The sequence below is a fragment of the Hippopotamus amphibius genome, chromosome 2 (genome assembly GCF_030028045.1).
Source record: "Hippopotamus amphibius kiboko isolate mHipAmp2 chromosome 2, mHipAmp2.hap2, whole genome shotgun sequence".
In the NCBI taxonomy this organism is placed as follows: Eukaryota; Metazoa; Chordata; class Mammalia; order Artiodactyla; family Hippopotamidae; genus Hippopotamus; species Hippopotamus amphibius.
Window position 1 is genome coordinate 43,166,690 of NC_080187.1, and position 259,069 is coordinate 43,425,758.

General features: G+C 40.1%; 2 protein-coding genes and 1 long non-coding RNA gene across 11 annotated transcripts; 1 reads left to right on the forward strand and 2 right to left on the reverse strand.

The window, feature by feature from the left end:
• Window positions 1–1,286: 1,286 nt before the first annotated feature.
• Window positions 1,287–29,054, reverse strand: LOC130845021 (phosphoserine aminotransferase). 4 transcript variants are annotated; one of them, XM_057721528.1, is made up of 10 exons: window positions 28,917–29,035; window positions 26,191–26,391; window positions 25,550–25,610; window positions 24,531–24,600; window positions 21,963–22,168; window positions 20,949–21,121; window positions 19,231–19,400; window positions 12,400–12,528; window positions 3,086–3,223; window positions 1,287–2,444 (listed from the first exon to the last, which is right to left on the reverse strand). In XM_057721528.1, the coding sequence occupies exons 2-10, from the start codon at window positions 26,227–26,229 to the stop codon at window positions 2,339–2,341; spliced, it is 1,092 nt and encodes a 363-aa protein (XP_057577511.1). In that variant the 5' UTR covers window positions 26,230–26,391; window positions 28,917–29,035; the 3' UTR covers window positions 1,287–2,338. The 4 variants fall into 4 exon arrangements, with proteins under 4 accessions (XP_057577511.1, XP_057577512.1, XP_057577513.1 ...); XM_057721529.1 differs by having other exon boundaries at window positions 26,191–26,359; window positions 28,917–29,034; XM_057721530.1 differs by having other exon boundaries at window positions 26,191–26,321; window positions 28,917–29,028.
• Window positions 29,055–53,827: 24,773 nt separating this feature from the next.
• On the reverse strand, window positions 53,828–91,733 carry CEP78 (centrosomal protein 78). 3 transcript variants are annotated; one of them, XM_057724738.1, is made up of 17 exons: window positions 91,208–91,733; window positions 87,969–88,141; window positions 87,805–87,877; window positions 86,666–86,769; window positions 84,721–84,895; window positions 82,825–82,938; window positions 80,991–81,055; window positions 80,351–80,462; window positions 76,727–76,862; window positions 75,517–75,562; window positions 74,058–74,186; window positions 63,216–63,293; window positions 61,830–61,996; window positions 60,811–60,982; window positions 60,439–60,486; window positions 59,625–59,886; window positions 53,828–54,833 (listed from the first exon to the last, which is right to left on the reverse strand). In XM_057724738.1, exons 1-17 carry the CDS (start codon window positions 91,458–91,460, stop codon window positions 54,808–54,810), a joined length of 2,133 nt encoding a protein of 710 aa, XP_057580721.1. In that variant the 5' UTR covers window positions 91,461–91,733; the 3' UTR covers window positions 53,828–54,807. The 3 variants fall into 3 exon arrangements, with proteins under 3 accessions (XP_057580721.1, XP_057580719.1, XP_057580720.1); XM_057724736.1 differs by lacking the exon at window positions 53,828–54,833 and having other exon boundaries at window positions 58,734–59,886; XM_057724737.1 differs by lacking the exons at window positions 53,828–54,833; window positions 60,439–60,486 and having other exon boundaries at window positions 58,734–59,886.
• Window positions 91,734–91,854: 121 nt separating this feature from the next.
• On the forward strand, window positions 91,855–179,877 carry LOC130843914 (uncharacterized). 4 transcript variants are annotated; one of them, XR_009051099.1, is made up of 5 exons: window positions 91,855–91,990; window positions 92,997–93,138; window positions 94,191–94,308; window positions 110,042–110,149; window positions 179,535–179,877. It is a non-coding gene; the product is annotated as an uncharacterized LOC130843914 (long non-coding RNA). The 4 variants fall into 4 exon arrangements; XR_009051100.1 differs by lacking the exon at window positions 179,535–179,877 and adding an exon at window positions 176,270–176,714 and having other exon boundaries at window positions 94,191–94,363; XR_009051098.1 differs by lacking the exon at window positions 179,535–179,877 and adding an exon at window positions 176,270–176,714.
• Window positions 179,878–259,069: the final 79,192 nt, after the last annotated feature.

Below are 259,069 nucleotides of genomic sequence, written 5' to 3' on the forward strand. Positions count from 1 at the left end.
GTACCTCTGCCTTTATTGCAGACTGTTTGCAAAATTCAAGAAGTCCTGCCTTTCCTTTCATTAAACAGACAATCGTTGAGCATCTCCTAAGGGCAAGGCAGGATGCCAGGTGGTGGAGGTGGAGAAACAGGGCTTGTTCCTTGCTCTAGTGGGAAAGGCACATAAGCAGACACCCTCGGCACAGTAAAGAACAGAATGGAGGCTCTGTGATGGGATAAAAGGGTCACCCTTGTAGGAACAAAGGAAAAGAGCATCGTTCCAATAGAGGAGACACAAACAAGGTCAAGAGGTTGGCAGGTGTCTTGAAGGAACGTCAGTCTTGCTGAGTGGGGGCAGGAACTCCAGGCTTACCTGTCGTAGCATGGGTATATGCATGCCACATCCCAAGAACCAGAAACACAAGAAAGAAGAGGCCAGACCAGATGCTACAAAGCTGCGACTATTCGGCTAAGAAGCCTGGGCTTTTTTATGAACCAAGGAGGAGCATGAGAGGAAGTGATCGTCCACCTGGCTGTGCTGGTAGGGATGGGTGGGGGCAGATGAGGCTGCTGAAATGATCTGCTGAGGGCTGACAGAGCTGGCTGTGGCACGGGAGTGGAAATAAGTGGAGATTCAAGAGATGTGGGGCTGATACAAACCACAGGGACTTACAACCATCATATGAATGGATGAGGAAGGAGGCAAAATAGACTCTGAGTGCTATTATGTGTGAACACTTGGATGGAGTCCATGGACTGGCTGGCTTTTGCTATTTAAACATTTACTGTGGTTATTAGTCACATCCTGCATTGAGCCCTTGTTCTGAGCTCTTTAAATATCCTTGAGATAAGTGTGGGAGTTATTTCAATCCTTTTTTCCAGATGAGAGAACCAAGACTGGCGAGGCTTAGCCCTAAGCAGGGAAACCCAACTAACTCAACTAATGGGTGCAGAGCTGGGATGAAAGATCAGTACGGTCCTCATTACACAATCCAACGAAAAACAAAAACAGCTCAAAACTGTCCTACTGGCATGTTTCCAGCCTCAGTGTGACAAAGTTCATAGAACTTTACACTGTGAGCTGTGTTGTAAGGTGGTTTGTAGATCACGTCCATTCCAAAAGCCAGTGGAAAGCTACCAATACGCTGAATCATTAAAAACATGGTTGCACAGGACTCAAGTCTTACACCCTTGGTTTGGACAAAAGACCCTTCACAGATGCTATTTTTAGACTCAAGTTTTTCCAACATAAAGTTTTTAAAAGAACAACCTGACTAAAAAGCATATAAAGAAATTCACTGGCAAAGGTTTAGATGTTTTAGGACTTTAATGTCCTTCACATGTTCAACATAAAACACTGACAATGGATGAGCAATAGGGGGAAAGACTCTTCAGCAAAGATCTTCCTGAACTCACAGCATCATTGGTCAAACACCATAAAGAGAACAGTCATGTGAACAAACAATAGGGAGTTTAACAGAAATTTTTAGTTGAACAGCAAAACTGAAAAACAAAGAAACAACCAACCAGCCAACCAATCAACCTTTCTTCCACCCACTGAAAGGAAAGCAAAAGCGAACTGGCAGTTTCCAAATCTTGTGAAGCAGCTTGAAGAGGGAGGGGAGAGGGGAGGGACACAACTGTTGAGAATGCAACATCTGATGCACAAGGTCAAGGATCCTCACAAATTCCTAAAGTCTCGACATATATCAACAAGAACCGTATTATTAGAAATATAAATGCATAGAGATATAAACTACTTGGTATTCAAAACAGACCTTGCTACATAAACATATAGTATGTCACTTTTATCTCTTTATGAGAATAACAGTATAAAGAAAGATCTCCAGTTTGCCTGTTAGTCCAGAACTCCTAAACACTCACCACATGGTCGGTGGTGACCTGAATTAATAGCTGCAGAATCCAGAAGACCCCACTGCTGTCATCTTGCGAAGGACCAAAATTCAGCACCTAGAGGGCCCCACCCACCCTCCATGCTATGCATTTGTGTGTCTCTAAAAAATAGCCTGCAATTTGCATAATTAAACCCATAGCCAGCTTTGAATATGAGATCTAGGCAGAAAAAAATAGCAGCAAAGACAACATTAGTTAGAATTTGTTAGGAAAGCAAGAAGAAGGTTTTTTAAAAGCTTCCAGTTCAAGTCAGAATTAAGGTTAAGTCCCAATAGCTTGGCAGAGCTGTGGATGTGTTGCTGCCATTCTCTGAAAAAAGAAGAATCTATCATAAGCACGTTCATTCAAGAAAAATACCACGTTTGTTAAGTTTTTGTAGCCATTCCCACGTGACTTTCAATTTTGTACATTGTTCAACGGCAGAGTATATATTGGTTAGGATGTGCTCATAGCTGGTGCATCTCCAAAAAATTCTTCATGAAGGCTGCCAGCTTCTGGACGTCTTCGATGGTGACAGCATTATACAGAGAGGCCCGGATACCTCCCACAGATCTACAAGAACCACAGATGCAGCCATTAAGAATAGGAGCATCTGGTTTAGCATCAAGACGACCCTCCTTCCAGTCACCAGCTCCTGAGAGAGTCGTGGCACCTGAGACCATCGTGTCCAACCTCCCACCCGCGAGCCCCCACAGGTGGCCAGGAGCTTCAGACATCTCAGTTATTAGAAAATTCTTTCTAACACAGCAAAGGACTGCCATGCTCGCGTGTAACCTAGATTAATGCAATTCTTTGATGAGCCTGCCCTACAGAGGACATATATTTTTCATGGAGCTTGCAGGATTAACCACTCTCTCTGATGTTCAGGGGAGCAACAGTGATCTGTTCTTACACTGAACGGGGGTGTGCAGCTGCACCAGAGATGGGAGGGCACCCTCTGTGCTGTCAGAGCAGATTTTCGAAGGTCATTTTGACCAAAGCTCCTGGAAGATGTGGCCCCATCAAGCTCTCTGCCAAGGAATCATGCTAAGGGTTCCATGAGCAACAAAAGGATTACCCTGTAACAAACAATCTTTCCCAACTAGTTATAATAACTGCTACTCCAAGCTGGGCAGGCTCTTAGATGTGCTTTATTTCGCATCTGAAAACCAAACCAGTTCTCTGACAAGCTTCTGGATGGGACATGTACTCACCTATGCCCTTTCAGGGAGATCATTTTGAGCTCAAGAGCTTTGTCGAGAAATCTTTTTTCTAAAGCATCATCTCCTTTGGTACTGCCAATGCGGAATGGAATGTTCATCCTGCTTCTGTTCTGGGGCTCCACTGGACATCTGAAAGACATGTGCAACTGCCATGAACAAACCAACAGAAAATCTTTAAAAACATTTTCCAGATGCAAACAAGAGAGTATAAAAATCATGTGCCCCAGGACATTTATAATTTACTTAAGGAAACCACTCTTGCATACAGAACAGTGAGTTAACCTTCTCTTATACACCTTGTACTTCATTTCCAAAAGGCTCAGTTTCTTCATCTAAATATTGGGCATAATAATAATATCTCCATTTCGGACTAGTTATGACAGCTCAGTAGTACAATGCATACGAAGCTTCCAACACATGGCAGCCACACAGCAATGTGAATGACCCTTTCTCCGCAAGGCTGCAGAGAAAAAAAATAAGTTGGTCTGAATAGCAGCTGTAAGATTTGAAAATAAGGAGCAGCAGCTTTCAAAGCACTTATAACACCGTATTGTCCCCAGCTGTATGATCTTGAACAAGTTACTAAATCTCTCTGTTGTACCTCTATGATGTGAGGACTAAATGAGCCAGTATTTATAGAGAATTTCTGTGGTACATTTGAAAATGGCCACAAATTCTCTGCAGTCCTCCCAGCAAGAGGTGGGGCCTAGTGCCGCACACCTTTTGAATCTGGGCTGGCCTTGTGGACTTGCTTTGACCAAGAGACTGCAACAGAAGTGATGCTGTGCGACTTCCAAGCCGAGGCCTCAAGGGGCATGCAGTTTCTACACCCTCCCTCTTAGAACATCACGGCCATGTAAGCAAGCCCGAGCTAGCCTGCTGGAAACAATCCCAGGCAACAGCCAGCACCAGCTGCCAGACAGGTGAGGGTGGCCACCTTAGACTCTAGGTGAACGACCAGATGACTTGGGTTGAATAAGTGATCTCAGATGAGACCAGAGCAGAAGAAACCACCCAGCTGTGCCCAGCCCCACTTGCTGACCGAAAAGAATCCTGAGCAAAGAAATGGCTGTGGTTCTAAGTCACTGTCTTGAAGTGTTTTGTGATGCAAAAGTAGACAACTGACAGAACTGAGAACAATGTCTGGAACACATTCAATGCTATATACGTATCTGCTGAAGCCAATAAATTTGTCTTTTTATTCCTTGCACAGGGCTCATACAGACTCTCGAAAATGAGTGAGTCGAGTTTCATCTAGGAGAGGTTAGTACTTGACTTCAGTTTCTGATTTGGAAAGTAAGCAAGCCAACATTATTTTCCATTGACAACCAAAGGAGACAAACAGAAGGAGAGCTGAAATTCTACTCTGGAATAGGAGGGAAATATGCAATAACTCTCTTTCTCCGTTTTCTCAAGCACATCCTGGTTTATTCTTCCCCTTCTACAGCGTGGGATTCATTAAAATTAAACAGCAAATGAAAGCAGCGTGAGGAAGCCCCCATTCAAAGTTACGCCTGCTCCTGAGGGCACACACATAATTCCTGTTAATGTTAACAGGGGTCAAGTGCACACTGACGGGCAGAAGAGACGCAAGAAGGGAAACCAAGTATCCGGTAGCAGACTTCGAGCCTGAATCCTGGGCCCCCACTTTTCACAGGTAGTCGGTATCCTGGTTGACATTTAAATTAAAAATTTAGTGTCTACCCTCTTCGATATTCTGCTGCTTCAGGTTCCCCAGGTGAGAGTCCAATTATAGAGCCAGAGCAGCAAAAAGGACATGTGATTTACGGGGAAAAAAATATTAAAAGGGGGAGGAATTAAGAACCTGGATTTACAAAGAATCTGTACGTACAGTCCTGCCCCACACATCTACCCATCCTATTGTGAAAGTAGATGGTATCACGACCGCAACGATGTCATAAAAACTAGAAATTGGAGATTAAATCGGCATGCAACAGGTATCTGCACAGAGCCTGAGAGTGTCTCTGGTGTGAGGCTGAGGGAAGGAAAAAAAAGATTAAGTGGAATTAGCTGCTCCCAACCTAGCAAGACGGCTGTGTAGGGAATTAAAATTCCACAGGACAAATGCTGTGGAAGCACAGAGCTGAGCAAGTAATTCTGCGGAGAGAAGGCTGAAAGGTTTGGGAGGAAGGGAGGTGGGAGGGGCCGGTACAGGGGAGAGGGAGGAAGGGCATTTGGCAGAGAGCTGCGCCTGCCAAGGCCTGGGGGCCCCGGGCAAGTTCTCTGCAGCAACTGGGATGTTGGGTGCCTGGCTGGGGGCAGGACGGCGGGCCGTGCAGGGCCCTGCAGACACGCTCTCCTGGGAACTGGATCTGATCCCAGGGCAACAAGGAGCCATCAGGTTTGCACAACGATCTGCATTTTAGAAAAACAGCTATGACACACAAAGAGGCTGGAGGGTGGGGACACGGGGGAGAGACCTGCTAGGAAGCTCTTACAAAGAACTTTCTAGGTCAGGAGAAGGAGGGCCCGTGACCAAGACCGGGGCCCTGGGGAACCTTGAGCGTGGGCAGCAAATTCAAATGCCCATAGGGACCCAGCTGGCATATAAATGAGTATAGTGGGTCCAACATGACAGACCCAGCATAAACATTAAACGCGAGGGCCCACTCTCTACTTCCACAGAGGAATACAGTCTCTCTTTTTTCTTGAAACACATGGGCCTCCCAGCCTGTTTCTCCCACTTCCAGAGAGACACATGGATTATGGAATAAGAAATCTGGATCTTAAATCGTCTCCCTGTGTTCCAATACTGGTTCACCCTGTGTGTTTTAAACCGTGTGAGCCACACCAAGCTCCGCTGCGGGCTGCCCACTGCTCCCAGACGTTGTCACTACCTCTCACAGGGAGGTAAGCTCTGCTGCCTGAATGAGTCGGGGCGGGGGGGGTGAGGGCAGGTAGAAGGTGCCACGGCTGACAGGGGGCTAGCGTGGGGCCGGTGGGCATGGCAACAGCTGGGTCATCCGAGAACTACAAGCATTTCAGGACAAGGTCTGAGCAGTGCCTCCCGGGGAGTCTGTGACAGAAGCTGCTGTGGATGGTAGTTGCTGGAAAAGCGGTTTCACAGTCACTGAAATTTAGGAAATCCTGCACTATCAGGGCCACATAGGTTACTTGACTCAACTTCCTAGAGCATCTTAAGAGCGCCTGTAAATTCTGAACTCCCAGGAGGATACTTCATACAGGCACACAGTTCTCCCCAAATGCATGTGACTGAAAAACCCTGTGCATCTCTGGGATGAGTGTTCTAGAATGCCCACTGAGAAACACCAGGACTTCCCGAGGTACCAGAGGGGTATGTGTGAGGGGAAAGGTACCGCTTCAGCAGGAGACAGCATCTCACAAGGGCGGTGAGGGTTAGGAGAGTGCAAGAAAACTGCAGGCATTCGGCAAGCGATCATGAGATGCTCATTTCAGTGGCGTCCGCTCCGAAGGACAAACCAGAAACAAAAAGGGCACGAGCGTGCATCCTGAGGGCAGAAAAGCCCACAAAATTAGGCCTCTCCCGACTGCAAGACTTTTAAATAAAAAACTCATTTTAAATTTGCACATGATTAGGAAAACTAGAGTAAAAATATGAAGATCTAACCCCTTCCACAGAGGTGGTTACCATAAACAATCTCTTGTGCATTCTGCAGGATCAGATACACAAATGCGTATACGTGTATATATGTATGTGTGTTTCCGTATGTACATATACACATATATAGTGTTTACAAATACAAACGTTGTGGGTTTTAAAGTGGAATAATAGACATGTCCTTTTTCACACCCGCTCTTTTTCCCTTTGACCTGATGATGTATCGGGTCATCTTCCCAAGTTTGCTCACAGACCTTCACTGGTCTCCATGCACACGTTATCCATACAATGGACGGATCCTAATTTCCTTCATCAGACCCTTCCTGAAGGACACCTGGGTTGCCTCCAGATTTTCCCCGTTACGCAAGTATCTCATTGGACTTGCATGTGCGGGTGCCTGGTTTTGTGCACACTTCTGTGCCACGTAGAGTACTGGCAGAGGGCCAGTGCCTAGGAGTAACAGTCTTTGGTCAAACAGCAAGAGAGTTTTGACCGTTGATGGGTGCTGCAAACCTTGCTCCAAAACTGAACACGTTTACGCTCAACGTACCAAAAGTGTGGTCCCTTGCCAACACCAGATGTTATCAATCTTTCGAATTTCTGCTGATGAGAAGGAAAAAAAAAAACCTCATGGCTTTAATCTGCATTTCCTAAAGAAGTTGGCCCCTTTTCATTTGTCTATTAGCCAGCTGTTTCTTCTGATTTGTTTGCAGTTAGAAACCACATCCTTTTTTTTTTTTTTTTTGGTTATCCTTTCTCATTTGTGGGTTCTTCCCTATGTCGACAGTAACCTTTATGTTATATGCTACCAAATTTTTCTCATATCTGTCATTTTGCTTAAATTGTTTATGATGTTTTGCACTGTAGAAAAGTTTTAAATTTTTCATGTAATTAAATGTCTTACTTTATGGCTTCTGTGTTTTATAGCTTATTTAGGAAGACCTCTGTACTCCCTATGCTCAAACAGAAATTCTCTCATATATTTTATGTTTCTTGCATTTAGATGCATTTGCATCTTTTCGACTGATGAGAATTTTTGTGCAGTGTGACGCAAATATCTAACTCTAATTTTTGTTTAAATGAATTATCAATGCTTCAATCAACTGCAAACATGATTTTCTGTCTAATTTAAAATGCAATTCTCAAGTAAAGAGACCAATTTCTGGACTTTTCCATTCATCTGTCTTTCCCTCTGCCAGTGGCTTTGTATTGTAATAGGTCATACATTAACATTACAATTTATTAATGTTAACATGTTTAAAATTTTTTAGCTATCCTTTTGCACTAACTTTCCCAGCTGAAGACTGAACGGACTTATATTTACTAATTTTTGTGCTTATTGTGAATGGGATCTTTCCTCGTTTTTTATTATTTCTGGAGTATGGGAAAGTGATTGACTTACATATTTAGATGTAACTGATCACAATTCAGAACTTGACCATCTAAGTTTTTCCATTGATTCCCGCCTTCTGAATAGAAAGTTGTATCATCTGTGATTTCTGTTGTCTCCTTAGTAAAGGCTCTGGAACCAGCCCCCCATGACCCTCCCCACATTCCTATCCTACCTGATCCCACCTCCCCGCTGCACCTGACCCTAACCTGTCTGTGATGCTGTAAAACACTATCTGCTCACAGGGTCATGATGACAATAAAATGTATTAATGTCTGTAAAGCGCCAAGGGCTCTGCCTGCCTCATCTTGGGGTTGTCACTAGACCCATCACGTGCCTCCCTCTCTTTCCTAAGGCCTGGTCCCCACATGAGAGTCAGAAAAGGTGACCTCAGACCTGGATATGGATTCTATCACTCGGACATCTTTATCACATTAAAATTAATGTCTGATACATATTAAACACAACGTGTCAGGAACATCCCAGGCGCTTTCCACAATAACCACACGTCATATTAAGAGCTAACTCTCAAGGAGCACTCCCTATGTGCCAAGTACGCTTTCTGGTGCTTTACGCAAGAACCCCTACGTTATATTCTGTTTATTCACGTGCATTTTCATTTAATCCTCGTGACAGTCATACGACGTTATGGTCTTACTACATCCACTGTGCAGATGAAGAAACTGAGTCTAGAGCAGTTAGGACATCTGCCCAAGGCCACGTGCTCGTAAGTGGCAGAACGGGGCTGCCAAGGCGCTATACCGCCCACGTGGGCTCGACTCACAGCCAGCGAGCACGGGTGGGTGGTCAAGCTACGGAACGGGCGCAGGAACTTCAACAGCGGCCTTCTCAAGTCTCTGAGTCCCATGCTGGGAACACTGACGGAGCTGGTACCACCCCCAGCAAACTGCTCAGAACTGCGTTCAGTACAGGGGCTGCCTTACGAGTCAGGGGGCACCAAAGTGGGGACCAAAATGAGGAGCAAACCTGACGGTAAATGGCAAATTCCAACTCTAAGTTCCCCAGTATTCCTCTTAGAAACTGCTCACCTCCCCTTTGGGCATATGTTTCCATAGCGAAGGATTTCCTGAAAACCCAAGTGCACACAGGGACAGCTAGTGAGTGTCCAACTGCGAACACAGAGCAAAGCCTGCTCCTGACCCTGGTAGCAGGTCCCACAGTAACGCCATGAGCCGGGATGACTTTCCTGGGCAGGCGGCCCAGGGGGTGAATGGAAGTTCCCAGAAAGAAGATGCAAGTTCAGGCTCAAGGCTGTTCGTCAGTGCACGAGGAGTTTTGCGCGGACGGGTGATGAGACTCCCAGGAGATGTCCTGCCTGCCATGCCAGCTTCGGCAGGCTGCCTTCTGGAAAATGCCAGGTTGGGTGCTTGCAGTTACAGGACTTCAAGTAGGGGGAAGGAATTCAGGGGCTTCTTGGTGTTCCTTCTATACTCTATTTTGTTTCTAACTTCCTGGATTTCTTCCAGAGGCATCACCATTCTTTCTGTCCTCCCATTTTGTTCCTTTACGTCTCCTGAGAAATATATGGAGCCAAAAGCTCATAGAAAAGTGGTCTCCCCTCCACAACAGCTGCCATGTGCTCTCACTCACATTCAGGTTCTGAGCGCTGTTAGGGAGCCAGGAACGCTGACATTCTTCTGGGTATCCCTAGAGCCTAGCACAAAGCTAGCCCAGAGATGTGTTCAGGCACCATTTGCTGGATGGGTGGGTGGATGGGTGGGTGGGTGGATGGGTGGATGGATGGATGGATGGGTGGATGGATGGATGGATGGGTGGATGGGTGAGTGGATGGGTGGGTGGATGGATGGGTGAATGGATGGGTGGGTGGATGGATGGGTGAGTGGATGGGCAGAGAGACAAACGGATAAATGAACTAGTGAATTAAACATGTCTTCAGACCTTTCCACAGACTTTCTTTCCAATCCCAGCACAAGCCATGCCCTTCAGGTAGCCCACTCTCTGCTCTCCAAACACACTCGTTTCTTCCCTCAGTGCTGTGCAGGGACCATTCCCTGCCTTCCTAAAAATGCCTAAAAGTACTTCTGCCTTCTCTGCCTAATTCTACTCTTGACCAAGGTTCAAGCTCATCTAAAAGCCCTCCCTTTGCCTCCAGCCAAAGAAGTGTCTTCCTGCCTCCAGCTCACAGCTCATTATTTAGCCCTTGGCCATGAACTCCTTGGACCATCTACTGCCCATCATGCATGTTAAAATGGCTCCAGTAAGTACTAGCAGAGTACCCTGGGCTCCCCTCTTACACATCAGGATCGAAAGTGGACGATTCCCAAGGGCCAAGCCACAGAGCCACAGAGCAGGCAGAAACGCGTAGTATGTACCTCTTCCCCTAGATGGCACGTGGAACAGGACCCCAAAGGTCAAGTCACTCAGCCAAGCCAGAGGCCCTGAGGGCTTGTGGCTGCAGGGTCACTGCATGCCAAGAATTCATAGTAGCAGGCAAGCATTTAAGGGCAGAGGTGACAGCAGCAGTTAGGGCTGCCCCCAAAAGTACACCCCCAGCCCCCACCCATGGATGGTTCTGGAAGTGTGTCAGCAAGTCTTGGGTAAACATACAGCTCTAAGTCAGGATTAGGCATCTTTTGTCCTGTGTGGCCCACTAAATTCTCAAAAGAGTGAAAATTCCCTTGTTATTGTCTGCCAGATATTTTTGTTACAACAGACTCAACTTCAAAGAGTAAAGACCACTAAGAAGGGGTCCTGGCTCAGTAAATGAGTGTATGTATGCATGTGTGTAAGTATGTATGCATGTGTGTGTATAAAGGCGTGTGCATACACAGCATAAAGTCTGGCCCTCCCACAGCTGTCCCCACCTTGAAGGAGGGGAAGAGCAAATGAAAACGTCAAAACAGTACCGATAAACCTAGTGACGGGCAAGAATAAAGATGCAGACGTGCAGAATGGACTTGGAAGACACGGGCGGAGGGGGGAGGGAAGCTGGGGTGACGCGAGAGAGGAGCACGGACATACACACACTACCAAATGTAAAACAGAGAGCTAGTGGGAAGCTGCTGCACAGTACAGGGAGATCAACTCGATGACGGGTGATGATTTAGAGGGCTGGGATAGGGAGGGTGGGAAGGAGTCACAGGAGGGAGGGGATATAAGGATATGTGTATAAATACAGCTGATTCACTTTGTTGTACAGCAGAAACTGGCACAACATTATAAAGCAATTGCGATCCAATAAAGATCTGAAGAAGAAAAAAAAAAGAATACATCATCTGTCAAGCTTCTTGTGTGCCAGGCACAGTACTAGGTGCTTTATATCTGGCATTTTGGTGAGAGGCTGTTGTAGGGGGTTGAATGGTGGCCTCTGCAAAGGTTTATCCATGTGCTCACCTCCAGAACCTGTGAATGTGACCTATTAGAAAAAGGGTCTTTGCTGATGCAATTAAGTTAAAGATCTCTAGATGAGATAAATCATCCTGGATTATCTGGTGGACTCTAAATCCAATGACCTTGTAAGAGACAGAAGACAAGACACACGAGGAAGGAGGAGGCCGTGTGAAGGCAGAGACTAGGTGAGGCAGCCACAAGCCAAGGAATGCCTGGAGCCCCTGGAAGCCGGGAGAGGCAAGGAATGGATTCTTCCCTGGAGTCTCTGGAGGAAGCAAAGCCTTGCTGACAGCTTGACGTTGAACTTCTGGACTCCAGAACACTGAAAATAAATTTCTCTTGTTTTAAGCCACCAAGGTAGTGGTACTTTGCCCTGGCTGCCCTAGGAGACCAGTACAAGACCCAGTTGTACGGCGTTGGTCCAGTGGTCAACACATGTTCATGAATCAATTAGTCAAAATAATGTTTAACTAGGAGTTAAATCACACCAGAGCCAATTCCACTCACCGACTGCAGGCCTGGGATGGGCGCGTTTGTCCTGTAATAAGGAAAGAGTAAACCTTCCTAAAAGGGTAAATCACCCAGAGGAGGGGTCAGGAGTGGGTGCTCATACCAAGCGTCTCCAGCGGAGCTGAGGTAAAGCCGAGAGCTTCCAGCGAGGACATGCTTTGTCCCCAGGGACACACAGAGGAGGCAGGCAGAGAGAGGGGTCTGCCCCGGGCTCTGTGGTGTGAGAAACGTCACAACCCAATGGGAGACAGGTCCCAACGCCCGGGATTCCTGGGGTGGGGATGCAGAAGGGATGACTTACCTGCCTCCTGCTCCTGAGGACGTCATTGTCTCAGAGAAAGGTGGCTGCAAACATGTTCCGGAAGGACACGGCATATACACACTTTTAACTTCACAAGAGGCAAAACGTGAGATAAAAACCCATCCACTTACACATAGAATCCTTGAGAATTATCAATAATGTCATAAATCATTTGCGATTTGACGGAGCTAAGCTTCTCCATGGCTGCTACCCCGCCGTTGTTTTTAATCCACTCCAGGACCAAGCCCATCACATAGATGCTAAAATAAAGAGTAAAAAACACATACATATCCATTGAGTTCAGCTTTGCACAAGTGGAAAAACATCCAAGCAAACTGAAGTTGTACTGAAATAGACTTAAAGACACCATTAGACAGACAAGATGAAAGCGGGCTGTGTGCACACCCAGGACAAGAGCATGTCATGAAGCAAAAACAAAGATCAACCCAACTCGAGGCCGCTGAGGAGCATTCAGAAAAGAGGGTTAATTAGGCCTCTTCACTAGAGGTCACGTCAGTGCCCATCTGTCCAGCGCAAGCCCAAGTGCAAACTCTTCATGACACCTGGAATACATCTCCCTGTCTCCACACCTGCTGACATTTTATTCCTGCCACAAGCATCCTCAGACCCCTAGCTCCTCACCCCCAGACAGTTAACTCTTCACTTTCTGAACACTCAGAGCCCTCTGCCCATCCTTCCCATAGTTTCTACCATTGGCTCTTTATTTTATATTTATTTATATGTGTCCGTGTGTCTTGGACCCTGTAGTCTTGGAAGGCTGGAAGCACGGTGTTCACCTTTTCTCCCCGAAAGCCCCGACGCAGGGCCCTCCACCTGGTGAAGGCAGGGAAGCATAGTGATCAAGAGCCTTAAGTCACAGTCCTGACTCTCGTCCCACTGCTGCCACTAGCAGCTTACCCAGGATTAGTCACCCCAGAAATCCAGACCTTGGCTTTCACATCTGGAAACAGGGAGGCCTACCAATCTATGGTGGACACCCAGCATTTTAGCTGCCCTGCTCTTCCTAACTCCACTCTCCCACCCAACAGGACCCAGTGGGGTCCCTTGCTCCCCTGGTCTCAGAGTTGAGCAGGGGACTTAACTGGACCAGTCAGAGCCCTCCATGGGCTTTTCTGAATTGGGAGTGAAAAGAGGCAGAATTGTTTGTCGGTGAAACAGTGAGTTATGAGGTAAGAGCCACAAGGAACATTTGAAGGAGGCTCATCTGAGAAACAGGAGTGCAGATGAGGTGGGATTCAGGTCCCTGGTTCCAGGAGGACCTGCTACACCTTGGCCCTTCATAGAGCTTGGGAGCATCCCTTTCTGAGCCAAAATGTCAACGCTGCACTAAGAGACCTCAGTGCTCTCGTGGGGGCTGCGGGAAATGGGTTGGGTGAAGTGCTCAGTGCAGCACCTCAAACACGGCAGGTGTCGTTAGCAGTATCTTTATTAAAGTGCTCAAAACTGGACCCAAAACACAAGATGTTGAAGAGTAGTGGATGCTTTTCCCAGTGATTGTCTGAAAGCCCCTCTGTTTAAAAAGGTGCCGCAGGGACTTCCCTGGCAGTCCACTGGTTAAGACTGCACTTCCACTGCAGGGATGTGGGTTTGATCCCTGTTAGGGGAATGAAGATCCCATATGTCACACGGCACAGCCAAAAATTTTTTTTAATTTAAAAATTACAAAATAAAAAGGTGCTGAGGGCTCTGTGTACACCTCACTGAAAGCCCGCGGGGCAGGAGCAGAGGTCTCTCAGGGAAAAGACACCATCCTCCTGGAGCTGGGAATGTGGAGAAGGTCAGTGCTCAGCCCTGCCCTCTCTGTGACTGGAAGAAAGGCCCCCCACGGGAATCTGTGTAAACTTAGTTGCTGAGCATCTACGTCCAGCAAAGATCTGGGGTGGTGACCCCCGGACACAGCTGCCTCCTCGTTTAGTAACACCATGGCAGGACAGGGAGGAGAAAAACGCTCTAACACCAGAAGTTTGTCTCAGGGAAGCCCAAGGTACTGACTGGCTCGTTCACTGCCTCCAGGTGGGCAGCGAATCCCGGTGTTTCTACCCCAGAAGGTAGCAGAGCTGACACTGGGCTGTCCAGCAGGCACTGGGCAGAGAGCAGCCAGTGCCCAGAACCATGCGATAGCCCCTCTGGAAGCTTCCCCAGCCTGACTCCCCAGACATCCCTGGGAGGAATGAGAAGTGGCAGCTAAGGGCAGAGGGGAGGAAGTGGGAAGCAGAAAACAGCCTCTGAGTAATTTACAGCCTCAGCTGGAGGCTCTAGATTTACAGCTCTAGATAAAGACTGAGAAATCACAGGGGCAATGGAGAAAGAAGTAAGTAAGAGAAGGGAAGGAATATTCAGTGGTCCAGGCACCATGCTAGCCACTCTCTCTTTTCTTGATCAAGAAATCCGAGGCCAGAGCCGCCATTATCCCATTTTACAGATTAGGAAACGGGCTCAGAGAGCATAACTTGGCTAAAGTCAACCAGCAAGTGGCTGATAAAGCCTGGATTCCAACCCTAGTTGGTCTGACTCCAAAGCCCAATCTCTTTTCAGAGAAACAAAGGCCTCTGGTTTACTAGGGGCTCCAGGACCCTCAATCACTCTCTCACCTGCCAGCTGGGCAGCCAGGCTGGCACCAAGCCTCACAGCACCGCTGCCTAGAACAGCTGCTACAGGGGCATCACAGAACACATGAGCGTGTGTGGACATGCATGTGTGTGTTCTAGATACGGTGCTGCCCTCCCACTTCTCTGTTCCGTAAGATGCTCTAGAATTTCCATCTAACCTGCTCACTCCCCCGTGAACCGTGGAAACACACCCTGCCACATGATCCAAGCAGAGCCACTTTTCGGAGGCCAAGTTTCACTTCTACTTGCAGCTCTGTTATCGCAGGGTAACCCAAGCTGCTATTTCACTCATCAAATCAAGGCAAAGGCTCAGGCCAGGTCCACAGGCCCAGCCAGACCTCGGCACCGACACAATTCCCTCTTGGTGTGTGACTCACCCCCATGCTCAGACTCACTGCCCATGCTCTCTGGCTAATCTTAATGAGATCCGAGCAGGCAAAGTCAGCAAAAAGCCCACCCATTTTACAGACTGCCCAGACCAGCACCCTTAGCCTTGGTCTACAAAGCCTCAGCAGGAGGCAGATGGCTCGGAAGGAAGCAGGAGGCAGATGGCTCGGAAGGAAGCAGGCTCTTCTGCAGACCAGATACCTCTGGAGCAGAAGGATGTCCAGCCCTGTGACTCAAATGGAGCTTCCAATGTGTTACTAACTCATGCTTCTACCTCCATACAATCCAAAATCTTCAAAACACAGGGGCCCTAAGATGCTTATGCATCTTTGCAACTTGGTCTCCGTTCTCCCCACTTTTAACTGGGTAACACTTTTAAATGATGTAGGCCTTCACTTCTAAGAGGCCACCTGCTCCACACAGTACAGGGATCCTGCCTAAGCCTGTGCATTATTAAATGACTCCATAAATCACAGCAGATCCTTTCTCTGGAATATCACTCAGCCATTCAAAGGTGAAAAAAGGCAAGCATCTGAGCTGACCTGGCCATGTTCACAATACATTGCTGGGTGAAAAACAGAATTCACAGAATAGCCTGTATGGTAAAGTTTCATTTGCATAATTAAATATATGACTCTGTATATTTGCATATGCCCTACACAGCAAGCAGTTAACAGCGGTTACCCTGCAGGCTCTGCTGGCCTCAGAAATCTTTGCCAAGATTATGTGTTAATGTTTTAAAGCAATACAAAATACTCTCCGGGCTCTAGGGATTAGAAAAGCACACCAGAAAGTCCCCCAGTCTCCCTGGCTGTTCTGAAGAGCTAGGCCCCTTGGGCAGGCCCACACTCCTGTTCTGAGAAGTAAGGTGGCCTGTGATAGCGGGGTTATTTTGTTTCCTATTAGTTACTTTACCTCACACTACAGCTAAAATGAATTAATACTTACGGGTTCAGTTAGTCATGGTAGCTAAAGATGTCTTGTGGGATTAGAAGAGAAGTTTAGGCATCTGTTTGCTTGTCCACGAACTGAGCTTAGTGCCTTCCACTAAAGGGTTAAACAGAATGCCCACGCGGTCCTTTTATTCCACCCCAATTCACCGCTCAGAGCTACAGGCAACTATGTGATGGCCAGTTGTCCAGCTCAGTTCAAACAAACTGCCCAGGGCCTCTGGTCACTTGGTTCTGACTTTAAAAGGAGAAAAGAGCTTCTTTTCAAACTTGGGACATGTTCAAGGACTTCCATGTGATACAAAGTTCTGAAGTGTTCTGGGTGCCTTATCACCTCACATCGAGGGTCTGAGGAGGGTGTTCTGTACAAATCTCCCTCTCCCCATCGCTTGTTCTCACTGGGTGAGCTACAATTTTCTAATCTTGAAAGCTTAAGTACCCCAAATGAAATCAAAGTTTTCCAAGTCATAGATTTAGGGTAACTGCTCAATTATACAGTCTTTTCCTTTTTTCCTTTTCTCTTCTTTCGGGGTAAAAGAAAGCAAGACACCAAGGGGTGTCTTGGGTCAGAATACATTTAACCCAATCTCTTTCGTCCTCCACATTTATACGATTCTGATCAAATATTACTAGCAATCCTGCCCCAAGATGGTCTCAGTTTTCACTATTCTGATCTGTCTGGACAAGAAACCTCACCCATTTCCTACCCTTGTTTCTGTGTGTCTGGCTGAGCCCACTCCTCAGGCAGAGGGCTCTAGGCAGGAAGTGTCCGCCCTCCCCCACCCTGGGTCCCCACCCCCAGGCAACCAGGTTGACCAGCTGATCAGACTGGTCAAGGCCTGGGGCCAAGGCCTGCACAGGGGCATGTAGCGGGGTGACCCTTTATGAGTCACCGAAAGGAAGACTCTCTCTCAGTGCCTCCACCAGGTCTGACTCCAGACATTTTTATCCCCCGTTAGACAGACTGACCTGCTTTCTCACCATTTCTGCTGATTTTTTTACTCTAATATTAACAGACTGCATTTTAACATATTCATTACATTTTAAAAAAATTCACTTCAAGGTCACTCATGGAGAAGGTGCCAGAGGGTATGACAGCTCCCCCTGCTCCTCCAGCCTCTGCTCTGATCAGAATTGCCGGCCTCAGGCCACATTTCAGGGCCACTGCTCTCCCTGCCTCCTCCCAGCTTCTCACTCCCAGAGCCACGGTGGCCTTTGCCTCCCCTTGAAAGACTCACCTGCCTGCAAGCCAGGCCCCGGCCGCACATTTTAACAGGTAAAGACGGATGCCTCCCACCACCTCCTGCCACTTCACAGCCTGGTCCCAAAGCCCCTTCTCCAGGGGCCCTGTACTGAGGGTCCCACACTGTCCTGCACCACTTAGCACAGCAGTGCTCCTTTCCCAGTTGACTGGTGATCACAGGTTTTTCCACTGCCAGAAACCGCAGAGATAAGACAGCTGGGTGAGATAGGTTCAGCCCTGCTCCTTAATCCCTACCAGGCACTTGAGAAGCACTTTCAATCAGGGTGAAACAGAGTGGCACTGACAGGTGACCAGGAGAGTGAGCACTGGAACCTCTGTTCCCTGGGGAAATCAGGGGACAAAAAGCGAGGAGCTGCTCCAGCCCATGTGAGCTGTGCAGAAAACCAGCAAAAATTTCCATCAGAATTCTCACTGTGGCAAAAGCTCCTTTCATTGCTATGGTAAATTATGTGGAAGAAATTTCCTACAGGTAGCACCTCATAGGGAGATCTCTAACAAGGCCTCCAACCCCATGGAGCTGCAGCCCGCACCAGCCCAAGCCCCTCTTCATACACTCTTTTAAGAGAATTTCTATCATCACGGGAAAAACTGGGAGACTCAAAGAGCTGGACTCCAAAAGCCATCTGTTCTCCAGAAACAGGATCCTTCCAACACAAGCCACACTGATAATTTTGCTTGTGAAGAGCACAAAGGTATAGGGTGTACATACCCAGCCTCTCAGGCCAGATTGCCTGGGTTCAAACCCTGGCTACGCCACTTCCTAGAAGTACAGCTTTGGCTTGTTCACTTGCAAAATGGGAATAATAATGAGCACCTTCCTCCTAGGGTGCTTGAAAGATTAAGAGGGTCATACACATCACTATTTTACATAATAGCTGCTCTGGAAAGATAAGATAATCTATAAATCTGGCTCTTATCCCTGCTGCTAAGGCTCTAGGAACTAACAACAGAAACCACAATAATAATATAGCAGCTAACATTTACAAGTCACTGAAAGCCAGGCACTCACTAAGCACATTTTATACATGTATACTAATCATTCAATCTTCACAGCAACCAATTACTCCTGGAGAAATCTGCTGCACATAGAGGTTAAGCAACTTGTCCAAGGTCACACAGCTTGCTAGCAGTAAAATCTCTCAGGCAATTTTTAAATCCTAGGTGTCACAAAGATTTTCACAAACTACTTGAGTCTGGGAGTTAAAAGACTGTAGGGTGGGGTAGCCTTACTCTCCAAAAGTGCTGTAATTCAGCCTCTCGCTCGGATAAGGGGAAGCCAGGCTAACAGGACCCCTGCAGACTGGGTGAAAAAACAGAGAGGTGTTTGTTCAAGCCAGTGTGTTCGATGCCAGGCAGCCAGCTTCAAGCAGGCCCAGTAAGGAAAGAAAATTGCCGATAGCCCGGCCTCTGAAAGTCCTTCTCCAAAACCACACTGGTTGTTTGAGATGCAGGCATGATACTGCATGTGCAGAAAGCTTTTGGGTTAATGATGAACCACCAAGACTACCAAGATCAAACAAAAACACCCCAAAAAAGAAAGGCAAGGAAAGCTGATCAAACAGCACACTGAGGAGAGCGAGGGAGAGGTGAGGTGGGCAGAGAATCCTGACAGGATACCTGGGCTATTAGGTCACCATGCATTGAATCATGCCCTACTTTAAAAAGTCACCTAGTATTGATGGGAAATATTGAGACCGCCTTACTGGTCCCCAAGCTACACCCCAGAGTTACCTGAAGCAGGGAGGTGTGTTGTACAGAGAGTTATTTCCAGCCTGTACTTTGTAATCCAGGACCGAGGGGCACTCTTTGAGGGCGAACCCCAGCAGGTCATCTCGGACGATCACCACTGTGACCCCTGCAGAGCCAACATTCTTCTGGGCACCAGCAAAAATCACACCAAACTGCAAAAGAGAAAAGCTGCTGTTTCAGATGCACTGGGTCATTTTTCACAAATGTTGTCAAACGTGCCAATCTCTTTCCAAAGCACAATTTTTATGAGGAAGTGACTCTATTTTAAACCTGTTCAGAGTACATTCCCTTCTCTAAAGGAATCTCTATGTGCAACAGCAAACCAATACTCACAAATTTAGAGCCTGCAGATTACGAATCTGTCTGATCCTTCTCCCCAGGGAGGGGCCAGCTCAAGCCCATCACTGTGAAGACCTTGTACCTATTCCTACTCACTCCATTATACCTCTTTTATACATCCAAGCCCATCTTTAAAATAAGGCTGCTGTCCTTAGTAAACCATTTTTTCTTATCCATTTATATTTGTAGAAAGGGACAATCAGAAGATACTGACAAATAATGAGACAAGCTGCCTGAGAGAGAAGAAATTTTAGAAAAAAAAAGATGTTTAAAGGTCCTCTGGGAAATTTTTTCATATAAGATATAGAACCCTCTTCCATGTCTCCCCATGAAACCTTTTGGAAAGTTCAGTAGCATCCCAAATGGGAGGAAGGGGGACAGCCTGGCTTGGCAGGGAGAGGTATTTTACAGTTGACATTGATTAGAAGTGCCAATGCATGGTGACTGAAAATAAACAGCAGGCTATAAACAAAATGTGTACGTCCATACAACAGAATATTACCCAGCCTTAAAAAGAAATGAAGCTCTGACGTGCTACCACACGGGCAGACCCGGAGGACGCTATGCTCAGGGAAATAAGCTAGACACGAAAGAACAAATACTGCATGATGCCACGTGCGTGAGGTGGTGCAGAACAGTCAAATTCATAGAGACTAAAAAAAAAAAGTAGAATGGTGGTTGCCAAGGGCTGCGGGGAGGGAAGACCAGGGTTACTGTTTAATGGGGACAGAGTTGCAGTTTCGGCAGAAAAAGATCTGGAGATGGGTGGTGGTGATAGTTGCACAACAGTGTGTATGTACTTAATGCCACGGAACTGTACACTTAAAAATAGTTAAAATGGTAACTTTTATGGTAAGTATATTTTACCACAATTGTTTTAAAAGGCAGACTACCACCTTGTTTTAAATTCCTCACAGATACCACCGCCCCCCCAGCCCCCCGCCACCCCGCCATGGCGTGCACCAAGGGCACTGCTCCCACTGCCCACCCTGGAGAGTTGTTTGGGAATCTACATGTCCTGTCGATGCTCTTGGAGCTGAGCTGGGTACAAGGCAAGGTGGGGCTCCTTCATACCCCCCAAGCTTGGATAACGCGCAAGCCTTATCCTTGATGACAGCAAGCCACTCCCAAGGTGTCGGAGAAAAAGTTTTCTAAGAGACACTCTCAGAACTAGGTGAATGCCCCCAGGACTTGAGCGTGACCCTGTGGGGCAATCGTTAACACGGGGCTGGGAGTGTCAGGATGTAAACATTCTAACAACCAACACTATCAGCCTTTCCCTGCTCTAGTATATAGTAAAACATCCTTAAAGAAACTGAGATGCTGGGTGCCCCCCGACCCAGGCCTCTTTTACGCTCTACCTTGGAAACATCCACTGGCTTGGACAGGAAGTTTGAGGACATGTCGCAGACCAGCACAGCTCCCTTGACATCAGGAATAAAGTCAAACTCCACTCCGTGCACGGTCTCGTTGGCACAGTAATACACATAGGAAGCGTCCAGGCTGAGGTTCCAGGTACTCGGATCTGGAATTTCTATCACAGGAGACAAGTTGGGGACTCCACACGTTTCCTCCCTTCTTTTCTTAGGGCGATGGGAGTCCACCAGGAATGACGCCCCTCCCCTAGCAGCGGAAGATGGATCCCGGAGCATTCACAAGTGAGAGCACCCTCCCCATCTTACATCACAGTCACCACCAACATCCTAAAGGGATGATCCATCCCACCCTTTTGACTGTTACTGGGGGCAAATAATCTTCAAGAATGGCATGGTGGGTATTTGGGTTCTTCCCCTGTCACCCAGTATCTATCCTATGTCCTATCCTATGTCCACTGAGTTTCCTTCAAGCACCAGCCACCTCCACTCTCAGCCCATGAAGTTCCAGTGCAGCCAATTCCACCCACAGTCCCGAAGGTAGAATGCAACTCAGGCAAGGCCACTTGACTGGTTTGGAATGGGACACAGCAGACGAGACGGTTATTGGGAACGCTTGAGCAAAGGCATTAAAACGTGGGAGAATATAAGGTCAGGAGCAGCTGCAGCCATCTTCTTAAAAGGAGGGGGCAGCTTTCCTGACTGTAGAGGAGACAGGGAGAGACACCAGGACCAGGAAACACTGTAGGGGGCCCTTGATCAAGCCATACCTACAGCCAAACTAGCCCCTGGGCTTTGCAGCTAAGTCAGCAGCCTAGGAATACTCTTTTTGCAGCAGCCAGTTAGTAATCTTAACAGGAACAGGCAGCCAACCTAAATGGTATCAAACTAACTACTGACAAGGGGAAGAAAAAATTGCCCAGGGCAGGGGTAACCTGCTAGCTGAGGAGGGACCACCCACCAGCCTGCATTTCACGGTCCAGCTCAGCTCCCAGCACTTACTTGTGTAACCCCCAAGTTTGGGGTTGACGATATTCACAGTACCAAACTTCTTGGCTTCTTCTGCAGCCTTAGCTGACCAGGATCCCGTCACCACATAGTCGGCACACCTTCCTGCTTTCAGGTCAATCAGGTTCAAGGGGACAGAACTGAACTGGCCACACCCACCTCCTTGTACAAAAATCACCTTGTAGTTGTCTGGAATGGCTCTGTGCAGAGGCAGAGGTGACAGTAAACAGGGTCAAAAATTGAGAATGAGTGATGCTCTTCCAGCACTTTACGCTGGTGTGGATACATTACAAGAACGATGGTAAAGCCCCATCTCTGCCTTCCCCAACCCAGTCATTTATCAACTCAATTCCCTGCACAGGTATTTACTGGGCCCTGTGGTGGAAGCCTATGGTTACTGTTTGGACAGAAGCTAGTAACACCCTGCTGTTCCTTTAGGGAAGCACTGGCTGCCACTCTCAGTCCACCTGGTTCAAGGGTGGCCCATCCCAATGCCAGGGGATGAGCACATGACCCAAGCTGGCCAGTGGGATTTGGCTCTGAGACCTGGATCCCAACTTCTGGAAAAGAGGAGCCGTTTCTATTGAGGGAAGGAAAGAACTTGCAGGAGCTAAACCTCCAGCCACTGATGGCCATCTGATAAAGCTAACACATAAAAAGGCAGAGCCAGGTGATGGAAAAAAAGACCTTCCTGGTATCACGTGAGCTTCTAAATCACTCCTGCACTTTTAAGTTAAATGAGGTAATACATTCCCCTCCCCCCCATTTTTTTTTTGTGTAAGCTGAGAGTTGGGTTTCTGTCATTTGCAACCTAAAGTCCTAAAAGTATATATGTGCTGGTCCATGCTCTGAACCAGGTGGACACTGGAGAAGGATCTTTGATAATCCTTTAGACCTAAGCAGGTATGACCTACCCAATATATATCGAGATTAACAGTGAAAATATTTGATTCCAACATGGAAAATTAAGATGATGACTGGGATAGCTACAGGCAACAGGGTAAGGCCAGCTCAGGCCATGGAAACTGGACCCAAGCCTTTGAGCAATGTCAGAGCTTAGGAACAGGTTATACAGAAGGCAGATGGCCAGGGGATGGAGCTCCAGCACAGAGGCTTAAGGAAAGCACCAAAGGGCAGGGCAGTGTGAGAGGGTCTTGGTATCGCCACCATGAGGGGTGGTGTGCATGGATCTGGTTCTGAACCATGCCTGCCTATATCCAGGGCTCAGGAGGATAGCAAAGCACGCAGACAGGTCTTTGGAGGCTCTAACCATGAGGTTCTCAGCAGCTGGGAGGATGGCAGCCCAAGGCAGGGTTCCTGGTTTATGTTATTCAGATGCAGGGCAGTTAACAAGGTCAAGAACTGGTTGGAAGGACGCCAGACAGAAGTCTAGGTACAGGAGTACAAAGGGATCAGCCCATAAATGGAGCCGGGAGTTCAGGCTGAAGAGGCTTACAGGCATGTGGGTCAAATGACACATCTCTTGGGCCAACATTCCAAGTAGCCACCCTTGAAGGATGGGACTGTTCTGTGAACATGACAGGGACCCAGCAGGCAGCCCTGGCATGCTAAGCCAAGCAGATGATGACCGGCTCTGCACACAGACAGGAGCACGGGCTTCGAGTGCGCCTCACAAAATGTCACCAAGCCCGCCCCATCGGAAGCATTTTATCAAGGCAATTTAAAGGGAAAGTTATTAAATAATTAGTATAATTCCAATTTTGTTAATGAAATAATGCAAGGATGGACCCTAAAACATTAACAATGGTTACCCCAACTGGTGGGGTTGTGGTTAATTCCAGTTGAATTTATGAATTTGTTTTTTCCCTAAAGTTTCTACCATGAACATGCACTAGTTTGTGAGCAGGAAAAAAAAAAAAAGCGTTTTGTTTTCAAGTTGACCATATTAATATGTCTATGTGAATATATTTATATAATATATAAAACTTCTCCTTTAAGCAGCAATCTATTTAAGAACACACTTTCCTCTGGGTAAGAAAAGCAGTGCAGATAACTAGGGGAGTTCATTTGACAATCAATTCCCAGAGTTCAGAACCCTTAAAACTACCCAAAGAGCCTGTTAAAAATGAAGCTTCTACAGAGGCTTCAATTCAACAGGTCTGGATGGGGCCCAGCACCTGAACTTTTTAATACTTCCTCCAAGAGGTGATTCTGACATGTGGTATGAGGCCCATGCTTTAAGAGCCAGTGAACTAAATTATCATTAATTATGCTGACAAAGATGACCACTTCTTTGTCATTTAAATCCATTTTAAGCCAGTCTAACCTCCACAGGGCTGAAAAATCTTTCCCAGATATAGTGATTTCAAATCTTTGGAAAAACCACATAAAATAAAAATAAACACACAAACACAGGATGAGGAACAAATAAAAAGCATTATGTACTGATCTAGTGAATTGGGGAGAATCTTAAAAAGATTATTTTTAAGAATGGAATATTCTGAACACACAGCAGAGTCTAGGAAATCATGCAAAGACACCCACATATGTCGGTCACCACACAAGAGTAACACAATTTTGTCTTTAAAATTTTAAACTTACAATAATTCCCTCACAAGGTTCTCTGTGTTGTTAATAATCTTGGAGAAATCCGATGACCTGTGGCTCATTTCTGTGGAAGGAAAGATAAACAACAAGAAACAAAATTCCAGTTCACAACCAAAGGAACAAAAGTAACTGCAGCTGTAACTACAAAATTTTCAAATAAAATCATAAAAGGAAATGACAGTTACTTTGCATTCAAATTGTAGGCCACAAGTACTTTAAGGGAAGATCCAATTTGATTTCCCAACTGCAAACATCCTAACCCTATTGTCACAGCAGAATGATTTTCCTGGTGGCAATATTCACTGAATGAGCCATTTACCAACTTATCCTTCGGCGTCTGATTTCTCACATCTTTCTCACAAACAGGAATCATGTGCAAAGGCTGCCCTATAGGACAACAGCACAAAATTCCACACGATGCTCCCACTTCACAGAAATCTAAGTACATGTGCCAAATCCACAGGAACAACATTTAATAACAAGGCGCACACAGTTAATAGTCTGCAGCCTTTGGAACTATCAAAAAAGAAAAAGAAAATTAAATTTAAAAAAAAAAGTAAATTTTAGAACTCAAAGGTCATCTTTCCCAATAATATAGGGAAGAGGAATGTGATGAAATTATTAACATACGAGATCTTCAAAAAAGCCTTGTGTACTTTTAAACATTTAACAAGTTCATGTTTAAGAATAGCAAAAACTGTAAAATGAACATGAAGCAATATTACAAATGTTTGGGCACTGTTATGCAAATGTACAGGATCTTTTGATCTCAGAACCTATGAATAGCAAAAACCAATTATGGAATAGTAAATAGAGATGTATAACCCCCTCACCAGCATTTATGTTGGTTTCAAAATTGCTTCGATCAAACATGCTATGGTAGTTATTGAAATTTAAAAATATATCTACAAAGGCCTACAGGAAGACCTACTAGAAATTCTAGGCTTAATGATGCATTTTAATTAGTTCCCTTCGAATCCTGGACATTCACAGAACCCAAAAGTAAATCTTACCAAGAACACTAATCCCAACTCCTTTGTAGTCTAATAATTCTTTTTGTATCTCTAACAATACCTAGAAAAAAAGAAAAGAAAATGATTTCAATATGCTGTGCACAGCTCTCTCTGGACATACAAACTGTGGAGGGGGAGGGGCAGGGGAGAGGATCCACCCACGCCGCCTATGAGGAAGCTTCAATCCCTGCCCACAGCCAATCCCTTTCCTCCTCCTGTTCCCACGGAGCCCCGATGATGCAACTTACACTCAAGTTGAGTATGAAGTTATGCAACTGTGACTGATGCCAAGAAACAGTTTTTCCAAAGGCATGAATTTACGTAAAGATAAAAATTCACTTGGACTTAAAAAAAAAAAAAAATGACGTATAGAAGTTTTCTGATAACAATTCTTTAACTGTCAACATCAGACCTTTGGAAAAATCTAATTCCCTAGAAAATGTCCCTTCCACTCTCTGACAGCAAAAGCACTAAAAGCATAAAGTTCTGGGTTCAGAGGACAACAAAAAAATCAATTAGGCCCCAGTTAAACTGATAACTCAATTTTCCATCTTTCTGGTCTACTGGGATGGGTGGGGTGGGCAGGAATTAGGAAGCACCTGTGGTGAATTAAGATTCTGCAGGGGCACTGATGTACTGACCTCTTCCCTCAACAACAGGCACGAAGGTGACAGTCTCATCCCCAACTTGCAGATGAGGAATCTCAGGGGAGGCTCCAATGGTACTTAGCTGTATGCTCCTGTCCAGCTCCTTAACCCATCATGGAAGATCCCTGCAATCTCATAACCACGTTCTGCCTTGCAAGGACAACTGGACAGGCGAGACCCATCTTATGGCCAATCCTCCAGGAAAGGGGGAGAAGGGTGCAAGGCTCATCACCCCCCCCCCACCTCCAACACACAGTTCGCTAGGGAGGCACCTCATTGTTTTTCTCCCAAAGTAAAATGCAAATTACACACTGAAAAGAAAAACACCCATTGTGTGTGTGTGTGTGTGTGTGTGTGTGTATTTCAGTAAGAAGAATAGAAAGCCCTTATCAGAGATGCATGCTGCAGTGCTCAGGAGTGAAATGACAGGATACCTGAGATTGATTTTAAAATTATCCAGGGGCAGAAGAGGAGAAAGAGGGTATGGGGGAGGAATTGCTGAAACAAGACTGCCAAATGTCCTTAGTTGTTAAATCTTGGATGGGTCTGTGAATTTCATTATATCATTCCCTCTCTACCTTTGTGTATGAGCGAACTGCCATTAAGTAAATAGAGAGAAAGAAAAGCTCTAAAAAGTACACAAAATAGGTGAGATAAACCCTCTGTAGGAGCATCCTGCCATCAAAAGGTGTTCCCTTAAAAGATATAGGCTAAAGACCTCATAAAACATAATCTAAACTGGATTGCCAACTTGTTTGAGAAAACAACATTTTACAATAATGAGACAAAAAAAAGGAAGTTCATGAATTTGTTATCGTTTTTGTTGGACACTTATTAGCACTGGCTGATCAAACTTTTGGCAAATCCTTTCCTTTAGTAAACAGAAACATCTATCAGCAATAGAATCATCCTTGAACTTCTGTTCTGACTGCATTTCTCTTATAGATAGTATTCCTTGAAAAGACATCTATAAAAGTTTATAACCAAAATCATTATAAAAAGTTTTAAAGAATTCTACCCAAAAAGCATAGCCCTTTAATCCAATGGAGTTTATTTTTTTTTCAAACGGCAGAATGCTATCACTTTTGTGGATCACAACTAATTTTTTTAATGAACTAGAACAGACCAGCGCAGAACAGAACACAAAATTGTGTATGTTGTAGTCATTAGGCTAAATATTTCGTAAGCCTTTTGTTTTAATTCTGTGCAGGTACTTGCTCGTTTGGTGAAATATATTTTTCATTGTGGTCACAGTCAAAAAAGTTTGCAGAACTTCTCTAATTCCTATAATTTAACTAATCAAAAAGACACATAAACTAGCAACATTGGAGAGCACATATGAGGGCATAAATCCTTCCAGGAAAATAAATAATTGTATTCCTGATAACAACTGCCTTTAAAATAAATGCAGAACAAATTACACAGAAAACAAATACGCAGAAGACTCCAAAACATGGAGAGGGTAGAGGAAACGTTTGCAAAGCTCTGGCAGGGAATCTCACCTAGGACAGCAATAACTAAGAAAAAAACTAAGCCCTGTACTCTCAGCTCCTATGAGCACTGCCCCCGAAAAGCAAAATGTCCTTTCCCTTCTAAAATTATAAGATTCCCTGTTCTTACCACGACACAGAGAAGGCTCTGTCCCAGGGAGATTTCTACTCTGTTCAACAATAGATAATTGTAAAGCACTTGGCTATGCCCCATGTTGCTACAACATATTATGAGTTACCCTGGTTAGAAAAATAAAAATATAACACCAGCGGTAGCTGGTAAATGCGTCCAAGGCACATTAGAGACTTGGCCTCCTCCACAGCTTGGGAGGATGGATGTGGGGGGCGTGGGTGCTGGAGGTTAGGGAAGCGGCTGGAACCCGGCTGGGGGCTGGGAAGGCAGGGAGTGAGTTCCACTTGCACTTGAAAGATCTGGTAATGGCCCAGGGGAGAATTCAGTCATTCATTTGCTCCGGAACAAAGTGAAGCGAACTGGGCTAGCGGCTCAACGCCTACGAGAGTTTGAACATCAGAATGCCTTTTGGGGACACGCCAGTTCAAAAAAAAAAAAAAATCTACGCGTGAAACAGAAGAAAAAGGGCTTTAGGGACGAGTGGGGTCTCTGAGAGACTAGAAGGGAGAGGCTGGGCTGGACGGACGGCTTTTAAATGTATATTTCTGAAAAGCAATGTTTGCAAGTGTTGGTTAAAGCCAACACTGCTTCCGAGGGGTCGTGCGCAGTCCACCAGTTTGCAATTCCCTCCAGTTAACTAGATCCCCGTTCACCACTCATCCACAATGTCCATTTACGCATCCACTCAACACTGCCTGGCTCGCAAAACTGCCGGGCCAGGGGAACACAGAGTTAAGTGGTTTTTCTCTTCCGCCGCGCCCCCGGCCTGGACGGGTTGAAGGCACAGCGCCGGAGTGTGCAGGTGCGCTGCGCAGCGAGCCAGCACGCCCCGGCGGGACGAGTTCTGCTCGCGGCGCACGGGTAGCCGGCGCCAGGGGCAGCTGCACAAGCAAGCCGCGCCGAGCTTCCTTCCCCAGTGTATTCTTCCAGAGATCCACCCGCGAGAGATCCTGAACTGGGCGTGCACTCTAGTGCAGAGCTTTCGGAGGACTCGGGCAAGGAGTGGGGATGCAGACGCCCCGCTCAGGGATGCAGAGCCACCCGCGCGTCTGCTCCCGCCCGGACCGCACTCCCGGCGCGCGCTCGCGGGAACTTACCGAGCGCGGCAGCTTGGCGGGCCCGGGCCCGAAGTTGACCACTTGCATCAGGGAGTCCATGGTGCAGCAGCCGGGACTGCGAGCCTGCTGGAGCGCACCGATCGCGTGGGCTGCGCGAGTCTGCGGCAGGCGCAGACTCTCTGCTTCTCCCAGAGCCGACCTGGCGCCCCCATTGGCCCTCGCTGTCGTTGACCCTGCGCTGATTGGTTCGCGCCACAGGGCTCTCATCCCCATTGGTCGTGCTTCCCAGTCGAGGCTTCGGAGCAGTTGCTCCTCCTCGCGTTTACTGTTTCAACCCCCTTTTTGATCAATGCAAGGCGCGCAGGAGATTGCACCAGCCAGGCGGCTGGGCTGCGCGCCCGCCTGAGAACCTTGGGCGGCCAGAGAAGGCTACCCCTGCCACTTTGAGCTGGTGCTTCTGCACCCTTGATGAGGCCCGTTCCCTTCCTCCAACGCGGACCCCAGCCCCTCTGTCTAGGCTGCACAGGGACATGCGGAGTCAACCACTCCTAACCGGCATCCAGCCACGTCTTCACCAGACACTGGACTGGACTCTGATGTATTTGTTTGAACCAGTGGTTATTAATTCACCAAACTTTTCTAAGCACCCCCATGGGCGCCAGATACTCCAGGGGAGAGGCAGCGCCCCCAAGACTGGAATTGCAGGGTGAACTTTGGGCTGGGAGTGGGTGGCTGGGGGTTGAGGTTCTCTGCAAAACACCAAGGGGCCAAGGGTTAAAGCAGGATTAAGGGATGGAGACGGCCAAGGACGCTGAGAGGAGCCTTGGCCTGGGAAGCCTGAATGCTTTTCACGCAAGTCCTTTTAAGTTGCTCGTTCTTTTCCCCCTTGTGAAAAAAATGAACTGGAACCCGGCAATACCTCTCAGGTTGCATAGGCGCTGACAAGCTGTGAGTTTAGAAACGTGAGGAGATATTAACAAGAGCTCTATACCCCTGGAGAGCCTTAGCCCAAGCCAGGGAAGAGGCCCAGAGCCAAGACGGGCGCAGGGCCAGCGCGGCTCAAACTTTTCCACAGAATGTTCTTCTCTGAAGAACTCCAGTGGAGACCCATATGGGGTTCTGAAACAGAGAGGCCCCCTTCCTGCAAGGAAAAAGTTCCTTTGAAGTCTGGAATTTCACCATTTTTTTTTAATGTGAATTTTGCTTTCTACTCCTTAATTTAACTCCTTATAAAAATATTTTCCCAAATCTTTGAGCAAAAGTGATCCACCAGGAATACACACAATGCCTGTCCTGGGGCTTTCCATCACACCAGCCAGTGTCAACTACCCAGGTTGAAAAGCCTTGTAAACAGACTGGGTTAAGACTTTTGTTTGCTTTTTTGTGGTCGGAATGGGGCTGGGATAGGAGGTACTGTTCTGGGTTTACAAGGTGGAGGGCAAAGTTTCTAGAAAGGCTGAAATGAACAAGGTCACCGCCTTCCTCAGCACCTTCATTTAGAAAATTGCAAAATTGAGTAGAGGGTGTGAATGTCAATCCATAAACTCAGGTGTGCAAGAATTGTCCCGTATCCATTATTGTATATAATGACTTAGTTGTAGACCCCTAGCACCTAATCTACTGGGGAAGTGGGGGAGTTAGTCTTCCTCATTCCTGGAGTTCTTAATCCCAGGGATTTACACAGTCCCGTGGTATGGAATACAGAAGGGATCACTCATCCATTTGGTCCTCCTTCCCCAGAAAATTTGGCTGAGTTGTCTTCACTATTGAGGTTTATAAGCTGCTTCAATAGGTTAGCTCTCTACCGCTTTTATGACCCATTGAGGAACACAGGAAACTTGGGTGGGGTGAGAATGGCTATCATCCCATTTGCCAAGACATGCCTTGCAGTCAGTCATTCCTCTGAGGGCCTTGCAGTTCCCTAGATGATATTACAGGGAAGTAAGGCACACAGACCCTCTGCCCAGGGACCCACTGACCTCTGTCTCTCTCTCTCCCAACCCAAGGAAATCTCTTTATCATTCTAGAAAGAATCCATCTCTTTCTATGCTTCTTCCTTACATTCTGTCCACAAACACCTTAAGCCAGGGCCACGTAGGGATAGGAAGACAGTGGTGAGACTGTGGTGAATCGAAAGGCACATGCCCATTTGCGGCAGAGCTGCACCAGCCCACCACACATTTATGCTTCTTCTTCCATGGAATAGAGTCTTTGTCAGGCTCCACATTCCCCAGCTCCTCTTGCGTAAAAGCAGGTCATGTGATGGATGGAACAGAGGAATGGAACAGAGGATATCACTTTCAGACCAAGGTGGTTAAGAGTAGTGTGCTTCCTCACTTCCTTTTTCCCATTCCACAGGCTGAAATCAAAGACTCCAAGGCCCTTGGAGGCACAGAAAGGAAGGAGCCCCATCTCCGAATTACCGGCTCTTGGCTTGTTATATATGAGTGAGAAATCAGCTTCTTTATGCCACAGAAATCCAAAGGGCTATGTTATCCTAACTAATACACCATTCTAAATGCAACAGCTGCAGCTCAGATCCAGCTGATTGTTGCCAGGTGAGCAACCAAGATTGCTTCAGCTATCTTCCCATATTAAAGAGAAACCAGAAACCCAGATTTTTATGTGAAGTTTCCCAACTTTCAACGTCTACAATTTTAGACAACACGGTACAGATCAATACTGTGAGGGGTCAGACCTAGCTTCTCTGCAGGCCTGATTCAGCCCGCTGACCACCAGCTCTCCTTCTAAGAGCTGCTTTATAGTATTCTGCCACGTCGTTCCCCTTATTCAATAAGGAACGCCCTCCGCTCCCTGCTTAAATAAGGGGACAGGAAAAGGGAAGACACTGGAGAGAACATAAAGTATTATTGTCACCCTTGCCTATTTTGCAGTGCAGATGCATGAAGATAGCTCAGGGAACCCCTGCGTTTCATGAGGGCCCCTCCCCTCTTAGTAGATTCTCATGAAATGCATACTTTATAAATATCAGTTTTCACAGGTGTTATTTATTGCGCCCTTACTACGTATGAAAGGTGAGCTTTGCTGCCATTTCCAGTCAGATCATTGTCCTGTTTAGAGGAAGGGAAGAGGAGACAGCTCTGAGGAAGGAAGAAACCTGTTTGACATGAGGTGAGGTTATTTCTGCTGCCCTTTCTGTAGTTGGACTTGAAGATCCTTTCTCCTTATCGTTCATTATTTCCAGAGAAAATGGGGAATGGGGCGAGGGGGTCATCACAGTCTATACAGCAAAAAGAAATTAAAAGTCACAACCCTATTACACTCTTCATTCTGACCCCAATTGATAGGAAAATATATCTATCCCATGCAGTTTATTACCTCAGTTTATTTCCTTACCCTACTTTGCTTCATTTTTTATTGTGATAAAATACACATAACATGAAATATACCATTTTAGCCATTTATAAATGTACAGTTCAGTGGCATTAGCACATCCACATGGTTATGCAACCATCACCACCATCCATCCCCAGAACTTTTTCACCTTCCCAAACTGAAACTCTGTATGTACCCATTAAACAGTGTCCCCATTCCCCCTCGTCCAGCCCCTCTAAACCACCATTCAACTTTCTGTCTCTGAATTTGACTTCTCTAAGTGAAATGGAACAGGACCCTGCAGGGCCTTCCTGGGGACACACCCCTGTGTCCCCTGCCTCTTGTTTGTAGAAAAGCTTTAGCCTCCCACACCTTCCCTGAGTTCCAAAGAACAATTTTAATCAGAGAAGTGAGAAAACGTAGAAACAAAAGAAAGCAGACATGCAAGACAAAATCATAACAGTTTATCCATAAAACAAAGTCAAGAACCTTTAGTTCCTCCTCAAGGGCTATAGATAATCTCCTGAGTCTTATCCTTGAGTTATTTTGCAGCTACCAAAACCCCCATGAAGTGGAAGAAGTTAACTGAGCGCTGACCATCAGCACATAGAGCCCAGACTGGTTGGAACCAGAAGGTTGATGATTGAGATTCCCAAAACATCACCTTGTTACCTCTCCACCAGTCAATCAAGCTGATTGCCTATAACCCTCACCCCTAACATTGCCTTTAAAAACCCCTCCCTGAAAGCCACCTGGGAGTTCAGGTCTTTTGAGCATTAGCTGCCCATTCTCCTTGCTTGACACTTTGCAATTAATGATATACTTTCTTTCACCACAGATTGGTGTCAGTAAATTGGCTTTGCTGCTTGTTGCGTGATTGAACCCAAATTTGGTTTGAAAACAAAAGTATCTCCTATAAGTGGAACATGAAGAATTTGTCTTTTGTGACCAGCTTATATCACTTAGCACAATGTCTTCAAGGCTTACCCATTTTGCTTTAAAAAAAATTAATAGACTTTGTTTTTTAGAGCAGTTTTTGGTTTGCAGAAAAATTGAGAGGAACTTACAGAGATTTCCCATCTACCTCCCACCCCTACACACACATAGCCTCCCACATTATGAATACTCCCCACTAGAGTGGTACCTTTGTTACAACAGCCTGCATTGACACATCATTATCACCCAAAGTCCAGCACTTGCATTAGGGCTCACTCTTGTTGTTGCACATTCTGTAGGTTTGGACAAGTGTATGATGACATGTATCCATCATTACAGTATCATACAGAGTAGTTTCACTGCCTAAAAATCCTCTACATTCTGCCTATTCATCTCTCAATTCCCCCTTTTTGCTTCATTTCTAAATAATCGATATAGAGAGCATTCCACCACAAGATTCACAAAGATAAAATCTCTAAGGGGGTCATTTTAAGAGGGGTGCTCTCTATGGACCAGTGGGCAGCATTACACAGGGACCTGAATATTACGTATATCTCCTGACATCCTACAAACATTCTGATAGAGAAAAAGCATCAAGATTTTTTTTAACCTGGAAGTGTATTTATTTCACTACTTTTTTTTTTAAAGGAAAGGAACAAAACTCCTGGCACCATCTCTCTAGCTTGTAGACACACCCAGCATGCTGGCCCTGGTCGTATACAGATGTACTTTTTTGGATCAGTACTATTCACCTGGGCTATCTCATTCATTCCAGGGTCCCACACAGACACATGAAAATAGACCACAGAACACTTGGTTAATCACCTGCCCAAAGTCTATGTGTGCCTATTATAGAAACCATCATCTCAGTTTTAGAATGACTTCCGTAGTGTTAATAATCTGGTGGTACTATTTTAGACTTCTGACCTCCAGAACCTAAGAAAATAAATGTATGTTGTTTTAAATTAAAAAAAAAAGTAATAATAACCTGGTGGTAGTTTTGTTCTTTCCTTTTCTTTCTGGGGGCAGAGCAAATACTGAGACAAAGGAAGGAGACAGAACAAAGCTAGGGATGTTGGGGGGGCGGGGTGGGCAGGGGTTCAGAGCCAGTGCAGGACTTGGATCTTCCTGCTTCTCCCCTTTTTCTCATACTCCAAACTAAGTCCCAGCTCCAAAGGACCACACACACTGCCTCAGAAATAAACAGTGATTGTGATTTACTTTATTTTTTGGCTTATGTTTGGTACAGGAAGGCAGCAAAGATTAATACAAAAATAATAAGAATTCAAATTCAAAACTGCCACGGGTGACAGCCATTTCTGTAATCATGGAAATGACATGGAAGAAGAGCAAGGCAGGCACTGTGGCTGGAGGGGAGTGACTGGGAACATGCGCAAGACTGGTTCAACGTGTCTTGGTTTATGCATATGGCAAATAGCTATACCACCAATAAAAGTGATGCATACCAACAAAGACTTTTTAATGATGTAAAAATAGTCCAGGATGAAAAATTAAATAAACACAAAGCTGCTCCATTCACACATAGCCAGACATAACAATCACACACACACACACGCACATACACAAAACCTCACCTCTTTGGAGTCATAATTAATACTCAAATATAGACAAATTTATAGCCCCTAACCAGAACATTAACAGATGCATTCAGACTCATTCATTCATTCAACAAATACTGCATTCTTACCACGTATTACATACAGTGTAGGCACAGTCTCTGCCCACCTGGACCTTCTGGTGTTTGGTATGTTTACATAGAATCCTTCTATGTTTTATAAGTGCCATCTGGTCAAAGAGGCCTGCGCCGGACACCCTAATATCAAAGTCTCCTCCTGTATGCCTGGTACTCCTGATTCCTCTTACCCTGCTAACATCTCTCTTCTTTCCATAGCACAAATCACCTCTATCATGCTATATAATTAGTTCATTTATTATGAGTATTGTCTGTGTGGCAGAACGTAATAAGCTCTGTGAGGGCAGGGGTTTTTTTCTGGTTGGTTTGTCAATATATCTAGAACAGTGTCTAGGCCAAGCAAGCTCACAATAAAGATTTGTTGAGCAAAAGACTGAATTTATAAATACTGGATCTACTGTGATAAATTACCTAAAGCAAAGAAAGGTCTGCGCCAAAGTTGAAGTCTTCACCTCTAGAGACAGAAAACAACTTGCCATGATTAATAAAGTACCCCCACCCCATTCTGCAAGGTTTCAAGTGAGGTTTTACGAGGGTGAGTCAAAAATTACCCGCACTCTGGATGTAGAATGTATTATAATATTAATATAACTGGAGTGCGGATAATTTTTGACTCACACTCATATCTTCCCTCATTGTCTTATTCAGTCTCTTAGCAAGTCTGTCCTACCTCCAAACTTTTCCCCAGTCCATCTACTTCTCTCCATCACCTGCCTAGTCCAAGCTCCCAGGGGCTTGTCTAGATTCCTGGACCTGCTTTCCTTGCACTCATTTTGCCTCCTTAGAACCCATTCTCCAAACACCAGCAACAGCCATCTTTTAAAAGCATACATGGAGTAGATCATGTAACTGCCCTGCTAAAGTCCTCTAACAGCTTCCCGTTACATTTAGAACTGAACTCCTAATGGCCCACAGGACCCTACCTGACCTGGTCCTTGGTCACCTCTTGGCTCAGCCCTTGACTTGCTCCGTCTCCAAACTGCTTCTTCAGTCCCAGGACCCTCTCAAGCTCCTTCCCTCCCCAGCATTCTCTCCCTCCATCCTCCCCAAGGCTGGCTCTGCTCTTCTTGAAGTCCATCTTAGGCACTATCTTCTCACATCTTGCCTGACCACCTTATCAAAAGTACCCCCGGCCCACCCTCCAGGTCCTCATCAGCTTATTTCTTGGGCCATTTCTCTCACAATATGTCAGTCTCTGAAATATTCATATGCTTATACATTGTCCACCCTAGAATGTACGTTCTTTGAGAGCTGAGACTGTGCCTGCCTTGTTTACGGCTACACCTCAGCATCAGGTATGGTACATGCTTGATAGATACTTCTAGAGTGAATATAAAGGGCAGGAAGAAAGAAAGAAAGGACATTGCTGACAGTCTTTGTTGCTGGCAGAAAGAGACTATATTTATTATTTTTCTAGAATTTTCTGTAGTAAATAATCAAAACTTCATCAACTTTTAGAAAGTTGATTATTTTTAAGCGGTGGGGTGGGGATAGGCATCAGACCACCGAGAAGCCCTGGCGATCCTCAGACAGCACGCTGCAACTTCTGAGAGCCTGTGACTGCCGAAGCCCATCCTCCCACCAGGTGCTTCTGCTGAGGCTGAAAGGCTGGTCCCTGCATCGGGTGCCAACACGTCGTCCTGCAGTTAGAATTCTAGGTCGGTGTTTTCACTGATGATGGAATCATTTCTATCCAACTGGCACTGGATCCAATCCCCCTTCTCTGACTTTGCACAAACACGACAGGTCTTGGCGAGTTGCTAGTTGTTGAAGGGACGTGTTTTATGGGGGAAGAAGAGGTAGTTAGAGGAGCAGGTCCGGGGTAGGGGGGTGGGTGGTATACAATTGTTTCTCAAACGCACAGAGCTGGAAGGAATCTTAGAATGTCATCGAGAATCACCTATCCACAGATTCGGAGAACCAGTCTCTCCCAGCGGTGTCTGGGAGTCGCGGGCAGGAAAATCACATTCCCCTGTAAGGCAGCACAGGCCATTCCCAGATGACTGCCCAGAGATTGGGGTGGCAGCTTTCAGAACGGGGGAATGGGATGATATTATCATCATCTTCATACTGATTGTACCTATCTCAAAATATGAAGTATTTTCAGTGTGTCTTACACGCAGTTTTGGGTATTTGTTATCGAATTCAAATTGTAGATCTCAGGAATTTAGTGCAACTCCTTCGCTTTCTGATGAAGAAAGTGGCCCAAGGGGTAAAGTGATACTGCCTGGCTGGGCCAGTCCTGCCATCTGTGGCTCCAAGGATGTCATCCCCCTGTGCCCTGCTGATAACCTCTTCTCCCATTTCACGGAAGGAAAAGCTGAAACCCTGCACACAGATCTCTCTAGAGTCACCCAGAATCTGGTAAATCAGACCAAGGAGAGGACTCCAAACCATCACCTTTCTATTCCAGAGAACATGACCCTTCATCTTCTACACACTTCCCTGCTTATTAAAGTGATTTAAAGCCATCAGTAAAGTCATTTAAATTCTCCCAGGAGAGAGCAAACTCAGAGAAATATAAGCTGAACCTGAGCAACAGACAAGATCTAAAAAGTGGAGAGTGTGAGCAGAGGCGGCAGCCCCACAAGTGCAGGCATGCACTGCCTTGCCGGCTGCCTCGGGAGGCTGCCACACCCTCAGTGAAAGGCTGCATCCTCTCCCAACAGCAGGCGAGGCTTCGGGCAGCGTTCCTGTGACTTTTCACTGCTGCTGCTTCCTAGTCTGCCAGCCCCAGAGTTGATCCATGGTATCTCAAGCAGCCTTGGTTAAGCTTTTCTATTTTTCTCTGTAGATCTATGGTCCCTTTTCACCCTAAGCTACTTCTCACCTCTTTTCATTCATTTATCTCCAAGTTAGCTGTTGCCATTTGGCTGGTCTTCAGTCTTTCTGCAACTGCTCAGTGCCACAGGAACGTTTAAACCATCCTTAGGGAGATAGCTCAGAGGACACTCTTTCTGACTGGTTTGCAATATAATTTTTTTTTTTTTTTGCAATATAAATTTTGAGATGTGTTTATATGAAGGCCCAGCATTTGGGAGATTCTCTCTCCTTCCCTATTATTTGAACTTGGCTTGTTTACACACTTACACACTGTTTTGGGGCCTGGAGACACCTATGGGACTTTGCCTTTGTTTTCCTAGATCTCCTTACATGTGAAAAATGTGGATAGCAATTGTTGTTCAAAAATGGTTTTCTCCTTTTTTTAGTTTTCCTGAGGCTTTAAAATATTCAAACATTCTAGAAATTCAGAGTATAGACAGAGAATATCCAACCTTTAAGACAATTTTAATTTAGGTATATTTTTTGAATTGATAATATATTCATATGATTCAAAAGTCAAACATATAAAAGGTGTACAGTGAAAGTGTCCTAGTCTTCCACCCACCTAGGTCCCACCCTGTCTCCACTCGTAGCCATTTTTATCTGTTGTTTTTGTATCTTTCCAGAATTTCTTTAGCAAATATACGCAAATGCAAATATATACTTGTTCCCTCCCTCCCTTTTGCACAAAAGGTAGCAGACTACATGCACTGCTTTGCATCTTGCTTTTTTAAATTTTACAACAGAGCAAAATTTGGCTTAGAATGTAAAGAATCCAGAAATAAAAGAATCCAGAAATATCTCTATTTGTGCATATACAAACATGGACACACACACCTCTTTTTTTTGGTATAACTAAGCAGGATAAATTGAGTCAATAATTGTTCACCCTGCTCCTCCTTATTGGCCTTAGGAAAAAATAAACCAGTGAGAAGGTCTGATGTTCCATTTCTGATGTAACAGTTTTGGATGAGAAGATCCTGTTCGATGACAGCAGAAAGTGGGGGCAGGTGAACCCATCTAAGGGCCAGAACTACTCAGGTTCATGTTTTGCTTATTTAAAGACACTGAGACCCAGCTCCTTTAGGGTCAACCAAAATCAGGATGCCTCTCTGAGCAATTCTACCCTTTGATTCTTTTTATCACCAGGAAACAGAAATCACAACATATGGAGAGAGAGAAATTGGGAAATGGGCTGCTTCTTTATTCTCTGTTAAATACAATGTCAGTACAATTACAGAATTCACCATCTGTCTGAGAGTGAGACTTTTCAACAGTCCAAACTTTCCCAGGGTCCAGAGCTAGTAAAGTTCATTCTTTAGCAGGTGGCCAACTAGGGGTTTTGCTAAGAAGTGCAGCCAAGCCTCTGAAAACATAATTGTTCCAAGAAATCCTCCCACTTCGTTATTTCTCCCAACACAAAAACTAAAAGATCATGGTGTCAACCAATCACAGTTTTTCTTAACTTCTTTTGGATACACACACACCCACCCCCCCCCCCACACACACATACCCACCCCCCCACACACACACATACACACCCACCCATATACACACCCCACACACACACACACCACACACACACCAACCCACATACACACACAAACTTCAAGTGAACTAGCAAGCATATTTTTCCAGAGGGACTTAGCCCTTTCAAGAGACACCACGTTTTTCTCCTTCCTCACAAAATAGACAAGATATTTCCTAAAAGGAACACAGAAACTCTAGTGTATTTTGCTCAAGAACAATAGTCCCAGTTTTGTTCAAAATTCCCAGTTTGTTAAAAGCATTTTACTTGGTTATGTTGGGGGAGCTCAGACCTACAGAGGAAATTTTTCCAAGAGTCTTCCATAATAGCAACTCAAACCACTCTTCAAACAGCAGAACTCAACTGCTGGCTACATATCTTTTCCATCTTTGGCCATTTTCATCCTGTGGCAAAATATTGGCCAGTAACAGCCTCCAACCTTGGGATCAGAATATGCAGAGGACTGTTTTTCTTCTTTCTTCTCTATGCCCTATACAGCCAATAAATATCTGGCTTTTCTTTATTAAGTCTGAGTGCTCAATTTAACTGGGGACACATAGGGTATACTATTTTTCTCTGTTTTACTTTCTCTAGGCAACTCAGGAAGAACAAAAGTTAAACCCTGTTGAAGAAGTGAACAAAATTTGAGCAAAGAACTGAAGGCAGAGGTGGGATCAAAATCAAAAGAAGACTCAGTAGTGATTCCAGTGGTGAAAAGCTGGAAGAAGGAACTCAGTTCTGGGCTTCCTAGGTGGCGCAGTGGTTAAGAATCTGCCTGCCAACGCAGGGGTCACGGGTTTGATCCCTGCTCCAGGAAGATCCCGCATGCCACAGAGCAGCTAAGCCCGTGCGCCACAACTATTAAGCCTGCACTTTAGAGCCCGTGAGCCACAACTGTTGAGCCCATGTGCTGCATCTACTGAAGCCCATGCGCCTAGAGCCCGTGCACCACAACAAAAGAAGCCAAGGCAACGAGAAGCTCGCACACCACAAGGAAGGGTAGCCCCCACTCACCGGAACTAAAGAAAGATTGCGCACAGCAAAAAAAAAAAAAAAAAAAAAGACCCAACATAGCCAATAAAATAAATAAATTAAAAAAAAAAAAGGACCTCAGTTCTTCTTTGAAGAAAGAATTCAGCAAAGAGACCAAGATTGTAAAAAAGATAAAAGTGTTTATTAGCAAAATATGTGTGAAAGAACACACGGGTGGACTTGGAGTTAGTTATGCACCATAGAGGCAGCTTAGGTTGCATATATAGGGGCAGTTTTGCGGGCTGTCTCTGGCCAGTCATCTCCATATTTAGTCCTGGCGTGCACGCACCTCTCTCAGCCAAGATGGATTGCAGCAGGCGTCTTCTCCCTCCTTTTGTCCTTCTTCTAGACTGAGGGCCTTCTCTGTGCATATGTCAGGCTTGAAAATCCACAAGAATGCACCAAATCAGGGCCCAATGCTCCCGCTGGTATCCCATCTCAAAACGTCAGCAAGAGACCAGCTGCAGCTGCTCAACCTGGGCCTGTCTATCTCCTACCTCTATAGCATGAATCAAATTGAGATTTAGGTATTTGAAAGAATCTAAGGGCCGAAAGTGCCCTTTGGATGGTGGTTTCTAGCCCCTCATCTTACAGAGGACTAGAAAGTAACTCATCCCAGATCACACAGCACATTAACAGCAGAAGCAGAAACCAAATTGCTCTCCTTTGTTCTTAGACCAGTATTCAAGGGACCATTCCGGCTACTCTTCATTTCCTTATGGAGGAAGGCAGTAGCCTAATCCTGTCTCTAGTCCGTCTTCAGAGGAACGCTGGGTGGCCTGCACTCAGTGCACTTAGCTATGTCCCTGGACTCTTCTAATTGCAACGGACAGAAATCCCACTCCAACCATCAGAGGGGAAATGGATCCATTTGTTGAACCTGGAACCAAACCTCAGGGCAAGTGGGCAAAGGTGAGGCTTTGCTTCAAGGGCAACCTGGACAGGAAACCCACGTGGGACTCTCTTTCCTTGTCTGTGCTTTGAAAATCATCTTGGTAGGACTCCAGGGCCCTTGGGTCACACTCAGGAGTGCAGAGCAATAGGATTGGCAGCACCTACTGAATCACAATACTGAGGGGGGACTAGTTCAACCCCAAAGGGGGTGCTCTTGACAGAAGAAAGGCTGAGGGCTGAAAAGGCAAACACGACATTTCCCCTCACCTGCCCCCCTCCTTCGTACAGCCGGGCCTGGTGACCTCACCTCAACTTGTGTCAGTGAGCAGAATCCTGAGATGTTCTGCTGTTGTGCCCAGTCCTCCAGACATTCCAGTTCATCACTATGCAGGCAGACGCCTTAGCGTGAAACACTAGCCCAGCAGAAATCCAAGTTTCGACAGAAAATCAATAAATAACATTATATTCTGAACCAAAGTTTTAAGTGGTATTAAAGAGAAAGACGTTTTTATTTTTAAATCACTAAGTCCTCATTGCTGCAAATTGCACACAAACTTAAATGGCTGAACTCAGAAGACCGTTCATCACTGGGAAATATTTATCATAGGTGAGAACACTTTATCTATCCCAGAGCTTCGGCAAAAAATCTCTTTCCTGCACTCCCTGTCCTGTCATTTCAAATTGAACTTCTGAGATTTATCAGTTTTCTTCCTCTTCATTCTTCTCAAAAAGAAGAGATATTTCACCCTTTCCTTTTGACCGGTTTTAAAAACTACAGAATTGTTTGTTCTGCAAAACCCTCAGACTATTCAGTTTCATGTATGAATTTCTGTGCCACAGATATTTTTCAGCCATAGGATTCTAGAGCTTTCCAATGTCTCACTAGTTTCAAACGATAAGGCCAAGAGTAGCAGACTCCTCCCTCCATATGAGTGGAGGCTCACATGTTCTGAGCTGACTCTGCCATTGGCTATGATTGATTGCTTAAAGAGTTATCCCCTGATCCAAGGGGCATTCATCAAAAATCTTTTCCAGGATTTTAAGGTGAAATACATATAACAAAAAATTTACCATCTTAGGGATATGAGAATATATGTATAAATATAGCTGATTCACTTTGGTGTACAGCAAAAACTGGCACAACAGTGTAAAGCAATTTTATTCCAATAAAGAGCTTAAAAAATTACCATCTTAACCATTTTTAATGTATAGATCAATAGTAAGTACATGCACATCGTTGTGCAACCAATCTCCAGAACTCTCTTCATCCTGTGGAACTGAAATTCCACACCATTAAATAACTCGCCAGCCCTCCCTCCCCCCAGCCCCTGGCAGCCACCTTTCTACTTTCTGTCTCTAGGACTATGACTACTCCAGGTGCTTCATATAAGCGCAATAATACAGTATTTTTCATTTTGTGGCTGGCTATTTCACTTAGCATAGTGTTCTCAAGGTTCCTTCTCAGACTCCCTTCTTTAGCATCTGTTGTAGCGTATGTCAGAACTGCCTTCCTCTTGAAGGCTGAAGAATATTCCATTGTATGTACACACCACATTTTGTTTACCCATTCCACAGTCAGTAGACACGCCAGCTGCTTCCACCTTTTGGCTATCGTGCATAAGGCTGCTGTGAACACGGGTGTGCAGGTACCTCCTTGAGACTCTGCTCTCAATCCTTTCAGGTACACACCCAGAAGCGGAATTGCTGGATCATATGGTAATTCTATTTTTAATTGTCTTGAGGAACCGTCATACTATTTTCCGTAGCGCCTAACCCATGTTACATTCCCACCAACAGTGCACAAGGGTTCAAATTTCTCCACACTCTGGCCAATGACTGTTACTTTCGGTTTCTTTTATTGTTGTTGTTGTTTTACAAGAGTCATCCTAGCGGGTGTGATTTGGTTTCCCCAGGATTTTTAACTGGAACTAAGGAAGGAAGTTAGTCTCTCCTATGACAGAAACGACGGAGATGGGACTCTAGAGTTAACTGTCATGTTTCTTGACGTGTGAAGGAAGCCCTGTGTTGAGTTTTTAGGGCACTAATTAATCCTACCCCTTTCCCCTCCAAAGTTTGGAACCCAACTGAAATCTATTCACAGAAGCCAAATAGACTCCAATAAGGATCAATATAGCAGTGCCAGTGCTTTTCAAGGAAGACTGGAGCCTAGGACAGGAAGCCAAGTCCAGGCCAGTCTTCCCATTCCTCTTCCCCCACCTAATGGAATTTACTTACCAGGCAATGGCAGCCCTGCTCTGACCCACCTTGCAACAGAGGCAGAGAAAGCCCTGGTGCATTTACTATACAAAAAGACTGCATGCTGTCTGGGGACAGGCAGGGTCCACAAGAGAACCAGAGGGAGGAGGCCATGCTTGTATAACAACCCCTTTGCCAATCTCACCAGCCAGAATTAGCCAATCCTTCATCCTGGAAGAAAGAAGGAAGTCTGAAAAGAAGAATGGAAGCTCAGTCCCCAAAAGCTCTGAGAAAGTATATGCTCATCTTTGTGGACTTAGGCAGACACATGGAGGGAGGAGGAAATGTCCCTCCCCCTGCCTTCCCAATAGTTCTTACATTTGGATTTCTTAACACGTAGGACTCAGCACTGCACAAATGCAGCTGTTCTTCCTGCGAAAGGATGCTGAGTGCATGTGACCAGGGCTGCTCACCCCTTGAGAGGCTGCTCCCTGACGTCATCATGATTCCGTTGGGAATCCTCCTGAGGTCAGCTATGGGACCTGAAGGCTCTGAAATGGGTCTGCACAGAACACAGATTAAATTTACTCGAGTCTATTCCGGTGCCCTATCCTGAAAATTCACTCCCCAACCTGTCTTCCCTTTCACGTTCTCGCAGGTAGGACATTCAATAGAGCTCAGTGGAGATATGCAAGGAACTCAAATGAAGGCATGAAACGACTCCAAACAATAAATGCCAGCAATATTAAAATGCCCTGATTTGAACTATATGAAATGCCTCACATTATTAAATTCTCAGGGAGGAATTAAAGTCCAAAAATATAAATATCCTTTCTCTTAAAGGTTGAGCTTGAAAGAAATCAAATGTCCACAATTATTTCCTGCTCAATTTCTTTTTGGTTCAGCGTCCGTCAGAGGGTCTCATTCAGCGATGGTGGTAGAGTCTGGATCTTTTCACAGCTGCCTCCACTGCAGAACAATTTTGGCTTTGGGCTCTAGAGTCCGTGACTTGTGAACTTAAACTCAACTGGGAGAAACCCACTCTCAAGGGCTCAGTCCTGCTGCCATGGTGCTCTCTCCTCGTCTGGCAGAAGTTCAAGGCTGGTTGAGGCCTGTGTGCCACGGTGGTAGCTCTCCTCAGAAGCGGCTTCTCCTCAAAACCATCATGAGGAGACCCACTGCAAACAGGCATCTCTGCCTGCTTGGAGGTAAGACTTTCCCAGCTCTGGCAAGCACCTTGCCTCTTCCACATGGGACTCTGCAGTCCCTGAAGAAATGAAACTGTTTCTAATTTCTCCAAGAGTCTCTCCTGAAGGGAGGCCTGTGGTGCTAACATCACTGGCAAGGCCTGTGATGTGAAGAGCGGCCCTCAGGACTGGAGCAGCAATGTAAGCTACCACAGACTTAGAAGGCCAGTGACCTGCAAGACCAAGGCTGTGAGACCCAAGGCCAGAGGCATTCGACTCTTTGAAAGGAGAATGGAAGAGATGGAGAAGTAGTTAGGTAAGAGGCATCTTTTCATTGTAGAGAAGAATTATGGCTTTCAAGTAGATCAGAAATGGAGAAACCCTCAAATGATTACAATGTCTCTGTAAGAGGAGATTTACCTCAGGTTAGTGGAAAGTTCAATCCTTGTCCTCTTTGAGAGAGGAAATACTCAAAAGGCATGGACAACTGAGTCTTAGGCCTGATGCTTTGTTTTAACCTAAAGTTGAAGGTTAACCTCCAGAGGATAAACAACAAGGTCCTATTGTATAGTACAGGGAACTATATTCAATACCCTGTGAAAAACCGTAATGGAAAAGAATACGAAAATGAATATATATGTATAACTGAATCACTTTGCTGTACAGCAGAAATTAATGCAACATTGTAAATCAACTATACGTCAATAAAATTTTTTAAAAAGATTTTGTGGAGTTCTGTTTTCTGTTTTCCATATTTTTTAAGAGAGAAAAACTTCCTCTACATTTCAAGGACTTTGAGGACTTTCTAAGACATTAAACAACCCAACTAATCCTCATTGATCTCTCAGGAACAAAGTTAATGATTATTTGGTCTACAGGTATCTTTACCTACTTCTAAACTGCCTGGCTGTTTGTTGTCGTTTTTTGAATTCACGCTGCTTTAAAATTTACAAACTGTATGAAGAGAGCACAGGCATTAGGTCGAGCCCTTTCAACCCTGTAGTACATGATGTGCCTGCGAGCAGTCAGCCACCCACACCAAGTGGTTGCCTGAAGTCACAGGGCACTTGTCCACTTGTTTTTTAAAACTCTTTGACCAAATTATATTTTAGACTTCTCCTGTAGATGTGTCAATGTGAAAACTCAAGCTTTCGGTGTAACAAAAGGGTTTTTAAAAGGGGAATCTAATGTAAGTTATCTGAAGACTATTAGGAGTTAAAGAGCTCAAGAAAGCTGGGCTTTGGAAGTAACAATGCGCAAATGGAGAAGCACTTTCAGCCATGAAATAACAAGGCAAATGGGGGAAAGACTTGGATTCTCCATGAAGCACCTTTGCCAGAGATAGACACAGCAAATGTCTGAAGCATTCTAGCCAGTGTTTTCAAACTGTAAGACATGACCCATTAGTGGATTGTGAAATCCACTTAGCGGGTTGCAAACACAACTCTCTTTAAAGGAATGCAATAGAACAGAACACACAAGAGTGAGTCATTAGAACTATAGTAAGAACTGTCTGTTGAAATTTTCCATTCATTATGTGTGCTCACAGGTAGGTGTGGGCCAGGACAATTACCCTTCACTTTGCATAAAATAAAATTTTTACTGTGGGTTGTGGCTTTAAAAAAAAATGTTCGAAACCACTATTATGTAGGAACACCTCACAGGTCCAAAGTTCTGAGAGGAGGTTACACGGTAAAGCTCATTTTCCACAGAGATATTACGATACACACATTTTGAAAAATAAATGAACACAGGACATATGGTAACAGAGATTATATATTTGCATTTTCCAAGTTTTCTATGATAAAGAAAATTACTCGTCATCCATAAAAACATGCTTATTAAAAAAAATCAAATAACCTAGAAGTAAATGGAGTAAATTACGTAAAGCCCCCTTTCTTTCCTCCTCTCCCAATCCTGGCGCCGTGGGCAGAGGAAGCCGTCAACAACTATCACAGACATTTTTCTAGGCACGCACAGATGCACATATGCCATATATACACAGACAGGTTCGTAACCATATAATCGTAAACAGGAGTGTGCAATTAATATTGTTGTGCAACTTGTTTTTCATATCACTATGTCTTAGAAATATTTTCATGCCCACACTATAGAGCTATTTTTATCTGCCGCAGATTATTGCATGGTAGGAATTGGTATGTATTAATTCAACAATTTTTTCATTTATGTACAATCATGTTGTTTCTGATATTTTATTTCAAAAAATGCTTCGATACACATGCTTATACCTGACTCACAGGACACTTGTGTGAAGATTTCTTCAGGTTGGATGCCTGCAGTCAGAGTTGTTAAATGATAAGCCTGACACATTTTAAATGTTGATATATACTGCCAAAATGTCCACCTGAAAAGCTATATGGACTTATACCTTCCCCAATAATGACCAGAGTGCTCATTTACTTACATTATCTCCAGCACTGGCTATTACCCAATCCTTTCATAACTTCCTTTCCAAGGGATGGGAAAATTATATTCATCTTAATTTTCGACTGCTTGTGAAGTTGAAAGTTTACATGTTTGTTTATATTTCTTCTTTATAGAAATATTTTTATATCCTTTGTCCATCTTTTGTTTGGTTTCTAGATACTTTAATTTTTTAATACATTTATTATTTATTTATTTATTTTTACTTATTGACTGCATTGGGTCTTCGTTGATGCTCTTGGGCTTTCTGTAGTTGCGGAGAGTGGGGGCTACTCTTCATTGCAGTGGAGCACGGGTTCTAGGCACGCAGCCTTCAGTAGTTGCAACACATGGGCTCAGTAGTTGTGGCACAGGGCTTAGTTGCTCTGTTGCATGTGGGATCTTTCTGGACCAGGGCTCAAACCCGTGTACCCTGCATTGGCAGGCAGACTCCCAACCACTGCGCCACCAGGGAAGCCCTGGAAGCTTTGATATTAAGGATCTTTAACTTTGTTATTTTTTACAGAATCCCTCAGTTTTTTGTCTCCTACTTATATTTGTGTACAGTGTTTTTTCAATGTAGTAAAATCTATCGGTTTTTTTTTTTCTTTCATGGATATTGGGCTTCATGCTTTGCTTAGAAAGGCCTTCACACATTTATTAGAGATTTTTTCCAGTATTGCCTTTTTTTTATATTTCCATGTTTAATTCACCTGGATTTTATTTCTGGTCCATGCTATGAAACAAAAAAATGTTTTCCAATTAGTCCATAATCTCAACATCATTTATTGAATAGTTCAACTCTTTCCTACTTACTTCTAATGCCACTTTTCAAATATTAAATCCCCATATGTATATGCACCGCTCTGTTCCTGGATTCTCTGTTCTGTGCCTTTAGCCTATTTGATTATTCCTGTGCTTATAGTGCACTATTTCATTTACCCTGTCTCCATGGGTTGCTTTGATAGCAAAATTGTTTTGTGCCTTGTCTTCTAGATGAACTTTATATTGTTATAGTCATTTTAAAAATCTTGCTATGATTATATGAAATTGCTTTGAATTTATGTTAATTTGATAGAACTGACATTATGTTGCATATCCTCATACAGAAATGTGACATGCCTCTCCATTTGGGGGGGTTCCTTTTATACCCTTCAATATAGATTTTTAAAATTCACATCAGTCTTAGATTTCTACTAAACTTATTTCCAGAGAATGCATTCTCTTCCACCATACATTTCCTCATTGGTTATATATACAAAAGCTTTTGATATTGGTGTGTTGCTTTTGTGCCCTGCCTCCTTAATAAGATTTATTGGTTTTAACAGTATGCCAGTAGTAATTACAAGATTTTTTTTTGTCCAAAAAAACATACTTACAATGATAATTGTCTCACTTTCCATCATGTTTACTTTTTAGTATTATTTTTGTCTTTCTGAGTTAGCAAGATGGGAAGCTAAGAAAGTTTCCTTCTACTTCTAGATTGCTGAGTACCAGAGGATGTTGAATTTATCAAATGCTTTTTTTAGCATTGAAGATGATATGGTATCTTTGTTAATTTAGTGAGCCACAGTGATTCTGCACTTATGTTGAGATTGGCCTATACCTTTCCTTGTTTTATTTGTGCAGTTTTGGTATCAGGATTATGCTAACCACATGGAACGAATTAGGAAGGTTTACGTCTTTTTTTCTATCCTCTGGAATGGTTTACAAATAAATGTGTTTCTTGAAGATTTGCCTAATAGTACTTGTCTTTTAAAAAGAAGTTTTACTAAAAATAGAACTACCATATGATCCAGTAATCCCACTACGGGGCATATACCCAGAGAAAACCATAATCCAAAAAGAAACATGTACCGTAATGTTCATTGCAGCACTATTTACAATAGCCGGGACATGGAAGCAACCTAAATGCCCATCAACAGATGAATGGATAAAGAAGATGTGGCATGTATATACAATGGAATAGTACTAAGCTATAAAAAGGAATGAAATGGAGCTATACTGAGGTGGATAGACCTAGAGTCTGTCATACAGAGTGAAGTAAGCCAGAAAGAGAAAAACAAATACTGTATGCTAACTCATATATACGGAATCTAATAAAAAAAAAAATGGTACTGATTAACCCAGTGACAGGACAAGATTAAGGATGCAGATGCAGAGAATGGACTGGAGGACATGGGGTTGGGGGGGCGGGAGGTGAAGGGGAAGCTGGGATGAAGTGAGAGAGTAGCACAGACATATATATACTACCAACTGTAAAATAGATAGCTAGTGGGAAATTGCTGTATAACAAAGGGAGATCAACTCGACGATGGGTGATGCCTTAGAGGGCCGGGACAGGGAGGGTTGGGGGGAGTCGCGGGAGGGAGGGGATATGGGAATATGTGTATAAATACAGCTGATTCACTTTGGTGTACCTCATAAGCTGGTACAAGAGTGTAAAGCAATTATATGCCAATAAAGAGCTTAAAAAAATAAAAATAAAAAATACATAAAAAAATAAATAAAAAGAAATTTTATACTACTTCTTCAATTTCTCTTAAGATGTTTGGTCTATTTACATTTTCTATCTTTTACCAATTTTTAGAAGCTTTTTTTTAAAATTATCATATTTCATCTAGTCTTTCAAAATTATTGGAATGAAGTTATACAACCATATCAGGAGTAAATTATAAATAGTACTCCCTTGTAATTAAAAAGTCTATTTGTAGGTATCTTTCTAAAAATTATTCCTAATGCTAGCTATTTATGTTAATTACTTCTTGCTATTTTTCTCTGTCATATTTTCCAAAGGTTTGCCTTTTATTGGTTTTTGTTTTAAAAACTTTCCAGTTTTATTGATCAGAATTTTTTGCTATTTTATTACTTTGTTTTAACATTTAAAATTCTTCATGTTTTTCTTCTACTGTATCTTTTTTTCTAGCTTCTAAAGTTAAATTTTTATTACACCTATTTTCAGTTTTCTTACTCCCTGAAAAATACACCTAAATCAAAATCTACAAACTTCCTCTAACACCTGATTTGGCAGAATCACATAGGTTTTGAGAAGCAGTTTTTTTATTAATTCTAATTTGTACTTTGTTTTGAATTCCCCTATAAATGAGTTGTTTAAAAGGTAATTTTAAAGTTTCCAAGTGGACAGAACTTTTGTTATTAGTTTCATTATATTATGCAAAGCAAACAGGTTTGCATTCTGTACATTTTTTACCCTTGTATGAATCACTTTTATAAACAGTTCATAAGTTTTCCAAGAGAATGCTTTGTATTCTTGATGGATAGAAAATATAAAGAATATTTTGAATTCATGATGGATACAAAATATTTATGTGCTATCTTCCCCCTCCTAACCTATTGATGGGAAGGGGATGGGCATGAAACTTTTGTTTTCAATTATACAGTAAAAATGCATTTTGCGGGGGGGGGGGGGGGGGTTACAGTTCCATTACATTAACTTATGTAAGGATTCATGTTACCATCAACATAACCAGAATACAGAACAGTTTACTTTTCAGTTTACAGAAAAAAACTCCCTTGCACAGCCTCTTTGTAATCAAATCTTCCCACCCCAACACCTGACAGCTGCTGATCTATTCTCTTATCACCATTGTTTTGCCTTTTCAAGAATATTATATAAATGGAATCATAAAGTATGTATCTTTTGAGATTACTTAAAGATGTAACCTTTTGGCTTCTTTCACTTAGCATATGACTTTGAGATTCATCCAAGTTGATATACGTATTATTCTTTTTTATTTCAGAGTAGTACTCCATTGTGTGGGTGTACCATCATTTGTTTATCTATCCACCTGTTGGAAGACATACTGATGACTGTGAATAGAGCTGCCATAAACACCATGCACATGTTTTTATATGAACACAAGTTTTCATGTAACTTGTGAAACTGCTGGTATATTTATGTTGAAAGACACTGCCAATCTGTTTTGAGAGACTTCATCATTTTGCATTTTCACCAGAATTTCAGTTACTTTGCATCTTCACCAGCCGTTGGTTCTGTCAGTATTTTCTTATTTAGTGTGTAGCAGTAGATCTACTGATTTGGAAGAAAGATGTGTTAAAGTCTCTCTTGTTATAATTGGTTTGTCCATTTTCCCTTGGATTTCTGTTTTTGCTCCATGAGTTTTGAAACTAAGTTTTTAGATTGCAGATAGGATTTTACATAATCTTTCTGCAAAACTATACTTTTTCATCTTCAAAACCACTTGTTCTATTTAGTTTATTTGCTCTATTTAGCCTGAGGTTAACACAGCCACATACACTTTTGTTAGCATCTGCCTTGTATGCTCTTATTTACCTCTTTATAATCCTTGAAGGTTTTTTAGATTTGTTTTTTGCAAATAGCACATAGCTGGATTGTTTTTTTACTCAACCTTAAGGAATTCCAGAATTTAACTACATTTATTGTGAGAAAAGCATTTGGTCTTGCTACTGTGTGTGTGTGTGTGTGTGTGTGTGTGTGTGTGTTCCTATTTAGCTTGTTTCTTCTTTCCTGCCTTTTCTTGGATTTTTAAATTACATCCCCCCTTTCCTGGTGGTTTGGTGGCCATTAAAGCTGTTGACATATATTTGCTTTTCTCTCTCCTTGTCTTTGCACACAGTAAGTCTGCACTTCCCTGCTCAGCTGAACTCAGCCATGGCCATATGATTTTCTTTGGCCAATGAAGTGTGAGAAGTGACACGCGTTTTAACATCTAGGCAGAAGCTTTAAGTCAGTGTTGCAACACACTCTATTTTTGCTTGGGTATTGTAACCAGCAATGTTCCAAATAGTGATGCTCTGTCAGCTGGTTCCTAGGTTGAGCGGGATATGGAGTAGGGCCTCTAGCCCATCTGCCAAATGCATACAAAATGAGCACAAATAAACTGATGCTGCTTTAAGTCACTTGTTGCTGAAGTAACATCACCTAACCCATCCTTACTGACATACCTTTAACTTTAAATATAAATACATTTTTCTATCAACATCTAAACACTATATTCTTGCCTTGAATAAGACAAGATCCCGAACATTGCTCCACTTTCTATATCCTGTTCTGCCTCCCTTCATGTTAAAGCTTAGAATTTTAGCTCACTTTATTTTTACATATGCATCATATTTACTTATTTTTTTTCTAGTTATATGCATCCATGGTGATTATAAACGGGAATGACAGATCATATGGCATCATCAGTTTCTTTGATTTAAAAGCTTTCATGGATTCATTGTTCAATTTGCTTAGTAATTCTCAGAGCAAGATTTCTTCTAGTCTCATACTGATATCCGCATTGTCTTATTCAACAAATATTTGTGCACTTACTATGTGTCAGTTACTGTGTTCTTCTAGGAGTCTCACTTCTCTTTCATGACTTTTCTCTCTCATCCTTTTGCAGTGCATATTAAGGGGATCTCTCAATCAAATCTTCCATTTCATGAATTCAAGCTTCAGCTGAATCTATCCTGCTATCTAGTCCATCTTCTGAGTGTTTTATTTTCACAATCATATTTTTAATTTCCAGAAACTAAACATTTCTTTTCCCTAGCATCCTGTTCTGTGTGGATGCAATATCCTCATGACTCTTTGAAGATCTTAATTGTATTACTTTTTAAACTTCTCTTGTTTCTTCTAGTAACTACTTTCTTAAACAGGTTAATTTGTTTTAATTTGGTGTCTCCTTTTATGTTAATGGTTTTCTTCAAATCTGAGAATTCTTGGCATATTTATAGATGTGGGCCTAAGACTAAGGTCTGAAGTGTTTTCCTCAGCCAAATGAGAATTCTGGTTCACTTTCTTTTTTCTTTTTAAAAATATTTATTTATTTGGCTAGGTTGGGCCTTAGTTGCGGCACGTGGGATCTTCATTGCAGCATGCAAACTTCTAGTTGCGGCATGTGGGATCTAGTTTCCCAATCAGGGATCAAACCCAGGCCCTCTGCACTGGGAGCACAGAGTCTTAAGCCACCAGACCACCAGAGAAGTCCCTCTGGTTCACTTTCAGTGAACACAAATTCTGATTACAGGCACTCTGCGATTATAAGGGAGTGGCAGGTCACCATAACCAGGAGGGTGGCAGCTTATCTTCAGTTCCTCCTTGCAGTCCATCAATCCCAGTGTTCCTTGTGTCAGAACCCCCACTTCAAAGAGCTGCTTTCTTAGCCTCAGCTTGGTGGCAAACTCCATAAGTAGGTACTTCGTAAAGAGATAAGTGGAACAGCTTAGCTGTTCCATTCTTCAATTAACTGATCTTTCAATAATCTGCTTTTTATCTTCTAGAAATTCCACACTGTTCATTTTCTGACTTTCCAACTCTGCTATTAATTTATTTTTGTTTTAATATTTCTCCAGTCATTTCACTGGGATTCTGGAAGAGTAAAAGAATGTGTTCACCCATGTTAAGCCGTAAGTTCTAGCATGTAGTTTATAATCAGGATCTTCTAAAAAATTAACCATCATCTCCTATCTTGCTGATCTTCTAAAAATCAAGTGTTACTATTTTGAGATTAGGGATTATTCTGTAAATATCCACTTGAAATTAGACTGATTCCTGGACATAGTACTGGTTAGGCACACAATAGTAATTTTTCACCAAAGTAATTGTGGTAGATTTAGGGCAAGATGACAAGCTCTTTGTTACTATATCACATTTGGCACTTAAAAACAAAACCAAAAAAAAAAAAAAAAAAAAACAGAATTCCTGTTTGCATAGATTGCATATGCTCTGATAAACACTCAGCAAAGGTACACAGTAATTTCTCAGTAAAGTACCTGCTCATAAACTCTAACCCAAATGAAAATATTTAATTTCAATTAAGTGACATTGCTTTAGGTTTAGTATTGGAAGTTTAACAAAGTACTAAAATGGCACATATTAACCAGCAAAGTACCCATTTTTATAATTTTAATGAAATTATTTCAAATGATCGATAAAACGTAAAATATGAAAGAATTTTAAAACTATAATGATGTATATGCACATATGTGTCTTTGAAAAATCTGTGTCAAAGCAAACTGAAGCTGTCAGTATAAACTCATTTAACTTCTACCTCTTCTTACCTTTATTTCCCTCCAAACTTACCAGTATCCATCCAACTCTAGGGATACAAGTGACTTTTACATACTGTGCAAGGTTTTTTCTTACCCACATTTCCATGCTTCCCCAATTCTCTAAATTACTTATCTACACCTTCAGGAGCTCCTTTATTGGTTCCTTCATTTCAACCTATAAAATATATGTCCTTCTCATTCTAAAAAATTCTTTTTTTGCGAATTATTTTCTCTTTTCATCCAAACTCCTTCAGAGTAGCCGATTCCACTGTCTTCACTATTCCTCTGCCCCACCCCCACAGGCAGCCCTATCCCCTCCTCACTTTACTGAAGTCTGGCTTTCTTGTCCAACACTTCACTGAACCGCTCTAAGGTCACCAGGGACCTAACGGGCCAAATCCAGTGGACACTTACATTCTCTGAAGTATGACACCATCATTGATTTCCTCCTTCTTGAAACTCTGTCACTTCTCTCCTTCCCAGAATCCTTTCTCTGCTTATTACTTAAACTTTGACAGTCCCCACAGTTCTCTGAAATCTCACCCATTTCCATGATTTTAACTACTGCTTATATGTGTTGATGACATTCAAATTTTTATCTTTCCATGTCTTCACATTCATGTCCAGTTATCTACCAGTTATCTCCTGAATTCTACAGGTGCTTTAAAATTCAACATGTCCAGGCTGGGCTGGGGGTGGGTGGTGCGGACCGCAGCCTCTTCCCGGTTCTGCCCGCCTCCTCGGGCTTTTAAAGACCTGAAGTGGGTTCTGACCTCTGAGGCCGGGATTTTCCTGCCCCGGGGGCTCTTCTCGCAGAACTCACCCACACAAGCTCTCTGCAGCCGCTGAAAAGGAGACAGAGGTGCAGTAAAAGAAACTGATTTTCCAAGGATTCACTGGTTATGAGAGGTCATGTTATCATTCCAGAAATTCCCTTTTGCATAAGCTGCTGAGAAGTGGTGTTGGTCATATGCAAACAAAGAAATCAGATGCCCAGCAAATAAAACAAAACAAACAAAAAAACCATGTTGAGGCAGCAGGCAAGATGGCGGAGTAGGAGGACGTGCGCTCACTGCCTCTTGCAAGAGCACCGGAATTATAACTAACTGCTGAACAACCAACGACAGAAAGACACTGGAACTCACCAAAAAAAAACCACCCCACATCCAGAGACAAAGGAGAAGCCGCAAGGAGACGGTAGGAGGGATGCAATTGCATTAAAATCAAATCCCATAAATGCTGGGTGGGTGACTCACAAGCTGGAGAACAGTTATACCACAGAAGTCCTGAGGGTTCTGAGCCCCACATCAGGCTTCCTAACCTGGCGGTCCAGCAACGGGAGGAAGAATTCCCAGAGAATCAGACTTTGAAAGCCAGCGGGATTTGATTGCAGGACCTCCACAGGACTGGGGGAAACAGAGACTCCACTCTTGGAGGGCACATGAAAAAGTGTGCTCACCAGGACCCGGCGGAAGGAGCAGTGACCCCATAGGAAACTGAGTCAGACCTACCTGCTGGTGTTGGAGGGTTGCCTGCAGAGGTGGGGGGCAGCTGTGGCTTGCCAAGGAGACGGGGGCACTGGCAGCAGGGGTTCTGAGAAGTGCTCATTGGCGTGAGCCCTTACAGAGTCCACCATTAGCTCCACCAAAGAGCCTGTAAGCTCCAGGGGTGGGTTGCCTCAGGTCAAATGACCACCAGGGTGGGAACACAGCCCCACCCATTAGCAGACAAGCAGATAAAAGTGTCACTGAGCTCCACTCACCAAATCAGATTAAAGTTTTGCTGAGCTCCACCCACCCAGCCCAACCCACCATCAGTCCCTCCCATCAGGAAGCATGCACGAGCCTCCTAGACAGCTTCCTCCACAAGAGGGCAGACAGCACAATCAAGCAGTATCAGCACTATTTCATCTTGTGGAACTGAAAATCACAGCCACAGAAAGACAGAGAAAATGAAAAGGCAAAAGACTTTGTACCAGAGGAAGGGACAAGATAAAACACCAGAAAAACAACTAAATGAAGAGGAGATAGGCACTCTTCTGGAAAAAGAATTCAGAATAATGATGGTGAAGATGATCCAGGACTTTGAAAAAAGACTGGATGCAAAGATCGAAAAGTTGCAAGAAAAGTTTACCAAAGACTAGAAGAATTAAAGAACAAACAAACAGAGATATGCAACACAATAACTGAAATGAAAAATACACTGGAAGGAACCAATAGCAGATTAACTGAGGCAGAAGGACGAATAAGTGACCTGGAAGACAGAATGGTGATAATCACTGATGCAGAAAAGAATAAAGAAAAAAGAATGAAAAGAACTGAGAACAGCCTAAGAGACCTCTGGGACAATGTTAAACGCACCAACATTCGCATTATAGGGGTCCCAGAAGGAGACGAGAGAGAGAAAGGACCTGAGAAAACACTGGAAGAGATTATAGTTGAAAACTTCCCTAACATGGGAAAGGAAATAGCTACCCAAGTCCAGGAAGTGCAGAGAGTTCCAGGTAGGATAAACCCGCCAAGACATATAGTAGTCAAATTGACAAAAATTAAAGACAGAGAAAAGTTATTAAAAGCAACAAGGGAAAAACGACAAATAACATACAAGGGAACTCCCATAAGGTTCACAGCTGATTTCTCAGCAGAAACTGTAAAATTCAACATGTCCAGAACTAAAGTCTTTTCCCCAATTATCCCCTATTTCCAAACTCAATGATACCACTGCCCAGTCTTAATCACACAGATGGGAGGTCCAGCCTCTGCCTCCTACTTCTTCCTTACTTCCCAAGACCAAGTCCTGCTTATAACTTCCTAACTAAAATTAGAGCTTATTTCCTCCCTTCGTCTATACCTTAATTCAGACCCCTTTTCTTCCTGCTATTACCTAATCTAGAAGTTACCAAATTGCTGTTTGGTGGAACCAGTTGTTAGACACTTGTATTAAAAAAGGACTCTATAATCAAATATATTTGAGAAGGGCTGTATACCATAAGCCTGCCATGAAGATCCAGAATGAGCCTTAGCCTACAGCAGCCCTGAGAAGCTGTACAGTAAAGAAACCTGCTTAACTTTATTTAAGCCAGGGTCCCTCTTATGTCTGCCTGTAAACCTTTAATTAGGGACAGAGAGGAGGTGGGAGCATGTAAGTCGCACTTGAAAATAAAAAACATCGTTCCTCAGAAGAGTGTGGCATAATTATCTCTAGGCTTCTTCAAATTCATCTTCCACACTGAAGTCAATGATCTAAAATGCAGATCTGAACTTGTCATTTCCATTCTTAGCTACTTCCCGAGGAAAAAGAACCAGCTCCAGCTCCAGCTCCACGCAACATGGATTGTTAAAATCCACTCTCATTCTCCTTGCTGCATCCTTTAGCATACCTGCCACTGTCAGGTGACACCGCACTAATTCTCAGCAACCTGTACCTGTGGTTCCCCAAACACACCACTCTCACACTCACGGCTCTGTACTTCTGCTTGCACTGTTCTCTCTGCCTTAAGTATCCTTTCCCTTCACCAAGGTACTCACCAGTTTTTAACCAGTCCTGTAAGACTTAGCTTAGGTATTACCTCTTTAGATGACTTTTCTTGGCCTCACAGCTCCCCCTCTACTTCCCCAAACACTGACTAAACGCCCTGAATATTCCCATCATAGAATGTTACACGCAGTATAAGATATCTGCTGTATGTCTTCTCCTCTCACTCTACTGCTAAAGGGCCAACACTGCATCTCGTTCATTGTTTTACTCCTATAACAAGTCAATCCATGATTAATGAACTAAACAGTATTGTAGTAGCCCTCTTAGTAACAATCAGGCAGGACCTTCTGGAAGAAATCTGACACTCAGCTTTTCTCTGATCTCATCTTTCAGTCTGACTGAACTAAAGACTTATCTATGCATGTTTTATCCAGAAAACATAATTTAATCCAGAGACGTGTGATCATATACTCTCACATACTCTACCATTTAAAAATTCTACTCAGTTGGGGAAAGGAGACAAGTGTGCTTTCTGACAGCCTCATTCTCTTGCACTTCTATTGTTCACTGGGTTTTCTCTTGCTGTCTTCCTTAAATCCATTCTCTCTTAACAAGAAAGCAGGATAACAAAGTAATTAAGAGCCTGGGTTCTGCCTATCTATGAAACAGAAACAAAATCAGTGACATAGAGAACAGACTGGTGGTTGCCAAGGGGGAGGGGGTGGGAGAGGGTTGGATTGGGAGTTTGGGATTAGCAGATGCAAACTGGTATATACAGCACAGATAAACAACAACGATCTATTGTACAGCACAGGGCACTATATTCAATATCCTGTGATAAACCATACTGGAAAAGAATATGAAAAAGAATGTATATATGTGTATAACTGAGTCACTTTCCTGTACAGCGGTAATTAACACAATACTGTAATTCAACTATACTTCAACAAAAAATAAATTTTTAAAAATTGGCATAAAAATAATCACATAAGGGGGACTTCCCTGGTAGTCCAGTGGTTAAGACTTCATCTTCCAATGTAGGGGGTGAGGGTTCAATCCCTGGTGGGGAAGCTAAGATCCCACATGCCTCATAGCCAAAAAACCAAAAGATGAAACAGAAGCAGTATTGTAAAAAATTCAAACAAAGACTTTAAAAGTGGTCCACATCAAAAAAATCTTTAAAAAAAAAATCACCTAAATGAGAAACAAATGAAACATAATAAAGTCTATACATTAAAAAAAAAAAAAAGCATTGGGTTCTGGTCAAATCCCAGCTTATCACTTATTTATAGCTGTGTAATTTTAGGCAACTCACATACTGCCTCCTCAGACTCATCTATAAAATGGGTTTGGTAATAGTTCACTACCTTACAAGGTTGCTGTAACCCATAAACACGGCTAAGTGCTTCGGTAAATGTTTGATGCTCTCTGGTTATTGTGAATTAAAATACGTCAAGGGCTTCTGGCCGTATGATTTATTATAGTTTGACATTTAACCAAATGGTAAGACTACTGCATTTATTATTCCCATCCCTTTCTACCCCTTACCCTGCTTTGTTGTTTATATTTTCTCCCCCCACAGTGTTAGTTCCAAGAGAGTAAAGGCTTTATTTTGTTCACTGCTGAAAGCAATAGCACCCAGATAAGTACATATTAAGCCCTTGGTAAACACTAGCTGAATGAATGGTGTGAACTGTCAAAAGGAAAAATACACCAAAATTTTCATTATAATAAAAACTATAGCTAAATCTTTCTCTAATGGTTTCCAGTCATGTATTTTAAAACACCATATGCTATAATAAAAACGTAAGTAATTTATTAAAATTTGAAGGCAAAAACATAATTTTGAAAGATTTAGACCTATGTCAGGCGTGATAGAGTATGGATGCTTTCTTGAAATTCAAAATCAGATCCAAGAGTATCACTTTCAGAATGTTCTAGTAGATTTTTACTTTTAGTTGTCTTTGATGAAACAGTCACTATTCTACTCTCTTTCTTTACAGAAATGTGTTTTTTCGAAGACTCACTTTTAAATGGCTCGTTAACCGAAGAACTATTTTGCCCGATTCCTTTGCTTTTCTGCTTTACAGGTGAGTCAGAGAAGGAATGCAGGTCCTTCCCAGGTTGTTTCTTAGCAGAGTGTTTTTTGGTATATTCACCTGTTTTGGTCATTTTCTCTGAAGAAGACCTGCTATTTCTAGATAATTCCTCTTCTTTTCTTTGACTTCCAGTTGCAGAAGTTACATCTGCTGGAGGAGAACACGTTCTAGCAATGAAATCTTCAAAAGATTCCTGCCGCTGCTCTGTGTCTGGGACCCCTGGGCTGTCTTTGGAAGTTTCTAAGGCCTCCTGTGTAGAGACTGGGACATGGAAGGAGTTGAGAGGCAAAGGAATCCTAGCATCACCTGTAATTTTCTGAAACTGGAGGGAAAAACAAAAGACAAGACAAAAATTCAGTGATGAACAAAGCCAACCATTAAAAGGTAGAGTCCAAAACTTCAATGTTACTCTGTGTGATCTTATCGTCAAGATAGTCAATTGATCATTGAGAAGATTTCAGAGGCAGTTTTTTCCTAATTATGTTTTGCTAACTGATTCTCAACTTAACCTGGCTATACTCAAGGCTATGTCCACTACACTTTCAGACTTTGGGGACTGAGATAGTTATTACCCATTTCCTTTCCCTCACTAAAAATAAAACCCTATTCCGTAGGAAAGTTAATTTCTTTTCTATCCTCCAGGCACATGTAAACAGTATCCAGTTTGTGACCAGACTGTGTTCTCAAGTTGTCAGTTCCCAGGACCGCTCTGAGATTGGCTGAGGCAGGAGATGGGGGCTCCAAGTAAGGCTAGGGGATGAGCTGACAGGTTTTCCCTTCCCATTCCCATCACTGGGTGATTCACTGTCATATATTACCTGTCAGCTATGTCTGGATTACTTATTTTAAAAATTTTCTATATTAGTACTTGTACCTTCATTAGTGTTCCTTCATTGTAAGCTGACTGCATACAAATAGAAACCTAGATAAAATATGAATAGAACAGACATTTATACAATTTAAAATCTGGAATATTTTCTCTAATGTTTTCTTTCTTCATTAAGGATAGTTTGCTGTAACTCATAAATTTTCAAAAGCACTTCCAGTTTTCTTATTTACAACAATACAGTATCATGAAATGGGCACAAATTTATTAATCTCAGATTTGGAAAGGACTCCAAAGAGGTTTCTAGCTCCTGAGCATGTGAATTATCGGAGACTGGTCATTACTATTTTCTCTCTGACTTGGTAATTTCCTTTTTGTTAATCACTCTTAGAATCATTAAGTTCTGTCTTGTCCACTTACTTGGATATTCTGCATTTGTCCTAGGGCACTCTGCTTTGATTCTGATTTTTCTTCTTCAAGTGCCTTCTTTTCTTCTTTAGGTGGACTACTAACAGTAGAATTCATCTGGGGACGACCTAGTAAGTGAAAATCTGACTGATCTATACCAGCCATTGTGGCCAGCTGTCCAAGCCTGGACAAGAGGAGGAAAGGAGAAAAGACAAAGGTTATTAACAATCACCTAAGAGCAGCTTAGATTTCCCCAGACCTACAATCATGAAATACTTTTAAATCTTAAAAGCTAACATCCTACTCCAGACTACAAGCCTCTCTCTCCCCCAAATTCTCAGCCCTTTCCAGAGTCATCCTGTAGGACACATCCCATCTCCTTAGCGATTACTGCTCCATTTTATATACTGTCTCACTAGCAGCGTTAGCATCTACCACACACCTCACTCACTGCCTCTCACCTCCATTCCCACACTTCTTTACCACTTTTCCTCCAGTTTCTAAGCATGTGTTTGTTCCTTCCTTCCCAACACCAACTCATTCACTGACAAAACACCACTCCATCAATTAACAATCTCCACTTCCCTCTTTCAGCAAAATTGCTCCTGGTTGAGAACCATATATCTTCCCTGCAGATTAATAATAATTTTTATGTATAAGATAAAAATAACTTTAATTCAAACTTTTCAAACAAGCAAAATAAGTAAAAGGTAGGAAAATTCTTACGTATTCCCGAATATTTTCAATTAAAATTGCCTTCAATTTAGTCTTTACGAAAAACTACACCTACTAATTATTCTGTCTGCAAGTTACTCTTTTATAATGGGCTCCCCACTCTACCAAAGCAGGCTCCCCTGTTTGCATTTCTTTAAACATTTAATTCCACATTTAAAAAAATCAACTATATTACCTATAATTATACTAAATTTGGCTAAATATGGCCACAGAAGCGATGAAAATTGCTCAAGTTCCTCAGCAAACTACCATTACAGTCACAAAGAGAAGAACGCTGTGAAGAGAAATGAACTAACCCAGCATCTTTAAGGAGATCCAAGAAAGCGTGGAACTTCTGAAAAGAATTCTCAATGCTGCCCAAAACACCTTCGTCATCCAGGATCATGCTTGTCAGTGACTGTGCATGAAGGGCTTCAGACAAAGAGAAATTTATATTCCTTAACTGGGCATTTTCATGTTCCAGCTATAAAAGAAGAGTGAAAATATCTCACATGACTTTTTTCTCATTGTCATCAAAAGAAAACAAAAGTAGTCTTGTCTAGTTTCAAGGAACAAAACTAAAATAAAACACTCAAAATGTAATTAATTTGTAATTAATCTAACTCTCTACCAATAAAGACAGAGACCATATCACAAAATAACCAAAACCCAGAGGCACCCAACAAAATTTCCTATATAACACTCAGATGGTATATAAATAAACCAAAGTTATTTTATTAATGATTTTTTTTACAAAAGATCACATTTCTAACTGGTTAAATTTATAATGAAGCCTCATTCCATATTAGAAAATGACCTGCTTTAAGCTTCCCCTAAATTAGAAAATGAAATACAGAATCTGATTTGAGCAAAACATCTTACAACTCTGTTGAATGTTAAGGATTAACTTCAGTGAGTAAATATCTAATGCTTAAGGTTAAAAGTCCTAAATCATACCCAACCCAATTTATTAACTGTACGATCATCAGTATTTTCTTTGGCTTCTTGAAAATATTCACTCTGGTGCACTCTTCCCCTTCCACTCATCATCTATGCACTTAAAACCCCATATAAGCTCAACTCTAGTATTTCTCAGAAAGGCCTCTATGTTCATGATGCCCCTTTGCCTTATATAAGCAGGTGCTCAATATTTATTGAATGAGTGTCCGCCAATCCAATGGATGCACTTCCAAAAACTCCCCCCTAAACTCACCTTGCAATAAATTATAGAGAGAGAGAACTTTTTAGCTTATGCCCTGCTTTCATGCACATTACCTAATGTAATTCTCATAGTATATATTTTTATCTTTCGGTGCATTCTTAGCAGTTTTCCAATATCTTATATTTATTTAAATGATTCACTTTCCTAATTCACTGCCCAGTAGTCTCATCATGTCTTTTATGTTACTGGATATACAGTTTACACACAAAAAGTGCTTTCTTGAATTGAAGAATCATGAACAGAAAATAAGCTAATGTCATATAAAAGCACAAACACACAAAACCAGATTTTTACAGTTTTAAAAACATGCTTTCTGGAATATAGATCATATGATCACTGAATACCAGTAAATGCAAAGGTCCATATGATACAACCGATTTGCAACATATTACAGTCTTAAAGTTTACAAACTATGTGTGTATGGCTTAAAATCAAAACAAAACCAAAAAACTCTCAAAAGTATAAGGAGAAACTTGTTTACCTCACTGACTCGTTTGTCAGCCTTAAGTCTTATTACTCTTTCCTCCTTTAACTGCTTTAGGCACTCCTCCAGTTTTTCCTGGTGTAAAGAAACAGAGTAAATATTGTAACTAATTCGTAGTATGATATCCAAAAGCCTTTCCAGCTATAGATCTCACCAGGACTTAGAGGCAGAGACAGAAGTGAACTCAGATTTTAGTCTGCTACTTATAATATCATACCATGCTAGTGAAATTATCAAAATATATCAAATTAGCACCGTAAAGATTTATTTAAATCCCACTCTTTTCAACATAAATTTGTGGTAGCTCACCATGAAAAGTCATATGTGTATAACATAGTAAGTCAGAAATAAAAAGTGAAGACCAAGAAAGAAAAATTCTATTTTTATTTGTGGGTCTCTTTATAGTACGAAGTCCTATTAATGAACGTGCTTAACATACCTGAATTACACAATTGCAGATTCAAATGCATTTTTTTAAAAAGCAATCACTTTTAAAGCAATTCACTATACGTCAAGCACTGTTCCTGCAGTTCCCTGTGCATTACATAATCTAATCATCGAAATCTTACGAGGAAAGAATGATCACTAACTCCATGTTATCTTTACAGATGAGAAAAACGGAGGTGGAGAAGCAGAGTAAGTAGAGCAGCAAAGCCAAGGTCACACCATAAACTAAGTAGCAAGGCCACACTGTGAACTCAGGAAGCTGGGTGCCATCCTGTTTCCAGAGGTGGTATTCATCCCATTCACCAAGGTCAATAAAATAAAATGAACACTGGTTAACTCTCTTATGACTCTTAAGAACTAAGACACTTAGGTCCTGAAAGTGGGGGACACTGCTTGTGGTAGGCAGAATTCTAAGAGTCCCTAGGAGTCTTACTTACTGAAGTACACAAACCTTCCAGTTATTCAATCAAACACTAAATCTAGGTGCTGCAGTGAAGGGATTTTGCAGATGTAATTAAGGTTCCAAAAATCAGTTGATTTTAAGATAGGGAGATTATTCTAGGTGGATGTGACCTGAACTCTTCCTGAAGATCTTAAGTACCAAAGGGGCAACAGGGAGATTATCCGTTGCTGGCTTTGAAGAAGTCAAATGTTCTGGCAGGGAATGCAATCAGGAGGCCTCTAGGAACTGAGACTGTCCCCTGGCTGACAGCCAGTAAGGAAATGGGGACCTCTGTCCTGCAACTGCAGAATCTGAATTATGCCAAAGAGCTGAAGAAGCTTAGAAGTATTCTTTCCCAGAGCCTCTGGATGGTAACACAGCCAGGCTGACGTCTTGATTTCAGCTCTATGACACACACAAACTATGCTGAACAATGAGTACAAACAAGAACATGCAACGTTTGGGGCTCAATGTCTTATACTTAAATTTCACGTGCTTTAACACTCTTAGGAGGGAACCCACATGTTCCTGTGTGTATCTGGGCAGAAAACCAGGTCACGCTGCGCCTGGACTTCTGACTTACAGAACTGTGAGCTACTAAAATAGGTATTGTTTTAAGTTAGTAAAGAGTGTAGTAAAAGAAAATTAATATTCTACTCAACCTCCAGGTTCATGAACAAAATAAGTGATTGTCATTGTTTTAAGCCACTGTTTTGGGGTAGTTTCTTATGCAGTGATAAATCAGAATACCTATACTGATGAAAACAGTAAGGTATATTTATACATTTTAACTGCTTTGAACAATCACTTAAAGAATGAGGAACTCTATTATACGCCATTATTGGGAGAGGAACTGTTATCACTTTCTGAAGAATAACTTTCAGTACACAGCAACAATCCTTCATCAGGAGTTTACCCTAAGGAAATCAAAGATGTAGGCAAAGCTACCAACATGGTGTCATAAGATTGTTTATAACCAAACATTAGAAGAAAGCTAAGAGCCTCCAAATTGGGATTGGTTTAAATAAAAATAGCTGACCATATGAAGGAATGCTCTATGAAGACACCAAGAAAATAATGACAAGAAGTCTCAACCAGAATTAATGAATGGGCTCCAGGATTTCTACATTCAAAATATATCTGTGCTTTTTTCTTGGGAGATGGTCCATAAGTTTAATCAAATTCTCTGATGTAGAAGAGTATTTAGTGACATGACAAAAGATTTTTGATACCTTTTTAAGACAAAAGAGCATATTAGGTACGTGACATGCAGAGGAGGCTTTTATTTCCTTCAATAAGTTGTTCATTGTTTTCAAAAATTTGCTCAATGAACATGTATTTTTATACTCAGTACATGTTTAAAAAGTTGATAGTCTAAAAACTTCAAATTCTTTAATGTTTCATTACTAAAGCCAGCCGTTTTCAATGGGGAAAAAGGGGGAAAAAACTGTAAAATTCCTCTACTTTTAATATAATGGTTTAATAAATCTTCTAAAACCGATTTCAAAGAAATTCTAAACAAATAAGCAAATAAACAAAAAAACCTTCACCACAGTCAGAAAAACGTATACTAAAATACTCCATTCTTGACTGGTTCTAAACAGCACATCAAAGTGCAATTACATGAAATAGTTTCTCCCTCTAGTGGAGGGAATTAGAACACAGTGTTAAATTTTTGTGAAAAAGTGTACCCTCCTCCTATAAAGTATTAATAATTCACATCCCTTAAACGGAAATATGGAACAAAAAAAGTTAGAAAGTAAAATTGATTGATATTCTATTACTTAAATAAGACTAGTGATAAGGCTTTGGAGTAACTTTCCTTTCTGTCATCTGCTTTCCTTCCTCCCTTCCATACAGTGGCTAGGGTGATTTTTCTGGAAAAAAGCTCCCATCATACTGTATATCAAATTTTATGTTCAATCTTTTGCCATTTAACATTGAAATCAATCATTTCTCATATAATCAAGGGATTCATAACCTTGATTTTTTTTAGTGGGCTTCAAAATATTCCACTGAATGGGTTTACTGGTTAACCATTCCTTTGTGATTACACATTTAAATTCTTTCCAACTTTTCACTACTATAAGACAAAATAACCATTTTTATGTATGAAGGCTTTTTTTCCATGTTGAGAATAACATTCTTGCAACAAATCCATAAAAATGAGTTTGAGATCAAAGCAAATGAACATTTTTAGGGCTCTGAGGTCCCTATCTCCAAACTTCATTCCAAAAGATTTCTAAGATTTTATACTGCCATCGGCAATGTATTACTTGGTATACAACCTCTAATATAACTGTTGGCTTACTTCCTTACTTAAAATGCAAATTATTTGAAGACAGCAGGTGTATTTTATTAAGTGTTTATCCCCAGCACCTGTGCCTGGCACAAAGCAGACAGTCAATAAATAATCTCTGAATAAGGAAAACCCCTGCCAACACAAGATGTATGTGTGTGAAAGACAGAATGTGTGTTTTTCTCTAACTGGATAAGTGAAAACTTGTCATCTTCCTTAAATGTGCATTTCTTTGCTTATAATTAGTAATAAAATTTCTCTTTTAGATTATTTTTTAAAAATTCAGATTCTCTGAGGCAAATGAGCCTGGCCCTACCCATTAGCTATACAACCCTGGACACGTTCCATAACTCTAGGCCTCAGCTTCCTCATGTATAAAATGGAGATAAGCTCCCACATCACAGAGCTCTTGTGAGGATTACATGAGTTAAAACACATATAAAACTTAGAATAGTGTTTGGTACATAAAATATGTTCAATTAATGCTGAATGAATGACCATGTGAACACAAACAGCAGCGAAGGGCTTAAAATGAAATAGCCTCATCCCACTTCCACATCCAGCACCTCAGAGGCGACCAATTCTTTAAGCAGGTTTTTAACTGTAAAATATGATATGTGTACTGAGAAGCGCACAAACAAAACTGTCAATGTGACAAATAAAAAGAGAATCTTACATAACCACTACTCAAACCTGCAAGTACTTGTCAGCATCTCAAAAATCCCCCATATCCTTTCCTCACCACAAGCTCCTTCCCTCTTCCCAGTTAAACATTATCCTCATTTCTTGACAATCATTTCCTTTAAGGTGCATCTGTCCCTAACAATATAGTTAAGTTCTGTCAACATCTAACTTTATGTAGAGGATCACAGTGTATGCAGTCTTTTCTAACATTTCTTTCACTCAACACTGTTCTAAAAAATTCATCCACATTGCTCTCTGTAGCTCTAATTCATTAAATTTTATTGCTTAATAGTTTTCCCACTGTATGAATACACACAATTTCTTTAATTTTTGACTGGACACCTGGGTTTTTTTTCAGTTTGTCATAATGCAAACCATGCACACAAATCCTGTTGTACCAGTTATTCCGGTGCATTTACAGGGGGGTGGGGGGTGGGGTGGGGGTGAGGGCTGCTGGGTCACAGGGTATTTATATACCTTCAGTTGACGGAGAGTGCCAAATGATTTCCAAAGTAGTTGTGTTGATTTATACTCCAGTATAAGCAGGGTAGAAGATTCCCATAGTACTCCAGGTCTACAATACCTGATACTACCAGACTTTATTTATGTATTTGTCAATCTGATTGGCATGTATTTTCACTGGTTTTGATTCATTTTTCTCTTATTTAATGAAGTTGGGCACTTTTTCCTGTTTACTAGCTGTCTGGATTTCCTTTTTTATGAGGTTTAAGTCAACCAGTCTTATTTTTAATTCTCCATTTCCAAATAATACACATATGACTATTTTCTGACTAAACTGGAGGCATTATCTGTTAACTTTCTAATTTACTAAGTAAGGGTTTAGTTCCTTTACACTCTTTCCTGTGCCCACACTGCTCGGTAATGTCATCATCAGTTTTTCCACTGGTCATGATCTCTTCGACTTATAATGATATACTTGAAAACCTACATTGCTGATCAACTATAAACTCTCTCAACATTCCGCCTTGTAAAATGAGGACACTCATGCCTTGTCCCCTTTTTTCTACCTCCTATCTACCTTCCAAACCTAGCTTTTACGTTGTCAAAGCTGAAATTTATATTTTGTTCTATGTGCAGTTTAGTTTTCTGTTATCTGAGAGTCAGTATGGAGTACTGTTTAAGAGAACAGGCAGAAAGCCTGAATGCAAAGCCCCAATCCAACCCTAAATTTGGTACAGCCTGGACAAGCTCCTTCCCTGTCTTAGCTTCCTTTTCTGAAAAGTGGGAATGATATTAGCACCAACCTCATAAGGCTATTCAGAGGGTTAAATGAGTTATATGCAAAAACATTTAGAACATAATATATACTAAGTACATACTAGTACACAATACATTTCAGTACATACGAAGTTAACACTAATTCATACTAAGTATAGTTTAGGTTATTTATTTGTTATTATATGCAAGATGACAATAAAAGTTGCAAGCCAAGACATTATTTCCATTATTACAATTAAATTAATATTGCCCACTGCAGACGTATACTGTGTCTCTGTGTATAGATTACACCTCCTTCTATACTGTTTCAGTGTCATTGCCCTTGTGTAGGGTGATCACATACCCCAAGTCACCTTGGGCTGTTCCAGTTTATACCTGTTGTTCTGATGTTACAGCATTACAGCACCTCCTAACACTATTAAAGCATTCTGGTTTGAACAACAAATCAGATAGGTGGTCCCCTGTGTGTCATTGAAAAGGGGGACATCTATAGTGTTAAGTTTAAGTGGATTCTTCTCTTGTTCACCAATGGTAGGTTAAAAATTAACCATACTCCAGTTTGCTTCATGTTTATGTCAGTATAGCCTTTTCTCCTCTGGAGTTCAACTTCCTCTCCCTCCTCCCTTCCAACAGTGCCTAATACATAGTAAGTACAGCATGCCTCAAGGTATTTCAAGCTCTCAATCAATACAAGCCTCTCAAATCTAGACTAGCTGCTCTCTGCACTGGATCCCCTATTCCTTCTTTGGTTTACTTCCTTATTTTGCTGGATTCTTTCTTTTTCTTTTTTGTTTTTTGGCTGCATTGGGTCTTTTTTGCTGCGTGCAGGCTTTATCCAGTTATGGCAAGCAGGGCCTACTCTTCGTTGTGGTACGTAGGCTTCTTATTGCAGTGGCATCTATTGCTGCAGAGCATGGACTCTAGGCGTGCGGTCTTCAGTAGTTGCAGCACTGGGGCTCAGTAGTTGTGGTGCACGGGCTTAGTTGCTCCCGGCATGTGGGATCTTCCTGGACCAGGGCTTGAACCCGTGTCCCCTGCATTGTCAGGCGGATTCTTAACCACTGCGCCACCAGTGAAGTCCCGCTGGATTATTTCTACAAATAACTTAAGGTATAGCACAGGAGGTAATCTTTTCAAATTGCTTTATGTACAAAATATCTCATTCAGCCTGCAATTATGACTGATAGTTTGGCTGAATACAAAACCCTACAGTGAAAATTATATGCCTGAAAAACTTTGGAGGTATCTTTCTAATGCCTTCCAGGGTTCATGGTGTTGATAACTACTATGATACAGCCAGATTTTAATTTTTTCTTTTTTTTAGGTGACCAGTATTTTTCTCTCTGGAATGGATGTATCTTCTTAGTTTTTTAAAATTTCACAAGGAAGGGTGTCTAGGTATGAGTCTATTTTTGTTCAACTCGCTCAAACCTTGAGTAGCTATTTTCAGTCTGAGGTCTGGTGCTTACTTTAAGCAGTGGGGAATTTTCTTGCCCTTTGACAGCTAACCTCCCCTTTTTTTCTGGGTCTGGAATTTCTAATAGCAACATGTTGGATCTCCTAGATGTAACCTCTGTAACATATCATTTCTATCACAATTTCCCTTGTGTCTTTCCTTTTTTATATACTTTATACACTTTCTATACACTTTTTAATATTTTTATATGAGAAATTTCTTTAATTTCTACTGAATTTCTTTCAGCAACCATATTTTCATTTCCAAGAGACCTCTCTTGCTTTCTGACCATTCTCTTTTTAATTACCACCCTAGTCTTATTTTATAGTTGCTAGCTCTTTTTAAACCTCTCCAAGGATACTAATTAGGGTGTTTTCTTAAGTTATTTTGTTCCCTAAATTGGCCCTTGTCCTATTAGGATATGTTTTCACTCTTCTTCCCCTCTCTGATGTTGTCAGCTTTACTCAACTATCAGGCAAATGATGGTTATTTTCTGTTTAAGAATGAGAGCAGAAATCTTGAGAAGGAAAGATGGAGTTGGTGGAATTAGGCTTCCCAACTTCAAAATATACTACAAGGCCACAGTGATCAAGACAGTATGGTACTGGCACAAAAACAGAAATATAGATCAATGGAACAGGACAGAAAGCCCAGAGATAAACTATAGTCAACTAATCTATGACAAAGGAGGCAAGGATATAACATGGAGAAAAGGCAGCCTCTTCAATAAGTGGTGCTGGGAAAATTCGACAGCAGCATGTAAGAGAATGAAATTAGAACAATTCCTAACACCATACACAAAAATAAACTCCAAATGGATTAGAGACCTAAATGTAAGGCCACACACTATAAAACTCTTAGAGGAAAACATAGGCAGAACGCTCTATGACATCCATCAAAGCTAGATCCTTGAGACTAGCAGAACTTCTATCAAAAATATGTGCTTAATTGCATGTACTCCCGCTTCACCAAAATCACATATACACTGACCTGCTCCCCCCCACCCCCGCCACGTCTTTGGAGCAGTTTCTCAGAGCTATCTTAAATGCTGTCCCCCAGGCTATAGTCCTCATTTTACCCCAAATAAAACTTAACTCTCGACTCTCAAAAAAAAAAAAAAAAGAAAAGAAAAAAAAAGCTAGATCCTTTTGGACCCACCTCCTAGAATCATGGAAATAAAATCAAAAATAAACAAATGGGACCTCAGGAAACTTAAAAGCTTTTGCACAGTGAAAGAAACCATAAACAAGACAAGAAGACAACCCTCAGAATAGGATAAAATACTTGCCAACAAAGCAAAGGACAAAGGATTAATCTCCAAAATATACAAGCAGCTCATGCAGCTTAATACCAAAAAAGCAAATAACCCAATCCACAAATGGGCAGAAGACCTAAACAGACATTTCTCCAAAGAAGACGTACAGATGGCCAATAAACACATGAAACGATGCTCAACATCACTAATTATTAGAGACATGCAAGTCAAAGCCACAATGAGGTATCACCTCACACTGATCAGAATGACCATCATCAAAAAATCTAGAAACAATAAATGTTGGAGAGGGTGTGGAGAAAAGGGAACCCTCCTGCACCGTTGGTGGGAATGTAAGCTGGTACAGCCACTATGGAAAACAGTTTTGAGCTTCCTTAAAAAACTACAAATAGAACTCCCATATGATCCAGCCATCCCACTACTGGGCATATACCCAGAGAAAACCATAATCCCAAAAGAAACATGTACCATAATGTTTATTGCAGCACTATTTACAATAGCCAGGACATGGAAGCAACCTAAACACCGATCAACAGATGAATGGATAAAGAAGATGTGGCACATATATACAAGGGAATACTACTCAGCCATAAAAAGGAATGAAATGGAGCTATATGTAATGAGGTGGATAGACTTAAAGTCTGTCATACAGAGTGAAGTAAGCCAGAAAGAGAAAAACAAATACTGTATGCTAACTCATATACACGGAATTAAGAAAAAAAAAAAAGGTACTGATGAATTCAGTGACAGGGCAAGATTAAGGATGCAGATGCAGAGAATGGACTGGAGGACATGGGGCTGGGCGGACAGGGGGTGAAGGGGAAGCTGGGATGAAGTGAGAGAGTAGCATAGACATATACACACTACCAACTGTAAAATAGATAGCTAGTGGGAAGTTGCTGTATAACAAAGGGAGATTAACTTGATGATGCATGATGCCTTAGAGGACCAGGACAGAGAGGATGAGAGGCAGTCGCGGGAGGGAGGGGATATGGGGATATGTGTATAAATACAGCTGATTCACTTTGGTGTACCTCAAAAGCTGGTACAAAAGTGTAAAGCAATTATATTCCAATAAAGAGCTTAAAAAAAAAAAAAGGCCAAAAGGGGGGCGGTGGCCCAGTTCCTGGAAATCCCTGCCCCTTACCCAAAATAGTTGGAATAAGCCTCCCACTCATTAGCCTATGAAATTACCCAGCCCTTAAAAAGTAACCCCATGGTGTCTACTCTCACTTTCTGAGACAATCCCATGCCCTAGGGCTGCTCTTGCCTTTTGAGACAGATGCATTCTTTCTATGGAATGTGTATCTCTCTAAATAAATCTATTTCTTGCCTATCAAAAAAAAAAAAAAAAAAGAATGAGAGCAGAAAGTTCCCTGAAAGTCAACGATTGATTGGCTTTTTAACGCAGGAAGAAGTGGGTAGTAACTATAATAGGATACCTCCAAACACTCTTTTCTAGAGTGTAAAAACTCACACTAGCTTCCCTAGTTCTCCCCAATTTAATTTGTTTCAAAATGAAATTATCTCATTTCAGGAGAGTGAGGGTGGGACTGGGAGTCAACTCTTCCAAACACAAACCTTTATGAGCTCCCTCTATTTTAGTCACATTTTTAACTAACTCCACTTTCTCTCCTACATGCACATCTGAGTATGGAGCTACTTCTGCAGGCGGGATCAGATTCCTCCTCAGTTGCAGGTGATCCCTGTGCATATTCGAGGTCACTGTTTTCCTCTATTCCACTGCTTCAGTTTCATACTCTTCCACTTGGCTTCTATCTTTCAAAAAAATATGTTGCAATCTCTTGATTGTTTTGGGCTTATATATTTAAACACTTTGACACCATCATTTTAGTGTCTTGTCAAACCGGAGAAGAGCTGAAAGGATTCTCCGTACATCCTGAATCTGCTATTCCATAGTCACAGTTTCTAAACTTCTTAGTCTTCCCCAATGTCTATAATGGCTTTCAGAAATACAATCTCCTCATCTACTCGTGAAGGAAATGAATACAACACATCTAAAATGACAATGAATGCAGGTTAGATGCTCTAGGGCCTTGTCTTACTCTGCAACTTACTAATAAACCACTTATGTACTACAAATTGCAGGTGTTCATTTATAAAATGAAAGGGGGTAATTCTACATGAACTACAGATTTCTCCTACTCTAACATTTCATAATTTTCTAAGTTCTTATCTTAAAATTTCTTTCCATTATCATTAATTAAAAAATATAAATCTAACTTTCTCTTTTGAAAATCAAATAGTAATTTCCATAGTTCTACAATAATGGGATTATTAGTTCTAAACTTGTCAAGTTTCATACTAAAAGAAAATCACATTAAATAACTTTAAAAAATTAAGCATGGACTTTGTAGCACAAAGACAAGGTCCCCCCAAATGGTGTTTCCCTTATTTACTAGAAATTTTCAGCTCTACGTTAAATTTGAGAAAAAATAAATATATTATTTCTGAAGTACGAAAATTTGTTATGAAAATCAATTTTTCTTTTCTGTCCAAACAAAAGTATGGAATGACATTAGATGTCAGGTTTATTAGATAATATAATGTAGCTTCTTGACATTTTTTATTTTAGGAAAGGAGAATATTAACATCACAAGTTTCTTCTTTATTTTTATTTAAAATGAGGTCATATTTTCCTCTTATAAAAAGAGAGTTCAACTAGAACTGCCAATTTTCTCATCTGTAAAACAAGAGAACTCAGTTTCTTTACCTTATAATCACTAAGGTTCTCCCTAAATCTAATATCCTAAGGTTCTAAGGAAAGGAAAATATATTACTAATGACATGTTTTGATTTTTATTTCTTAGAGTTCAAATGTCCACCATTCGCCTTGGTCTAAGCTTAAGGAACCATTCAAGGGGATATGATGCAGATGGGAGGGAAAACGGAACCCTCACGCAAGCTGTCTGGTGTTGCAATCAGGCTTCCCTTTGAAAAATAATCATCCCTATATCTTTAAAGCAGTAACTTTGTACCTGCAATGCTTCTTGTTTCAAACTGATTTTCTCTGGCTCTTCCTGAACACTTTCTGATGATTCATCGACCTCTTCAATTTCTGAGGAGGAAGGACTCTCTACAGTCACAGTCACAGGAAATTCTGATTGCTTAAAGAAAGAAGACAAGGTTGTATAAAAGATAACACAAGCCAGATACCAAATATCCAAATATTAAAGGACATTTAATAAAAGTGACCTGAGGTATCATTATTTATAAATGTCTCTCACTGTTCCTTAGTCTAAAACAGGCAATGATGAAGTGAAATTACAGTGACTTATTTTTGCTGCGTTACTGTACAGACCTCTGCTGCACACGGTTAGGACTAGTAATGGGACTGCCCATAGTGAGGAGCCAGGGTAAACATTTTTTCTCAGATCATCTTTATACTGCAAGTGAAAAATTAATTCTTCACCACCAGACACAAACAGTCTGCAAGAAAATGCAGTTTTTAGGAGGAACATTCATCAGTAAGGGGACTGGTAAAGAATCAGAAAGTCAACATATCTAAGCTGTGAACAATAAACACTAGAATTAAAAAAAAATAAATCACATATACATAAATAACTAAAACTGATCCATTAAAAATTTCATCTTCTCTTCACCCTTAAGCCAAAGCTAGTGTAACAGTAATCCAGTCCTTCTGCCAAGCTTCACTGCCACTGGAATGCTGTTCAATACGACATTTCCAAACATTTAAAACCTGACCTGGTCATAACCCCATAAAAGTACAGATCATAAAGAAGTGTGCTGGGACTATATAACCACGCAGAAGACAAGTCACCAGAACATCATTTGAACAACAAGCAGCAAACCCTGCAGGATAGGAAAATCGCAACAGTAGGACGAGGCGCACACATCCCCCCTCTGGGCATGCAAGGGCAGGACTGACACCCAAGGTGCTCTTCTCTCAATCTCAGCAGTGCTGCCTTTTGACAGAGCAACTGTGCAGTCTCCCAAGACCACTGGAAGCAGAATCTGATACTGAAAGGATTAGCTAGCCATGAGGCTGTAAGCGAGGGACTATGTGTGGTCTTGGTGAGAAAGCAGAGGTTTGGGATATGTTGCTTTATATTGGCTTTAAGATCAGGAATTTGTACATATAGCCCCGAAACAACATTTCTTGAAAACATATGAACATGCTTGAGTATAACAGCTCCATGTGAGGGGTCAGAAATAGCAGCCAAGTTCATTTCACTGGGTAACAACTGATTTGCAGACTGGAGAACGGGCTTCCTTGTTTACAGACATAACCACAAGGCTCCTGGTGTGTGCCACATCCACACAACTACACTGGCTTAGGAGAGCGACCAGACGAGTTTTAAATGGATTTATTTCAGAGAGGGAAATGTTTCTTGTAAAGCTCTGTCAGTTTAAAAAGCAAAGAGAATGACCATCCACCTTTCCCAAATCAGCCCCCTATATGTTATAACTACATACCTGCAACTGATTACACACATCACGAGCTTTGATTAATGGAAAACCCCTAAAAAGACACCAACAGAGTGAAGTTATGTCTTGATGTAAATACATCACCAGTTAAACACAATTAATAAAACTAGTTAGTACTATGTACAATATCCATATAAAATTGTTCATAAAAATAAATAAGCTCAAAATAAGGACTGCGGGCCCTGCTATGGAGAAAACTGCACAGAAGTTAGCAAACTGGCTGTGTGATAACTCTCTGAACTGCTGAGAGGTACCTTCAGTTCCTATGTTCAGGATGGTTGAAATTTCAGCCTAACTTCTTTAACTGGTGATATTAATCGTTCCCTAATTTACAATGATGGACCTGAGGTTAAGTGTCTCAGGAGGAAGATATGAAAGCACAAAGCTGTTAAACTAAAATGCAAAGACTGGGAATTCAACACTATAGTTTATGCGACAGCAATTCACATTGTCATTTGCAAAAAAGTAGTCAGTTGTCCAATGGGGATTATAAACATCAATTTAACGTGAGCAACTGAACAGATATTTTACACAATAACTCAAGTACCATTTAAAATCAATTTTCTTTATTTTCTTAAGCAATTGTTAACCCCCAATTTCATAAATACCACCAAGTAAGTCACTTGAAAATAATCTGGAGTAATCTATTTCACTCAGCAAGCCTAAAGCTATAGTTCAACAATTTTATTTACAGTTCTATCAGAAAAATTACTATAAACAGCTATCTCCTGGATAAGTAATCAGCTAAAGCTAGTTTAACTCACTAAATCTAATTTACTGAGTTAAACCAATTGGCTTAGAATAGGTCTAATCCATACTTCTCATCCATTCTGCATTAAACTACTTCCCATGCCTAAAATGTCTTTATTCCATTCGTACATACCTAAATTCCTACTTCTGTGCTGTAGGGCGTGGCTCAACTATACCTGCCTTTTGTGAAACTTTTCTCACCTGCATAATTGGAGATAATTTTAGTCTCCTCATGACTCCCACGGGGTTACCTCTGTTGTGACACTTGAAAAACAACTTGAAACTCCCAATTATTTTTTTTTCTTCCTTAGAGGACTCATTAGGCAGAAAACATGTGTGAGTTATCTTTTCTCCTCTATAGAAACCACCAGAGACCTCCCACATAATAGAAGCTCCAAAATAAAGAATTCTGAACAACTGAAAAAGACAGGGAATGAAAACGCTCTACCTGTTCCTTTTCGCACGTTCTGCAGTACGCCATGGCAGGAAACCAGACACACCAGGTGGTAGAGGTTCAGGAGCATAACATTCTTTACCAGTGGAGGCTTTCCTTCCATTACTTACAGGTTTCTTTGTGGCAAATCCTATGTTTGATAAAGCATGAAAAGAAGGAATCAAGATGCACTAAAGGTCTACAGAGCAACTGTCACATGTGTACACTTCGAAAGGAATCACACAGGCACTTGACAATGATGCCAAGGCCATTGAAAACAGGATCGTTTTGTAAAAATGTTTCACATAAGCCAGCATCTAAAAAAAATGTAAGTTCTCTACAGTAACAAGTTATTCTTAGCTAAAACAAAAGTACTGAGATGTGCAGAACATTTAAAAATAAATTTTTAAAAAATCCCGAAGAATGGTACCTTTTATGTATCATACAGAAACACTCAAGTTTATTGAATCTAAGAACTCTGGCACTTCTGAATCTCAAGGATAGAGAAACACAGATTAACCCATGACTTCTGCCAAACAGAGACTTCGGAATTAGACCAAAATTTCAACTTAAGATTAATTTCTCTATGTAAAAACAATAAAAGTTATGACTGCAAGCTGCTGGGTGGTAGGTGAGTTAATGTTACCCTCCTATAAGTCTGTCAACCTTCACTGCTTATTTGATTTCATTTAGAAAACAAGCAAAAATACAAATGAAACCCACTGGATAAAAGAGTGAAATGTGGAGACACCCTACATTTCAGTAGTAAAGACTCAGGTATATTGATATGAAATATTTGGTAGCAAAAACCAGACCTACGTGTTAATATTTTATTTAGAACAAGCCATATATTAAAATTTACATTTAAATACTTAATTTCAATTTACTGAAAACAAATATCATAGGTTAAAATGGTTACATTTATCTTTCAAATCTACTATATTTTAGCGGCATTAGGTTGGCATGTAGAATAGAGTATATGTGGTAACACAGGACAAACATTTCATAAACCGTAGCTTATTGATAATCACCACGTAATCCTGTGTGATTTCTCTGGATAAATTTACATGCCTCTTAAAGAATACAGGCGCTCAGTTCATTTTGTGCTATTTTTTGTTTTTTAACTTAATTACCCTCAAAAACATAATGTTTGTACACATGTGGTTTGTATGTGTATACCTTCCTTTTCTTTCAGAAACTAACACAAATATATTTGTAATAAAAATTTTTTTAATTACACTTTTCTTGTTAGGAGAGAAAAAAAATTTCCAATAAAAGTTCCCATCTTTTTTTAGGCATACATAATTACAACAGAAATGTGACACAATTCACACAATTATTTCACCCCTATACTCACCTGGATCTAACTATACACCCAGTCATTGATTTGGCTTACCTTTATGTCTCCAAATAACTGAGGCAAATACAAAAAAAAAGCCGAAGAAATAAAATTACTCTTAAAATAGCTCAGTGAGCTTGTAAACTTCAGTTACATTTCCACTTTGTTTAATCACACTAAATAAAAAAATGTTTAATTGTTTTATTCTCATTCCATGATGCCCTATTTTTTGAGAACTTTTACTGAGATACAGTTAACATACAATAAACAGCATATATTTAGAGTGTACAATTTGATATCCCAATCTACCAATTCATCCCCCCCCCAACCCTCCCTGCTTTCCCCACTTGGTGTCCATATGTTTGTTCTCTACATCTGGGTCTCTATTTCTGCCTTGCAAACTGGATGATTTGTACCATTTTTCTATATTCTGCATATATGTATTACTATACGATATTTGCTTTTCTCTTTCTGACTCACTTCACTCTGTATGACAGTCTCAAAGTCCATCCATGTCTCTACAAATGTCCCAGTTTCATTGTTTTTTTACAGCTGAGTAATATTCCACTGTATATATGTACCACATCTTTTTTACCATGATGCCCTATTATATACCACCAGGTACTAATATAGAATTCCTAATATGTTTTATATATACATGCTTTATTTCTATATATTTCTATTTCTAATATAGCAAAAGTCAACTTAGCTATTTTAAGAATGCTTTACACGATATAAACTTTTAATAATATTTAATTAGTGTGATGTCACAAATCAACTTCTTTGTATGTACTATTTGATTATTAAAATACCATTGTCTTGAAATAACAATTAGCAGACAAATCATAAGCTTGTTTTGATTTAATAAACACTCTTAACAACTTATATTTAATACATTATTGTCCAAGCAAGTTGACTAATGAAGAATTAAAAACATATATCTTTAAGTAGAAAAAAAAGAAGCTATACTTATGAAGATGTTTACAATAGTTTATTTTAGGTTACTTCCAATTTTTCACCAATTTAAAAAATTGACCAACTCAATGAAACCTGTGGATACAATGTTGAAAAGTATAACTACGAAAAAAAAAAGTATAACTACGACTCATAAAATTTAAATTTAATATGAAAACATAAGAATGGCAAGTTATATTTAAGGTATGTGGAATTATGTTTATAGACAACAGGAAGAGAAAATAAAAATGTAAATATTGCTTAACAGGATAATGAGATTAGAGGTAGTTTTTTTAATTTTTCATTGTTATGTTAATACAATACCTTTAATGAAACCTAAAAATCTTCAAACAACATATTTTTTTAAAATTGTGGTAAAATACACAAAACAGAAAATTTATCACTTTAACCATTTTTAAGTGTACAGTTTAGTGATTTTAAAACTTTTTTTTAAACAAACAATTTTTAAAACTTTCAAATGGCATCTGAATAAAAGATCTGTTGTTCATTGATGATCTTAATGTATCTGGTATATAACTAAAGTCACCACAAACCCTTGTCTGGGAAATTAGCAGATCATAAACATAATAAATTTATTTTGCTTTATAATAACTCTTATTGTTTTACTGTTTCAAAATTCAAATTTACTCACAAGAAAGAGTCTTGCCCTCATGGAGCTTACATTCTAGTGAAGGAGTTCAGATAGAAATGAGTAAACAGATAAGCAATATAATTTTAGATAGTAGAAAGTGCAAAAATATCTTAATGTAAGGGGAGTGAGGGGGGCAGGTAGGACTACATTGGATAAGTTTGTTAGGGGACAGCTTCACTGGAGAAGTGACATTTGAATGGAGACCTGAATGAAGAGAGGAGCAAGCCATGGAAGATCTAGGGGAAGCACATTCCAAGACAAGGAGGCAATGAATATGCAGGCATGTAGGTGGATGGAGTATTTAAGGAAAAGCAAGAAGGCCAGTGTGGCCAGAGTACTAAGTGAGGTAATTCTTCATTAAAAGAAAATCATCCCTCAAAATCACCACTACTAAAATTGTCATCAAAGTGCACCCCAAATTTCAACTGCGAAGTACCAGAAGTAATGATCAAACAGGAAATATTTTCAAAATAACAAACTTTTTATGAAATTCAAATGATAAAGCTGGTTAATATTAATATCTCTTTAATTCATTTATTATTTCTATATTCTACAAATTCTCATAATAAGTATATCAAAATAATTATGGTCCTCCTAACATGCATGTAGCTAATATTGGCTGTTTTAACTTTAGCACGCTAGAAAACATAAGGGGTATAAGTTCTAGTAGCATTAAAAAAAAAAAAACAATTACCAATTCTAATAGTAGCTTTTCCTTTTCGACCACTTCCCAAAATTATAGTTCTCTTTCTCTGTCTAGCAGCTTTGGATGGTTCCTTCACCGATGGAGAAGTTATCCACTGGTACTGAAAAACAAATAATAAATATGCCAAACCGGTTTGCAAGGCAGAAACAGAGACACAGATGTAGAGAACAAACATATGGACACCAAGTGGGGAAAGCCGGGGGCAGGGTGGGATGAACTGGGAGACTGGGATTGCCATATATACATTACTAATAAGAAAAAAAATATCAAACTGTACACTTTGAATACATGCAGTTTATTGTATGTCAATTATATCTCAATAAAAGTTCTTAAAAAATAATAAATAAATAATAAATAAATATGCCATTGAAGTTACAGGCAATTTATGAGGGTTTGATCTTAATTGGAAATTAAGATATTTTAAGTTAATACAAGGTTTTCAATCTGCATTTCTAGGAACCTAAATTAAAGAATCACACAATATTTTCAAAAACAGAAAAAGACATTTCATTTGACTTAAAACTTAGTTTAAGATGGCAGAAAATACCTTGATAATTTTCTTTTAAGAAAGAAAGAAAAATAAACCATTAAAGAGAAATCCTTCCTAGAGAACTAAAACATGTTATACCTCTGACTTGGCACTCCTTCCATTCTGGAGAACTTTTTTGATAACTGCTTTCATCACAGAATGATCTAAAGTAAAATAAATTGAAATTAGAGTAATTATTTCCCAATGAGTGGCTATTTCCTTTTAAAAACAAAAGTTGGTTTTCCTTTAAAAGCCAACTAATTATTGCCTTTCTCATAAAATTAAATATGAAATCTACATTATGTAAGTATACACTTATTTCCCCCTGTGTGTATTCTAATTTCTTTCTCAAAAACCTAAGATGACATCTTGCAGACTGACCCCAATGGCTACTATTTTGGCAGCAGCAAAGGTCAAATTTAAACACTCTGCATCTAAAGTAACTTTGGATACCTTTGGCTAGAAGACAAGAGTCTAAGCACTGTCCAGACACTTAGATACCTAAAGCGCATCTAAGATATCAAACCAAAGTACTAACATTCCCTCAAAAGCTGCTCCTCCCATCAACCCCCTTCTTCTAAGTGGTACCACCCAGTTGCACATATAAGCATCAAGGACTTGTCTTTGTTCTATTTCCTTCATACCCCACATGTAATCTATCTGCAGGTCTTATTAGCTACACCCTCAAAACACAACTTAAATTCAACCACTATTCACTTGCTCCAAACTTCTAACCTAAGCTAAGCCATTAAACATCTCTTATTTGGACCACTGTAATAGTCTCCTAACTGGTCTCCCTGTTTCTCTTCTTTATCCCCACAGGTCTGTTCTTTATACCAGGGTCATGTTACTGATTCACTATTTGGATCATGCTTTTTTCCAGTTCAAAACCCTCTACTCATTTAGAATTATCCATGTCCTTACTCTGGCCTTCAAGACTTTATAAGATCAAGCCCCTGGCTAGCTCCTTGACCTCATGGCATACCACACTCTTCCTCACTCAGTACTCTGGCCACACTGGCCTTCTTGCTTTTCCTTAAATACTCCATCCACCTACATGCCTGCATATTCATTGCCTCCTTGTCTTGGAATGTGCTTCCCCTAGATCTTCCATGGCTTGCTCCTCTCTTCATTCAGGTCTCCACTCAAATGTCACTTCTCCAGTGAAGCTGTCCCCTAACAAACTTATCCAATGTAGTCCTACCTGCCCCCCTCACTCCCCTTACATTAAGATATTTTTGCACTTTCTACTATCTAAAATTATATTGCTTATCTGTTTACTCATTTCTATCTGAACTTCTTCACTAGAATGTAAGCTCCATGAGGGCAAGACTTTTGTCTGTGTGGGTCACTGCTTTATCCCTAGTGCCTAAACCCATATCTGGCACATGAAAGGTATTAAAAAAAATTACTTGTTAAACTGACAAATGAATAAAGTACTTTTTCCAAGAATTCAGAGGTTGCAAAAGAAGGAAATAATGCTCTCAGTGGAAGCAGGCTTATTATCCAGGTTCACCTCTATTCAGAGCAGAGGCAAGAAAAATTTACAAGTATAACTCACTTTAATTACTAAGTTATCTGCTAAAAACAGAAGGCAAGTGCAACATTAGAAAAGTACAGCTGACCCTTGAACAACATGGGTTTGAATCTCATGGTCCATTTACACACAGGTATTTTTCAATAAATATGTACTGCAGTCCTACACAATCCAAGGTTGGCTGAATCCACAGACGCATAACTATTGACTATAAAGTTACACCTGGACTTTGAACTGTATGGGGGTCGGGACCCCTAACCCCCACATTGTTCAAGGGTTAACTGTATAAAATAAGGAAAGTTAAACATACTAGGTTTTAAAAATTGTCAGTACATGAACAAATTCTTTTTGTTTTGCTATTTGTTGATCAATTAAAACAAAAAAGCGACCACATACCAACGAGTGGATTTTTTCTTATATCCAGAATGACCAGAGTTCTATTGGTTTCAAGGGCCTTTAGCAAAGCCTTTGCTCCTTCATTGGTGAGGCCACATTGCTGCAGGTCAAGTGCTTTCGATGAAAGACAAAAGGTCACTTGCTGATTCTATACAGATTTAACATATAGACAAATCTCATTTTTTCACATGTGGAAGAGTCCTGCACAAGACCAGTCATGGCAGGTTTGTAATTTTGGGTATGAGAGACACAGAAAGGTATACAGACACACATAATGCAAAATCCAACTGAAAAACTTCCCCTTGGATGTGCAATGATTACCCTGCCTTTAGCACCAATAAATCATAAAACATGTTTTCCAATTACAGAACTGAAGAATAACTGTATGTAATCTATGAGCACAAAACAAAACAAAATGAATCTCAGTTCATAACTAGCAAGGGCGGTAGTGGCAGTGTAAACCTCACAAGCAAAAACTGGTGAAGCTCAGAAACTGCACTACATTCTTTTGATCATGATCTTGAGCTCCAAATCACTCTTGAAACCAGTTAAAAGGGGAAAACAAAATAGAAGAAATGTAATAACTGTTTGAGAACAAAGAAAACAAAGGTCTAAGAGGATAATAACAAATTCAAAGAATGTGTGACTAGAGAATACAAGCTAAATACCTATCATGAAACAATGATGGTCAAGAACTCTCTTGGTGAAAGGTCAGACAAAAACGAGAACAAATGATCATGAATTCTAGTAGTTCTGGAGCTGAACAATCTACTCATTTAAACCAAAGCGATCATCACAAAAGCACAGATATTAAAAAATATTACATGAAAGGAAACTATCATGAGTCTTTTCTTACAGTGTTGTGTGTACTACCATTAAAGTAACTGGATCTTTCAAAACCCCATGACACACAGAAATAGCAAGTCAGACATATGGATCTGACAGGATATGATGCAACCTTTACAAACTCTCACTACAGACAACTGAACACAGGGTATAATTAACCAACTAGCCAAATTAACACAAAGAGCCAGTAAATCTCACCAGTAAATCAAATGAATACAAAATAAAACAAAATGTGGTTATTCTTTTATCAGATTAGGCCAAGATCATGTACTAAAAGCTTTTAAAACGAGAGACACAGAAATTTATGAATATATTTTTATGAAATTAATCTTAAAAGAGGTATTTGTTCAGAACAGTTTTTAAGAAAGAATTTAAATAAAATATTTAGGCAAATATCAAAAAAAAAAAATAAAGTGGTACAAGCCAGTGTTTGTGAGGGGGCAGGCCTCACATCCACTGTTGGGGTGGACTACAAACTAGCACAGCATTTCTGGATAGCAATTTGGCAATGTATATCAAAAGTCTTAAAAATGTGTCACACTTACTCATTCTACTTTCAGTAACTTATTCCACAGAAGTAATTCTGATGGACACAGAGATGTGTATACAACCTGTTCACATTGTTTCTGACAGGGAAAAGCAAACTGTCTAAATCTAACTTCAAAGAATTGATTAAACTATGGACATCAATAAGATGGAATACTACAAAATACATCACTCAGTGAAAAAAGCAGAAATACGAAACAGCAAGTACACTATGATTCTACTTGTTTAATCCCTAAGTGTACAAATGTATTTATAGAAAAAAAGACTGAAAGTATGTACACCAAAATGAGCAGTGATTATGTCTGGGTATTAAGATTTTAGGTAATTGTTTTCTTGTTACTCTATTTTCTATAAAGAATATATGCAACTCAGAGAAAGTTTAAAAGCAAAATAAAAGGTATTGGAAAAATGAGGCTTTTTAAAAAATCCTATGACAACAATATCATGCCAAAAGCTAAGCATATTTGATATTAAAAATTCAATATTTCTGATTTTAGAATTTACCTCTAAGCCATAAATCCTCACTAAGAGATTCTGCAAAAGCATTTGCGCCAAGGTCACCAATGAGCGTGTTGCAGTTCAGAGTGATGCGCCTCAAACCAGCCATGCAGTCAAGATCAGGTCTCCTGTAACGAAGACTCTCAGCCCAGGTTTCTTCGTGCCTTCTGATGGTCTGATACTTCAAAGATTTAACAGGATGAAATGAAGATGCTTGAATAAGGAAATAGGGTATGCCTATGCAGTATGGCTGATGTCAGAGATTTATACACATGTACCAAGTATATATGCCAGGAGAGTCAACCTGAGAAATTAAACAGTCAATTCTGGTTTAGGAGTCCAGTGACCCAGATTCTAGTCGGTCAGTGATTAGACTCTAGCCCCTGGATGACCTGTTTTTGATTAGTTATGTAAAGTTTGACAACTCAATTACAGTCTATGAATTTTATTTTCCTTACCTGTCAAGTCAGGGAATTGGTTCTAAATTCTATCATTAGCGAGGCTCTATATTTTATCATTCTGTCCTCCAATGGTCTCCAAACACTTTTTAATATGTATCTTATTTATTAACAAATTATATACATGAAGTTCTATACATATAATTTATGTACATTATAAACTATACAGATTTTTTTTTACATGATACAAAGGCAAATAGAGAGGTTCTAATATTTTCTTCTCCTCAATCCTAAGGCATTCTTTAAAAAACCATATTTACAAAATGGATCTCACACACTACCTAGGTTACGCACACAAACTTTAGAGGCCTGGACTATGCAGAGCCAGTCTGATGTGCCTTAGGAAAATGATGGTTTGACATTTAACAAGTATCGTCTTAAAGACATTCAGCTCTTTATATTCATAAAATAAATTTTGGTAGCAGGGAACACTGATTTTAAATGAAAAAAATCTTATTACATTCTTGAACAAATAAAAGATTCAGTTCCTTTGACGCTCTGAAAGGAAAATTATTAGTGTCATTTTTCTATTGACAATAACTTATAAAAGCTACAAGCAGAAATAACAGCAATCGCTTACACTGTGCTTATTATATGCGAGGCACTATTTATACAAATTAGTTCATTTAAACCTCACAATAAAGCACAGAGGTTAAGTGATTTGTCCGTGGTCACCAGCTATGAAATGGGAGGGATGGAATTTGAACCTGGGCCATTTGGCTTCAGCACCCAAGGTCTTGACTGTTTTCTATCCCAGGGGTCAATGGACTTGCCCTGTACAGGCCCAAAGAATTTTTCAATTTTTAAAATTTAAATTAAAAAATTTTCAGCTTTGTGAGCCATACAGTTTCTGTTGCAACTACTCAACTCCACTGGTGTAGGGTAAAAGTAGCCATAGTTACCATGTAAACAGTGAGTGCAACTATGTGCCAAAAAAACTTTCTTTACAAAACCAGGGGAGAGGCTGGATCTGGCCCACAGGCCATAGTTTACCTAACCCTGATCTGCACCATCAAACTATTAAAAAGGCTTCATGTCATATTATTAAATAATTTTAGGCCTAAATTCAGTAATTATAAGCACTATAAAGTTGTTAAGGCATTATTTTAAAAACTATATTTACAAAATGCTGATGTAGTGATTTTTATTAGTTTATAAACTACAGCAGCTAATAAAAACACTCGATTCATTTAAGTATTGAAGACTATAATGGCATAGTTTCTTCACAGTATCACAATAAACGTTTTTAGTAACTAAAAATACAAAAAAGTATTATTACATATTATATATTAAATCTCTTATGTCTAAGATTAAGTTGACTATCTTTACTAAATGGTAGAATCCCAACCCAAACTGAAAACTGGTCATATTCCTTCAACAAAACTAAAGCTGTACTCACATGTATCAAAAGATAAAAATTACTGCCATTTGTATCAATATATTAATGTGATTCAATTACATATGTTTTCATGAAAGTTTAAACATAAAATCACCTTTAAGATCTTGGCCATGTGATCTGCTCCCTGCCATGTCAGATTACACCCCGTGAAGTTTACTGTCTTAAGAGTGATAGAGTTCTTTATACCTTGACAAATAACTAAAAGGAAAAAAAAAAAACCACATACACAATAAGATGAAGAGCCTTGACTTATTTGCTTTTCTTGAGTTAATTAGAGGTTTATAGCTACATTCTTAAAATTATTATCTACAACCTTCCCAAACAGGTAATTGACCAACTGATGCATTCTTAAAAATGTCAGTAACAAAGTGTTATTCCAGGTTACAGCAATAGTTTAATTCTATTTAGATACTAAAACTGAACACACTGAATACTGCAAACTTTATTCCCAACTACTGAGTAAAATACTATATACATCTTAAGACACAGAGAAAAAAGAAAAACCTAAAAAGCATAAGACTCTTCCTATTTTCATTTCCAATGATATATTCCAATCTTGATTATCACTCAACAATTTAAATGTCAACTATAAACCCAGAATTTTATTAGGTGCTATGCAATTTACTAGAGCACTGCAAGATATAGGACCTTAAACTCTCTGTTCCCTCAAATTGAAATGCAGGCTTCCTTACCCCTCCAGACCACTACTGGACACAGTGAGCACACACTGTTTCAGGACCCCAATCAGCAGTCACCTCCTTTGTGATTACTTTCATGATACACCCTCACCAACACCATTGAGTTTGCTGGCTCCTATAGCATTTTGCATATATTTCCTATTTTAACACATACCACAGCACATTATAATTATGACTGTAGATAGATGTTTTAACAATTTAAAGATAATGATGACTTTTTTGCTCTTTACATCTTGCTATTTCCATTCCCGTTATACTTCCTGAAGAGAAACCATAAAAATATAAACAAACACAAAAAAACAGAAAATATAGAAATGTGCGGCTCGTGGCTTAACACAAACTTAAGTAAAACAGATTCTGAGAGTATCCAGCAGGACACACTTCCAAGATACAAATGAGAATGGACCAAGGTTTGAGCAGGTACAGGAGACAATCCAGGCAGGGATAATACCAAGAAAAGGCAGACAGAAATTAACATGTGTACAGGAAATCATGAGGCCAGTCTCATGGGAAGAGACTTAATATTGAAACTCACTTTCTAAACCTCCATCTCCAATCGGACAATTCGCAAGAGACAGGTGCACCAAAGTGGCCGATTTATTCAATCCCTTTAATGGGGAGAAACAGTTTAAAATTTTATTGGTTTAGTTTCCCCTAAAAGCAACTATCAAATGTTGGCAGGACACACTGAAGGCTTACCTTTGTTAACATAGTTAAGTCTCTCTCTCTCAGGACTAGCCCATTTAGCTCCAGGTTCCTTAGCGCACCTGACGCACTTAAACAGCATTTAAGAGCTTTACACAACTGGAAGGTCACATCTTTATTTCTTATCGCAGGAACACGACTTCTGTAAACTTTACTTCTGTCAAAACCTAAAGCAAAGTTATTGTAAAATGAGTGATTTAAATCATACATTTTACCCTCATTAAAAAGCATCTTAAAAAAAAAACAAAGCATCTGCTCTGTGCTAAGGATTAGAAATGACTCCTGCCCTTAAAGCCTTCATTAAGGAGGGACTTAAACTCAAAACTTCAATCACATAAGATAAAGAAACATAATATTTATGCATAGAGATTCCTATGGAGGCAAAAAGTTGTATCTAAGTAATGGCTTCATGATAACCCCGAAGTAGAATCTAGAATGATGAGACTTCTTAGAGTCAGAATACGAGGTGCATTAACTGCAGAGAGAGCTCCTGTGCAAAGACACTCACGCCTGACACCTGCTGGGCACTGCAAATACTGCAGGTGGGGATGACTAAAGGTCAGGGGTCCAAGTGTGAGAAAAGAGAAATTAAAATAGAGATATTGGCCAAAGCAAGCCTGGGAGAAAGTGTAGCTTGTATCCCATAGGTGATGAGGATTGGGGTTACCACTGGATCAGTTAGGGTGCCTTGGCTGATTAGAAAAAAAGTGCCCTGGTGCTGAAAGACCAATTAAATAAAGGGAATGATTACAAAAAGCACCCCATCCTCAGGGCCAAATAGCCCCATGAGGCTTCATAGCGCACAGTTCAGATTTCATGCCTCTGTGCAGAACACAAGCTGTGCACTAACATGCACTAATCCTTTGTGGACAAGCCATTATAAGCATTATTTTAAGCATATATTTTTATTTTAGAAGTTCACTCAAGCTGAGTAAGCAGATGAACTTAGACGAACTGAGCCCAGGGACAGCAAAACCACCTAGGACCTTTTGCAATAGTCCAGGCAAAATGTTACATGGATGAAGAAGCAAATTTAGAAGGAGGCCAAAATCTACAAGCTAGACCCAATGGATGCAAGACGTAAAGAAAGTTAAGTGAAGGAACTCTGAAGAGAATGGCCCTGTAATAAATTTTTCTTACATTCAATGTAAAATATTAGGCAAAATTAAGTACAGTGGACTTTAAAGTCCTTTCCAGCTGAAATTTCTTCTGATTTCTAAGTTATTACTCTGGTTAAGTAAAGTCCCTTCAGAGGTACAGCACAGTTCCTACACCTGAATGGGATGCAGAGAATAGCGTGACTTCTCTTCACTGGGGAATGAGTTGAACTGTCCTTGCAGAAGAGATAATAGATAGTGGGAACCTCAGATCTTAGAAAGGGGACAGGCACAGATAAGTTATTCAGGTTTTTTAAAATAAATGATCATTTCCTCTCCTACATCTTCACACCCTTCCTCTGCTTTCTCTCACCTTATAAACATCCTCAAATATGTTCACTTAAAAAACATCTCTCAGACCTATGATTCTTCGGATCTTCTTTGTTGCTGAGTCTCTGCCATGCCTTCAAACATCTTTCCTATCTGTACCCTGGGCCCAGACCTGTTTATCAGTCCCCTCTAAAGCACTGAAGATGAAGTAAGATCCCCTCCCCACCCCCAAACCCTTCCTGCTGTGCTCTGTATCTCACAGAAAGAGGCAGCTATAACTGTCACCCAAGCTTGCTTGCTTCTCTCCGCTCTCTAACTGGTCACCAGCCCCACCCACTCTGTCTCTTTGATCTCCAAAATCCAGTTCAACCTTTTATAACTTAATTTGGACCCTTAGATTACAATTCACCCTGCACTCTATCAACTGCCTTCCACATGGAGGTCAGAGTGAGCTTTGAAACCAGAAGTCCATCTCATTGTTCTTCAGTGTTTCCCACAGCCTTCAGGGTAAACATTCAATCTCTTGACAGGAAAAACAAGGTCCCTTGCTGTTTGGTCCCCCTACATTTCCAGCATCAACTCTCATTTCTTTCCCAAACCCTGAGTTCCAGCCCTGTACCTTAGTTTTGCCATATTTTCTTTTATTTCTCAAACTTTGACATGAACTGCTCCCTGCTGCCACCCCAGGATCTTCTACATATCCTTTGAAAGGATGGCACCTCCTCCAAGAAGCCTACCCTGAACCTTTCCTTCCAAGATACCATGCTCTGCAGAGGGGAAAGGCGAGGGGGGAGGGATAACTTAGGAGTTTGGGGTTAACATATACACACTAGTATATATAAAATAGGTAATCAACAAGGACCTACTGTATTGCACAGGGAACTCTACTCAATATCCTGTAACAACCTGTATGGGAAAAGAATCTGAAAAAGAATGGATATATGTACAACTGAATCACTTCGCTGTACATCTCAAAATTAAAACACAATATTGTAAATACACTATATGCCAATATAAAATAAAATTTAAATTTTAAAAGATTCTGTTCTCTGTAGCACCAGAGCTCACTTCTTCCAGAGAACTGACGGTGCTTGCGATTACCGGCTGTCCAGCAGAAGGGGAGAGCAACTAGAACAAGAGCCTTGTCTCCAGCAGCACTTGGTTCTGACTGAACTCCCTCAAATGCCAGGGTACTTCACACACATAACCTGCTCAATTAATTCTAAGAACCCACAGAAAGAGTGGTTTTTACTATCATTTTACAAGTGTGGGGGTTGTAGTTCAAAAGTAACCTGCCCAGGCCACAGAGAGTATAAGCCCTGGACTTCAAACCCTAAGCTGCCTTCACACCTGTGCTCTTTCCACTATATGATACGACTATTTAAAAAAAAATTTTTTTTCCTGAGCCCTGTCTTAATCAAAAGAAAACGAAGCTGGGATATGTCAGTTTCCTAACTGCTTTGTTCTGTACCAGGCAAAGTCATTCAACAGACCAGGTAACATCTGGCGAACAACTAACGATGCTCCAAATTGTGCTAAGCGCTCTGCAAGCGTTAACTGAGAGTCCTTGCAACCACCACAGAGCGTGGGTCCTGTTAAGCCCATGTCACAGATGAGAAGGCTGAGACCTTAAAGCACTCGGCCCGGGTCACCGAGCTGGTAGGAGCCCCAGGCCGCACGCCCCGTCTGCTGGACACATGCCGGGCCCTGGGCACCCCCTTCCAGCGCCCAGGCTCCACCCTGCGCAGTCTAAAACCCCGCTCCGCGGCGCTGACACGAGGGCCTCTGGGAGCGGGAGCTACAAACCTGTCTCGCCAAGCCACGGCTGGAAGAAGCTCTTGATACAGATCAGGGGCAGATCTTTATTCATCTTGAGGGTGCTGAGGAGCGGCGCCCAGTCCACCACGCGGAGGCGGTCGGCGTTAAAGTCCAGCACGCCCTCCCGCAGCGAGGCGCGCACGGCGGGCAGCGGCACCGAGTCCTGCAGCGCACACAGGTACTCATAGTGCGAGAAGAAGTCGGCCGCGCTGTCGCGGCGCAGCTTCACCGAGTCGATCATGGCCGGAGCGCGGCCTCGGGGGACGCTGGCTGTGGACGCGACGCCCGCCCCCGCCTGGGGGCCCCGGGTCGCCGCCGGGCCCCTCGGGCGCCCACCGCCCGACGGCTGCGGCCCCGCGGCGTCCGCAGGAGCGGCAGACCTCGGCCAGAGGACGCAGGGCCACGGGCCCCAGCAAGGCCGGCCCCTCGAGGCCGCGCTCCCGCGCCGCCTGCCGCCCCCCGGCGCCGGCCGTTGGCGCCCGCCTCAGAGCCCTCCGCCGCGCGCCGCTGCAGTTAAAGCCGGTGGGCGGGCCCACGCCGCGGGGGAGGGGGCGGTGCGCGAGGACGTCGGCGCGCTCGTCGTGCGTCCGCACGCAGGCCCCGCCCCCAGTGGGGACCGGGCCTGAGGGGCAGGGGCGGGAGCTTCGAGACTAGAGCGGTGCGAGAGGTAGGTGGTTCGCGGAAAGTTTCTGAAAAAGCGTATACTGAAAGATCCAAGTAAAAGTGAGATATGGTTGTATCAACGCATCTTAAAAGGAGTCGAAACTCCCGGTAAGTCTCTGCACTTGCGCTGCTCAGGAGAGGGAGTACACCCCGTAAGGGATGCGTGGAGGACTGAGAGAATATCTATCTGTGGCCCGTTAAATCGTTCGCGCGTGTGTGTGAATTTCTGCGGAGAACTCTTAATTTCTGTAGTTTCTGCTTCCGTGACACAATTCTTGGCAGATGGAGACGTGTTCCACGTATTCAGGACAGCATCGCGATTGCTAATAACCGCTTTGTTTTGTACTGTTAAAGATGGCAACTAGAGGTTGGTTAGCTAGTGCTTTTGCCACCTAGGCATTATTTTAAGCACTGTTTCAGTAAGAAATCATTCAATTTTCCTAACAACGCCACAGAGAATTTACTACTGAATATCCACTTTACAAAAGAGAAACAGGCGTAGGAAGTTAAGTAACTTAAGTAAGAGGAAGAACTCAGACAATTGATGTAAAATTAACTACACAAGGAGGAGGCCATTAGACTGAGGTGGCTCTAGTGATGTGGCCGCCTACCTAAACAAACCAAAATCTAAGCCTGGGAATGCCACAGGGCTACGAAAACCGGTGAGGACAACCAGTCACAAATCACCAACTAGGCTTTAAAGCTACAGCAAATCAGTAATTTCCTTGCTTTGCTACTGCCCTTTTAAAATAAAAATCTCTGCGGCTCCCGTGGGTGAAGTGCTCCTAACCACTTCCAGTTTGGTGCTGCCTGAATTGAATATATTTTTGCTCAAATAAACTCTTAAAATTTTAAATACGCCTCAGTTTATCTTTTAACATTGGCCTTAGAAGTTGGATTTGTATCCCGTTTCAGCGATAGTCCTCTGGTCAGGCCTTAGGCGTTATGTGCACAGCATTCTTCTTCTATCCACCACATTCTGGATACCCCCAGCCACTACCAGCACAGGCGCGCACACACCACACTAAAATTCCCTAGATGTGGTCAGTAATGGCTTTTCCATGCAACGTGCTCAAATTATAATATAGCAAACTTTCCTCTATCCTTCAACCAGCTTGTGAAATGAAACATTATCATTCCTGTTGAAGAGTCTCGTGTAACCACTTTCCCAGCCACAACCACTGCCCAACTGACCCTGGGTAAACACTCTTCCGAACTTGGTATTCATCACTGCGATGGATGACCTTATGTTTATGGTACGTTTTAAAGTATTCTTAAGCAGCATATAGTATTCCACTATATTTTCTCTTGCTACTTGCTTTATTTAGTGTTATCTTTGCTGGGTTCATCCTTGCTGACACATAAAGATCTATCTAGTTCATGCACTTTCCTTGCTGTATAGGATTCCCACGTAGGGAAAGCTGTAGATTTCTCATTGTCCTCGGCCTCAGATCTGTGTTCCTTAGCTTGGCATATAAGCTCCTCTGCGACTTGATTACCTCTGTTGTCTTACTTCTTGCTACATTCCTTCCTGAATGTGTTCTCTAGATTTGTGCAACAGCTTGAAGTTTCTGATGTTCTATCATTCCTGCCTGGGCCTTTACAGATGCTGCTTCTTTACCTAAGATCCTCCTCTTCTTCTTGCTCTTCAGTGAGCTGACGTCTACTTGTTTCCCAACTTCAGTTTTTTTGTTTGTTTTTTTTTGGCTTTTAAAATAAATTTATTTATTATTTATTTATTGACTACGTTGGGTCTTTGTTGCTGCACACGGGCTTTCTCTAGCTGCAGTGAGCCGGCCAGCCTCAGTTTGAGGGCCAGCTTTCCTGGGAGGCTTTCCTGCCCTAACCCTCATCTCTCCTCCCCTGCTTGTTTAGTGCCTCACTGCTCTGCTCCCTGACATCCCTATATCATAATACTTAGTATCTCCAATGATAAGCGTCTTTTTAGATAGTTTTCCTTCCATAGACTATAAGCCCTTTGAAGGCAGGGGCCACGTCTCATTCATCCTTATATTCCCTGTGCCTAGCATGGTGTTGGTACAGAGGAAGTGCTGATTAATGACTACTGGAACTTTCTCATCTATTCTCCATGTAAGTCATTACTAGCACCTTGTGGCTGCTGCCTACAGATGCAGCTCAGGGAAGCCTTCATCATATTAATTAATCATTTAACATAATAATTTAAAATTTATTTTCCTCGAGCTTACCTATTTTCTGTCTGGCAAGATTTCCTTCAAGGCTTGCTTGATAATCTTTTCCCTGTTTGCATTTAATTATAGTTTAATAGTGGCTTTGGTTCTCCTTTCAGCATCTGGTGTGTTGTATCCTCCTGAACACGGTGGGCAAAATTCCCCACAGCACCTCTGGAATCCTCTGACAAGCCGGGTTCATGCTTGGCCCAAGACGATGCCTTGGCTTCCCTGCAGGTACCTGACCTGGGAGGAGCAGACCTACTGGGTAGTCTCCTCCTTTAGGGGTCTGGTGAGTGTAAGTTTGACTAGAATACAGTTTATCATTTTACCTCTTATTATTCCCCATACTCGACTCCTGGTCCATATGACATTACTATACCCAGACTGCTAAGCTGGTTTTCCTTCCCAAGGAACCTCAGTGCTCATGCTCTCTGCTCATCTCTAACATTCATCTTCTCTGGACCTGCTTGCAGAGCAATGCATTTTGTTAGATCCAATCACAGAGCTACGTTAACAACATACACTGTCATATTTTAACTGACTTGTGGTCCCCATTTCTTTTTTCTACTTCTTGTCCCACTAGACTCTGTTCTATGTCTTTGCTCTCTCACCTGAAGAGGCTACCTCTTATTTCAACAGGAAAGTAAGGTTTCAGAACATAAACTTCCTCGTCTTCTTTCTGCTAACTCTGGCTGTCTTGCAATCCATGCTCCGTAGCACAACCACCACCACCTCCTCTTCAAATCCTTTTGTGACTTTCCATTGCTCTTAGGATAAAGACAAACTTTATCACATGGTCTGAAATGTGGAGTCACAGACTGGCTGCCGGTTGAGAACTGATGCCGTTCTATAAGATAAGGAGCTTGCTTCGGAATGTAAATCATATCTCCACTAGATATACTGTTTAGTTTAACAGGCAAGACTTTCTGGATGAAGGAAGCAGTGTGTTGAGTTGCATTCTAGAGCAGGCTTCTCATCTTGTTGTGCCCTGGCACTCTGGGTGCACTAGTCTGCAGGGCAGGGCATCCGCTGGGCATGATGGAGCATGACCTCTGCAGCCTTGTCTTCCACCTCCTTCCTTTCATTCTCAGTCGTCCAGCCCACAGTGGCCTCCTTTCAGGCCTGCATACTTACAATAGCACATTGTCCATGCTGCCCTCTCGGCATGAAGTGTCCTTCTGTTTAGTTTGCACCTGATTAATGCCTCTTCATCCTCTCATCTCTTCTCAAGTGTCACTTCATCAAGAAAGCATCCCCTTACCTGCTCAGCTCATCAGATCCCCCTACCGCGAGCTCACATAACACCATGTACCTCTCGTTTATAGCCTTCATCACATTTCACATCCATGTTTAGATAGGTGTTTACCATATGGTCCGTGAGGAAGAGATCATATCTGTTTTGCTTACTCTTGCATCCCCAGCGACTAGCACAGTTACTGATAACATTTGTTAAGCAGATAAATGCATGTCTTCAATCAATGACCAAGCCCTGACAGTTTTTCTTTATAGTGTCGCTCATACTCCTCCCTTCCATTTGTGTTGCCATTACTCCAGTTCTACCATTTATTATTTTATACCTGGATTACGATGATTGCTTCAGAGAATAGCATGTCTTCCCACCTTCCCCCCCACACCCTTTATTATACCTCCCAAGGCTCTTTGATTATGCTGTTGCCCTGTTCCAAACCACCCATGACACCCATTGCCAACACAATATAGCCAAATTCTTCAGATTGACATTCAAGACCTGCCATAATTTGGCTTTAATTTCACTGTCTAGACTTTTAAAAAAAATAACTGGGTCTAATTGTCCCTGCATCTTTGCTCCCTTCCATATCTACCTATTACATTAATTTTTTTTTCTAGTCAACCTATTTTACATCTCTTTCTCTGGGAAAATTTTAGTGAGAATCCAAGCAAGATATGGTTCCCTTCTCTCCCCTGAATTTGTAAACAGTTTAACAAGACATATATGGAACTTCCTAGGTAGCGCAGTGGTTAAGAATCCGCCTGCCAATGCAGGGGACACAGGTTCAAGCCCTGGTCCAGGAAGATTCCACATGTCGCGGAGCAACTAAGCCCATGCGCCACAACTACTGAGCCTGCACTCTAGAGCCCATGCGCCACAACTGTTGAGCCCGTGAGTCCCAACTACTGAAGCCCACACACCTCGATCCGATGCTCTGCCACAAAAGAAGGCACTACAATGAGGAGTCCATGCACCACAATGAAGAGTAGCCCCTGCTCGCCACAACTAGAGAAAGCCTGTGTGCAGCAATGAAGACCCAATGCAGCCAATAAATAAATAAATAAAAATTAAAAAACAAAAAATAAGACATGTGGAACTGCCATAAGGCATCTACATCTTATCCCCCTCTCTGGTATTAACCTCCATGAGAACAGGGATACGTCTCTGTGTTCTGTGCAGTTCTCAGCACAGTATTATACACATAGTCAGTAAATATTTGGTGAATGAACGGATAAGTGAATGAGTCACCACGAGAAGGGTATTCTCGCATTCTTTCTTTTTCCACTTTCAAGTTTCTTTAGTTTCCTTAGACAAAAGCTTGCTTCATAGCTACGTGGTGTCCAAGCTCACAGAGTGTTGCAAATAGCTGCTAAGAGCATCCCTCCACCACTTTAGAACAGCTTGTTCTCCCTCTCAAGTGGAGAGAGCAGGATTCAATATTTGTTAATGCCTTTGTTCACTTGGCATTTAGAGTCCCTGGGGGCATCAGTGCTCTACACTCAGTGAAATGCCTATTTTGTTTGTAAATTTCCTTTGTGAATAACAGCTATCTACAAAGATGTTTCTTTACAATTTTCCATCCTTTTAGATTAATAAAAAGCATTTTAACTATGTAGAAGCAGAAAATGAATAGAAAGAACTTTGCATTACATTTAATAAAAGTTTATGGAGATGTTTTTATGGTACATTAGTGAACTTATTTGAGGAAGCTTTAACCATGTAAACTGTGTTGGAGAAGCACCAAGAGTTCAAGAATTCTCAAAATTGAGTACACAGTTTCCTTATATGTTGGTATGGTGGCATCCATCTACATAACAATGATTTGGAGCATGTTGTATTAGTCAGGTCTTGCTGTGATAATGCTTTGGAATAAATGGCTGCAAAACACAGTTACATAAACAAGAATTTATTTTTCTTGGACCTATGGGCTAGCTGCAGTGGCTCTCTTTTAGACCTCTAGATGGCTGGTTTGCTCCATTCTTTAGGTCAATTTGAAGTCTGTCCTACACATCTTACTCTGGAGCCCAACTGTGAGGCCATAGTTCCCAGCCACAGTCTTCTCACAAAGTTCACTGAAACACAGAAGGTGAGCCCAACCTCACAAACCCATTTAAGGCCTCTGCTGGCATCATGTCTGCTCACACTTCATTGGCCAAAACATGCCACAGACCTAAGTTGTATTTAGAATATGTGTATTTATTTAAAGTTGGGTGCTCTCGGAGAAGAATATTGCATTTTGGACAGTGTTACCTTAGCATTTTCATTGGCATTTGCAAACAGGATAAACATCGTGTAAACTTTTTCACATTTGAGAATTTTTTGAAATTATGGGACAATTTCTATGGGAAAAGAGAAAGGTGTACTTTAGAACTGAACTACTGTTGTGGCATTGTTGGGAGAAGAGTTAATGATGATAAGGTCAATACAGAGGAAAGAGTTGAGATTCACATATTCATCATTAACATCAGCATTTTACAGAACATTCCTGGGGAACTGTGATACTAGCTTTATGTGATTTTTATCATAAATCATTATAATTTGACAAAGCCACTTCAGTAAAACATACATCATGCAGTACATCGCAGATTAGTTTTTCCTACCACTCCGCAAGTTATCATTAATACTGTACCATAACATGAAACTGAGTGAATACATTGCTAGCAGATGGGCTTTGCAAGAAATACTAGTAGGTCTTCAAATGATACCAGGCTGTAACTCAAATCCATAAAAACAAAACAAAGAATGCTGACTAGAGCAGCTGCATAGGGAATTATAAAAGATAATGTAATTTCACATTTCTTCTCCTTTCTTATTTTAACTGATTTAAAAAGTAAGTGCTAAACAATATGTTTATATTTGGATTGTTCTGCATGTAACACATAGAAATGTCATATATTTGATGATATGGCACAAAGAAGGCAGTGAGAACAAAGCTATATTAGAATAAAAATGACACCAGATCATAACCTGAATCCGCAAGAAGAAATGAAGAGAACCAGAAATGGTAACTAAATAGATTAACCCAACAAACTATAAATGCTTGTTTGCTCTACCTTCTTCTCTAAGCTCCTTTAAAAGATAAGCTTGTGTGAAGTAATAATTATAACAATATATTGTTAAGTATGTAACATATAAATGTAATAAAAACAAAGAAGAGGGGAAGTAATACAACTCTATAAAAGTACAGTTTCTATTTCTCACTGGAATGAAGTTAGTATAAATCTGAAGAGATTCTGAGATGATGTATTACATAAGCCGTAGAGCAGCCGTTACTCAAAAAATGTTGTTAAAAATCACTAAAGGAATTAAATGTTACACTAGAAAATATCCACTTAATATAAAAGAAGAATAGAGGAACAATAACAACAACAAAAAATGAGACATGGAAAACAAGAGGCAAAATGATAGATATAAATCCTACCATAACAATAATAAAAGCTAAATGTAAATGAATTAAACAATCCAATGCAGATGTTGTCAAACTGGGTTAAAAAATGTTTTCTATAGGAGACATTCCTTGGATTCAAAGCTCTAATGTGTTCAAAGTAAAAAGATGAAAAAATACACATCTAGCAAATAGCAACCATAAGAACGCTGGAGTGGCTATACAAAACCAGAAAAAAATAGACTTTAAAACAAACAAACAAAAAGTTACCAGATATGAAAAAGGACATTTTATGATAAAAGGGAAGATAACAAAAATTATTTTTTTTATATTTTATTTATTTTTTGAGGTACACCAAGTTCAATCATCTGTATTTATACATATACCCCATATTCCCTCCCTCCCTCGACTCCCCCCCACCCTCCCCGTCCCAGTCCTCTAAGGCATCTTCCATCCTCGAGTTGAACTCCCTTTGTTATACAGCAGCTTCCCACTGGCAATCTATTTTACAGTTGGTAGTATATATATCTCTATGCTACTCTCTCACTTCGTCTCAGCTTCCCCTTCACCCCCCGCTCCCCCAAACCTCGAGTTCTCCAGTCCATTCTCTGCATCTGCATCCTTGTTCTTGTCTTGTCACTGAGTTCATCAGTACCATTTTTAGATTCTGTATATATGAGTTAGCATACAATATTTGTCTTTCTCTTTCTGACTTACATCACTCTGTATGACAGACTCTAGGTCTATCCACCTCATTACGTATAGCTCCATCTCATCCCTTTTTATAGCTGAGTAATATTCCATTGTATATATATGCCATATCTTCTGTATCCATTCATTTGTTGATGGGCATTTAGGTTGCTTCCATGTCCTGGCTATTGTAAATAGTGCTGCAATAAACATTATGGTATATGTTTCTTTTGGGATTATGGTTTTCTCTGGCTATATGCCCAGTAGTGGGATGACTGGATCATACGAGAGTTCTATTTGTAGTTTTTTAAGGAAGCTCAAAACTGTTTTCCATAGTGGCTGTACCAACTTACATTCCCACCAACAGTGCAGGAGAGTTCCCTTTTCTCCACACCCTCTCCAACATTTGTTGTTTCCAGATTTTGTGATGATGGCCATTCTGATCGGTGTGAGGTGATACCTCATTCTGGCTTTGACTTGCATTTCTCTGATGATTAGTGATGTTGAACATCTTTTCATGTGTTTGTTGGCCATCTGTATGTCTTCCTTGGAGAAATGTCTATTTAGGTCTTCCGCCCATTTGTGGATTGGGTTATTTGCTTTTTTGGTATTAAGCTGCATGAGCTGCTTGTATATTTTGGAGGTTAATCCTTTGTCTGATGTTTCATTGGCAACTATCTTTTCCCATTCTGAGGGTTGCCTTCTAGTCTTGTTTATGGTTTCTTTTGCTGTGCAAAAACTTTTAAGTTTCCTGAGGTCCCATTTGTTTATTCTTGATTTTATTTCCATGATTCTAGGAGGTGGGTCCAAAAGGATCTTGCTTTGATGGATGTCATAGAGTTTATAGAGTGTTCTGCCTATGTTTTCCTCTAGGAGTTTTATAGTGTCTGGCCTTACATTTAGGTCTCTAAACCATTTGGAGTTTATTTTTGTATATGGTGTTAGGAAGTGTTCTAATTTCATTCTTTTGCATGTAGCTGTCCAATTTTCCCAGCACCACTTATCGAAGAGGCTGTCTTTTTTCCATTGTATATTCTTGCCTCCTTTGTCAAAGATAAGGTGCCCATATGTGTTTGGGCTTACCTCTGAGTTCTCTATTCTATTCCATTGATCTTCCTTTATGTTTTTGTGCCAGTACCATGCTGTCTTGATCACTATGGCCTTGTAGTATAGTTTGAAGTCAGGAAGCCTGATTCCACCAACTCCATTTTTTCTTCTCAAGATTGCTTTGGCTCTTCGGGGTCTTTTGCGTTTCCATACAAATCGTAAGATTTCTTGCTCTAGTTTTGTGAAAAATGCCATTGGTAATTTGATCGGGATTGCATTGAATCTGTAAATTGCTCTGGGTAGTACAGTCATTTTCACAATGTTGATTCTTCCAATCCAGGAACATGGTATGTCCCTCCATCTGTTTGTGTCATCTTTGATTTCTTTCATCAGTGTCTTAAAGTTTTCTGCATACAGATCTTTTGCCTCCTTAGGCAGGTTTATTCCTAGGTATTTTATTCTTTTTGTTGCAATGGTGAATGGGAGAGTTTCCTTAATTTCTCTTTCTGCTCTTCTGTGTTAGTGTATAGGAATGCAAGAGATTTCTGTGCATTAATTTTGTATCCTGCTACTTTACTGAACTCATCAATTAGTGCTAGCAGTTTTCTGGTAGAGTCTTTAGGGTTTTCTCTATATAATATCATGTCATCTGCAAAGAGTGACAATTTGACTTCTTCTTTTCCAATTTGGATCCCTTTTATTTCTTTTTCTTCTCTGATTGCTGTGGCTAAAACTTCCAAAACTATGTTGACTAATAATGGTGAGAGTGCACACCCTTGTCTTGTTGCTGTTCTTAGAGGGAATTCTTCCAGTTTTTCCCCATTTAGCACGATGTTGGCTTTTGGTTTCTCATATATGGCTTTTATAATGTTGAGGTAATTTCCTTCTATGCCCATTTTCTGGAGAGCTTTTCTCATAAATGGATGTTGAATTTTGTCAAAAGCTTTTTCCGCATCTATTGAGATGATCATATGGTTTTTATCCTTCAATTTGTTGATATGATGTATCACGTTGATTGATTTGCATATATTGAAGAATCCTTGCATCCCAGGGATAAATTCCACTTTATCATGGTGTATGATCTTTTTAATGTGCTGTTGGAGTCTGTTAGCTAGTATTTTGTTGCAGATTTTTGCATCTATATTCATCAGTGATATTGGTCTGTAATTTTCTTTTTTTGTGACATCTTTGCCTGGTTTTGGTATCAGGGTGATGGTGGCCTCGTAGAATGAGTGTGGGAGTGTTCCTCGTTCTGCAATATTTTGGAAGAGTTTGAGAAGGATAGGTGTTAGCTCTTCTCGAAATGTTTGATAGAATTCGCCTGTGAATCCATCTGGCCCTGGGCTTTTGTGTGTTGGGAGATTTTTAATCACTGCCTCAATTTCTGTATTTGTGATTGGTCTGTTCATATTTTCTATTTCTTCCTGGTTCAGTCTTGGAAGATTGTATTTTTCTAAGAATTTATCCATTTCTTCCAGGTTATCCAATTTTTTGGCATGTAGTTGCTTGTAGTAGTCTCTCATGATCTTTTGTATTTCTGCAGTGTTGGTTGTTATTTCTCCTTTTTCATTTCTAATTCTGTTGATTTGCATCCTCTCCCTTTTTTTCCTGATGAGTCTGGCTAATGGTTGATCAATTTTGTTAATCTTCTCAAAGAACCAGCTTTTAGTTTTATAGATCTTTGCTATTGTTTCCTTCCTTTCTTTTTCATTTATTTCTGATCTGATCTTTATGATTTCTTTCCTTCTGCTCAGTTTGGAGTTTCTTTGTACTTCTTTTTCTAATTGTTTTAGGTGTAAGGTTAGATTGTTTATTCAGTATTTTTCTTGTTTCTTAAGGTAGGACTGTATTGCTATAAACTTCCCTCTTAGAACTGCTTTTGCTGCGTCCCATACGTTTTGGGTTGTTGTGTTCTCCTTGTCGTTTGTTTCTAGATATTTTTTGATTTCCTTTTTGATTTCTTTAATGATTTCTAGGTTGTTTAATAGTGAGTTGTTTAGCCTCCATGTGATTGTATTTTTTGCAGTTTTTTTTCCTGTAATTGAAATCTAGTCTCATGGCGTTGTGGTCTGAGAAGATGCTTGATATGATTTCAATTTTCTTGAATTTGCTGAGGTTTGATTTGTGACCCAAGATGTGATCTATCCTGGAAAATGTTCCATGTGCACTTGAAAAGAAAGTGTATTCTGTCATTTTTGGATGGAATGTCCTATAAATATTAATTAAGTCGAGATGGTCTAGTGTGTCATTTAAAGCTTGTGTGTCTTTATTTATTTTCTGTTTGGATGATCTGTCCATTGATGTAAGTGGGGTGTTCAAGTTGCCCACTATTATTGTGATCCTGTCGATGTCCCCTTTTATGGCTGTTAGCATTTGCCTTATGTATTGAGGTGCTCCTGTGTTGGGGGCATAGATATTTACCATTGTGATATGTTCTTCTTGGATGAATCCCTTGATCATTATGTAGTGTCCTTCCTTGTCTCTTGTAATAGTCTTTACTTTAAAGTCTAATTTGTCTGATATAAGTATTGCTGCTCCATCTTTTTTTTTTTAATAAATTTATTTATTTATTTATTGGCTGTGCTGGGTCTTCATTGCTGCACACGGGCTTTCTCTAGTTGCTGAGAGCAGGGGCTACTCTTCATTGTGGTGCGCAGGCTCCTCATTGTAGTGGCTTCTCTTGTTGTGGAGCACGGGCCCTAGGCATGTGGACTTCAGTAGTTGCGGCACATGGGCTCAGTAGTTGTGGCTCATGGGCTCTAGAGCACAGGCTCAATAGTTGTGGCGCACAGGCTTAGTTGCTCTGTGGCATGTGGAATCTTCCCAGGGCAGGGCTTGAACCCATGTCCTCTGCATTGGCAGGCGGATTCTTTAGCACTGCGCCACCTAGGAAGTCCCTCCAGCTTTCTTTTGACTTTCATTTGCATGGAATATCTTTTTCCATCCCTTTACTTTCAGTCTATATGTATCCCTTGGTCTGAAGTGGGTTTCTTGTAGGCAGCATATAGAAGGGTTTTGGTTTTGTATCCATTCAGCCAGTCTGTGTCTTTTTTGGTTGGTGCATTTAATGCATTTACATTTAAAGTGATTATTGACATGTATGTTCCTATTACCATTTTCTTAATTGTTTTGGGTTTGTATTTGTAGGTGTTTTCCTTTTCTTGTGTTTCCTACTTAAAGAAGTTCCTTTAGCAATTGTTGTAAGACTGGTTTGGTGGTGCTGAATTCTCTTAACTTTTGTTTGTCTGGAAAGCTTTTGATTTCTCTATTGAATATGAATGAGATTCTTGCTGGGTAGAGTGTTCTTGGCTGTAGGCTTTTCTCTTTCATGACTTTCAGTATATCCTACCATTCCCTTCTGGCCTGCAGAGTTTCTGTAGAAAGGTCAGCTGTTATCCTTATGGGTTTTCCCTTATATGTTATTTGTTGCTTTTCTCTTGCTGCTTTTAGGATTTTTTCTTTGTGTTTAATTGTCATTAGTTTGATTAATATGTGCCTTGCAGTATTTCTCCTTGGGTTTATTCTGTATGGGACTCTCTGTGCTTCTTGGACTTGGTTAATTATTTCCTTTCCCATGTTGGGGAAGTTTCCCACTATAACCTCTTCAAATATTTTCTCAGACCCTTTCTTGTTTTCTTCTTCTTCTGGGATGCCTATGATTCAAATGTTGGTATGCTTAATGTTATCACTGAGGTCCCTGAGACTGTCTTCCATTCTTTTTATTCTTTTTTCTTTTTCCTGCTCTGTGGCAGTTTTTTCCCCAATTCTATCTTCCAACTCACTTATTCGTTCTTCTGCCTCAGTCATTCTGCTGGTTATAGCATCTAGAGTATTTTTAATTTCGGTTATTTTGTTATCCATTGCTGTTTGTTTTTCTGAGTTCTTATGAACTGTTTCTTGTACTTTCTGTATTTTGTTATCGAGATTTTGTATCATTTTTACTATCATTACTCTGAATTCTTTTTCAGGCATTTTTCCTATTTCCTCTTCATTTATTTGGTCTTGTGGGTTTTTTTTCCTGCTCCTTTGCCTGCATGGTGCTTCTTTGTTTCCTCATTGTAGTCCAAACTTTTGGGGTTGCTTGTCCCAGCGATAGAGCGGTTTATAGAAGACTGTCCAAGCCCCAGACTAATGTCCGAGTGTTGGGTTAAACAAATACTAAGTCTAGGAAACACGTACATGTATAAGACACACAATTACTGAATCCATTAGGACATAAGGCTCTGGAAAGACCTGACAGAAGAACCCCTGTATGCTATCAGATATTCAAAGAGAAAACCAACAGAAATTGAAAACCAAAACAGAACAGAACAGAAACAAAAGCAAAAACAAGCAAACAAACAAATAACGCCTTACACATACAAACACTAATCCAGGGAGATATTGTAAGCTAGGATCAGATATAAAAAAGAGCTAGAGTACCACCAGACAGAATGGAGATTCTCAGAATGAAATTAGATGATTGTACTAAGAACTAAGATAAAGACAGAAACCTAATATTAAATACCAAGGCGATGTGTCATCTGGAGAATAGAGCAAGGAGTCTGAGCAGATCGATAGTGTTGCTTATAAGTATGTTAAGATAAAATTAACTAAAAATGGATGGAAGACAGGAACAGAAGAGCGTAGTGTGATTGGAAATATGCAAATAAAAAGAAAGGAATAGAAATGTATAAGAGATAGAGATGAAAGGAAGGTAGGAGAGATATATAGTCTGTACTACCAAAAACTTAGCTAGAAATAGAAGTATATAAAAAGGCAAAAAAATAAAAATAGAATAAAAAATAGAATTAAAAAAATATGTTATAAAACTTGTAGATCCCTTAGGACTAAGATCGTAGTTAATAAAGGAAAAAAAAGAAAAAAAGAAAAAAAATAACTGGAACTGATCCCAGAAAAGACCAGTTCAATAGGATTGATACTAATATTTCTGTTTCCTTAGAGTCTCAGCTGTAAGTGTCCTTCTACTTGCCTTGGGTTTTTTTGCATTATTCTGTGACCAGCAGAGCTTCCTTTATTGTTCATCTGTAAGCGTTGGTGTGTGGGGAGGGAGAGGGTACAATAGTGGCTCCTTCCCCTCGGAGTGAGTGAGCAGTGGTGCACTGTTGTTTCAGTCGGGCTTGGAGGTGCCTGTTTCAGAGGGACACTGGTGGCTCAGGTATAAACAGAAAGTCTCAGAGTTGGGCCTCTCTTGGGGTTTTTTTTTTTTTTTTTCTTGGCAGCCTCCCTGCTGCCGGCATCCAAGGGGTTTTAAGCTAGCCCCATCCAAGGGCCTGAGGATACGTGTTATCCCTGAGCGCCTTAAGTGGCCCACAGGGGGTCCTTCCACTGCCCGCTGCAGGTGCCGAAAGAGAGAGAGAGGCTATGCCCGTGGCTCCTCCCCCCCCGCCCATGAGCCTGCAGCATCCAGCCGCCATCATGGCCAGGTAGCTCTCAGGGGTAGTCACTCCTCGCCGCGGACCTCTTCCCTCCTGTCCTCTCAGTCCGTCACCTTACTGGCAACAATTTTTCTCACCCTGAACCAGCTCTCCAGTTCCCACGCTCCCGCTCCCGCTCCCGGACCCTCTGTTCAGCTGTGAATCAACGTCTCAGTCCAGGAACACTGAGCTGTGATGCGAACCCTGCGTGTGTTTCTCACTCCCTCCCATCTGCCACAGCTCCGCAGCTTCACCCTCTTTGAACCATTGTAGATGTCTCCCTACCAGTTATGTCGGGATCCTTGCAGTCCTTTCTGGTATCCGAGGTCGTCTGCTGGTGTTCAGTTGGTTCTCTGTGGGAATTACTGCATCTTTTAGTGCATTCCCAATGCATCGGGGGGACGGCACGGCCACCTCCAGGAGTGGGGCGCTTGTAGCTCCCGCGGCGCTGGGATCCGCTCCGCTGCCTGCACGCGCCCGCAGCTCTCTCACATCTAGGAGAGACCCCACGTGCCCCTGTCTGGCTGGCACTGGCTGGCGCTTCGGAAGGAGGAGGCGGGAGGCCGGGGACAGGGCTGTCGCGGGCTTAGGAGGATGGAACACGGCGGCGGCGGTGGCGGTGCCCAAAAATTATTAACGTATTTGCAATGAATAAGATAAAACCAAAATACACAAAAAAGAAAATACCAAAATACATGAAGAATTGAAGAGAGAAATAGAAAAGTCCACAGCATTAGGTAGAGGCTTCAATACTCCATGGTCAATAATGGGTAGAACAGTTAGGCAGAAGATCAACAAAGATATAGAAGACTTGGACAACACTATGAATTAACAATACCTAATAAATGTCTATAGAACACTCAACCCAACATTGAATTCCACGTTCTTCTCAACTACATGTGAAACATTTTCCAGGGTAGATCACATGCTAGGCCGTAAGACAAGAGATTGAAACCCACATATATTGCTGGTGGGAGTGTAAAATGGTGTGACCATTTTACAAAACAGTTTGACAGTTCCTCAAAGTAGTAAACATAGAGTTACCCTATAACCTAGCATCTCCACTACTAAATATATACGTAAGAGAAATATACACTTATGTCTGCACAAAAACTTTTACATGAATGTTCATAAATGCATATTTATAAAAACAAAAGGTGGAAGTCCTTCAAATGTCAATCTATTGAAAAATGGATAAACAAAATGTGAAATATCTGAACAATGGAATATTATTCAGCTGTAAAAAGGAATGAAATTTTGATACATGTTACAACATGGATGAACCATGAAAACATTATATAAAGTAAAAGAACCCACCCACAAAAGATCACATATTATATGATCCCATTTATATGAAATGCCCATTATAACAAATCTGTAGAGACTGGAAGTAGATTAGTGGTTGCCTAGGGTTGAGAGGGTTGAGGAGAATGGAAAAACATTGTAAATGTGTAATGGGTTTTTTTTATGGGGGGACAAAAATCTAAAATTGGATTGTTGTGATGGTTACACAACTCTTTTAGTGGATACACTGAGAACCACCAAATTGTATACATTAAGGTTTGAAATTATGGTATGTAAATTGCATCTCAGTAAAGCTGTTAAAATTATGATAATTTTATACTTATAAATTTGAACATTCATCCAAAATTACAAATTCTTTTTATTTATTTATTTATTTATTTATTTATTTATTTATTTATTTGGCTGTACCAGGTCTTAGTTGCAGCACATGGGATCTTTTTAGTTGCAGCATGAGGGATCTCGTTCCCTGACTAGGGATCAAACCTGGGCCCCCTGCACTGGGAGTGTGGCGTCTTAACCACTGGACTACCAGGGAGGTCCCAAAGTTACAAATTCTTAAAAAATGCAACGTAACAAGACCAACCAAAGAAAGAAAGAATATCTAACAATCTTATATCTACTCAAAAAGTTGTTTGTATAATTAAGTTCCTTTACAGAAAATGATTTCCAGGGATAAATGGCTTTCCAAGTGAATTCTTCCAAGTATTTAGGGGAAGAAATAGCAGTAATATTACATAAAAATCTTTCAGGAAACAGAAAAGAATATATTACTCAAAATTTTTGTAAGTGCAACATAAACTTCAGATCAAAGCTAAAAAGAATAGTACAAAAATGGAATCACAGACCAGTTTCTCTTTTGAACATGCATGCAAAATGTGTAAATGAAAGCACAAACTGTATCTGTGGTATGTAAAACAATAATATATCACAATCAAATTGGCTTTATTCTAGTAATGCAAGGTTGGTTTAATGTTCATACATAAAACTGATCCCAGGAATGAATCAGAATGGAAAAAAAAAGTCATTTAAAAAAGAAGTCTTGGGAGTTCCCCAGTAGTCCAGTGATTAGGACTTGGTGCTTTCACGGCCACAGGCCTGGATTCAGTCCCTGGTCAGGGACCTAAGATCCCACAAACCATGGGGCAGGGCCAAAAAAAAAGTCTTAACCAGGGGAAGCACAAGATTAAATAAACATAACATTAATGCCTGATGAAAAATAAGTGAAGATTATGGAATATTCTAAAATTTTAAAACAAAAAGAAATTGTTAAGTATTTAAGAGGACGTGACAAATATTGTGTATAGGCAAAAAAAAGATCAAATATACAAATGATAGGAGCCCCTAAAGAAGAAAATCAAAGCAAAGGAACAGAACAAATACCAACAGTATAATTCAAAAAACTTTCTAAACTAATAATAACAGTGATAATAGAAACTGCATATTGAAAGAGTACGTCACATGCCTGAGAATTTTAAGCCAGAACAACAAACACCAAGGTGTATTCTAGAGAAATTTTTAGACTTAAAAAAAAAAGTGAGCTTGGAATTTTAATCCCAACAAAACTTCCACCTATAATGGGGACAAGCCGCCTGTAATCAGCATACAAGAACTCGAGGTATCTTAATTACATAAACCCTGAAAGAATCTATCAATGAATAAGCATCATACAACCAAAATGACTACAGACATTCAATGTAAGTACCGGTGGTGAGAACAACATAGTTATTATAGAATTAGTGCTAAATGAACAAATGCCAAATGAAGTTAAAACTGTTTTTAATAAATGTATTGTTTACTAAACATAATATTAGAATTTCTGTCCTGAGTCTGTTTTGTGAGTGATATGGAATAGAGCAAATGAACAATTTAGGAATATTCTAATTATAACACCCCTTATGAACTTGAGAAGTAGGGTTGTCAGGATGGGAAGAAAAGGAATACAGAAGTCATTTAGAAGAGGTTAACTAAAAACTCTGCAATGCTGAATTAGAATTATCTGTACTAATAAGGTATTTTAATGATACATATATTTATACACATTTTTAGATACATACATGTAGATATTTAGGCCTATGTCTAAGGTACGTATGTAGCTGTATATCTATGTTAGTATAGTTACATATGACTATATATGTATACATGCACATGTACACACATACAAAAATGCATATATCAATACATCCTATCTCTATCCATTGACTAGGCCTAGAAATAATGACCAACAAAATAGCAAAAATTATCCATAGGGTCCATATTGTGGTCTAGAAAACTGATTTCAGGTCTGAATCATTTGTGTGAGGTAAACTTGGAAGATCTTGTGATACCAAGTAACAAGAAAGTATCAAAGACTACTAGGGTCGTTTCAAAGGGACTCAGCCAGAGGTGAAGAGGTTCTCAGTGGACAATGGAGCAATTTGAGCTTCAATAAGGATAATAATCACAGTGAATTGAAACTCATCAACTATGTTTAAATCCATGGGTTTCTGTGGATATTAAAATAGTCAACTTGTGAATATAATTGGGAAAAATCATTATAATGAAAGCTGATTTTTAAAAAGGCAGTGATGGATTGGGGTGGGGAAGAAACAAGCTTTATCCCACCTTTCCACTGTGAACTGTACCACTGTCACCAAGTTGTAGGTGAGGGGATATATGTCTTCACAGAAGATTCCAGCCAATAAATGAAAAAGAAATGATCGACTTAGAATATCATAATTTTGCAATCCCCGATGAGTTAAGAGATCTGGTCACTAAATATCAGTGGCTGCTAACATCACAAAAAGAGAATAACTAGATATTGCCTGCTTCCTGATGAAATAATAAACCACAATCTATAGTCTTCCCAAAAGGACTGATCATTTTCCTATTTTGCAGGAAACATAGAGGACAGAGGAATATGTTGAACTGCACCATGGATGTGTCCTGAGCAAAACCCATATTGTGGGAAACTCTACATGTCAAATGGCCTGCATTCTTCAGCAGGTAAATTGAAGGGCAATAAAGGATGGAAGAGTGACCTGTAGATTAAAAGAGGAAAAAAGTCACTATTTAAAACTGGGGGAAACGAAACGATGCTGTCTGGGGAAGCAAACTTGAGTGATACGTTTATAAAGAAATTTAAGGAAGAGCTAATTTTAAAAGTCTGGAAAATGGAATTATAATTGGATCGGAACAGATGGAGGGACTTTAGGCAAAGTTCTATTTCTTCATCCAGGTGTCGATTATAAGGGTATTTGTCTTGTAATATCATTAAGCTATAAATTTGTCTTATGTGGTTTCCTGAATCTATGTTTTATTTTATAATAAAAGTGTTTTTTAAAAAGCAAACACCTAGGAATAAATATAATGAAAAGTTTACAAAAATTCTACATGGAAAACTGAGAAACTTTATTGAGAAAAATTAAATCAGATTTAAATAAATGAACAGATGTATCATAGTCATTGATTGCAAGACTCAGCATTGCAAGTCAGTAATCTCCACACTTTCTACAGATTTAATGCAATGGGAAAATCGATAATCTCCACACTTTTTATAAATTCAGTGCAACAAGAAGCAGAATCTCATGTGTGTATGTGTGTAAGCTAACAAGCTGAGTCTAAAATTTATGTGGCGATTCTTAGGACCAAGAAATAGTAAGTCATGAAAAACAAGGACAAAGCTGGAGGACTTACACTGTCACACAACAAGACTCATTAAAGCTATGATGACTGAAACAATGTGGTGTTGACACAAGAATAGAAATAGAGCAATGAAACAGAAAGCTTTGCACTCTGACTCATGTATATGGTCACTTTGTTTATGACAAAGGTGACAGTACAATGGATAAAGGATTTTTTTTCAATAAATGGCAATGTGTCAGTCTTCATTCGGAAACAATTAATTTTGACCCTTATGTCACCTCATGTACAAATATCAATCCCAGATTGATCTAAATAATCCACAAAATAATCACTGAAGAGTGAAAAGACAAACCAAAGAATGACAGATATCTACTTCTGACAAGAACTTGATTCCAGTTTGTATCAGAACTCAGTAAGAAAAAGACAACTAGACAAAAAAATGGACAGTGCTTGAACAGGCATGTCACAAAGGAGAATACCCAAAATAACCAAAAAAACATGAGAAGGTGCTCATCCTAACGAGGGAAATGAAAGTTAAGTAATTAAGTTAAATTAAAACAGACATTAATTAATCAGAGAAATAGAAATTAAAAGCATAATGTCACACCACTGTATGCCCATCAATATGGCTAAGATGAAAAAGAGAGCTGATGAGGACGTGCAGCAACTGGAACTCCATGCACTGCTGGTGGAGCAGTAAATTGATATCGGCACTTTACCAATTGCTGGCAGTCCTGTGGAAAGCTGAACGGATGCATAGCCTGTGACCTGGCCATTGCACTCCTAGTGTATCCTCAGCAGATGTGTGTACATACGTGTCCCGAAAGACACGCAGAAGACTGTTCAAAGAAGCGCTATTCATATAGCCCCAAACTAGAAATAACCCAAACGTCTGCCAAGAGGAGAATAAGTAAATTGTGGTAACTTCAGTACAAGAGGATACAATGAAAGTGAATGAACTCTTGCTATATACAAAAATACAGCTGAATCACAAATTTAATGTCGACTGAAAAAAGCCAGGTGCAGAAGAGTGCATATCATACGCTGCTTCATAACAAATTACCATAAAATTTAGCAGCTTAAAGCAACACACATTTATGATTCAGTTTCTGTGGGTCAGGAACCCAGATGTGGCTGAGCTGGGTGCCTCGGCCTCAAGGCTGTAATTGAGGTGTCAGCTGGAGCTGTGGTCTCATTTGAAAACTCAACTGAGGGAGGATCTGCTTCCAAGTGTGCTGATATGGTTCTGGACAGGATTCACTCCTAATAAGCTCTGGACTGACGGCCTCAGTTCCTCCCTGGCTATGGGGTGGTGACCTCCTTTAGTTCCTTGCCACATGCGTCTCTCCCTAGGGCAGCTCATAACATGGCAGCGGTCTCCCATCAGAGGGAGCAAGTGAGAGGACAAGGTAGGGCTTTCGTCAGCTAATCTTGGAAGTGCCATCCCATCACTTTTGCCACATTCTATTTAGAAGCAAGTCTCTAGTTCCAGCCCATATGCAAGGGGAGGGGAGTATAGCAAGAACATTAATACCAGGGCGTAAATGTCCTTGGGACTCATTTAGAAGCTGCCCACTACCTGATGTGATTCCATCTTTGCAGTCCTGAAACAGGTGAAATAAATCCTTGGTGACAGTAGGCAGGATTGTGGTGGAATGTTGACAGGGCTCTGGACTGCTGATACTGTTTAAAGTTTGAGTGTGAAGATCTGATCCCACAGGTGTACTTTATTAAATTCATTGGTGCTTCTGATTTGTGTACTTTTTCTGTATGTATGTTACATTTCTATTAAGAAATCTACTTCAAAGTAAAGAGTCAATATTCTCCCCTAGAGGCCCAATTTATACTTTGCCACTTAAAATCTGAAAGTTTAGCATAAGTGAAGGTAGCATTATGTTTGGGAAAAATATGGGTTGAGGAGTCAGATTAGGGTTCAGATCCAGATTTTACCAGGTTGTGCAACATTGGTCTTCATTTTTCTCCTCTGTATTATTACTGTGCATCAGAGGATTGCATGGCAAACTAATAAAATGTTGTAAAATGACTTGAAGTTCCCCCCCAAAGACTTGTAATGGTTTCTAATTGTAACATCTGTTCAGCTTCCTCACGTTAACATGGCCTTCATGCTCAATGTGATCTGACTCTCATACCTTTGTACATCATCACCCAGACAGACTATTTCTGAAAACTTCTCTTAGGATTAACTTCAGGCAGGTAGCTCTACTCATCCCTACATATCTTCAGCCTAAAAATTAATCCTTTCTCAGTTGGCCTCAGAGAATATACTTATGCAAAGATCTAAAGAAGGTATTTGCTTTATTTTCTCCTCAGATATTTTCTTTTAGGAATCAGTGCTTAATCAATAGGAAATTGGTTAAATGAATTTCGCTGCATTCATTTTATGGAGTGGTATGTGGCCTATAAAACATGCAGCAAATTTGCATATGTTGATGTAGCAAGGTATCCATGGTATATTGTAAAGTGAAACAAGCACGATGCAGGATAGTTAGACAAGTACTATGCCCACTGGAATGTAAGATACTGAAAACAGAGACAACGTCTGTCTGATTTATCTGAGCATCTAATGGACTCATAGGGGACACTCATACGTATTTGTGGACTGAATGTAAGCATAGAGAATGACCTGGAGGGATAGACATCACATTGTTATCAGAATTACCCTCTCTTGAGGAGCAGCTTTGGGGTGCACTTTTGTTCACTACCATTTCTGATGTTTCAAGTAGTCTTATTAGGATGTGTTTATGTTTTGTGCATTCTGGCACCTAAGGGGCTTGGTGCCCCGCAACAGCCAGCACCTGTGTTTCTTGTTGCTAGGGTGCCTTCAGGCTACCAGAAGCAGCTTTGCTGGTGACCTGGGGAGCAGAAGTTGCTGGTCAATTGTGTCCCTCTGCCTGTGCCCCTAGCTTTTAACAAATAACTGACAAGAGGGGTATAAAGATTCCTGCAGCCTAGCCCTTGATTGGGCAACTCAAAGGTGCGTTGTTTGAGTCTGTGCGGCTCCCCTGAAATTCAGCCTGAATGATTTTATTGACCTTAAGGGTCTTTACTTGAAATTGTACTTTCTTCCTGGCCTCCTTCTAGTTCAGGTCTCCCTGGATTGTCCTAGAACAGTTCCCCCTCTCAGTGTCTGCTTCTGGGAACCCAATCTAATTCACTTGTGTAATTCAAAACAATAAAAACAATCCATGCCTATTGGAGGATGAAGTGGATGACTTCTCACCTCAAACTTTTCACCCTCCATGGCTGTAGAATGATCAGACGAAATGTATAGGCACAGTTCCATAACTTATGGAGCCTAGGGAAAAATGAGCAGGTGGGGTCTCTTGTTTGAAAAGCAGGAAAAAAGTGGTGTTAACAGGAATATGAATGAATATGAAATATGAATGAATATGAAACCTCCTCTTTTCCAAAGCCTCTCTTCCTCAGCTTGTCAGGTTGTTTTTTATTTGCTATAGATGGTTGTTCTAAGTAAAGAAAAAATTTAAATTTGTATTATTAACATGAATTTTACCATCTATCTTTATATTGTGCAATGTGAGTTTTAAGTGCAACTATAAGAGCTTTTTGCTTGTATGCAAAATTACTAAAATTACACAGTTTATACTAGATAGATTGTACATGCATATGTATTTTTTTTCTCATACCTACTATGGAAGTGCTAAACAAACTAACTCAACTGTTTCACCTTCATTTCTCAACACATGAGATTTCTACCATGATTTCTACCTTCAGCTTAGTGTTGTGTAAAGAAAGAGTGAAAGGGAAAGGAACAGTGGGTTACCCTGTCTTTCTCTTCCCTTCTGTGTCATCATTTTCAGTGTAACCAATTGGCTAATACAGGGAAGTAAAAGAGTGAGAAAGGGTATGGTAGGTTCCTTGGTCATTCATGTTTCTTACAACACCAGGCACTTTCAGGCAATCCCTGTACATCACCCCACCCTCTGCTTTACCTGAATCCCAGAGCTCAAAGCCTATTGAGTTCCATTTCTCCAAAGGTTAATTACCAACCCTTCAGGCAATGGGCAGGATGGGGATGACATAGAAGAAGGAAGCTCTTTGGCTGTTCAGTGATGAATGGAAACCAAGAATGGAGATCTAATTACCCAGATCTATAACCAATCCCTTATTTTCAGCTCCGTGCCTCATTTACTCTCCTTTATTTCTTATTTGGTGTCTCCAAGGCCCGTCTCCTGCTGCTTTGTGGGAAATATTTTAAAACATTTTATTTGGAAATAATTGCAAACTTACAAAAAGGTTACAAGAATTCATGTCTTTTTAACGTTACCTCATTTACTTTGTCTCTATCTGTATAATCTCTTTCCTGAATATTTGACGGTAAGTTGCATATATCATTGTCCCTTTCCCTGAGTCCTTCAGAGCATACTTCTGAGACAACCTTCTTTACATACCCACATTAAATATATCAACTTCAGGAAATCTAACATTAATACAAATTTCACTCAATCTACTGCCTGTATTTCACGTCTGTCAATTTAGTCAGTGATGCCCTTTATAGCATTGCTTTTTCTCAAGTCCTGGATCCTGCAAATGTCACACAGGTATTTAAATATCATGTCTCTGTGGTCTCTCAAGATTTTAAATCCCCAGCCTTTCTTTGTCTTTCAGGATTTTGGCGTATTTAAGGAATATAGCTGATGGACTATTTGTATAGCCTTTTCTTCTCATATGGAAATTTTATTTTTTGAGCTTATCTACATTTAATCTCTGAAGGACATTTGAGGTATCAAGTCCTAAGGCCTTTTGGGTTTGTTAGGGCCACAGTCAGGCTGTAAATGACAACACCAGAGGTAGCATGTATAGGGGACTTTTCTAAGAGTCATCTAATGGTGAAGGGAAAATAGAGAAGATAAGTCTTGAAGCGTAATTTCTTTGAAGGATGGAAACTGTAAAGAAGCTGATTTTGTGGGAGAAAACAGGCAAAGAAAAGCACTTTCAATTCTTGTAAGTCTTATTCATGTAGAAGGGAAAGGTGTGAGTGTCCTAAGCCTGGCTGATTTGTTAAAATCAGGAGGAGAATTGAGGAAATCAACGTGAGGAAATGATACGGTGCTTGATTTCAGCAGTGTAAGATCTCAATGAAGCTGTTGACATCATAACCCCTCTCCGCTCCCCAGCCCCAGGGGAATGAGGGGAAGCCAGTTGATACAGAGATATTGGGGAGGCAGTTTTAGCCTTGTTTACCCACTGCTGCCACAAAGAGGTGCTCATCTGTGACCTGCTTTCCCTCCATCTCAATTCCAGTGAGACCCAAGCAGCTGAGTGAGTGACACAAGTGGGTGAAGTGTGTGCAGGAACCTCAGCTGTCTCCTGCTGGGCGGTGTAGCCCAGGAGAAGTGAGGAGTTAGTCTCCTTTTCCTCCTCTTGCTTCCTCTAACTGGAGGATACCAGAGAGTGAAGAGGGCAGAAGAAAGTCTTGGAAGAGCTTAGAGGGGAAGGAGGACATTCCAGGGTTGGGCAAGAAATCTTTACATATCGCCAAGTGGAGCTCAGTCCCTCTGCAGCTCCAGATGAGAACTGGAGTCTAAGCCAGGGACATGAATTTTGCTTCCTGGCCTGGTCCAGCTCACCTGACTGTGTACCCTGGATAACCATGCAGTAGCAGCACTGAAGCAGCTCAGGGACAGGGACGTTTTGTTGAAAACTACCACTGTTTTTGTCTTCTAGCAAGCCTAGACAGTGTCGAGTGGACACAGATCTGGTGGGTCTTAGATGAAGGTATGTGTTTGGCAGGGATGTTGTTCTGGCTATGCTGTGAGGGCCAGGGCAAGGCCTAGGGGAGGATCTATTGTGCCTGGAGAGTTAACCTGTCTGGGGACCCATCTGCACTCAACCTTGAGGTCTCCTGCTGGCGGGGCGTTTTCTCAGCCTGGAGGCCCTCCATGGTACCTAAGTTGGTGACTTCATGTAGGACAAAGGGATAACCTATCTATTAGTGATGGGAGTGTTCATGGTACAGCCACGTAAAACCTAGGGGCAAATGAGACAGAGAGTGAGGGGAAGCTTGATGGATGTTTGAATCAGAAAGGATGAAAAGGTGGAAGAAGGAAGAAGCAGGTGGACAGAATGGGAATTTTCCCTTCCTACTTATTCCTGGGTCTCATCCTGCCTTCTGCCCTCAACCCTGTTCCCCCACCCCCACCCCCCACCTCTGCAACCTGATTCAGGCCACAAGGCATTGTCCCTGACTGGGTCATTGTGCAGCCCTTGGGTGTCATCCCAGCAGGGATGTGAATGACTTTATATGTGAACACAAGGCAATATTGGCATGCATGGATGTTATTAGGCCAAGCATTTCCCTGTCTTAGGAAAGTGATAGTAGTGCCTTTTTCCTGCCATGTAGGATGACAATTTTTTAGATACTGTTCTTGATGCAGACTCTTTGCTCCTCACAGTTGGGTTGCCAGCTTGTAGTCTTCATGAGCCTGGAGGAGCTGAAATAGGTGTCCTGCAGGACCCTCTTAGCTGATGTGGGCCCTGCCCTTTGTGCTGAGGGTTCAGTGGTCCTGGTCTCACCTTGGATCCCCAACTCAGCCTGAAGTCAGAGAGTCCAGAGGCACCCAGTGCTTCCTCACCCTCATCCCCATCTGTATTATCTGGACACAATCTGGAAGGGCTAAGTGGAGCAACACCTCTCAAAGACTTCAAAGAGGGTGAGGCCACAAAAGACAAGGCAAAGGGAGGCGTGGGGGTTGCTGGTGAATGTGTGATAAAAGAAGCCACTGGCATCACACTCATTCCATTGCTGTCCTCTACTCCTAGCGGGTGGAGAAGTTAGGGGCAGTGTGGCTCCCCCAGCTCCCTCAGGCTGCTCCCCAGCCCTAGCTTCTGGATTGTGGTTCTAGAAAAGCAACCTTTGGTTCCTGTTGAGTGGGGCAGGCATGGAGAGTAAGCAAAGCCTAGAGTCTGGGAAGATCAATTTCTGACTTTGATTATCTGTTGAACCGTCTTGCATATCCATCACTGTGTTTGAGTTTTCCAACTCTCTAAAGTGCAGAGATTCTCAGTGACCCACTAGGGAGAAAAGGCAGGACCAGAGACTTGGGGAATGAGCCTCCCATGCCAGTGGTCTCTTTCACATCCTTAGGGATCAAGGACTTCTCCCCAAAGGAGTTTGTGGCTTGAAAGAGCTCAGAGACTGGCCTTGTGTTACACGGAAAGTCATTTCTGGATCCCATATCTTTGGGTGTCTCTCTACACACCCAGGTGATGGAACAGTCAGACAGGATTTCTGTACTAAGAGGGCCAGTATGAGACAGTCCCTAATGGAGAGGGGGGTTTGTCTAGGAGAGAGGCCCCCGTTTTGCTCTGTTTCAGCACTGTTTCCCTCTTCTTCCCAAACTCTTGTCCATATGGGAACACATAAAAGCAGTAAAGCTCAGTGGCTGAATAATGACAGGAAAATAAGGGCACTGGTACTAGGGAACACTTTCAAGTGCTTTGTTTCCACTCTCAGGGCTCACAGGTGGTTCAACCCAAGGGCCATCGTCCATTTGTTCAGAGTTATATACAGAGAGCACAAAGAGTTCTTCCTTAGCAGGTTCACTGACATTAAACACAAGGGGGATGGGACTCCCTGGACTTATACACCACCAAGTCTCACACCCCACATCTCATGTCAGGGCAGCCAAAATGCATAAATTAGCTGCACCTTGAAGTAAAGAGCACAGAACATCCTCAGAGCCAAGCTTCTTGGACCACAAAGTTCTTTAAATTAGCAAGGACAAGTGGATGAACATTCTAGACTGTCACTAGTTTTACATTGAATCATATACTGAAGTCCATTCAAAGCTTTCTTTGTAGGAATAAAAAAAGATGAAAAATGTTTGCAGCCTTTGGGGAAAAATACATACATACATACATATATACATACATACATACATTCCCAGGATAAATCTTCGCTCATGAAATTAACCTCGGCACACAATCTAGTAAGAAGTGAATTCTAACCTCAGTATCTTTGCGACATTCAGGTAAGAATATATTGAAAACCATAGATATCCCAGGATAGAGAGTTCAGCAAAGCAGCTACCCAAAATATTCAAATCTTTAGGATTGGGATTTTCTACTTGTGGCAAATGTGGTATTTCCCCAAAATGAACATAGCAGTTTTTCAAGTCCCACAATCTCTTCCGGAGCTTTGCTAGTCTCTATTAAAATTTGGAGGCTATTTACCTTTCCCTTGAAGTTGGGTGGGACTTTGTGGCTGTCTCAGTGAATAGAATGCAGCAGATGTATTACTTTCTTAGGGCTGCCATAACAAAGTATCTTGGTGGCTTAAACAACAGAAGTTTATTCTCTTACAGTTTCTTGAGGTTGGAAGTCTGAAATAAAGATGTCAGCAAGGTTGAGTTTTTTGGCTTGCTATGAGGGAAAATCTGTCCCATGCCTCTTTCTTAGCTTCTGATGGTTGCCAGAAATCCTTGGCATTCCTTAGTCTGTAGATGCACCATTTCAATCTCTGCTTCTGTTGTCACTTGGCATTTTTCCTTACATGTCCTGTGTCCAAAGTTCCCTCTTCTTCTAAGGACACAAGCTGTTGGATTAGGACCTAACCTAATGAGCTCGTTTTAATTTTATTATATCTGCAAAGACCCAATTTCCAAATAAGGTCTCATTCACAGGTACTGGGGGTTAGAACGTGAACATATCTTTTGAGAGGACACAGTTCAACCCACAACAGTGAGGTTAGTGATTTCTAAGGTTAAGTCATAAGAGGCAATCCAACTTCCGTCTGAATCTTTTTCTTTAAGGATGCTCACCGTTGGAACCCAGCCACCATTTTGTAAGGAAGCCCAGGACACATGAAGAGGCCACAAGCAGGTGTTCTGGCTGACAGCCCCAGCTAAGGTTCCAACCCATGGCTAGTATTGATAACCAGTCATGTCAATGAAGAGGCCTTCGGATGACTCCAATCCCTGCCTTTGAGCTGTACTAGCTGGTGCCGAGATGGACTGCTGCCACTGATCCCTGTCCAAATTGCAGATTCATGAGCAAAATAAATGTGGTTGCTGTTTTAATCCACCAGGTTTTAGGGTAGTTTGTTACACAGCATTTGTTTACTGGAACCCTGCCCAATGTCCACTGCCCTACCTGAGACATCTGGAGTCCTCTGTGGTAGGATAACCCTCTGTAATGAGAATATGGCCTTGGGATCTGGTTGTGGGTTTCTTTGGGGTTCAACCATCCTTCTCTTAGGACACAGTTGAAGTGGGTTGACTAGGTATGTAGGCATTACCTGCTTCAGCCTGGCCTAAGTGGAGATGTAGTCAAGAACTTACAAAGTGTTTAATTATTGCCTTTTCTAGTGAGGAACTCCCACCCTCTGGAGTTCTAACCAGTGTCATTGAAGTGTAGCTCTGGCACTAGCTGTGTGATCTGAGCCAAATTACTTAAACTCTCCAAGCTTTAGTGCAAAAGGCATAATGATACTCATCTCCTTTATGTAAGTTTGCAGTTCAATGTCTGGCCCATTATAAGTGTTCCATAAGAAATAGGCAACTGTTTTGATTGAAAGTTAAAGTGTTCAAAAAAATTTTTTTCTGTGTGAAATAACCTCAGTGGAGGTTATACAAATTTGTAAAACATATCCATACTTAGTAACCAACTGTAAGACTGTACTACCTTGGAATTACGATTCTTCAGCATCAGATAAGGGACAGTAAATATTTATTATAGCAACATAATCTTTGTTGCTACAGCTCACAAGGACGTATTTATTAAAGTTGGTGGCACTAAACCAAGAGTGACTAAGTTGCAAAAAAAAAAGAAAAGCCCATATAAAGTGCTTGGGAAATTCTAACTAGTTTCTCTTCTCTAATGGCAAGATTTGTTCCCTATATTAGAAACACACACGGCATGAGACTTTGTGAATTTTGTGGGAATGAGTTTGAAGAGTACAGGATTAGCTAGATTTGGGGGTAGCACTTAGCTGATCCTGGAGTCTCAAGTGAGAGCCAAGCTTAATGCTTCCAAGTCATACTCTTTTTATATGTGAGATTCTGTGTATTAGTTGCTGGTAATTTGTATTCATCCTTTTGCATACATCAGAAACTTGGACATTTTATGAATTGTAAAATAAATGTGAAGTTTACCCACATAGCTTTTGGCAGAAAGAAGTTTCTTTCAACAAAGTTCATTTAGTTTTGCTTGTTTTATTCTCATACTTACCAGTGCTTACTAAAGGGAACCCAGTTTTATTTATGTTACTATCTTTTTTTTTAAAGATCTTTTCCACTTTTCACAAGCCTAGGCTCTACTGGTAAATGAATTTTTCTCCCTGCTTTCCGTGTGGAAAGCGTACAGTCCCTTAATGCCAAGTGGAAAGCAACTAAAACCCAAACTTGTAACTCTGTGCACTTGAAAATGTGTAGCTGGAGTCAATCCTTTGTCTGGAGCCTTGATTCTGTTGCTAGGTGGCAATGTTCCCTCACCAAAAGGATGGTTATTAGAGCCTGCAGGTCCCTTTCTGAAACAGAAAGGAAAATACCGCCTTACTGGCTCTTCATTAGCAACTTTTCAACCAGAATTCCTGATTTCAGCCCACAAAGAGGCATCAGTGCTGTCTGAAATTGCCAGGCTGGAATGATCAAAACAAAAATTTCTTCCTGTTAGCCACCGTACATTGCAAAACTGGGCAGTCTATGGTATATATGTATATGTATGTGTGTGTATATATATATATATATATATAAAGCATCTGGTTGCTTCCAGTAACTATAAAAATCCAATCTAGGCAGGGGCCAGAGTTATCCCAATATATCCTTACAGATTATATCAGGAAGCAACTGATATAATCTTGCTTGTCCAGTGATTAATGGTATAGTATTAAGTTCACAAAAGAGCTCTAGCATTGAGTTCATGAAACATCTGTATATGGTGTGCCTACGAATTACCGGTTTCTTTTTCTTTTTTTCCTTCCTTCCTTCTTTCCTTCCTTCCTTCCTTCCTTCCTTCCTTCCTTCCTTCCTTCCTTCCTTCCTTCCTTCCTTCTTTTCCTTCCTTCCTTCCTTCTTTCTTTCTTGGCTGTGTTGGGTCTTCGTTGCTGTTCGTGGGCTTTCTCTAGTTGCTGTGAAAGGGGGTACTCTTTCGTTGCAGTGCGTGGGCTTCTCATTGCGGTGGCTTCTCTCGTTGTGCAGCTTGGGCTCTGAGCACAAGGGCTTCATAGTTATGGCACATGGGCTTAGTTGCTTCGCAGCATGTGGGATCTTCCCGGACCAGGGATGGAACTTGTGCCTCCTGCATTGACAGGTGGATTCTTAACCACTGCACCACCAGAGAAGTCCTCAAAGGTTCTTTTTAAAAAGGGAATTTATTTCACTTCATTATCAGACAGGGTTGCCAAATTCAGTAAATACAAATATGGGAGCAAACAGTTAAATTTGAATTTCAGATGAACAATTAACTTTTTAAGTTAGGTTTATTGTGATATAAGTTATACACAGTTAAATTCCCCCTTTTAGGTATACAGATTTATACATTTTTACAAATGCATACATCATGTAACACTCAAGATACAGAATGTTTTCATCACCCCCTGAATTCCTCCATGCCCCCTTTTAGTCATTCCCTCGCTCACCCTCTACCCCTGACAAGCACTGGTCAGATTTCTGTCATTAACAGTTTACCTCGGGACTTCCTGGGTGGCGCAGTGATTAAGAATCCGCCTGCCAATGCAGGGGACAATGGTTCGATCCCTGCTCCAGAAAGATCCCACGTGCCAAGGAGCAACTAAGCCTGTGTGCCAAAACTATTGAGCCTGCATGCTAGAGTCTGAGAGGCACAACTATTGAGCCCATGTGCCGCAGCTACTGAAGCCCACGCACCTAGAGCCCATGCTCCACAAAAAGAGAAGCCACAGCAATGAGGAGCCCACGCACCACGATGAAGCGTAGCCCCCACTCGCTGCAACTAGAGAAAGCCCGTGCACAGCAACAAAGACCCAACACAACCAATAAATAAATAAGTAAATAAATTTATTTAAAAAGTTCTTTTAAAAACTGTGAATTAAAAAAAAAAAGCTTACCTCTTCCAAAATGTCATATAAATAGAATCATATAACATATAACCTGTGTCTGGCTTCTTTCATTTAGCATACTTTTGAAATTCATCCATGTGGTTGTAGGTAACAGTAGTTGATTTTTTTTTTTTAGTATAAGTATAACCCATGGAATAATTGAGACTTATAATAAAAAACTATCTGTTGTTTATCTGAAAATTTCTAAATCAGTGGGCCTGGAGTAGAACTTGGAACCTGCATTCTAACAAACACCCATGGTGTTGCCCATGCAGGTGATTCTCAGGTCACAGCTTTGAGCACCAAGGTTCTGAAGCAGTAGGGTTGTGAGTCTCCTTGAGAGTCTGCTTAACTCATCAAGTCTTTTATCAGAAAAACATTGATAGAAACTCAGTACTTTCACACAATTTCAGGAGGTTGTAGGACTGACCAAAGTTCATAAACTCCATAAATCGCAGGTTAAGAACTGTAGTGTTGTCATGTGCTTGACTGAAAAGCTCAAGTCTTCCACAAAAGTGGGGAAAACAAGTTATTTCAGATTCTCCCACTCCTTCTGCTTATCATCTTTCCCCACACTTTTCAGAGCAAGGGTTTTTTTTTTTTCTTTCTTTCTATGAAGCCTTGCAGCTCTCTATTCTTGTTTAAATGTTTATTTATTAAAACAAAAGTGGATTAATCATTTACATATCATAAAAGCCATACATAGGTATCGCAGAAAACTAAAACTGCAGAGAAACTTAGAAAATGAAAAAGAGGAATGGGTAGTCGTACCACCCAAAGAGGTAGTGAGATAATCATTTTATTTTATTTTTTTTCATAGCTGGTATAATAAGGTCATGATGCCTGGGTCCTACTCTATATATGCAGATTTACTTGGTAGGGGTGTGTTCTGGACTCAACATTTTTCTTACTTTCTTTTTTTCTAATTGAAGTATAGTGGATTTACAATATTATATTTGTTTCTGGTATACAGCATAGTGATTCAATATTAGTATACATTATTCTCTATTTAAAGTCATTACAAAATAATGGCTGTATTTCCCTATGCTATACAATATATCCTTGATACTTATTTATTTTATATATACTAGTTTTTATCTCTTAATCCCCTATGCCTACCCTGCCCCTCTCCCTCCCTCTTTCCACTGGTAACCACTAGTTCTCTATGTCTGTGAGTCTATTTCTGTGGTTTTTTTTTTTTGGGGGGGGGGTACACCAGGTTCAATCATCTGTTTTTATACACATATCCCCATATTCCCTCCCTTCCTTGACTCCCCCCCCCTCGCGTCCCCCCCACCCTCCCCACCCCAGTCCTCTAAGGCATCTTCCATCCTTGAGTTGGGCTCCCTTTGTTATACAACAACTTCCCACTGACTATTTAACAGTTGGTAGTATATATATGTCTGTGCTACTCTCTCGCTTCGTCTCAGTTTCCCCTTATTTCTGTTTTGTTATATTCATTTGTTCTAATTTTTAGATTCCACATATAAGTGATAACATACAGTATTTGTCTTTCTCTGTCTGACTTATTTCACTAAGCGTAATACATTTAGGTCCATCTATGTTGTTGCAAATGGCAGAAGTTCATTTTTTTTAATGACTAAACAATATTCCATTATATATATGCATACCACATCTTCTTTATCCATTCATCTGTTGATGGACACTTAGGTTGCTTCCATATCTTGGCTATTGTAAGTAATGCTACTGTGAACATTGGGATACATGTCTCTTTTTGAATTAATGTTTTCATTTTCTTTAGATACATACCCAAGAGTGGAATTGCTGGATCATATGGTAGTTCTAGTTTTAGTTTTTTGAGGCACCGCCATACAGTTTTTCAAGGACTCAGAATTTTTCAAAGGCTCCACAGGTGATCGTAACACGCAGCCAGGTTTGAGAGCCACTGCTCCATGAACCTGCCGTTGACTTGTTCTCTGGGCTCTTTCTGTGTTCTTGGTTAATTGGGCCTTGCAGAATGGGTTGTAGAACCTGTTGGGGATCAATTGGAATCATACCTGTGCATCAACATGAAAGGGAATATCTTCTAATGACTAGTTCATGCTGGATTTATGTCTACAATTGGCCATTCATGATGAAGAATAGGGGAGCTCTGCTTGAAGAAATAAGATTAGGTCAAAATGGGAGAAAAGAATAGCCAGGAATTATTAGATTTTACCACAGACCTCTGGAGTTGCCTGAATTCTGTGATTAGTGAGAGCTAATCAGGGCTGAGGAAGAAAAGGAGTCATTGATGGCAACACTCCAAGAGGAAGACCTAATAGTAGAGTTAAGATTTGAGCACAAGGCAGATCCAAGTCCCCGGAAGCGATACAGGTGCATCCATTGACTCGACATCCTATCTCAAACAAGCAGCTATATCCTGGATGGGGGTATCCTCATGAGGGAATCCTCACCGCTCCCCAGATCCCAAACTTCCCTAAGGCTGGCATTGATTTTCTTTCCACGTGGTTATATTCATCACAAGTGAAATCACCATGGAAGTCCAGCCACCCAACCCTCTAGCATTCACTAGTCCACGCTGCAAGAGTTTTAAAATTCGGTGGCAGCCTTTAGGCTGGTACTGAACTTTGAGAAGTGGATTGAAAGAGTCTTGAGACTTATTTTATGAGAGGTCTCAAGGAGCCTTTTATGGTTGGTTGTACCCATAGAAGTCCAGATTCACAACAACTTGCCTCCATCCTTAGATTCAGAGACCCTAGAGGGAGGGACTAAAATAGCCTGGGGCCTTCTCAGTACTTCTTCTCAAGGGGACATACATCAGAAACACACGTTAGCCCTCATACTGACAGTGGAAGAAATGTGTCAGGGGACTCAGGGTGGAGATTCTCATATGTACATCACATTACAGTTGCTGCAAGTATCTTGTAATATAATTTAGTACAAAATTATGGTAGTTAGTAGACCAGCTGTTCGATATTGTTTTTTTTAACCAGTAAAGCAGCACTTATGTTACCTTAAACGTTGTTTATGCTTTATACAGTGCTTTGACAACCGTATTTCAATATTATTGATGTTCTATATAATCCTGTGTGTTTTATGTACTTGCAAATATGAACAGGATTTAATTTTATATCAGCCTGATTCATGGTGCTTGTCACTTCCGCTTTTTACTTTAGAGGTGTTTTATGAACTGGGAGGAGAAAACTAGCAGGGGGGAAATAGGGAAATGTTATGTTGTTATAGCTTTCATTCTTTTATTCTACACTTTGTTTCTTTTGTGTTCCAAGAATTTTTTTTATCTGATAATATGACTTACATATACTTATTTCCCTTCTATAAGAACCCCTTTGAATTACCTTTCCCAGCAAATAATTATTTGCTTCCCAATGGGAGGCTAGGACAACTCCTGCTGGTTCTATTGCAGAATCAATGATAGGGTACATGAGTGAGTCTCAGAATTGCTCCCAGGAGACTGTTTTCTTTTCCATGCTCTATCCTGCTGATGTGGCCTCTCCTTTTCGCAGCATTGGGAATTGTAATTCAGGTACAATATGCCTGTTAGCTTATTCTCTGTGTCTCCAGATCACAGGTGGAGGTGTGACTTCTGAAAAACATCTCATATTCAAAGTTCTAAAATCAGTAGTAGAAAAAGTCCAGAAGTGGTTTATGTACCACCCCCCTCCCCATTGATATCTTAGGAATAAATGTCAAGAATAGAAATGGAAATTATCTGTTCCAGGAGGCCTAATCACAAACATTCTCGGGGCTATTTTTATTGGGGAATGTGCTGCAGCACTGCTCCTGAGCTCTTTTCTCAGAAGAACACAAGCCAGAATGGCATCTCAGAAGCTTGTTGTATCAGACAGAACAGTAAAGGAAACACATTGGTACTAGTGAAAGTTAATGTTCAAAACAAATAATGATATGTGTTTGTTTATGTGCTTGTTAACACCTCCCTATATAATGAAGAGAATTGTATCTTCATCATATGCTTTTGTGAGTCCTATGTAATTTCCTCCCATTGTCCTGGTATGACATGAGGTCAGCCCTTATCATATTCAATATCTTTGATGAAATACCTAGAGACAAAAGGAAGGGTGCAGGGACAGAGTAGCATGTAATGCCATGTAGTTAAATAGTTCTTTACCTCACTATTCCCTTCATCTTTTCTTGGGTCTAGAACCTGAGAGGAAACTACAAAGATACCCTCTCGGCTGTTGGCATTTCCTGCTAGAAGAGAACTGAGGATGATAGCATGGCCAAGGTGTGACATTTCTTGTAGAGTGTGCTTTCCCTGCTGACCAGGGATCGATCCCCGGCCCCCCATATTGGGAGCGCGGAGTCTTAACTCCTTGACCACCAGGGAAGTCCCTTTTTTTTTAATTATAAGTTTCCTATATATATATTTGCACCCTCCCTTATAGATATTATATACTATTTATTTTCATTGTAATGATGCATTAGATTTATAGATGCTTAAATTTAAACAACACAAATGTTAATAGAGAAGGGTGATGGTGAGGGAGTGTTTCCCATAATCTATCTTTTTTTTTAAATAAAAAGAGCAGAAAATAGTTCATTCTACAAAATGTATTAAAATAATTATTTGCACAGAATTCTGTTTGAGTAGCTTAACTCCTCTTGCACTTTGACAAATAATGTTGTGAAGAAACATAAACACAATTGTATGTGACAGTGCATATCTCTGTGAAAGGCAATATGCTGTGTCCTGCAGGGTCTTCAGGGACAGTCTCTGCCTTCAAGATCTTCGACTCTCATAATGAGGAGGAGATAAGTATATAAATAAAGCACAAAGCAGAGGGAGGTAAATGACATACAGAGATATACACAAAGAACTTTGAGAGTTCAGAGGAAGATGAACCTCAGATTCCAGATTTCACCCAAAGAAACTTATTTTGAAAGTTTGCAGTGTGGCCCCAGAATCTATAAGAGGCATTTCAGCACATCTGAAATAAGTGGTCCCCAGATTGCTCTTTGAGAAATACTGGTCTAGTGGTCTTTTAAACAATAGAGCTTTACTTTCCTTTTGAGTAGCTTTTTATTACTGAGTTTAAGAATTCTATCTCATAAGCAAATTTAATATTATTTAGAACACAGCACTTATATCCTGTGAAAGAAAAAGCTCTTTTCCACACCTTCTTTTAAATTACTACTAGGTCCACAATCCCTTATCTGAAATCTTTTTGGCTAGATGTATTTCAAATTTCAGAATTTTTCTTAGGTGCTAAACAATCCATCTCTAATAAAAATTTTAACTTATAGTCTTCCATCAGCATCAAAACTCTTTAGGATTTATAATCTCTCTCTGATTTTCCCAATACGACTCAAGCCACAGCACTCAAAATCTTCCAGCACTGCTTCTGAGATCTTTCATGTTTTTCTCAAATAATCTAATATTTAGGTCTAAATTTTAATCTAAAATTTACTTAAATTATGCTTCTATTTTGATTGAAAGCAAACCTTAACATTCACTTTTACACCTTGTCAGATATAATGATGTATTTTTACTCACCATTGCTTCTTTTATTCCATATATTCCTTTTCTTAGGTTATATTTTATTCTTCTTGGAACACATTCTTGCTTAAATCTTTATAAAGGGCTTTATGGATGATAAGCTTTATGAAAAGCATTTCTTCTGCCATTACCCTGAAATACTGGTTTAGAATAATTGAGAACTCTAGGTCAAAATTTCCCACAGAAACTTGACGACGTTATTCCTTCAACCTCTTGTTGTCCTATATTCCAAATGAAAAGTTTGAAGTCAGCCTCATTCTTTCTATTTTATACTTTTTTTAGTTCTCTCTGGGTAATTTAGTATATTTATTTTATGCTTGAAGTTTTACTAGGACTTTGGTAGGTATTTTTAAAATTATTTTTCTTGCTCATCCGCTGGTAGACAGAGCCTCCTAATCTGAATGCTCAAGCCTTTTTCGACACAGGAAAATTTTTCTGTTCTTCAATTTTTCCTTCATTCAGTTCTTTTCCTGAAGCTGAGACCTTAAAGATCCAGAAAAAGACCTCTGTGTCTTTGATCTTTTTTCTCATGCCTTTCTTCTCTGTTCTTTTGCATGTTCTGCAAGAATAAGGTGATTGATATTCCAGCTCATTGATTCTGTCTTCAGTAGGGTGCATTCTACTATTCAGCCTTCCATTGAGTTAAATTTGTATTTCAGAAATTATATTTTTAATTCCAGAATTCCTAAGTCTTGTTATTCACAGCAAATTTTTTCCGTTGATAAAATATCCTTTCAAATCTCTCTCAAGTTACTGACTATATTCTCCTTCTGTTCCCTGTACTGACTCTGCTTCTATGAGGATTAGTTCTGCTTGTTGAGTTTAATTGATTTTTCCATGGGTAACTCTTTTTCTAATTCTGTCATGAGCTTGGGCGTATTTCAGGGTTCTTCTTATAACATTTCTCTTTTTCTCATATGAGGTTGAGAATTGTTCAGTTCTGTTGGGTTTTGCCATCAGTCCATTCCCTCTGTTTTGTAACTTCCAGAAATCCCTAGGGGTTTTTGAATTATGGTGGCACACCTTCAGGCCTGCAATACACAGGTATAGGTCTTTGGTTGTATATGGCTCTTGCTATTAATAAAGGGCTATGTTTTTTCCCATTTAGTTATTGCTTCTTGCATATGTAGGGCCTTAAATTCCACAAGGAGGAGAGATGAGCATGGGGCAGGATTGTTGGATACTTGGCAATAAGAATAGCATCCCCAACCCCCACATCCCCCAGACCAGTACTTATTGATATCCAATGTGGACTCATGTGGATATCTCCATAAAACCTGGTATTTAGGCCAAAGTACCATGTAGGGAGACTGCGGTTCTTGGTGCACCTGTGACAGCTGACATCGTAACTTGATTTAATATTAGATTTTTAGGAAAAGAGGTACTTTTTGAGTCAGAAAATATTCACCTCAAGACAAACAGAGCTTCAGTATACAACTGTTTTAGGTCCTGGTAGTGGAGTAATTTGTTTGTTTTTGTTGTTACCAGAGCTTTTGTTTCTCTTCATTGTATTATTTGGCCATGACTGTGGGCCAGTATTTTAAACTGTAAAAGCCATTTGATTCCTGAGGACTAGAGAACACTAATTTGTAACATTTGGAATTTAAATTCTTAGTGCTTGGCATGGATAAGTGGCAGCAGAATGGTAGTACCAAATCTAGTTCCTCTTCATGCTATTTTGAAGAGGATACAAGGAAAAGAAGGTCGCTGTGGATTTCTGCTTTGGATTCATGTGGCTTGTCCTTCGGTCCTGGAATTCACTACTCCAACCCCTCACCATCATGGTCTCCACCAAAACATGGCCTCACACTGCTTCTAGCTTGTTCATTTCATAAGCTCAAATCACAGATGTGAGCTAAGCTTGTGGGTTCAACTGTGGTGGGGTGGGATTGGGGGGTGGTATGGAAGGTGATTTTGTTTCAAACAGACATTTAAAGAGAAACGAAAATCCTTATTAGTCAGGTTGACATAGAGAAAAATTTCAATGAGATTATTAAAAATCTAAGAGCTGAAAAGGAAAATTTAAAAGCTTGTGCTCAAACACCGTGCCTCCAGGATTCAGGTTTGCTTCAAAACTCAAAAAGAATGTGATCATCTCATAAAACTGGGTGTTGGCCTTATAGTTAGGAAGAATATGAAACGTCTTCTGTTTTCTCTCTGCTGTTTCTTTGTCTAACCACCTTTCCCTAAGAAAACATTGTCTCTGCTATGTTCTTTGACTGCCAACAGCAGTGCGGTTGGGATTATACCATATGCTGGGATCTTGAGAAAGAACCTGGCTTGGAAATAAATGGCTGTCACGACTCGGTATTCACATATACTTTGTGGGTGTAGACTGATTCATTGATGTGCTTGTATGTTCTGCTGACCCTATGAACTTCATAAAGCCAGAGAGGTGAGACAAGTGAGTTTGGATTAATCCAGTTTTAGAGGGGTTTGTGAGAGCCCCACTCATCCCAGTGGAAGATATTCTAGGCCACAGCTGCGAAGAAAGGAATTGAGACTCCACAGGAGTGGAGCAACTCTGACAGTGAACAAAATGAGAAATGAGGATACTGAGAATAATGGACTATAATTTCTTTCAGACTTTTTTCAACAAAAGGAGGGGGAATTTGTTTTAGGACTTCGGTTTCTCTATAGTGAATTAAATGGGAGAAAATTCGCATTTTTCAAGTTTGGGGCATTCTTTACTGTTTTACTTAGAATGGTGGTATAAACACAGGTGAGCCAGTCTGAACATCACGTATGGAAAGTAGAAGGTGAATATCTTGCTTTAAGCAACATGTAGGCTTTAAGTCAACAATATAGTATTGTGACTCATTTCGGAGGCTTTGGGGTACAATAGCTAAACCAAGTAGAGTCTAGGAGGGTTCTAAGGAAAAGTGATGAACTGATTAACACTGGGAGATCGTCTCCAGTATTGAGGGAACTTCTCCAAGTTGCAGGGAAGCCTCATTACTTTACAATGTTGTTGGGCTTTGATAAAGTAACCAATTTATCCTGATTTGCCTGGGGCTTTTTTAGATTTAGCGTCCCAGAAGCTCTCCCCTTATCCTATTGTATTAGGGATCTCCAGAGAAACAGAATTAATAGGATGTGTGTGTATGTATATATAGATATACTTATTTTGAGAGATTGCCTCACATGATTATGGAGATGGAGAAATCCCACAGACTGCCCTCTGCAAGCTGGAGGCTATGGAACACTGGTAGTATAATTCTAGTCCAAACCTGAAGGCCTGGGAGCCAGGGGAGCCAATGGTGTAAACCTCCACCTGAGTCTACTGGTTTGAGAACTAGGAGCATCCATGTTCAAGGGCAGGAGAGGACAGATGTCCTAGCTCAAGCAAGCAAGCAAATTTTCCCTTCCTCCACCTTTTTGTTCTATTCAGGCCCTCAACAGATTGGTAGGTGCCCACCTACATTGGTGAAGGCAGTCATCTATCCTCGGTCTTTTCAAATGCCTTCATAGATATACCCAGAAATAATATTTTACCAGCTATCTGGATATTCCTTAGTCCAGTCAAGTTGACACACAGAATTAACTGTCACGCCCTGTGTGAGGGAAGGACAGCCCACCACCAGTAGACCTTAATCTCTGTGTGCCATCCTGAGGTAATGAGAAGCAGTCAGAAATGAAAATGAAACTGGAGGGGACATGTCAGTTTTCTCTGCCCACCTGATACTGATTCCTTGAGAAAGACAGAGTTGTTTATCAGCATCGTAAGAGCTCCGGGCATGTAGTGGGTGCTTTTGTTTGCTTGTTTTCTTGTTTACTTATGGGTGGGATTACTACATTTTTAAAGTCTGCATCCATGTAGAGCTACTCTGTTGCCTTCCTATCTGAGAACAAAGCAGAGTCTGCTTCCCAGAGGCAGGCCAGCCATTCTCTTCTCCAGTTGCTCCCAACTAGGAGGATTTTGTCCCCAGCAACATTTAGCAATGTCTGAAGACATTTTTGTTTGTTACACCTGGGAGTGGGCATATGCTACTGTTATTTAGTGGGTAGAGGTCAGGAATGCTGCTAAACATCCTACAATGCACAGGTCAACAGCCACCTTCCCAACAAAGAATTATCTGGTCCAAAATTTCAACCCTAGTGCCACAGTTGTAGAACACTGTTCCTCATTTTCTTCTGTTCCATGAGGCTATGTGTGTAAGTGGACCAGGGTACAGGCCATCATTTTCTCTACAAGCAGAAGTTAATGTGTTGCTCATGTGTGGGAGAGTAGGACACCTTATTTAGGTCATCTGAGCCATGTTTTTGAATGTAGACTTAATGAGAGAGCCTTGCATTGTCTATCTTGTTAATGATTTTAAAAACTGATAATGTATTTCCCTTTTGCCTATTAGTCTTATATTTAGTTCCCCCCATTGGGAATTTTGTAGGGAATTTGGATATTCCTTGTTTCTGGGTTGCAGTACCATCATAATATCATGAAAACTTTGCCTCCTTCCTTCCGCTGTCTCCTATCAGTGTATCTTCAACCTTTCCCTCTGTACAAACTCTTTCTTGTTAGTGGGAAAACATGCTCATGTTTCCTTCTACAGTTTGATAAATAAAAAATAATTTTAAATATCCCTTTCCCTTTCTCCCATATCCCTGTTCTCTATTTAATAGTGAAGACATTTTGAAAGAGTTGAGAAATAACAAATTTAACACAGCCAATGAGTGTTCCATTGGTAAGTGAGGTAAGGCCACTCTCAGACCCAGACCAGGTATGTGCCCATCATCAAAGCACAGTCAAAGTTATTGCTTTCATGCAGCCTACCCTTAGTAAATATTGTTGCAGGTAAATAAAAAAAATTAAACAATTGAATCACCTCTCAAAGCTCCTGCTGCAATTTGGGCACAAGAACAGTGAAGAAACTCAAGAAAATTAGAAAATTCAAGATACTCTGAGTTGGGGACAAATTACTTATAACCATGGAAGCCAGATTTTCACTTTCTCTGACTCCCTTAAACTAAAATACAGGGATATGACATACAGCTCCCCAACCAGGGGCCTCTGTGTCAGACTTTGACTCAGTTACTAGTGACACAAAGATTCAAAGACTGTGCATAGTCAGTTATGAAGTGGCAATCCTGAATAGCCCTCCCCAGTTTCCAGGGGCAGTAGTGATATTTCCTATAGCTGGTACGAGGTCCAGAAGGGGTAAAGAAAGTGGTACAAGAGAGTTTTCTTGTCCAGCAGGAGAAGCAGTGTGGCCTTCATGGGATCAGTTTTATAGATTTTGGATATTATTCTTTGCTATGTAGCCTCTAGATCTGGTTCTTCAGCCTTCCTGGATATGAGTGAGCTACTGAATATCTCTTAATGCATTCTTTTCTGATTAAATTACTCAGAATTTGTTTTTGTTGTTTGGTATCTAACTGAGATTCCTTGGCAAAATGGCAACCAAATGTGATATAAATATGACGCAGTCAGTCCTGTCACAAACAAAAGGGCAGGTAAATGAATTGTTTAATAGCAGCACCGTAGTTTATTAGATTCTCTGCCCTAACTGTTCCTCTTCTCGTCTTCCTCTATTTGTGGCAGCTGCATCTGTTAAAATAGGAATGGTACAATTTAGTTTTTCACTAGGATCAAATCCCTTCTCTCCCTGCAAGTTATACCCAAGCCCTGGGTACACAGTGATAGATAAATAGAAGTTTCCCCCATAATCCAAAGCAGAGTGTTCCTATGAAACCTTTCCTAGGCCGAAATGATGTAAAGCAAAGAAGCAATTAACTTAGGATCCATCTTGCTAACAGATGCACAAAACAAATCCAGATAAAGCACAGATGCTCACAGATACAGTTCAAGGCTTTGGTGGCTTGATGCTGAGATGCTCAGTGTAGTTCCCTGGGAAGGAGCTTGGCGGTGCCATTCTCACTGCTCAGGGTTCATGCTGCCTCTGTAAAGACTCTCTAATCCCTGCAAGACAAACACTGACCCTATTTTCACTTTTTTTCTTTTTTTTTTTTTTTTTTGGTAAAAGTGATAATCCTCTTCAGATTTCTTTCCGTTACAGAAAACAGGTGCTAATGTAGGTCTTTTGTAAAAGCTAAATGGCATAGAGTGAACTTTTGAAAAGTGGGGGGATACCTTTAATAATAAAGGAAAGAAAATAGGAAGTAAGGGAGAACTGATAAGAAGCATGGATATAGACTGTTCAGATTTCAATACTCTAACAAAGGTCTGCAAACTTTTTCTGTAAAGAGAAAGTAAATATTTTTTACTTGGTAGGCTGTAGGTTTTTTTGTCACAATGACTCAACTCTACCATTGTAGCATGAAAGCAGCCACAGACAACACATAAATGAACAGGTGGGGATGTTTTCCAATAAAATATTATTTATAAAAACAGGTCATAGGCTGGATTCGGTTTACTGGTTATAGTTTGTTGATCCCTGCTTTGTGTCATGCCAGGTTCTCAGGGTTTTTCTCCCTGTTTACACTTAGGGCCAGTTTTCTTGTATTCATTCATTCATTCATTCATCCATCCATCCATTCTTTCTATGATCATTTATCAAACACTTACTTGTTTCCACAAAGATTCCTGTAACTGAAGCAGCTCACAGCATGGACTGGATCAGGTAGGTGTATTGCCCTGTAGGCACCTTGGCCATATACCTTCAATACTGTCTCTTCAGTTCACAAAGTTCTAACATCCTGCTGGCAGAACCTGCATTTCTTTGCCTCAGGAATTTCTCTGGCCGTGAGTTGTATAGATCTGTATTCCTCACAGCTTCCTAACATACTCCTTCCCTTGAATCTGGGTGGGCTCTGTGACTGCTTTGACCAATAGCGTGTAGCAGATGTGTCTGTATAATATCTGGGCCCAGGTCTGAAGAGATCACAGATTGTACTTCCTATCTTGGAACATTTACTCTTAGAATCTAGACGCCATGCTACGAGAAAGCCCAGAGAGCCTCATGGAGAGACCAATGTGGAAAGGACCCAGTACCAGTTTGCCAGTCATGAGAATGAACCAGGAAATGGATCCTTCAGCTGTAGTCAAGCTATCCCAACTAACATACTGTGTGGAGCAGGAATGAACTTTCCCCACCAAGCCCAGCCCATATTGCAGATTCATGGGTAAAATATATGACATAGTTGTATTAAGCCTCTAAATTTGGGGAGGTTTTTAATGCTGTAATAGATACACAGGACACTCACCCTAGACTTAAAGTAGTTCTTATTATCAGACTTTAACAGATGAAGGATCTGAGGTTTAGAGAAAAAAGCATGCTTTGCCCAAGGTTTCACAACTAGTAAATTAGAGATTAGGATTTAAAACCCAGGCTCTATTTAATCTATCTTGCTGTTTCTCTAAGCCAAAAACTGAACTGGAATGAAACAGAATAAAAGAAAAGGAGGCAATAATAGTGAAGTTAAGATCATAGGGGATTGCTAAGCTCAGGCTGTCTGGTGCCACCTGTGGGGAAAACATTTCAGGATTACCATTCTCTCCACCACCACCCCCATGCCTGGGTCCTGCCTCTACTAACTGTCCCTGTTTCTTGTTTTTTGTTTTTATTTTTACTGCTGTCTAATACTTATGATGCATTCTACTTGTCTGTCTCCTTGAAGTATCTCTAGATACTTTTAATATATGTATCCGTGTGCCTGGCTTAGTGCTTGCCCTATTAAGCAGGAGTTCAGTAAGTGTTCTTTGGATGAATGAGTGAATTCTGGAATGTATTGTGGGTGCACAAAGAACTTTATCAGTTAGACTAGAGATGCAACTATTAGATGTGCTATCTATAACCTGGAAATCAATGCAAAGATGTGTAAGTAAAGAGTTAATGAGGAAGATGGTGGAGTAGGAGGATGTGCGTTCACTCCCTCATGCAACAGCACTGGAATTACAACTAACTGCTGAACAGTCATTGACAGAAAGACACTGGAACTTACCAAAAAAAACACCCCACATCCAGAGACAAAGGAGAAGCTGCAATGAGACGGTAGGAGGGGCACAATCGCATTAAAATCAAATCCCATAAATGCTGGGTGGGTGGCTCACAAACTAGAAAACAGTTATACCACAAAAGTCCACCCGCTAAAGTGAGGGTTCAGAGCCCCATGTCAGGCTTCCCAACCTGGGGATCCAGCAACCTGGGAGGAGGAATCCCCAGAGAATCTTTGAAACTTTGAAAGCCAGCGGGATTTGATTGCAGGACCTCCACAGGACTGGGGGAAACAGAGACTCCACTCTTGGAGGGCACACAAAAAATAGTGTGCTCACCAGGACCAAGGGGGAAGGAGCAGTGACCCCATAGGTGACTGAACCAGACCTACCTGCTGGTGTTGGAGGGTTGCCTGTAGAGGTGGGGGGCAGCTGTGGCTCACCAAGGAGACAGGGGCACTGGCAGCAGGGGTTCTGAGAAGTGCTCATTGGTGTGAGCCCTCCCAGAGTCCACCATTAGCCCCACCAAAGAGCCTGTAAGCTCCCATGCTGGGTAGCCTCAGGCCAAACAGCCAACAAGGTGGGAACACAGCCCCACCCATTGGCAGACAAGCAGATTAAAGTTTTACTGAGCCTTGCCCGCCCATCCAACCCACCATCAGTCCCTCCCATCAGGAAGCATGTGCGAGCTTCCTAGATAGCTTCCTCCACAAAAGGACAGACAGCAGTATCAAGCAGTATCAGCAGTGTTTCATCTTGTGGAACTGAAAACCACAGCCACAGAAAGATAGAGAAAATGAAAAGGCAGAAGACTTTGTACCAGATGAAGGGACAAGATAAAACCCCAGAAAAACAACTAAATGAAGAGGAGGTAGGCACCCTTCCAGAAAAAGAATTCAGAATAATAATGGTGAAGATGATCCAGGACTTTGAAAAAAGACTGGATGCAAAGATCGAAAAGTTGCAAGAAAAGTTTACCAAAGACCTAAAAGAATTAAAGAACAAACAGAGATATGCAACACAATAACTGAAATGAAGAATACACTAGAAGGAACCAAGAGCAGATTAACTGAGGCAGAAGGACAAATAAATGACCTGGAAGACAGAATGGTGATAATCACTGATGAGGAAAAGAACAAAGAAAAAAGAATGAAAAGAACTGAGAACAGCCTAAGAGACCTCTGGGACAATGTTAAACACACCAACATTCACATTAGAGGGGTCTCAGAAGGAGAAGAGAGAGAGAAAGGACCTAAGAAAATATTGGAAGAGATTATAGCTGAAAATTTCTCTAACATGGGAAAGGGAATAGGAAGTCCAAGGCAGGATAAACCCAAGGAGAAATACATCAAGACATATAGTAGTCAAATTGACAAAAATTAAAGACAGAAAAGTTATTAAAAGCAACAAAGGAAAAATGACAAATAACATACAAGGGAACTCCCATAAGGGTAACAGCTGATTTCTCAGCAGAAACTCTGCAAACCAGAAGGGAGTGGCATGATATATTTCAAGTGATAAAAGGGAAGAACCCACAACTAAGAATACTCTACCCAGCAAGGATCTCATTCAGATTTGATGGAGAAATCAAAAGCTTTCCAGACAAGCAACAGCTAAGAGAATTCAGCACCACCAAACCAGCCCTACAACAAATGCTAAAGGAACTTCTCTAAGCCGGAAATATAAAAGAAGAAAAGGACCCACAAAAACAAAAACAAAACCATTAAGAAAATGGTAATAGGAACATACATATCAATAATTACTTTGAATGTAAGTGGACTAAATGCACCAACCAAAAGACAAAGACTGGCTGAATGGATACAAAAACAAGACCCATATATATGCTATCTACAAGAGACCCACTTCAGACCTAGGGACACATACAGATTGAAAGTGAGGGGATGGAAAAAGATATTCCATGCAAATGGAAATCAAAAGAAAGCTGGAATAGTGATACCCATATCAGATAAAATAGACTTTAAAATAAAAAATGTTACAAGAGACAAGAAAGGATGCTATATAAAGATCCAGAGATCCATTCAAGAAGAAGAGATAACAATTATAAATATATATGCACCCAATATAGGAACACCTCAATACATAAAGCAAATGCTAACAACTATGAAAGAGGAAATGGACAGTAACACAATCATAGTGGGGGACTTTAACACCCCACTTACACCAATGGACAGATCATCCACACAGAAAATTAATAAGGAAACACAAGCTTTAAATGACACGGTAAACTAGCCTGATTTAATAGATATCTATAGGACATTACATCCAAAAGCAGCAGATTACACATTCTTCTCAAGTGTACATGGAACATTCTCCAGGATAGATCACATTTTGGGTCATAAATCAAGCCTTGGTAAATTTAAGAAAATTGAAATTGTATCAAGCATCTTTTCCAACCACAGCACTATGAGATTAGAAATCAATTACAGGAAAAAACTTGTAAAAAACACAAACACATGGAGGCTAAACAATATGCTACTAAATAACCAAGAGATCAATGAAGAAATCAAAGAGGAAATCAAAAAATACCTGGAGACAAATGACAATGAAAACACAATGATCCAAAACCTATGAGATGCAGCAAAGGCAGTTCTAAGAGGGAATTTTGTAGCAATACAATCCTATCTCAAGAAACAAGAAAAATCCCAAATAATCTAACCTTACACCTAAAGAAACTAGAGAAAGAAGAGCAAACAACACCCAAAGTGAGTAGATGGAGAGAAATCATAAAGATCAGAACAGAAATAAATGAAATAGAAACAAAGAAAACAATAGCAAAAATCAATAAAACTAAAGGCTGGTTCTTTGCGAAGATAAAATTGATAAACCTCTAGCAAGACTCATCAAGAAAAAGAGGGAGAGGACTCAAATCAATAAAATTAGAAATGAAACAGGAGAAGTTAAAACGGACACCACAGAAATAAAAAGCACCATAAGAGACTACTACAAGCAACTATATGCCAATAAAGTGGGCAACCTGGATGAAATGGACAGATTCTTAGAAAGGTAAAACCTTCCAAGACTCAATCAGGAAGACATAGAAAATATGAACAGACCAATCACAAGTAATGAAATTGAAACTGTGATTAAAAATCTCCCAACAAACCAAAGTCCAGGACCAGATGGATTCACAGGTGAATTTTATCAAACATTTAGAGAAGCACTAACACCCATCCTTCTCAAGCTCTTCCAAAACATTGCAGAGGAAGGAACACTCCCAAACTCATTTTATGAGGCCACCATCACCCTGATACCTAAACCAGACAAAGATACTACAAAAAAAGAAAACTACAGACCAATATCACTGATGAATATAGATGCAAAAATCCTCAACAAAATACTAGCCAACAGAATCCAACAACACATTCAAAGGATCATCCACCATGATCAAGTGGGGTTTATCCCTGGAATGCAAGCATTCTTCAGTATACGCAAATCAATCAATGTGATACACCATATTAACAAATTGAAGGATAAAAACCACATGATCATCTCAATAGATGCAGAAAAAGCTTTTGACAAAATTCAACACCCATTTATGATAAAAACTCTCCAGAAGGTGGGCATAGAAGGAACCTACCTCAACATAGTAAAGGCCATATACAGTAAACCCACAGCAAACATTCAGTGGTGAAAAACTGAAAGCATTCCCTCTAAGATCAGGAACAAAACAAGGACGTCCACTCTCGCCACTACTCTTCAACATAGTTTTGGAAGTCCTTGCCACAGCAATCAGAGAAGAAAAAGAAATAAAAGGAATCCAAATTGGAAAAGAAGAAGTAAAACTGTCACTGTTCACAGATGAGATGATACTACACATAGAAAATCCTAAAGATGCCAACCAGAAAACTCCTCGAGCTAATCAATGAATTTGGTAAAGTTACAGGATACAAAATTAACACAGAAAACTCTTGCATTTCTATACACTAACAATGAAAGATCATAAGAAAACTATGAGACACTAATGAAAGAAATCAAAGACGACACAAACAGATGGAGGGACATACCATGTTCTTGGATTGGAAGAATCAACATTGTGAAAACGACTATACTACCGAAAGCAATTTACAAATTCAATGCAATCCCAATCAATTACCAATGGCATTTTTCACAGAACTAGAACAAGAAATTTTACGATTTGTATGGAAACACAAAAGTTCTCGAATAGCCAAAGCAATCTGGAGAAGGAAAGACGGAGTTGGTGGAATCAGGCTTCCTGACTTCAGGCTATACTGCAGGGCTACAGTGATCAAGACAGTATGGTCCTGGCACAAAAACAGAAATATAGATCAATGGAACATGATAGAAAGCCCAGAGATAAACTATGGTCAACTAATCTATGACAAAGGAGGCAAGGATATACAATGGAGAAAAGGCAGCCTCTTCAATAAGTGGTGCTGGGAAAATTGGTCAGCTACATGAAAAAGAATGAAATTAGAACACTCCTTAACACCATACACAAAAATAAACTCCAAATGGATTAAAGACCTACATGTAAGGCCAGACACTATAAAACTCCTAGAGGAAAACATAGGAAGAACACTATTCGATGTAAATAACAGCAAGATCTTTTTTGATCCACCCCCTAGAGTAATGGTAATAAAAACAAAAATAAATAAGTGGGACCTAATGAAACTTCAAAGCTTCTGCACAGCAAAGGAAACTATCAGCAAGACAAAAAGACAACCCTCAGAATGGGAGAAAATATTTGCAAAACGAATCAACAGACAAAGGGTTAATCTCCAAAATATATAAACGGTTCATCCAGCTCAATATCAAAAAAACAAACAACCCAATCAAGAAATGGGCAGAAGACCTAAATAGGCATTTCTCCAAAGAAGATATACAGATGGCCTAGAGGCATATGAAAAGCTGCTCAACATCACTAATTATTAGAGAAATGCAAATCAAAACTACAATGAGGTATCACCTCACACCAGTTAGAATGGGCATCATCAGAAAATCTACAAACAGTAAATGCTGGAGAGGGTATGGAGAAAAGGGAATGCTCTTGCACTGTTGGTGGGAATGTAAATTGATACAGCCACCATGGAGAACAGTATAGAGGTTCCTTGCAAAACTAAAAATAGAGCAACCATATGACCCAGCAATCCCACTGCTGGGCATATACCCAGAGAACACCATCATTCAAAAAGACACATGCACTCCAATGTTCATTGCAGCACTATTTACAATAGCCAGGACATGGAAGCAACTTAAGTGTCCATCAACCGATGAATGGATAAAGAAGATGTGATACATATATACAATGGAATATTACTCAGCTGTAAAAAGCAATGAAACTGGGACATTTTTAGAGACATGGATGGACCTAGAGATTGTCATACAGTGAAGTGAGTCAGAAAGAGAAAAACAAATATCAGATATTAACACATATATGCGGAATATAGAAAAATGGTCCAAATCAACCAGTTTGCAAGACAGAAATAGAGACACAGATGTAGAGAACAAGCATATGGACACCAAGTGGGGAACGTGGGGAGGGCTGAGGGGAATGAATTGGGAGATTGGGATACCAAATTGTACACTCTAAATATATGCAGTTTATTGTATCTTAACTGTATCTCAATATAAGTTCTTAAATAAAAAAAAAGAGTTAATGAGGGCTCCCACTACATCCATCCCTACCTACACTTGGCTCCCCAAGGGAATCCATGTTAATATCTAGTGGCATCTCTCCACACTTTTCTTCATGTTCATACAAATTTATACAAATACATAAACACATTATGTTGATTTTTCAATTTGTTATTATTCAAATGTTGTCTTACTTTCCATTTCTCTGCAACTTGTAAGTTAGTGTAGGGATAAAATGCACAGTTTCTGGAGTCCAACTGATTAGGCTTGAATCCTGGCTCCTTGCTGACTAGCTCTGGTATCTTTGGAAAATTATTTAACCATGTTCACGCTCAGTTTTCTTATCTATAAAGTAGGGGAAATAATAGTTCTCATTTTATAAGATTGTAAAATGTACAGCACAAAGCTGACACATACATAGTAAGCATTCTAAAAATGTCAGCTGCTACAGTATACCTGCCATCGATAGATAGGGGTCTAACTCATTTTTAAATAGCTGTATAATATTCCATAGAATTGAGGTACCAACATTCATTTGACCATTCCTAATGATGGCAATTGGTTGTTTCCAGCCTTGTTTCCACTATAAATAATAAGCATTTTTGGATTTAAATCTTAGTGCTTTTACTTCCATGGAATAGATTACTCAAAGAGGGATTGCTGTATCAATTTACTTTAATCGATCTATACCTGGCCGAAGAAGGGGGTGTATCATTCTCCATGTAACTATCTCAGAGATTAACTGCTGCAGTCCCAGCCTGGGTGAGGGGCTTGGCTAGAGACCAGGCAGCCATTGTCCATGGCCAGGAGTCACATGAGCTGCCGAAAGTCATATGTCTGTCTTCCTTTTGGTTAGAAGTCTAAATGGGTTCTCTTGGTCTGGGGTTCAAGCCATCTAGAGGTGAGAACTTTGTCTTTTCTCTGAAAAAGTCTGAAAAGTCCTCTGAAAAAAGTTCTGAATTTTTTTTTTCCTTGACCAGGGATTGAATCCAGGCCACAGCAGTGAAAGTTGAACACTTTTTGTTATTTTAATAACCCTGTCAGTGAGAATGTCAAAGAACTACCCAGTAATGAAATCACACCAGAGCCATCAGTTTCTTCAGCTTAGAAGCACAGCTGTATAAAATTAAAAACACAGAAAGAAATAGTAGGCCAATCCTCTGTGAATTGAGCATACTATATTCTTTCATATCTAATGCCCTGTGTGACTTAGTTCTTAACTAATCTTCCATGTGGGAATCTAATGGTAATTCAAACAACCCTGCATGAAAATGTCTGCTGCCTAGTACAGATCTATGTCCGGTGTTTCTTCAGTGGAATAGGCTATCTCTCTTCTAAATTATGTTCTTCTCGTCTCCTATTTTTCATTTCCCCTTTCCATTGTACTTAGACCTCAGACCCTTGGATCGGCTCACAGTACCACCCCTGAGATTTAGAAATAGATTACTTTCAAATTGCCATTTCCTTACAAGAAAAACAGCTTTCCTGATTTTGCAGACGCTAAGCACTTCCAAAGTTCCTAAAACAGAATGTCATATTCCTTGACATGCTCCTGCTTATCACTGATCATCCTTTCTAAATATTTTTTTTAAATATTTATTGCTGTCCTTCTGTGGGAAAAAAAGGATCTGGCTTCCTTCTGCTTCTTTCTAGTGGAAATGAATACCAATACACCTCCCAAAATAAACAGGCCTCAGGCACCCATGAACACAAAAAAGCACTTGACCATACAGAGGTATTTGGATATGTACTCAGCAGCCATTTTTTTTTTGTCTGTGTAAAAACAAAACAAAATAAGGATGCCAAGCCCTTAGTCTTTGTGAGTTAGTCCCAGCAGTCTTTTGTCAGTCTGAACAACAATATGGCTTTTGGAAACTTGGCCGAGCCCTAAAATGGACTGGTAATATTACAGTTGTCTTAAAATAATTTTGGGTGGGGTAGGGGGTGATTTTTTTGTTTAAACCTCTTCTTTTCCTGACCTCTTTTCTACTCTAACTCTGACTTCAGGCTCTGACCACATTCTACATACATGTATTTTTCTAACCAACTTATTTTCACTTCTAGCTTCTGGCCTTGGAAGTAGAAGAGGGAGGGGTTACGAGGCTGTTCAGGCTGCTCTCACAGCCAGAAGAGCACACCTCTGACAAAGACTGTTTTCAGAAAGCTCCTTAGATTTAGGTCTCTTTTCAGGATGTCTTTGCCCCTGGCCAGTTGTCTAAACCTCAAACTGATGCGGCAGCCCTTTCGAAACACATTCAAATTGGCCACGCCAAACTTTTCTAACTTCTCGTGGAAAGACAAACTCTTACTTATGCCTAATGATTCCTATCTTATCTTTTTCTAATTTGCTTGCTTTTCCAGGCCAAGTTGTACAAATCTAAGAAGGATGTAGCATTTCACACACAGGAGTAAATGTCCATTTTAAAAGACATTGCCTTTCAAAAAGGGCTTGAAATACCCTGTTAAAAACAAACTAAACAGAGGGATTAAAATAAAAGGAAGGGCAAAGTATGTTAAAGGCTAACGAAAATAAGGCATATGATAATATTTAGTTAAACATGCCAGAATTAAGAATTAGTTAAACTAAGAAGTGTTTTTTGAGAAAAGGTAGAATCCTCCAAGAAGATAAGAGTTGTTAATCTTTATGCCCCAAGTAACAAAGGACCACCATACATAAAGGAAATACTGCTAGAAATGCTAAGAGAAAATTTAAAATGCATGACAACAGTGGTAAACTGTAACAAAAATTCTATCATACTTGATATATCAAATACTCAGAATTTAGGGCTTCCCCTGGTGGCGCAGTGGTTAAGAATCCACCTGCCAATGCAGGGGACACGGGTTGGATCCCTGCTCCAGGACGATCCCACATGCCACAGAGCAACCAAGCCCGTGTACCACAACTATTGAGCCCATGTGCCACAACTACTGAAGCCCATACTCCTAGAGCCCATGTTCTGCAACAAGAGAAGCCACTGTAATGAAAAGCCCATGCACCACAACGAAGAGTAGTCCCCACTCATTGCGACTAGAGAAAGCCTGTTGCGCAGCATGAAGACCTAACGCAGCCAATGAATAAATAAATAAATAAATAAATAAATAAATAAATAAATAAATAAATTTATTTTAAAAATACTCAGAATTTAAATAAGAATACAAAACTTTTCAAATTTTAATATCCAAGTAAGAATGACTTAATAGAAATATTGTTAACTGTGTTCTCAATGTACAGAAAATCTCATTTTTCCTAATAGCTGTGAAAAATATGTGGCTCTGGACCAAATATTAGACCACAAGTAAAATCTCAGTAAATTCTAGAGAAATATACTATGTTATATTCCTTGATCATAAGTAAATAAAAATTTTAAATTGATATTACAAGCTAGGTACGTGTGTGTTTAAGTCACACAACTAGAATTAAGAAAATTTTAAAAGTGAATCTTGGGTTAGAGATTTTAAAAAACTAAAATCACAAATTAATTAGAAATAAGTGATGATGAGAGGTCCATATACTTTCAGTAGAAATGTGGTCAAAGATACATACAGAACCATAGATTTCAATATCCAGGATATTTTTTAGGGATCAATCCCTGTGGAAGGGAGGAGACAGCAGAATTGGGTAGAGAAAGAAGCCTGTCAGCGGTGTCCTGCATTGGACCCAGATGGTTGGACCATTATACCCCTACCTTGATCAGTCACTGGATTTGGGGCAACCTAGGAAGGGTGTGCTCATGGCTGAGGCAGCTGTCTGTAGCTTAGGGAAACCCTGAAGAAACTGAGAGCTGTAACAAGTCCTTCCTTGAAAGGGAATGTAGGCAGTGCATCTCCATACCCACCATAACCTGATTTAAAAAAAATAGTGACTTAGAATCGTCTCTGAAAGTTTGGCGTGTTGGTCACTAACGCCACTACTATTCATCATAGCAAATATAAACAATGCAATAAAACAGGAAAAAAAAAGCTGGTAAAAGGTTTACATACAAGTAAGGTGTAAAAGAGGCAACACTATTAGTTGTAGGCAACATGACTGCATATAGACAAAATGTAAGAAAATCAACGACAACAGAAAAGAAAGAATATTTGTTCCACAAGATACACAGAGTCAACAGACAAAACTCAGTAGCTTTTCTAAACATCTATACTAGTTATCATCTGAAAAAAAAACACACGTGGATTAAAATATAAAAGTAAGAAATAAAGCTATAATAAATGTTTATAAACAAAATGTTTGAATAACAGGGTAAACTGAACTGATATAGACCCCTCTCCCTCAACCACAAGCACTTTGAACTGCTGGATAAAACATGAATAAAAAAGATTAAGCACTTGCCAGAACTTAAAACAAAGAAAGGTCATCCCCCAGAGGGAGAGCTCAGATTAAACATAGTCTCTTGGGGCTACACACTTGCAAATGAGCTCCCACCAGCCTAGAGGAAACAGAACACAATGCATGAATGCAGCCCTAAGGACAGTTCTCACATGAGTGGTATTCCCTGGAGGTGTGCAACAAAACAGCCTGGTCGAGAAGAATAAATCCTGGATAACATCAGGTCTCTGGAAGGGCTGCCACTTCTGGAAAGGGAGAACTGAAAAGATAATGCCCCCTGTCCCTGGGAAGCCAAAGGAAAGTTTGACTCTATGAGCCTCAAAGTAGAAATTAAACATGCCTTCTGTAAGACATCGAAGTCTCATGTCTGGACCACGCATAGCATGTTTGTTTGTTTTTTTGGCCATGCTGTGGGGCATGCGGGATCTTAGTTCACCCACCAGGGATGGCACCCATGCCCCCTGCAGTGGAAGCACAGAGTTCTAACAACTGGACCACCAGGGAATTCCCCTGGACCATGCATAACATGGAATTAAAATTTATATTATACATTTAGTATAGCATTCCCCACACTGAAATATTAATACAAAAATAGGTGTCATATTTGTGAAAACTCAGGAATCACAGCTGAAGCAAACATTTAAACAAACAAATGATAAAACCATAGACCACTTTTACAATTCTGTCTTTATAAAATTGCCAACAGGAAAATAAAATCCCTAATGAAGATTTGCTCATTACAAGAAAATTTCAAGCCACATGAGGAAGTGATCAGCTCTGAGAATGTGGTCCCTGAGAGAATGGAAACAAATGAAATGAGACTCATAAACACCTTGGATTTCTGCATGGACATACTTTCTGCATGATGGTGTAGAGATGGGTAGCCCAAGCAGAGCAGAGCAGTGTCAATGAGGTGAAGAGACAGGATCAGAATTCAGGGATCCTGAAGTGGCTGGAATCTGCCTGGAAGGCTAATGTGGAGAAGGAAGCTCTGCAGAGAAGAAGATCCAAAATCTGCATAGCAGACCCCTTGAATATTGAACAAATACTGAGCTATTCATTATCAGACTTAGACTTTATAAGGCCAGAAGGAATTCGTACTAGAGAAAGAACAACTATGACAGTGCTGTGAGATGAACACACCCAGGCACGGTATAGGGGTGGGAGATGGGCCATCCAGGGTGGTAGGGCAATTCTGAGAAGTCATCAACCACTGAGATACCCTGTGACTTTGTGTTCTGCCATATTGAGTGCTTGATTTCCATTCTTAATATTTTTCTTCTTCCAAGAAGCTCTCTGGAATTGCAGCAGTAGTATCCACCTTTCAGGTAATAGGAAGAAAGAGGGCAGGAGAGCTTGAAAGGTGTATCAAGCTAGCTGTCCTTATTTGAATGACCTGTCCCAAAAGTCTTACGCATCAACTTCTATATATAGTCACCTAACCATAGCAAGCAGCGAGTTGCTTTTTTGGGTTTTTTTTTGGGGGGGGGGGGTTGTTTTGTTTTTAGCAAACTTGTTGCTCTCTTAAATACAATTTGCTTCTTTTACTACGGAATATGGGAGAAATGGATATTGGTGGGGGCTTCTGGCTATTGACTCAAATTGTGTCATGGCTACTTAGCTAAAGGCAGCTTTCCTAGTGTACTTTATTGCTACATATGACCTGGTGACTAAGTTCTGACAATTGGAATGGGAGTAAAAGTGGTGTGTGCACCATTGGCTTCACTTAGTTAAAAGAAAATCTCTTGCTCTGGTTATTCCCTTTCCCTCTTACACTGTGCTGTAATATGGACGTGCCTGCAACTCATCTTTGACTGGCATTTGAGGAAAATCCCTTAGAGATGGGATCAAGAGAATCAAGAATGAAGGAAAACTGGTTTTCCACATGGAAAAGATAACACCAGAACTCTACCTCATACCATCCGTAAATGCAAGATGGATCAAAAAAATAATAAATAAAACAAAATTTTGAAAACTTTTAGGAAAATAATCTGAGTCTCCAGATAAGAATTTCTTTTCTTCTCCTCTTTTTTTTTTTTTTGGAGGGGGGGGAATCTTCCCAGACCAGGGATCAAACCCATGTCCCTTGCATTGGCAGGCAGATTCTTAACCACTGCACTACCAGGGAAGTTGCAGAAGAATTTCTAAATAAGCCATAGAAACAAAAATTATAAAGGGGAAGATTTCAAAATTTGACATTAAACTTTTAATGATAAAGGAAAATAGAAACAAATTAAAAAGCTAAGATAGGCTGTGGCTAATCTCTAATATACATATTATTCCTACCCATTGATAAGAAAAACTAACCAAAGCAATAGAAATATGGACAAACACTTGCACAATCAATTTAGAGAACAGAAAATTCTAAATGGCTAAGGAACAGACAAAATTAGCTTGGCCTTGCTGTTGAACAGGGAAAAGCTATTAATAAAACAAGGTATTTTTCTTCATAATGACAAAGATTGGAAACATCTGATGCTGTCACAGAAGAACACAACCTCACCATGTATACAAAGAGAAATTGTTGAATAAACTGGGATATGTTCATGCTATAAAATACTATGCAGTAATTAAAAGAGTGAGATAACTTTCTATGTATTTGGAAATGTCTATAGTATTTTTAGATGAAAAAAGCCTATTTCAGAATAATAAGCATAGTATGATCTTGTTTTTTGTAAAAACCAAAAAATCCTGCCCCTTGTAAGCAAGCAAACCCATATAAATGTATGTAAAAGAGAAATATTGATTGATATTAAGTGGGTCCACTTATTAAGGAAATTCCTGCATTATGACATGGGAGCTTTCAGGAGGTGGTGAGCAATATACTTCCTGCTATTGGCACTTCTGTTCCATTTACTTGTTTTCTGTTATTTACAGAATTTAATATACAAGTTTTGGCTTTTAGAGTAACCCATTCCCCAAGGGTACATTGATAAGTAGATGAAGCCTTAGCAGGGAGACACGCGCAAGCTTGAATGTCGTTAGTACTTTTTCAATACTTATATGACTATTTCTGAAATCTTCAAGCACATTCATATCCAGATCTTCAGAAGTTGAATCTGCAGAGAATTTTGCTCTCAAAATCATTCTTATCTTATTCTGAGGTTGGGGTAAACCATTGTTCAGGAAGTTTTTTAGAAGGCTATTAATCTTTGTGGCAGAATCTGGCCCATGGCCAAGTCGCTTTCTATTAGTACGTTTGACACTTGGGTAGAAATATTAACTGGTTCATGCCATTAGGATGCTATTATTTAGCTCACCAGTAATGGGCTAGATGATTCTCTGTGTAATGCCTATTCCCAGGGAGATTCTTAAGAACAGGGTTCATTATGTTCACTGATGCTGTGATATTAGGAACCAGCAGTGAAACAGAGTAATCACAAGGAGATATACAAGTGGTATTAGAACAAAGACTTAAAGCAACATAATGCAGTAAAAAATTCACTGTGCTTGGTGGGGCTGGAGATGTGTACTCCAGACCCAGTTGTGTAACACTCTAAGGCGTCGTCTCCCCATCTGAGAATGAGGAACTGCTTTGATTATGGATTTTCAGCCAGTGTTTCTTCAATTCTTAAAGTTCCATGAGGCTTTCTTGGGGGCACAGGTGGGAGGGGTGGCACACAGGACTAGAAAGGTGGCGTTCTGGTCTTCTTAGGCCTGATGAAACCAGAGCAGCTCTGCTTCTCTCAGTTTTATTGTATTTTATTTTTTATTTATTTATTTATTGGCTATGTTGGGTTTTTGTTACTGCCCACAGGCTTTCTCTTGCGGTGATCAGGGATTACTCTTCATTGTGGTGCACGGGCTTCTCATTGTGGTGGCTTCTCTTGCTGCAGAGCATGGGCTCTAGGCTCGTGGGCTTCAGTAGTTGCAGCACGTGGGCTCAGTAGTTGTGGCTCACAGGCTCTAGAGTGCAGGCTCAGTAGTTGTGGCGCATGGGCTTAGTTGCTCCTCAGCTTGTAGGATCTTCCCAGGCCAGGGATCGAACCCGTATCCCCTGCATTGGCAGGAAGATTCTTAACCACCGCACGACCAGGGAAGCCCTTCTCTCAGTTTTTAGATACTAGGGTTCTATGTAGTATTTGGTTTGAAATACTAAAGTTTGAAAACTTCTCCACCATATCATTTCCTTGTTCCCAAGCAGTTCTCAAACTTTTGTGGTTACAAATACAGATGGAACATGTTACAGTGGACTTTCTTTAACTCACAATTTTCACTTTGTCAACAAGATTGTTTCCCAAAGCTTGTTCTTTGAAACTCTGGTGTTAACAGAAAAAATAGGGGAGGGCTACTATGTGGATAAATATACTTCATAAATCTTTGCTGCAGGACTTGTCAGAGCCTTTCATGTATTTATGCACAATGTAAATTTTAGACGGGATACATACTTCTCAAACTCCTTTGTGATTTCTCCTTTGTGAGTTCCATCTTCCCACATCTTTCCACTGTGATCCCAGGAAGTTATATTTCATGCAAACACCTCCACATCTTTCACCTTTTCACTAAGTGCTATTTGACATTTTGATTTATCTACAATCTCTTTTAGTCCAAGAATCTTAGAATAAAGATTGGGACCACTGTTCACCCAACTGCCTCATGCCACATCTGATCATTATTACTCCATATATCTAAAATCCCCAAGTCTGTCCCACATTGATGTTAGGGAGAACACCATCGTTGTAGATTAGAATACTGTTTACAAGCATTTGATACCCTCCCCTGGGGGCATAACCCCTGCCCCCTCATTGATGTTAGACTTGGCCACATGGTTTGTTCTGGTCAATGAAATGGGGCAAAAATGATGTTTATCTTGTTTGAACAGAAGCCTTAGCAGTCAGATCACGTTTTACCATATCCTTCCTTTCTCTCTTCTGTAAATTGGGTTATATACCAGATAGACGTTTTTCTGTCAATCTAGGTCCCAGAGTGAAAATACCATGGAATGAAGCCATAGCCAACCCACAGTGGACGTGTAGCGTTTGCAAGAAGCAAACATAAATTTCTGTTGTTTAAGCCACCCAGTCTGTGGTGGCTCAAGTGAGCATGTGAGGTTGAATGTGATGTGATGAGCAGGAAGTTGTATGCTGTGTGCATGTGGAACAGAGAAATAGTATCTAGAGGACGAAAGAGGGGGAAAAAGTACACACAGTGAGAAGCAGAAATGAATGACCCTGTGTCGAGTGAGGAGAAGGGGAAAGTAGCTCTCTCTGTGCCTGGTGACTTGCCTGTTCTGGGTTTCTGTCCCTAGCTGTACTTTTTCCCTTGCCTCCATGTTTCTGCCCCAATTTGAGTGTGATGGCCCTCTTCTTCCTTTCTGTCATTCTCTAATGCCACTTTTCTCTTGCTGATCATTGTGCTAGTGTTGATGACAGAGAGACTCTGCCTTGAAAATCCTTAGAATCAGAATTCAGTGCCAACAAAGCAATATTTCTGGGGCCCATTACAAGTGTATTTATTGGAATCATACGAAAATTTTGCAGACCTGTAGTCCATAAAAAACAAACAAACAAACAAACAAGGATATCCAAAACTTACAACTAGCATTTCTTTCTTGTTACTTGTAAAGGTCACATGGTGTCCCCTCAAAAAAAGATATGTTATAGTCCAAACACCTAGCACCTCAGAATGTGACCTTGTTTGGAAATAGGGTTTTGCAGATGTAATTAGTTAAGAAGAGGTCATACTAGAGTAGGTTGGGCCCCTAATCCCATATGATTGGGGCTCTTCTAAAAAGAATGGCAGTGAAGACAATGTGAAGACACACAGGGAGAAGATGGCCACGTGACAACAGAGGCAAAAATTTGAGTGATGCATCTAAAAGGTAAAGAATGCCAAGGATGCTGGTAATACCAAGAGCTAGAAGAGGAAAGGAAGGATTCTCCCCTAGTGCCTTGAAAGAGAGCATAGCCCTGCTGACAACTTGATTTCAGACTTGCAGCCTCCCGAACTTTGAAACAGTAAATTTCTGTTGTTTTAAGCCACTCAGTTTTGGGTACATTGTTATGGCAGCTTTAGGAAAAGAATACACCACTATTCTGGAAGGCTGGCTTTAAGAGATGACAGTCACTCCCAGGAAGCCAAGGCCTGAGTCACTGAGGGAATACTTAGGCTCAAAGTACTTAGAGGCCAAGGTGAAGAGAGATGGAAGTTGAGGTCGGTGGGGAGAGGGGCGCCGCCCCGCCAGGCTCCTCCTCTCCCCTTGGTCCACAGCCGATCCCTCCCGTCTGTCCAAAGGCAGGTGAGGGGGCTTTATCCAACTCCACCTTACTTCTCCCCTCTCCCCTCCATTCCTTCACTGTGACTACTCAGTGCCACAGCCACTGGTCTCCATGTTTTTAAACTAAATTTGATTAAAAGAGTTTGAAAGTCACCAGTATACCATTTGGAAATACAATCACCAGTATACCATTTGGAAATACAACCACGTGAGATGATAGGAGAAGCAGCTTATAGATTTGGACCAAGTAGTTAAAAGCCAGTTGTTCCAGGCCATGGACTCCTGAATACCTCTTGGCATTGTCTCCCAGGCATCCTCACTCTTCTTGCTCTTTCCCCACATTTTGGGGGTATCTTTCCCTAAGATGCTGCAGTTCTGACTTGCTGCACTTCTTGGTTTACCAGTTTGGCTCCATGTGTACTAGAAAGTAGCTTTCCTTTCCCAGCTGACTCCAAACTATTAACATATTGAGTCAGTACAGATTTCCTTTTCTGTGGGAACTTCCAGACCCCTGGTGAACATCTGCTCCCCTGGGTGCTAAGACTAGATTTAATCAGGATGGGGAAATTAAAAACAGTCCAGCTTGTATAAGCCTGATTATCTCTCCAAAGTGGGCTGGACAGATTCCATGCCAAATCACAAGTTAGGGCTTCCAGGTATACTAACAAACTGCTGCTCTTCTGACTAAGTAAATAGAAGAACTTCAGGATTCTGACAGCCGCCTGGCACCACCAATTTGCTCTCTGGAATAATCTGGTGCTGTCATAACATAAGTAAATAGCAACAATAACTAAAGTCATTGCAAATAGAGTCTGGAAGGAAACACAGCAAAATGGCAACTATGGTATTTCTCTAAGTAGAACTAAGAATGATTTTTACTTCTTTTTTTATACTTCTTCTGAACTGCATGATTTTTTAAAAAAACAATAATAGGTTTTAATTGAGAATCAGACAAATAAATCTGTCTCAAGTTGGAAGACAGCCACCACCACCCAACTCAGTGCAGAGAATGGGTCATATGCTGATTTGGCTTAGCTAAAAAGAAAATTTCTTGATTTGCTGGTAAATAAAAACAAAACAGAAAAGTAGATATTAATCTGCTAGTTTTGCTGGTTGTTAGAATGCTGTGCGTATTACAGGGCTACACAATTTTTATCATGAATATATTTAAAAGATACTTATGGCTACAAGGAACAGAATATCTGACTAAGAGTAGCTTACATAGCAGGGATTCATTCTCACATACTAGAGTTTGTAGGTCGGTAGCTTCTCTGAGATTCTTTTGGCCTCCCCTCATGGTCACAAGATGACTGCTGGAGCTCCAAGCATCCTTCTCTCCAGTAATGAAAGCAGGAGGAATGAGAGGATTTCTATTTTATCATAGAAGACACTTTTTCCTAGAAGCTTTCCTAACACATTCCTCTCATGTTCTGTTGACCAAGATTGGGTCATTTGCCCATTTTCTGGCAGCAAAGGACTGACTAGGAAACTGACTACCAGGTTTCTGTAACCTGTGGTGGGAAGCCGTCTTTCCACCGAGCGGCATCATGGGCACATGTCTGTGGGATAGGCACCCACGAGTGTCTGCCACAGTGGAGAACCTAGAGGAAGTCCAAAGAAGAGTATATCCAAAAATATTAAGTCGTTTGTAAAACCCTTTACAAAAATCTAAGGTTTCTTAGCCTGAATAAAAGATAGCTAACATTGATAACTCACTTTGAAGGTATGACATTTTTATATAGCAGATACTACTCACTATCAATCACATACAAAGTATTGTTGTTCTAGGTGCTTTTAAAAAATAGGAAAGTGCAATAAGGGATGGAAAAGTTATCTAGTACTTGCTTACTATAAGTTCAGGCACTGTGGGGAACTGACTTCATTTCTCTTACTCCTTTAAGGGAGGCATTATTGGATTTTTTTTATTATTGGATTTTAGATAAGGAAATGGAAGTCTCAAGAAACTAGACTATTTCTGCCACCTTTCCCTCCTGAGTCCTCTCACCTCACACCACTCCCACACCTGGCAACACTTCTTTTAGGGAAAAACCATGACCACATTACACGAATACAAATAGAATATGAGTAAGTAAAAATAAGAGTTTATGCATCGATCAAAGATAGTAGAGGTAAATATGGATGGTCTCAAAGTCTTTTAGGCTTTATTTTACCTTTAAATTTTTTTAACCTTAATGGTGTTTTGGAAATTATATTTATTTATTTATTTTTATTTTTTTGGCTGTGTGGGGTCTTTGTTGCAGCAGGTGAGATCTTTCGTTGTGGTGCGTGGACTCTTCACTGAGGCTTGTGGGCTTCTCTCTAGTTGTGGTGTGCTGGTTTTCTCTTCTCTAGTTGGGGCGCATGGGCTCCAGAGCGTGTGGGCTCTGTCGTTTGCAGCATGCAGGCTCTCTAGTTGAGGCATGGGCTCACTAGTTGCGACATGCAGGCTTAGTTGCCCTGAGGCATGTGGGATCTTAGCTCCCCAACCAGGGATTGAACCTGAGGCCCCGCACTGCGGTACAGATTCTTTACCACGGGACCACCAGGGAAGTTCCCTTCATGGTGTTTTGAAAGAAGAAAGAGCTTCTGAAAGTTTTGTATAGGTTCATGCTAGCATGCAAAAATGGTCTACTTGGCTACATGGAAATAGTTTATTTCCATATCTAGGTTGTTTCAATGGCTTAAGAAAGGGGATTGTCACCACATATATGTCCTTAGTACATTGGCATGTCCCATTATTAATACTGTAAATTATTTAGTTTGGTGAATAGTTTAAAGATATACTTTTTTCCAGTTTAGTAAAATACAGTTGTTGGGAAGATTGAAGCATGTTATTTTTCCTCTTAAAGATGCATTAGGTGTAAATTATAGCATATTTTCAAAATAAAGGAAATCAGAATGAAGGAAATAAAAACCACCCATTTCTTACATCATCCAGAGACAACCACTGACTTTGTCCAGAATTTTATTTTTATTAAAATACTTTTTACCTTTTAACAAAATAATAGTGCATCTGTAATGCTCATAAAAACAGTGATCTCCTCCCCCACACTTTACCTCCCAATTTTTCTTCCCCAGGGGCAATCACTCTGAAGTATTCTAGCTATTTCGTTGTCATATCCCTTTATTTAAAAAAAAAGTTAGATGTTATCTATTGACTTTCTCCTACAGAAGATGAAAGTTTATACTCTTGTTTCCTTCCCACTCCTTGCCTCTCAAATACACACTTCCCCTCCAACAGTGATCAGAGTGGAGTTATATCACATTTCACTGTGTGTATTCAGCATATATATTATTATGCTGTGCAAATAATACAACTGAGCCATGCAATTACTTCTGATTACATTTTCTTCATTGCATGATTTTTGTATTAAATGCTGTTAATATTGGCTTGATTTTCTGCTTACTTCATTTTCTGTTACTATCACCAAGTCATTTCTAAATTATCTGAAAGTATAATCTGAATTTGTTTAATTGTACCAGGAAAACCCATCAATTTCTTTACCTTTAATTCTTTTTTTAATTTTTATTTATATTTATTTATTTATTATTTTTGCTGCATTGGGTCTTCATTGCTGCACGCAGGTTTTCTCTAGTTGTGGCGAGCGGGGGCTACTCTTCATTGTGGTGCTCAGGCCTCTCATTGCAGTGGCTACTCTTGTTGCAGAGCATAATCTCTAGGCACGCAGGCTTCAGTAGTTGTGGCACTCAGGCACAGTAGTCGTGGCTCTTGGGCTCTAGAGCACCGGCTCCTTAGTTGTGGCACATGGGCTTAGTTGCTCCACGGCATGTGAGATATTCCCAGACCAGGGATCGAACCTGTGTTCCTGGCATCAGCAGACAGATTCTTAAGTGCTGCACCACCTGAGAAGTCCTCCTTTATTTCTTTTGTTATATTTCTGAGAGTCTGGCTCCAATCTAGTCTCTGGTCTCTTTTTAATTAATATTTGGGGTAGATATAAAATGCTAGGTTGAAAAATTTCTCATTAGAATTTTGAAAGTGTGGTTTTGTTGTCATCTAATTCCCTTTTCTATGTATGGACCTGTTTTCTTCTCTGAAAGCATCTAGAATTGTAGCACTATCCCTAGCAATCTAAAAGTTCTTGATGATGTATCTTGGTGTGAAACGTATTTTTCATTCATTATGCAAGGCACTCAATAGGCCATTCTTTGTTTTTTTAGCTCTTTATTGAAATATAATTGCTTTACACTGTTGTGCCAGTTTTTGCTGTACAACAAAGTGAATCAGCTGTATTTATACATATATCCCCATACCCCCTACCTCCTGCAACTCCTTCCAACCTTCTCTATCCCAGCCCTCTAAGTCATTATCCATCATCGAGTTGATCTCCCTGTGTTATGCAGCAGCTTCCCACCAGCTATCTATTTTACATTTGGTAGTGTATATATGTCAATGCTACTCTCTCACTTCATCTCAGCTTCCCCTTTGCCCCCCTACCCCAAGTCCACATCTGCATCTTTATTCTTGTCCTGTCACTGGGTTCATCATTACCATTTTTTTAGATTCCATATATATATGAGTTAGCATAGGGTATTTGTTTTTCTCTTTCTGGCTTACTTCGCTCTGTATGACAGACTCTAGGTCCATCCACCTCACTACAAATAACTCAGTTTCATTCCTTTTTATGGCTGAGTAGTATTCCATTACATATATGTGCCATATCTTCTTTATCCATTCATCTGTTTGTTGATGGGCATTTAGATTGCTTTCATGTCGTGGCTATTGTAAATAGTGCTGCAATGAACATTGTGGTACATTTCTTTTTGGATTATGGTTTTCTCTGGGTATATGCCCAGTAGTGGGATTGCTGGGTCATATGGTAGTTCCACTTTTAATTTTTTAAGGAACCTCCATGCTGTTTTCCATAGTGGCTGTACCAGTTTATATTCCGACCAACAGTGCAGGAGGGTTCCCTTTTCTCTGCACCCTCTCCAGCATTTATTGTTTCTAGACTTTTTGATGATAGCCATTCTGACCAGTGTGAGGTGATACCTCATTGTGGCTTTGACTTGCATTTCTCTAATGATTAGTGATGTTGAGCATCTTTTTATGTGTTTGTTGGCCATCTGCATGTCTTCTTTGGAGAAATGTCTATTTAGGTCTTCCACCCATTTTTTGGATTGGGTTATTTGCTTTTTTTGGTATTAAGCTGCATGAGCTGCTTGTATATTTTGGAGATTAATCCTTTGTCAGTTGCTTCATTGGCAAACATTTTCTCCCACTCTGAGGGTTGTTTTCTTGTCTTGTTTATGGTTTCTTTTGCTGTGCAAAAGCTTTTAAGTTTCATTAGGTCCCATTTGTTTGTTTGTCTTTTCTTTTATTTCCGTTATTCTAGGAGGTGGGTCACAAAGGATCTTGCTTTGACTTATGTCATAGAGTGTTCTTAGGCCATTCTTTATTTATGGAAATTATTCTTGTATAATTATTCAATAATTTTATCCTCCTTACTTTTTATATTCTCTCTTCCTAGAAGGTCTATTAGTTAGACGTTGAATCTCCTGTATGATCCTCTAACTTTTGTAACTTTTTTCTCCAATTTTCCATCTCATTATCTTTCTGTTCTAATTTTTAAAAGATATGCCACTTTAGTCTCCAACCATTCTATTGCTTTTTACATATCAGCTGTTATATTTTTAATTTTAGTATAGCTTCCTGTAGGTGGTCTGGTAGGCATGGCCAGCCTCTGGTCTAGTTGGTTGCCAGGCCCTGCCTTGTGCAGAGTCTGATGGCCACTGGTGGATAGGGCTGTGTCATAGGGGGCTGGCTGCAGAACCCTGGGAGTCCCAAGGCTAGTGCTGTCCACCGGTGGATGGAGCTGGGTTCTGAGGTGGGTGGTTGCATGGCTAGGGTCCTAGACCTAGTGTTGGCTTGCTGGTGGGTGGGACGAATTCCTGACTTAGCTAACTGCAGGATCTGGCATGTCCCAAAGCTGGTGTCAGCCCACTGGTAAGTGGGGCCAGATCCCTGGGCAGTTGGCTGAGGGGCTCAAGGTGTCTCAGAGCTGGTGTCGGCCTGCTGGTGGGCACAGTCTGGGCAGGGGGGTGGGTTCTGGGGCTGGTGTCAGCCTGCTAGTTGGTGGAGCTGGGACCCAGGGGGTCCCACTGCAAGTGCCAGCCTGCAGGTGGGCAGATCTGGGTCCCGGCGTCTCTGGCTGTAGGGCCCTGGGGGTTCTGGAGTTGCTGTCAGCCAGCTGATGGATGGGGCCGAGGCCCAGGATATCCTGGGGGATCTGGGGATCCTAAGGCAGCTGGCCTATTGGTGGGTGGGGCTGTGTCCCTACCCAGCTAATTGCTTGACCTGAGTATCCCAGTACTGGTACTAACAGGCTGGTGGGTGGGACCAGGTCCTGGTGCTAATAAGCTAGAGGGAAGATTCCAAAATCTTTAGCACCAGTATCCTTGTGGTAGAATAAGCTGCCCAAAAGGGCTGCCACCAGTGTCTCTGTCCCCAAGGTGAGCTGCAGTTGCCTCCTGTCTCTCCAGGAGACTCTCCCAAGACCAGCAGGTATGTCTGACCCAGGCTCCTTTCAAATTACTCTTTTTGCCCTGGATCCCAGAGCATGTGAGATTTCATGTGTGCCTTTTAAGAATGGGGTCTCTATTTCTTACAGCCCTCTGGCTCTCCCCAGAGTAAGCCATGCTGGCCTTCAAAGCCAAATGTTCTGGGGGCTCGTCTTCCTGGCTCAGGACCCCAAGGCTAGTGAGCCCGATGTGAGTCTTGGACCCCTTGCTCCTTAGGGAGAACCTCTGCAATTTTAATTATCCTCCCGTTTGTGGTTGCCCACCTGGGAGCATGGGTCTGGACTATACTGCATCTTTGCCCTCCTGCTTGTCTTGTTGTGGTTTCTTCTTTATACCTTTAGTTGTAGAAGATTATTTCTGCTAGTTTTCAGGTCTTTCTCATCAATAGTTGCTCTGAAAATAGTTGTAATTTTGGTGTGCCTGAGAGAGTATGTGAGCTCATGGTCTTCCTACACTGCCAACTTGGCCACGTCCTATGTCAAAACTTTTTGAACACTGGGACGATATTCACATAGTTCACTCTTACTTCAAGTATAGAGCTTATTTAGTCTCTAATTTAATAAACCACTGTGCATGCACTCTCTTGCTCTGTCTCTCTCTCCCCACCCCAACGTGTTACATGTGAATAATGGTTTGGGGAAATGCTACCAAACAGTTTGAATGTAGCCAGATCATCAACATACCAATCATCTTACATCTATATTATGGTTCCATGGAAATAATGTTCATGCTTCTTGAAGAGGGAGACAATGAACTTCAGTAAACATTAGGGAAAAAATTGATCTTTTATCTAAAAAAAGATCACACTCAACAGTTAAAAGGAATCATGAATTTGCTTTTAATGATATGGGAGTGGTAAAACCTTCTAATTCCACTATTTTGCTCACAATGGAGAGCCTTTCATTACACTGAGCTTAAGTTTCTGGGTTGGAGCAAAAAATCTAGAGACGAACTAAAGGCCCTATTGGGCTTTTCAATATCTGCATTAGTCACCTACATACTAACATCAGTTACGTCTGGTGAGGGCTATAAATACTGTTGGGCTTAGGTACTTTTGAAAAATCTATAGTTTTGAAGCTGTTTTTGTTTTCTGCTCTGACTGCTTTTTGTATGCATCAGTGCTCCAATCAGCTTGTCAGCACTTGGTCCTTTCACATTTGATATTCAGGCACACAGAGCCAGCTATTTTTTCATTCAAGTGTGTGCATTCCTTTTCCATAAATTTTGTGTACACTCCCAGAAGAAGCCAATGTGTATGATGCTAAATTACAGTCATGGGAAATATATTGTAGTTTTTGAAAATCAACTAACCTCACAAAGTTCTAATCAATAATAAAGGTACAGGCTGTATTTATATTTATTAGACTGCTCAAAATAATTGATACAGCTGCTTCCACTCCTCCACTTCTCCGTTTACATCACCAAACCATCTTTACTCGAGCCTGAGACTTTTCCTCCTCATATGGGGGTTTGATGGCCATTGACATTGTTGCCTGTATCTTGCTGCCCTGCTCTTGCTATGCAAAATAACAGAGGGCAAGAGTTCTGGGGGAAATAACAGATAATCATCATTCAACTATGAGACACCGTTATCTAGAAAGAGCTGTATTCTATACTAAAACTAATTACATACATCCACCCCATCACTAAAATGAATTCAGAGACCATTTTGATAAAATTAAACAAAGATTGGAATAGATCAGGTGAACTTTATAAGAGAATATGTCTTACAAACTGCCTCAAAGATGCTTTCCTCATGCAGATTACAAGATTGACCTAGAAACAAGATGTAATAAGGATGAGGAACTTCCAAACAAATGTGTGCTCAAAGTCTCATTCTTTTAAAAACAGAGCACTGGTAAATTCTGCCCTGGTAATCACTTTCCCTAAAAAGTGGGTGGTGGAAGGAATGAAGGGAACTACTAACTTGGATGAATTCTGAAGAACAAGGAGGAAATTATAATGATATGGAAATGATAGAAATCTGAGTATTATCAACATGGAGAGTGTCAGAATGAAGGAGGAAAAGCTGAGAAATAATTATACATATACTTTAGACTATAGAAAAGCAGTTTTAAAAAACACAGGAAAAAAAAACCAGAGAGCCAAGAAGAAAAGGTTTCTGTAATTAAAATTCTTTCTCTTCAATTGGGAATGTTTCTAATGCAAAAAAAGTTTTAAAATGTATTTGATGATATAGGCAGCGAATTGTGAGTTTGTAATATCTGTATATATTATATACAGAAGTTATTGCCCTTATAATCAGTCTTTGAATTCCACGAAGCTTAGACATAAATTAATACACAATTGAAGTGCTAAACTCCTTAGCTTAAGTGTTTTGATTAGTTGTTAAAATATCCTGCCCATTTTTCCTTCCATGTATGAGACAGTAGGATTTTGGAATTGCTTTTCCATCATAGGCAACTAGAAAAATGGATGAAATATAGGAAATAACTATTCTTCAACATTAGACAAAAGGCAACAGTGGACTTTATTCCTGAGAATAGAGAAATAAAAGAGGTGAGCCCTCCCATTGCCTAGAGTTGCTCTTCTGGGATAATCATTCTTGGATTGTGACACAGGAAGAGTTTGGCAATCTTCTTGAATTAAGGAGACAGAGATTAAATTTCTGGCAACTAGAAATCTGCAGCACTGAGTACTGGAGACAGCAGAGCTACACAGAGAAAGAACTCCAGAAACTTGTGTAGGGGCTTCTTCATGTTTTGACAAAATACCAACCTGCAAATGCATATGACAAGAATCCATGAAGCTGGAAAAGAACAACTTCTGAGGAAGGAACAAGTACTGAAGAGTTGTAAGATGAATAGTCCCCAGGCTCACACATTAATTATTAGAGTTTCTCCTGGCCAAACTGGAGAGACTTCAATTAGCACAGAGGGCATTCAGTAGAGAGCCCACGATAGATACACCATAGATATGGGACTAAATTAGCTACCAAAAAAAAAAAAAAAAGGCTCTTCTAGACCAACCCTATAAAGGCTTTTTAAAAACCTCAAAAAGGATCAACCCTGCCACTAACTTACTAGTAGAAAATGTTCAACATTTTTTTTGATACATTCGGCCTAAAACAATATAAAATTCACAGTGTTCGGTACCCACTAAAAATTACTAAGGAACAAGATAAGGATGCTTATATTTAACACAGTATTTAACAGAGCAATTAGGCAGAAAAAGAAATAAAATTCATCCAAATTGGGAAGGAAGAAGTAAAACTGTCACTATTTGCATGACATGATATTATACATAGAAAATCCTAAAAACTCTACCAAAAACAGAACTAATAAACAAATTCAGTAAAGTTGCAGAATACAAAATCAACATACAAAAACCTGTTGCATTTTTATGCACTAATAACAAATTATCAAAAAGAGAAATTAAGAAAACATCTCATTTACAATTGCATTAGAAAGAATAAAATACCTAGAAGTAAATTTAACCAAAGTGGTGAAAGACCCGTATACTGAAAACTATAACAAGTAGACAAAATAAGTTGAAGAAGACACAAATAGATAGAAAGCTATTCCATGTTCATAAATGGAAATAATTAATATTGTTAAAATGTCTATACTACCCATAACAATCTACAGACTGAATGCAATCCCAATCAAAATTCCAATGGAAGTTTTTACAGAAATAAAACAAACAATCCTGAAATTTGAATGGAACTACAAAAGACCCTATATAGCCAAAGAAATCTTGAGAAAGAACAAAGCTGGAGTCATCAGGCTTCCTGATTTCAAATTATATTGCAAAGCTATAATAATCAAAACAGTATGGTATTGGCATAAAAACAGACACATAGATCAAAGGAACAGGATAGAGAACCCAGAAATAAACCCACACATATGTAGTCCATTAGTTTGCAACAAAGGAGCCAAGAATATACAATGGGGAAAAGTTTTTTTTCAATAAATGGTTTTGGGAAAACTGGATAGCCACATGCAAAAAAAGTATCTTATACCATACATAAAAATTAAGCTAAGATGGCTTAAAGTCTTAAAATAAGACCTGAAACCATAAACTCCTAAAATAAAACATAGGTGATAAGCTTCTTGATGTAGGTCTTGGCAATAAGGTTTTGTATTTGACATCAAAAGCAAAGGCAACAAAAGCAAAAGTAAACAAATGAGACTACATCAAACTTAAAAGCTTCTTTACAGCAAAGGAAACCATCAACAAAATGAAAAGGCAACCTACTGAATGTGGGAAAATATTTGCAAATTATATATCTCAGAAGGGTTTAATATCCAAAATATATAAATAACTCATACACTCAATAGCAAAAGGCCCCAAACAATCTGATTTAAAAATGGGCAGGCACTTCCTAGGTGGCACAGTGGTTAAGAATCCGCCTGCCACTGCAAGGGACACAGGTTCGATCCCTGCCCCAGGAAGTTACCACATGCTGCGGAGCAACTAAGCCCGTGTGCCCAAAAAAAAAAAAAAAATGGGCAGAGGAACCTTTTTTTTAAATTGATTAATTATTTTATTTTTGGCTGTGTTGGTTCTTCATTGCTGCCCACGGACTTTCTCTAGTTGCGGCGAGCAGGGGCTACCGCGAAGGCTTCTCATTGCGGTGGCTTCTCTTGCTGCAGAGCACCGGATCTAGGTGCGTGGGCTTCAATAGTTGTAGCTCATGGGCTCTAGAGAGCAGGCTCAGTAGTTGAGGCACATGGACTTAGTTGCTTCACGGCATTTGGGATCTTCCTGGACCAGGGCTTGAACCTGTGTCCCCTGCATTGGCAGGCTGATTCTTAACTACTGCACCAGCAGGGAACTCCCTGGGCAGAGGATCTGAATAGACATTTTTCCAAAGAAGACATACTGATGGCCAACAGGTACATAAAAATGTGCTCAACATCACTAATCATCAGGGAAATGCAAGTCAAAACCACAATGGCTAACATCTCACACCTGTTAGAATGACTGTTATCAAAGAAAGAAATAATAAGTTTTGGTGAGAATGTGAAGAAAAGGGAAATCTTGTGCACTGTTGGTGGGAATGTAACAGGCACCATGGAAAGCAGTATAGAGATTCCTCAAAAAATTAAAGATAGAACTACCATATGATCCAGCAATTCCACTTCTGGGAATTTATCCAAAGAGAATGAAAACACTAACTCACAAAGATATCTGCACCCCATGTTCATCACAGCATTATTTTCAAAAGCCAAGACATGAAAGCAAGCTAAGTGTCCATCAGTGGATGAATGGATAAAGAAACCGTGGGGTGTGTGTGTGTGTATGTGTGTGTGTAATGGCATATTTTTCAGCCATAAAAAAGAATGAAATCCTGCCATTTGTGACAACATGGATGGACCTTGAGGGCATTATGCTAAGTGAAGTAAGTCAGACAGAGAAAGACAAATACCATATGATCGCACTTATATGTGGAATCTAACAATAACAACAACAAACCAACAACCAAGCTCGTAGATATAGAGAACACGTTTAGTGGTTGCCAGAGGTGGGGGGGGGGGTTGTGGGTGGGTGAAATGGGTGAAGGTGGTCAAAAGGCACTAACTTCCAGTTATAAAATAAATAAGTTACATGGGAGTAATATACAACCTGATGACTTTAGTTAATGAAGGATTGTATATTTGAAAGTTGCTAAGAAAGTGGATCTTAAAAGTTCTCATTACAAGAAAAAAATGTAACTATGTATGGTGACAGATGTAAACTGGATTTATTGTGGTGATCATTTCACAATGTATATAAATATTGAATCATGTTGTACGTCTGAAACTAATATAATGTTGTATGTTCATTGTATCTCAATTTTTAAAAATTTGACGTGCCTCTAATGGCTCAGGAAAAAGTTACCAAAAGTGTGACTCTCTCACCAGAGATGAATAGACTTAAGTACCCATAAGCAAATGGAGTGAGAGGTATGAGACTGAGAAATCTTTGAAATATTGCAAATTTAAGATGCATGGTTAGAAAAGAACTCAGATGTGGTTATTGACACATTGGGGCTGATACCAATTAAATGGATAAAAAGCTTACCAAACTGGAGAACATCAAGAACCAACAGTCTTGGGAGAGAATTAGTGTTCTCACAGAGGGCATGTGGGACAGGGATGTAGTAGACATTTTGAATATGCCTGTCTTGGCAGTTTTGTAATATGGTCACAACTACTTTGGCATTTATCTTGCTTGTGACGGCTTCAATCAGTAGAGTATAGTAGAAGTGACACTGTGTTCCATGCTCACTGGAACACGCTTCGAGCCGTGAGCCGCCATGTCAACAGTCCATCTTCCCTGAGACCACCATGCTGTGAGGAAGCCCAAGCCTCGTGGAGAGGCCACACAGAGCTGCTGTGGTCAACAATACCACCTGAACACATATTTCAGCCATTTCAACCTAAGCATGAAACGTGAGTGAAGAAGCCATCTCAGAAGTGCACCCCCAGCCCAGCTGTTTATCAGCATGCAGCCGTTTGGGTCATCCCAGCTGAGAGCCCAGGAAGAGCCATCCCCACCATACCCCTTCTGAATTTCTGACCTACTGAATCTATGAGCACGGTAAAAAATTTTATTTTATACCACTGAGTTTTGAGGTGATTTGATAGGCAACAGATGTTATGGACTGAATTATGTTCCCTCTACATTTATCCTCAGAACCTCAGAATGTGGTTATATTTGGAGATACGGCCTTTAAAGATATGGTTATGTTAAAATAAGGCCGCTAGAATAGGCCCTGATCCAATATGACTACTGTCCTCATAAGAAGAGATTAGGACATACAGAGAGACCCTAGGGGCGCTCAGGTACAAAGGAAAGGCCATGTGAGGACACAGTGAGAAGGTGGCCACCTGCAAGCCAAGGAGGCCTCAGGAGAAACCAGCCCTGCCAACACCCTCTTCCTGCACCTCCAGAACTATCAGAAAACAAACTTCTGTTGTTTAAGCCACTCAGTCTGTTATACTGCGTTATGGAGTCTCTGGCAAACTCAAGACAAATCTCCCCGCCCCCCCCCCCCCCCCATTCCTACCTGATTCTTCCAAATCACTGAGTGAAGCTTCCAACTCCTTTTCTGCTAAGTAACCTTCATCTTCATTCTTAACTTTTACCTAAAATCCAGGCCTGAATGGCATCCTCTCAGAAATTGGATTTGGGATTCAGAGAGAATGAGGGAATCTCCCCACTGTATGCACATGGGCAGAAAGATGCAGTCTGCACAGGCAAGCCAATAAAGCAGACACCCAGAAGCGAGCAGGTGAAAGTGGGGAGGTTCTTAAACATTTCATTTTTCTAGTCTAACAGAACTTTCTTGAGGGCCAGCTGTATTCCATACATTCAGAGAGATGGCTTCATATGCCTATCATGCACTCTCAGGTTGGTTTCCATGATGTGCAGCCAAATAGTCCTGAATAACCCTTGTGTCAGGTTGGGTCCACCAGCAGTGGGGTGGAGGCCTAGACAGAATAATGTGACCCCAGCCATCACTCATGGTACACACAGAAAAAGCTGGAGAGACCTTTGGTGAGGTCAGGAAGTCTTACATGAGCAAGTGGGCAAGATTAGTCAAGGAAATGTGAGTTATTACTGTAAACGTGATCTCATTTGTACTCATAGCCTTGAGAGGCCTGGGGAAATTTTAGTTACAGAGAAATAAATTGAAAAGAATGACAGAAAACTTTGACAATAGTGCCAGGCAGGCCAAAACCTAGAATGAACTGGATATTTTTTTAAGTGTTAAGGAAAAAAGTCACTTCAGAAAGAAACACAAGACATTGTGTTATGAAGTGGTTGGCCAGGATGAAAAATAATAGTAAAAATAAAACAAAAACAGTGTTTCAGGAAGAAGCTGCACATGCCAAAAAGAAAGCTGAGCTACGACCCAGCTGCTGGTAGAAAGGGGAAGGAGGCAGCCCACGTGTATCCTTAGCCTGTCAATCCTGACCGAAGCCTGGTCCTACGTTGGGTCCCACACACACAATGGATTGGTTCTCGGATAGGATAAGGAGAAGGAGGAATGCTGGAAACCCAGCCTGGGCAGGAACTACGGGGCCAGTACACCAATCAGAAACTCAGTCCTAGCCAATGACCCAGAGGCTTCTTGTCTCTAAGCAGTGGCACGTGTATCCTGATAGAGAAGCAAACATATCCTGATAGGCACAAGAACTCTGATAGAAAGCAACAACACTTATGTAAATTAAACTATTATTCTTGAATACTTACATCCTAGGGGAGGATTAGACTTCCCTGAGCCACTGATGTCAGGCCAGTCCATGAGATTCCCTCCAGCCAGTGAAGTGAAAGCAGAAGTGGCATGTGTCATTTCTAGACAGTTGCTTTTGGGCCCAGTGTGTGGCTTGTTGTTTCTCCTTTTTCTCAACCACGAGACTGGCAGTGTTGCAGATAGAGGCCATTCCCAGAGTAAAAGCCATATGAAGAAAGCTGCAATGACTTGTAATGAATGTGAAGTGCAATGAAAAATCTTTGTGTTACCAGCCATTGTGATGTGGGAGCAGGGGCACTTATTACTACAGCATAACCTAGCCTCTTCTAACTTACAACCTGCAAGATCAATAGCTTTGGTGATAAGAATAGAGCATTTCTGGGGACTTCCCTGGTGGCACAGTGGTTAAGAATCTGCCTGCCAATGCAGGAGACACCGGTTTGAACCCTGGTCCAGGAAGATCCCACATGCCACGGAGCAACTAAGATCGTGAGCCACAGCTACTGAGCGCACTTGCTGCAACTACTTAAGCCCGATTGCCTAGAACCCCTGCTCCCCAACAAGAGAAGCCACTGCAAGGAGAAGCCTGTGCACCGCAATGAAGAGTAGACCCCGCTCACCCCAACTAGAGAAAGCCTGCACACAGTAATGAAGACCCAATGCAGCCAAAAATAAATAAATAAATAATAAATAATTCTTTAAAAAAAAGAAGAAGAAGAATAGAGCATTTCTGGTCACCAGGAAGAATCTACAGGCTTCAGGGGTTGGCAATGAAAGAGTATTATGGGAAAAACCAGGCCAACTCCCAGAAGCTCAGGATCCAAGATATACATAAGAATTGCCTAGAGATGGGACTTCCCTGGTGCTCCTGGTGGTCCACTGTCTAAGGCTCTGCTCTCCCAGTGCAAGGGGCCTGGGTTCGATCCCTGGTTAGGGAACTAGATCCTGCATGCCACAACAAAGACCCGGCACAGCCAAATAAATAAATATTTCAAAAAAAAAAAAAAAAAAAAAGAATTGGCTGGAGAGAGCAGAACAGAAGGAATCTCCAGAATAGCAAGTATATTATTAATTTCTACTCCAACTGAAAATACAAAGGACGGATGACATCTGATAAAATAGGGGTTATTTTAATGAAAAAGGTTTGAGGGGATTTTAAGATTTTGTTTATTTTTTTTCTTATTGTTTTTGAGTTAGGTTCTGAGCCAAAAGGTAAAGTGAGGATCAAACTGACTTAATTAAGGAAGAAGATCAAAGGGTGACAAATGCACACATGCCCCCTGAAACTACTGTTGGTTTTGGATTAGTCTTTTGAATATAGATCTACTGCAGACCCACATACTATTTCTGTCTCCATTATAAAATCCAGTTCTAGCCCCCTATTTAAATAAATTCTCCATTGCAGCTTTGCTTTGCCTTATGCAAGTCCCTTCTGGGGATGGGAAGTCTGCCCCTGAAACTTTGCTTGAGGCCAAGGGCCCTGTTTCCCCAGACACACATTTCCCTTCTGCTGTCCACCTGCCTCCTGGGTTCTGAGTGTTCCACATCGCACTTGCTTCTAGGTTCACTGCTCACTTGTGAAGATATCAGTACCATTTGGAATCTTCTCCCTCCCACCCTTGCTGGCTCTTTATCTGGAGTAAAACAGAAGTTGTTGGGATCCTAGGTCACCACTCTTTTACTTGCCAGCCTGAGACTGCAATCATTTTCCCATCCAGTCAGTCTGCCCTGTGCTGGTGCTCCCAGTGAGTGACTCCTGTGCCCAGCTCTGCTCTCCTGCTGCTAGGCTGAGCTCATCACATGTGGGCACATCACAAATCAGAGTGACAGCTGGTGTGAATGAAGGAACACTCAGTCTTCAAAATAACCTCAGCTATTTTTTATGAGTGATCCAAACCAACAAGAAGGATGCCACTAGGTAGGTTTTAAGCAAGCTCAAAAATAGAATTACATGACTCCAAGATGGGGAAGATCCAGCCTGACAGGTGTTTGTAAGAAATAGACCTGGGGTGTGGGCTGTTTGACCACAGGAACCAACTGTCTATTGCAGTTGCTAAAAAAGGTTTCAAAGGAAAGGAGGTGTTAATATCCCTGTAAATTGTTTTTGCCTGTCTATATCTTGTCAGGCTGAGGTTGATCCAGGATGGCTGAATTACAGCTTTAACTTGAGCAATGTCATGAAATTCACAGAAAGTTGGAGGGACTATTCTAGATTAAAGGAAACTAAAGAGTCATGGAAACCAAATACAATATGAGATCCTTTATTGTATCCTAGATTGAAAAAAAAAAAAAAAAAAACAGCTGAAAAGGCATTATTTGAATAATAGGGAAATTTTATATGGTCTATATATGACATTACTAAATTTATTAAATTGCTGTTATTTTTCTTAAGTGAGATAATGATATTATAGTTTTGAAGACAATGTCATTACTCTTAGGAGATACATGTTGTCATACTAAAATACTTAAGCATGAAATAGTGTGAAGTTTCCAACTTTCTTTCAAATGGCCCAGAGGGAATAAGAATTACACGTATATAAAATTGAGGTGAAGGATATAAGTGCCTATTATATTAGTCTTTCAACTTTTCTTTAGGTTTGAAAATTTTAAAGAGGAAATTTTATCTTGAGAAACTATGGAAATAAGAGGCAATTTGGGGTTAAAAAAATGAAAAAATGAAAGAAGCCAAGATTTTTGTGTTCAATTACATGAGGAAATGACTCAGAGGAAAAGGATGGGACTTATTCACAATGTCTCCAGAGAGCAGAGGTAGGATCTAGGCATGGGAGAGACCAGAACATAGAGTTTGGCTTGAAATAAAGAAAACCATGTAATAAGACTCTCACACCTTGGCTACAGCTAGCTCTTGCAGCAGAGAGAAGACATAATTTTAAAAGTGAGAATGTGTTTGTCACTTGATATGATCTTCGGATTTTAATCACCAGAGGATGACCAGCAAAATCATGGGAGCTGCTCAAATTTTAACCCAAAAGCAAGGGAAAATTATCTCCAAGGAATGAAAGTTTAACGAGCACTAAAGAATTAAAAACAATTATTGAATCAAAAAGGGCAATATCTGTACATCAGGTAGAATCCTCTTTTACACCACTGGTTGTGTTATTTTAATGGTTGCCTTCTTTTAAAAGCGACTTTCCTGGATTTGCATTTGTGGTAGTTAGATATTTTTTTCCATTTTAAATAAATGTATTAAAGTTTGAAAAATTGAATTAACTAAAAAAAGTCATCGCAAGGACTCTACTGATTTGGAAAAAAAAAATGTGCAGGGAATATTTCAGTGTTTGCAGTTTAAGTAAACATTGAAAGAGGCTTTCTTTCTCTCCTGTGTAATTGAAGTGCGAGAGGCTGTCCACTTCCAAACAAGGCTTATCTTTATGGGGAGCTGCTTCCTTTGACGACAAGCTTTGAAGGTCTCAGGTGTTGATATGGACAGAAGACATCTCTTCTCATGGGATAAGGCCATGAAAGTAGTCTGTCTTCATGGTTCTTTACTCACTCTCTGGAAAGTTCTGCAACTTGCCTTGAATTGCAGTTCTTTGCACTCTGGACTTCAGCTCTTTTGTTGCTTTCTCTTTGATGATTTCTAAGTCTTTGAAGACTTACTAGCAAATATTCTAAGAAATGAGGAGGTTCAGGAACTTCCTTGATTGTGGCTTCCTGTCCAGTATGTCTAATGCCTCAAGAAATGGTTGAGAGACATCATGTAATATGGTGGAACCTACATCAGACTCAATAACTTTTATGATCTTTTCCTTATGATCATTTGCCCTGTTGAAACATATAGACGCAAGACAGATATGTTACTTTCTTTAATCTTCTTCAGTTTGTCCTATCATGTCTCATTTTATGTTTCAGGCAAGCATTTACTCTCCTTTTAATGTTTATGACTTCACATGATGCATTTTTCTCTGGTTTAAATATCATATATAGTAATACCAATGGGAATTAAAATAAGCCTAAGTAAACCACTGAACCATCCTGCTTAAGAAGATAGTATTTTCACAATAGAATCAATTGGTCTACCCTATACAAATGAATCCCTGTTACTGACCATACAGTAAGAGGAGTGGTTGATTATTAATTTCTCCAGAGCATCACAATGTAGCATATCTTTGGATTTTGTTTTTAAATCAGCAAATAAATAGAAAAACAATATTAATAGCTGGTTTTCTCAAAAGAAACTTGTATCATAATGTTTATTGCAGCACTATTTACAATAGCCAGGACATGGAAGCAACCTAAATGCCCATCAACAAATGAATGGATACAGAAGATGTGGCATATATATACAATGGAATATTACTCAGCTATAAAAAGGGATGAGATGGAGCTATATGTCATGAGGTGGATAGAACTACAATCTGTCATACAGAGTGAAGTAAGTCAGAAAGAGAAGGACAAATATTGTATGCTAACTCACATATACGGAATCTAAAAATGGTACTGATGAACTCAGTGACAAGAGCAAGGATGCAGATACAGAGAATGGACTGGAGAACTCGAGGTATGGGAGGGGGCAGGGGGTGAAGGGGAAACTGAGATGAAGTGAGAGAGTAGCACAGACATATATATACTACCAACTGTAAAATAGTCAGTGGGAAGTTGTTGTATAACAAAGGGAGTCCAACTCGAGGATGGAAGATGCCTTAGAGGACTGGGGCGGGGAGGGTGGGGGGAACTCGAGGCGGGGGGAGTCAAGGAAGGGAGGGAATACGGGGATATGTGTATAAAAACAGATGATTGAACCTGGTGTACCCCCAAAAAATAAAAAAAAAATAGCTGGTTTTCTTAATTTAAAAATCATAAATTGAGCATTTGTATACTTGCAAATGGAAGTATTATCTAATAATGAAAATGCTTACCTGGTGAAGCAACAGTTTTCCTCTCGTTGGATAGGATCTTTATAGATAGTGACTGGATGATCAAATGTTAGCATTACATTACACAAGTAGGATGGTGAAAGCACTTACCTTCTCACTAATTCAGTATTATACAAAATTTTATGGCATAAAAGAGCGTTTTAAACAGAATGTTTGCTCTGCTGTTTCAAGCAGCCTAATTGAAGGAAAAAATAGGAAGATACTAGTTCTGCCAAAATTTACATCAGAGAGCACATATTCTGAATTATTATCAATTGGATTAGTAAAAACAAATTATTAAAATATTTGTCTGATGAAATCTATTTTTCCTACCAATTTCCTCTGAATCTTCCCTGTAAAGTAAAGCTAGTAATATCTATAAAAATATGCACCATGGCTAGGTAAGTAAAATTTTCAAGATACCAAGAACACTCTACATAATTCATGAAGTATCACATGTCATACTCAGGCATGTCAAATTCAAACTTTCGTGTGTATTAATGATTCATTTTTTTACTTACAGTCACTGTATGAAATTTTATTTTCATTTGAAAAAAAATGTAAAATTAGTTTAGAGGAGAAACCAAGATGCCCAGAAATGGGATGGACATAAAACATTCCCTTTGATAATTTGTTTCACTATTTTGCATTAAAGGTTTGCAGTGCAGTTGCCTGGAAAATTAAATTACTTGGGAAATTTTCACCCAAATGAGTGAAGAAAGCAGAAGTTTACTGTAATAATAAAAACTATTGTTCCTACACTTTAAATTGCTCTGTACTTTTTTCAAACCCAATTTTCCAGGGCTGAGGTTTCAAGGACAACCGAACTGATGTAACTCCCTCCAGATTTGCTTTCTGAAGCTCATCTGCCTGCAGCCTATTCCTAGTCAGGCTGGTCTGTCATTGTCACATACACACTCAGCATAGCCGCTAACAGCTCCATGTGTGTTTCTCCCTCTCCTGCAGTACATTTCCTCTCCCTTCCACTTATTCACATTTTGGAGGAAGGAGCTAAAACTGTGTGGCTCCTCTAATACAGTTCTGTCATGTGAAAATTGAGAACCTGTAGCCTAGCAGAACTGTTTGGAGACTCACCCAATAAGATAGTGTAAACCACTTCTTCTCTATGCACATAGCATTCATTTATCTACCTCTCACATGAATTCCATCAAAAACAAAGGCCTTCCACATCTTTGCCAGTACTTGCTACTGTCAGCCCTTTTGATTTTAACCTTTCTAGTGGGTGTGTAGTGGTATCTCATTATGGTTTTAATTTGCATTTCCCTAGTGAATAATAATATTGATCATCTATTCATCTGCTTATTTGCAAGCTGTTGTATCTTCTTTGGTGAAATGTTATTCAAATATTTTGCCCATTTTCTTTCTGTTGGGTCGTTGTCTTATTATTGAGTTACCAGTGTTTAACATATATTTTGGATACAGTTCTTTATCAAGTTTGTGTTTTGCAGATGTTTTCTCCCATTCTATCTTTTGTTGGTTCATTTTTTTATTTTTTATTTTTTTGTGGCCCCATGGCATGGCACGTGGGATCCTAGTGCCCTAGACCAGGGATGAACTTGTGCCTCCTGCAATGGAAGCATGGAGTTCTAACCACTGGACTGCCAGGGAATCCCCTGTCAGTTCATTTTTTCAAATGTCCTTTGAAAAACAACAGTTTTCAGTTTTGATGAACTCCAGTTTGTCAATTTTTTCTTTTATGGAGAATGCTTTTGGTGTCATATCTAAGAAAATTTTGCCTAACCCAAGAATGCAAAGATTTTCATATTTGTTTTCTTCTAGATTTTTAGTAGGTCTATAATCTGTCTTGAGTAAGTTTTTGTATATGGTATGAGGAAAAGGGCTAGGTTTTTGGATTGGTTTTTTTTTTTTTTACATTTAGATGTGCAGTTTTCCCAAGCACCATTTGTTAAAAAGATGATTCTTATCCTATTGGATTACCTTGGAACATTTATCAAAAATATATTGGCTATATAGGGGCTTCCCTGGTGCCGCAGTGGTTAAGAATCCACCTGCTAGTGCAGGGGACGAAAGTTCGAGCCCTGGTTCGGGAAGATCCCGCATGCTGTGGAGCAACTAAGCCGTGTGCCACAACTACTGACCCCATGTGCTGCAACTACTGAAGCCCGTGAGCACAGAGCCTGTGCTCCGCAACAAGAGAAGCCACTGCAATGAGAAGCCCGTGCACCACAATGAAGAGTAGCCCCTGTTCTCCACAACTGTAGAAAGTCCGCACGCAGCAAGGAAGACTCAACACAGCCAATAAATAAATAAATAAATTTAAATATATATATAGGCTATATAAATTCCGGTGGTGCAGTGGTTAGGACTTGGCACTTTCACCGCCAGGGGCCCAGTTCAATCCTTGGTCAGGGAACTAAGATCCCTCAATACTTGCAGTGCAGGCCCCTGCCTCCCAAAATGCCATATATGTAAAGTTTATTTCCAGACTCTCTATTCTGTCCCATTGATTATGCCTATCCTTATGCTAATACCACATTGTCTTGATTACTGAAGCTTTACAGTAAGTTTTAAGTCAAATATGTGTGTCCTCTGACTTTGTTTTTTTTTTCAAAGTGTTTTCAGCTGCTCTAGGCCCTTTGCATTTCTCTGACTTTTAGCATCTGCTTGTCAATTTCTACCAAATAAAGAAAAAAAAAAACCTGCTGGGATTTTGATAAGGAAAGCCTTGAATAGACAGGTTAACTTGGAGGGAATTTCCAACTTAACAATATTAAGTCTTTCCAATCGAGGAATATGAGATAAGTCCCTATTTATTTGTCTCCATTAATTTTTGTCAACAATTATTTATGGTTTTCCTATACAAGTCCTGCACGTCTTTGTTATTTCTAAGTATTTTCATCTTTTTGATAGTGTCATGAATGAAATTGTTTCCTTAATTTCATTTTTGGATTGTTCATTTTAGCTTATAGAAATAAAAGCTGATTTTTGTATATTCATCTTGCATACTCTGGACCTTGCTAACCTAGATTATTAGTTCTAATAGGGTTTTTTTTTTTGTACATTCCTTAGGCTCTTCTATATACAAGACCATGTCATCACAAATAAGACAGTTTTATTTCTTTCTTTCCAATTTACATGCCTCTAGTATCTTTATTTCTTACTGCATTGGCTAGAATCTCCAATACAATCTTGACTAGAAGTGATGAGAGTTAATATTCCTGTCTTCTTCCTGATATTATGGGGAAAGAATTCAGTCTTTCACCACTAAGTATAATGTTAATTGTAAGTTTTTCAGAGATGCCCTTTATCAAGTTGAGGAAATTTGTTGAGAGTTTTTATTATAATAGCTATTAAATTTGGCCAGATGCTTTTCCTGTATTTATTGAGATGATAACATAGTTTCTGTCCATTACTCTATATTAATATAGTGCATTATGTTAATTGATTTTCAGACATTTAACTAATCTTATATTTCTAGGATAAACTCCACTTGGTCATGACGTATAGTGGCTTTTATATGGTGCTGAGACCCATTTACCTTGTTAGGATATTTTGTTAAGGATTCTTCCATCTATATTCACAACAGATATTGGTCCATACTTTTATAATGTGTTTGTATATTTACAATATTGTATGTGTGTACCTTAAGATATACTCTCTCATGGAACTTACAGTCCTGTTGGAAAGTCAGAAATAATAAAAGAACAAATTTTTTAACATACACAATTATAATTGTGATTGTTCTAAAAGAAATAATGTTATATGATTTTTTAAAGTAAAAGAACCAAATGGAGAGGGGTAGGGGGACACACTTAAGAGGGTAGTAAGGAAGACCTCTCCAAAGAAGTGACATTCAAGCTGAAACCTAAAGAATGAGCCAGCTGGAAAAAGGAGAGGGGCTGTGGGAGGTTTCAGACAGAGGTGACAACAGGTGCAGAGACTCCAGTCAGGAAAAACTTTGATGAATTAGAGAAACTGAAAAAGGTGTCTTTGAGCCACTGAAGAGAAAGAAGAGAAGAGCAGAGGAGAGGAGAAGAGAAGAGAAGAGTGGAGAAGAGAAGAGAAGAGAAGAGAAGAGAAGAGACATGAATGACTAATGAATTGAGTGAAAAAGAGGACATAGGACTGAAGAGTAAAATGCTCTGCTTCATATTCAAAAGGTATTGAATTCAGCCTTGAGCAAAATGAAAATGCGAATTAAAGAAGCCAAGTAGTTGCCGGGATGGAAAGATATTTATTTCTAATCCTGTTTTCTGTCCCTTGGTAGGTTCTTAGAAGCTGAGGATGAAGATACACTCACAAACCTCAAGATTCACCTGGTTAAATGGGACTTCGGGGATCTTCACACATCTTATACGCCAAAACCCAAAGAAGAGAAGCCTGCCCACTGCAATTTGTTGGAAGTACTTGTATAAATAACTTAGTGTGGCTTTTATTCTTTGATACTTATACGGGTTTTTCTGACATTCACAAAGTTACATGCCCATTCAATCTGTAAAACTGAAAGAGAAATATTACTCAAGAAAGTATTCAAAGGCCCATGTCAAAAACTGCAACATAATAAGACGAGTGAAAAATGGCTCAGTCCTACGTATTCTAAGCATTCTGAGAAGCATGGGTACATTTTAAAAGTCGTTGCTGTTCTAATTCTCTGTGTATCCATGGCTTTAAAAAAATTTTACTGATTTCTTTGATAAAGAGTTTAGCAAATGCAGAAATTGAATCTTAATTTCAGAATGCTTTGATTGCTTCTAATCGCCTGTTGTTTTTTTCACATGTCTGAGTTTAATATCACAGAAAGCTTTTGAATCATTAGCTCTGGAAACATAGGCCCATCACTTAATCACACAATAAGTAAATCACAGGCATGGAGGCCAGCCAAGGAACCTGACCTGGAATTTCTTTTCTAAGACTCAACTGGGAAATTTCATTTGTCTTCAGCCATGAAAATCATTTTTCATCTTAGTGGAAATTCTCAGGATGCCCTCACAACTATAAATTTCCAGTTTCAGATGGAATTCATTGCCCCATCCACAACTGAACATTCTAGGGAATGGAAGAAACTTTGAGTTATATTCACTTTCTGAAACATCAAGAGACTCTTGAAGGTCTTGAGACAGGAGGGAAAGGGGCAAGATACAAATGCTAGATGATGAAGAACGGGAGCAGTGGTTGGGATGTGATGAAGACTGACCAGAACCAGTGGCAACCAAGGGGGCTTTGAGAATAGTCCAGGCATTGACCTTTAGCTCATTATCCCTTCATTGTAATGCTAAAAATCACGCCCCCTGACACCTGACGGTCCCCAGGAGGACCGTAAAAGGCCAGAAAGTGGTCAGTGGTCCAATTGCTTGGAAATCCCCACTCTACTCTGAAATAGCAAAAATATTCCTCCCACTCGTTAGCCTATGAAATTAGCCCATGAAAACCTATGGCCCCATGTCCTGGGGCGGCTGTCACTTCCTGAGATGTCCACATTCTGCCAATGGGATGTGTATCTCTAAATAAACTTGCTTTCCCTTTACTCTGGCTTGCTTCTGAACTCTTCCCTGCCCAAAGTCAAGAACCCTCATTTGGCGGTCCATCGTAAGGACTCCTGTGTGGAGTCCCAGGACATGACATTTTCCTCTACTGCAACAGTCTCTTCTTGCCAACCTCCTCTCCTCCCCCTCCTCCTCCCCCCCCCCAGCCCCCCAGCAACAGTAACGGTGTAATGCAGAGGGAGCCTTAAAATGACATGTACTAAAGGCTGTGGTTAGCCCTTAGCTTAAGAACACAAACTTTGGAATTAGACCTGGCTTCAGGACTTTCCGTTTTTAGTTGTATATCATAGGGAAAGTTATTTACTCTCTCTGAGTCTCCATTTCTTCATATGAAGAGTGGAGGAAACAGGGAATTCCTTGGCGATCCAATGGTTAGGACTCATACTTCCACTGGAGGGGGCATCTGTTCGATACCTGGTTGGGGAATCGAGATCCAGCATGCTGTGCGGCATGGCACCCCCCCCCCCCAAAAAAAAAGAATGAAGGAAATAATCTCAATCTCAAATGGCTGTTATAAGAATCAAACAAGATAATATATATAAAGCACATAGCCAAGTTCTCAGCACATGGTAAGTGCACATGAAATGGTAGCTTTCTATTTCTTTTTCCTTTTTTTTAAATTAAAGTATATTTGATTTACAATGTTGTGTTAGTTTCTGGTGTACAGCAAAGTGATTCAGTTATACATATATGTATATTCTTTTTCAGATTTTTTTCCATTAGAGTTTATTACAGGATATTGAGTATAGTTCCCTGTGCTATACAGTAGGTTCTTGTTGTTTATCTATTTTATATATAAAATGTATCTGCTAATCCCAAACTCCTAATTTATCTCCTCCCCCTTTCCACTCTGGTAATTGTAAATTTGTTTTCTATGTCTGTGAGGCTGTTTCTGTTTTGTATTAAGTTCATTTGTATTATATTTTAGATTCCACATATAAGTGATATCATATGATGTTTCTCTTTCTCTGTCTGACTTACTTCATTTAGTATGATAATCTCTAGGTCCTTTGTTGTTCCTGTTTCTATGTTCTGTCTGCCAATTGTTCTACACACTCAACCATCAATGGAAATCTTTGAATCTTATCAGTGGAAAGGAGTTTTAAAATTCCGTTACTCAATCCGTTTAATTTACAGGGAAGGAAACTCATCTGTCTATAAAATATCTGAGGACACACACTTGTCCAAAGTTGTGCTGAATGACACAGCTAAAGTCTCTTGATTTTCAGGCCAGAGTTCAATTCTGGTCAAAATGCTCAAGTATTTTGTTTATTCTTCAGTATGTGCAGAATTATTCCTCCTGCTTTCATATTTTTCTGATCACTTAAAATTGTAGTTCTAGCTTGCTATTATGTGAGCCTTAGGCTAATGAATCTGAAAAAATCTGAAAACAGTGCAAAATAATTAGAAGATGTAAACCCTAATTGGAAGAGAAATATTTTGAAAATGGTACAAAAAGAATACAAAATAATTAGAAGAAATGTATATGCAGGGCTTCCCTGGTGGTGCAGTGGTTAAGAATCCGCCTACCAATGCAGGGGACACAGGTTCAAGCCCTGGTCCAGGAAGATCCCACATGCCGCAGAGCAACTGAGCTGGTGAGCCACAACTACTGAGCCCACGCACCACAACTACCAAAAACCCGTGCTCCGCAGCAAGAGAAGCCACCAGAAAAAGAAGCCTGCACACTGCAATGAAGAGTAGCCCCCACTCTCCGCAACTACAGAAAGCCTGTGAATAGCAACGAAGACCCAATGTAGCCAAAAAAATAAATATTTTTTTAATTATTAAAAAAAGAAATACATATGCAAGGAAATATTGTAGGAGAATAATGACTTTGTTATAAATGATGATAGTTTTTAATTTTCTAAAGGACTTTTTCCTAGGAAAAATGATGTTTAATGCAAAGTTTATTATATACTCTTCATGCATGTATGTTTAAATTACTAAAATTTTTAAAGTTTTTTTTCTTTTTCCTAAATATTTCAGCTATACAAGAGTGACATTTTTGGAGAAGAGAGGGAGGAGAGAGAGACCTGGTGCTATTTCTCCCCTGAGACAGGAGGGAGTTTACCAAGAAACAGAAGATGGATGCCACATTGTTGCGTGGTAGGTACCACGGTTCCATGGCCAGAAGGACTTCATTGAAGTCCAAAGCAAAAGAGGGAATTCAGTAAGTGATTCTTGCTGATAGCTACAACACTGAGCTGGGAGTTGAGAAGTAGCAGTCTTCTCTCGTGCCAGTTTGGCATCGCCTCAGCTTTGTTCTCTTGGGCCTCCAGCCCATAGTGTCACCAACTCATCCCTGACCTGGGAAGGTATAGTCCTGGAAATTTACTGAATACATGAGAACAGTACTAGTACTGCTTGGTTACTTGGATCAAACTAAGTATTATAAGATGAAGTAAGATTCCTTTTATTCTTATTTGTATAAGCAAAACATGCTTACTACAAATAATTCAAATAATATGAAAAACCAAATCCTCTTTACCCACAGTATGTGGTATTTTGCTTTGTTTTTTTTCACTTGACCATATGTCTTAAAGCTGTTTTATAAGGTAAATATAAATCTACCTCATTTTTTTCAATCATCATATAGCATTCCACAATAAAAATGTACCATATTTCATCTAACCATTCTCTAATGGAGAGAAATTTCTTTTTCCAATTTTTCTTTATTATAAATGAAGCTTCAATGACTAGCCATGTTTATTTTATGAACATCTGTGAATATTTCAGAAGAATCGGAATGGAATTAAGAACCCCCAGAAAATGCTTATTTTAAATTTTGATAGCTATTTCTAAGTTGTCATAAAAAAGATCATACCAATTTACACTCTTGAAAACTGTATGAAGTTGTCTGTTTCCACCTGATAATACTGGTATCAATCTATTGAATTTTTAACAACCTGATTGGTTATAAAGTACACCTGTGGTTTATTTTGCATCTCCTTTATTATCTCGAGATTAAGCATCTTTCATATTTTATCAGCGTTTTAATTTTCATGGATTATCTCTTTATTTCTTTCTCCAGTTTTACATCTTATGTCTCTTAATAATTTTAGGAGCTCTTCATATATTTTGTGTATTATACTTTGTTTTATATATTTTACAAAGACTTTCACTGGGACCTTTAATTTTGGAGTCTTATTTCATACAGAACTTTAATTTTTTGAAATAGGGTCTTTTTATTAATGGCTCCTGGAATTTGTATTTTTCCTTAGGAAGGCCTTCATCAGCCCCTAAAATTATAAAAATGTATATGCTCTATTTTACTCAAGTTCCTTCCTGATTTCTTATTTTTTTAGTTTGGTGTTTCAAGTTTCATCCACTTGGATTTTGTATGTATGATGTGATGCTGGAATCTAAATTATTTATTTCAGGATTTCCAACCCTCTCAGTATTATTTTTGAACAATCTGTCCTTTTTGCTCTGATTTGAAATGCTCCCTTTTGATATTCTAAATGTCCCTTTGTCCCTGAGTTGTTCTTTCTGGTTCAGTTTGTCCTTGTTTTTATTCTGAACCAATATAACATTCTCTAGTTAACATAAACTTGGTATATTTTGATAACTAAAAAGTCAGGTCCTTCCTCATTATTCTTTTTTTTTTTCTTTAATTTTTTTGTTTGTTCTTGTGCATTTTCCCTTCTACATGAACTCTAAAATCAGCTTATCAAGTTCAATAAATCTCCCATTAGGATTTGTATTGGGATTGCATTGAATTTATGGATTAATTTGCAAAGTTGACATCTTTAAAATATTGAATCTTTCCTGCAGAAACATGTATAGCTTTCCATCTATTCAGGTCTTCTTTTGTATCTTCAATAAAATTTTATAGTTTTCTTCATGTGGATCTTGCATTATTCTTGTTGATTTATTCCTAGGGGATTTTTTTAAAGCTTATGTTGCCACTGGGAATGGGCTCTTTAGATTTTATTTTTCTACAGAGAAAAGCATATGAGAATTAAAAGAAAGCAGGAGTTGAAAGAATAGGAGAGAGAAGAAAAAGAGAGAGAAACTTAAAAGGTAAGATGAGATGGTACGGGAGGAAGACGGGAGAAAATATGGTTTTTATTGAGTACTTATTATGTGACAAGCCCTGTGTCAGAGGCGTTCACAAGCACCGTTTCATGCACTCTTCCTGCCAGGTGGCTCATCTGAGGAAATGAAATTTGGAAAGGTCAGCAAGGGAGCATGGAACAGGAAACGGAAAGAGAACAGGTTTGAAGTGAAATCTGGGAACCCATCCCAGATTCCACTCTCACCAGCTGTGTGATTTTTGCTCCAGTCACCTAATTACATTCCTTGCTTATAAAACGTGCATCATATCTGCTCAGGTGATTGTGAAGCTTAATTGGAACAACGTATCTGAAGTGTCTGGCACACTAGATGCCACTTGGCAAGTGCCAGTTCCCACCCAGGAGCCCATCTGTTCCTGCCTCCCTCCCCCGCACTGCAGCCTTCCTGCCATGGCAAAGCCAGAGTCTGCTCAGAACAGCACAAAGCCTTCATGTTAATATGCAGCAGGATGTTGATTCCATGAGAGCCTAACACCCAGGAGCACATACCTTACGTTCTTAAGAAACATTGTAGGAGAATTGTTGTTAGGAGCCATGATCTGAGTCTGAAAAAACATCACATAAGCCTTAAAAAAAAAAAAAAAAAAAAAAGTCAGCCATTTTTGCAAAAGGAGGCATTGTTGAAATCTGAATCCTTATTCAAGCCCAAATCGCTAGTGAGAGACATACTCTCTTTCTACCCAAATAATAGTTCCTTGTCTGGAGACAATGCTGGCTACATAGCCCTGGAAAGCATCGAATCCCCATGGCGATGGCAGCGTTTTCTCCCAGGGACATTGGAAACAGCGTCTGGAGGAACCACCTGACCCAGGGCCTTGGCCATTGAAAGGACAACCATTCCCAGTCTGAGCAGCAGGAAAACACAACTGGCCCTGGTGTCCTGGCTACAAAGTCTTGTGTTTGCTGCAGGGCTCCCGCCCTCCGTAGTTGTCCTTATGAGATATGAGTATGAAGTCGAAAGAGAGAAATGAAATAGGTCATACTGAAATGCCTCAGATGAGTGTTCTCTTCTAGGCAGCATGTACTTTTGTCCCCAGTACGCTGCTCTTATTCATCTAGCACATGTGTGAACCAGCCTGGATTTAAATCCTCCTGCTCTGTAGCTGGGAACTCTGGAGGAAATTAGCTTACTTCTCTGAGCCTTCTTTCTTTCATCTGAAAAATGGGGTTAATAACAAGAACCTCAGAAGATTGCTATGAGAATTAAATCACACAAACAAAAATGTGCTCATAAGAATCAGAATTACTCTTTCATCATACAGGGAATCACATTCAGAGCCCATAAATGTCCTCTGTCTTTCACTTTTCAAGGGGAAATTTGATTTCTGCAATAGCCAAATGTCATATGATTCTGGGACTAGAAAAAAGTGTGTGCAATTAAACTGAGCAACTGTTATTTTTTACTTTTTTAAATGGGGTGGTCTCATAAATACTGAGACTGGTTCCATATGTAATGTGAAATTAACCTCAACCCATTGGATCTATATTCAAATTGTATCTGGAAGCCAATTACTTCTCAATATCGCCTCTGCTGCCACCTGTTTGAGTTGAAGCCATCATCATCTTTTTCGAGAATTATTACAAATAGCCTCCTTCTAACTGGTTTTCCTACTTCCACTATTACCCTAAAACTATTCTGAGCCATGATAGTATCGTTGAAATAAGTGTATCATCTCCCCAGAGGAATACTTTGACCATCATTATTTAGATATTCACTTATTCAACTAATATTTGTGGAGCCTCTACCATATACTAGCATTGTTCCAGGCTCTGGCAATACAGCAAGAAACAAAACACATGCATATCCCTGCCTCATAGAATGTATATTCTCGAGAGGTGCAATGGCCATTATACAAATACACAAGTGCAGTGTAGCCTGTGCCAGATGGTGATGGGCATTACGGAGGGAAAAAAAATGGAAAGAAGGGAGGGAAAGGAGCACAGGGAGTGGGGGTTGTTATTTTAAATATGGTGGCTGGGAAAAGCCCTCTGACAAGCTGAGGTGTGAGAGACCAGGGGGAGAGGAGGAAGAAAGCCACGTGGTTGGGGGGGGGGGAAGAGATGGCACTCTAGGCAGAAGGAACAGCAAGTACAAAGACCCTGAGGTAAGGCAAAATGGCCAGAATGGCGTGGGCCCCGTGAGTGAAGGGAAAATAGAGAGGTGGCTATAGACATGGTGGGAATGGGTCTTGTGGGCCATCATGAAGACTCCGGCTCCTACTCTGACAAGATGGAAAGCCACTGCAAGACTTTCAAGGGAGAGGTGACCATGATCTGACTTACCTTTTTACAGGATCATTGTGGCTAACCACCTCTGTAGAGCAGTGGTTCTCCAACTTGAGTATGCATCACGATCGTACTGGGATTGCGTGCTCTGGGAGCTTGTGACAACTTTAGGCCCATCCCCAGAATTTCTGATGGAATTGGGCCGGGGTGGTGCAGGAGAATGTGCACTCCTAGCAAGTTCCTAGGTGATACTGATGTGCTGGTCCAGGATCACACTGTGAGGACCCCTGATGTAAAGGGGAGTTTGTAGGAGGGGCAACAGTAGAAGCAGGGGATCCAGTTAGGGATCTGTTTGCAATAATCCAGGAAAAAATGGTGACAACTTCAATTCAACCAGGTGGTGGCAGAGGAGGTGTGAAAAGTGGTTGGAATTTGGATACAAGTTGAATATAGATCCAATGGGATTTGCCGAAGGACTGAATGTGCAGCATTATGAAATAAAGAAGTGAGTCAAGGATTTTAGATTAAGCAATTAGATGAATTGCCATTTACTGAGATGGGGAAGACTGTTGGGTGGAGGTGGGACAGATATCAGGGGTTGAGTCTGGGGAATTTTAGACTTGGTATGCTTATTAGATATCCAAATGGAAATGTCAAGTAAGCATTTATTTTAGAAGAGTCTGGAATTCAGGGGAGAGTTCTGGGCTGGCGATAGGAAAGAGGAAGTCATCAATATATAGATGGTTTAATAAAGACTGGCTGAGATCGTCGCTGGAAAGAATCTAGAGAAGAGGTTCAAGGACTGAGTCCGTGGCAGTCAGTCGAATGACTGGAAGCCAGGGTGATGAGAAGGAGCAGAAATGAGACTAAGAAGTGGCCAGGGAGGTAAGGGAAACTCAGAGGGTGTGGTGGCCTGGGTGTCAAGGGAAACAGGCATTTCAAGTTCAGGTGCATTTGCTACAAAGCCACCTCGTCATAAGTTACCACCAGGTATCCACTGTGAAGGAGTAGATACTGGCTCCCATGGAATATGCTAAGTTTTGGGGTGGTTCCTCATGGATAAATGATGGCCACAGGAAAAGATAGTCACTGGAATCAAAATGTATTATTTTGTTTATGTATACTTTTGAGCTGATTTTACTTTTGCAACCAAAAATGACAGCATTGTCACAATTTAATCACTGACGTAGACTGGAATCTTTTCTTTCATCTTCAAATGTTCTGTGTAGCTGACTCTTGTCCTTGAAGCATATTGTCCAATTTTGAGAGATAGGACTATAAATCTAAGTCGTTGAATGTGTGTGGTCAGACTGCTGGGAATTTGTATGAATAAATTTGGTAAATGTTTCAGAAGGTACAAACTGTTTTTCTTGCCCCCTTCCTTTATTTTCTGACCCTGAGTCTTGGAAGTCTCTGGCTTTTCAGTGGAAAAAAAAAAAGAATTGTGGAAACAAACGCTTCAAATTGTTCATTCATCAAGCTTCACACGATCTGGTCTTTAATCTTTCACTTTTTCTAAGTGCATCAGGTTGGGAGCACCCATATGGTTGTAATGCTGGCAGGGCTGGGGAAGACTAGATGTGAGACCAGGGCAGGATTTGGGGTTGGTGACAAAGAGCAGGGAGAGAGGATCTGGATTTCTTTCAGAATCCTGAATCTTTGGAGGGCAGTCCACAGTTGGGGTTGAGAGATGGATGCTGCAATCGACCACCTTGGGTTTGACCAGCTAAGTAGAGGACATGAAGGACACATGGGCAGAGCCCTGTGCTGCTTACCCCAGTGAGATACAGCTGTGGACAAGTCAGCACCCTGAAGTTCTTACTACAGGAAGCTGTCACCTGCCTCTTTGTGAGAATTACGATTGCAGGCAGTTCATAAAGCACCAAGCAGAGCCATTTGCCGCATCTCTTATCAAGGTATATCGCATGGCAAGGCAGCCTTACTCAGCGACCTAGTTATATAAAATTCTTTTCACAGAATTTTACATTGCTTCCTTTTGTGAGTTACAACTTCTAGGAACTCATCTTATAACCCCAAATAGTACTTAAAAACGTACACCACTGACTGTATATTGCTTTTCAATGTAAGGGAAAATACTACATGTGGCTCAGTATGGTATTCCCCAAGAAAACTGGGGAAAGAAGACAATGCCCAGCTCTGTGGGTGGCGTAATGGTAAGAATTTTACTCCAGAAAAGGTGAATGATACACACAGTTGTTGCTGTTTGTTACTTCTTAAGTGGGCGGGGCGTGGGGGAGGTGCTATAGGTGCTTGTACTCACCATTCATCCCCATAGAAGTTGCCCAAACAGATTGCATGGGGTTATATTCTGCTTCTCTGTAAGGAGAAAGCAATCGTTTATTATTTAGGTTTACTTCTCAAATGGGTTATTGAAAACCTTAGGGCTAGTTATGTCACCCGAGAGTGTCTTATTCATTCAACAAATATTTCTGTTATATTTCAGGCACTGATCTGTGTGTTTGGGTTATGTTAGTAAACACAGCCGACAAACCCCCTGCCTTCTTGGAGCTTACATTCTGGCGGGGGGGGAGAAAAAAGGAACTAAAACATAATAAATACTTAAATTATACCCCCCTGCCTTCTTGGAGCTTACATTCTAGGGAGGGGAGAAAAAAGGAACTAAAACATAATAAATACTTAAATTATATAATGTGTTGGAAAGTCATCAAATGCTAGGGAAACATAGAATATGGTAAGAGGTTTGGGCTTACTGGAGGAGGGACAGACTGTAATTTTTAGTAGAGGAGACACGGTCAGTCTCATCGAGAGGCTGACACGAGTAAAGATGTGCAGGTGAACTAGTTAAGTAAGTGGATTTCTGGGTGAAGAATGTTGCAGGCAGGTAGATGAACCAGGGTAAAAGTCTTAGGGCAGAAGCAAGCCAGGGACATGCAAGGAATAACATGGAGACCAGCATGGCTGGAGTGAATGGAGTCATGAAGAGAGAGTCAGGCAGGAAACGAGGTCAGAGGTAGACCCAGAGGCAGCCCTGCTGGGAGAGGGCCTCACTGGCCACTTTAAGGACTGGCATTTAGTCTGGGTAAAACGGGAAGCCCTGGGAGGAGTTTAGGCAGAGAAATTACACCATCTGCATTACATTTTAGAAAGATCACTCTGGTTTCTGTGTTGGGAACAGTCTCTTGAATGGCATATTTTGGAACACGAGGACCAAGGAGGAGACTGTAGCAATAATGCAGGTGAGAGATGATGGTTCAAAGCAGGGTGGCGGCTGTGGGGGTTAAGGGACGTGGTATGAGTGTGAGGAGTCAGTGGTGAGACCAAGGTTTCGTGTATGAGCAGTTGGGAGGATGGAGTCTCCTCAGCTGAAAGGGGGAACACCTCTGATGGGATAGGTTTGTGGGAGAAGATGAGAACGTCGCTTTTAGGTATGTTAAATTTGAGAAGTCAGTGAGGCATCCAGGTGGACATGCCAAGTAGGGAGCTGCATATGTGAGTCTACCGTTCAGGAGAGAGGTTGGTCATGAGATAGAAATTTGGGAGTCATTATCCCTGGGGTACGCCAAAATTAATAGGTCTTGGGGAATAGGGGGACTAAAATGAAGACTGAGGAGGAAGGACCAGTGGTATACGAGGCAAATGAGACAACGTATGGCATACTGGAAGCCAAGTGAAGAAATTATACTGAGGACGAGGATGTAATCAACCACACCACTGGATTTACAGGTAAATTTCCTCCTCTGTAAAATGCAGTTAATAACAGCTCATGCCTCATAGGCTTAAATGAGATAATTTATGTGAATGGCCAATCAAAATGCCCAATGCTGGTAAAGGCTCAAAAATACTACCTATTATTTTTACGCGTAACACCTCTGAAAAAGCACTTATTATAAAGCTGTTCACTGTCCAAGCTAACCCCTAGGTGGCGCGCAAGGCCTTCCCTTTGTCCCCATCAGTGTTCTTCCCACAAAAGAGGCCTCAAAGTTAGAGGTAGAACAAAGTGGACTCCTGAGGGCAACCGAAACGCTGGTAGTAAAGGCGGAAAAATCCAGTGCGGTGGGTGTCAGAGTTCAATGTGGATAAGAATTACTGGAGGGGGTTGTTAAAACAGAAATCCACAGCCACTAGAGAGCGGAATTTAGTAAACTGGGAGCGGATCGGGGACTCTGCAGCTTCCCTGCGCCAGGTGATTCCAGGGTCTGTGTGCCCACATTGCTGCAATGTGGAGAAATGAAAGAGAGCGAGAGTAACTGGCTTGTAGCGCGTATTCACTTCCTCTCTTCGTGGACCTTGGAATGACTTCTGCTTCTCTTTTTACCTGTCTCTCCCATCCAGCCAATGAGATAAGCCAGCCCTGGGTGGGTGGCTTGGGCTGGTTTTTGTCTGTCCACGTGAGAGGACACAATGGAATGCCCCCCAGCCCTCATCTGGCCCCCCATATTTGGGGCGGGTGGGGAGGTGGGAGGGGACCTGTCCAGTGTTTTAATAAAATTTAAATTTATTTCCAACATTCAGAACTCAGGAGATTTCACACACAAACCCAGGTTTCCTGCTTCTCCAGGACAGGAAGATTTGAAATCTGATTCCCCCATTCCCACCTAGCAAGTTTGCTTCCCTTAGGATGTGGGCTCTGTAAATTTGCCACCATCCCCTTCATTCCTTACTGTCCCCCCCCAAATCAAGGCCAAGTGTCAATTGCCATTTACCGTCTTACTTATTCTTATATTTTCCTCAAAGTTGAAGGAAAAATATTTCTTTGGAAAACAAAGATATAACAAGGGGGCCTAGTGTTTCTAGAATAAATTTTCTTATACCAGCCCCTTTCTGTCATTTATTTTACTTGCCTGGCTTCTGTAGGTATTTAAGCTTGCTATCTCCTGTCTAGCTCTTAGTCCAGAGTGAAAAAAGTTGTTCTTATATTTAAAAAATGATCCAGAATATTATTCAGTATAAAAGGAGTGAACTACTAACACACATGATAAAATGAATGAATTTCAAAAATTAGACTAAGCAAAAGGAATCAGATATAAAAGCATGATATTGTATAATCCCATTTATATGAAATTCTAGAAAAGGCAAGACTAACCTATAGTCACAGAAAGCAGAGCTGTAGTTTCCTGGGGCAGAGACTGGCTGCAAAGGGCATGTTTTGGCATGATACAAATGATTTGGTATCTCAGTTATAGGGGTGCTTATGTATGGCAACATACATTTGTTAAAACTCATCAGGTTGTAAATTTTAAATGCATGCATTTTATTTCATGCAAATTTTATCTACTGAAGTTGATTTTTAAAAGTTACCTAATAGAGTTGCCAGAGGAAAGAGAGGAAAATCAAGCAGGTCCTGGCCTAGGGTTTTGGGGTGGGGGGGTGGTTTGTTTGTTTGTTTTTCATCACTGTCTACTGTAGTTGATGGCAGGACAGGATTTGGAACTTTAAGATTCATAAGCATCGTGAACAATATTTAAATCTTCTAGGCATACAGATAACATTTGGCACAGGGCAGCAGATCTAGATGAGCTGGTAGATGAGATGCAGATGTGGGGACTTTAAACTGCGTGAAGAGCTCACTCTAGACCTCCTTTTGTGTGGAGAGAACATGCCCTGCCCTGGGAGAGGACCTAGTGAGCTGGACCAGGCACTGGCAGAAATGTAGGGGCTTTTGTTCTTTCCCTTTCCTTCCCTCCTCCCCTGCCCGCTTGCTACTCCTTCTTCTTCACTAGACTCACTCAGGAACCTCAACCTACAAAAGCATTTTTCATATCTGTTGAGTGACATTCCACGTGGAGAGAGTAGAATCTGGTCATTCTCTTGGCAAACCCGGCCATTCTCCAGGGACAGAGTGGGCTCACCACAAAATACACAGGATATTGGTGTGTAGGCTATTGGTTTGATTGTGTCTCGAGCTGGTGGCATATACGCTGTTTTCTTTCATCTTTCTTGTGCTGCTTAGTCAAGGTTACAGGAAAAGCATTGTGGAATATGTAAGACGGTGAATTTTTATGGTTGGATTGGCCTACTTACAGGAACCTGACAAAGCCCTCAGTAAAGTGGGAAATGAAGTACAGTTACATAGGGGTGTAAACAGACGCTGCGGGTACACCACCCATGTTCTCTTGCTCTTATCACTTCCTCATCAGTTGCCCAATTTCAGCTGCAGCACCTATATTTATTTGCCTGAGGCTTTCCAAACTGGCTGCTTTTCTAGCTGCATAAGCTGAGATTCCAGGTGCCCCTTATCCCCATCAGCATGGAATGGTCAGGTTCTTTTTTTTTTTTTTTAGGCTATTCTGATAAGTGTAGTGTTCTCTTCATGGTTTTAATTTACATGTTTCTAATCACTGATGATATTGGGCATCTTTCATGTGCTTATTAGCCATCCATGTATGGTCTTCAGTGAAGTGTCTGTTCAAAACTTTGCTCATTAAAAAAAAGGTTCACTTTCTTCTTGTTGAATTTTGATAGCTCTTCATATATTCCATATACAAGTTTTTGGTCAGATATGTGATTTGCGAATTTTTTTTTGCCAGTTTTTGCTGTACAACAAAGTGAAGCAGCTGTATTTACACATATATCTCCGTATCCCCTCCCTCCCGTGACTCCTTCTCACCTTCCCTATCCCAGCCCTCTAAGTCATCATCCATCATTGAGTTGATCTCCCTGTGTTATGCAGCAACTTCCCACTAGCTATCTATTTTACATTTGGTAGTGTATATATGTCAATGCTACTCTCTCACTTCGTCCCAGCTTCCCCTTCGCAGCACCCTCCCCGCCACCACCCCGTGTCCTCAAGTCCGTTCTCTACATCTGCATCTTTATTCTTGCCCTGTCACTGGGTTCATCAGTACCATTTTTTTAGATTCCATATATATGAGTTAGCATAGGGTATTTGTTTTTCTCTTTTTGGCTTACTTTGCTCTGTATGACAGACTCTAGGTCCATCCACCTCACTACAAATAACTCAATTTCATTCCTTTTTATGGCTGAGTAATATTCCATTGTATATATGTGCCACATCTTCTTTCCATTCATCTGTTGATGGGCATTTAGGTTGCTTCCATGTCCTGGCTATTGTAAATAGTGCTGCAATGGACATTATGGTACATGTTTCTTTTTGGATTATGGTTTTCTCTGGGTATATGCCCTGTAGTGGGATTACTGGATCATATGGTAGTTCTATTTTTAGTTTTTTTAAGGAACGTCCAAACTGTTTTCCATAATGGTTGTACCAACTTACATTCCCACCAACAGTGCAGGAGGATTCCCTTTTCTCCACACCCTCTCCAGCATTTATTGTTTCTAGTTTTTTGTGATGATGGCCATTCTGACCGGTGTGAGGTGATACCTCATTGTGGCTTTGACTTGCATTTCTCTAATGATTAGTGATGTTGAGCATCTTTTCATGTGTTTGTTGGCCATCTGCATGTCTTCTTTGGAGAAATATCTGTTTAGGTCTTCTGCCCATTTGTGGATTGGGTTATTTGCTTTTTTGGTATTAAGCTGCATGAGCTGCTTGTATATTTTGGAGATTAATCCTTTGATTTGTGAATATTTGCTTCCAGTCCGTGGCTTGTCTTTTCATGCTTTTAGTAGTGTCTTTCACAAGGCAAAAGCCTCACATGTTAATGAAATCCAGTTTATCCTTTTTTCCCTTTTATCTCTTGTGCTTTGGGTGTCATACCTGAGAACTAATTTGCCTAACTCAGAGTCACAAATGAGAATCAACACCCAAATGCCCAAATGGTTATGAGTCATTTGGGGTTAACCTTTGTATAAGGTGTGAGAATTGAATCGATTCGTTCGTTTCCATAATGATGCTTCTTCCAAGTATTTTTAAATAACACCTTTAAGATAAAGTCCTTTTCAACCATTACTTCACTTTTCCTCTCTTTCCTTCCCAGACGTAGCCAATATCAAGATCCAGTTTTTGCACATTTGGGTATAAATATCTCTATAAAACTAAGTAGTATATTTATTTTAACATGTTTTTGAAATCTAGCTATCTTGATACGTGTTGATCTAGTTTATTCTTTTTGACTGCCATGTAATAATACATCATATGAGTATAGCACTGTTTACTTATCCATCTTTTTTATTAATAGACCATAAGGTGGAATCTGTTTTTTCGCTAGTACAAACACTGTTACAATAACCATCTTGCATGTGCTCCTTGTACCCCTGTATGACTTTCTTTAGGATATATAACAGAAATTCAACAACTAGGTACTAGAATGTGATTTTTTACCAAAATGGCTGAACTGATGAACAATCGCACAACACAGTATGATTTACACTCCCACAGCTTCACCAGGTCATAAGACTTTGAAATTATGGCAATCTGATAGGTGTGAAATAGTTTCTTTTTTAACAATTTACACTCACTTGACTACTCCTGAGATCAAGAATTCTTTTAAATGTTTATTGGCCACTTCTGAATTGGCCTTTTCTGTATGCTCCTATTCACATAGGTTTTTAATTTTGATAAGGATGTTTGTCAATATTTTCTATATAGAACTTAGTATATCTTGTTTAAGAAACTGTTTTCTACTCTGAGCTTACAAAGTTTTTAAAATATTTTCTTATAATTTTTTTCTCATATCTAATTTTTCAGTTGAGTATTTTCCCCACAAATTGTCTATTTAAAAGTTTCATACAGTGAAATGCACAACTCCGAAGTGTATAGTTCTATAAGTTTCAACAAATATAGTCATGTAACCTATACCGCAATCAAAATGTAGAACATTTCCATCAGTTTAGCAACTTCCTTTGTGCCCCTATCCTGTCAACCCCCTTCCCTGAAGTCATCAGTGTTCTGATTTTTTTTTCTGCCACATGTTAAGTTTCCCTAGTCTAGAACTTCCAATGAATGGAATCATACAATGCGTACTGTTTTGTATCTGGTCTGCCTTTGTTGACTCAGCACAATAGCTTTGAGATTTGTTCCTCTTGTTGCATGTATCTGTAGTTTCATTTTCATTGCCGAGTGGTTCCATTGCATGGACATACCACGGTTTGTCCTGCTGATGGGCCTCTGTGCTGATTCCAGTTTGGAGCTGTGATGAATATATTTGCTATGCACAGTCCCATACAAGGCTTATTGTGTGAACTTAGGCTTTCTCTTCCTGCAAATAAATATCCAGTAGTTAAATTGCTGGGTAGCCACTTGAGTTTTAAGTTCACAGGTGATGGTCACTGGGCAACAGGCATAGATTGATCTGCCTGTTCCTTCCCAGCCTCCCTCCCCTCCAACTCCACCAAGATCAACAGCTGTACAGCCATGTGATTCTAGATTATGAGACATTTATTGGCAGTAGTCTGGGAACACTGCTTCAGCTTGGAAAACACTGTTTTATAAGACAATAGTTTCCAAATTGTTTCAGAAAGATCAGAAACTGTTTTTCAAATGAGAGGAGTCCCAATATATAAGAAATACTTTTTAAATGGAACTGCTTTAGTTTTCTGGGGATGCCTCTCTGCTTTTGCCCACTATCCCCATCCTTGCTAAACAAATCCTTAATTTCTTTAGGTCATGTTTTGAAACATTTTGGTCTAAGGAAATTGATACTTAGATAGTAGCCAATCTTCTTGTTTAAATTGTGTGGATATGCATCTGCTGCTGTGACATTTTATGTGTTCAAGTGACACTGTAACTTTTGGAAAAGTGATACACACCAGAAACTTTAAATTGGAATTCTCTAACCCTGCAGATTCTGAAAGCTACTTGATTCTAAGGGAAACACCCCAGCTACAGCTGCTAAAATGAGAATATGGCATCTAAATGGGACCCCTCTGGGGTTTTTAGGATTTTAATTTCCTTTTGATAAAAAGGAATTGAATTGATAATGAGAAGGGGTTTGTGTGTGTGTGTGTGTGTGTGTGTGTGTTACTGAGCTATCTTAATACTGTACATTATTAACATAATATATTATTATTACTTGGATTTTGCTGGAAATCTAGTCAGGTGAGGTTTTTTTTCTTGTGTTCTGTTTTTTCTTTTTCTTTTGTTCTGTTTTGTTGATTACACTTAGCAGATTGGAAAGAGACTAAGGGAGCTTCCTTTGTCTAGTGCATAATGTGACTTGAAATGAGCGTCTGTCACATTTTAGAGGATTCTGCAGCTATATTAAAGCATCATTCACATGTGGACTTGAGGGCCTGAGTTGTCCATGTTATTGGTCCCAGATAAATAAGAGAAATAATGGATGGGTTAGAAAAGCTGTTTTCTTCTGACATTCTGCTGATATTCCTTTGTAGCAGGGATGGCGGGGGAGGGGAGCAACCAAGTCAACTCTGATTGGCATGTAGTGTAGATGTGTTAATCCAGGAAAGATCAAAGTAGAGCTGAATGCTAGCCCCACTTGCAAACCCCTAGGGAACACTCAAAGCTTTATGTTTTCCCTCACCACCTCACCATCCTCCCTAAGAAAGAGACCTCAGGTATAGATCACAGATAAAGTGGACACCAAGGACACATTTAAGCCACTGTACTAGGGAGCAGAGCTCTGATGGGAGGAGGGAAGGGATTGTAAATAAAATAGAAGTGGACAAAACATTCCTGGATCTCTTTGGAAGTGCTTCATGTTCTCTCTTCCTTTCTCTAAACTTACAAAGATAGAAGGCCCCTGACTTCCTTCTTCTGCTTGAAAGGAGGTGTCCCCATCCTTTGAAGGCAAAGTAGGCACCAGAGTTGGGCCTACAAGCAACTTAGTACTGCTTGTAGGCCAGGAGAAGTGTCCCATGGCTCATGTGGAGTCCAGCCTGGTCTGCCTGAGAGTCCACATGGACAGAGACCCTGGAACCTTGCCCAGGGGCTGTGGTCCCAACAGGACCCTGGTGTTCCAGGTCCTGCCCCGGTACCCACCTGATTCGGGTTCAGCTCAGCTTTTGATCCTTGACTTGCCTCTCCTTTTTCGTTTTGTTCCTTGTTCTTGCCCTTTTCCCTTGCGAACTGACCTTGAATTCCCTGGCTTGCCCCTTGACATCATCTGATGCCTTGAGTTTGGACTCACACTTCTGGCCCTTTCCTTGCTTTGTCCGTTCAGGAGGATCTTCGCTTCTAGTTTGTTGCCCTTTTCTGGACCCCAAATGCTGGCATGAATGCACCTGCACAGATGCCTCACCTTGGTCAACTCTTCTTACGTTGCATACCGATAGAGGCTGAAAATTCCAGTGAGTATTTGAAATACATTTCAAAAAATACGCACCATATTTGCCTTTAGAGGATTATAATAAAATAGAGACAAAATATATTGAGCATGACATCAGCAAAATTATGTAAAGTATTATTATTCAGGTTACGTCTAACCTGGTTCATTAATCCTAGTTTTATCTGAATTCATTTATTGCCTTGGAATGAGATATTTAAACTTAAATATTTAAGTAAATTTACGTAGTGGTAGAATTTCTTAGAAAAAAATTTGCTCTGTAATTCAAACACATTGAAAAGATTAAATTAGAGTTATAGCTGTACGATGAATGGATTATTTGAGAATATCTTTTGGGAAGAGGAATACAGGTTTAGAATTAAATCAGGGAACAATATGAGTCAGTATCAATGAAGAGATCAAGATAATATTATTTCTGATTATTATTGTGAGATCAGAAAATTTATTGAATTCATCTAGCCCTTAGATAAATCCCATAGCCCTTAGGATAGAACTTGGTAATATTATGATAGACTTTTTCAGCATGAGCTTGAACATAGATTCCCCTCCTTCTCCCAAGGAAATTAGAGTTACTAATATGGTCTGTAATGATTATTTACACAATTAGGTGCAATAAGATGATAAAAAATTACTTAGAGCTAAATTTGTTGATTATTTTTAATATATTGTCTAGAAAATTAGAGATACCCCCCAACCAACTTGAATTTCATCTAAATTAGAAATGCATTCTGAATTTTTGATAAAATATTTTCTCATTGTTTCCTGTGGGCCCAATCAAATACTGATAACTCCAAATACAATATTCATGACACAACATATTTTCTCCCAGCACCCTGTCAAAAGATTGGAGAGTTGAATCATAGACTTATGTTAGGTTCCTTAAGTTTTTCAGGCCAAAAGAACACAAGTATCCCATCAACTAGATTCTGAATGGCTTATACCAGATCATCTCTGAAAATCTTTTCATCACTCAGTTCTTGTTCAAAAAGACTTCTAAGTAATGGTTCAAGTTCAGCTTGAGTTTGATGACCATCTGGACTGGTTTTCAGTTCAATTCCTCGTTTGATTTCGTCCTCTCCCTCAGATTCTGCAAGTCCTTTATTAGCACTCTAAATCATAGAGCAAATACTAGGTTTTAAGTGTCATAAAAGATAAAATCAAGTTCTTGAAACCAGAGCAATCGATAACTTTTTGTGTTTTGCAAATAGAGCCAAAAAAGAAGAGCTTGCTTGTTTCTCTCTCCCGTGCTTTTTTTTTTTTTCACCAATCAACTTTTTGGTCTATTTCACTATTCATAGAAATTTGCTTATCGACTTTGATTCTTGTTAGAACAATTCATCTGATCTTTTTAGATCTGCAGCGTCAACCACTGGTATTTTTCTGACAGTTCAAACAGAACATTATAAAGGGTACTAGAATATGTAATCTAATTTCCTGATCTTTCTCATTGTGACATCCTGTAATAATTGCAAAATCATAATTAAATACCACTATGATGATGCTATTTATTGCTCTTTAGTTTACTTGGTAGTATGAAAAGCATATTCCAAAAATATATATTTATGTACAAAGTTAAAAAGTTGTCACAGGATCATAGAATTTTAGAAAGACAAGGCCTTTTGAAGAGCATTGAGTCTAGCATCTTCCTTTCACACATGAGGAAAATGAAGAACAGAAAGTGTAGATGACTAGTGCAAAGTCCTCCAATGTTCTTCAAGACGTGTTTTATTGGATCCAAAGGAGTTATAACAGCTTCTAAACATAGCCCAACTCACTACTAAGTCTCAGCTTTCCTCCTTCTTTCAACCTCAGACATTCAATCAATCATCAGGTCTTATCCATCCACCTATTAAGATCTCCCAAATTTGACTCTTCTCTCTATTTCCAACATTATGACTATATTTTAGGTCATTATTGCTTTGGAGATAAAGTCCAAACTGCTTATCTTGTAAGAGCTCTTTCTAGGCCTCACTCTGTCTATATCTCTACTTTTTTGTCTTAATGTGCTTCTTCCATCCAGTGCCCCAACAAATGATAAACATCTTGCAATTCTATGAATAGATCATGTTCTTTCTCATTTTTAGTTCCATGCACTTATTTTCTTCTTCTCCCTCCATGTCCATTTACCTGACCAGAGTCTACTCACTCATTAGATCATAGCTAAGTTGTGCTGCTATCCATTCTAATTTGAGGCCCCTTTTATGTATTCTCATAGTACTCATGTTTCTCAGTGTACTCTTTCCATCTCATTGTATTCAGAACTCTGTGTTGTGATGGTCGGGTAGATTATTAGGGTCCATGTTTAGACTGTAGGTTCCTTGAGGACCAACTAAGAGTGTATCTTGTGAGTTATTATGTCTTCAGGACCTAACCTACTACCCTGGGGAAAAAAAGTAGGTACTCAATAAAGAATAACAGAAGCAATACCATAATAATAGCTAATTTTTATTATTTGCTTTTTGTTTTAGACCTTGTGCTAAATTTGTCATCCACATTATCAGTATTCATTCTGTGACAGTTAATTTTATATGTCAACTTAGCTAGGCCATGGTACCCAGATATTTGGTCAAATACATCTAGATGTTGCTGTGAAAGTACTGATAGTTTTTAGATAAGATTAACATATAAATCAATAGACTTTGAGTAAAGCAGATTGCTTCTGTAATGTGGGCGGGCCTCATCCAAGCAATTGAAGGCCCTAAGAAAAAGACTGAGCTCCTCCAAGAAAGAGGGAATTCTGCCAGCAAACTGCCTTTGACCTTAAGGCGCAACAGCAGTTTTTCCCTGGGTCTCATCTGCTGGCCTGCTTTTCAGACTGTGGACTTCCCAACCTTCACAATCACGTAAACTAATTCCTTAAACTCTCTCTCTCTGCACACACACACACACACACACACACACACTCACCACTCTCCCTATGCACACATATTCTGTTTGTTCTGTTTCTCTGGAGAGTCCTAACTAATACACCTTCCAAAAGCCTTATGGTGAAGGTAAAATTATTTTCATTTAGAGGTGAGGAAACAGGGCCACAGAGAAGTCAATAAGTTAACTGTCCAAGATTATATAACTGGTAAGCAGAGAAACCAAGTCCTGAATCAAAAGATTTGACCATAAAATTCATGATCTTAACTACAGTATGCTAGGGATGAATGAATAATTAAATGAATAAATAACAGATAGATGAGACTGACTCATTCTTCATGGAGATATCACAGGTCATTAAATATAATATCTCTAAAAACTGTAATGATTCACAGTCTTCTATCTGAAATAGACTCAAAATCATCCAATCATGCAATCTGTTATTCTACGCTAAGAAGACTGAGGTTCACTGTTGTCATCCAGGTAGTGAAGGACTTGGAAGTTATAAAATCCAGATCTCCTGAGGGTCAGTTCTCGAATCTTTCCACTATAGCAACACGACCTCTTCCACAACAATATATGGTCTTTGACTTCACTTATCTATGGAAAATAGACAATGTAAGGAAATGTCTCTGAGGTAGAATCCTGGGGCCACCATGCTGCCCAGCTCTAGGCAGTTCCTTCTCTTCTCTTTCCTTCTCTTTAGAAACTATATGAGTCAAAATACCAATATATATGAATTTCAAGTCTAGCTGACAAACTTGTCAAACCACAGTATGGTTTAAGCATCTGGGGCAAACCAGTGGGATAAAGAAGAGAAAGGAATTTGATAATATGAAGTTGAAGCCAGTTAATAACTTCCCTCTTTCATCTTCCCATAGCCCGTAAAAGAGAACTCTGTAATTTCATCCATCACAAAAGCTTTTAATTCTTGGTTTACCAATATGTTAATGGTGCCTGTGGCATTTTCATATACACTCAGTGAATACTTGTTTTTTATTCATTTATTTATTTATTTATTTATTGGTTGCGTTGGGTCTTTGTTGCTGTGCGCCAGCTTTCTCTAGTTGTGGGGAGTGGGGGCTACTCTTCGTTGCGATACGCTCAATAGTTGTGGCTTGCGGGCTCTAGAGTGCAGGTTCAGCAGTTGTGGCGCACGGGCTTAGTTGCTCCGCAGCATGTGGGATCTTCCCGGCCTAGGGATCGAACCCGTGTCCCCTGCATTGACAGGTGAATTCTTAACCACGGCGCCACCAGGGAAGCCCAGTGAATACTTGTTAAATGAATGATCTGTGCATATTCAGGAATGATGGCTGAACTTGTTAGATGGATGGAGATGTCAAGATGGAAGGGAAACTCACCTCAACTTCCCAAATATGTCTTTTCCCTTAAAGCCATCACCATGAGTGTTTTGAAGCTCCCCCAATATTTTTTTTTTATTAAAGTGTAGTTGATTTACAACATTGTTTTAGTTTCTGGTGTACAGCAAAGTGATTCAGTTATACATATATATACACGTATTCTTTCTCATATTCTTTTCCATTATGGTTTATTACAGGATATTGAATACAGTTCCCTGTGCTATACAGTAAGACCTTGTTGTTTATCTGTTGAATATATAGTAGTTTGTATCTGCTAATCCCAAACTTCTAATTTATCCCTCCCCCACCCCTTCTCCCCTTTGGTAACCATAAGTTTGTTTTCTGTGAGTCTATTTCTGTTTCATAAATTTCTGTGAGTCTATTTCTGTTTCATTTGTGTTTATTTTAGATTCTACATATAAGTGATATCATGTGATGTTTGTCTTTCTTTTTCTGACTTACTTCACTTAGTATGATAATCTCTAGGTCCATTCATGTTGCTGCAAATGGCATTATTTCATTCCTTTATATGGCTGAGTAATATTCCATTGTATATATGTACCACATATTCTTTATCCATTCATCTGTCGATGGACGTTTAGATTGTTTCCATGTCTTGGCTATTGTAAATAGTGCTTCTATGAACATAGAGGTGCATGTATCTTTTCAAATTATAGTTTTGTCCAGATATATGGCCAGGAGTGGGGCAGCAGAATCATATAGCACTCTATTTTTAGTTTTTTAAGGAACTTCCATACTGTTCTCCTTAGTGTCTGCACCAATTTACATCCCTACCAACAGTGTAGGAGGGTTCCATTTTCTCCACACCCTTTCCAGCATTTGCTATTTGTAGACTTTTTAATGATAGCCTTTCAGTAACAGTGATTTTTAAGTTGACCTTTAGTACTTTAAGGGAAATAATTGGGGCAAACATTTGCAAATAATTGGGGCAAAAGTCCCACCACATAACCAACACAGTGGATGACAGGACCATGAAGAGTGACAGCCTGAAATAAATTCTCTATGGCAGAGTAGGGTAAGGATTTTAAGACCAGTAATGTCTGCTCTCAATTTTTAGTTCTTTCTTATCCTGAGGAATAATTCACCTCCACTATCCCTAACCTTTATTAAAATCTGAAGCACACAAGAGTGTTGTAGTAGGGGTGCCTTAGGGCATGAAGCAGAGAGAGTGAAAGGTCATGAAAAAATATGAGCTTCTCATATAAGAAGCCAGCAGAGGATGTGGAGGGGAAGCCAGAGTGGCAGTTCGGAAGGACATGTGAGTACACAGCCCTGGAAATCACTCCCTAGAATCACAGAAGGTATGAAACTTGTTGCAATTTTTCAGGAGAAGGCCTCAAAGTCTAGCCAAGTGTTATCTGGGATGCCTGGAGAAACTGAGGACGTTCTGTTTGTATAAGAACAGAAAACGTTAAGATCACCATTGTACTTTGAGGCAGAACTCCTGGTAATTATAGAACTGTCTCATTCCACAGAACTGCAAAATAAATAAATGTCTCGGGGCGGGGGGTGAAGAGAGAGAGGAAGGGGGGGGGTGGGGGGAGGGAGGGAGGAAGGAAGGAAGGAAGGAAGGAAGAAGAGGAAGAAGAAAAGAGAATTCCAGCTGGGCGAGCTAAGAGTTCTCTCTTGCCAGAGATTATTTTCTACCTATGACCCTCACTCTCTACTTTGTAACTAGAAAACTCTTCTAATCTTTCTCTTCTATAATAAAGGAATAATAATGCCTGCATTGAAAGATTGTTGAAAGAATTAGAACTAAAACACCTTTCATAATGTTTAGCACAAAGTAGGCATTCCAAATGATACCTATTGTATTAAATATTACCATATCTAAAATAATAATAGTAATAGTAATAATAATAATAATAGCAGCAACCTGGCCTCCTGAGGATGAAGAGGGTTGAGGGAGAAAGAAAAATCTTTATGTCTTTCTGGGACCTCTTTTCACTCTTTTGTACAATGAATTAAAATAACAAAAAAATAAGTATCAGGTGAGCATGAGCTGAGACTCCAGTGCCTGTGAGTCACTATTTAACGTGCATATCCTGGCCTAGCACCATCAGCCTCTTCTTCTTGGTTTCTCAGTTCACATGTGCATTATTCTTTTTTGTTTCTGCTCAACTTCTCTCCTTGCTGGGGTTGTGATGCTGGCCAACCTTTTCAATTAGCTTGGACAGCCATTAAAACTCATCCATTAAAATTCACTTCCACACAGAGCTAAAGAGCATAATTTTCTGCATAAACCTCTTAGGCTTGTTATAAAGATCAAGTTGAAGAAAGTGTGAAGAAGCTTTTTGCAGGCTGCTTTGCTGGGAGGGCAGAGAAGTAGATTGGAACCCAGCATTTAGAATCAAAACTCTTCTTTATTCAGAGCCTTCCAATTGCTTTCTTTGCACTCTATGCCTTGGTCTCCTCATTTATAAAATAATAATTATAACTACCATTTATTAGATGGCTTCCATTCCATTGATTAAGTTCTGACCATGGTGCTTGATTTATATATATCACTTAACTCCCACAATCATCCTTAGAAGAATCATTTTATTTTTTTGAGTTTTTAAGTGAGGAAACTGAGGGTCAAAGAGGTTAAGTAACTCACTTGAAATCACACACCTATTAAGTGATAAACTCAAGATTCCAACCTAATTCAGCTGGACTCCAAAAGCCATGCTAAACTAATGTGTTGTGAAGACTAAGTGAAATAATGTGTGTGAAAAGCCATTTTAAACTATAAAGTTTTATGGTATTGTGAGCAATTATTATTCTTGGTTAAAAGGTGATTTATCTTCAAGTGAAACAGGAAGTTCAGAATCAGCCCTACGTAAGCAGAAGAAAGCAAATTCAAAATACAGGGGCCTACGCCTTAAGTTAGTTTACATGAAGCTGTGTAGGGAAGGGAAGACTCCAGTTTGCTCCAAGCAAGTACATTGTTTTCTAAATCAGAGGGTCATTATTATCCTGTTTAGTGAATATGCAGTTTGTCAGAGACAGTATTAGACACTCTAGAAAATGGGACCCAATCAGGAGAGAGGACAGACAGATGTGAAAAAATACATAGGGACATGCAATGCAGTGCAAGTTCTTCTAGTGCAAGGCTGAGGCACACACAGCAAAGCCAACTTTGGAGCTAGGTGGATTAATCAACAGATATCTTACGGAGAATTCTAGAAGGTTTGAAATAAAAAAGGCTCAGTGCAAAAGGCGGTAGACAAGGGATTAGACACTAAATGGTCTGTGACTCAACACCAGCAAGAGGACGGGAGGGAGCAACTATGATGTGGTAGTTATTGTAACTTTAACGTTGTTTATCTTACATGTTCTCAGGACAACCTGTCAGGGAAATACATGTTCATAAATTCACCCAGTTTTCCTAACAATTATTTGTTATATATCTAGTCTGTGCCAGGCTTTGAGTGAGGCATCAAAATATATAAGGTGAATAAGAAGCAGAAAAATCTAAACACATTTTTTTTCTTACTATCTCCATTTTGACAGTAAAGAAACTGAGGCTCAGAGAGGTTACATAATTTGTCCAAATTTTCCCAATAAATAATAAATTATTGACAGAATGTAGATTAGAACTAATGCTCATATCTTGACTTTTCCTCTAATGATGCACTTAATATAAGAAGGAATTTATACCATGTAAAAGGGGAAATGAATTTCACTTGTTTAGTGTGTGGCAACGTGAAGATTTGGTAACACTTGGTGGCAGTGACACAATTGTCTCATCTTATTCTCAAAATTTGTGCCCTGAAAAGTTTTATAGCAAAGAAGATATTTTTAAATTCCACTTACTTCATCTGCTATATAGTGTTAATAACCTTAAGTATTTCTTGAAAATATTGCCTTAATAACTAGGGTCAAGTGAGTTAATAACTGGGGTTGAAAATTTAAAAAAATTTTCTGTTTCTGAGAGAGGATATAGAAATATATGGCTTTAAATTGACTGGACTCGGAACAGTTTCCTGAGAGGAATGAAAAACTTATAATCACAAGTTCTGGTAATCAAGTTATTTGAACACAAATTAAGTTATTTGCACACACAACTGGAAATTAGAGATAAATTCAGGCACTCAAGTAGATGTCCTCAGGAATATTTTCCTCTATCTCTCTTTGCTTTACTCTTCTTTTCTCCACTTGGCTTTTATCTCTTGAACTAATTTGTAATTTACATGGGCAATTTCCCTCTAATGGGGGAAATGACTGCCAACATTCCCAGAATCACATTTTCATAGCACTATATCCACGTATCAAATCTCATGAAAGAACTCTGATTGGCCCTGTTGGGATCACAAGCTGACCCTTGGACCAATCACTATCATCCAGGCAATACCTGCCATGATTGGTCAGACCCAATGTGATGCCATGTCCATCACAGTAATCACTGGTGATTGATAGCATCACCAAAATTGCTGGGAGTGGGGGGAAGCATCTTTGTCCCAAAGAAGGGAATGCTGGGAAGAAAAAGGAAAAGTAAAGCAAAACATCTAAGACAGAATCTCTCTTTCCAAAATACTGTGGCCTTTGAAAGTCTGATTTTGCTAAAAGTGAGAGGAAGAATTTAGTAATGAGATTTCTTGATATGCATTTTCCATTGTGTAGTTTTTATGAATTATAGCAGGGAAACTATGCTGTACAATTTGAAGAGGGCACCATTCACATTACCTACAAGTTATATGTTGAATAAAATACGAATATTGTCCCCTGATGTTGTACATTGTGATGGCCTTGAACTAGAACAAAATGGTTAGAAATTGGTCCAACTGAGGCACAAAGTTTTATTTTAGCTGATTGTATATACCTATAGATCAAACATACTAAGTAGTTGCAGCTTCAGTGTATCTCATTGGTTGTTGGCAACAGTGTTTACATCATGAGAGCTAGAGATAGAACAATTGTTGCCCAACTTGCTTCGGTCCTTATATCAGAAGAGCTTTCTATTGACTATAAAAAAAAATCTTACTACTTCCATCCAGCCTTCTGCTTGATGAATCACACTTCCAGACAGAAAATAACAGGAAGAGAATCCCTTTTATTCTACCTAGAATACATTATTGTTTTCTAGAGTGTAAATACTCTGCTCATATATGTCTACACCAAGGGACTGACTCTTGAAATGGTTATTTAATGATGTTAGAAAAACAATTAGGGGTGCCATTAGTTTTCAATATTTCAAGCACAGATCTTTAAAATTACATCAAAATCAAAACCAATGCAGTAGCTGCCCATTTTCTTGAACTTTTGACTCGATCAGTGCTGTTAAAAATGGTTAAAAGAAAAATAAACTTCATTGCACAATCAGTGTGCAGTCACATTTAATCAAATGACATGCAGGGCATGAAGGATGTAGGGCTTTTATGCATTTAATAATTTGCTGAGATGAGAATATGAGTTCTTTAGGTTAAAAAGAAATCATAGCCCACAAATCACTGAGTTTTCATTTATAAGTAATTATTGAATGTGTGTTATGATAATAACTCACAAAAGGAAAATAATGAGATTTTTACAGTAAACATTACAAAATGAATGACCATTTGTTCATGAAAACTAGTAGTGGAATAGAAAAGGACTTCTGGGACAATTGAATTTCTCCCCAGATGTGTTGATTGAACAGCTGTCATTATTCTTTAGTGCTTTCTCAACAGGCTGCCTCAGAGCAAGGTCTGTATGTTAGCTCATCACAGTGTATCTGTGATGGCATTTCTTCAGCATTGGTTGGCATCTGGCTCCTAATATGGCATCAGCTATTTTTACAGCTTTATACATTTTCTTCTCTTTGGCTTGAAAATTTCCTGCCTTAGTTCATAATCTTGCTTTCTCTCTTGCCTTTGTAGGACATTCCCAGCCCCCTCTTTCTCTGCATCAAAATGTATGTTAGTAACATGCACTTAGAGCAGGCACTTATTTAGAATGTCATCAGCCCTTGCAAGGTTTCTGTAAATATTTTAGTGTCAGGGCTGGCTCACAGTTACTCCTGTGCAAATCCAAAAGATTGATCTGTTGAATAGCATACACTATGAAAACCTGGCCCTGAATGCTGACTCTTTAAAAATGTGTGTTGTCTGGTTGTTTCACAACCTACCCACACACACTTAAAAATTGGCACACCAACTGCATGCATTTGTTTTCTCTATAGGCTTAGATGTCTGTTCTATAGGTTTGAGTCTGCTTCCTGGGGCTGCCTTACTTTGTGAAGTAGATGCACAAAAGGTTTAGAATTAAGAAAATTAGCACAAAAGTGACCAATGGAAAACTGATGCCCAGACTGTCACTGTGATGTGCACCAGGCCACACTCCAGTTCAAGGCAGAACTTAGTGAAACATTATGCATCCCATCTTCTAGATTAGTGCCCTTTTTTCCTATTCCCTTTTGTTTCCTATGTAAGTTTGATCTTGAAAATTAGTTATTTGTAAGGGAAACAGAAATCAGCCATCCTCTGTAAAATAGACAGGGTTGAATTAGAGATTACTATTGCTCAGCTCCTAAATTTTATCATTTAATGGTCAATATTTCAGTAAAGTAAATAATGATTCCTTAGTTTATCTTCTTTTATAAAAATAATTTTAAGAGTAGTTTTAGTCTTTCTGACAATTATTGCAAAGTTAGTACAAAGAATTCTTATATATCTCACAGCCAATTTCCCCTATTATTTACATCTTATAGGAATACAGTATATTTGTCACATAATAAGCCAATATTGATACATTTCTATTACTTTTATCTTTTTAACATCATAATTTGGATTTGCATTATTAGAGGTGTTCCATAATTTTTACAGAGGTTGCATAAGTTTATCCGAGTTGTTAAATGAAAATTATAAGTAAATCATTATTGTTTAAAGTGATTCTTCATATTTCTGATCTCATATCCTCTTTCCAATGGACAACACTCATCTATTTGTTTAACAATACTTAAACAGTTTTTATTGTGTGCCAGACCTTGTTCTAGGTTCTATACAAATAGTAAGCATTTAATCCTCATAACATCCCTACATACTATTATTGTCTTCAATTTACAGCTTGGGAATTAATGATCAGAGAGATTAAGTAGCTTGCTCAAGGTCACACAATACAGCCTGACTCTAGAGTCATGTTCTTAATCATACATTACTATTCTTTGGTTCTAGAAGGCAGAGCCCTGGTCTTGTGATATGGTGGATGTATTAGTTGGCTTAGGCTGCCATAATAGAATACCACAGGCTGGATAGCTTCAACAATAAAAACTTATTTTCTCACAGTTCCAAAGGCTGGAACTTCCAAGATCAAGTTGCCAGCAAGGTTGGCTTCTGGTGAGACCTTTCTTCCTGGCTTGCAGATGGTCGCCTTCTCACCAGCCTTTCTCTGTGCACACACATTCCTGGAGTATCTTTCTCTTCATATGAAGACATCAGTCCTATTGTATTAGGGCCCTGCCCTTATGACCTCATTTAACCTTAATTACCTCATTAAAGGCCCTGTCTCCAAATACAGTTACACTGGAGGTTAGGGCTTCAACATACAGATTTTGGAGGGATGCAGTTCTGTCCATAACATTGGATAATCACAAAAGTCTACTAAATTCAACTCACATTGTAAAGTAATGCTTCAATATCATCCAAACATGTAGGTTTTGTTGTTCTTTTTTGTATTGCTTCAGGTGCATGTTTACAATAATGTTACAGTTCAATCCCCAGTCTTTCTATCTGTAGCACCATCATCTTCATAGTTTATCTCCTATACTTTCCAAGTTTTTTCCAGGGAACAAGATATTTACCACTGAAGGAATCATTATAACCAGACATATTTGTCATTTCCCCCCGTAAGCTCTTATAAACACATCATAGTGAGATCAAAGCAGTTAATTTATCATTGCAGAAAATTATTGTGCTGTCATTTTAAGCAATTCAATTTTGTATTTTAGATCCCAGCTGGTGATTTATTTACTTGTTATCTTCTCTTTGTGAGGCATCTTTAAACTTTAGATGTAATTAATTGCGAACAATTCAAACAAAACAGAAATATGTAAAGTAAAATATGTCATCCATCTTCATTGTCCTTACTCTATCCCTACCAAATTCCCTTCCCTGAATTAACCACTGTTAACAATTAGGTGTGTATTCTTCCAGATTTTTCCTGTGCATGGATAGACAAATGATAGGTAAAAAGATGGATAGAGAGCGATGTCTACACATTCATCTATCCATCCATACAGCTTTCTTTGCATCTTTTTAAATGGTCGTATCACATTTATTGTTCTACAACTTCCTTTTATTGATCAACAGTTCATCAGGGTAATGATCCCCTGTCATCACATAAGGATCTGCAGAACAGTTTATCCGAACCAGCCCTAAGCAAACACCTATGGATTCTACCCACCTACACATTTCTTTTCCAACCTCTGAGAACATGTGAACAGGACCTGCAAGGGAGAAAAATCTCTCAGAAATTGTTTCCTATAAACTTAAAGTGAAATCAAATCGTTGCCTTATTCTACTCCCCAACATCTTTACCAAATTTCCATGTATTTCATTATTTGTGGTTTATGTACGGTTTTATGTATTTAGACTTTTCTTGCTTCACAAATGATTTTTTATTTATATAAATATTATTATGAAGCTTATTCTTGCCTATCACTGAGAGTAGGGTAATGCCAGCTTCCAGAGCAATTCCACCTCCTGCATTGTATACTGCCATGGGAGGAGGTGCAACACCAAGCAGTAACAATCAAAAAGCATCTAATTTTCACAGTGATAGCCCCCTTAATTTGATTGCTGCGGAGCAGCCAAAGAAAGTGCCTAGAAAATAGGAAATGAACTTAGCATAGACAGAATGCTGAAAAACTTCAGCAGGTCATAGCATCTCTTCTCTGCTTAACGGCGAAACCATGAATCATTAGTGGGAATAGCCAACTGGTTCCTTCTGTCTTTTCTCTGCCTGCTTGCTCACCAAAAACACCCCCTGTCTTATGGAAATGCAGATGTGTGGCAAGCTCGTGGATAAGGAACTGATGAATAGAAACGAAAGTAGCAGCCACCGAAAGCAGAATACTGCAGTCAACTTTGGAGTACATATTTATGGATTATTAAATTTTTTCAATTACTAAATTATGTGAATCTGCTCCAAGGTGGTAATATCGAGCCACCAACACACTGATGGATGAGTTCCCCTCTCTGTAAGGGCATGCGATGATGTTACTCCCTCTTACACATTGTTTTTTTTTCTTTTACTTCTACTGCTGCTGCTTCTTTCCACGTATATACGTATCCACAGGTTCAATGTTCTGCTGAGGTCCACCTACTTCAATCCACTCCATGTCATAGAGGTATCTCCCTTTTCTAAACCAACATCAGTTATCTATACCAAGCACTGGCCAAATATTTAAGCATTTTTTGGACATATCTTGTAGCGTTGTCTTGTGATTTAGTTTGCACCAGTTTTACCTCTTGATTCCCTAACTATGATACAAACTTCCTTAAGGCTTTGTACTGTGTGTGTTTAGAAACTTCTCACAGTTTCCAACAGGCTTTCTTCAGGACCAGCTTGAAAAGTACCTTTTCTGTGAAGATTTACCCAAGCAGTACAGTGAGATTTATTGCTACTGTTTTTCACTGTGACCTTGGATGGTCCCTCTGAAATAGGAAATGAGAAAGCACGGTATTTTTCTTAAACGCATAAAGAAGTGAAAGCTTTAGGTTGGCAAAGTAGGATGATTCTTGGACACAATTTAAGGCTAACACCTAGCAAAAGCATGTTGCAAATGACAGAGTCTGATTTAATGGGCAGCCTGTCAAGGAAGCGCACAGACCTACAGAGTCAGAACAGGAGGATAAGGATGGAATTAATGTATTCTATTGGCACACACACAGGTGGTGTCCACTAAGAAGAGAAACTGCTCTTTATCACAAGGCTATGTTGTGATGAATGCAATACATTTACAATCAGAACCATGATTTTGTTCAGCCATACCTCAGCTAAGATAGTATAATTTTCTCTTGTTTTTTTAATTTATTAACTTGTATTGGAGTACAGTTGATTTACAATGTTATGTTAGTTTCAGGTGTACAGCAAAGTGAATCAGTTATACATATACATATATCCACTCTTTTTTAGATTCTTTTCCCATACAGGTCATTACAGAGTATTGAATAGACTTCCCTGTGCTATATAGTAGGTTCTAGTAGATATTAGTTATCTATTTCATATGTATATGTTAATCCCAATCTCCCCATTTATCCCTCCCGCCTTTCCCCCTTGGGAACCACAAATTTGTTTTCTATTTCTATTTCTATTTCTATTTCTATAAATAGTGACTCTATTTCTGTTTTGTAAATAAGTTTATTTGTACCATATTTTTGATTCCACATATAAGCAATATCATATGATATTTGTCTTTGTCTGCCTTCACTCAGTATGACAATCTCTAGGTCCATCCATGTCTTTGCAAATGGCATTATTTTGTTCTTTTTCATGACTGAGTAATATTCATTTGTGTTTATGTATCACATCTTCTTTATCCATTCATTCATTGATGGACATATAGTTTGCTTCCATGTTCTGGCTATTGTAAACAGTGCTGCAGTGAACATTGGGATACATGTATCTTTCCAAATTATGGTTTTCTCCAAATATATGCCCAGGAGTGGGATTGCTGGGTCATAAGGTAGCTCTGTCTTTAGTTTTTTAAGGAAACTCTATAACTGCTTTCCGTAGTGGCTGTACCAATTTACATTCCCACCAACAGTGTAGGAAGGTTCCCTTTTCTCCACACCCTCTCTAAGATTTATTGTTTGTAAATTTTTTAATGATGGCCATTCTGACCAGTGTGACTAGTCTGACCAGTGTCATTGTAGTTTTGATTTTCATTTCTCTAATAATTAGTGATGTTGAGTATCTTTTCATGTGCTTTTTGCCCATCTGTATGTCTTCTTTGAAGAAATGTCTATTTAGATCTTCAGCCCATTTTTTGATTGGTTGGTTTTTTTTTTTTTTTTTGATGTTGAGCTGCATGAGCTGTTTGTATATTTTGGAGATTAATTCCTTGTCAGTTGCTTCATTTGCAAATATTTTCTCCCATTCTGTGTGTTGTCTTTTCATTTTGTTTATGATTTCCTTTGCTGTGCAAAAGCTCTTAAGTTTAATTAGGTCCCACTTGCTAATTTTTGTTTTTATTTTCATTACTCTAGGATCTCTAGCAAGATCAAAAAAGATCTTGCTGTAATTTATGTCAGAGAGTGTTCTGAATGTTCTAATTTCATTCTTTTAGATGTAGTTGTCCAGTTTCTCCAGCACCACTTATTGAAGAGCCTGTCTTTTCTCCCTTGTATATTCTTGCCTCCTTTGTCATAGATTAGGTGACCATAGGTGTGTGGGTTTATCTCTGGATCATTGAGAAGTGATTTGATCATTACCAGGTGTGATCATTGGCACAGATAAACACGTAGGTATAGAGTAGTGGGTCTCAATAATGGCCATATATTAGAATCAGCTAGGAGGTTTTGTAAAAATCCTGATGCTTCAGCTATACCCCAAGCCAAAGAGTCAGCATCTTTGAGGGTGGGAGCCAAACATCAGTATTTTAATTGCTTCACTAGTTGTTCCAGTATGCTGCCAAAGTTGACCATCACTGTACTAGAGATTCTCTTCTAACAAGTGAAAAGAAACATAAACACCCTAGATAAAAAGGCAACATCTGGAGTGGCGGAAAGAATGCTGAAGTAAGAATGAGAAAACTTGGATCTGTGTTCCAACTCTACTACTTACAAGCTGTGCATGTGACATTGGGCAGTATTCCAGCTATTGTAGTATAACAAACCACCCCAAAAAGCAGTAGAGTAAAACAACAACATTTCTGAGCATTTCATTATGCTCAGAAATCCCATGGTTAGGCATTTTAAAAGTGCATAGTGGGCATGGCTTTTCTCTACTTCACAATGTTTAGGGACTCGGGAAGATTTGAATGGCTCAGGCTGGAATCATCTGGAATCTTCTTCACTTACTTGTCTAGTGCCTGGGCTGGGGTGAGTCGGCTCAACTGTGACTGTATTCTTGAGTGCCTACAGGAAGCCTCTCCAAGGGGCTGGGGCTTCCTAACAACATGGCAGTCTCAGGGTAGTAGGACTTTTTACACAGCAGCTCAGGGCTTCAAAAGTGAGTGTTTCCAAGTAGGTGCTGTATGGCCTTTTACATCCCAGCCTTAGAAGTCACATGGCATCACTTCCAGTGAACTCTGTGGATGGAAGCAATCACAGGCCTGCCCAGGTGCAAGTGGAGGGGACATAGAGCTATCACGTATGGATGGCAGGTATATCAGAGAATCTGTGGCCATGCTTCACTATTTCAATAGACTGGTTACATTCAACCTCAGATTACCACTGATATTAGTTTTCTATTGTTGTATAGCAAATTGCCACAAAGCGGCTTGCAACAGTGCACATTTATTATCTCATAGTTTCTGTGGGTCAGGAATCTGGGCCTGGTTTAACTGGCTTTTGTTTCAGGGTTTCCCATGAGCTGTTAGCAAGGAGTTGGCTGGGCTGCAGTCATCTCAAGGTTTAGCTGGAGAAGGATCCACTTCCAAGCTCTCATGGATGTTGGTAGGATTTAGTTCCCTGTCACATGGGCCTTCCCAGCATGGCACCTTGCTTCATTCAAGCATGCAAGCTGAAAAGCAATAGAGAATCTGCTCATAAGATGGAAATTGTAGTCTTTTCTAACCTAATCACAAAGTGACATGCCATCACCTTTGCTGTGTTCTCTTGATTAGGAGCAAGTGACTAGGCCCAGTCCACAGAGCAGGGGCGAGGATTTAACAAGGGCATGAATACCAGGTGGGGATCAGTGGGGGCCATCCAACAGTTGGCTTATCAGACTCTCCTATAAGATGGAATATAAACCCTGGCCTGGCCAACTCACAGGCTTTTTATGAGAATTCATTAAGCTGGTATGTTTGGCAGTGCATTTCAAGATGTATATCACTGTGCAGAGTGAATAATTTTCAACAGAGAATAAGGCTGTGTGATGGTCTCACAACCTCTCTGAGGAAAGGGTATCTGCACATAAACTGGAACATTTATATAGTGGGAAGAGAATTTAAGTTCTTTTTAATCAGTAATTTCACTGTGATTTTCTTTTTCCTTGTAGCTACCTAACATTGTTCAAATAAAGAGTATGACCTTTTGTCCCTGGAGAAATGGAATTTATTTTTTATTAAAAGCATTTACTAATGCTTAGACCCATTGCATCTTGTACATTTCTAAATCAAACTGAGAAAAAGGTCAATGTAAATGTTCTTATGAATCAAATCCTAAAATATTCACATCCTATAAAGGCCAGTCCTTAGATAAAACTGCCAAGAAATTCTTGTTTTTTTAAAATGCTTCTTTCTAGTTCTTGAGCTAGAGAGAATTTTTAATGGCCAGAAAATATTGACTGGTGGGGTTGTATGTGAGTTTACCTATTAAAGAAAGGTAAATGAGTGCCTCAGTTTTTAAAAAATCAAACAGCTTTACTTGCAGATGTCAAATAATACTAGTAAAATGTTACACAATGCAAAAACTGAAATCTTTAAAAATCAATGCTTAAGCGAAAAAATTTACACCTAATAGGTATAAAAACAAAGTTATACATGAAGATGTATAATGTGGTATTAATTTTATATAAAAATGTATATAACTTCTATATACATTTAAGGTAAGATAGATCTCAAAAATGTTAAAAGTGATTATCTCTAAGTGCTAATTAGAATATTTTTATTTTATTCTCTTTGCATTTTTTGAGTTTTCTACAGTAAACATTCTTTATGTTTATAGACACAGAGAAGCTGTAAGAACTAAAACTGAAAAGAACCTATATGTTTCCACTTTTTAAAGTAATAATATGTGATCATCAGCAACACGTCGATGAATGGGAATAACACGGTAATGGGAAAGCAGAACCGGCTCTGGAGTCAGCCCATTCCTGCCTCTAGAAGGCCCTGAGCCCCCAGGTAGAACCCCTAGGTTGCTTCTAAGCAGTTTAGACCACTGTTTTAGGCAAACCAGAACTAATAAGAGTGAAAATGCCACCACCATTCCTCTTTTTCCTCCTGCTTTAAGAAGTAAAATTCTGAAAGGACAACCATTGAAAGAACTACCTCTTGAATTGTTTCTGGTTAATACTTAAAATTTTGAGTTCCTTAAGACATGACTGAAGTTGAAGGCAGGTAATATAAGCTGACTCCAGGTCATAGCTTTCCTCCTTCAGTGTAAATCAGGGAAAGGTGATTGTTTCCCATCTGCTCCCAAACCAAGTCACAGTAAAGCCCAGCCCACTCTTAAGGTCACTCCTGGCTACAGTGATAGAAATGACCTCAAACAGACTGCCTGAACCCATGTCTTATGTCTGGGATTTTCTGGGGGGACAAAACTTAAAATAGTAACCTGAGAATAAAGCACCCTAGCCACTTGGGTGAGACACAGTGTTTCCAAGGAAACTGGACAAGAGAAGGGCTTCTTAGCAAAATTTTGCCTGAAAGTTTGAGAAATGAACTCAGCACTATGTAGATGCTTCCGGAACTGCTGTGCCTGCCTATTGCTTGACTGTTGCTGTATTGTTAAAAAAAAATTTTAATCAAAATTGTCACAAAGAATAAGATAGAGACCAGCAAAGGAAATAAGATAAGAACAGTTGTGTGGGGTTTTGTGAGCGGAGGCGAACAAAAGAAAAGTCTTTAGAAGGAAGATTCAAAGAATGATTCATATCTCTAGTCTAAGTAGATTATGCAGCCCCTGGCAAGTACCTTCCATTTAGTACTACTCAGAAAATGTTTGCTGAGTGAGTGAATAGATAGAGGTGGGAGATGGGGTGATAAGTGTATTAATAAATAAGCAAATATTCTTTTGTTCTGCCAAAGAAACCCTCTTGTTACCCACTGCTGGAGATGAAGCGGAAGAGAAAAGTGCACGGTGACCTCCATAATCAAATTAATGTAGGATGCTTTGTGATGTAACTCAGGCCACAGCAGGAGTTGAAAGCTCTCATCATGATAAGGCCAGGAGAGGAGTTCACAGAGAAAGATGAGTTTGTTAGGTAAACCTGACTGAGTGTGGGAACAAGTGCAGTAAACAGTGAGGAGTGAGACATGCATGACTTCAGATATTCTAGAGAAGATTTTATGGAGTCTTGGACAGTTAGGAGCTGTAGCTGGAGAAACGATATTTTTATTTTTTATTTTTTTAAGAACTTTTATCGAGATACAGTTAACAGACAATAATAAACAGCATATATTTAGAGTGTACAGTTTGGTATCCCAATCTCCCAATTCATCCCCCTCCAGCCCTCCCCACTTTCCCCACTTGGTGTCCATGTGTTTGTTCTCTACATCTGTATCTCTGTTTCTGCCTTGCATTTCCTCTTTCATAGTTGTTAGCATTTGCCTTATGAATTGAGGCGCTCCTATATTGGGTGCATATATATTTATAATTGTTATCTCCTCTTCTTGGACGGATCCCTTGATCTTTATGTAATGTCCTTTCTTGTCTCTTGTAACATTTTTTATTTTAAAATCTATTTTATCTGATATGACTATTGCTACTCCAGCTTTCTTTTGATTTTCATTTGCATGGAATATCTTTTTCCATCCCCTCACTTTCAGTCTGTATGTGTCCCTAGGTCTGAAGTGGGTCTCTTGGAGACAGCATATATATGGGTCTTGTTTTTGTATCCATTCACCCAGTCTGTGTCTTTTGGTTGGTGCATTTAGTCCATTTACATTCAAGGTCATTATCGATATGTATGTTCCTATTACCATTTTCTTAATGGTTTTGTTTTTGTTTTTGTAGGTCCTTCTCTTCTGTTTCCTGCTTAGAGAAGTTCCTTTAGCATTTGTTGTAGGGCTGGCTTGGTGGTGCTGAATTCTCTTAGCTCTTGCTTGTCTGTAAAGCTTTTGATTTCTCCATCAAATCTGAATGAGATCCTTGCTGGGTAGAGTATTCTTGGTTGTAGGTTCTTCCCTTTCATCACTTGAAATATATCATGCCACTCCCTTCTGGTTTGCAGAGTTTCTGCTGAGAAATCAGCTGTTACCCTTATGGGAGTTCCCTTGTATGTTATTTGTTGTTTTTCCCTTGTTGCTTTTAATAACATTTCTCTGTCTTTCATTTTTGTCAGCTTGACTACTATATGTCTTGGAGTGTTTCTCCTTGGATTTATCCTGCCTGGGACTCTCTGCGCTTCCTGGACTTGGGTAGCTATTTCCTTTCCCATGTTAGGGAAGTTTTCAACTATAATCTCTTCCAATATTTTCTCAGGTCCTTCCTCTCTCTCTTCTCCTTCTGGGACCCCTATAATGCGAATGTTGGTGCATTTAACATTGTCCCAGAGGTGTCTTAGGCTGTCTTCAGTTCTTTTCACTCTTTTTTCCTTTTTCTTTTCTGCGTCAGTGATTTTCACCATTCTGTCTTCCAGGTCACTTATTTGTCCTTCTGCCTTTGTTAATCTGCTATTGGTTCCTTGTAGTGTATTTTTCATTTCAGTTATTGTGTTGCATATCTCTGTTTGTTTGCTCTAATTCTTCTAGGTCTTTGGTAAACTTTTCAATCTTTGCATCCAGTCTTTTTTCAAAGTCCTGGATCATCTTCACCATCATTATTCTGAATTCTTTTTCTGGAAGGGTGCCTATCTCCTCTTCATTTATTTGTTTTTCTGGGGTTTTATCCTGTCCCTTCATCTGGTACAAAGTCCTCTGCTTTTTCATTTTCTCTGTCTTTCTGTGGCTGTGGTTTTCAGTTCCACAAGACGAAATACTGCTGATACTGCTTGATCCTGCTGTCTGCCCTCTTGTGGAGGAAGCTATCTAGGAGGCTCCTGCATGCTTCCTGATGGGAGGGACTGAGAAACAATATTTTTGATCTTCTGTCCCTATCCATTTTAGGAAAGCCTGCCTCACGTATTGCATTTATAATAATCATTATCCTCCATCCTAAACTATTTCCCCCCTTCTTCCCTATATGTCTCCCTCCCTTCTCTCCTTTCTGCCTCCTGTTCCACTTACCTTCTTACCATCCCTCCCTCCATTCTATCTGTTTTCCTCCCTTCCTTGTTTACCCTTCCTCCCCTCCTTCCTTCCTTTTCCCCTTCCTTCCTCCTTTCCTTCCTTCCTTCCTCCTTCCTTTTTAACTTTCTTCCTGTAAATAATGAATTACATTATAGTTAAGAAGGGTGATAGTTGACCTAAATGTGAAAAGAAGAAAATGTACTTTAGAGAGGTAGTAAATCAAGAAAGAACAATTTGTAGAGAAATCATTCAAAAGGATCATCAAAGAAAAGTTCTACAAAGCAGGACTGAGGAAGGGCATTGCAGACAGGAAGTTCTGAATGTGCAAAGAAATGGAGGTATCATATAGGGCACAAGTCAGTCTGTGTGGTGAGATATGTGGCTAGTGGCAGCGGATGAAGCTGGAAGGTTGACAGGGGTCAGATTTTGAAAAGGCTTGTGCCTGACACCATCAATAGCAGCTCCTGAAATACCTCCCACTTCCCTTGTAAGGGTGCAGTACTCAGAATGACACATCCTTGTTTCAGTCTGACCGATGCAAATGCATACATTTCTCCTGATGTCTGAGTGCCTTTGGATTATGCCATCTGTGGTGTCTGAGGCTGCAACCATTAGGTGACACTGCCCATGTTGTTATATCAAAGTAATGGTGACCCAAATCGAGTTTAAGAAACCCAAACTATGACCTATGCCCCATGGGTCACACGTTTGCATGTGGGGGAGAACAGACCATGGCATGTCTCTCCATTGGGGATAAGGGTTGCTTTTTGGTCCACCTATTTTGCCCTGGAATTATTGGCAGTGAAATCAAAGGTCAGCAGCTCAGTCTGTGGAAGGATTTTTTAAAGGAGTGTGGGATATGAACAGATCTGCATTCCAGAAAGAAAATTTAGGGCAGCTGAGAGAACTATAACTGTAATTTATGATCAGAATTTAGAACTGAATCCCCTTGTAGGATGTGACCCCTTAAAATCCTCATAACAGGAAAGGAAAATCTCTTAGCATGCATTAAAGTTACTGAGGCTTAATGTTAATGAAACCAAGTAACCACTTTGGAATTTTTCACCCTTTCAACACAAGGGAGTCAATAGTCTTCTTAAAGAAATTCCAGTTTGACTGCCCAGGCATAAATGATCTTTATTTTTCTTCCTTTTTTTCATGTTAACTCAATTGTTCTCAAACTTTGATGTGCATGAATGTAGTTAAATTGTACACACGAAACAATATATGCTGTGTTTGTAGGAAATGACTGAGTCATTTTATTCTTGTTTTTGGCAACACCACACAGCACGTGAGATCCCAGTTCCCTGATCAGGGATCAAACCCACAGGCCCCTGCAGTGGAACCATGGTGTCTTAATCACTGGACCACCAGGGAAGTCCCGATTGAGTCATTTTAAATCCATGAGAACTTTGCTTTATGTGCTGTCTCTATCCTCTAGCCTAAGTTTAAGGTTCTTATTTACAGTCTTGTACAATAGTCCAGGAGAGAAATAAGGAAAGCGGGACCCAAGGTGGCTGCAGGAATGGAGAAAAGGACACAGAGAGAAAAGCATCCATCCAGGAAGCAGAAGCTTTGCTTCCGGGTTCTGCCTCTTGTCTCTGGCTCACTGTTCTCATCATTCCCTCGTCTTGCTTTTGACCAACACTCCTGTGCCCTCACGCTGCCTGTCATTCTCAAGCTGCTGGCTAAGCAGTGAGCCTCTAGGATACTCTGGTGCTGGGATGGATACATGTTCTTTCTCTCCCTTCCCCTCTATGGAAGGCAAGGGTTAGTGGCAAGCTCTTGACCTGAAGTCCACATATTAAACTAAACTTTGTGCTGGATGTGGATCTCCCACAATGAGTGTAATTTTTTTAAAAAATTCTTTTCAATTCCTCATCAACAAGCTGGGCATATTAATGGTACTGACCTCATGGCTGTCAGGAAGATTATATTAGGTGATAAAGGTAGTTTTTGGCACAATAACCTGGCAGATAGTCAGTGCTCTTTACATGTTGGCTGCTTCTTCTATCCTCGTGTCTAGCAGTTTTAAGGGTAACCCACTTATTTTTAAGTTTATGCAGAAGAATATTTTCTTCAGAAGAATAATAATTTTTTCAGAAGAATAACATTTTCATATAACAATTTTGGCTGCACCAGTGTTGGCTTCTGCCTTGATATTCTACCAAAATCTGCTCTTTGGCTATGGCTTCAGTCTTTGCCTGTGGAAGGTTGAAAGCTGATTGCCCTTTTCACTCTCATGTCTCATATTCTTGAACTTGACCATGACCAATGATGGTGTATGCAGGTAGGTCACTGTCACACATAATCAGCATAACAAGTTCAGTCATGCCAATAAAAACCATCACTCAAATTTTCTGTGACTATCTAAACATTTGCTTTTATTCTATAAGTAACAAGTGAAAATACTCATATGTGCTTCATATATTGAAATTCAATTATTAAGTTGAAATAAATGCATACTGAGTTAACATGCTATGATAATTAAGGGTGATTTTTAAAGTTATGAAAATTATGTACAAAAATACCTAGGAATTTTCAGATAAGTAGATGAATATAAAAATAGATTGAAACTTAAGAATATTAAAAGAGTGCATTAGCTGGAAATATTTAGGAATAGTATTATATACTTTTTTGAGCTAACATATCGTACAAAAATTTAAATAATAAAAGGCAGAATATTCAAGATTAGATAATATAATTCTAATATCTGCAAAATTGATAAACTTGTTTATAATTATATATCAAATAACCTTAAGTTATTACATTCTTACAGTCTTAAGAATTATATTTAATCTCACCTATTTCCATCTGGGCCATGAGTATATAAAGGAATTTTATATGTTTATAAATTTTTCTCATTGTAAAGGAAAGCAGAATACTGACTTTACACTGCAACATTCTACAAGGAAGAATAATTTTAAATTATATATAATAACATCCACAATTAATCAACTTTAATTCAGAAATAATAAGTAATATAAAGAAGAGGAGAAAGCAACCAAAAAATGCCTGTTTATAGACCCCACGCAGTGACTGGCACTACCTAGCCTTGTGTAGTGTTTAACCTGAACTACTGTATATGATGACCCTGTATATTTGATGTCAGCAGTGGGTAGAATAATGACCCTGGTAAAAACCTAGGAGCTGGCGGTGCTGAGAAATGATCATTCCTGCACTATAATGTCAAAAATTTTAGTTGGTTACTAAGATTTTCAAGAATAAAATGTTCATAATAATTGCTTTTAAGTAAATATTTTCATATGTGTTCCTGTAGGCTAGGAGTTCATTCTGAAATATGATGACTGTCTTCAGCACAACATCCATTTTAACACATGGTCTCTAATCAAACTGAGCTAAATTCATATGCACTTCTATTTCTTCTAGTAACAGAAAACATCATCTGGCCAATTCAAAGTAAACTCTGCTCCTTTTGGATTCAAAGTTTCCTGTAGGTAGGCAATCAGTTCCATTCCAGAAGTCTCTTCTCTCTTCCTTCCTTTTCTTCCTAGGACTGATCTGACATCCATAGCACCGCTCCTGTCACGCAGACAATGCTTAACTCTAACCAGTTGTCACCACTGGGACTCAGGGCTGCCAGATCATCTCATATGATGACAGAAACTAGAAACCCAGAATTTTATATAACTGTCTTTAAATCTGTAAATGTTGGCAAGTGTTTGCCCCTCCAGATCCACTCTCCACCCTTCTTGACTCTGCTTTGTGGGGAGAGGCTGGTCTTTAGTGTCAATATCAATGGGCTGCTTTGCCTTCCAGCTTCCTCTTTTGGGGGGTTTTTGTTTTTGAGTTTTTATTTTTAATTTTTATTGGAGTATAGTAGATTTACAATGTTGTGTTAGTTTCAGGTGTACAGGAAAGTAAATCAGTTTTGCATATATATATATATATATATATATATATATATATATATATATCTCCACTCTTTTTTTTTTTTAGATTCTTTTCCCATATAAGCCCAGCTTCCTGTTGAGCTCAGCCAGTGGGAGTCACCAGCCAGTGGGTGATTAGGGGAGGAAGGACACTGGGGAAGGAGTGTTGCTTCTCCATCTCCCGCTCTGCAAGCTGTTGGGTTGGCTTGTGCTGGCCCTGGCTACGGTCCTCTGCCAAAGGCTCCTGTCCACAAGCCCTTCCAGGGATGGGGATGTGATGGCTCCCTGCAGTTACAAGCCCCAGCGTGTCTTGCCATTCTCTGTTGTTTCCCTTAACTCTGTCCATAGTCCTATAAAAAGTTTGAGAATGCCATCTAATTCCTGCCAAAACCCAGGTTCACTCAGAGTCTAATCCAATCTTTACTTTTTTAATTATATGAGCCAAATAAACACAAACGTATGGGCCAAATAAAACCATGTCTATAGATTTGCCTCATGGGTTGTACATATTTAATTTATAGCACACCCTATGACATATACTTGCCTAAAAAATTGATCTGAATTCCATCATGTATCTATATTCCAGTTTAGGGGAAGTAACAGAGATGGAGGAGGAAGTTAAGTGAAAAGATGCAAAATATGGGACATTGTTCTATGAGACAAATGACCCAGTTTCTCCAACAAATCAAAGACATGGAAAACAGGTAGCTGGGCAAGGGGAACCACTATAGAATAAAAGAAACTTAAGAGAATAACTAAGATCAACATATGAATCTTGCTTGGATCCTGATCCAAACTAAACACCTTTGAGACAATCAAAACTTTTTAATATAAATGTGGTGTTATATAACATTAAAGACTTTGATTTTTCAGTTTCCTTATCAATTAGAGATGTTTCATGAAGTACCAGTTAAAGATGCATAATGAAGAATATGAAATGTCTATTGTCTGGAATGACCTTTAAAATGCTCCAGCCAAAATAATAAATGAATAAGTGGGGGAGGATAAAAGAAATATGGCAAAATTGTGGCAATAGTTGAAGCCGGGTGATAGTAGGTGGGGATTTATCATTCTCTTCTCTGTACTGCTGTCAGTGGCTGAAATTTTCCGAAGTAGGATGTTTTTGAAAATGGGAAACAAAGATTTCCTTTTTTGCACTTAAGCAAAATTCCACTATAGAACAATGCCATGACCCACACTTTGTATTAGATTTTTCACTTCCTAAGAATGGCCCCTAAGGACTCTGCACCCCATGGAAACACTCTTCCATCTATCACAGTTCAGCCTTGCAATGTCCATCTGGAAAGTGCTGGCTCCATTCTGGTGTCCCTACTCCTATTCTTTTGTCTCCTACTTGCTTTTACTTCCCAGTTCATGGGATTGAACTTTCTCTCTGGCCTAATTTAGGGCTTAGCGCTGGACATTGGCTCTCCCTACATCTTGGCCATGTCTATAGATTTCCAACTCCTGTTTGGGACAGGAGTTGGAAAGTACCAAGGCTAATCTAAGAGACTATCAGGTTAGCTGGTGGACACCAGTCTTTCCTTTCTGGAAGGATGGAATTCCCATGGAAGACTACCACAGAGATTTTGTGACAAATTCATTTTCTTGTATAAATGTGTAAAAATCAGTATCATCATCTCTGTTTCATAAATGGGAAAATGGAGAAACATAGAAAAAAAGTTAAGAGTAGAAAACTTGATCAGAGACAACAAATAATTCTTTGGAAATGTTGATACTTTAAGTCAAATTGCTCTGACAGGTATCATTTATAATCCTATTTTAAAAATCACTAAAAATCCAGTTTTCTTCCTTAAGGGCAGTTGCTGATAAGTAAAATTTAAAGCTGCACAGTTTTGTTTTGTTTTTTTAATGTTTTTTAATCTCTTTATTGGAATATAATTGCTTTACACTCTTGTACCAGTTTTTGAGGTACACCAAAGTGAATCAGCCGTATCTATACATATATCCCCATATCCCCTCCCTCCCACGACTCCCTCCCACCCTCCCTGTCCTGGCCCTCTAAAGCATCACCCATCATCGAGTTGATATCCCTTTGTTATACAGCAACTTCCCACTAGCTATCTATTTTACAGTTGGTAGTCTGTCTATGTCAATGCTACTCTCTCACTTCATCCCAGCTTCCCCTTCACGCCCAACACCCCACCCAGCCCCGTGTCCTCAAGTCCATTCTCTACATCTGCATCTTTATTTTTGCCCTGTCACTGGGTTCATCAGTACCATTTCTTCAGATTCCATATATATGAGTTAGCATACGGTATTTGTTTTTTTCTTTCTGGCTTACTTCACTCTGTATGACAGTCTCTAGGCCTATCCAACTCATTACGTATAGTTCAACTTCATTCCCTTTTTTGGCTGAGTAATATTCCATTGTATATATGTGCCATGTCTTCTTTATCCATTCCTCTGTTGATGGGCATTTAGGTAGCTTCCATGTCCTGGCTATTGTAAATAGTGCTGCAATGGACATTATGGTACATGTTTCTTTTGGGATTATGGTTTTCTCTGGGTATATGCCCAGTAATGGGATTACTGGGTCATATAGTAGTTCCATTTTTACCTTTTTAAGGAATCTCCAAACTGTTTTCCATAGTGGCTGTACCAACTTACATTCCCACCAACAGTGCAGGAGGATTCCCTTTTCTCTACACCCTCTCCAGCATTTATTGTTTCTAGACTTTTTGATGATGGCCATTCTGACCGGTGTGAGGTGATACCTCATTGTGGCTTTGACTTGCATTTCTCTAATGATTAGTGATGTTGAGCATCTTTTCATGTGTTTGTTAGCCGTCTGCATGTCTTCTTTGGAGAAATATCTGTTTAGGTCTTCTGCCCATTTGTAGATTGGGTTATTTGCTTTTTTGGTATTAAGCTGCATGAGCTGCTTATATACTTTGGAGATTAATCCTTTGTCTGTTGCTTTGTTGGCAAATATTTTCTCCCATTCTGAGGGTTGTCTTCTTGTCTTGTTTATGGTTTCTTTCGCTGTGCAAAAGTTTTTAAGTTTCATTAGGTCCCATTTGTTTATTCCTGATTTTATTTCCATGATTCTAGGAGGTGGGTCCAAAAGGATCTTGCTTTGATGTATGTCATAGAGTGTTCTGCCTATGTTTTCCTCGAGGAGTTTTATAGTGTCTGGCCTTACATTTAGGTCTTTAATCCATCCTGAGTTTATCTTTGTGTATGGTGTTAGGAAGTGTTTTAATTTCATTCTTTTACATGTAGTAAAGCTGCACAGTTTTATACACAATTTTATATACTCACACACACACGTGCATACACACACATACACATACCTCTGGTCCAATTAACATTTTAAGATTATGTTTTTACTCTTTGAAATATACCGTTATATTTTTGTTATCTATACATAAGCTATGTGTTATTTGTGAAATATTATTTCTCCAAAGGTAAGCTTAATAATAATTTTAAATGCTAAATAATTTAAAATTAGATTTAAAGATGGCAAGATGGGAATACAGTGTATTAAATGATTTGTGAGAATTGGAAAATAAAAAGAACTGAGTACTCCATCTGAAAATTCCAAAATACTTTATTCAAATGTGCTATTCTGTAAATTATTTTAGTTTCAATTAGTTAAAATAGTAAAAATTTTAATGCAAAATATATACATCCTTATGCATTGTTATTAGAGTGCTAAGAAAAAATAATGCTTCCAGATTCTAGTTTGATGATCTCCCCATGTGGTCAAGTTCATTCTTGTTTCCAGTTGTTGAATTGTGTCACACTGCTATATTTAATGATACTGTGCAAAAATTGTTTGACTTGGGTCAGAATTCAAGCACTGGTTTTGCTGGTCAGCAGATATGGAATAGCACGTGCCTGTAATATGGCCTTTGGTGTGTTCTTTGACATTGCTGTCTCAGTTTCTACATTTATAAAATACAGATGTAATATAATACCTCCAGCATTGGGTTAAAACACGAAAGGTGTTTTGGCACATTGGAAGCACTCTCCTATGTAACTCTTAGCCATTATTGTGTGTCTAGGAGTGAGTCCCTTAACCTCTTTAAATCTGTTTTCTCATCATAGCAATGAAGACAACATCTCCTTTATATGCTAAGGATTAAATGAAATAACATATGTGGAAGTGCACTGTAAACTATATTTGTTCTAAAAATGTAGGTTATCATTTTGATTGAATGCCAAGGTTCATGCCCTGGCATATCATTGATAGCACTTTCTACTCTGAGGAAAGAGATATATGGAAATAGAGAAGAAGGATTTTCACACAAGCACTTAAAACTTTTGCTAACCAAGCCTGAAAATAAAACAGCTACCTTGTCTTTTTTATTAATCTTTTTTCCTAATATTTATTTATTTATTTATTTAAGCTGTGCCGGGTCTTAGTTGCTACATGCGGGATCTTTGTTGCAGTTTGCAGGATCTTTTAGTTGAGGCATGCAGGCTCACAGTTGAGGCATTCAGACTTCTTAGTTGTGGCATGCATGCGGGATCTAGTTCCCTGACCAGGGATTGAACTCACGTCCCCTGCATTGGGAGTGTGGAGTCTTACCCACTGGACCACCAGGGACATCCTTACATTGTCTTTTAAATGATATGCATTTTTAAACTAAGGCCCTACTGGAAGATACAGACACACACACACAGAGACACACACACACAGAGACACACACACAGAGATGGTGGGCTGTTTGGGATGGGAGTGGGAGAGTGGAGAAATAGAGGAAGCCTTAGAGCTGAGTCAAAGAGTTTACAGAGGAAAGAAATGACTGCATTGATAATATGAAATGTACTTTTGGTAGGATGCTTTCAATTCCAAGTGGCAAGATCCCAGCTCAAACTGGCTTCAGCAAAGGGGATTTTTACTGGTTCATGTAACTGAAAACTCTATGGGTAGCTCATCTTTAAGCATGGCAAAATCCTGAGAGGATAGTTTCCCAAGGTAAATCAGTATCCTTTCACCAGAAGTTCAATGAATGGATAGTGGGGAGCCAAAAACTATACATGTCCACAACAGGAAATATTCCAGAAATGATGTAGAATGAGAAAGGCAGAATTCACATTCTGTTGATACATTTGATGGACATTGGTATTCAAATCTTGGAGACTTATCAAGGCTCTGATTAGGACATAGATCCCGTGATCATATTATTTGGCCAATTTTTATTTTAATAAGACACAGATATTCTCAAGAAGATAAATACAAATTGCCTAGCACGAGACTAGGCACATCATCGCGTTAGCTGTCTTTCTCACCCTCTTCTTTACCCACTAGAAATAGATTTGCTCTAAGTCAATGAGAATACTTTTGGCTATAAGCATTAGGAAACCAACATGGTTAAAGATAATTGTGCCACAGGTCCCAAGAATTTCACCTCCTCAACTCAAGAGGCCAATTGAGTTCTGAGATGGAACTCTCAGCCCCAATTCTAAATCCTTAAGAAGGAATCCTGATGGTCCATTGGGCCCAGGAGCTACCACTGATCCATCCAATCAGCAGGGGGCCAGGGCTACCTACTGTAAAAATGGTCCAGGTGCCCACCTCTAGAGCCAGTGAATGAAAAAGTGGAGAGATTCAGAGACTTGGAAATCATTGTGAGAGGACGACATACCCAAAAGTATCTATGAGAGAATGTTCTTTAAAAAATAATGAGGGAATTCCCTGGCAGTCCAGTGGTTAGGACTCTGCACTTTGCCTGGGCTCAATCTCTGGTCGGAGAACTGAGATCACACAAGCTGCATGGTGCAGCCAAAGAAATTAAATTACATTAAATTAAATTAAAAATTAAAAATTAAAACAATGAAAACCTATTCTAAGGAGGCCCTGCCCCGTTAATGTTTCAGAAGCATCAGTGGGACTAAAAACAGTGACTGGCAAGAATGCCATCAACATTTCTCCTCCATTTAGCTAAGGAGAACTTCAGGCTGTGAATTGGCCTGGGAGAGTTAGCAATCTGTCATATGCAGGAATCCAGCCAATTCACTGGCCAAAGACAACTGAATGCTAAGGAGCCCGCGAAGCATGCACGGGAAGAGAAAATCGGTAACCTTCTATCCAGGAGACCTATAAATCCCCCATCTGTCTGTATGAGGTTACCCTTCTACTGCGATGACCAATCTTATAAAATAGAAATAGGAAACATCACTGTTTTTTACCTAGTAGAGGACAAAATAACATAAAAGCAAATAGAAAACAAAGCTAATCACCTCCTTTCCTTTCTAAGTCCTAGCTTTTTAAAATAAACTTCTTATTTTAGAATAGTTTTAGATTTTAAAAAGTTGCAAAATAGAAGAGGCTTCCCATACACTCTGCACCCAGTTTCCCCTATTGTTAACATCTTCCTCGAGGATAATATATTTGTCACAACTAACGAAGTAATGTTGATTGATACATTATTATTATTAATATAAGTCCATATTTTATTCCGATTTCCTTAGCTTTTGCTTAATATTCTTCTTCTGTCCCAGGATCCCGTCTAAGATTCTACATTGCATTTAGTTGTCGTGTTTCCTTAGGGTCCTCAGGGACTATGACAGTTGTTCAGATTTTCCTTGATTTTGATGACCTTGACAACCTTGAGGTACTGGTCAGGCTGTCTTTAGAATTGGTGTGTTTGCCTGATGATTGTTTGTCTCTTAGGTTTGTGTGATGTTTTTCTCACAGTTAGAATGAGGTTAGGGTTTGTGGGAGGACAACCGTAGAGATAATGTAGCATTCTCCTTGCATCATATCCAGAGTACGGGCTATCAATATGATTTATCGATGATGATGTGAAACTTACGTATATGGCTGATGTAGTGCTTTTTTGGGTTTTTCTACTCTGAGGTTACTCTTCTTTCTTCTCTTTCAGTACTGTACTTTCTGGAGTGAAATTACTATGCACAGCCCATAGTGAAGGAGTGGGGAGTTATGCTCTCCCTTCTGGAGGGGGCAGTATTTACATGAATCATTTGGAATTCTTCTTGATAGGAGATTTGGTTATTCTCCCTTATTTATTTACTTATCCAAGCATTTATATATATGAGTATGGAATCATGGATATTTCTTTTATGCCTGGAACCATAATTCAATACTGCCTTATTTATTCTATTGCTCAAATTGTTCCAGCTTTGGCCATGGGCAGCTCTTTTGGCTGGCTCCTGTGTTTCTTTGACACACCCCTTTGTTGTTTTTAGCACTTCCTTACTTTCCAGCACTATAAGATACTCCAGGCATCTTGTACATTCCCTGCCCTAACCGTAGAATCAGTAGTTTCTCCAGGGATGTGTGGTCCTTTTTACTGCAAAATGGTATTAGATACCAAGATCTGGGCACTGGGTGTATTTGTTTCGATTGGAATGTTGTTATTTCTAAGGGCCTCTCAGCAAACAGAGCTTGAAAATATATGTGTGTGTGTATACTAACTTGTGTATACATTCATACCTGTGATTGTTTACATATTTACCCATCTGTATCTATAGTAAGCTGAACACAAGTTCATAGTGATGTCTTCAACTCTAATTCAGTATCATATGGTTTGCTCTAGCCTCTCCCTCTTGCTTATCTGTAATTTCTCACTCCAAAGTGAGATGCCTGGCTCCTACCATCCACCGTCCATTCACTTACTGCTCAGTTCTGGTTTGTTTTGAAAAATAAAAGATAAACTGTAAATCAGCTACACCTCAATTTTAAAAGAAAGTATTTGTCAGCCTTAAAAGAAAAAAAGATAAATGCACCTCCAGCTGAGAGATGGAGATGGCAGATATAAGCTCAAACGCACCTCACAAAAGTCGGTCCAGAAGAACTAAGTTTTTTCGTTCTCATTCTTATTGTTTAACTTGAAATGTTAATAATTCCTGACCTCTCAGGAACAAACACCAAATGGTAGGGCAACTGGTCATCTAATGACACTCTCCTCCAGTTTTCAACTGAAATTGGAGTTGAACTTGGGCGTATTTACTTCTCACTGAGCTTTACAGGGGCAGCCTGGAGCTAGAAAATGTGCGTTCTAAAGAGGGCCTTGTCACTAGTTATATGACAGTCACTTTATCTCTCTGGCCTTAGTTTCTTCATCTGCAATTCATTCACTCAAACATTTATTACATCACTGCTCTTTGTCAGGCACCATGCGAGAAGCTCTGCAGAGAAATGCAATAGAGGGTCCTGTGAGGTGGTACTTAAAAGGTTTCAGCTAGGAAGCTGACATCTTAATCTTGTTAACAATACCCCAGCAATTTCACTTCAAGGTGTTTTCAAGGACGTTCATCACATAATTGTTTGTGAATAAAAATATCAAAACAAGCTCATTATTTGGCATTATAGGACCAGATAAACAGAGGTTTAATTGTGCAGTGGAATACTATATAGGAGGTAAAAATGAATGAAATAAATGTGCATATATGAACATGGCTATATCTTGTAAATGTAAAGTTAAAAGAAAAAAGCAATTTGTAAAATCACATACAGCATGATTCTATTTCTGTAAATGTTAAAACACACGGAACTGAAATTATACATTTGTAGTAAAAGTATAAAAATATGGACAGGCAGAATAGACATCAAGTTCAGCATAGTGGTTACCTCTGGTGAGGGCAGAAAAGGGGTTGAAGAAGGAGAACCAACGGGCCTCCACTATATCTGTAAAAATTCTTTATTAAAAAAATTAAAAGACCAAAAGAGATTATGGCTAGATCTTGACAGCTGTTAATTCTGGGTTGTGGCCATACGTATTTAATATTTTATATACTTTTCTATTTTGGGTCTTTTTCAAAAAGCTGCTCACAGTTTGCTTCAATCGCTGGGGAACTTCAAGTCACCATGAGGCATCTTTGTGAACATCAGCCACCAGGCTGCCCCATTTTCCTTCACCTAAGTACCCACGTCCTGACCCCTGGTTGGCTCCTCTCTCTGGCCTCCCCTGTCTGCACCCTCTACCTCAGGAATAATCTTCTCTCCTTTTCCCATGCCCTGCATTTAGCCATCTCTTATGTTGCCTTGGCCCCAGCCCTCAGAGTCTCACCATTTACCCAAGTCAGATTATCCCAGAATTGTCCCCAAGACAATCTTTTTCTTCTTAAGGCAGAGTAGGTCCAAATTGGTAAAATAATGAAAAGTTCACCAACTTTGTCTTTGTACAGGGAAAGTCTCCAGAATGAGTCCTTTTTGTTATGTAGATATCCATGCCCATTCACTACCTTGATGGAAGGAATAACTCAGAACCATTCTGCTGTGGGCAAGGGTCCCAGGTGACAGCTCAATGGGTAGAGGCAGGTGTGGTCGAGGTGACGCAGATTCTTTCAAGGAAAAACTGGACCGGCTCCGGCTGCTGGGGGTGATGTTGTCAGTGTTCTGCTGTCAGCCCTTTAAGGGACTGTGTCAACTGCAAAGAGCCACCTCATCCAAGGTCACACCCTTTCGTGGGCAGCCCTCACCCAAAGACTAACAGTGGCAGGTATATAAAGGCCTGGTCATTTGGCCCAAATGTGGAACATCACTATGGTCCATTTTTTCTCCCACATGGTTAGTTGAGTCTGTTGTCAGGCAGGCATTTCAGTAGAACGTCTCCCCGTGCCCAATCCTGCTTCCTTCCCTCCTAGCCACAGGTGGTGTTCCCAAGAGGACTGGATAATAAACATCCTGCACACTAATCTCCACCAGGTGCCTTGCTCTCTTTCCCCCATACTCACAGGTATCATATGAGGTACATTAGCTATTGCGGCATTAAGGCTGAATAACACTCTGCCTCCCCAATCTCAGTGGCACATGAAAACAAACATTTCCTGCTGATTGGTCTGCAGGTCAGTTAGCCTCTGGTGGGGTTGTGGATCCTAGCTGGATTCAACTGGGCCTGGCTCTAAGACACAACTCAGTTTCCGGTCTAATCCACTGATCTTTTGTTCTAGAACCTAGCCCACAGGAGCAGCATTCTTAGGACGTGCTCTTCCTGTGGATGGATGGCAGAGGTACAAGAGGGCTTGTGTGAATCATAAGACCTCAGCTGAGCTGAAACTGTCACTAACTACTCTTATGCCATTGGCCAAAATGGGTCACATGGCCAAATTCAACCTCCTTAGGAATGGAAGGATGCTCCACGCCATGCATAGTGAAAGAAGGGAGGAAGGGAGGAACAAAGGATTATGAACAATTAATGTCTCAACTCGAAGCAGTCTGAATGGTGGGCAAATTTTCCTAAAGCCAAGGACCCTTCGGGAAAAGGGAGAATAGGAGTTAGGCTTCTTTTCTTGGAGGTTTGGAATTATTAAAGCATCGTTGGGGTAAACTGAGATGGTCCTGTGTGCAAGGAGGGGCACAAATTCCCCCTGATATAAAAAAATCATCATAAGGATAGAAAGGAAGTGAGAGATAGAAAGTGGCCTGAAAGGGGCTTTAACATTAGGAACTTTGGTCCACCCCCTGCATCCATCACTTATGGAGGACCAGGGAAAGCTAGTGTGATAAATGGGGCCTTGCAGTGAGCCCTCTGCCCTTCCTGCTCCCTGATTGATGTTATGGGGCAATGAAAAGACCCAACCCTGGGGAACTGGCTGATTTTCGCTCTACTTTTTGAGACACTAGTAAGCAAGACTGATCCATTAGACACAGTAAGCACCACACCCCTGGGGGCTTTGGTCTTAGCATGAGGGACTCTTGGAGCAAAGACATGCTTGCAATAAACAGGAGAGTTTCCTTCTCAGAGGAATGTAAATGTAAATCATCTAAATTATTTTGCAGGCCAAATATAAGGAAGGAGGTCATTGTTGATTAGGTAGAAATAAATAAGACATTGTCTCTGCCCTCTAGAATTTTACAGCGTTTTGGGGAATGCATGTCAAATGAGAGTGCAAGGTTAGCAAGGTGTCTTTCAGCTTTACTCTTCCATCATGTTAAGATATGCTGCATCTTCCCTTTGTGTAGTACTGGCTCAGCAGGCCAAATGTGCCATATATAGAGCCAACTTGGACAAGCCGCCTCATGCCAATGTCAGCATTCCCTGTAGGACAGAGATTTGAGTATCTACTGATCTATAACATTAACCACCTGATTGCAACATCAAATAGCGAATTGGATGACTTGCCAACTCATATGAGAAAATACCTGACATTTCAAAATGTGCAGCTCCAGGCAAGGCTGATTCCTGAGGACTGATACCTAATGAGAACAGTTGCTCTCGTGACAGTATGTAACTCTGACTAATACGTTTTACTCTATGGACTAAAGTAGTATTTTAGCATCAGACAAAGAGATATACATGAAACTACAGTTAATATGAGTGTCACTCCCTGGTTTCTGAGAGTTGCCAAGGCCCAGACAGCCAAGCCCTATGCAGTTCCTAAGTCATAACTGGACCACCATGGTGAGTTCACTACAATCCCATGCACATCAGTAGTGGGACCCTGAGCTACTGTGTTTGCTCTAAGGAAAGGATTGGCTTTTGACTTCGGTGACCAAATTTCACTCCAGGTTCTCTGAGGGGACTGGGGTCTTGGGCTCAATTCCATGGCATACACCTGGGATCATCCCCAAGTGCCCAGCTCTGCCCAGCTTCCTCACCTCAAAAGTTAACTCCAACTCTCATATTTCCAGCTGATGAATAATATTCTGTTAAAACTCAGAAGGCTTGTGAACCCATGGATCTTTGAGTAATAGTGGTACCAGGAGGCCTCTTTTGCTATATCCTACCACCTGAACAGATCCCTTGGCATGAGCAAGTCTGACTTAGCCACACTGCTCTCGACAATGCTGTTCATACTATTTGCCTCTGTGATTGGTAGAAAAGTCCTTCTCAGTCCCAGTCCCAGTCCTGAAATCCCAAAATGCCTTCAAGCTGACCCATCCATGTTGTGAAAATTACATCTGTGTGTGTCTTCACAGAGAATAATAAATATTTATGTTAAATGAATACTCTTGGCATCTCATTTTTCTTTTTTCCTAATGCTGTATTATCATCAGAAATGACAGAATTCTTTTTTTTTTTTAAAGATTTTTTTGATGTGGGCCATTTTTAAAGTCTTTATTGAATTTGCTACAATACTGCTTCTGTTTTATGTTTTGGTTTTATGGGCACAAGGCATGTGAGATCTTAGCTCCCCGACCAGGCATTGAACTCGCACCCCCTGCACTGGAAGGCCCTGCATTGGAAGGGGAGTCCCAGAAATGACAGAATTTTTTTAAGTGTTATACATGTTTTGCCCCTGGTTTCTATTGAAATATTTACTAGAATTTTGAGAAATTAGATCCCCAAACTGCATATGGATTATTTACCCAAGATAGTGAAATTACTTAAACTGTAAAAATGATAGGCTTTGGAACTCTTACTGAATCAGCGATCAAGTCACTGTTACATAATATGAAAATTAACTGCTTGAAAATTTCTAGAGGTTGCTGTCAGACACCATAAGTTACCATTCAGCATTAAGTAACCAAGAGGTCATTATGGAAAAGAATATTTTTAAAGCAGAATTGTGACTGGCAACAGTGGCCTTTATTTTGGTTAATAAGTGTATTTTTTCAAGATAAATAATATTTTAATGTAACTTTTTGGTTTATTTTTATGAGACAATATTGATATGTAATTATTAATTAAATTCCATAGTCTACATTGGGTCATTCTCTATGTTATGCATTCTATGGATTTTGACAAATGTATAATGACATTTATCCACCATTACAGTATAATACAGAATAATTTCACTGCCATAAATATTTCCTGTGCTTCCTTCCCTTCCTTCCACCCCTGAAAACCTGGCAACCATTGATCTTTTACTGTCTTCAGAGTTTTGTCTTTCCCAGAATGTCAGAGTTGGAATCATATGGTATGTAGCCTTTTTAGATTGCCTTCTTTCACTTAAAAATATGCATTGAAATTTTCTCCATGTCTTTGTGTGGTTTGTTAGCTCATTTCTTCCCATTGTCTGGATGTATCACAGTTTTATTTACTTATTCACTCACTGAAGGACACCTTGGTTGCTTGCAATTTTTGGCAATTCTGAAGCAAGCTGCTATAAACATCCATGTGCAATTTTTTGTATGGATGAAAGTTTTCAACTCCTTTGGACAAATACCAAGGGGCACAGTTGGTGAACTCTATGGTGAGAATAGATTTAATTTTATAAGACTCTGACAAGCGGTCTTGGAAAGTAACAATATCATTTTGCATTCCCACCAGCAGTGAATGAGAGTTCCTATTGCTCTATACCCTCATCAACATTTGATGGTGTCAGTGTTTTGGAGTTTAGCCGTTCTAATAGGTAGGTAGTTGTATCTCATTGTCATTTTAAATTTGCAATTCTCTGATGACGTATGATGTTGAGCATCTCTTAATACACTTATTTGCCATCTATCTTCTTTGGTGAGATGTCTATTCAGATCTCTTGCCCATTTGTAAACTGAGTTGCCTGGTTTTTTTTGTTGTTGTTAAGTTTTAAGAGTTCTTTATATATTTCAGATACCAGTCTTTCATCAGATATGTGTTTTCTAAATATTTTCTCCCAATATGTGGCTTATCTTTTCATTCCCATAATAGTTTCTTTCTTAGAGAAGTTTTTAAGTTTAATGAGGTCCAACTTTTTCTTTCACAAATTGTACTAGTGTTGTACATAAAGTCATCACCAAATGCAAGGACACCTAGATTTTTTAGGAAATATATCCTTTTTATTGTGATAAAACATACATAAAATAAGATTTACCATTTTAATCATTTGTAACTGTACAGTCCATTAGCACTAAGTATATTTATATTATTGTGCATCTAATAAATGTATTTTAAATATATATATAATTTTTAATTTCAAAAGTAAAATAGATTGTTTCTGAAATTTTAAAAATACAGAAAAGCAGAAAGTATAAAGTAAAAATTACCCACAATCCCTTTTCCCAAAGATATAGCTATGGATATTTTGGTGTACAGCCTTTCAAACACACATACTCCCATTATTTATATATATATAATATACATATATAATATATATATAATTTTAACAAATATAACTGAGATCATTCTATTCACATTATCTAATAATCTGCTTTTTAATTTAACAATGTATTTTATTTGCTATTACATTTTTTACTATTAGGTTTTTTTTATATAGCATGCTTATTCATGGTTACTTCATATTCTATCGTATGGATATATTATAATGTATTTAGCCAATTCCCTAATATTTGACTCAAATTGATTTCTAGAAATGTCATTTAATAGGTCAAAAATTATGCATGTTTTTCAGGCTTTTATTTACTTATTTATTTACTTTACTGTCACTAAATTGTTCTCCAGAAAAGTGTTGCCAATGTATAAGATAAGAACATGCCCATTCCTTCATACTATCACTAATGCTTGACAATTAATTGAAAAAGAAAGATAAATATCTATCCAACAAAATGCATCGATACAGCTCGTACTAGGGGAAAATGAGAGGAGGGGTTATGTTCAGCGATCTGAAAATCAAAATTAAGATAGTCACCTTCTAAAAACACCAAGAATGGAAGAAATTTAAAAGCTCACCTGAGAATAGGGGAAAACAAGGATCATTTCCTTTAAATAATAATGTATTTTAAGGAAAGCCTTATTGCATTAGTCTGTTAAAAGTATTCAAGTTTGAATTTCTTGGCTAGAATTAACCTGAATTTCAAAATCTCCAATGTTTTAAGCTGTATCTTTTGCTTCAAACCACTGAGCCATTTAAGTACTGAGGAATGTGAAATGTTAGTTTTTGCCTTTTTAACTTGTTTAGGGTCCTAACTACTACATTCTCAATGATTTGGGCATAAGGACATAAGGATATATAGGACAAGACTTTATTGTCCTTAGTTTTGCAACTGAGGTCACTATAAGATGGCTATATCATCTTTTTCAACCCCTGCATAAATCTTCTTAAATGAGAGGAGGGGTTATTTTTCTAATATGAATAATATTTGTCCCATGAAAATTGGATAGATCTCCAAAATAAATTATAAATTATAAAACTTCCTACTTTTGGTTAGAGTAATTGAATTGACCACCAACAGGTACAAGACAGCCTCTGAGGGCACTTTTTTTTTTTTCTATTTCAAAGACTTCCAAAGATTTGCAAGAAATTAATCACAAAAGTTTTCCTGGGAATATATTTTTTAATGTTAAATTTTCTATAAGTGTCAAATATTTTATTCATAACATATACATTCTCTTTTGAAAGGAGAGAATTTATAATGGTTCTTGTAGGTGAACTATTATAAATTAGAGTCCATTGTAAGGGACCTAATTTCTAGGGATTTTCATGGCCACACACTGTTAAAATGTGCAAGTACTTCTTACTTGGTGTACAGCTATTTAAATGAACCCATGAAGACAGAAACTGAACCACTTGTTTATTCAGGTCATATGCTTCACCGGAATCCATCAAGAATTAAGCGTGGTGTTGACCTTGGGAGCTAGTTTTGAGAACCCTAACTTTTGCAAATCAATTAGGAAGCTTGACCCGTAGACTTCGTACTGTTAATTAGCAAAAAATGTATCCTGTGTTGGAGAAAGTTTATAACTCACACTCTCTGTTTGCCATGACATGACATTGGCATGGGGTCATCATTAAAATAAATGATTTCCACAGAATTTACTGTATTATTCCCCTCCCCCTACCTTAGATTCGATGAACTACATCTAAGTTAAAAATCTCTGCCTTTAGAAAAGCTTATCATGAAGAGAAAAACCATGAGCTTCTTTCTTGTTAATTTGAATGTGAAATTAGCATTTTTCTGAAGCTTCAGAAGATCCTCCAAAACTTGAACTATGTTGGAAATGAATACCAAGAGAGTGCTTACTTTCTCCTGTCATCTTGCTTCTATAATGGCTAAAGGTCAGGAGCCACACCCAACACAGTTCCAAGGGCACAGCAAGTGTTCTAGAAATACTTAGGGGTTGTAAAGAGCCTAGGAAGCCCCTTCCCCTCCCCCCAAAAAAACTATGATTCCATCATTTTGTCATCATCACAAAAATGACAGGCCTGGGTGGCATTTAACTTACCTTAAACAAATGTCCCCAAATATATCTGAGATAAACATCTCATGATGCCATTCAGCTGTTTGACATTTGCTACTTCTTATTCAGATGCACACAAATGCTTTTTTTTTTTCCCCATGGGAGCTAAATCATGACAACCCTGCTTGGGACAGTTTTCAATAATAGGCCAGCAAATACAGGTATCTCCAACTTTCAAGAAGTTCACTTTAAGCCACCTCACTTTTATGAAAGACCTACATTAGTACTGAAAGAAATCAGAAGATGTTTAGCAAAAAAAAAAAAAAGGAAAAGTGACAATAGCGTTCAACATTTGCTTTGCAGCGAGTTGTAGAGGCAACATGCAACCAGAGCAGCGAGAGTGGCCCCACTAAGCTCCTTCCTTGGGAGCTACGCTCAGCATCTCAGCATCAAGCTGCCATAGCTTTGAACTGTGTCTGTGAGCATCTGTGCTTCATCTCAATTCATTTTGTGCATCTGTTAGCAAGATGGGTCCCAAGGTAATTGCTCCTTTGTTCACACCTTTTATGGCTTATGAAAAATTTCACAGGAATGCTGTACTTTCAGATAGCAGCGGGAAACTGTACCTAAAAGTACAAATTTGAGGAACAGGTAAGGTGGTGATCCAGATAGCCTGGACAGACTAGAATTTATCCTATTGGGTCCTGAGCTCAAGAAGCAGGTGTTGTGGAGTTTCTCTGACTACACCATCCCCTCCAAATTGGCCCCCACCAAGTGTCTGCTGCGCCTTCTCAGGATCAGTTGGAACAGGACCTCCAGTCTGCAGAAACCTAAGTCCCACCGTAGCTTCCAGATAAAGAGATGCTAGAACTCCACATACGTTGCAGTTTAACGTCTTGAGTCTTCCCTCCCTTCACAGTGTCTCTTCTTTAGAACCTAGCTTTGGTCATTATCTGGCAGCCACTGCCAATGCTCGCCAAGATTTGCAGTGCACCCCTCCTTCCAGGCTCATGGTCCCTGGAAGTTAGTCATGGCCACGTGACATGCTCTGACTTGCTCTGGCCAAGGAAATGTGAATGGAACCGTTTAATTACTGAAGTTGAACTTCCAGTCCTTTAGCCCCACTGCCACAACTGTAGCTAATACAGATCATTAGCCTGGGATTCCAGAGTGAGGACAATGTAGATTGGAGCCCTCCTGCTGATGTGCAATGGACGTGTAGCATGAGGAAGAAAATGACGTGTTGTTTTAAACTGTTCAGATGCAGGGGTTTTTTGTTACTGCAGCATACTTTTGCCTAATTTAACAGACACACTTTCCCCTAAATGCGATTTATGCTCCAGATGATTTATTCATTTATTTGATCCCCAAATCAGAACTTTTTCTCATTCCACCAGTATAACCCCAGATCTGGACGTGCTTTCTTGCTTCCTTGTCTAACACTTGCACCTTCTTGTTCTCGCAAACCGCATCCCTGCCTTGGCTAACCTTACAGACAGATCTTGTGGGTAATGACCGCCTACCTAATCCTGCAGTAGCACTCATCCTAGACTCCACACAGCCGGCTCATTCCATGTGCTAGAATCCCCTTCTGTAGCCATGAGTGGCCACAGATTATGCTGGGCCCCGTGCGTGGATGCCGTATCTGACCCACAGCTGTGACTTCTCTGCCAGTCCGAAGCGGCACTGCACACTCAGTGTCCGCTGGTGGTTCCAGGCCTGGGTCTCAGCTCCCTCTGCTCTGTTTACCCTGCACTACCAGGTAGCACTCCTCCCAGAGTAAACAGCATGTCTCAGGAGTGGCCAGGTGGGAGAAATGAGACATGAAGACTAACAGAGCAGGTCTCATAGATGGTAGGAATTAGGGAGTTTGAAGATGAAACAGGTCCTTTCTCTTCTCTCTGTTTTGCTGATCTTCTTGTTTTGAACTATCTCCATAAAAATAACCTATAGTGTGGTTTGAATCCTCTGTCCCAGTCATTACATTTCCGACTGGGATGGCAATTCAGAGGTACTCATAAAGATTTCGACAAGGGTGTTTGTAATAGTGCTATTTACATTAATGAGGAGAAAAAGGTAAGACAAATGTGCACCAGTAGAAGTTAATATAAATTATTAAATGCTCAATGATGAAATAATATGTTATAAAATATGTAAGGATAAGAAAAAAACATGAGATTACTAAGTAAAAGGAGCAGAAATTCAAAATGGGATGAGCTACCTAATCCTAATTTTGTTCAAAATATCATATTTACATTTGTATAGAAAATAGGTAGGGAGTTCCCTGGTTGCCTAGTGGTTAGGATTCTGGGCTTTCCCTGCCATGGCCGGGGTTCAATCCCTGGTTGGGGAAGTTCTTGCAAGCTACATGGTGTGGCCAAAAAAAAGAAAAAGAAAAAAGATAAATGATATATAGCAAAATATTTGCCATGCTGGGCTCCAGAGTAATTTTATTATCCTCCTTTACATGTTCTATATTTCTCAAATTTTCTATAAGCATATGTTATTTTCTAAACAGAAAATAATGTTATAAAATATGATAAGAAGTATGGTTTCTACTTTGGACATGGTCTAAACTATTACACTGACACCCTAAGATGACATTCCTTGTCCTTTCTTTGCAATCAAGTATCCTAAGATTTCTTTTTCTTCTTCCTTTCTTTTGTTCTTTCTTTCTTTTTCTTTCTTTCTTTCTTTCTTTCTTTCTTTCTTTCTTTCTTTCTTTTCTTTCTTTCTTTCTTTCTTTCTTTCTTTGTCCTCTTTATCATAAAAAAAACTTAACAAAATTACTAAGTACTAACAATTACTATGAAGAACAAAATATGGAGGATTCCAAAATGCATATTTGGGGAGGTGTGTTATATAATTCTCGAAGCAGTATTAATAATTTTGAAGTTTCATGCTATTTTCTAAAAAAATACTCGCCTATGAGTAAAGTTTTGGAATAATATACCCATTTGGATGATTATTTTTTTGTCTTTATTTGAGGAATAGACAAAAAGTTATGAATGATTAATTTTAAAGTTGTTGGAAACTGGTTTTAATTAAACCTAGAGCTGGAAATCGTTAAGCAGATCCTGCTTGGAAAGGGAAGAAAAGAATTGCCAAGTGCCTGCTTCCTCCGAATAGCAATGGGTGCCCAGCACAGTAGTGGCTGGTCTCCAACTCCAATGACCAGTACAGGACTTTCAGTTGAGTCTGACTTTCTGGGGATCAGCATCAAACCTACTTTCTGGACACGAGCAATAGGTCACACTGTGATGAATCTCCCTTTAAGGCAGTGCACCAGATTTGGTCCCTGCCCCTAAATTCTGTTCTGCTAACCTCCCTTGGACCTAATTCCCCAGGGCACTTGGCCTGTCCCAGGAACTAGAGTCAAGTTCCAACCTTCCTACCTTGTGGCTTACTTTCCCAGTGTTGATTCCAATCCTTCCAATCACAGACTCCTTCCTCTTTCTGTATCCTGACTTGCTGCAAAATGGGAATTGGTTAAATATATGAGTGAATGAATAAAAATGATGAAAGGAATGAATGGGGTTATTTGAACCGTGAGCTCGTGTCGCTCTAATCCTTGGACACTGTGTAATACTAAACTGCCTCAGACAGAACTTAGAGCAGGATCTATCTTGTCAGGCTTCAGTGGACAAAAAACTATGACCCTCCCCTCATCCTGGCCACCCTCCCCCCTATTACCCTAATACGACGCCTGCCAACTCCAGTCCTAAGACATGCCGTGAGGGTCCCCACAGTTACGTCACATAGTTTGAGGTTGTTATTTAGTGACATAACAGCAGCCTTTGCAAGACATGTCTGTTTTGCTAAGTTGACAGATGTGGCCTGAGAATAAATAAAATTAAAATCATTTGAATATGAGGCATCAAGGAGACACAGATTATTTTCCTGTCATTTTATCAATATTCTACCTTCCGTATAGACACCAAGGCCCTGTGGATCAGCCTGGCACTGAACTGAAGTATTCCTCATACTTCAATGAAGACAAGAGGATGATTCTGGAATCCTCAGATAACCTTTCTTTTTCTATTCCTGCCTTGAAGAAGTTGAGAATCTGTAGTCCTGGAATTGCAGTTAGTGGAACTGGCAGCCTTGCACCCATCCCTGTGGAAAGATGTGCACTGAAATAAATACCTTTGGCACAATGGCATGGCTTGGGTGGCATTTCAGAGCCAACAACAGGCATGTGAGCAATCTGCCATCTCATTGACATTCCACCACATGCCTCAAAATTCCCCCGGCAGGCTCAACTAAAAAATCCTGCAAAGCATGTACTCCAGGTAAATTCTAACTATAATTTAGGTGCATTTGAGTGATTCCAGACCTTCAGATATTAATCACTTGGCAGGACGTAGAGTCCAAAAGAAGTGATATGTGATGACTTTAAAAAGATTTAAGCACTGAATGGTTGAAAGGGTTCCTGTGAAATTGCTTTACTCTCACTTAATCTGGCTGTTAGTTTTAAAGATCAATTGAAATGTTCTTTATTTGGAGATTTTCCCTACAAATACAGTAGCGAATGCATAGCATGTAGCCTATTAAATAGGTAGCCTAGGTAGATATTAAATACAACTTCCTATCTTCCTGGGAAGCATTTTTTCCTGACTAATTGGTAACATCCTTTCCTTGATCCCTGCAAAATGTCACCGTTGAGGTCTAATACTCATGAAGCTGAACGCACTGATCCTTCCCTTGGACTCCTTGTGAATGAAAGGGAAAGCTTAGCCCACAGAAGTTTTATTTGCTTTGGGCAGGCTATATCCCTAGATGCAAAGAGTTAAAAGGGTGTTTTGCATCTTCAGAATGAAGTTTTGGAAATACATAAAGAACAAGCTCAACATGTATCCAAACTAGGAATCTGGTGGATTTGTGTTAAAGCCTGGAATGTTTTGGATGTACTACTGAGTAGACTTTTCTCTGAATGATGGGTTTTATTTGAACTCCCTAAGATAAAATGGTTTTAAACTTTTTAAGACTTAGTATCTACATGGCTTATTATTCAATTAAGATAGTGTTTGTTGTGATTAGATAGATGCATATGTCTATAAAAATCTCTGAAATTATTAAAGCCCCAGAGTAGTTCATAATGATGAAGAAATATCAGTTAGATAAAAAAGTTACAAGTATTTTGACCCCAAATCAATCCCATAATTTTATTTTCCATTCTAAGACTTTTTTTATTATTATAGTTGTTTTATAAAGTATAGTTGATTTACAATATTGTGTTAGTTACAGATGTACATCAAAGTGATTCAGTTATATATATATATTTTCAGATTATTTTCCATTATAGGTTATTACAAGATATTGAATATAGCTTCCTGTGCTATACAGTAAATCCTTGTTGCTTATCTATTTTATGTATAATAGTTTGTATCTGTTAATTCCATAATCCTAATTTGTCCCTTCCCTGCTCCCTTTCCCCTTTGCTAACCATAAGTTTGTGTTCTATGTCTGTGAGTCTATTGCTGTTTTATATATAGATTCATTTGCATTATGTTTTAGATTTCATGTATGTCATATCATAATATTTTTCTTTATCTCGCTTATTTCACTTAGTGTAGTATTCTCTAGGTTCATCCATGTTGCTGCAAATGGTATTATTTCATTCCTTCTTATGGCTGAGTAATGTTCCATTCCACACACACACACACACACACACACACACACATACACACACACACACCCCACATCATCTTCTTGAACCAATCGTCTGTTGATGGCACTTGGGTTGTTTTCATGACCTGGCTATTGTAAATAGTGCTGCTATGAACATTGGGGTGCATGTATTTTTGAATTAGAGTTTTCATCTTTGTGCCAGGAGTGAGCCAATCCCATAATTTTAAAATCAGTACTTGTGGTTTAAAAAAGATGGGGAAATGATACTTCTTATATATTACTGGTGGAAGTTGCTGTGAACTCTGGAGAACAATTTGGCACCATATATCTAAAGCCTTAGGGAGAGTGCATCCTTTGGACCAATAATTATACTCTGTTTAATTTATTCTAGAGACACGGAGATACACACAAAGATTTATATCCAAGGATTGTTCACTGCATCATCATTCATAATGATGAAGAATTGGAAACAACATAGATGTCTAATAGTTCAGTGTTATTTGAATAGATTATTATAAATTCATACAATGGAATACTCAGTAGCCACTAGCATAATTTTTGAAGCATATTAGTAAATGAAAAATATTCAGGGGAAGAGCAAATAACTGAATACATAACTATTTATTATAAAAGTAGCACAATACTGGGAACAAATACTCACCAATAAGGGGCTGGGTAAGAAGTTGTGGGGAGTCTGCACAGGGAAAACTATCCAGTGTCAAAAAGAAAAGTGCAGGCCATGGACCCATCTCTGAGCTGTATTGTAAGAAAAGCAAATTACAGAATAGGTTGTACAGTATGCAAGCATTTTTTAACTAGAAGATATAGCTATAGATATTTCTGGAAGCCTGCCACAGAACTAGTAACACTGGCTGCCTCTGAGGAGGTGAGAGGTGGGTTGGCAGTAGGAGGGGAGACTTGTTTCTTGCGTACAATTTTGTTCTGTTTGAGCATTTTTCCATATGCCTATACAAGTTAAAAAACAAATACTAGTATGTCCACTATGATTTTAACTTGTAAATAATTTCATGTTTATCCTTCTGAATAGGAAAGACTCAAAACTAAACAAAAAATATAAACAAGGGTTGTCTTTGGGTGGTAGGATTATGGATAATATTAATTTTCTTCTATGTGTTTTCCTGTATTTTCTGAGCTTCCTTCCCCTTGCAGGACAATCAACATTGATAAAGATTTTAAGAATATATTGAGGGGAGAAAGGAAATTTAAAATTTTCTAAAGGGAATTGCCTGGCAATCCAGTGGTTAGGACTCTGCGCTTCCACTGCAGAGGGCATGGGTTTGATTGCTGATCTGGGAATGGGGAACTAAGATCCCACATGCCATGCAGTGTGGCCTAAACAAGTAAATTAAAAAAGAAAAAAGGTCTAATGAGACAGTGGGTGGGACAGGGGTCCCTTGGTTCTGGTGATGTGAGCACTGAGCCCAGTACTGCTTCTGTGTTAGGCAGGACTGGCCTTCCTTCCCAGCTGCAGTAGGTAATTATGGCTGCATTATCCACCTACTGGCGGAGGCCTGCATGTGCGCAATTAGTTTTATTACTATAACTCAGTTGTTCTCAATCTTGCCTGCACATTGGAATACCTGGGGGCATAAAAAAATAATAAAAATATACCAAGAACCACCCCAGACCAATTAAATCCAAATATTTGGGGTGAGAGTCCAGCAACCAGTAGTACTTAAAGTCTCCCCAGGTGATTCTAATGTGCAGCACACGGTGAGAGCCATGCTTTAACCTGGAGCTTTGATCTAGTTGAAAATGCAAATAATCCCATGAGGGTGCTATGATTTATTATCAGTAGTTACGGGCTTCCTGAGAATAGGTAAAAGACTAAATGAACTATAGATTCTTCCCCTAAAGATGACAAATTCAGATACCAGGAAAGCTGGAGGCCAAATACAACTTCCTCTGAGACTCCTTCAGTTTTAACAAAAGAGGCATAGGGAATAGAAGACTGAGAGTGAGAAAACCCAAGTTCTAGTTCTGCTTTTGCCACTTCCTGGCTGGGGCACCTGAATCAATTTATACACTTTCTAGGCATGACCCTGTTGTAAAATGTGCCAATTAGATTAGCTTAGAGGGTTTGAAAACGGCCTGATGGAAGAGGAAAGAGGAAGAAGTGTGGGGGTTCCATGTCACACCCCCCAACCCCCACCCATGGATTGGCTTGTTTATAGATTGGCTCTCCGGTATGCTTTATTTTTAAGAAATGATTCCTGGATTTAAAAGAAATTCCCTAGAGAAAAAGATGGCGGCGAAGTAGAGAGACGTGGAGTGCATCCCTCTCCACAGATGCATTGGGAATGCACGGAAGGACACAGTCATTCCCACAGAGAATCAGCTGAACACCAGCAGACGGCCTCGGACACCGGAAAGGGCTGCGGAGAACCTGACATAGCCGGTAGGGAGGCATCTACGAGGGCTCAAAGAGGGTGAAGCGGCGGAGCTGTGGCAGACGGGAGGGAGTGAGAAACATACGGAGGGTCCGCAGCGCAGCTCAGCGTTCCCGGACCGAGACATCGATCCGCGGCTGAACGGAGGGTCCAGGAGCGGGAGCGTGGGAACCGGAGAGCTGGTTCAGGGGGAGAAACATTGTTGCCGGTAGGGTGACGGACCGAGAGGACAGGAGGGAGGAGGTCCGCGGAGAGGAGTGCCGATCCCTGAGAGCTGCCCGGCCATGATGGCGGCTGGAGGCTGCAGGCTCCCGGGCGGGGGGGGAGGAGCCGCGCGCATAGCCTCTCTCTCTCTTTCTGCGCCTCTGCAACAGGCAGCGGAGAGACGCCCTGCGGGGCCACATAAGGCGCTCAGGGATAACAAGCACCCTCAGGCGCTCGGGCGGGGCTAGATTAAAACTCCTTGCAACGCCAGCAGCAGGGAGGCTGCCGAGAGGAAAAAAAAAAAAAAAAAAAACCAGCATCAAAAAGAAAAAACCCCGAGAGAGGCCCAACTCTAAGACTTTCTGTGTACGCCTGAGCCACCAGCGCCCTCTGCAACAGACACCTCCAAGCCTGACTGAAGCAACAGTGTGCCACTGCTCACTCCCTCCCAGGAGAAGGAGCCACTATTGCACCCTCTCCCTCCCCACACACCGAGGCTTACAGACGAACAATAAAGGAACCTCTGCTGGTGACAGAATAACGCAAAAAAAAAAAACCCAAGGCAAGGAAAAGGACACTTACAGCTGAGACGCTAAGGAAACAGAAATAGTAGTATCAATACCTATTGAACTGGTCCATTCGGGGATCAGTTCTGGATTTTTTTTTTTTTTTTTTCCTTTCTCTCTTTTTTTTTTTTTTTTTTTTTTTTTGATTTATTAAATACGATCTTAGCCCTAAGGGATCTACAAGTTTTACAACATAATTTTATAAGGATATTTTTTACTCTTTTTTTTTTTTTGCCTTTTAAAATACTTCTATATCTAGCTAAGTTTTTGGTAGTACGGACAAAATATCTTTCATACTTTCCTTTCATCCCTTTCTTTTATACACTTCTATTCCTTTCTTTTTCTTTGCATATTTCCAACCACATTACGCTCTTCTGTTCCCCTTTCTTCCAGCCATTTTAAGTGTATTTTATCTTAACATACTTATAAGCAACACTATCGGTCTGCTCAGACTCCTTGCTCTATTCTCCAGATGATGCACTGCCTTGGTATTAATATTAGGCTTTTGTCTTTATCTTAGTTCTTAGTACAGTTGTCTAATTACATTCTGAGAATCTCCATTCTCTCTGGTGGTACTCCAGCTCATTTCTATATTTGATCCTAGCTTACAAAATCTCCCTGGATTGATGTTTGTATGTGTAGGGTGTTATTTGTTGTTTGTTTGCTTTTGCTTTTGTCTCTGATTTGTTCTGTTTCAGTTGTCAATTTCTGCTGGGTTTCTCTCTGAATATCTGATAGCACACTGGGGTTCTGTCAGGTCTTTCTAGAGCCTTATGTCCTAACGGATTCAATAATTGTGTGTCTTATACATGTATGTGTTTCCTAGACTGAATATTCGTCTAATCCAATACTTGGACATTAGTCTGAGGCTTGGACAGTCTTCTATAAACACCTCTATCACCAGGACAAGCAACCCCAAAAGCTTGGACAACCATGAGGAAACAAAGAAACACCATGCAGGCAAAGGAGCAGGAAAAAAACCCACAAGACCAAATAAATGAGGAGGAAATAGGAAAAATGCCTGAAAAAGAATTTAGAGTAATGATAGTAAAAATGATACAAAATCTCGATAACAAATTAGAGAAAGTACAAGAAACAGTTCATAAGAACTCAGAAAAACAAACAGCAATGGATAACAAAATAACTGAAATTAAAAATACTCTAGATGCTCTAACCAGCAGAATGACTGAGGCAGAAGAACGAATAAGTGAGTTGGAAGATAGAATGGAAGAAATAAACGCCACAGAGCAGGAAAAAGATAAAAAAATAAAAAGACTAGAAGACAGCCTCAGAGACCTCAGTGATAACCTTAAACGTACCAACATTCGAATTATAGGCATCCCAGAAGAAGAAGAAAACAAGAAAGGGTCTGTGAAAATATTTGAAGAGGTTCTAGTGGAAAACTTCCCCAACATGGGAAAGGAAATAATGAACCAAGTCCAAGAAGCACAGAGAGTCCCATACAGAATAAACCCAAGGAGAAATACACCAAGACACATATTAATCAAACTAACGACAATTAAACACAAAGAAAAAATATTAAAAGCAGCAAGAGAAAAGCAACAAACAACATATAAGGGAAAACCCATCAGGATAACAGCTGACCTTTCTACAGAAACTCTGCAGGCCAGAAGGGAATGGCAGGATATACTGAAAGTCCTGAAAGAGAGAAACCTACAGCCAAGAATACTTTACCCAGCAAGAATCTCATTCAGATTTGAGGGAGAAATCAAAAGCTTTCCAGACAAGCAAAAGTTAAGAGAATTCAGCACCACCAAACCAGCCTTACAACAAGTGCTAAAGGAACTTCTCTAAGTAGGAAACACAAGAAAAGGAAAACACCTACAAATACAAACCCAAAACAATTAAGAAAATGGTAATTGGAACACACATGTCAATAATCACTTTAAATGTCAATGGATTAAATGCTGCAACCAAAAGACGCAGACTGGCTGAATGGATACAAAAACAAGACCCTTCTATATGCTGCCTACAAGAAACCCACTTCAGACCAAGGGATACATATAGACTGAAAGTGAAGGGATGGAAAAAGATATTCCATGCAAATGGAAGTCAAAAGAAAGCTGGAGTAGCAATACTCATATCAGACAAATTAGACTTGAAAGTAAAGACTATTAAAAGAGACAAGGAAGGGCACTACATAATGATCAAGGGATCCATCCAAGAAGAACATATCACAATGGTAAATATCTATGCCCCCAATATAGGAGCACCTCAATACATAAGGCAAATGCTAACAGCTATAAAAGGGGACATCGACAGTAACACAATTATAGTGGGAGACTTGAACACCCCACTTACATCAATGGACAGATCATCCAAACAGAAAATAAATAAAGACACACAAGCTTTAAATGACACATTAGACCATCTCGACTTAATTGATATTTATAGGACATTCCATCCAAAAACGACAGACTACACTTTCTTCTCAAGTGCACACGGAACATTTTCCAGGATAGATCACATCTTGGGTCACAAATCAAACCTCAGCAAATTCAAGAAAATTGAAATCATATCAAGCATCTTCTCAGACCACAACGGCATGAGACTAGATATCAATTACAGGAAAAAAACTGCAAAAAATACAAACACATGGAGGCTAAACAATTCACTATTAAACAACCAAGGAATCACTACAGAAATCAAAGAGGAAATCAAAAAGTATCTAGAAACAAATGACAACGAAAACACAACAACCCAAAACCTATGGGACGCAGCAAAAGCAGTTCTAAGAGGGAAGTTTATAGCAATACAGTCCTACCTTAAGAAACAAGAAAATGATCGAATAAACAACCTAACCTTACACCTCAAACAACTAGAGAAAGAAGAACAAAGAAACCCCAAAGTGAGCAGAAGGAAAGAAATCGTAAAGATCAGAGCAGAAATAAATGAAAAAGAAAGGAAAGAAGCCATAAGAAAAATAAATAAAACTAAAAGCTGGTTCTTTGAGAAGATTAACAAAATTGATAAACCATTAGCCAGACTCATCAAGAAAAAAAGGGAGAAGATGCAAATCAACAGAATTAGAAATGAAAAAGGAGAAGTCACAACGGACACCTCAGAAATACAAAACATCATGAGAGACTACTACAAGCAACTATATGCCAATCAATTGGATAACCTGGAAGAAATGGATACATTCTTAGAAAAATACAATCTTCCAAGACTGAACCAGGAAGAAATAGAAACCATGAACAGACCAATCACAAGTACAGAAATTGAGGCAGTGATTAAAAATCTCCCAACACACAAAAGCCCAGGACCAGATGGATTCACAGGCGAATTCTATCAAACATTTCGAGAAGAGTTAACACCTATCCTTCTCAAACTCTTCCAAAATATTGCAGAAGGCGGAGCACTCCCAAACTCATTCTATGAGGCTACCATCACCCTGATACCAAAACCAGGCAAAGATGTCACAAAAAAAGAAAACTACAGACCAATATCACTGATGAATATAGATGCAAAAATCCTCAACAAAATACTAGCTAACAGACTGCAACAGCACATTAAAAAAATCATACACCACGATCAAGTGGGGTTTATCCCTGGGATGCAAGGATTCTTCAATATACGCAAATCAATCAATGTGATACATCATATCAACAAATTGAAGGATAAAAACCATATGATCATTTCAATAGATGCAGAAAAAGCTTTTGACAAAGTTCAACATCCATTTATGATAAAAGCTCTCCAGAAAATGGGCATAGAAGGAAATTACCTCAACATCATAAAAGCCATTTATGACAAACCAAAAGCCAACATTGTTCTCAATGGAGAAAAACTGGAAGAATTCCCTCTAAGAACAGGAACAAGACAAGGGTGTCCACTCTCACCACTGTTATTCAACATAGTTTTGGAAGTGTTAGCCACAGCAATCAGAGAAGAAAAAGAAATTAAAGGAATCCAAATTGGAAAAGAAGAAGTAAAATTATCACTCTTTGCAGATGACATGATACTATACATAGAAAACCCTAAAGACTCTACCAGAAAACTGCTAGCACTCATTGATGAGTTTAGTAAAGTAGCAGGATACAAAATTAATGCACAGAAATCTCTTGCATTCCTATACACTAACAACGGAAGAGCAGAAAGAGAAATTAAGGAAACTCTCCCATTCACCATTGCAACCAAAAGAATCAAATACCTAGGAATAAACCTGCCTAAGGAGGCAAAAGATCTGTATGCAGAAAACTTTAAGACATTGATCAAAGAAATCAAAGATGACATAAACAGATGGAGGGATATACCATGTTCCTGGATTGGAAGAATCAACATCGTGAAAATGACTGTACTACCCAAAGCAATTTACAGATTTAATGCAATCCCGATCAGATTACCAATGGCATTTTTCACAGAACTAGAGCAAGAAATCTTACGATTTGTATGGAAACGCAAAAGACCCCGAATAGCCAAAGCAATCTTGAGAAGGAAAAATGGAGTTGGTGGAATCAGGCTTCCTGACTTCAAACTATACTACAAGGCCATAGTGATCAAGACAGTATGGTACTGGCACAAAAATAGAAAGGAAGATCAATGGAACAGAATAGAGAACTCAGAAGTAAGCCCAAACACATATGGGCACCTTATCTTTGACAAAGGAGGCACGAGTATACAATGGAAAAAAGACAGCCTCTTCAATAAGTGGTGCTGGGAAAATTGGACAGCAACATGTAAAAGAATGAAATTAGAACACTTCCTAACACCATACACAAAAATAAACTCCAAATGGATTAAAGACCTACATATAAGGCCAGACACTATCAAACTCCTAGAGGAAAACATAGGCAGAACACTCTTTGACATACATCAAAGAAACATCCTTTTTGACCCACCTCCTAGAATCATGGAAATAAAATCAAGAATAAACGAATGGGACCTCATGAAACTTAAAAGCTTTTGCACAGCAAAGGAAACCATAAACAAGACTAAAAGGCAACCCTCAGAATGGGAAAAAATAATTGCCTATGAAACAACGGACAAAGGATTAACCTCCAAAATATACAAGCAGCTCATGCAGCTTCATACCAAAAAAGCAAATAACCCAATCCACAAATGGGCAGAAGACCTAAATAGACATTTCTCCAAAGAAGACATACAGATGGCCAACAAACACATGAAAAGATGCTCAACATCACTCATCATCAGAGAAATGCAAGTCAAAGCCACAATGAGGTATCACCTCACACCAATCAGAATGGCCATCATCACAAAGTCTGGAAACAACAAATGTTGGAGAGGGTGTGGAGAAAAGGGAACTCTCCTGCACTGTTGGTGGGACTGTAAGTTGGTCCAGCCACTATGGAAAACAATTTGGAGGTTCCTTAAAAAACTACAAATAGAACTACCATATGACCCAGTAATCCCACTCCTGGGCATATACCCAAAGAAAACCATAATCCCAAAAGAAACTTGTACCATAATGTTTATTGCAGCACTCTTTACAATAGCCAGGACATGGAAGCAACCTAAATGCCCATCAACAAATGAATGGATACAGAAGATGTGGCATATATATACAATGGAATATTACTCAGCTATAAAAAGGGATGAGATGGAGCTATATGTAATGAGGTGGATAGAACTACAATCTGTCATACAGAGTGAAGTAAGTCAGAAAGAGAAAGACAAATATTGTATGCTAACTCACATATATGGAATCTAAAAATGGTACTGATGAACTCAGTGACAAGAACAGGGAAGCAGATACAGGGAATGGACTGGAGAACTCGAGGTATGGGAGGGGGTGGGGGGTGAAGGGGAAACTGAGAAGAAGCGGGAGAGTAGTACAGACATATATATACTACCAACTGTAAAATAGTCAGTGGGAAGTTGTTGTATAACAAAGGGAGTCCAACTTGAGGATGGAAGATGCCTTAGAGGACTGGGGCAGGGAGGGTGGGGGGGAATCGAGGGGGAGGCGTCAAGGAAGGGAGGGAATATGGGGATATGTGTATAAAAACAGTTGATTGAACCTGATGTACCCCCCCAAAAAAAATAAAATAAAATAATAATAAAAAAAATAAAAAATAAAAAAATAAAAAAATAAAAAAAAAAAATAAAAAAAAAAAGAAATTCCCTAGATCACATGGCTTCTTAGCTCTCCTTATTTTACAATCTTCACTTTTTAATGTAAGCCAAACAGTGAACCTAAAATATGGGATATTTTCTGCATTTTCTCATCATTCTGGGGTGTTTGATTTTCCTGATACCATGTGTTTTAGGGGAGGCTATGGAAGCTTCTACTTCCTCCATTTGGACAATCAATGACTTTTCAACCCAGTTTTTTTGTTCCAATTCCACAGGCAGAAATCACGGATATTTTTAAGTTGTAAAGGATAGATAATCCTCCACGGCTCATTCCTTCCCACGAGTGACCAATTCTCTGTTTGTATGCCAACTCATGCATAACTTCCACACAAGGGCCAGGATAGGGCAAGGCAAGTGAGGCATTTGTCTTGGGTGCAAAATTTAAGAGAGCACCAAACATTTCAGTAATCAAGATAAGTAATATCTTAAGTCAATATTTTAAAATATCAATACAAAAATCCATGAAGAATAAATTATAGAAAATTTAAACATTAATAAGTACATTAAATTTTTTTAATGTTCTAAATTTTTTTAAAATTTTAAATGAAGGGAGGATCACTAATAGTTCTCTACCAAGCCATATTGGAGCCTATGGCAAAAAAAAAGTAATTTACTCACTTCACTCTATCCTAGATTCCATTCCATACTATTGAAAGTACTTACCCCAAATCAGCTCTTAAGAATTTGTATAAGGCCAATGGGATCTAATCAAACTTATAAGCTTTTGCACAGCAAGGGAAACCATAAACAAAACAAAAAGAGAAAATATTTGCAAATGATGAGACCAACAGGGGATTAATTTCCAAAATATACAAACAGATCCTACAATCAATAACAAAAAAACAAACACCCAATCAAAAAATGGGCAGAAGGCCTAAATAGATATTTCTCCAAAGAAGACATACAGATGGACAAAAAGCACATGAAAAGATGCTCAACATCACTAATTATTAGAGAAATGTACATCAAAAATACAACGAGGTACCACCTCATACCAGTCAGAATGGCCATCATTAAAGAGTCTACAAATAATAAATGCTGGAGAGGGTGTGGAGAAAAGAGAATCCCCCTACACTTTTGGTGGGAATGTAAATTTGTGCAACCACTATGGAAAACAGTATGGAGTTTCCTCAAAAAACTAAAAATAGAGTTACCACATGGTCCCGTAGTCCCACTGCTGGGCATATATCCAGAGAACACTAATTCAAAAAGATACCTGCACCCCTATGTTCACAGCAGCACTATTTACAATAGCCAAGACATAGAAGCTCCCCAGGTGTCCATCGACAGATAAATAGCTAAAGAAGGTGTAGCATACAAACACACACACACACACACACACACACACACACACACACAGAGTGGGATATTAGCCATAAAAAAGAATGAAGTAATGGCATCTGCAGCAACATGGCTGCACCTAGAGATTACTCACTAAGTGAAGTAAGTCAGAGAAAGACAAATACCACATGATATCACTTATATTTGGAATCTAAAAAAGTAACACAAATGAACTTATTTACAAAATAGAAATAGACTCACAGAAATAGAAAACAAACATGCTTACCAAAGGGGAAAAAGGGGGAGGGATAAATTAGGAGTTAGTGTGTAACAGATACACACTACTATATATGAAATAGATACACAAGGACCTACTGTATACCACAGGGAAGTATGTTTACTATCTTTTAATAACCTACAATGGAAAATCTATAATCTGAAAAAGAATATATATATATATGTATATATATCTGAATCACTTTGCTGTACACTTAAAACTGACAACATTGTAAATCAACTATAATTTTAAAAAATTTGATCACACAGATACACAAAAAAGGAATTTGTATAAGGATGGAAAGATGGAAGTACATTGACAAATTTGGAAGACGCCTTTGGAAATTTTTGTGCCTCAAATAGATTTTGGTTGCCATAAGAGATAGGAAAAGAAAATCAACAAGAGAAATACCTTTACATCTAATTTTTGTGGACTGGAAGTGATATTTTATATTCCCATTTAAGACTGAAAAGCCATTAGCTTTCTAACATCTTGGTAAAATTAAGAATGGTAGGTTGAAAAATTTACAAAGATAGTAACTAACTGAAAGGTTATTATTAAGACCATTTCCATCACTGAGAAGGCAGTGCAACAGACACTTTAATTACTTACATATTTTTCATCTACATGTGCTGTGTTTCATTAATTTATCACACACTGAGTAATTAACAAATTTTACTATATATTGTCATGATCTCCAATGTATAACATGTTCATTACTGGAAATGAATTTGTGATAGAAATATCAGCTTTCCTATAAAGTTGATTTAGATAGAATTAATACATGTTTCCATCTGGGTTTTGAACAACAATGTTTCATCTTCAGTTTTCTTGATACCCTACTGTGGCTAATTTTCCTTGTTGAACCCATTTGAGGCAAGAATTTTAAGCATAGGGCCAAGGAACGTTTTATAGAGGGAGCCAAGCTTTGGTGGGTACCATCTGGCTAGGGGAAAAAAGAAAAGAGGCAGACTGCCACATGGCCAATATGTGGCCTCTTTGACTGGAGGGTCTCTTTTTCATTCATTCAACAAATGTTTATTAAGAATCTGTTGAGGGCTTCCTAGGTGGCGCAGTGGTTAAGAATCCGCCTGCCAATGCAAAGGACATGGGTTCGATCCCTGCTCCAGGAAGATCCCACATGCCACGGAGCAACTAAGCCTGTGTGCCAAAAAAAAAAAAAAAAAAAAAAAAAAAAAGAATCTGTTGATACTACATCCCAGGCCCTGTTTTAGGTGCTGGGTTTGGGAGTGAACAAAATAGACAAAAATCTGTGTCCTTATTGAGATTTACATAAGAAGTAAACAAAGGGAGATGAGCGTAATGGGATACATGATTATTTGATTTAAAAATATGGAAACAAAGAATGGGAAAGAAATCAACTGCCCCATCAACTACCTGATTAATTCCAAAACCCAATCCTTACCCTGCTAACTGCCTTCCAGGGCCCACCTGAAATGCCCACAGGTACAGCATGTTACTATAATGTGGAATTTAAACTGCTTTAGGTTTTACAGCAATGAGGAGTAAAGCAGGTGGTGGAAAATGTTGCCATCTGGGAATATAGGCCTGGAATTGCCAGATCTTGACCAGGAACTGAAATCCAGATTTCTGTGTGAATCACTTGATGTTTAAGCTCTGGCAACCGATTCAATTTTTGCAATAGCACTGTTGAGTCTAAAGCAACCCTTCTGCAGCTCAGAGACCACCGAGTTTGCAGCCTTGGTCTTAGGTAGGAGTTCAGCAAAGCCAGAGAGTCTTTGGGGGACAGATGGCTCCAACTTGTAGTAACTCCAGGGCAGGAAGGAAGCTCCTATCCTAGCTAAGTCATTGTTGACCACTTGGGTGCAAAAAAGATTCTGATCATGATTTTGGGTGATCTGATATCTCTCTATTTGATTTGTAGTATACATCCATTCACTTGCTCATTCATTCATTCGTCAAATCTTAGCAAATGGCTTTTCTGGCTGAAACGCTGGTCTACTCAGCTTAAAAATGGCTCGCATATGGCTGGCTCTGTAGAGCCTTCCAGGGCAGTGGAACTTCATTGGTCTTCACACTGTGAGGTTACAGTGCTGCCTGGGATGACGCTATCCTTGGGTGAGCACAAAATAGGTACATTTGATTAGAGGCAGAGGATCCCTTGGATGCATGTCTAAGGGTAGTAATGGAAAGACGTCACTGCTGCATCTAGAATATCTGTTTGGTGGCTTTGCAGTGTGGGCATCTTCTCTTTCAGAAGAAAGTATTCTTTTTCATGCCTGGTTTTTCATCTTCAACGGGACCCTGAAACCCTTGCTTTCACCAAAAAATCATAACCTTTCTGCAGTTTTGAGAACTGTCCTCTAGGTGGCGCCCTTTACAGCTCTCTCAGTCTCCCAGGGCCTACTTGCCTGCCTTCCCCCAAAGCGAGGCCACTTTACTCCTTGGCCTGCCAGCTGAGCCGGCAAACTCTGCACAGAGCAGCTCTTTCTCAGCTCTTGTAGGATCTGCAATGCTTTAGGCTGACTTCTACTTGATCTTTCAGGTGACCATCGTGTGCCTACCCATACTCCTTCAGGTTGCTTTGCACAGTGGCTTGGATAACTGCTCCTTCTTCCAGACTCCTCTAGCAATTTGTTCTCTATACTGTAGGTTAGCAGCCAGAGCTTCTCATTTCACATTGTTGTTTTATGCATGCAGACTGCCTGCCCAAATAGATTATTAAGCCTTTAAGGACTTGGTATGCCTCAGGAATCTGGCATAGTGCACTGCCTGGGACACGCAGTCTTAGCTTGTGTTTGTTGTTGATGTAGGTTTTGTGTTCTTGTGTTTATTCACGCCTTACTGAGTATCCGTTCTAGCCTAGGCACTCTTTCATGTGCACTGAAAACAGTTATGAAAGACAAGGTCCCTGCTCTTAAGCAGCTCCTAATCTTGTGAAGGGGTGGGGTGGGGGGGGAATAGACAATTACAGTGGTATTACAGTGGTGCAGTGCATGGTGTGAAGCAGCCATGCTAAGTGACTCTGGGAACAACAGAAGTGTGGGCTTTTCCTTCCCCAGGAGCATATTTTACAAGAGTGTGGATGTGGCCTTTTCACTCTTTGACCCTAGGATCACTCCTGGAGACTGAATTATGCCTTTGACTGTTTTTCTTTGCCAGTACCCAAAGGACAGGGTGACATGATAATGGAGGTAGGATGCCACAGAAGAGGTGACAGTCTTCCCATTTTCCTCTGGTGTTCACTGCTTCTAAGGTTTTGTGGCTTACTTTTCAGCTATCTAGTAATTGCCCTTGAATTCTCAAAATGATTTATCATTTGTCTGTTTGGGGGTGATTTGAAATTGCTGATTTACTCTTAAGTGGTGTAGATAAGTATTTATCGAAAACCTATTCATTCCAAATGTCCCCTTTTCCTGTGAAATCTTTCTCAGTTCTCCAGAACAGAATGAATGATTCCTTCCTTTTTATACCTTTATATTGTTACTTGTATCCTAACTTTAAGACAAATTGATTTCATTTTCTTTTATTATAGCTGTTCAGAGCCCTAAGACTTTAAGCCTATTGAGGGCAAGAACCATATTTTAGTCATTTTAGTATCTCTCTTCTTGCACTTTCATCTTATTTACATATGGTAGGCACTGAATACGTTTCTTGATTTAATGAACTGGAACTTTGTAACATGATCCACGTTTAGTTGAATATTTTAGCATATTTGCTTCTAGAATATGGTCAACAACTTCAGTAGTTTCTACATGGATTTTGTTCACTTGACTTAGGTCGTGTGAATATTTGCTTGGCAAATGCTTTCCAGATACATATGCAAAGGTTTCTGAGTAGATCTGGGCTCAGACTTCAAATTTTCCTATTTCCTTATTGACACTCACATATGACTTTATCACTGTAGAGTGTTGGTTTTCCTTACTTCCTGATTTCTTCCCAATTCTTCAGTACTTGAAGGAACATCCTCCTATTCATTTGTCTAATCCATTCGAATATCTACCAAGTGCCAAGGAGTGTCCCTGATGCTAGGCATACAGGGGTGACAAAACAGATTTATATTGTTCTACAATGTGTTGAAACAATTTAATTCCTTTCATCAAAAAGTAGGTCAGGGACTTCCCTGGTGGTCCAGTGGCTAAGACTCTGCATTCTCAGTGCAGGGGGCCTGGGTTAGATCCCTAGTTCAGGGAACTAGATCCCACATACTGCAACTAAAGATTCTGTGTGTCGCAACTAAGACCGGGTGCAGCCAAATAAAGTAGGCCAATTCAGTTAAAATGGAGTACCTGATAGCTTAATAGCATAGTTTGGGAGACATTTTCAAAAATCTCAGGCTCCTTGGCTAGGAAACCAGACACTTACTTGAAGCTTCCTGACTGTTATTTGATTTTCTGATGCTTTGTATCTCTCTGCAACTCATGCACAGACCTATTTTAGAAGATGCAGACTTATAATTAAGTTTTTTTCCCTTGAAGCCATTTAAAATTTTGTCATATTGAATTTCAATCTTTAATTTCGTTACTCACTTAATTTTAAATTTTAATTTCACAGTGTTCACATAAAGGGGGTGAAGTTTATCCTTTCTACTTTCCTAGCCAAGGTGAAATTTAATTACAGTGGGCCCTCCTTATCCACAGGTTCTGCATCCTTGGATTCAACTTAAGGGATAACTGAATTTTCTAGGCCAAATATCCTTTTAAAAGGGGAGTCTAAAATATAGATCTTATGTCTGAATGACTTGTTTGATCTAAGTTGTGGGTGTGTGTGTGTCAAGAGGTGGAGGTAATGGCAAATGAAAGAAGGCAGCCACACACCTGTCATCCAAGGATCCTATGTGCACCCTTGACCTGTAGCAATAGTAGAGTTCACTTTACATTCTGGGCTAGCAAGTTGCACTAGAGACATCTCAGATAACATAAAATGTGAAAAAGGTTTTCCCTTCTTAAGATACAATTTACTCTCAAGACCTCAGCCTCCGTTAAGGCAGAAAGCAGTATGAGTTTCACCTCTTGTAGCTATGAGATCAAATAAAACTTAAAGGAGCAAGGAGTTTTTTTGGCCATTTATCAGCTACATGTTACAACAAAATAAGCAAACATTTTAAAAGTAAACTGCCTCAGTCGAAAGTGGAAAAACAAAATACTAGAACGTAATTTTGCTGGAGCGGTCCTGGTTTTCCCAGTTTCCTCTTTTATTCTTTCCATTTCTTTTATTCCACCTTACTTTGCATTTTCCCAGAAGTCATAATTCCATCTGGGTTTAGAATGCTAAAGTCGACTACTTTTGTCTGCTACACATCGTGTACCTCTTTCAAAAACAAGAGGAGAACTTAAACAAAAACAACTTCAATGGCATGAAAAGTTGGAGGATATCAGGAGGCTCTTGGAAACCGGGCCGCTTCATTTCTGTGCTCAGGATTTAGATTTCTATCTGCAGGAACTCTGTGGACAGTTCCGCCTCTTACATCTCCCCCTTTCCCTCCGAGAGATAGTGACAATTCCTTCTCTTCTCCAGTCGCACTCCAGCATCGAGTGTATCTTATTTTCTGCGACTGAACTGGGGTCAGAGGTGACGCGAGATACTTTCTAACCGAATGGCGTTTTAGAAATAGGAACGGGAAAGAACCCCGAGCTAGGCGAAGAGCCGCGGCGCGGGGCTGATCCGCGCGGCCGCGAGGCGCGGGCGCCGAGGCCGCCTTCGGGGCAGCCGGGCCGGGTGTTGGCGGCGCCGGCCGGTGCCGGGGGCTTACGGGGCCGAGACCCCCACCTTTTCGGAGGAGTGGCGGCCGCGTCCCGGGGCCAGCGGGCAGCAGGCGGGCGGAGGCCGCCATATTCTCACTCTACCACGCCCGGCGGCCGGCCGGCAGCGGCAGGTTGGCGGCGGCCCCGGCTGCGCCCGGGCGACCCGGCCCCGCCCCGCGCCGGGGGCGGCCGTGACCGCTGAGCCCGCGGACCCGACCGAGGGCGCGGGAGCGGCAGGCGCCCGCAGAGCCTGAGGGGCCGGCGCGGCCGGGGAGCGGCGCGAGCCAGGCGAGAGCCGCACGGGCAGGCGCGCCGCGGCGGCTGCGAGCCCAGGAAAGCCTTCCAGGAGGGGCCGGCGGCGCCGCCTCCCGCGCGCCTCCTCCCGCGCCCATCCCCTCCCTCCTCCTCCTCCTCCTCCTCCTCCTCCTCCTCCTCCCTCCGCCGCCGCCGCCGCCGCCTCCCTCCCGGATCTGTGCTCCAGTTCAGAGAAAGAAGAAAATGTGTGTGTGTGGCGAGGGGGAGGGCGAGCACTGAGCAGCCGCTCCGCGCCTGGCAATCGGGGCCGGGGGTGGGCGTCTGGCGGAGGCGGAGGCGGAGGCGGAGGAGCGCGCGGCGGCCGGGCGGGCGGGCCGGCGAGCCGGGTTTGCGCGCGAGCCGGGCGGTGGGCGCGGGCAGGGCCGAGGGCGCCCGGGAGCCGTGTCAGGCGGCGGCAAGGAGCGGGCGCGCCGGGCGCGGGGAGTCTTCGTCGGCGGCCGCTCGCTGCGGGGACGCCC

Coding starts and splice junctions, on each gene's coding strand:
- LOC130845021 (XM_057721527.1), bottom strand. CDS start 28,976: ATGGACTCCCTGATGCAAGTGGTCAACTTCGGGCCCGGGCCCGCCAAG. Junction 22,169..24,530: donor AACCTTGTGAGGGAATTATT/GTAAGTTTAAAA, acceptor GCCTCTGCACAG/AGCCATTCCAGACAACTACA. Junction 2,445..3,085: donor ATCTCCCTGAAAGGGCATAG/GTGAGTACATGT, acceptor TGGTTCTTGTAG/ATCTGTGGGAGGTATCCGGG.
- CEP78 (XM_057724736.1), bottom strand. CDS start 91,460: ATGATCGACTCGGTGAAGCTGCGCCGCGACAGCGCGGCCGACTTCTTC. Junction 75,563..76,726: donor GAACGTGCGAAAAGGAACAG/GTAGAGCGTTTT, acceptor GTGTCTTTTTAG/GGGTTTTCCATTAATCAAAG. Junction 63,294..74,057: donor TGAAACAAGAAGCATTGCAG/GTACAAAGTTAC, acceptor TCTTTACACCAG/GAAAAACTGGAGGAGTGCCT.